At 42.9% G+C, this 288,358-nt stretch overlaps 3 protein-coding genes across 13 annotated transcripts; 2 read left to right on the top strand and 1 right to left on the bottom strand.

The window, feature by feature from the left end:
• The first annotated feature begins 57,856 nt into the window (after window positions 1–57,856).
• SLC7A2 (solute carrier family 7 member 2) lies at window positions 57,857–114,876 on the top strand. The gene is made up of 12 exons (XM_087814126.1): window positions 57,857–57,923; window positions 91,601–91,991; window positions 92,444–92,599; window positions 96,061–96,226; window positions 97,339–97,472; window positions 98,397–98,619; window positions 100,835–100,971; window positions 103,843–103,945; window positions 105,972–106,177; window positions 107,221–107,387; window positions 108,177–108,285; window positions 109,661–114,876. The coding sequence occupies exons 2-12, from the start codon at window positions 91,616–91,618 to the stop codon at window positions 109,855–109,857; spliced, it is 1,974 nt and encodes a 657-aa protein (XP_087670252.1). The 5' UTR covers window positions 57,857–57,923; window positions 91,601–91,615; the 3' UTR covers window positions 109,858–114,876.
• A 7,017-nt stretch (window positions 114,877–121,893) lies between these two features.
• Window positions 121,894–158,223, top strand: PDGFRL (platelet derived growth factor receptor like). Its single transcript, XM_087814127.1, has 6 exons — window positions 121,894–122,017; window positions 130,618–130,915; window positions 149,890–150,041; window positions 153,973–154,266; window positions 155,165–155,304; window positions 156,712–158,223. The coding sequence occupies exons 1-6, from the start codon at window positions 121,963–121,965 to the stop codon at window positions 156,898–156,900; spliced, it is 1,128 nt and encodes a 375-aa protein (XP_087670253.1). The 5' UTR covers window positions 121,894–121,962; the 3' UTR covers window positions 156,901–158,223.
• Window positions 157,455–275,885, bottom strand: MTUS1 (microtubule associated scaffold protein 1). 11 transcript variants are annotated; one of them, XM_016209018.2, is made up of 13 exons: window positions 261,648–262,069; window positions 238,568–240,741; window positions 235,747–235,942; window positions 218,757–218,918; window positions 188,693–188,907; window positions 180,076–180,142; window positions 166,845–167,059; window positions 165,784–165,889; window positions 164,741–164,814; window positions 164,493–164,588; window positions 163,319–163,435; window positions 160,623–160,720; window positions 157,455–160,056 (listed from the first exon to the last, which is right to left on the bottom strand). In XM_016209018.2, exons 2-13 carry the CDS (start codon window positions 240,611–240,613, stop codon window positions 159,843–159,845), a joined length of 3,606 nt encoding a protein of 1,201 aa, XP_016064504.2. In that variant the 5' UTR covers window positions 240,614–240,741; window positions 261,648–262,069; the 3' UTR covers window positions 157,455–159,842. The 11 variants fall into 11 exon arrangements, with proteins under 11 accessions (XP_016064504.2, XP_087670244.1, XP_087670250.1 ...); XM_087814118.1 differs by lacking the exons at window positions 218,757–218,918; window positions 261,648–262,069 and adding an exon at window positions 275,784–275,885; XM_087814124.1 differs by lacking the exons at window positions 218,757–218,918; window positions 261,648–262,069 and adding an exon at window positions 272,367–273,126.
• Between the last annotated feature and the right edge of the window lie 12,473 nt (window positions 275,886–288,358).

The following is a 288,358-nucleotide window of genomic DNA, read 5'->3' as shown; positions in this document are numbered from 1 at the left end:
AAGGCTGCACTACTGCCCTGTGGCCATGAGCCCTGAGTTACCAGGAACACTGAGGACTCCACTCACCCAGCACTGTGTGTTCCCTCCAGCCTAAGACCCAGGACCCGCCTCCTCAATTCCACCTTCCTCGACCACCCCAGTCCATAGAGATCACTGTCTATCCTTTGAATTCCTGTGACACCTTTGGTCACTACGATCTAGATCCCATTTATCCTACACTGCTGATTACATGCTATTTTTATTGTACCACTCTAACTGTTTCCAAGAACATATGTATATTCTCAAGGAAGGCAACAGTTTTTTTATTTCCAGTATTCCCTACAGCACCATGAAGAATGCTAGGCCCACACTAAGATGAGAACTTACATTAGAAGAAGGAAATAGGATACAGAGTCCTTGGCTTATTGGCTTCCTGAAACAATAGGCTGGTACAATGATTTCAGAGCAAAACATAACAACTTTTATCAGCAGGATCTTTAAGGACAGGCATAGCGTTTTTTTTCACCTTTGTACCCTAATGCTTAGCACATGGATAAGCTAAAATATCTGTCCAATGAGTGAAATTGAGGAACACTATGGTAAAAATAAAGCATGTGAGGGATTTTAGGTAGGGTCAGATATGATGAACAGGAAATGCTTTATTACCGAATTTGAATTTACAGACAAGAAGGTTAGGAATATTCAATTGTCGAAGATGTTGCAAGTACAAGAAACAGAGATGGAAAGAAAAAAAAAAGAGGATTTCATCTGCAAATGTGAACACTAAATGCCATGTAACTAAAATGGAACCAAGACCTTTACTCTTTTTCGATAGCTTGGATATAGTACACAGCTGTAGCTGAACAGTTTTTAAAAACTGATGTGAACGCAATCAGCACGTAAAAATAAAAGCAGCACCATTAAGCTAGATTAGAGGGGTTTTTTGTGTGTGCTTTGTCTTTTTAAATCCAATTAGTCTTCATACTGAGCAGAGGTTTCCCAGTTGGTGTAGAATCTGAGAAGTTTTGAGAAAGTTAGTTTATCTTTGCTCTAAGTCATAAGTTCCTTGTGTGGTTGCTATATATGAATACATAGCTCCTCATAACATTCTTTATTTGGAAATTTGAGACTCTTCAGGACACCAGTGTCCTGCCAGTGGAAGGGTAAGCTGCAGAGCTGAACACGGGTTACTGTGCCAAATGTTTCTGCACGCTGTCAGTTGCAATCAGTTTTGCAAGAATCCTTAGGATCCACATTTTGGTGACAAGGTTTTTAACTTTTAAGCAAAACTAAAATTGTGAGCTCAGACCAAGTCCAAGTATAACATTCCTACTGAAAGCCATACTTATATTTTCTTGTAAAGTGCTTTGTATTAATAAAGTATTAGCATAATTATATAAAAAAGAAGAGAGTAAGAACCAAGGCTGAAGATACTGACGCTTGGACACAATGTGACATTAAACCATTCCTTGGTTCATCCACTCAGGGAATATTCACTGTGCACCTCTACTCTGCGCCAGGCCCAGGGTGTTCTGGGTGCTGGGGATACAGCTGTGGCCAAGACAAGGTCAGCACTCACGTGCGCTCTGCCTGGGGATGGGTGGGCAGGAAACAAACAAATACACAAGTTAAAAAACAAACAAACAGACCCCCATGTCGGAAGGTGCTAGGGAGGAACTGAAAGCAGGATAAGCAGTTGGGTGTGGAGGGGTATGGACATATCCAGGGAAGTCCTCTCTAATAAAATGACCGGATCTTTTAACAGAGAAGCAAAGTCAGTGAGAGCCAGCCATGAGGAACTCCGGGACCGAGGCGTTTCAGGCAAAGGAAACAACACAGGGAAGGCCCTGGGCCAGAACTGCTTTGTCAAGTTCAAGGGTCTACAGGAGGTGGGATGTCTGATGAGAGTCTGTGAGGGGGACAGAAAAGGAGATGGGGTGCCACAGGTAGTCACAATGATCTGGAGGGCCTTCCAGCACAATGTTAGGACTTTGGCTTTCTCTCTGCATAGGCTGGGAAGCAAGAGCAAGGTTTACGGGGGAGGGGTAGCAGGATCTGGCAAGAACATCTTCTGAAAATGGGAGATTTTCTGAGATCTTGGCTCACAGTGAAAAAAACCCCACCACACCTGCAATATTATTTTTTGTTGTTTAATTCTTTTTTACAGTGCAAGTTCCATGAAACTAGAAACCCTGTCTGTCTTGTCCACCACTGGATCTCCAGGGCCTACGACAGTACCTGGCATATCGGAAGCACTCATGGAACATTCGAAGGTACGAGTAAATGAACAAATGCACAGATGGTGTCTGAATCTACCCGCTTAGCTCGAGAAGGCAGAATCCCTTCCTTCAGCCACCACTGCTCGGACTGGCGGGACAGTTCGCTCCAGCGTGGAAGTAACGGCACCTGCAACACTCCCAGTACCCTGTGCCTTGCTGCAGGCCCTAAGGAATGGGACTTCCTTTCATAGTTTGGCAATAAACTTATTTCTCCGGGAATCTCTGATAAAGTGTTTTGATAAGTGAAAAAGAGGAGAAAAGTAAACATACAATTTTTATAAAGTTGTCATAGCCTGCCACAAAATTTTAAGTGTGGGCTATTTTTAAGCTGTTTTAAATGGCTGTGGGAGGAAGGGTTGGGCTTATGTCCTGGGAAGTACTTCTCCCAAAGGCTTTAACTAGCTGTCCACCAGGGGAAAGGGCACTGGAAAAAAATAGCTTAGGCTGTTCCCGGCCTAAGAAATATGGGACAAAATGAGCTTTTGGACTCCCTCTGAGCGAAACATAAGAATACAAAACTGAGCCATCACTTGGGACAAAGTCACAGAATCCTGCGTGTTTGGTCAGGAGGTTTAATTTCATGCATACTTCACAGCTTGTCCTGTGCAGAATGGAAAACCCCAAAAAATCAGGAGGAGAAAATATATGTCCATCTGTGCTGTGAAAACAAGCGCTCCAGACACTGTTTTGCTCGTGGAGATGCGACAGAAGTGATGGCCAAGCCGACTCCGTTAACGCTATAAGGTGAACGGGAAAGGCTGAACCTTACCAGTAAGTAAATGAAGAGGGACAAACCCAGGAGGTTACGGTCGCATGTCCTCCTCGTGTCTCACCAATGCCTCAAGGTGTGGAACCCCTTCATTGGACCCCTTCTGAAAGCTTTAATGGTGGCACAAATGTGACCGTGTTACTTTCATCCACTGAGACACACAAAGCACCCATTATTAAAGTGGAAAAAGATATAAATAGATAATTCAGAAAAGTAACAAAATGGTCAATAAACATATTTTTGAAAACACATCAACCTCACTCATAATAAAAAAAAATGAAATAACAAGATGCTATTCCACCCTTAAATTAGCAAATATTCTTTAAATCATAAAGCAGTGGTATAAGGAGAAAGACACTCTGCCATGCTTCTGAAAATTGATACAACTTTTTGGAAAATCATTTGGCAACACAGATCAACCATAAAATTGTTCATCTCTGTGACACAGCAATTCCATTTCAGGCTCTCTCCTAAGGGAGAAATCACACATGCAGATAATAATGAATAAACAAGATGTTTTTGTTGTAATAGCCTTCTGGGGGAATGGTTACTTTGATAATGACATTTCCATAGGATTAAATAAACCACATAGTCGTCTGAAAGCATGTTTTCAAAGACCACAATATGATAAGTTAAAGAAGCATACTACAAAATTGAACTGGGTGATCCTAAATTTCTAAATAAACAAAAAGGTTGAGTATTTATACAATGAAAATAATGACAGAAGAAAATATACTAAAATAGTAACAGTGGTTAATTTCTATGTTGATTCTAACATAGAAACAATGGTAATATACTTTTATAACCAAAAAATTATTTGTTAAAAGAAGATAAAAGAGAGATCACAGTGTAGATGGTATAATAGTGGTGAATGACATAGAAGTAAGCTAATCTCATGACTCTATTGCCCTCTGTCCATCACAGAGAGACTTGCAAATGAGATCACTATTTTCAAATGGATGATATGGAATTTTGTAATTATGAGTTGATGCGTTTGACATTAATTCTCAATAAGATTCTAAAATGAGTTCTTTAACAGAATTTTTTATGAACCTAGGGAAAGAAACCATCGATCAGCAGAATGGCAAGGATTCACGCAGCCATCATCACAGACTTCTTCATTTTTCCTAGAATGAGCTCATTGAGGAGGTGATGGAGGACAAGCTCACCAAATGGCAGATGACATCAAACTGAAAGAATTAGTAAATCGGTTATCAGAATCAAGACCCTGGGAGATGGGAGCCAGTGGCTTGAGTCACTAAGAAGTCTCACCTGCCTATCTAGTTGTATTCCTTGGATAAAATGGCAGATGAGGTAATAGAGGGCAAGTTCATTAGTGAATGGTCCCAAAGTGAGGGAAATAGCAGATGTATCAGGATCCAAAGACAGAGTAAGGGATTAAGCAATAAGCTAAATCCAATGAGATAATATTCAGCAAAGATAAATGTAAGATTCAAGGAAATGATAGGGGAGACTTGACTTTATAGCACAATTTATGAAGACAACTTAGGGTTCTCATCCACAGTAAGCTCACCATACAATTAAAAAAATCATTACCAAACATTGCTCTCTCCCAATTCAACCAAACCCAAAGTCATCATATGTTTTTGTGACTCACTGAGTAAAGTAAACAGGATGGTAAAGGAACTTAAAACCAAGGCACTGGGTGGATGCGAGAACAGCAGGACCGAACTGATGACTTAGGCAGGAGGAAAGGGTTAGGGAGATGGCAGCGTTGAATGAAATACTTGAAAGGCCATTTCCTGGAAGGAGGGTTGATGCATTGGGCAATATCCCAAGGGACAGAGCTAGACCCAACTACTAAAAACTACAGTGAGATAGATTTTGACCAAATATAAGGAAAACTTAATCATGAGAGCTGTCCATGGTCATTATGACAGCCAAGGGACACAGTGAGTTCCCTGCATAAAAAGTATGAATCTCAGGGTAGCTGGGCACTTGACTCAGAAGAAATTCAAACATAATTCTAGTCCGTTCTCCCTCTGGATGCCTGAAACGCCTCCAGGTCTTCTCTGACGAGTCATCCTGATTTTGCTAAGACACTTCTAGTCCTTCAAGAGACAAACGAATTTCTCTTATACAAACATGTACAATTGTGGGAAAGAACTTCTCTGTATTGAGCCAAGACCTTCTCTTCTGCTCTCTGGGACTATAAAGAATTTGCCTAAACCCTGGACCACAAGAAAGGCTTTCAAATATCATGTAATAAGAACCCTTATAGGACTGTTCTTACTCTCAGTCATTCTATTGTGAGCAATGTTCACTAAGAAAATTGTACCAGGGACTTTAATAAGGCCACAAAACCCAAATCCCTATTATGGAGACAGGTTAAGCAAACTATAGTCAAATGAACAATATGCAATCGTTAAAACAGTGAATAGGTAGACGGCTTCTGAATATTTTATATATATATATACACACACACACATACAAAGCAATGGTAGACAAAAGTTCAATAAGAGAAAAAAAAAAGCTATTTATGACTGTAAAAAGGGCATGTTATTACCAATTAGAAGTGAATTTGGAGTGATATAACTTTATGCTCAAAAATTGTTTAACTGTGTAACAATAGAAATCTATATTCCCTTTTGATATAAACTTATCTATCTGTGCCATTTAAACAAGTATTTCCAAAGTACTAGGTCCTGTATTCTATATTAATCATTCTAGATTGTTGGATGCACATGAAGAGGAAGGCTTTAGTTGTATGATATATAAGATGTAATCACGATTTCCTCAAAAACTAAACATAGAGTTATTATATGACCTAGTAATTCCAGATACACCCATGGGAGTCGAAAACGTATGTTCACACACAAAAACAAGTATATGAGTGTTCATAACAGCACCGCTCATAATAATCAAAAACTGTAAACAACTCCAATGCCCATCAGCTGATGAGTGGGTAAACAGAGGTTGTATATCCACAGAATGGAATATTATTCTGCAGTTAAAAGGACCAAAGGACCAATACATGCTACAACTTGAGTGAACCTAGAAAAGATTATACTAAATGAAAGAAATGAGTCACAAAAGGCCACATATTATATTATTCCATTTATATAAAATGTCCAGACCAGGCAAATCTCAGAGACGGAAGGTGGAAGTGGTTGTCACGAGCTGGAGGGCGCAGTGAGACTGACTACAGGTAGGTTCCGGGTTTCTTTGAGGAGCGACAAAAATGTTCTAAATTAGACAGTGGAGGTAGTTGCAACTCATGGTAAATGGACTAAAAAGCACTGAAGTGTACACTTTAAAATGACTGAAACAGTGAATGTTGTTTGAATTCTATTTCACTCAAATTATATGTCATTTCAAAATACATATCATTATTATATGCTATATATTTTACATGACACTTTGACATTCACAAGTGCCTAACACTAGTCCTATTAGAAGATTCGTGATACTGCCGTTAGTCATGGCGACAATGCACACGAGGCCCGGGTTACTAAAGCAAATGCTAAATACTGAAGTGCTGAAAGCAAGACTTATTCATTCCTTTTATTATCTGAATATCAACTTACTCAGTGTGGCTTACTTGGTGCCAGATACTGGGTTAGGTGCTGTGGATACGGGCTGAACAAGATAGGACCCTCACCTTGCTAGGGCTCCTGGTTTTGCAGGAGAGCTTGACATGAAACAAATCATCACTCAGATAAATATAAAACGGGTAACCAGGGGCAGGATGGGAAACACTGGGCTCTGCGATAGAATTTAACAGGCAGGCCTGATTTAGATGAGGAACTGGGCAAGAGCCTCTCGGAGGAAATTATATTTCATCTCAAGGTGAGAGATTTAGCCAGGTGAAGACGGAGGACAGGATATTCCCATCACCCAGGTTCCCTCCGTGGAGAAGGGATTAAAGAGCAAAGAAGCTAAGAGACCAAGTTAGGAGGCTATTAGGGTAGTGATTCAGACAGGGGGCGGGGGAGAGAGGACATTTTCAAGATCTGCTCCAAAAGGTCATTACACTTTCCATTTTATGACTCAGATTTACACATTTGGAAAAAACGCCTTCCAGAAAGACCAAAGCACAAAATGTAGAGGTTACTTAGCCAGTATCCTAGACTCATTAGCATCATATCCAGCACCCAACCAAATCCCACACTCACGTCAGGCTACTTCCAGGAGCCCCGACCCTTTAGGACAGCTAAGTAGTACTTGAACCCATATTACCCCTGCAGGGGGTTTTCTTATCAGCAAGTTTTCAGGGTGGTAAAGAAAGCCAGCCAGTGAAGTCGAAACATAAAAGTTCTCTGTGATGAGTCCACGTATGGCTTGTCCTCACTTCCACCTAACTGCAAACTAGTTTGTCTTCAGAACATTTATTCTATAGATCAGTGATTTTCAACCTGTGTGCCGCAGAAGTTTAGAAATTCGTTTGTGTGTGCCATGAGATGAAAGAGGTTGAAAATTGCTGCTACAGAGGAAGCATCCTGGGAGAGAAATATCTGCTTAGCATATGCTCTGTTAGGCCCTTCAGCTAAACACACGCACCCAAGAAGAACTGTGTGCAAAGCATTCCAGGTTATTCACGTGCACTTGTCTCCTTAATCTGAACTCCCGAGACTGAAGCAGAACACAAGAGGCCCTGACGGATATCACAGAGTTTACAAAGAGCAAATGAGTGACTTTCGCTACAGCGGGAAAGCAACTGCGCATTACACACGCATGCATTTCCTTTCCTCTTAAAATAAACCCCTACAACCCACATGGTAAATACCACTTCAAACCCAGAGTGGCTCAGATAAACCACTCTGTGTATACCCCTTATAAGTCACCCAAGACACGAAATCATGAAGTTTAAGGCAAGCTACCTATTCAGCACCCCCAGAGTATAATAGAAGCACATAATAAAGATGAGTCGGACCATCAATAATTATATACTTTGCAACACACACTCCGTAAGGAGTCTCATCTCTTTTTCATTTATACCATGAAAATTCATTTTGCACTTAAAAATGTAAAATGGAAAGAGAGGTTGTTTCGCCTCAGGGAGTCGTTTCATCATTTCTGTCTTTATCGCTGCTGAGGTTCTCCCTTGAGGCTGTAACTGATTAGAACGCATCAAATCCACACAGGGGATGGCAGCTCCTGATCCTCAACTCCTCTTCTGCGAAGGCTTCCCTCACCCTTCAGGGAAGAGCCCATCTTCCATCCTTTCTCCCCTCCCTGCCCACTGACCCTGGTACATATGTCTGTCCAGATTTACAATGGCCTCTTCCAGGCTGGGAGCTCCCTGGCGCTTCATGCTGCCCGGGCCTAGCACAGAGCCTGGCTTATGACAGGTTCGCGAATGCTCGTGCGGTAAAACGAATGGATAAATGAATCGGGTCTACCCAACCTCTATAGTTTTTTATTTATTTTCCCACCTGCATTATCCTAACTGTCAATGACCTTCAATTCACTGACATTTCAGACAGTCCTCCACTTTCCTCCACTTCTCTGCATGTCCTGGTCGAAGGGGATTTCTGATTTGAAGTGCTACGCTGCTTAGAAGGAGTTCGTGGAAACCAGTTTTAAGACTAAGGGAAAATAGCTCTCGGCGCTCAGGTTCGAACACATGGCTTTGTACAGAGTGAGCTTGACTATGGACTAGAGAAGGCCTTTCCTCCCCAAATTCATACTCTATAGGAAAATGACAAAGAAAGGAGGCCCTTGCCAAGGGCGGAGAGAAGCCATGAGTTAAATTCATCGTTCCGGAATGAATCATTTAACAGCACTTAAACCCTGAAAGCTTTGAGCCACCTATCTTGTGGTTTATGGCACGTCTTTCTATGTTTACAATTTCCCGATTGGGAAGCAACAGTTTGATTCCATTGTGCAAAATAAACACAATTTAAATTTACTGTTGGGACTGATATTCTCTAGCAAACGAACAGATTTATTTTTCCACTGATACGAGATCATTATAAAGCCGCTTTTACAAAGAGGTACTCAGGAACCATTCCAGAATTTAAAAATGAACTCTTCTTACTGGACTTACAAAGTCAAGTCATGGTCTCCCTGCCCCCATGAGATGAGTGGGATCCCTGGGGCTACCTAAGCTCTGGCCACTCAGCCCCAGCTGTGACTTAACTGACCAGAGCCCAGGTTTTTAACATGAGATCACCCTGGAAATGAAAGCAGCTGTGGTGGTAGTAACAGGAGACAGCCAATAGGCTGTTAACACAAATTCTTTCACTAGTTTAGTGTTTATTAGGTAGGGCTGTGGGTCCTCTTTGCTCTAAATTACATTACTAGCACCCTATGAGCAGGAAGGCTGGGCGCAGCGGTCAACCTTTGCAGTGCTCTTCAACTGGAATGATCAGGGATCAGTCACTTCCACTGAGTGACAGAGGCTGGTGTTCAAAACACACCGGTGGACGCATCTATAAGCCGCACTCTGCTCCCAATGCGCGGAACAGGCTGGAAAAGGCAAGAAGACGCAAGGATTGATCATACTGACCCTGCAGCGAATATTGATCACCCGCCTGTGGAAGGCCCACCGCGGCTGCAGCCTGCTGATGCGAGGGCCAGCTGGGGAGTGCGAGCCCTTAGTGCATTCCACCCGCACGCACATAACTAGACTCCTAGCACCTGCCGTTTGGAAGGTGTGTTTGTCTTTCGACCGCCTGGAGCAGCCAACGGAAACATTTTTTAAATAAAAAAGGCAGCAGCAGCAACCTGGTGCGGGATCAGAAAGGAGCGTTCACCAGCAGATCAGCAGCCCCGCTGCTCAACAGACAATTGGGGTTCCCTCCAGCCCACCCCCAGGTACGCTGCACAGCCCCAACGACAAGGGATCAGATGCAGCATCGGCCGAGGCGAGGCCTGCGACGCAGCGAGAGAAGCGCACCGAGAGCCGGAGATGCTCGGGCGCTGCCTCCCGGGAGCGCGGTGCGGACTCGGCCGGCGCCCCGCAGCGAGGCCAGGCCTGCGGCCAGCTCAGCATCCCTCCTCCCGCTCCCGCTCCCGCCTCCGCCTCCGCCCGCGCCGGCGCCACCAACCTTGGGCGTGCGGATGTGCTCCATGGCGGACCCCCGTCTGCAAGGTCCCGGGCGCGCGGGGGCTCACGCACCTCGGCGCATCCTCAGCGCGGCGGGCGGGCGGGGCGCGGGGAGGGGGCTTCGCGGGGAGCGGCCGCGGCGCGTGGCTCCGCCTCCAGGTGCGGCGGCTGCGGCGCGCGGGGGGAAGGGGAGGGACACGAGGCGCCCGCGCGGCCCTAGAGCGCGTGTCTCGGGCTCCGGCCACCTGCCGGGTGGGCCACCTGCCCCGCCCGCCACCGCCCCGCCCCTTCCGTGGCTGGAGCGGCGGGAGCGAGAGCCGCGCGCGCTCGTCGAGGCGGGCCGGCCCCGTAGCACTGCGGGACTCCCGTTCCCCGGGACACAATGGGGGCCTGGTGTCGGGTGTGGCCTCCTGGAGCCGACAGCGAGGCTTCCCGCCGGGGCGCGCCGGGGAGGTGGGACTTCAGGGCAGCGCCCCGAAAAGGCCGCCACGTGCGCGCCAGGCCCCGCCCGGCCCCGCGCGCCCTGCCTGCGTGTCCGCAGCCCGCCGCCCGCGTAGCGTTTGGGGCGAGGCTGAGAATCGCAGCAGCCGGGCTGAGCCCTGGGAGGCGACCTGTCAAGCCAGGCGTCTCCCATCAACTTGCGACGACACCGCTGCGACCTCTGGAAGGGATGCTTTTCCCTGGGCAGCGCGGGCTGCTCGCCTGCCATCTTCGCCTCCCTCTCACTGAGCGAGGAGACGGAGAGACGAAGCATCCATGGCAGGGCGTCATTGTCCCGCTTATGTTGTGCACAGCAGTCGTTGCCATTGTTAGCATTAAGCCCTTGGGAAAAGCCAAAGAGGGGCAATCCACCCCCACACCCCAGCCCCGAGACTCGCCCCGTTTTCCTTGCCACCCTGCGTGTACATCGCTCCACCAGCACTGAAATTTCATAAAACTGCACGTGGTTCTTAGAATCACACTATTCGGTTTTTCTAGCTCTTACCTCTCTCTCCAACGGGATTGTAAATTCTTTGACTGTAGACTCTTGAATCTCTTGTCCTGTGCGTGGTAGGTACGCTGCAGCCTTCCAAGTAAATTTTTTGTAATCATTTATTTTAAATTTACAGATCCCCTTCACATATTTTTAAAATCATTTCATACTCCTACCGCCTGGGAGGCAATTAGGACAGGTGCTGTCAGCTGACGTTTGCATATGACAAAGTGGAGCGGGGGCTCTGACTTCTTCCTTACTAAAGAGCACCAGGAAGAGAGTAGGGAGCCCTTTGGTACCAGCGCAGCACTGTCTTCAGCCTCCTCGTTTACAGTGGGGAGGAGCTCAAAGGTAGCCTCTGTCTCCAAATCCCAACACTACTAGGAATCCTGTATCCGTTTGGGGGGTACCCATTTTGAGCAGTTTAATGATATTGGAAATAGGTGCTTTCAGGGCTCTCCATCCCTCTCCTGGTGACTAAGCAAGAGTTTGCTCTACTCAGTGGGTAGTTTTTACATACAAATATTTCTGACCTGTTGCATATTAGCATGCATTTTTTTTAAAGCACCCAAAACATTAATTGGTAGGTGAAAAGATGTAAATCCAAAAAATTTAAATAACTTAATGCAAAGAAAACATTTCCTGATTTAAAAATACAGCTTTTGCAAATCATAGCAATAAAGCCAATATTAGCTTAAAACGAGTGAAGAGTTGTATTTTTAAAATTAGGCCCGCCTGGGCATGGCTCAGCTGTTGAGCATTGACCTAGGATCCAGGAGATGGCAGTTCAATTCCCACTCAAGGCACATGCCTGGGTTATAGGCTCAGTTCCCAGCGTGGGGCGTGCAGGAGGCAGATCAAAGAATCTCTCATCATTGAGGTTTCTCTCTTTCTCTCTCCCTCTCCCTTCCTCTCTCTGAAATCAATAAAGATATATTAAATAAATAAATAAATAAATAAATAAATAAATAAATAAATAATAAAAATTAGGAAAAATTAACATACAGCAAACTAGAAATAGAATAACAGCAGGGAAGGAAGTCTCTATAAATAAACATTTTATTTTGATCTAACAGTCTTCTCAGGAATCCTTTTTTTTTTTAATATATCTTTATTGATTTCAGAGAGAGGAAGGGAGAAGGAGAGAGAAAGAGAGAAACCTCAATGATAAGAGAGTCTTTGATCGGCTGCCTCCTGCACACCCCACACTGGGAACTGGGCTCACAACCTGGGCATGTGCCCTGACTGGGAATTGAACTGTGATCTCCTGGATCATAGGTTGATACTCAACCGCTGAGCCACAGCAGCCAGGCAGGAATTCTTTTTGACTTGTCCCCCAGTCCCAGTCATTATCCAGGGTATTAGATCACAAACTGTGATGACCTCTGACAGCCATTCTGCATTTCCTGGTACTTACGCTGCCTCAGATCCCCAAGTTTCACTGCTTCTCCAAACCACTACCCAGGGGGGCAGAAGAGATTGAACAAAATAGCAGGAGTTGGAAAGCAGTGAAATGAGAGAACCTAGAATACATTGACTTGATTGACTATGTTGGTCCTAAGTTGGGCAAAAAGTGAAACTAGCCATTCATTTACTTAAGAAACATTGATATTAATTGACAGATGGTCGTGCCCAGGGTACTATGGCAGATTCTGGGCGATTGAAGGGAGATCCAGGGAAGAAAGATACTAAGTTCAATAATAGTGATATGGATGACACCAAGGAAATGAAAAGTGAACTAACTAAGAGGGCAACAGAGCATGTGGAAATGCCAAAAGAAGGCTCAGGGAGATTAGTCTACTTCCTACATTTTCTGTATAAAATATACAGAAAATAATTGGTATTCTCGAGATCACTAGTTTTTGAAGTTTGATATTTGGTATGTCCGGCATGAACCTCAGGTCATTTGGATGGATGTTTCCTTTTTAAGTCTTCACACAGCAGAAATCTCTCCATCTGGTCCCAGAACCAAGAACTGAGAAGGGGAGAAAAGCTACATAATTTGCAGGTGGATACACACCTGGGTTTATGCTATATCAGCCTTTGCCCGATGGGTTGGAAAATGAAAATTTTTCCTTAGTATTTGTGAATCCTGGATAAAAAATAAGTATGTTTCAACAAAACTATTTTCACCATTAAGATATTAGACAATAGAGTTAAGGCCTAGTTACTTGCATATTTACCAGACGACTTCCCTCTCCAAGGAACATTATAATGGCTTCCTTTTTTCATCAGTGTGAGGTTTCAGTGATTTTCACCTTTGTGAAAATGGTAGGTCTGACTCTGTGCATCAATATTTAATTCTGTCCTTCACTGGCACACAGGAGACTACACTTTTCAATCCTGTTACTTTTGGATGGGGCCATGTGACCAGTTCTGGACAATGGAGGTGTTACTTTTGGGCCAGAGCTTTTGCAAAATCTGTGTGTGATCCTTCAGCTTTTTCCTCCCTGGTCTTGATATTTGGAGGACACCTACTGAGATTATAAAGAGAATATTGATGATAAATTCACTCTAAATACATGACATGACTGTGGCCCCAAACTATTCAGCATTTGGTCAAAATGAATGGAGAGAAAAATAGACTGTTTCCCCGAGTTGTTCCTTAGAAGGAAGCTATTCTAAAGAGTCATGGAAGATTCCTTTGAGCGAAAAGGACACTTTTTGTGATGGTTGTTGCATGAGATTTCAAGGTTAAGTTTGGTACTGAGCCTAGCCTAGCCTGTTTTTATAGAGAAGGGGAATCTGAGAGAGTAAAAATAATATAGTCTCTACTCTTGTGTTTCTGATCTTTTTAAAGGGGTTCATAATGTCATTAAAAAGCTCTAAGTACACATGTCACATGCCAAGTCCTCATCTACTTTATTGTATATTGCCAAACTTCGTCTGGAGAACATCTTCTTAGGAAACTTTTATCACAGATATTCTAGTTGTAAATAAATTGCTATAGGAATTTCTAAATAAAGACTTGATATTCACTGGGAACTTACCCCAAATCCTTTGATCTTCAGTAGCCTGAGGAGATTTGGATACTTATCAAAAAACTTATAAGACTTTTTCCAGAAAATTTACATCTCTTTTGAGGCAACTAAAACTTCTGATCTGACCAAGAAATGCTTCTTTACGGGTAATATTGCTAATGATTACAACTCAATACAATCTTATTGAGCACTCTTAAACCTCAGTGGTCCATGGGTCCATGTTCTGTGTGGAGGAGGGCACACATCTCTGAACAAGCCCAGTCTCAGCTAGAAACTTACTAGATACCCAGTATGATACAGTCAGAGCTGCATTTGGGATTCTGCCTGGGAGGAAAAAATAGCATCCTCACCTTCAGGATTTTTATAAACTCGATGATGCAAAGCATTGATGTCTCCTTTGGCCTAGCCCTTGGCCAGATATACAAAGCAAGAACTCCTGGACAGCAGGCAGCTCTGCCCTTTTTCTAGGAACCGAGAGGGAAACTCTAGGCCTGCATAAATAGAGCACTTACTTTGGGAACAGGCAAGGTTTTCAATAGTCTCTTATATTTTGTTCTGCCTCCCAGAAGATGCGTCACTCAAGCCCAGGTCTCTGTCCTCAGACCACTTACTATGTTTATTTCCCTTTGACTGCCATCCCTTCAACCATCCTTTTATGCATATTAATATTTCTAGTCCTGAATTCTCTCTCTGTCTCACAAATTACATTTCCATCCACCTGGTGAGTACCTCCATCTAGATGTCCCTTCAATGTCCCAAAATCATTTAAGAACATGGGTTCTGGAGGCAGACAGGCCTATATTCATATTGCATGTCTCTAAACCACTCTCAGCCTCAGGTTGCTCACCTGTGAAATGGAGATAGTGATAATATCTGTATTGCCTTGTTTCTCAAGCTGAAAAGTAGGCATCTCTAATATGAATGTTTATTACATACCTTGTATTTTTGTATGTGCCTGAGGTAGTTCAAAACAGAAAATAGAATTGATAGCAAAAAAAAAAAAAGGGGGGGGGGACAATTACACCTTTTTCTTAGGGTAGATGTGACAATTCAGTGAGATCGAGTGTTTAACATGTGTTGTGATAAATATTTATTGAGGACTCACCTTGTGCCAAGCACTGGGCATAAATGTGTGAACCAAAGCAATCCCAGCCCCTACCCTCAAGGTGCTTCAGTCTAATAATACCAACTGTTGTTATTATTACCTTCTGCGTAATACCAGATGCCCCTCTTGACTTCATTCCTTTGTCGATCTCAATCACTTCATCTCAAAACCTTGGAGTTTGTCTCTTTCTCCCCCACAACATTTCTTCAACTGGCCCTTCCCCTTCCTTCTTCACAGTCATTACTCTGTTTCAAACCCTCAGTGCTTCCTCCTCGCTGGAACGTTAGCCTCTGCTGCCAGATTGATCTTCATAAAGAGCAACTCTAATCATATCCCTCTCCAACTTACAAACCTTCACTGGTTTCCAGTTGCCTCGGGAATGAAGCACCATTTCCTTATTCTGTCCTTTAAGGCCCAGCCACATCCTACTGCTCTCTTTTACAAACTCAGCAAAGTAAGTCACTGGCACTTCCTAGGTGCTCAATAAATACTTAAGTGTATCAGTTAGTCACCCAATCACTTTCTATATCCTGCATTGGCTCATCCCTCTGTCTTTGCTCACAGTGTTCCCATCTATCAAATCCTGTGAGGTTCAATTCAAAATGTGCTTCGACATTCCCCCCAGATGGCATTCTTCCAAAATAACTTTTTGTTCATTCCAATAAGCAGAGATCATCATAAGCAGTTTATTTTCATCAGGAAGTGTAATTTTATGCGTCTCTGTCACAACTTGTCCACAGGGGCCTTGATCAGGTCACAGTCCCAGGAATACCGTGCTGGGCCACTGCACTGAAAACATCATGCTGATTAGATCTGATGAGCAGAAAGTAGCCGGTACCTGGGATGCTCCAGTAAGGCCCATGTGTCACAGGGCAGGGGATGCATTCTGGAAAAATTCAGGGTCCTGCCATCTCTGTGTTTAGGGATCCACTGTACTCTGGGACATGTCGAAATGGTTTCTCAAACATGAAAGGCAAGTTCTTCACTTTGTACCCTGATCACTTTGTGCTCTAATCTGTTACTAAGCTAACCATAAGGGCTACCAGCTCTGAGCAAAGGGATTTAAGCAAGAAAAGGCTCTCCATCTGGTTTGAGTTGTAGTAGAAACAGATCAGCTCCAGTGGCCTTTTGATCCCAGCAGATCCAAATAGGCTCAGGTATCGGGAGCAGACAGGGATGTGGCATGAGCCTCCAGCAAGCTGCAATTGAGGAAGCAGAACTGGTTACTGGCATAGCCCACCACTGGCCAAACACTGCCTATGTGCTCATTTTATAAGTTTAAAAAAACTTTAAATTGTGGTAAAACACACATAACATAAAATTTGCTATTTTAATCATATTAGGTGTATAGTTCGGCGGTTCTCACAACAAATTTTTAGGTCAAAAAGCCAGATACAAAATTGTATACGCAATATGATCTGAATTGTGTTTCAAGACGGGTGTGTACACATGTGTGTGTTTATGTGAAAGTAAAGAGATAAAAAATAGAAGACAGAAATATACTGACAGAACAATTACATCGGTGGTATGTTTTTGGGTGACTGTCATTTTAAGTTTTTTTATATTTTACAAATATTTGTGTTGCATATTTCAACAATTATAAAGAATGCGTATTTTAAAAGGTTTTTTCAATAAAAATAAGCAGTAATCTATAATTATGACATAGGGTCATGGGTCAAAGAAAACACATTTGTGGAGGATACATGTTTTCTTTTTCAATTTATCTTTATTGTGAAAGTATTACAGGTGTCCCCTTTTTCCCCATTGACCTCTTCTACCAAACACCCATCTCCCCACCCCCACTCCCCGCACCCCCCACCACACTATTCAATGTTTCAAGGCCTTCACCACGCTATTGTCTGTGTCCATGGGTTATGCATATGTGCATATAAGTTCTTAGGTTAATCTCTACCCACACCCCTCCCTTCCCTCTGAGATTCCTCAGTCTGTTCCAGGCTTCTATGTCTCTGGATCAAGTGTTTACTTTCTAAAATTTCAATTCAAAAATAATCCTTCTGCCCGGCCAGGTGTGGCTCAGCGGTTGAGCATCGACCTAGGATCCAGGAGATCATGGTTCTATTCCTGGCCAGGGCACATGCCTGGGTCGCAGGCTCGATCCCCAGCCAGGGGCATGTAGGAGGCAGCCGATCCATTACTCTCTCATTGATGTTTCTATCTCTCTCCCTCCCTCTCTCTTCCTCTCTCTGAAATCAATAAAAAGTTAAACTAAAAATAAAATAATCCTTCTGGGAAGTAATCCCTTTTCAAGAATAAAATCAGGTTGACTTTCCATGAGGAAACCATAAAAACAAATATCCCAAATGTATAACAATAGCTGAAAAAAAGATAGGAAGGTTCTCCCTGCTGAGTTGCCAGCAAAAACAGAAAGGCTTTTCTGTGAAGTTCAGTCCAGTTGGGAGGGGTGTGCTATGATGCTTTGAAGCCAATGGTCTACAGAAACTACTCAATTGATCTTTAACTTTTGGGAAAAGTCTGAAATGCATCTTCAGTGTTTGGATAACAGAATGAGAAAATAGAATTTATATAGTTAATAAAATCTTACCTTAAGCCCCCTCCTCTTTTTTATTTATATGTAGATGCTACGTATTGGCAAAATGTACAAGACCAGGGATCTCGTAGCCAGGACACTTTGAGATTTCTAATAAACAGATGTCAGGGTTGTTCTTGGGCTGCACTAGGGTTTCTTACGGAGATAATGAATAATTTGGATGCTGGCTCTGCAAGAAAATTCTTCTTTCTTTTCTTTGGCAGAGAGACTATTTTTGTAAACAAAAGCAGTGAAAAAGATTTGTTCAAAATGGCGAGCTAACACGGATCTGATCCGGATCTCACCTGCCAAGAACCACCTGTGTTTGCGTTGGGGTTTGGCAGTCGTTCTGGACTGGCTGGTCACTGCAGAGACATCCTCAAAGAGCCTGAACACAGCGCAAAGGAGGAATCCCATGATCTGCAGTTAGCACAAATCAAGTTTATTTTCAGTGTTTTGTTTCTGATCATTCTGCCATTTTGCAAGGAGTCTGCATGGATAATCCCAAATTTACGGAAGAACTGTAGTGTAGAAATTATGTTGTAAGTAGGTTTCGTGCTCAGATTTCACGAATGATGCCTCAATTTCTGGGCCATTCCTCAGGAGGTAATACAAACAATGGCGTTAATTGTGCTACTACTCATACTATATCAAACTCTCATTGTTACCATTATGTCTGCATCAAAATGCATGGGGTCTTTCTTGACCTCGCCTTTTTAGGAACAGACCTCCTGCCTCCACCTTAGAAGCAGAAGGCAGTGTGTCCTGGCAGCCTTAAGTGATATGGATGCCAACAGAGGTGACTTCTCTCGAAGACCAGTATCTCAACTCTTTCTTCTTTAGGCTGCTAGGTTAAAGAGCACCTGGAAGTCATAAAGCTCTTTAGATTCCATGGGCTTTACAGACTATGAAGCAATATTCCACCAAGATATAGGATTACATATATGTAACTGCATATGTGGCTATTTTTGCAGTCATATGTAGAATATAGCTCAACCTACGACAATGTGTTAATAAAAGATCCACTTCATAGGCTGTCCCTGAATTTTATGGTAATATCTGCTAGCAATTTGTTTGTTCATTTTGGACTTGGGAACAGCAAACACAAAAGATTTTAAGAAAATTTTTAGGAGGAAAAAGTTAGAGATAATTCTATTAACTTTTTCTGAAAATTGAGAAAAATGGATTGTGTTCTATTTTAACTGGTGGTATCCTGCTCCAGCTTCTGATAGTGTAGTCTAAACTCTAAAGGTTTGGAATTAGAGAACAAAAGAGAGGAGGGAGGGTAGAGGCTGACTAAACAAAGACCTTCTTTTTAGTGACCCACCTTTGTATGTCCAGGATCCCTGAAAACCAAAGTAGGACAATTGACTCACAGTAGACTAGACAATAGAGCTTGCATTACAAGAAAGTTCAAAACTTTTACAAAATCCCTAAGTGTGGTGCAAATGGATATTATTTGTCTCTTTGCAGGATGCACAATGCACGCAATAAACACCAAAAAATAGGGCAAATGCAGAGAGACAGGAAATCATTTTTAAAGTAATTTTTTTTATCTCAATTCTGTTTTGTTCAGGTCACTTGAAGTGGCATTCTCACTAAACAAAAGCAATTTGTTTTAACGTTAGCAGAAGAAGCTTGCTAGAAAAACATGTTGCCTGGGATTGAGCAGGAGAATGTGACAATGCTCCTTGGCTGTACTGAAATATTTATGAGTGAAAATTGAACACCTGACCCCTTTGTGCTTTGAAAGTAGAAGCTATTGTGAGCATATCGCTGTTGTGGCTCTGGGAACTTTCCTGAGCCTTCAGGTCTCTGGAGTGTTTTCAGTGATGTTTCCCAATCCTTCAAGACCTTTTCATTTCCATCATTAAAACACTTCATGTACCACTCATGGTCTTCAACAATCTACTTCTAACATTGTGGATTTTTTTTTCCCCCTCACAATTTAATACACATTTGACAGACTTAAGTTTAAAAGTACATGGTTGCAACTAAAGCTAAGCTCATTTACATCTGCTACACTTGTAGCACTAGTATCATTTTCTTTTACTATTTATTTAAAATAATGGCAAAATAGAACAAATATTCAAGTGATTGTACAAACACTTTTGGATAAATCAAGAAAGCAGCATAGTTTAAAACAATATGTTGACTGATCTGGCTGGGTTGGTTGGAGTGTCATCCGATACACAAAGGTTGTAGGTTTGATCCCCAGTCAGGGCACATACAGGAATCAACCAATGAACGCAAGAATGGGTGGAACAGCAAGCCAATGTTTCTCTGTCTCCGTCTCTCCCTCTCTCCCTCTCCCCCTCTCTCTCTGTCTAAAAATCAGTAAATAAAATTTTTTAAAAAATAGTAAAATAATGTTGCCTGGCCAGCAAGGTCACTGTGAGACACCTCTGAATGTGTTCATCAGTTGAAAATTAAAAGTTCAAAGCTTGCAAATTGAGATCCTCATTATGGAATATAGACAAGCGCAGTTTGTCTAAAGTCATGCAGGTTATTTGTAAGTCAAGTGTTACCTTCACTCCTTCACCATCCTTTAAACAACAAAGTTTCCTTTTTCCCCACAAAGAATAAATGTAATGTCAAACTTTTATAAAATACATGTACACACGCAGTGTTCACTGCCGGGGGGGGGGGGGGGGGGGTCGTTTTCCAGAAACCTAACTGTAGGGAAGAGATATGGTGCTGCTGAGGTTATTCATGCTGCCCGCAAATTCTTTCCCCGTCACATAATGGGAGGCACTACTCAGGAAAACCACAGTATTTTAATCTTTTGGAGTTTAAAAAATAACATCAAAGACGTTTCACTTATCGTTGGAAACTCTAAAGCCAATTACACTCACAGTGGGTGTTTCATGTTGTTGAATTATTTTCGCTTGATTTCCTTGTGCTTTATTTCACCCCAGTGGGAGGCAGGATAAAGTAACACTCAAGGGCATGGTGCTCAGGAGCCAGAGTCAGGCTCCGCCACTTCCCAGCAAGGTAAGTCTGGGACGTGCTTAGCCTCCCCGAGCCTCAGTCTCCTCACCTGTAGAGTGGGTTGTTGTGAGGCATCAAGGAGCAGTGGATTCAAAACCGTTAGTCCAGGGCCTGTCACACAGAAGCCCTCACATATCCTCTGCTGGGCTCAGCTCCTCCTCAATTCATTTCTTTTCTAGCTCAAAACAAGCAGAGGGGAAAACACGTATTTCTCCTCACTGGGCGCCAGAGCTGTTTCCTGGCTCCTCGGGGCTGACCGTTCGCAGGGCCAGAGCCTGCTGGGTTTCCCACCGCAGTGGGAGGATGCCTGTCTGCCCAAGTCTGGGTCACTTTTTTCCTGAGCTGCCCGGGGAGTAGCTCTGCAGGCACCCGAGTCCACAGAATTTCTCACAAAGCTCTTATCGTTTGGGGCTCCCCCACCTTTCCACTGGGGCTCTAGCCTGTCTGATTAACCAGACACAGAGCAAGCAGTACCAGTCATGCTCCCATTTTCCTGTCCCTGAAGATAATAAAAGCAAACATTATTTTGGTGGTTAGCTTCATGTGTCAGCCTGACTAGGCTAATGTGCCCAGTTGTTGGGTATCACGCCAGTAGAGATAGTGCTGTGAAAGTATTTTTTTAAAGATGTAATTAACATTTAAATCTGTAGACTTTGAGTAAAGCAGATTGCCCTCCATAATGTAGGTGGGCCTGGTCCAATCAATTGAAGGTCTTAAAAGGAAAGACAGAGGCCCCTGAAGGAAGGAATTCTGCCTCCAGACTATCTCTGGACTCAAGACTGCGACATCACTCCTGCTGGAATTTACAACCTGATCGCCTGCCCTGTGGGCTTCAGATTTGACATCCCTACAATAGCAGAGGCCAACTCCTTAAAATCAATCAGCCTAGGTCTTAATAAAAAGAATAGGTAGTGCCCTAGCATTGTGGCTCCATTGGTTGGGCCGTCACCCACACACTGAGAGGTTGTTGTTTGGATTCCCAGTCAGGGCACATGCTCAGATTGCAGGCCCATCCCAGTAGGGGGTGTGCAGGGGGCAGTCAATGGAGGTTTCCTTCTCACATGGATGTTCTGCTCTCTTTCTCCCTCTCCTTTCTTTCTTCTTTAAAAATCAATAATATATATATAAAGAGTAAATAGATATATAGACACATAGGGCAGATATGCAGAAAATATCTAGGATATCCTAATGGATACATGATAATAGAATATATATAGGATAATAGGATAAGGTTATAGAAATATGTATATCTTATAACATCTCCTATATATACCATATGATATATATATATATATATATATATATATATATATATATATATATATATATATATTTTATTGGTTCTGTTTCTCGAGAGCCCTAATAATCTCACCCTCTCCTCTTTCAGACAACCCAGAAGTACTCAGTTATAGCAACTCAAGTAAACAGATGCCCAGAGATATCACCTGCTTGCAAGGTCAGCAACCAGACATTGATCGAGTACTGTTCTGAGGTCCTCTGGAGCATCATTTTATGAGGTAGGTAATGATTTATAGGAGATACAAGGTGGTTTAGGATATCAGTCTCGGTTTCTCTCATCTAGGACTCTAAACAAGTGTTGTCGCTAACCCCACACTGGGTTGGTCTTGTCTCATGTTGTTCTTTCCCCAGCCAGTTGGCACTCAGGCATCTGCTTCTTCAAGAACATTCCTACCACCACGCTTTCTATTTCTACTACTACTATAATTAGCTACCATTTATTGACCATTTCTTCTTTAATCCAGATGTCTGTCAGCCGAGATATACTCCCTCTCTGAGATAAAATTAGCTTGAATTCACAGTGCATGCCCCATGAAAACCAAAATTTCTGCAGATTTTTAGATGAGAAAGAAAGTCAACACAGGTTCTAGTGTCCCTACACCGCTCCTCCATGCTATGGCATCTTAGACTTATTGCTCAGCTTTTTTCTCTAGTTCTATATAAAATAACTCAAACCAAGTATTTGAGACTACACAGATAATACTGAGGACTTTTAAAAGAATTTTTAGGGCAGTTTGTGTCACATTACCCAACACAGGATGATCCATCTAAAAACACAGATTAGTGTGTGAATAATATTGAAATAAGCATTAACTGAAGCTCCCTTTCTTTACATCTCCTTTTACGATTATCTCTCCTCCCACGACTTGAAGCAGCTGTGACATCTTTCATGTACTCTTAAGAGGAGGCCAGATAGAAGCTAGAACTCAAAAGCCTTTGAGTAGCAGAAAATTGATGTGAGAGACACACACCTGGAAAAAAAAAATGTTTTCTGAACAGATAATTAGGAAGGTTGTCAGGAGAATGGTGGACATTTCAGCACGCGTGGTAGGATGTGCATCCAGAGGCCAAGGGATACGTTGCAATTCAGTGGCTGCCAGAGATGGAGACAGAATCATTGAGGACCAGGTCTCCTCTTCCCCTGACCTGGGTGATGGTTAAATTCTTTTCATTCTGGAACTCATGGCACCTCCTGGGCAGAAAGGAGGAAAGAGTTGAGGGAGAACAGAAAATGACTGAGAAGAGAGCATAGTCTACAGAGTTTCAAACCCTAGGTACCTGAGCTGAAGATTACTTTTTTACTACCCATTAAAAAGGGGAACTGGAAATTCAGTACAATTATAGAGAAATGAAGAAAGTTCTAGTTCTGCGTACCTATGCAATACACGGGGAAATGTCTATAAAATTTTCACTCGAAGCATCTGTCATTCCTGTTGGCCTTTCACCCAGCTTCTTGTCACTGACTCTAATCCCATGCACTGCTCTGCTCCTTTTCGGCAAAATTGCCTTGGGAACTCCAGATTCTGTTTCTGTAATGAGCAGGGCAAGTCAACATTCCCCAGCTCCTACTTTCATCATAAACCAACCAGTGAAATCTTCAGCAGCTGAGGGCACCTTCCATTGAACAGAATCTGCCCTTGGAAGTCACTTAGGGTTATGAATGGCATCTCTCTCCTTTCACAACTATGTACCAGTAATGTGCCAGTTGCTTTATGTACCTCACCTCACAGTCACACTCGAAAGGAAATAGAAGGAGGCAGGGTCAGAAATTGCATGGGCAGTCCTCAGACCCTGGTCTCCTTATCCCCAAATCCTACACTATTAGCCATGGTATTGCAAAAACTTCTCAGCTAGGCCTATGTGCTTGCTTAATGTCCTTGAGAACTAAGTCTTGATTCCATGTCTTCCAAAGGCTTGGGTTTCTTCCAGCTGGCTTTGCCTGACTTGCTGGTTAATGAAACGGCTGATGGCTGATTGGCTCTCTCTTTAACTGAAGAGCTCATTATTTGCCTTCTCACTTTGGCAACTTTCTCCATAGTGCAGTCCTGAGGGAATCTTTTAATTCCCCTTTGATGAGAAGAGCATTTCCTGCCCTGAGTTTCAGCTGAAATTTGATCATGAGCATTTCCTGTATGTCTCTCTGGGAGCAGTAGCTAATGGGTAGTATTCTGGTTGAATACTTTTATGTACCCCCACCCCAAATAGAAGAGGGAAAAGAGAGTTGTGTAAACAGGTAGAACTACGTAAAATACTTTACCCTAGGCTGGAAAATTATGTATCTGGAAATACCTAGCAGCTCATGAAAAGTAGAAAATTTAGATACTTTCTCACTTCTATAAAGACTGAAAAAGACATATTTTATTAAATCTTGGCAAACCAATTATCATTATGAATTTTATCTGTTTTAAGATTATTTCACCCTTAAAAATGAACATTTTTAAAGATTTATTGAAAATAATTCTAGCTAGAAAAACAATCTTTCGTGAGTTCATAAACAGTGCTAAGCAATCAAGTAGATTAAGGTCAAAATTAACTTGATGAATTTTTGTTTTAAAAAATCTATCCAAAGTGGGCAGGTTGCTTTAACAATTGAAAAATCAATATAATTTATCATATTATCCTACTAAAAAAGTCTGTTATCATCTTAATAGCTGTGGGGGGGAAAAATTGACAAAATCCAACAACCATTTTTGATTTTAAAAAAAGTCTCTGCAAACTAAGAATAGACAGGACGACTTTACCTGATAAAGGGCATTTACAAAAACTATAGCTAACATCATACTCAATGATGAAATACTGAAAGCTTTTTCCCTAAGATGAGAAGCAAGTCAAGGATGTTCACTCTCACCACTGTTACTCAACACTGTACCAGAGGTTCCAGCCAGTGCAATAAGGCAAGGACAAGAATTCAGAGACATCCAGATGCAAAAGGAAGAAGTCACTGTGTCTTTATTTGCAACTGACATGATTCTATACACAGAAATTCCTATGGAAATTACCAACAAAAAAGCTATTGAGCTAGTAAGTAAGCTTAGTAAGGATATGGGATACAAGATCGATACAAACAATCAATTTTATTTCTATATACTAGCAACTAAAAATGTGATGGAGGGATAAATCTAACTAAAAAAAAATGTGCAACCCCTGTACAATACCAACTACAAATATTACTGCGAGGAATTTAAAGAAGACCTATGTAAATGGAAAGTTATACCATCTTCATGGATTGGAGAATTTATAATTTGTATGTTTAGTTCAATCCCAGTCTAACTGTGGGAGGGCAACCACAAAGCTCTGTTCTGGGGAATGAAAGGGCCATAATCCAGAGATCTCTCCTGTTGTTTGTCCCCTGAGAAGCCCAGAAGAAAAAAGGGGACCAAGATGTATGCTCTGGGCCTGATTTTTGTGTTTCTGCCAATTTCAAAAAAGATTCAATGTACTGTAATCAGTAATACTGTATTAAAAACTAACTTCAGAGTTGCTAAGAGACTAGACCTTAATTGTTCTCACCACAAAAGAGAAGTGACAATTATGTCACATGATTGAGGTATTGGCTAAAGCTGTGGTAGTCATCATATTGCAACTTGTAAATGTATCAAATCAGCATGTTGCACACCTTAAACCTACACAATGTTATATGAAAATTGTATCTCAGGAGATTCAGTGTGGTTGTTGAGCTGGCCATGGTGGCAGGGGGAAGGGCCACTGTATACCTGGGGTCCCAGCAGCAATGACCGGGAGGGTTTACTTTGGCTCCAACCAGACATGCACAAGGGGACTGGCTGCAGTGAGCAGGGCCAGGCCAGTGATCAAGACTATGTTACACGGGACCATTTCACTCCAGTAGGGGAGGGAGCTGACTGAACACTGACTAATTGTTGGAGAGAAATACCCTAGGATCTAGCCAAGAAAGGCTCAAACATCACATTGGGATGGCATATTTAGCAATAGGCACTGAAGGGCATCCAGCCAACCTCATAAAACTGGGAGTCATCTAGATATTAAGGAAAGAAAAGTAAAGGGTCATGCGTTTTACTTTGTAATCTCCTCAGAATTTGCTTTTACTTGTCTAATTAAGTTGTCTTACGTGAGATGTCTTCAGAAATCTAATCTGTGATAAAATTTTAGAAATAAATATAATAGTTTAAACCATTGTAGCACAATAGAATGTCCTGCCACAATGGGCATATTCCTCATCTGCACTTTCCACATATATCCATTGAACACTTGAAATGTGACAAAAGTGAATTAGTTACAGAATGTGTAACTTTATTTAATTTTAATTTGTATTTGAATTGTGACATGTGGCTAATGGCTACAGTGTTGAACAGTTTCGACCTGTTCTGAAATTTTGCATTTCAGTTGGTGGTGTATAATGTTGCCCGGTCTGAGTGAAGTTTAAGAAACTAATTAAACTGATACAAAGAAAAAGCACCAGTACTTTGGTATTCTGTTTGAGAGCATCTCAAAACTAGCATTTTTTTTTTCTTCTTGTTTTTTTTAGTAAATACTAACAGAGGAATTAAAACAGGACAGCATGGATACTTATTTTCTTTCTTAAAGGAGACCCATTAATTTCATTAAGTTAAACATTATTTTCTATCAACTTCTATGTAGCCTGCAAGAGAGTTAGAGCAGATGTGGCCCTTTGCTACTCAGCATCCATTCACTTCTGTCTTGGTAACGGAACAATGGTTTGTTTGTTTTTCTGAGTAACTATCAACACCACCCAACAGCCCCCCCTTTCATTCCTGTCCCATTCTGTAAATGGAGGGTTCCTTGTGCTCGGGAACTTTTCCATCATCCAATCAGAACCATGAAGGCAAGTGAGATTTTTACAGGGACAGAGAGGGAAAGACTGCTCCTGTCACCGGGCCCTTTGGGAGACAAGCATAGTTTGAACCTGGAGGGTCCATGTGGAGCCTGAGGGAGTCACCCACAAAAAGGAGGGCAGAACCAAGAAATGGAGAAAAACTGAGTCTAATGATGTTCAAACCCCAACATCCAATCACAGATGAAACGTGCCCTGGAGATTTAAAAAATAACAGCTTTAATGAGGCATAATTCACATATCATCCAATTCACTTGTTTGAAGTGTATAATTCAGTGGTTTTTAGTGCATTCACAGAGCTGTGTAACCATCACCACAATCAATTTTAGAACATTTTCATCCCCCCAATCCCATCCCCATTAGTAATTACTCCCCTTCCTTCTCTCACCCCAACCCTAGGCAACTACTAATCTGCTTTCTGTCTCTATGACTTTGCCTATTCTGGATGTTTCATATAAATAGAATCACACATACACACATACAGCTTCTTATGACTGGCTTTTTTCACTTAACATAATGTTTTCAGGCTTTATCCAGACTGTAGCATGTATCAGTCAAATATAAAAAATTTATTATTTATTTATTTATTGTCAAATATAAAAAAAATACACACACATACAGGGTTTACAGTTGCAAATACGTGAAACAGAAAGTTTATTCTTGTGTTATTATTTATTAATTATTGTATTATTTTACATACAAACAACTGTAAACGTACTTTTGCCCCACCCTGTACATATACTAATTACTGTATATACATATATTTAAAATTATTTCTAGTTCTACGTATTTGCTTTTACAGTAAAGTAAACAGAAGTTCATACTAACTTCTCTAATTCAGAACCATAGGGTTCATTCTAGTTTCCCCTATCACTTCTTAACTTTTTATTTGACCATGAGAAATCTGGCTCCCACTCTACAATTTATTTATTTATTCAGTCCTAGTCACATGTAAAGTAGTTTCAGAATTGCTGATTTTTACCTGTTAGAAATAAATTTACAATTTGGGAATAATGTTTAGGCACAGTTTTTTCCAAGCTTTTCATTACCAGTTAAATAATATTTCTTTTTTTATTGTAAGGTTTGAATTGGCTAGCCTGATACCTTAATCTCTTGTAGCATAACTTATAAGCATTACAAACTCTTATTTTTTAAAAAATATAGAGTAGATTTCCTCTATTTTATAGTGTGGGTTTTTTGCAATACATTTTGTGCTGATATTTGAAATCTATTATAAGGAACCTAAAACCCTGATTAAATCCTCACAACCTTACTTAAAATGTGGGGAAATGAGAGAGCCAGAGCTCCCCTCCCTACAGCTAAAACAAAAACAAAACCAACACCTATCTAAAAGGAACAAAACAAAATTATGGGGTGATGTTGTCATTTGACTGCTGTGATTACTTGGGGTTCAAAATCTAACGTATACATCGGGAAATATAGGGTTATTGGCCCATGATATGATTAGTGTTTGTTGGATGAACACTGGAGGACTGAAGGGCCACCATGACATCTGTAACCGTCACTAACAGCACTTTATAGTCTGCAAATACCTTTTCATCTACACTCAAGTTCTTCATTTTTTTATACCAATACTGTGAAGACAAACATTATTATAATTCTCATGGTCATTATACCCAGTTTTCCAAGGAGACCTACAGCTGAGTAACTTAAGTAAGTGTTGGAGGAGGTTCTTGAGGAGATGTGACCACTAGTTGACCCTTGAGCTGGATCCGGGCAATTGGAGGCTCCTTTCCCCTCACCTGTCCTTGGAATGTACATTCTGTCCACTAGGAACTATTTCAAGGATGCAACCTTGAGAGAGCCGTGTGTTGTTGAGACTATCTGGACAGGCTATGTGACTGAACTCAGTTAAGGTTGACAAATAAACCCTCAGGATTCTGGCAGTGGGTGTGGAAATCTGCTCATCTGTGGCCACCCAAGAGCAGCCTCATATGTAAGTTCCCTTGCTTATTAAACCTGCCATCCACCAAGCTGGGGTGGTCTGCCCCTTTCCTCCTTCTTTCCTGGCTCTCCACGTACAGGAACCACATTCAAATTTTACCTGGGAACTCCTGAATCTGTGGGCCGATGCTAAGCAATAAAGCTAGATTCAAATCAGGTTATTTAGCTCAAAGTGCCATGCTCTGTCCACTCTGCTGGGTTATTGATAAGGTCATCTTGTGAATGGGGTATGGACATATTGACATCACATAGATCACCAGGATTTTTCACGTCTGGTTCAAGAGAGTCATGAAGGCCCCTGAGTTCAGATCAATAGCACACGTCTCTTTGGTCATCACACCATTAACCATAAATCTATGACATAAATGGGAATGCTATTGAAGAAATGGAAAATGTTCCAACCAACTGAGCCACACTTTCAATAATAAAGAAAAAGTTTTAAAACATGGAAAATGGAAACATCTAGGTTTTTTCTTTTAAGCCTAACAAATATTTCAGTGTCTCCTCTTCTTTCTCCTTCTTTAGGCCAAATAAAAATTTTCAAATGATTAACTTATAAAAATAATCAACTCATTAATCAGGCCTGAAAATTTTTACATTTAATTGACTTTAAGTGTACTCCCAGCCTTCATGACAAACCTGGAAAAGACACAGGGTCCATCTTAGTTCATTTCACAGGGTAGCTGCCTGGTCAATGTTTGCTGAATTGACCAATTATTCAAATCACCAAATATTTACTGAACTAAACTCCATAGAGGCTCCAAGAAGAAAAGGTCTCTGTCCTCCAGGAGCAATGACCTTGTTGAGAAAACTGGGCATAAACACCTACTCATACTGAGAATCAACAATACAAGAGTTCAGAATAATAAGGAAAGCGCTAGCGTGCAATTAATTGCCGATAAAGTGATAGTGAAGACTTTGTGAGCAGAAAGAAATTATTCAAGGGGAGATAATTAAGTGGGTGTCTTACATGAGAGATGGCTTGAATTCCATCTTAAAGAGTAGCTGAATTTTGCGTGAATAAAGGTATTTAGGGAAGGCTGTGATGAAAGACAGGAGAACAGGGAAGTGCAAAGATTTCCTATCTGAAAGCCCATTTTTCCATTAAAAATAGAGTGTAAGGGAAACTTCAAGGGGGAAAAAAAGGTAGAGTGCAAGGTTGTTGGAGTAAACTTATTCATGTCAGAGCAATCAGTAGTCTTTAACTATTGATCTCAAAGAAGCAAAATGTCTCAAGTACTCTCTAGAACTTTGGAGACTAAAATAAATTAACTAAAATTCAAGTTTTAAAAAATCAGACAATTGTTCTGTTCTGATTTTCTTCACCTACTTTTGAAACTATAAAGAAATATAATTTGGAAAAGGAATTGTCTTGGAGTTTAAAGACAATTTAGCTACAGTCTTGGTGTTTATGAGCTAAAGTTCAATTATTTAAGTAATGAATGGATTCATTTTTTCCCCATGAATATGAGTGCTCATAGTAAATTTCAACATAATGTGTTTTTTAAAAAATCCCAGTGTTTTTGCCCAGCCTGCGTGGGTCAGCGGTTGAACATCTACCTAGGATCCAGGAGATCGCGGTTCGATTCCGGGTCAGGGCACATGCCCGGGTTGTGGGCTTGATCCCCAGTCCGAGGTGTGCAGGAGGCAGTCAATCAATAACTCATCATTGATATTTCTATTGCTCTCTTTCTCTCTTTCTGAAATCAATAAAGACATATTTAAAAATAAAATAAATTTAAAAAATTTTAAAATCCCAGTGTTTTTGTCTTTTATAAGCCACGTTATTTTTTCAAGTCCTACACTTTTAATTGAGATTATGTGCTATGTGGGGAACAGTTTTCTCTTTATTTTCCTTCCATTCATTAGCAGCATAACAGTTTTATAGGTTGTCCCTCTCATCCCAGTAACTTGAGGTTCAGCTTGGTTTCTGAAGTCTGCGAGCAACCTTTCTACAAAGCAGTCCCACCCTGGACTTGGAAGCTACTTTTCCTGCATATGTGCCTCTCTGCAAATGACAGAAAATAGGTTCTTAGAAGTAGGTTGCCTGGTTTTGAAGTACAGAGTTTATGTTTAAGGATGAGCCTATAATGAAAACTTTTCATTTGCTGAGGGAATCTAATAAAACGAATTAAAAAGAAGCATGTCTATTACTGGAGGAAAAATTGCCATCTCCCCCGCCTTCCCCCCCCCCCAATAGCACCAGAGGTACATGTCAAGCATACTATGAATAGAAAAAAAGTCTCTTTTTTCTTTCTTTTTTTTTTTTTTTACTGTTAATGTAGCTTGTGTGAGGCAGCTGCAAACCTTCACTTTGATGGAAACAATCCCACACCCTTGTTTACCCCAAAGAGTTATTTTCTCCCAGCTAAGAACAGATATTTTTCCTTTCATAAGATCATAGAATTTTGAAAGTTAGAGATCGAGTTTAATTTTATTAAATAAGTGAACAGACAAGGATCATGCAGGCAAATAATGGGAGAATCTACTCACATACCCCGTCTCCCACCCTTGCACTCCGCTGCAAGCCAGCTACACTCGGCAGCATTAAGCTCGTCTAAAAGGCCTGGTGATGACAGGACTCCATGTCTGGGCACAAGCTGTTCCCCTTGCCTGGCATGGACAGCTCCTTCTCCGTCAGGAACATACCTGCTCCCCTCCAAGACCCAACTCAAAGGTCACCTCATCTACGGAGCCTTCCCCGTTTCTCTTAGGCAAGCACTGCCTTCTGACCCCTGTGTTTTCCCAGAGTTCCCTGCTGACACATCTATCACCGCACTTGTCACGGTGGGTTACAATAATCTGTTATATGTTCAGACTCTCACTGAGCCATGAGTGACTCAGCTGCAATTCTTAATTTTTATATATCCATTGTCTAGCATGGGACTTGCCACATAAAAAAGCTGATGATTGGATGGTTGGCCAGAATTTGAGTGCAGCTCTCCGCGCCTCCAGTAGATTGGTGATGTGTTCTCAGATCTGTTTCTTACCTAAATTCATATCATTACTTGAATAAAAATGATTCCAAGCCCTGTACTTTTTGGATAATAAACTCAATTAGCCCGATTGCTTGTTTTTAAGCTTCTTTGATATCTTTGTTGGATGAACTGTTAACCACAACCCACTATTCATTAAATTGAAGGAGTAGAGGGTCATTCAGGCTTCTCCCTAGAAAAAAAGTTAATCACTGGACAAAGCCAACTTAAAATGAAAGTTCGATAGTTTTTGCCTTTTTCTAAGAAATTGCCTCGTCCTTTATTTACTAGATGTGATTAGGCTTCATAATTGAGTTTTTGAAAACTCTTACCCTCCTGCATGGCCCTGGGGAGTTTTGCTCCACTTGTAAGATCTCTCTCCAAGTATTTTAGGAATGAAGGGAGATAGAGAGAAATTACACATACATATTTCTAAAATGTTGCGAAGTATAAAATGTCAACATTTTAAAATTTAATTTTTTTTAAGTCAGCTCTTATCTCCCAATCCAATGATAAAGTGGAGATTACTCGCTCTGGAAAAGGGGACCTCCTTATTGAGGAGTCACTGCTGTTGCGACGGGAGGCCCTGGCACGGGGTTCCTGTGTCTTCTCTCCCCATTATCATTGGTTTTACAGCTTTATTTAAAATGAGCCAAACTGGTGCATACATTTCAGCCTGGAAGGAAAGGCCACTAACCTGTCCCAAAAGGGAACTCATTAGGAGGGTTGGACAAAACCTTTGGATAAAAAGCAAAGGTCACATAAAGCTTGGTATAAGCAAACTCTGTAAGCACGCATGGAGCCAAAAATACATGTTGTGTATTGGCAAAGGCTCAGGGCTCAGAAGCCTGGCTTTGAAACTTCTGGACCAGTTTCAAATTTTCCACGTACACTGAAAATATTAGTACTTGCAGTTCATTTTGGTAACAAGTGGTTGCTCCCTGGAGAGGAACACAGGCATTCTAAATGTTATTTTTATCTATTTTTTCCTCCATGCAGCCAGTTGGTATATATATTTTTTAGATATAGAAAATGCAGTCTTTAAAATTTGCCTTATAATTTTTTATAGAGAGGTTTATAAAAGGTAAAGTCATGTCTCCTCATATATAATGCTACACCTTTCCTCCTCTGAAACCCAAAGAGATTGTAATACTTGCATATCCCTAGCTCTGGACACCAGAATGTTTTTCCCTCTTCTTTATTTTTCATAAGCAAACAAACATATATTTATGTGTGTGTATATGCATGTGTTGTGTGTGTGTGTATATATATCTATATATAAATATATATATAAATATATATCTGTGTATGTACACACATGTGTGTACATGAAGAGAGAAATCTATTAAAATTACATTTTAAACAAATTACCAGATAGGTCTTATTGACTACTAAAAGGCTAGCATACAAGCTGTGGAAATAAGCATCTAATAATAGCATGCAAAGTATACTCTCTCATTCTGCATTCCAATCATACCTAAACACACCATGTCACCTGGAAACGAAAGTGGAGACATGTATCGGGAAAAGATATTTATACAGATATTCCTGGTCAGAGCAGGAAGTGACTCTAAAGGTCTCATGAGAGCCTTTCTTGACACCAAGCCAGACCAGTTTGGTAGATTCCAGATGTTTTTGAGCTTATTATAAACTTTGAATTATTATTTGAACCCTGACACTTGCCATTATTTCACCCCTCCCCTGCCCCCACCCGAAGATCTGAGGCGATATGTCTTCATATCTTGGCCTTAAAAGGGGGGAACCCCAAACCACCCATTACCCTGGCAACTCTCTTGACCAAAACCCTCCCATCTAGCTCCTCACCTTCTTAAACCAACAAAAGCACAAGATTACTTGCTAAGTGTACAAATTGTAAGTCCTAGTTTTCAAATATTATGTTGCTGTGAACCCAGTTCTCCTGGGAATTGATTTTATGATTAGAGCACTGATGTACTTTGTCTCCCAAGTGAACACACCAAGAGCCAGGCTCTGTAAATTCTACATGGATCCCCAGTCTTCTACTGCTCCCCCTCCCTTACACCAAACTGCCACAATGTGGAATAACAATTAAATATTTTCCAAATATATATTTATTTTTATGGGTCTTGCGAATAAAAGAGAAAGTCTTTCTCAATAGGAACTGTTCTCTGGGTAGCTTTACATACAATGAAAGGCAAGCAGATAGGTCAACAATGCCTGGAGATGGAGCAGCAACTGGCCATTTGCATGAGTCTATCCCCTTCTTTTGATGACAATGACATAGGTGACTGGATGTGGCCTAAGCTTCCGCTTCCTCTGGGTAGGTAACCGAGTGTAGAAACTTGTCTACTGTCAGGTAGTTCTGCTCCAAGAAGAGATTCACTTTAAATCTAGACTTGTTTCCACTCACTGATTTCTGTACCCAAGACCACTGAGAGGCATCAATTAGCCAAGCTCTTAGGATATCGGTGTCACACAGTGTTTCACAATGTTCAGCAGAGTGAGCAATGTGACTCAAGCCCAATTAAATTATGGGAAAAGCAACAGTCTTCCTTCCATAACCCAGTTTTCTGGGGGGCAAATCCTGGGGGGAAAAGAATTGCTTTAGAAGACTAACACCTCACTTCGTATTATTGAAGAAAAAGGGTGCACTTCATTAATAATACTTATTCGATAAAATGTATATCTTTTTATTTTCAGAAATTGCCATTTTCTAACAATCATAGACTCGAGCCAATCTTTGAGGCAAGATAATCGCTTTAGTAAGACTCAGTTGACAACAGCTATACTTTTTGACTCCCAACCAATGATTTCCCAACAATCAAGATTCTTTTACCCCTTGGAGAGCTATTTTTAAATACTGCCAATTATTTTTTATCTTGTTATATGTTCTTTATGATTCTTGCTACGTGAAGGTGAGGAGAACCACATTAAAGACCAGTCCCTCTCCTAAGGGAAACGTCTTCCTTTGCACACGTGTCTGAGAGAATCGTCTGAACTCTGGGGTGAGAGGAGCGTGAGTGTGGACAGTACAGAGAAGGACCTGAGAATAGGAAAGCCACCCTCGCCGCCTCCCAGTAGTGAACTTACTGGCACTTGTAGGCACCCACTGCCTTAGAAGGTGAGGAGTCAGGAGAAAAATTCAGATAATAGTTTCAAAAGGAAATTCTGGCGGAGAAACAAGATGGCGGCGTAGGTAACAGCTGCCCCCACCGCCTCCCGCAACCACATCAAAACTACAACTAAAATACAGAACCACCATCACTCAGAGCCTCCTGAAATCCGGCGGCACAGAAGCCCCACAACCAGGGAGCTGAAGAAGCACCAAGAGCGGGAGGAGGGGCGGAGACGCGGGCAGATTAGGGCTGAATCACACAGACTCCGCCCCGGGCTCACACCCGGTGCCGCGGGGTAAACCCGGGAGGGAATCTCGGCGGGGGTCTCCCGGAGGAGGGAGGGGTCCCAGCCCCACAACAGGCCCCCAGCCCAGGGCTCCAGGCTGGGAAGAGACGTCCCCACACCTTCAGGCTGTGAAACCAGGGGGACTGTCCCTGAGGGTCACGGAGCCTGCGGGAGCCCCAGCAGCTCCTCTAAAGGGCCCGGCACGGACTCACTCGGACGCTCCCTCTGAGCCCAGCGCCGGGAGCAGCCTGAAAGGACCCGGGACACTCGGGGGGGAACTAACCTGCCTGAGATCCGGGCGAGAGGCGGAGGGCGGCTTCCTCCAGGCAGAAGGGCTGGCGGAGGCCATGGCTCCTGTGGCGAGTCCTCCCCGCACACAGCCGGCAGGCAGGCGCCATGTTTGAGTCGCCAGCACCTGACTCCCGCCTTTGGCCCCGCCCCGTGATTCCCGGAGGCCCCGCCCCCCCACCTGCAGCTCATCCAGGCCATTTCCAGGGGCTTTTCTGTGCAAGTGGCCTCTCGAGCCTCATGCTTAGGACTTTCCTAAAATCTCTCAAACAAGCAGCAGCATGGCCCATACAGCTTGATAAGCAGCCCCAGGCCTGGCACCAGCGGCAGCTGCATTGGCTCATAGCTTGGCCTCTCCTGGGCACCTCCAAGCCCAGCACAAGTAGCAGCCAACTACAGTTTGCTGAGTAGCTCATGCTGGGTGGCCCTGGGCAAGGCACTGGCACAGGCTGACTTTGCACCTCCCGGGAGGCCCCAGAGACAGTGCACCTGGTGGCCAGACTGGACCACACTGGGTTACAACCCTACCACATCCACGAGTGACACTCAAGGGGCGCACTTGGTGAACACCAAAGCCCCACTGAAGTAAATCCTGCTCCATAGGGGTGTCTCCAGCACAGCAGCTCTCTGGCTGTAGTTGCAGCTGGTCCTCACAGCTGATTGGCCGGGGGATCAATTCCTCCCAGTGATGCCAACAGCAACCAAGGCTCAACTACAACAGGACAGTGTACACAGCCCACACAGGGGAGCACCTAGAAGGCCCAGCTCAGGTGACTGGGGAGGCTGAGCCACTGGACCCTACAGGACACCTACTTCACAAAGCCACTCTATAAATTCCAGAAGACAAAGCAGCTCTACCTAATACATAGAAACAAATACCAGGAAGCAGCCAAAATGCGGAGGCAAAGAAACATGTCACAAAGGAAAGAACAGAAGAAATCTCTAGAAGAGGAACTAAATGAAATAGATCCAAGCAACCTAACAGATACAGAGTTCAGAATTTTGTTTATAAGGACGTTTAAGCATACTATTAGGGAAATAACTGAGAAAATCAATGACATAATAAAGTAACAATTTGAAATGAAGGCTACAGGAACTGAAATGAAGAATAATATACAGGGGATCAACAGTAGAGTAGAGGATGCTGAGAATCAAATGAGCAATTTGGAACATGAGGAAACAAAAACACCCAACCAGAAGAGCAAAAAGAAAAAAGAATCCAGAAATATGAAGTTAGCATAAGGAGCCTCTGGGACAACTTCAAGAGGCCAACATTCGTATTATTGGGGTGCCAGAAGGGGAAGGAAGAGACCAAGAAATTGAAAACCTATTTGAAAAAATAATTACAGAAAACTTCCCCTACCTGGGGAAAGAAATCAACTTACAAGTCCAGGAAGCACAGAGGGTCCCAAACAAGAGGAACCCAAAGAGGCCCACAGCAAGACACATCATAATTAAAATGCCAAAGGTTAAAGACAGAGAATCGTAAAAGCAGCAAGAGAAGAGCAGTTAGTTACCTACAAGGGAGCCCCCATACGACTGCCAGCTGATTTCTCAACAGAAACTTTGCAGGCCAGAAGGGAGTGGCAAGAAATATTCAAAGTGATGAAAAACGTGTAACTACAACCAAGATTGCTCTACTCAGCAAAGCTATCATTTAGAATTGAAGGTCAGATAAAAAGCTTCACAGATAAGCAAAAGCTAAAGTAGTTCATCACCACTAGACCAGCACTACAGGAAATGTTGAAGGGTCTTCTTTAAGAAGAAGCTAATGAACAAAATCATCTGACGAACTAAACAGATCCAGAGACATTGACGCAGGCAACAGACGATCATATTTCAGAGGAAAGAGGGAAGGGGGTGAAGGGTGGGAAGAGATTAACCAAAGAAGTTATATGCATATATGCATAACCCATGGACACGGTCAATAATGGGGTGAAGGTCTAGGGAGGGGGTGGGAACAAAGTAGAGGAGGTCAATTACGGGGGGAATGGGACACCTTTAATACTCTCAACAATAAAGATAAATTAAAAAAAAAAAGAAATTCAAAGATTAAGAAATATTCTCAGAAAGGGGAAGCAGTGTCTAAATCACTATGTAAGGTTTACAGGCAAATGTGAAGTGAAGTTACGTAAGTTTGTTTCAGTTTTATTGAGATGTAATTGACATATATCACCTTGTAAGTTTAAGGTGTATGGCATAATAACATAAATATATTGTGAACTGGTGACCACAACACATTTAGTTAACATCAGTCACCTCATCAGTCACCAGTTTTTCTTCTTTGTTATGAGAATTTTTAGAATCTACTCTCTTAGCAACTTTCAAATATAACGTCTAGCAGTGTTAACTACAGATGGACCTAGAGGGCATTACGCTAAGAGAAACAAGTGGGACAGAGAAAGACAAAAACTGTATGATCTCAATTATCCGTGGAACTTTTAAAAAACAACAAAAACCCAAACTCCTAGAAAAAGAGATCAGATTTGTGGTTAGGTGAGTGAGGGGTGGAGGGCGTGGGGGAATTGGGTGAAGGTGGTCAAGTTTTATGGTGACTCAGTTTTGCCCTTTCTCCTGTGTCTCATTTCACTAGGGCTTTAAATCAGAGACAGCCTTGTGAAATGCAACAACAGCCAAGACACAGAACTAAATAAAAACATAAATAAAAGCCATTTCAATAACCCGTTTCCAGATATCTGACCGTGGGTAGCCCCTTTCGGTTGTGGGCACCTAAAGGCGCTGTGTGTTCTGTGGACAGGAAGGAAGCCAGCGTGTCCTGAGGGAGCATCCTTGGTGCCCAGGTTAGAGGAGGCTGAGCATTGTGATTGGAAACAGTCAATCAGGTGGTGAGAAGGAAGCGCTGCAGAGGGAATCAGTGACCGAGAGGGAGATGAAATACCAGGGGAGGGTGCGTTCAGGGACCACGCAAAACACACAGAGAAGAGAGACACACTTTGGAATGAGTTGCAGTACATCTGGGACAGGAGAAACGGAGTCCAGTAAAGGGTGGAGCTCAGAGGGAAAATGAGGGGGACAGGGTGCGGGGTTAACACAGCAACGCAGCTTGGGGGGTAATGGTTTAGCTCCAGTAATGTGTCACAGTTTGAGTGTGTGGTGTTTGAGTAAGCCCCAGGTCCAAAGGTGTGAGAAGCTGGTGGAGTGCCTTTGGGTCAAGGAACTGAGGACCTATGGGCTTTGGTTTTCCGCTTGTACTGTGAGAGCAACAGGGTCTCAGATCCCTTTCTAATTTCTGTTCAGTGCCACCTGCAACTCCTGACACCAAAGACGAGGGATGAAAGGAGTACAGAGCTACACCTATCAGAGGCTGCTGTTGGAAGGGTTTGGATCTAAGCTGTTAGTGGTTCTGCAGCTTTTATGCATACGAGTCATAGTCGTGGGGAACCAGGATGCACGATTAAAATGTCACCCAATCCAGAGATTCGCCTTCACTAGATCTGGGGCAAGAATCCAGGAATCTGTACATTAACCAGCATTCCAGGCCATTCCAACCAGGGCCAGCAGCTCGCATGAGTGTAGTGTGGTGCCAGTTAGAAAAAGACACCTCCGCTGGGTGGACCAATTTAAAAAGCTCTCCTTCCCCAGGCCCCACACACTCCTGCCAGTCAACAGTTTCAGACACTGGGCTGGTGGCATTTCAACTCTGGCTCCTGCCTGTGTAACTGGTCAGGCTCCTTCAGAGGCCCTGATTCTTTAAAGTGGTCCTTGAAACACAATGTGCAAAAACCTACTTTAATCCAATATTTCCCAACTGCCCTGATGATACCAATGTCCTGGTAACTTGCTAAAATGAAAAATCCTTGGGTCCCACCAAAGCCTATTGAATTAGTCTCCACAGAGGCACAGAATGGGATTAGCATTTTTAACAAGCGCCTCAGTCATTCTGATCCTCAGAGAAGTTTGGGGAGCACTGATGTGAGGGAAGAGGAAGCCTTTGTTCTTGGTGTGTTCTCTCACCTGGGGCATTTTCCAGTCCAGACCTTACTGCTTCTCAGAATGGAACAGAAAGGCACAGTAACGTGGACAGAAGAGCAGACTTGAAAAATATTCAGTTAGTTCCAAATGCAGGAAGAACAACCACCTGAAACGAGCTACCTGTTTTCGTGGAAGAAGCTGGGAACATTTCCTTGCAGTTTTAGGCTTCAGCAGCTGTAATTACGGGGTTTTCAACTACAGCATTTCTTCCAAATTGTCATGCTCTGCAGGATTATGGATGAGATGAATTCAGCATTGTCATCCATCACCCCTACACATTTTGAACACTTTAAGTTGTAAGTTTATTTAATAAAATTTACTCGTAAAATTAAAGGATATATGTCTCACTGTTTTCACTTTCATTTTATAAAACAATACCAAAACAGTCTGTCCAGGAAAGAGCAAAAGATTATTTGAATAAAAACGTTAGAAATGGATCTCTGATTTAAGTATTCTTATTTCTTAAAATTCTCTTTTTAAAATCCAGTAGAAATGTGATAAAATGCATGCTTTAAGAGTCTGGTAGTTTTCAAATGATGACCAAATACCTATAACTCGCAGCTTTTGGGGGTGTTACAATACTCATCAGGGCCCTATTCTTCTAAAACTAAAAAACAAATCAAAACACTTCTATTATGGTGACTTATGAAAGTTGAATTCTATTCTTAAAGGTATTCTGGCCAAGAACCGGACATGGGCAGATGGTTATAATGTGAGTCAGAATAACTTTTTGATGTTTCTGTCTGGTATTTCTGACGAGCAGGGTCCTGATTATTTGATGGCCTAGTGACCACTCATAACCAGGCCTGGAGATTTGGTTGACATTTTCAGGTTTTGTGTTTTTTCCAGCAGACTTAGCAAAATCGATTCCTTATGAATAAAGATGTTCAGATCTTTTTCTGGAGGGGTTTACCCATGCTGTGAATATTTGTTAAGTGATAAACATGAAAACCCACCATGAAAAGACCACATTCTATCTAAGTCAACAGGACTGCTTTTCGAAAAGACAGAATTCTTTGTGAGCAGCAATAGCATCCTTGCCAACTATCTGATTAAAAAGCCAAAGGTCTGAGTGACTAAACTCTGTTTATGGAATAAGGGTGCCATGGAGGCTGGAGACATTGGGAAAGCCTCCAGCCTTGCTTCCAAGGATGTGGTGCTAAGAAACTCTCGGCCTCACTGCTCTGACACTGCTCAGAGGAGGAAAGGGAACGGGACCTGCTCCTCCCAATGATCAACTACTGTTTCCTTAACATTTAGGTCAATTTCTCTGAGAAATAAATGCCAGCCTTTTCCCTTTCTTTTTGTAGTCAATATTCTCAAAGTGAAACTGAAGAGCCTATTTTTTAGAGTTGGTTTTTAAGGCATTTATTTGTTTCTGAGGCACTAGGGTTGCTCCACCTTAGCTCATCATGTGGCAGATGCTTGGGCATTCTGTCACTGTCCAGTATCTTCGCATGACGCCTTTACACAGACCTTGGGGTGGGTACTGCTGTTAACCTGGTGGTGAGCTATTGGAAAGAGTAAGCAGGCAATAAACCCAAAGTGGAGCCCTTTGAAAGTCTGAGTTTGGAAGTTCTCTGAGAAAAGTAACAAGTGGTATGTGTTAGGGAGTGTTCAGCTTGGGCTGTCTTCCAGGTATAGTTTGCTTACCACTGTGGTAATATTGCCTTTACCTAAGTGCTCTTTCCTTCCCTCCTTTTCTGCACCCTACAGACTACCAAAACTCAGATAAGATAAAATAGATACCTTGAGAAAGAACTCTCCAGGCCCGGGTGTTTTCATTGGAAAATTTTACCAAACCTTCAAGTAATTAACACCAATAAGAATGGTATATGTCAGTATGATGAAAATTTGAGACTTTTTGATTTTCTATATTTTCTATGCTTTAAAAATATAATTTTAGTTTTTAACTCAAAATAAACTTTCAACTAAGAGTCTTTTGTGCCAAGTGTCATGCCTGATGTGGGAATGCAAGGTTGAAGAACCCAGTTTCTGTGTCCATGCAGCTAACACTTTAAGTAATTCTAAACAATAACCAAACTCAGGCCCAAATTCACTGAAGAAAAGTCTAACAAACAACTAGGGATGAGAATTGCCTAATTCCATAGCCGACAAGCATTATCTCTACATGAAGAATCAGAGAGAAAAGTAATGGAATACATTACGCTCCTTGAGGAGAGAACAGATTTCTCTTTGCAGGTCAAATTCCTTCTGTTTCCCTTGAAAAACAGTGGAAGCAAAAAGGCAATGGGCAGAAGGAAGAGTGAGGATTTATTTGGCTAAACTGCTTGCCCATTTCCAAGAGACAGCATACTAATATGTGTTAAGCCACACGAGTTCAGTAAAATTCCTTGGATAGTTTAAAATAATCATATAGTTACATACAATCCGATTTTTTCTCTGAGTTCTATTTCATAAGGATAAATGTCTTAGAAACTGCTCAGACTTGAAGAAGCTCCTGCACCTACATTTTGAGGAGCTGAGTGGAAATGAATGGGAAACATACAGATTTCATTTGCTCTGTAATTCACATGAACTCAAAGATCAAGGGGAACAGTGGTGGGCAAACATGTTCTGGGAAAAGCTTGGTACAGTTTTTCTCTCAATCGAACCCAGTGAAATTCTTTTCATGTGTATCCTTAGTGAATTCTAGTAAAAACTTGGCACAGTGCTGAATTTTACTTTCCACTCTTTCAGTGTCTCATCTGAGGATATCTCTTATTTAATCATATCAGGCTTTATGGACAACCTCTGCATTGCTTATGATTTTCTATTGAATACATAAAACTAAAAAATCTTGTGTTCAGGCTTACTGATTTAAGCAGAAGTAAAGTTGACTATATCTGTTTCCTTTTGGGGTATAAATGAAGGGGAGAATGAAATTTTATTTATATAGAATCGACAGTTGTGTTTAAAAAAAGGAGATTCAAGAATGTGGGTCTTGCATATCACCCCTAGGTCAGCCGTCGAGTTTTGTATCTGATTTTTTTCTATACATTAATTTGACTCTTTTCCATGGGAAACACTTGGAAAGTAGACTGTGTAAGTTTTATCTGCTTATATGGTGTTTAAAAAGCCCTGTATTTCTCTCTGAACTGGATGGACATCAATGCAATCGCAGTAAGAGGATTTTCAAAGCTTTAACAAGTCAGTCAGAGAAGGACAAATACCATATGATTTTACTTATATGTGGAATTTTAAGAACAAAATAAATGAACAAACAAAGCAGACTCCTAGATACAGAGAACAGACTGATGGTTACCAGAGAGGAGTGGGGTGGGGGAACTGAGTGAAAAAGGGGAAGGGACTGAGAAGTGCAGATTGGTAGCTACAAAAGTCACGGGGTGTAAAGCACAGGATAGGAAATGTACTTAATAACATTGTAATAACTAAGTATGGTGCCAGGTGGGTACTGGAAATATCAGGGGGATCACTATGTAAAGTATATGATTGTCTAATGCAATGCTGTACACCTGAAACCAATACAAAATAATATTGAATGTCAGCTGTAATTTAAAATAAAATTTAAAAGAGTATTTTCAAAGCATTATAAGGCCTCACACTTATTCTTTAAAAGCTCAAAGCTGCAATAACTCATTCCTTTATTGCAAAGTTTCATTTTAATTACATGTCAGACATAAAATCAGCTGCACTTCAATGTCATAACACTACCTTTTTTTATTAAGTAAAATTTATTTATACTCAAAAGGAAAAAAATTGCTTATGTATGTATCCTCTGTTCTTTTTCAAAATATTTATTTTTCCCAGAGAAGTGTAAAAACACAATGTTCTTGAAATGATGTTTACAGCTAACGCTATGGTCACAGCAGATGAAACGTAATTTTTATATTCAAACCCCTGCACAGGTGTCAGAGTGGCCCCTTTGCACTCACAAAGTCAGGGTACCACTATTAAGACTTAATTTAAGGAAAGTTGTTTAACCTCTTATATATTTTCCTAGCAACATTACTTAATATTAGCCCAACATTTATTTTCAGCGTCACACGAAGCTACAGTTAACAGCATAAAGCAGAAAACCTGTCCGAATGGAGGGAGTCTGAATAAAAATGAATGTGCCACCCCGCGCCACCCCATCCTGGCCATGTGCTGGGATGAAGTGCATGCAGTACACGGAGCACACCTGATTCCAGCTTGCGGACACTCACAGTCTGTTTTTCACATAGGTGTTTGCCTAAGAGCAGAAGCCTGAACGAAGTTATCACAAAAATTGCCCAACGTATTAAGCTTGTCAACTGTTTTTTGGCACCTACGTCAACACCAGGAAGAAAGCAATGATTGCAGCTCTCCAGCCACACCCCTCCACACACCCCCTGGTGTCGCTAATCACAGGGTGGCCAGCTGGGACACCGGAGCAAGCAGTTTAGCCTTACTTTATTTTCCCCTAGGCTTTGTTTCGAGCTTTGCCTTTGTATTAGATTCTCTTTTAACCTTGTCTAACCATAGAGGCGCAATCTAAGCTTTCCTGACCACTAAGAGGACATCTTTTTAGCCTCTTAGGGAAAAATTAGGCAGCATGTTACAGATGGATAAAGCAATGTTGGCAAATTTGTCTTTTCTAATAATGTACCCCAGGTACTTAATCTTCAGAATTTGTGCAGACTTGGGACGCATTTCATGTTGTTGACAAGACATTCTGACAAGTGCCTAGTCATTGTCTTGTTTGTCTCCCCACCTACGTTTCCACTCGCATCTCTATTTGAAATCACAAGGTTAAAGGACTAGTTGTCCTAAGCATTGAAATCCTATATTTGTCCAGCAGTGAAGCATGTTCGAGGCAGATCCTACGCTCCTGCCAACTGCTTCAACCTTGACCCACTGGACACCTGTCACCTTCATTACACAAGCAGTGATGCCTCAGTGATGGATCCCTCCTGACGTTTGCATTCTTCCCTGGAGTCAAGACACCTCTCCAGTTGACTGCGGAGATTCCAGAGAACTTTCCTCCATTACTTTGAGGCAATGTCATGGGACTGGCTCTGAGAAAAATAGTGGAAAAATCATGACATCCAGTGTGTGTTCTTTCCTTAGCTCTACCACTAACTAGAGTGATGGTCTTGAGGGAAGACATTTAAATACCCCAGGTCTCTACTTCCTCCTGTGCAAAATAAAACAGCTGCACTAGTTCATGCCAGAAACCCACTTTAGCTCTAGCTTTCAATTTGTCTGTGACAACATGGTTTACCAATGGACAGCACGACCACACAGCGAGAACACGAGTCTCAAGTTCTGCGCTGTCCTGTGACACCTGAGGTTACCACTTGCCTCATTTTTTGGAGGTAACAGAAGAACCATAGCATAAAAATAATCTTAGTAAGTTATCTCATTCAAGCCACTTATCTGATCACATAGGCGCATACTTGGAAGAGTGTTGAAAATGTTGAGGATTTTATTTGTTTTATCACCAGTGATGTTCAGTGGGAGAGTATGGGCCAGAGAAATGCGTATTGAATTTTCTCGTCTTTGATGATTATATTTATTTTTATAATCAATCATGAAAATGGATTGACTGCCCAAGAATGAGTTATTAAAGAATATAATAATATTTAAACATCGAATTCCAAGTTATAAGTGTAAATTGAGAGCACAACACACCAGCATGAATATAGAACATCAACCCGTGTGTGTTGGGACCAACGAATCTGAAGGATGATTTTACATAAGCAGTTACAAAACAGAAGTAAATAAGAAAGATACTGAAGAATACCTGAAAATGTTTTCATTAGACTAGCAATCCTGTCACCCTAGTCCCCAGGACACTGTTTATTATGAAACTTTGTCAAAGAGTGGCAGGAAGCCCTGGAAGCTCTCATCGTTAACGGAAAAAGTACAATGACCCTTCTGGTGAACATATTTACAGAACAAGCACAAAATGATACCTGCTAGTATAAAATTAATTAGTTTTGTTGCTAAACATGGAGAAGGGAACAAAACACAAAGATATTCAAGACTGTACTCCTTACAGAGAAAAAAACAAATAAACAGGTAAGTCCCACAGATATGTCAACAAGCTTGGAAACCAACTACAAAGTCGAAGGCAAATATTATGCCCAAAGAGAAAACAGAATTAGCTCCTCCTAAACTCATTTTACTAAATGACACTGGTGAGTGGCAAATATTACAAAGGCACTGTGTCTTCTCCAGGGGTTGAGGTAAATGGGTAGCATAGAAGGCAAAGGAAAAGCATCCCCCTTGAAAATCTCAGCATGGTGGTGTTGGGATGCCAACAGTCACCACATAAGAAATGAGCTGTCCCTTATTAAAACAAGATAGGGTTTTCTTCCAACGTTGGAACAGATCAGTACTTCTTTGGTTGGCACTGAATGAGTTAGATGGATTGCATTAGGGACCATGATGTATGAAATATACTTACCTTTAAACCACAGGGTCATACTTGGTGCCGTGGGATGAGAGACACATGGGACCTGAGAACAACGAAGGATTGAAGAAGACTCTTGTGCTTAATCTGGGGCATAAACACACTGAGTAGAAGAGTAGGTGGAGTGTCTCTCGATCTCTCTCACTTTCTCTCTGTGCATAGAGTTGAATACACCTGAATTAAATGAGCAAAGGAGGCACCACTTTTGCTTCAATGCATTTCAAAATGAAAGAGCAACTCTGTGCATTTCTTCATAACTATCATATTTTACTTTCCACTTGAACAATTGACATGGAGTTCTTGTCTTACATATAATATACTAGGAATGTGTGCAGCAAATTAAAAAAGCACACACCTGGATGCTATCCACAGGTGTATTTTCAGGGGATAGCGGGTGATTTAAAAATGCGCCTTCTAATCTTGATCAGCTTGTGCTTGTAATGATAATAAACTCACTTTCTCAAGTAGCTTATCCCAGTGACATACTCAGTACCTGAGCAGATAGAATCTCTCTCTCCCTCTGTCCTGCCTTGGGGTTGGGGAGGGATGGGAAAAGGCAGGGAGGAAGCACAGCTGTCTAGGTGTTGGTAGGCCAAGTTCAAACATGGAGGGAAGATTAGGAGCTTAGGTTCAAGCCTTATTCATCATTTCTGTCCTAATAAATCAGAGCTATTTGACCCCAGTTTCCGTGTCTATATTTTGATTATCTCAGAACTCAGAGGGAAGAGATTTGAGACTAATTCTGAAGCCCAAGCATATGATGCATTGGCCAAGAGACCTTGAAAATGCACTAGCAGAACAAGCACTGAGCTATCAAGATATTATAGAATAATGACGCATTTGGTGACTGCTAGTGAATGGCTGGTTATTGTAACTAATATTTCGTAAAGTCTCAACTCATTAGAATATACAGATAGGTTCCATTTCAGTTCTTGCAGCCATAGTCCAGTTCTTTACTTCTTTATCAGCTTTATTGAGGTATCACTGGCGTACACTGAACTGTACCTGTTTAAAGCGTATCATTGGTTAAGTTCTGACACGTAAACATCAATAAAACTATTACCACGATCAAGGCAATGAGCACATCCATCACTCCCCAAAATTTCCTCTTGCCCTGCGAGTACCTCACTCCCACCCTTTCCCACCTCTTCCTTCCCTTGTACAACATGCAGTCATTTGTGTGTGTCTGGCTTCTTTCACTCAGCATAAATATTTTGAGATTTATCCATGTTGTTGCATGTATCAATAGTTAATTTATTTTTCTTATTTCATGGTATTCAATTATATGGCTATAGCACAATTTGTATATCCATTCACCTGTTGATGGACACATGAGCTGTTGCCAGTTTGGGTTATTACAAATAACCATGCTATGAAAGCTTGGGTTATTACAAATTTTCATGCTATGAAAATTTGCATACAAGTTTCTGTATGGGCTCATGCTTTTGTGTTTTTTTGGAGAAATACCTTGGAGTGCAACAGCGGGGACATATGGTAGATGTACGCTTAATGTTTTAAGAAACTGTCTAACTGCTTTCCAAAGTAGTCATAAAATCCAATCAAAAGGGGGGGAGAGTTCCAGTTCCTCCAAGTCCTGCCAGCACATGATATAGTCAATCTTCTTCGTTTTAGTGGCTCTAATAGGAGTGTATAGATACCTCATTTTGGTTTTAATTTATACTTTCCTAATGACTAATGACGTTGAACATCTTTGTATGTGCTTATTTGTATGTCTTGAAAAGCATCATTTCATATATTTTGGCTGATTTATTTACTTATTTATTTATTATTTATTAACTTATTTATTTTTGGTAGTTTCAGATGGGACTGTAAATCTGATCCTGTGACTCCATCTTGGCTATAATTCCGGGTCCAGTTCATTTTAAAACATTAATCTCATATCTGGTTCAAAGCTAGTCACCTTTCTTCACCCCAAAGTAGACCTGACAGTCTACGGAGCAGAGAGAGGTGTGAGGTGGACTCATGCCTCTCCCCTCCAGAGGACCAGCAGGATGAACAAGTGCCTCACTACCGAATTCTGCAAGGTTGCAGGCCTTTTCTGTGACTTGAACTGCTGTTTCTAGCTCACCGTCTTGGTGTATGTGGTTGAAGAGAGGTCATTCTAGAGCACCTTCCTTAGTCATTGGTGGCCCCTTTCAAGAGCTGGTCACAGCTTCCAACCAGCCGGTAACTTCACATCAAGCTGCTCTGTTGTGTCTTCCCCTTTGTTCCCAGCACTGCCATGGTCCTGGTAATGCCCCAATCTACCCTACAAGGCCAGTTGTCTGGTCAGTGGGCAAAGTAGGATCAAGTACTATACTTGTCTCCAACTAAGAACTCAGCAAGGAATCTGGTGGAACTTTAGCCCCCCCCCCCCCCAGTAGGCCACACCAACATCCCTCCTCTCTTCTCTTCTGCCAGCGACCAGTCAGACCACCAAATCTGTTGACCAGATATATGTGAAACAGCAAAATTAAATGCTAATCTCTCCTCCTAATCTTTAGAAATAATTTTCTTGGGGAAGCCCCATCCTTGGATTTAGAGAAAGATGGGAATAACTTCTTTCCTTGAATGTCACATTCTCCCAAAGCCCACATCTCTCGCCCACACATTTTCTCTCTGGTAGAGAGGTGCAAGCCCCAACTGCTGGTGTCCCTGAACTTACGGTGTAGGATACTCAGCCTTTTTCTCCTCAGGGTTGGACCTTAATAGCAATTCCAGGACAACAGGAAAAATCTGACTTAATATCTGCTACCTTGGCACAGCCGCAGCTCCTGGAAATTCCAGGCACGTGGCTGTTTTTAATAGACATGAGTCTTAGTAAACTCTAACAGGTGAACTCCTGTGGCTGAATCTAACCTAAGCACCATCTGTTGAATCAGGGGGAATTTTAGTTGTAGCTGAGGCAGGTCTTACATTTTGAGTAAAATAGTAGTTTAGTTATATGGACTTTTTGAGCTATTGGATTGGTAAACTGAAAGATTCTTGACTCTTGCTGTCTATTTATTAGCAAGGAAGAAAAATCAGGACTTTAAACTTCAAAGGCACTTAATTTCCCATGAGGAGAGCATTAATGCCTGAGGCTTGAGGTCATATTTGCCCTGAAATCCTTTTTTCTTTATATAATTCTGCTTTTCATCGAGTTCCATTTCAAGAGCTGTATGGGCGATCAGCCTCTCAGTTTTCTGTGCCTTCTGGAGTAATCACCTGACACATGGTCCCATTGGCTCTGGAATGTTAATTCTATAAGCTCTGATCATAGCCATAGATCCAGGGACCAAAATTATGGGTCCAACCATAAATGAGTGATGGATTTTAACCACAAATAAAGAACAAGAAACATTTTCCATTCCTTTGGGCTGAAGAGAGAATTGATGTATTTCTCTTGTATTAATGCTTCTCTCTCTTCCCCTCCCTCCCTCCATTCTGCTCTCTCTAAAAAATCAATGGAAAAAAATATCCCCGAGTAAGGATTAACAAAACAAACAAACAAACAAACAAAAAACACACAGAAAAACAGCAACAACAAAAAAACAAGCCCCAAACTAAAAAGAATTGTTAAAAATATATAAAACTTGCCTGGACCATTTGGCCTCTAGAAATCTGGTTGATTTAGAATCTGGATTGGTTTAAAAATATGTCTTGACTTCTAGATCAATACAGAAGCTGTGATATAATTAAAGAAAAATGATAGATATTAAGCTCAGTTATGCTATATATTTTCCAATACTTTTTCTGATTTTATTTTGTAAAAATATGTTAATTATAAAAATTAAAAAATATCCGAACATCATTCAAAGTCCCCCCAAATTTTCATTACCCAGAAATAACAATAGCCATAATCTCAGCCATCTATCTCTGCGGAAAGAAACAAGGAAGGAAGGAAAGAAAATTTAAAACAAAAAATAAAAAACTGGGAACATGGTGTGCCTGTTTTTTAAAGAATTAACAGTATTCAGAATAGCTTTAATTCAACCAAAGAAAAAATTATGAAAGTAAAATGAACAGAATCAATAAATTTGAGAATAACATATCCTTCTTACAAAACATGTTTTTTTAATATTCTCTCCAAATTAAAAAAAATATATTTAAGAAGTCGGAATAATATTTAACATTACAATATTATTATGATATTCTTAAAAGCTTTAGATAACCTATTTATGTATTTATATTTAAATACCTTCAGATACTGTCAAAGAGCTCAAAAAGAGTCTAGAAGCTTTGGCTAGAATAGATGATAAAGATTTATTTAAGGGTCTTGAAGTTTACAAACCAGAAACCCAACTAAGCAAAAACTCAGAAGTGTTCTGAAGAAGAAAGGAAAGTTAGAAGTTCTTATAGTGAGAAATATGTTCTTGAGAATAATCAGTCCTACATTCTTAGTCCTAGGATTGGTCCGAGGTGGTCATGAGTCAGATGGCCCATCAGTCGGGGTAATGGATGAGATGGCCTGGATATGTGAGTCCTTCAGGGGGTAATCAGAGGATTATCTGGAAGTCTAGTGTATGTCTAGAAATTGACCCACAACAAGTTGATGTATATCCAGGAATTGATGTGGGACTGGAAAGTTCAAAAATTTAAGTTCCCAGGCCAGTTAGAACAAAAATAGAATCATTTTCTCATGTCTCAACCTTCACAACCCTGATAGTTTTAGCAGCTTGGCTACAGTGACTCCATTCCATATGTTCCCTCTCTTCACTCTTTCCTCAAAACCTACAGGTGACTTTACAACCTTATTATGAAAAATGATTAAAATTAGCACTTACACTTTTATATTTGTATTTCCACAGCCCCGTAGCCTGGTTTTCTGCTTGTTTACTTAAGAGAGGAAAAACCAAGGAGTGTTTCATTCACATTTTTTTTATTCCCATTCCCCTCTCCTTTGGTAACAGTCAGCTTGTTCTCTATATCTATGGGTCTACTTCTGTTTTGTTTTGTTTACTCATTTATTTTGTTTCTTTAGATTCCACACATGAGATCATATGGTATTTGTCTTTCTATTTCTAACTTATTTCACTTAGCATGACACCCTTTAGGACCATCCATGCTGTCATGAATTGCAGTATTTTATTTTTTATTGCTCAATGTGTATATATATGTACATATATGTATATATGTATAAATATTATACACACAGGCACTTTAAATTTGAGTACTTAAATGAACACATTTCAATTCTCTGAGAATTGTACCTATGTGGAAGCTTATTTAACGCTTGCATCCTCAGGCAGGCTGCTTTTAAGGCTGTGTAAACTGTACTCTGCATAACCCCAGGGGTGCCTTTGACACTGTCACCCACATGAACAGCACCTCCTGGGCTTCTGCAGGGCACAATCAGCCAGATCTCATGGGTCAACAACACACAGCTGTAAAATGAATGTCCACCCCCTTAGATATTACTGGCAAACCTTCTTAAGTATAAAATAATGTGAAACATCCTATCAAATTGAACCCCCTCTCCAAATGAAAAAGGAAATGCTAAATTGTGGCTGTCGAAGCTACTTTTATTCAATGCTGTCTTTATTGTCCTGAGTCGCTTTATCTAATGTACTCACTGAGTCTTATTTTAAACCAGTACTCTCTATGATGCTATACGCGCCACAAAGTCTGATCATGTTGGAACTAGATAAAGGGGCACTGTCAAGTTCGATTTAGCTAAGATTACCTCCTCAACATGCTTCAAAGATTTTATTCACATAATTCCTGCTGGAGGATTAGACTATGCACTCAGTGAAAAGAGGTTATTCTACCAGCTGATGATCATGCCCAACCTTATTGCTAATAAACTGTTTTGTATAATTTCCCACACAAACAAGTAGAATTTCTCATGGGAAATATGCAACTTTTTTGAAAGAAATGTATATACTAAGCTTTGTATTTGTTTAGACAACAACAGATATAACCGTATCTTAGAGGAAATACCGTATTAGAGTCGTACAGAATATTAAATATCTACTAAGCCTGCATTATTATATGGCGTTTAAAAAATAATTTTAATAAATGATTTTAATTGATGGCATAATTATATGAGTAACCTTTAGAGCAGGTGGTGAAAATTTGCAGCTCTGAGGCCCAATTCAGCCTGTATTTGTGTATTGCCTATCTGGCTCAGAGTTTTTAAATTTTTGTATTTGAATGTTTTCTCAGTTTCATAGCCTCCCTCTCCCCACCTCACTACTGTCTGATGCCCAACTAAATTCAAATTTTAGTGGTACCTGCCGGGCCTTGCAAGAAGCTGAGATTGCAACATTGGAATAGGGGTCCCAGTAGATTTTCCTGAGACTCACTCTTAGATGCATTTAATAACACATGCAAACTAATTTTTATATACTTTTGATAATTATCACATACCTATACAGGCTGCAAAGTGATTGAGAGTTTAAAATTAAAATGTTGTAATTTCAAGATTTTTCTCTCCTCTATTTTTCTTCTGCTAGTGATTGTTTGCACTAAGGATGCCTGAGCTGTGAGAATGCGAGAAAGAAGGTGGACACAGGGCCTGCAGAAGGGGAAGCAGCAGAGCCAGGTGCCGAAGTTCTTTGGGTCAATGAGCAGGTCACCCCCGGCCTCACTGCTGCTGACCGTGGAGGGTGCACTGAATGTGGAACCACTGTTGGACTGCGGACAATTCAAGCTGGTTTAAAAGAACCAGTTTTTTCAAACCTCAGTTTGTTTTCATGTAATGTTAAAGATAATGCTATATTACATGATTTACACACTTAACCTGAGAATTAAGAGTTAGGTTTTTAACTATAAATTGTATTTGGAGCAGAAATTTAGGCTGATGGGGATGTGAACCGATGCAAAACCTTACTTAGTGGCTTGACTTGTTTACAGTGTTCTTGCTTATTTTTGTTTACTTGTATATCTCCTCACAGCCTTTTGGAGAAGTCAAAGTAAATATTATTATCCCACAGGGCATGGCACTCACCTCAGACACACTGGCCTACACGTTTTACGCCAAGCCTGCCCCGTGCTTTCCTGGCTCCTCTGACGCAGAATGCCTTTCTCTTTCTTCCACAGCTGCAAAAAGGAAACACTATCTGTTTTTCAAGGCTCTTTCAAAATTCTACTTCTCAGAAAAGGCATCTGTGAACATCTCTCTCCTTTAAGCTCCCACAGGGCTAATCTTCAGTCATTTAGTATCTGTCCTCTGGTTGTATCAATAATTGACTTTACATGTCTTATCTCCCCTGCTGGGTTGGAAAGGGTTGGCTGAGGGAGGACTACTTTTTTCTTTTAAAAAATGCCTCTGATCTGATGCATTATGCCTGGCCCAGAATAGGCATATCAATCGTCTGAAGGAGAACTGCCAAATAGAAATAGGTGAGCCACATTTGTAACTTAAAACTTTTGTAGCAGTCTCTCTGCAAAGAAGTCAAAAGAAACGGGTGACAATAATTAGCCCAACCTATCCCAAATGTTATTTCAACAGGAAATCAACATGAAAAACTATTAATGAGACATTTTTACATAATTTTAATTGTACAAAGTCTTTGAAATTCAGTGTGTATTTCACTCCAGCTCATCTCAATTTGAACTAGCCACAAATCAAGTGCTCAAGAGCCACACATGGCTAGTGCCTACCATATTGGACAGCACAGGTCTAAAAATTAAGTTGAGACAATGGACTGAGGCAGTTGATGGAGAGCTTACGTGATAGAAGGAATTGAGTTTGAATCTACAATCAATGAGAAGATACCATGAGTTGTTTAAAAGATTGCAACAACTTGTCTTAACATGATGAAGACAGAGATCAGGGAGGTAGATTCCCAGAAATCAAGAGAAAGGATTGTTTCTGTGGTAAGAATACAGAGGGTGGAACAGTAACAGAACTTTGTGACTGACAGAACATAAGGAAGTAAAGAAGAGAAAGGAGTAACCAGTAACTTAAGGCACCTGGGGTACCAGGAGACTAGTAAGAAGGAAGCCGGAGAGAGATACCAGTCTAAGAAAGAGATGGATTTGTTTTCTTTTTTATTTTTAATTCTCACATGAGGATATTTTTTCCATTGCTTTTCAGAGAGAGTGGAAGGGAGATAGAGAGACATCGATGTGTGTCTCATCGATTGGCTGCCTCTCACACAAGGGATGGAGCCTGCAACCGAGGTACGTGTCCTTGGCCGGAATCAAACCCAGGGCCCTTCAGTCCGCAGGCTGGTGCTCTAACCACTGAGCAAAACTGGCTAGGGAGAGGGGTTTGTTTTCAACCATATCATCTCAGGTGCTGGCAAGAGATGGACTTTGGAGCAAGGATGAAAGATGAAGCCTGGCCAAGTAGCTTTGAGGATGGATACTGTCAAGTAGATTGAGCCTTAGGAACGGGTAACAACTGAGATTGTGACAGTGAATGGAGATGAGAGTGATTCAAGAATTTAATTTTATGAGGTCCCTAGTTAGCAAGCAAGACAAAAAGTTATCCGGATGTTAGGAAGAAAAGGAAAAGATCATGGGAGCCACGGGGGGGCGGGGGGGGGGCATAATTGCAGGGCGGAAAGGGACAAGAGCAGGAGAGAATTTGAGGCAGATGAGAACTGAGAACAGTCCCCCTGGACGTGATCAGGAAGCAATCCCTAGAGCAATCAGAACCTCTCCCAGGGCTGAAGGGAAGAAATGAAGGATTTATGCCAGCTGAGCTCTCTTTCTATGCCCCCCAGTTTCCAGTCCTGAGAGCAGCGGGCTGACTGAAGGTACGTGGATTGAGAAAGCTGGCTTTCTGGAGCAGATACAGACCCAGCAGGAATCCTGGCAGAAGAAAATAGAGACCAGCACAGGGTGGGTGCAGCTCTGGGTGATTCTTGATTAATGGCCAAGGTAAAGAAAACCGGGAAACAAGCCAAGTGAAGGGAATTTCATCCCGTGCACGGCTGAAAACCATTGCAAAACCATTACTTGGTCTTAGTTAAAGGACAAGCAGAAGGAAAGAAAAGGAAAAAAAAAAAAAAGAATTTAAAAGATAATTTGTGATTATAAGGACTTGTTGTATTTTTCCTGAGCACTTTTTAAATATTTCATTGTTTACCTTGAAGGATGGGCAAATATGGAATGCGTCCAATGGAAAGTTGCCTTTAATTTTTACATGCTTTTTGAAAGGCGAGTAGAGAACAACAGTGGCCTAAAAGCCCTTGAAACTCTAGTGGCCTGAACTCCAATCCAATCCCTTTGCTCTCTCAAGACTATTCAGTAATAACACAAGCATCAGTATCCAGTATCCAACAATTTGGGGGGTGGGGAATGGAAGGATATGAGCTTTGTCTTTGCTGAAATAGCTAGGGGATAATAGAGTCAAAATTAGACCTAGCAAGAATCAACTCATCGGTCTTAGAAGTTAAAGTAAACCTTACTTGTGGACATGAGCTTTACTTTGGGTTGTATTTGGTAAGTGTAGGAGTACAGGGTATGAAATTTATACAGCTACAAAAGTGTTTTGAAATTCCCTGCAATTTCTGTAGGAGTTCAGACAAGTACAAATGCTCCTGAAATCTTTGGAAGATGACAACCTAAACTGCTCCTGCTGAAATGACTAATTGGAATTTCTGTTTCATTCCTAAGGGTTCCAAAAGCTTGATGGATGACAGTGAAAGCAAATGAGCCCTGGCTGGGTATCTCAGTTGGTTAAAGCATCAGCCTAATAGGCTGAGGTTGTGGGTTTGATCCCCAGTCAGGGCACATATAAGAATCAACCAATGAATGCATAAATAAGTGGAGTAACAAATCTCTCTCTTTCTCAATCTCTCTCTCTCTTCCTCTCTCTAAAATCAATAATTAAAAAAAAAAAAAATGATTGAGGCACTCCAGAGAAGGGTTAAGTGGAATAATGGAGGTGAGAACATTACTCAGCTAGGAAGAAGCTAATTCCATTCTGAGCAGCAGGAATAAAGTGGTGGGAAAGGAAATGTGAGTGAAGGTGAAGTTGAAATGGCTGAATCCATTTTGAAGACTGTACTTTGTTTCTAAATAGTCTATTCTAATTTCCCTCAGCTGTCAGAGTCTGTTTTGGAGACTCATACTAGATCCATGGACATTCTATTCTTTCTACATCAAAACACATTTTGGAAGTTGAGAAATGATCGGTTGAGGGATTGGTTAATCAATAGCTTCAAACAGGAAAAGGAATATATAAGTCATCAAGCACCGAGCTTGTGCGGAAGGACTTACTCATTTTTGCTTAGAGACGAAGTAGCTTTTATTAATCATGTACACGAACACAGTGTTTTTGTTTCAGGAGGTGCCCAAGTCCAATGGGCAGGCCACTAGATAAACTCAGAGACTGGTATTCAGTTTCTAAATGCCAAACAGTTTACCCCAAATCACTGTGTTGCAGCCTAATCACAAAGTGTCCCTTCGGGGTGTTTAAATGAAAATATATGAGGGAACAATCTCTTAAACTTAAAAATAGCAACCTCTATTTGAAAAAACACAGGAGAGAAATTTTAGATCAGATTCCTTTGCCCTCAGAAATGAGACAAAGCTCACTGAGTTGTGGTGAGTCTCCACGTGCTTGTGCAGTGCCTCCTGGCCATTGTGGGGGTGAGTGAATTTGGGGTCACACTCCACAGTATCGTTTCCCACAGCCATTACTGATTATTTACTTAAGGATTATTTACTTATTTACTGATTATTAATACTTTTACAGTATAAAACAGATTTATATTGACAGAGTGTCTATTACTTAGGACACTCACTAGAATAGATAATAATACCCTTGCGGCCGTGGTGCTGTTTCAACTTACAGTTCTTTAATGTGGTGGATGGATGGCTTCGCCATGTACATGAACTTCGGAGATAATCACTGAGATTTTGTGCATTTTCACAAGGGAAGCCTCATGCCTTTAATCATATTGTGTTAGGAACACATGTCTTAAAGAAGTTAAGAATTATTTAGAGCATGACATTAAAAACATACCTGTAATGCACCCTGGCTAGTGTGGCTCAGTTGGTTGGGTGTCATCCTGTGCACCTAAAGGTTTCCTGTCTGATTCCCAGTCAGGGCACATGCGGGGGGCCGAGGGCTCAGTGGGGGGTGGGGTGGTGTGGCACTGGAAGCAGCCAGATGGGTGTTTTTCTCTCACATCTAAGTTTTTCCTCTCCTTCTCCCTTCCTCTCTCTAAAAATAAAAAAATAAATGTTGTGTGTGTGTGTGTAAAATGCAGCAGCGTGATTTTGGCACTTTGCCTAAGTTAAGAGCATTACCAATAATTGAATAAAGAGATGTTCACCACAATTTTAAACAAAGTAGGGTAGAACTTTCTACCAAACAAATAATAATAAACACTCACTGTTCGGGCCAGCGTCCGTGTTTTGCCTCTCTGGGATGAAGATTAACCTAGTTTCACGCTGTGACTTTCGCCGTATCAGGGGCCCCTAGAGCAGCCGGCGCGCAGCGTGAGCGCGCCTGGCCGTGCAGCTCCTGGCCGGCCTGGGAGCAGCAGGCGCCCCTTTCCCAGGGCCCGGCCCGCAGGCCCACAGCCTGTTCAAGGATGGCAGTTTCCAAACCGGCAACTGCGCGTTTTTCTAAACTTTCCCGGCTCTTACCGCCCAAGTAGGACTATTTGACGAAGCCCACTCGGCCGGGCGTCTATTTACCGTTATCGTAACTATAGTTCATCTTTATTTCCTTCCTTACAAATCCTTCTGAAAATGAAAAGTAAACGCAGGGCAGAAGCCCACTCGGAAGCACGCTGCCTAGAGGCTTTAGGAAGGGCGCTGAGGCTGGGTCCCCCAGGGGCGGCGAGAATTCCGGGGCGGCCCTGGCTTCCCTGCGCGTCCCCCATCCTGCGCCCGGCGAGCTCAGGCTCCCCGGGGCCGCGCTGCGGGCGGTGCCCAGCCCCGCGCCCGGCGCAGGACGCGGCCGAGGCCGAGGATTGGCCGCGCCGCCCAGAGGTCCGGGCGGGAGGCGGGCTCGCGTGGGCGTGGAGTGCGCGGGGGAGGGGAAGGGGGCGGTGCCCCGGCCCCGCCCCCCGTCTCCCGCGCGACTACACTGCCGGGCGCCCACGTGCCCAGCCCGCCTTCTGCAGCGCTGCGGCCGGGCGCTCCTCTCCGCGTGGACCAGTCCCGCATCGGTCGGAGCTCCAGCCTCCCGGCGCCGCGACCCCGACCCGCTCCAGCCGCGCACCCTCCACCAACCTCTAGGCGCGGCCCTAGCGCTGCCCCAGTAAGTGGCCGAGCGTCCGGCCCCGCGGAGGGGCCGCGCGCGACGGGCAGCGGAAGGGCTGGGGCGGGGGCTCCGAGGGCCGCGTCCAGCTGCGCGCAGCTGCCTCGTGGCCGCGCTCCAGCGGCGCTGAGACGGGCGCCCGGGGCTGCGGGAGGGGCTGCGCTTCTCGCGGGTCGGGTCCGGAGGCGTCGGGGTCAGCGCGGGCGCGCGCGGGGAGCGCGCGCTGGGGGGCAGCCTGGCCCCGCGACTCCTCGGGTCCCCCGGGCACCCCTCTCTGGGAGGGCAGACCGGGCCTCCCCACTTTCTGCACACTGAGGGGTCCCCGAAGTCGCCTTCTGCTCCCTTGGGTTCTCGGTTTAACTATAAAACCCTGCTTGGAGTTTTGGAAGCCTTTTCAGATCCTAGACCTGCCGGGACCGGCAGGACAGGTCAAGTGGCCCGTAGTGGCGGTTGGGGAATTTTAAAGCAGACGGTGCAGCGTTAAACCCGTTGGAGATGGGCTGTACTTCTCAAGGCTCTTTTCTGCGGTCTTCAGCCTTGAACTCGAAATGCCAATCCTGATCCTTAGGGCACCGGAGGCCGGAATGCGCGCCATTCCTCCGGGGAGCGCACCGCTGCTCCATGCCACGGCCGGCCCGTGGATAACGTATGCAGAGATGGCATCTTAGAGATACTTCCAAGAAATAGCTCACGGGTCATCTGAACGGACGCAGTACCTAGATCTCAGGAGTAAAAATGTTCAGACTTTCAAGTATTTATGCAGAAGCACTAACTGCCTAACAAGCGCTTAGGTGACAAGACTCTTTTAGGACTGATAATAAGATTTCTCTAGTTATTTGTGCAGAAACACCCCTCGTCTCAACGAGGGGCCATGGGCAGATGTTACTCCAATAGAGAGAGCTATCTGAACCTTGGCTATGAAGGTAGCGTGTCTGTGGCCTCTGACCGGGTCCTTTCTCATTGTTGCCCCAACCAGTCTTTAAAACTTCAGTGTCCTCCCCCCCCCCCCCAGAATTAATAATAATTATCTCCTTAGCAAATTGCAAACGTTTGCGTTTGTGCTCTCTTTCTAGGGGATGTATAGGGTAAGAATATTCATCGTATACTTTCTTATGGTTGCTTTTCCCATTTTGCAATATTAAATATATTTTTTTTCTTTTAATTGCACCAAAGCTTAACACAAAATGATTTCTCATTGCAGAAGACCATAAGCATCTTTCGTTTCTCCTTTTACTAAAAAGTTGCTAGTTGGCTGCTACTCTGGATTGACTCTGGGAGGCCACATTATTTATTAGGATTTTTATGCCGTCTCCCTTGCCCCTCACTTGGTTTCCACTGTGCCTTGGTTAGGGAATGTCCTCGTATCGTAAGTCATTTTAATCTTTCAGGGTTTGCCGTGGCCTTGGAGACCAGAGTTGAAATCTGGGTGGTATCTGCAAGGATTCAGTTTGCAGGCTCCTTGGCCTCTTGCACACGTCAGCAAAGCCCTTTTGATTCCAAAGTCTTAAATCATTATCACTGGATTTAGCATCAGGAGCCTGTCAAGGAGAGCAGAGGCCAGAGGGGAGACCCGGTAGCTGTTGGTGTTGAAAAAACCGAGAATGCTCTCATCTGTTTTTGTCATTTGAACATATGCGCCTGAAGAATTGTCAGGCTCGCGGTTCTCGCTCTCCACTACAAACCTGTTCAACTTTGCAGGATGAGTGTGCCTGGTCTCCTTGCTGGATGGCCCAGCTTTTCTTCTCATGCTTCCTGGCTGCAGTTATCATTGTTCCTCCCGACTCTTCGGGCCAGACCTGGAGCCCCCATCTGTGGCCTTTGTGTCTCTTTTCAGCCCACTTTTTCAAATGAGCTTTCCTTTTGTGTTTTCCTTTGGCGGCTTCTCTGTTTAGCCTAGTTTCTGTCTTCCCTGCTGTTTTATCTTTCCTTGCCGCTTCATATCTACCTATCCAGAAATGTATGTGTGCTTTGTAAGTGTTCAGAGCCACCTGCTGGTTTTATTTCAGTGCCCTTCAGTGACCAACTTTCAGACCAGAACCTTGAAAATACCCTGATGTTGCCATTTATTACAACACATTGATTTTTAAGGATTGGCTTCTTGGAGACGACTTACTGGATGTCAGACATTTAGAACAAAAGCAACATTTACAGTTGAATATATTTCTACATTTTCACATGGTTAGTGGTATGAGCCTCACTTGAATGTTTTGTCATCCAACTGAATACAGGCATATCTCGTCTTACTGCACTCGCTTTTATTGTGCCACACAGATGTTATGTTTTCCACAAATTGAAGGCAAGATCCTCCACCAGCAAAAACTGCTTTATTGCAGCAGTCTTTTTATTGCTGTGGTCTGAAACCGAACTTGCACTATTTCTGAGGCATGACTGTACTAAAAATCTCAGCTAAACCTTCAGATTTCAGTGATGTGATCCCACTTGTCTAAGTGGTTTTGAAAATCTAAGTGGTTAACTCATTTCTGCACCTTTAATCTGAACATTCAAAACCACATGGATATAGCCTTGATAAAAAATTAAACTAATGAAGTCATCTTTTCCTTGTCTTCTGTTTTAATAACTTTTCATTTTACTGTCTGCACAATGTCTGGCACGTAAAACATGCTCTGTATGTCTTTATTGTTGAGTGAATGCCACTGATTTCAGTCATTTGAGAAAGGGTGTATGTCTGCCTTCAAATGTATATTTCTTCTTTGAAAATTAGTGAGTCCCTACTCTGTACCGGACACTGGTAGCTCCAATTTTAGACGTGTAGCTCTAATTTTAGACATGTGTAGCTCCAATTTTAGAGGGATTCTATACTTATTTTTACATTCTATAAACCCTCCCTTGAGGGATTTTTAAGAGTAGTTTTTTGCCCTGCTATAATTTTATATAAAGTAACAACACCTATAAACAGATGGCTTCAGTACTGCTCATACCAGAAAACAAGAAAGGCGCACACTCTCTAGTACAGTCATACGTGACTTAGCGATGGGAATACATTCTGAGAGGTGCACTGTTGGGCGATTTTATCATTGTGTGAACGTCACAGAGTGCACGGTACAGCCTACTACACACCGAGACCGCATGCTTTAGTCTGTTGCTCCGAGGCTACAAGCTTATACACACATTGCTGTACAGGACAACAGGAGATTAAATCATGATTAAGTCAGAGAAGATGGCGCAATCAGGAGACTTGGTGAACCCAAGGTGTACGAGGCTGCTGCCCGGGTAACAAGGCACGCTGTTGGCAGCAAACTTCTTTTATAAGCACGTAATTGTATGTGCGTTAATTGTATGTGTACAACTGGCTGTGTAGTACCAGCACCACCATAAACGAGCGAGTAACTGCAGCATCAGTAGGTGACAGGAATCTTCCAGCTCCATGATAATCTCCTGGGACCACCCTCGTACATGCAGCCTGTCGTTGACTGAAACGTGGTTGAGCAGCACAGGACTATGAGAAGATGACGCTCCTCACTATTCCATCACCGAGGGCCCACATGCTTGCGGTTTTTGTTTGAATGGTGGCAACAGATTTGTCCTGATGCTTCTGTTTTCCTTTAATTGCATTTCTGGCTATTGTTTCAGAAGGTTGTCTGTGGCAGTGAAAATGAAGTCGACACCAACGACAAAACCAAACCAACACCTGAGGGTACATTTCCCCCAGGCTCTAACTAGCTGAGTTAAGATAATCAGAGCACGGTTTACCTATTAACTTTTCTCGTCCAACTTAGTAAACATCACTGTTCTGTACCAATCTGTGGAAGCAAGCAGCATACTCTTGTTTTTCATATGATCCTGGGACTTGTTTAGATTGTAAATGTTTCTGAGAATGGCCTCCACTGCCATTAGTGCACCTTCTCATTGTTAAGTACAATTAGTATTGACTTTATGATTTTCCTTAATGTGGTTTGTGTTTAAATGGCTGGATCACATCTCTTCTGCTCTTATTTAGACGTTTACTTTGGATCTCTCCTCTGAGAAGTCCGTGGTTCTCTGTTTTTCTGGGTGTGCATGGGCAGGATACGTTGTTGAAAAATCTTGGGGTTTTTGCACCCAAGATTGAATCATCAAGCTGGAGCGATGACTTAGTGCTGCCAATGTCACGTATTTCATTTTATGCCTCCTCCCTGTCCCACTGCAAAAATAAAATAAAAAATAGAACCTCTGCCGCACACCCTCATCTGGGATTGGGCAATGAGGCGGATGACATAAAAACATTTCGTAACCTTTCCGTCAGGAGTTAGGGAGGAAAAAGAGCCCTGACTATTTTATATTCATTTTTGGAATATTTTGTGAACAATACACAACAAAGAATTATTATACCCCTTGTTGATTCTTGCTAGTTTTCCCCACAGTTGTGGGGAAAATTCTTTTCTTTCCTGAACCCACTCTGGCTTCAGCAAGGCGCCCTGAGTCTTCCTACAATTATACTTAATGTAATGCTCTTTATGTGGCCACAGCACCCTTTCTTCCAGTGGAGGCCACGTGATCGCCGTGGATAGAGCTTGATGCCACCAGGAGGCTGAGCCATACTGCAATTTAGTTAGATGCTCTCATTTTTTAATTCTACTTTTGCCCATCTTTTTTGTTTGTTGTTTTGTGTGTTTTTTTTTGCCAGATTTTAAGATCTTTGGATCTGTTCCACTGCTTATTCATTCAAAAAGGCAAATCATAAAATAAGCCTTAAAGCTCACTTTTTATTTGTTCTCCTGGGTGGGCACACAGATGTTATGTGAGCTGGTAACTTGATCATAATTAGGAGATACAAACTGATCTGTCAAGGCCTTTTCTTGCCTTGGCTCTGGGTATCTGTCATCTTGGCACATGAAGACCATGATGATAGTCACTAGTGGAACTAATAGTTATTGTACGTTGGACCATAAGGAAAACATGAGGTCTCTTTGCATGTTCAGCCTTGTTTCTTTGCTTTCTTAACCTGAACTTGGGGCAGGTTTTCAGAATGCAATTCAATGTATACTTTTTTAAAAATCACACTAAAGCCTCTAGAACTTGAAATATACTTGAGTGCTGGAGGTCGGACAACATCTCTCTATCACATGCAAAGTGTATTTTCCCAAAGCTTGTGAGTTACATCCCTTCCTTCCCTGCGTTCGTGCTGCCTGGTTTCTGAAAGAAGCTGTCTGTTTGGTGGAAACAACTGGATTTGATTTTTGTGAAACTAATATGCAAAATTGATAGTGTTTGGCAACTGTAGGAGCATCCAAATTAGTGAAGACTGTTTGACACATAGAGGTTCCCTTGGAATAAGAAACAGGACTTTGTAATTTTGATTCTAAGAATATCCTATGAGGTATTTCATTTGGAGTCTTCCCTGGCCAGCGGTTAGTTAATCCGTTTTGGATGACTGTGTGCTGGGTATATATGGCCCAGATCTAGAGGCCACAGAGAAGCAAAGAATAAATAAGCTGGTCCCTGTTCTCTGGGCATTGACCACCCAGTGAAGGAGTTAACAAGTGCACACAGTGGGAAGAGAGTGGTAAAGCTGCCAGTGAGGGATACAAAGAGCTGAAGGGATCAGGAGGGCAGAACAATCTATCTTAAAGTGTTTTTAAATATATATGATGTGCTCCCAACGTACACCAAGTGGTCGGTCGGTTTAGGTGCTGTCGTCACCATATGGTTTCTATCACTGCTTTTTCTCCTATAGTTGTTCTTGGGTAAAGCTGGGTAACTTGGACTTCAGTTCTGGCCAAGCATTTTGGAGGGCAACATTACTTATTAGTATTTTGGCAGAATTGCTCATTGCTCATTATTACCCTGGGCCTCTAGAAAACTGTGTCATTTAGCTGCAAATTCAGACTATTCTGAAAGATCTTCAGAAGAAAGTTAAAGCACGTTAGGAGATTATATTTTAGGTTGGAAATCTTTGTTTAAAGGAGCCCTGGGGTGAGTTAATTTCTACTAGGTAAAAATCACTTCACAATATTTTTGTTTAATGGACCTTAGGTGTTCAGATGTCTATTAATTGTAATTCTTTATTTGCAACATACGTCTGACCAATATTTTTAATTTTAGGCTCTTAGGTTGAGTGGTGGATAGCTGTTCATTGCATTATTATTTCATAATAATATGTGGATAAGTTAAATTTTACATAACTTTCTCCCAAATAAATTAGTAAATAAAAAATTTTACAAATGTCTTCTTTGTGTTTTTCCTTCAAGTAGAGAACGCCTGTATTGAATAAAAAGTTCCCTTTCCCTTCAGAAGAACAGCTTGCTTTACATGGTGATTTTTTTCTTCCTGAAATTCACTTTTTGCAGGCATACCTTTGCAGACCACCAAAACAGAATGAGTCGTAACCTTTTTGCTGGTGGAAGATCTCGCCTTCCATTTGTAAAAAACGCAGCGTCTATGAAGCGCAGTAAAGCGAAGGTCAATAAAACGAGGTGCCTGTGTGCACTGCTGTGATGTCCCTGGGCTCCCGAAGCAAAGGGTACTTAGCACTTTTACTGGGCTCATAGTCCATAAGATGTTTGCAACTGGCTTAGGTACTTGTCCTGATAAAATTGAAATGAAAAATTTTTGATAGTTTGCATCAACTTTGGTATGAATTCCTCTGGGAAAAGCCTGTGTCTAAAAAATGCAGGCTACTCTGTATAGACCTTTCTATCAGCTTTAATGAGCATATTAAACAACCCAACTTAATACCTGTGTTTGAATCCAACAGCAAGTTTTAATTGGTTCCTTTAATTCTGTTGTAATTTTAGCAGTCGTTTGGGAGACATTTTTGTGAGACCTAGAAGAAGTCCTGGGTGAGTTTGGACACTCCATCCTGAGGGCTCAGTAACATTCAAAAGTGTTGGGGCCGCTTTAGGAATTTACCTTTGTTCCGAGGCAGCCGAGGCAAGAAAGTGCAGTCAGATGGGCTGTGATGAATGAAGCCCAGGGACACTGCTGTTTCAGTGTTTCCTTTCGACATGTGGCATTGACCTGGACTTTTATGAGGGAGTTGACAGAGGAGTAACACGCCCGAGTCCAAAGCCTACCGAGTGTCCAATTTGTTTGTCACCTGAAACAAAATGGCACTGCCCAGTTTTTCAGTGGCCTCAGCTTGGCGTAGTACTGAGTCCCAGCTCGGTGCCGGGGGAGCCCCGTCGGGAATGAGGTGCTTCTGGGGACCACAGTGTAGCCTCTCTGGAGCTTCATGGTGTTCAGAGTTAATTCCCTACCAAACCCTCTTCTCTGTGGTTTGTGAATCTATATTATAAATTTACACTAACATATTTGGGGGAGAGTTAAAGGCCATATTCATTGTAGTAGAATCACATTAATATTTACAACATGAGGTTCCTGCTGTTTGAGCAGTCTCTGAAATCTCACTGTGCAACTCTTAAAAGACTGGGCAAGTGAATCAGGTGGGAGAAGAAAAGAGACTCAGGTGGAAAAGAAGAGATTACATTGACTTACTGTCTTGTCTTATGATGAGTTTCATACAGTTTTCATCAACTATTTGAATTAATGGTACTTACAGTTCTTAGATATACGTAGAAGGAGCTCCTCCTCTCTTAGTCTCATAGTCTCTTCATTCTGATTATGTTTACATGTCAGGGGAAGAAAAAAGACCCACATATTTGCATGTAAGATGCCCCTGCCCCAATAATTTGTGTAAGACTTTTGGGAGTTCAGAACTCCCTGAATCCCAGCCAGTGAACACGCAAGGTTTCAGGAAGCCAGGATGAGAACCCTGCAATTCATTTCACCTCCTGGGGAAAATATCTTAGAGGAGAACCCTTTTGGGGTAGGATGAGACCTTCTTGGCCACTCTTTTCCTCTGGCTGATGTTAAGACAGCTCATGGCTTCCAAGGAGGAGCCTAGAGCTGGCTCAGAGTAGGTGTGGCTGTGGGAGGCCCAGAGTTAAAGAGCTACAACCATGACACAGTGATGACCATTCTCACTTGTGCCATGATGGGAACAGTTCCCTGGCCTCAAAGGGACACTCCAGGCTTTTGTTGTTTCCAGTATTGCCACCCTTCCTTCCTCCGAATTTTCAGATTCACAGATTTCTGTGCCTAATGATGGGCCAGGAAATAAGTTTGATTCTAAGTGTAGCTGAGATCATTCTAGCTGAGCAGTTGTAAATATAAACATCAATGGGAAGGAAAAAAAAGAATGGGTTAGAATAGTCAGTGCCCTCTTTTCTTACCCAAAGTTGGAGCATCTTTAGAGTGACTTTTGAAATCCAGCCTTATAGCTCAGTGTCAGTCGGATGTGGCTCTTCTTGTAGAAATGTCTGGAATTTAATAAACTTACATTTTGTAGGACTAAAGAGGTTATATATCCTAAAGAGCAGGTAAGCTTCACTGTAGAGCCTGGTCAATTTTGAAAGTATAAAATAACTGGAAGCTTTTCTTTTTACTTGTCATGTGAGGAAAAGTGAGCAATTTAAAAGTTGATTTCCCTGCTGAAATTTCTATCTTTTGCCAAACTTACTTTATACGTGGTTAAGATTTGTAATGTTTTGTTGTAAAAAACCTCTTTAAATGCATTACATTCATGGCCCCGTGGTTGTGTAGGTGGAGTGGGACTTGTGCATGCTCTGTTCATCAAGAAAACAGCGCAAAGCACATTTACATGCCGTTGAGAAACAATAGTGGGTGTTGGTAAAATTTGTACTATTAGAACTTTGACAGAGTATCCGGGGCTGATCCTGTTTTATAGCCTCCTGAAACATAGAATTTCACCTTCAGAACGAAGTCACTTTTTCATTTTCATGATGGTAATACATGAGTAAGGCTTAGCATCCTGGAAATTGGGTTATGCCACTTTATAAACAATGAGACAGTGCTGTCATAGCTGGTTCTGTATTCTGTACTCTGAACTTAGCAATGTATTGAAATCTGTCCTTGGGCAGTTTCTGAAGCTTTGGAAGGGTCCATCTCCACCTTTCTGGCTGGGACAGTTACTGAGTTCCTGGCACTACGTATATGCCGAGCACCGGGCTAGACAGATTTGGAATAGAAGCAGGCTTCTGAGAATGACATTTCAGAGCTCTCTTTTTATAGATTAAGAAACAGGTCTTACAAGGTATAACCCATCTGAGGTCAGACAGCTAGGGGCAGAGTGAAGACTTGATTTCAAGCATTTTGACTTAGCAGAAGCGCTGAACTCATACCTGGCCATTCCGCTTTTATGAAAGTATATTATAGTCACTATAATATACTACGTGCATGGCGGGGATTTTATAAATGGGCATCAAAATACAATTTTAACTTCAAAGTTGTTAGATTTGAAAATTTTCTTGGAAATTAACATTTGAATAAGACTTTTTTTTATAGTGACATTCTTATGATGTTAATTTTTAAAATGGTATGCTCTTACCAAAAAAAAAAAAAAAAAAGGAAAAATGTAATCTTAACCTAAAAATAAAGAGTTTACGTATGGGTTCTAAACCGTCTACAGTCACTAGGATTTAGGCCTCATAAGTGGTGCTTTTAAACAAGTAAGTTCTGTTTGGAATGCTGTTGTGCTTTTTTTTAAAAAAACTGTTTGAATTTTTATTTTTTCTGACTATCATAGGTAACAGATGGTTCGCACTTAGTTCAGTGAACCAAACAAAAAAAGAGTGGACTTTGCATAAAATTTCTGTTGAGAGTGCATTTTGTCTCACTGAGATGGATCACATGAACTTTCTGCATAATCAAGAGCATATTTACATTTTTCTAATCTTTTTTGCTGCAGAGTACAAATGAGGGTAAAGGACAAACAACCTAGCACTGTCACTTTAAACGTTATTCTTATAAATTATTGTCTATTTTTATGACATGGCTCACTCTAGGTATGTTGCATTCCCCAACCACTTCTAAAACTGATAAATCATTTCAGTGACTGAAAACTGAAGGCACCATTTCATTCATCGAACTACTGGAAATAGTGGTAGATTGATTTTAAGCCCAAGCAGAGCCTCGAGAACCCACATTATTTTTCTAATCCCAGTTCTGAAAGAGTGTAGTGCAGTCGCTCTCTAAAATTCGACTTTCTGTTGATTGCCCATCCCTGGCCTGTTCAGTTACTGGTTAACTCTTGTGTGCGGTGTGAAAGGTGAAGGTGGTGGTGGCATAAGGCAGGCGGGGTGATGTCACTGAAGTGGAGGTAATTGACTAGTGATGAGTGCAGATACCAGCTGGAGCCATTGGTCCCAACAGTAACTTCAAATGCAGTTGAAAGGCTCTTCTAAGAACGGGCCTGTACTTCATCACGTGTAATTTAATTCATTACTTATTGGAGCAGGGGCATCAGTCAAGTTGATCTATACAATGTCACTTTTGACTTTGTAGACATGAATCAGAATTCAGGCTCTTTTCAAGAATTGGGAAAAAAGTGCTCAGTGGATTGAACTAAGTGTAATTTCTATTGAGTGAAGTAAAAGAGGAAAAAAGAAGGCAAGAAATCTTTATTTAGTTATTTGCCTCCAAGAAGATGATGCTTGAAAATAATGTTTAAGGAGAAGAAAGTAATTTTTCTCTAGTATTCACCTCGGCGGAACTTCTACAGAAATTATTTCCTGAATTGAATCTTTTACATCCTTATAGGTGAAATATTCAGCAGTGATACTTCCCATCAGTGAGGGGATTCTAGGCTCAGAAGAAGCCTATATGCTTGTTTTCAAGCAGAACCATGACTAACCAGTCCTCATATTATGTAAGAGTGAGCTGGAGATGATACATACGCAGACATATCTGCAGAAAAGTCAAACAGTCCCAACTGCTAACAGGAATGAAAATATTTTCATATTTAAAAACAAGAGGTTGAGAATCTTTATAACTGTAGCCAACAAGCAGCATGTACTCCTTAACTACTTAATTCCCAATACTAAATATTGATTTTTCCCAACTCCATTTCAGTGCTTAGGAAAAGAGGGCCTTAGAGCATCAGATCCCTTAAGCTCCTTTACAGCTCTAGAAGAAAAGTAGCAAGGAGCCCACTGTCGTCTGTTCTCTAGGGCTTCCCACCAAGAGCTTCTTGACACCTCTTCTGACCACACCTGGTGTGCTGCTACTTCCAGATGTTAGAGAGCCTCATATGCAGCCGGGATGTTCCTGGGGGTGGTGGCAGCTGGTGGCTGTTTGAAGACAGTCAGCTTATCACCAAGAGAGCACTTACTTACAGCTGGCTGCAGGTTCTCCCCCCCCCCCCACCTTTGCACAAACTATCCAGTGACACCTGAGCCTGGCGCTCCCCAGAGACCCAGTTGTCCTGGCCGAGCTTGGCGGTGGACCACGCTCTGGGTGTCTCCCCTAACTATCTGCTGTCCTTGGCATGAAGGTTGCATTTTCCTTTGGATAAGGTCAGCCTTGAAGAACATTGCTACATGCGCTTGGCAGAGGCTTTGGGGCGCACGCCAGTGCTGGGAAACCGCATGTCAGCATCTACTCGCTGGTATCGTTGCTTGCCTCCCCTCCCTTACTCTCTTCCTAAACTCCCTTTCCCTCAATCCTGGCTCTAGATGTGAACTGGAGGATAACTGGCAAGGCTTTCAGAGCACAGAAACAAACCGAACAGTGACTACAGGGAGTGAAATCGGTAACTTTTTAGAAAAATCTGCTTCCCCATCCGTTTATAGCATCGAGTTAAGGCACGGAGTAGTGCTAAAAAAGGGCCAATGTTGTGTTTTCTCTAGATGTCAGCCTCTTGTGAGTCATCTCTTTTAGTCATTACTTTTCTGAGTGACTTTTAAATGGAACTAGAAAATGCTCAGTTCATAATTTGAATTAGAGTAGTATACTTAGTGCTTTACAAAATCCTGTTATTATCAGTTATGACATTGGTTATTGTAAAAATTGCTCACAGGATAGATTCAGTGAATTAGGTGTGGATTCAAGTAATATCTGCCTCTAAAGCATCAATCAGTATGTCTATATTAAAAGAACTATTACACTTACAAAACATCTTCTGGCAGAGCATGATTTGGTTCATCTTTTTTAAGGACAATGACCATTTAATAAGGACTTACTGTTTCAAGGCACTAAACTTTGGGGGCTTTACAAAGCCTAAGCAACAATCCTGCCCATTGAAAAAAATTTCCATTTACAACTGAGATGCTGAAAGTTCGAATTTAGAGAGTTGGTCCCTTCATAAGCCACCTCTTGACGAACTGTGACATACAGAACCAATGATTTCACAGCATTTTTTGCCATTCTTTAAGCAAATGAAACCTTGGGCTCAATGGCCCAAAGATAAACTTTAAACTTCATAATTTAATTTTTCTTTCTTTTAAAATATATGGCCACTGTGTAGTTATGGAATGCCCCCAAGGGCAGAACTTTCCTGTGTACTTGTACACAGACACAAAACAGACTTGGAACTTATATTCTAGAAAGTTATATTCTAGGTCAGATTTATTGGTGTCTCTGTACCCAGAACAGAATAACAAACGACATGGTCTTTTTTCAGTGCAAGATAGTAAGGAGTGGTGGAGAACTGTGGGGAACCAGAGAGCAGTCAATTTAAAAAATACTGTATGCCCCAAAACATACACTGGGAGTTGGCAGGAGTCGCTGATAAAACACTAATAAAGAAGCCAGCAGACACCCTCGGTATGAACAGAGCAGATGTGGAGTAAAAATGCAGCCCAGAAAACCTGCATTTTTATTCTAGGCCTTTTTAAATATGTCAGAACACACTGGTATAGGAAGCAATCCCAGATATAGTTTCCCTTCTTAAAAAGACACAGAGAGGAAGAGACTGGGAAATGTGTAGCAGCTGTTGATGGGAGTTGCCTCCTTGCAGCTCTCTAATTTTGGAATAATTTAAAATTGTAAGTTTTCCAGATTTCCCTCTTTCCTTAAAGTTACTCTGAGTGGGAACGGAATTCAGTTTTGCTCTGTAGAAGGTTCTTTTCCTGCTTCTCAGATCCCATACCCATCTCGTACGCTAGCTTCAGTATCCTTGATTCAGCCAGAAACACTGTCTTGTAAGATCGATCAGAGAAGCCCCAACTACCTTAAGTCCCGGAACTTGACAGCAATGAAGATAAAGGCAGTGGAGACTGTTGAATTTAACTGAGACAAGAGAGACCGAATCTCCTGTCGGTGTGCGGCCTGAATATTCCCAGTGCCCACTGTTGTCCTTGTCTGGGCTAAGTGGGTGAGGGACAGAGCTTTTCTGGTCTTGTGGGAAGTGTTTTAGGGATAATGGACAGGCGCATTAGAAGAGCTGTTATTAAAGGTATTACCTGCTATTGGAATGGAATATTCCAGCCGAGGGTATAGGGAAAAGAGAGAAAGAGGAACTGTAGTTAACACTAAAGGAGACGTGTTGCATCAGGTGAACCTTTTGACTTAGGAGAGGTTTACCAAATCAATATTTACCTGATCGGAATGGTGGGTGTGTAATGATGTAACGTCCCTTGACCCTTTCACAAAGTCATCGATATGATGAGGACATACCTGTGGGTTTTTTATTTTCTGGTCACTGTGAACTCACATGACTGCTGCTTTTTTGGAAAGAGGATGGTAAGTTGGGTGGAAGGTTTTGGGCAATACGGATTTCGGTGTAAACTACCTGTTATCTCACTTTGTTTATACATATGCAGAGAATCATGAAAAACTTAGTTTTTCAGGTACAGAAAAAGAAACTGTACCATTAAATAATAGAATCGGAGCTGGCAAATACCTTAGCTAATACCCTTCTAACTAAACCTGGTTGCAGAAATGTCCAGATATTTCTGAATCACATGTTCTCTGTTTAAAATTGAAAAATCGGACACCTTTCGAGGTGGGCAGCTTTTTATACATAGGAACACTCTTTATTAGGGAGATCTGAATTTTCTTGAGTAAATATCATCCCCTTTTTACATTTATTTCCTTCACTGGGCATTTTTGTCTTCTAGTATCATATGGATAGAGCCATCTTCTTGCACATGGCCATTTGCATATTCGAAGGAAGTTGTCATCTCTTTTCTAAGTCTTTCCCACCCCACAAGATGAAAAGAGGCAAAACGTAGAAATAATACCAGCTTCTGTTTCTAAAGCTCTTTGGTGTTTGCCAGATGCTTTCTTGTTCATTTATTCCTTATAGCAGTTCTGTTGCAAAGATGAGAAGATTGAGACTCCAGTGACTTGCCCAGCGTTGGCTGGTAACTCTCAGAGCTTGTTGGCCAGACTCCGAGCAGGGTTCCCTGCTCCATCCCTGCTTACTGTACCCAAATACCTGCAATTTCTTTAATTCCTCTTCAAGTTAACGTGGTTTCCAGACACCTCAAACTCTTCTGGTCACTCTTTAGCATACACACATGGTTAGCTACTGCCAAGCATCCAAATATTCAGAAATATTTGAGTGTCTATGTGCCAGGTACTCTGTAGGTATTTGGGATACGCCAGTGACAGAGCAGTCAAACGAAATCCCTGCCCTTTGAAGCTTATAGCCTGAGGGCTTATCTTGGGGTTCAGTCCCCTGCCCCACACCCAACATCCAAGAGGAGTTCAGAACAAGGGACTAAGGAGTTGGACTAGCAGACTCTGTGATGTTAAGGAGTTAATCTAGGCGAACTTGAAATGATGTATCAAATATACATCTATTATCTCTGCTGGTCCCCCCCTTTTCATTACTTCAAACAGATTCCTCCTGTGGATTAAGAAAATAATGTTGACTTCAACTGAATTATACCAAATTATTTGCAGGCACAAAACAAGGCCATAGAAAAATTTGGGGTAATTGAAGGGAAAGGTCTCTGATATTATCAGAGGCCATTTGAAATAAAATCTAAGCAAAATTAAAACACAAAGGATATGATTTGCAGGGCCAGAAGACTTTATTTGCTCTGAAATATGTTTTTAATTCAGAAATACGGAGAGAATTAAGAATATTAGGTATTTGAGAACCCAGGAGATAGATAAGGAATGAACTAGACAAATTGTGAAATGAATACCATGTTTCAGAAAACCTTGTGTTTTAGTAAAAGTCTTCAGCTTTTATATTATATTAAAGTTTTCTTATATTTGTTCTGGCCACCATGGCCAGAAGAACACCTAAGGAACTAACAGTAAAGGTAGAACAAGATCCCTACTGTACAGGACAAACCCAACAAACTAGCCCAATAATTACCGCCCCCTCTGAGTTTCCATAGAAAGAACAAACCAGTCACATTCCGGCCAAGCATAATCCCATCACTCATTGTAAGACATTGTGTTTAAATCGTTCCTTTTGTGTTGCTGAAGGTCCCCCCTTGTTTCCTGTACCGAAAGCTGACAGCCTGACAAATTATTGGAAACCCCTTTACTGCAGTGCCTTTGTGGTTACTGAGCATAAAGTGAGAGAAGAACTGAGGGTCAGGGCTGCAGTTCGGCTCTTACGTGGGTGAGATGCCGCAACTGTAGCCGCTGGCCAGCTAAGAAAGGCTCCAAAATTCAAACACAAACTCTGGTGGTCATCTGTCACGGGTCCCCCCAGAACATATTAAATCATTGCAGGTTTTTGTAGCTAGAAGAAATGAGTTTGAATATATGTTAGAATTTTAATACAGACATAAGTTATGATGCTTATCTAAGTTATTTTTATTGGTCCTTAAATTTTTTTCTCCACTGCTTATATTTTACTAACTATTATATGTTCAGTCTTAAGGTAGTAATGGTTTATGAATTTGAAAGGTTAAAATCTATTGGAGGTGAGGTTTTAAAATTCCAGAGTCTTCCAAATAGTTTTTTTTTTGGTAACATCTGAATGATGACCTTCAAATTATCTTTCATCAGCTGGGCTTTGGCCGCCAGGAGCCTGAGAACAGCCAGAATCCTGCCTCTCTCCTTGCTTCCCGGCTGTGTGGCAGAGAGGAAAGGGCATGGCCTTTGGAGTTTCACAACCTTAGGTTCAAATCTAGCTCTGTGATCTTGAGCAAGTTACTTAACATCTCTGAGCATCAGTTTCATCATCTGAAGATGGGACATTTCCCCTGAGGTGGTTGTGAAGATTAAATAAAATAATGTACATCGAGTGCCCAAAACATAATAGGAGGCCAATGGAATGGTCCCAATTACTTTTTTTAATTTTCATATGCCATATGGATTCCTTTTTCTTTCTTATTTCTTCCTTCCTTTCTTCCCCCAACATTCAAAACTGAAGGAGCAGTACCCCGCGACTCTCCAGCCTGCTAAGTTGAGCTGGGTGACATCATCACCAGCTAACCTTGGCTTTGAACCAAGCCCGGGCGACAAGTTTCTTTCCCTCAGGCATGCTCTGGGTAGTATTGCGTCTCCGTTTAGAGTGTGTACCTCATAACTGGACTATTTGTTGGCAGAGAGCCGCGCGAGCTTCTTTCTGGGACGTGGCTGGTTAACGCTTTGCTGCTCAGAGCAGTCTCTCTGTGTCCGCACCCAGCGCGGTCGTGGGAACCTCCGAGCTCCGCAGAAATGTCAGCTTCATGCGCCCCTTTAGATGCCGCAGCCAGTCGAACCCTTCGGTGGTCGTAACGGAGACGGACCATTAAATTACGAGACTTCCTGGCATCGCTCCTAAAAGGCTACTGCCCCTATTACATCTTCTCATGGAGAGTCAGGCAGCCTTGATTTTGTATCCTGACTTTGCTCTATGCCAGCTAGTATTTCACTTCTCTAGACGGTGGTTTTCTGATCTGTAAACCAGAGACAGCACCCGCCTATAGGGTTGTTGGGCAGTGTCGTCGGGTTCATTTGTTAGCGCTCAGTCGTGGCAGCGGCAATCGAAGCCATCATGGTGATACTGTATTTGTGTATATTTTATGAAATGTCTCTTTCTAGGAACTTACCAGAACTCTTCTAAGATGTTAAACTGGTGACTGAATTCTCTTTAGGCAATGTCAATGGAAGTCTCTCCCTCCTTTTATGTTCCTGGCGCCATTGCCTCTTCCCAGGGCAGCTGCACGTTGCCTGTCTCTGAATCCCGGTCCTCCAGCTCCGTCCCCCAGGTCAGCCTCCGCTGAGGAGAGGACCCAGGGGCTCTGCCTCCTGCGCACTGGGCTGTGGCCTCTTCCCAGCCCCTGGCAGCAGGTCTCTCATTAGCCCGGGGTGTTCGGATCTGCTTGGATAAGAGGGAAACCCCGGCTAAGCCCTGAAGGAAGCCCAAGTCTTTCCTTATGTCCGTGCCCAGAGCGATGTGTCACTAGCACGCAGCCAGTTGCAAAAGGAAGAAATCAAACCCAAATGTGAAGAAGGCAAGTTTCGTAATGCTTCTGTTGCCCATTGAAAGTTTTCTGTCAAGCAGCTTCCATAGGGAGAGAACACCCAGTGGGCATGCTTGGGAGATTGTATTTGGAAAGTTCTTTTACCTGGGGTTGCAGAATATCATCGAGACTGTGCACTAATGACCATAGTGGCTGCGCAACCTCTTAGGCAAGAGGAGGACAATGACACAGGTGACAATGACTCGGGGCCTTGGAGACTGAAAACCTTACTGGCCACAGAGAAGCCGTGCTGAGCGTGTGTCCTGGGACCCGAACATGCTATGCCCCCCTAGTAAGTGGCCGAGAGGAGAGACCAGGCAGGATTCTTACTGTGTTTTATCACATTTTCTCAGATGATATAATAAACAGGACTGTTTGTCCTCAGTATCTGCTTTTGTTTTTACCTGGGCATATGTATAACCACCCAAAATAAAGGTTAGGTTCTCAGCCTCCCTAGAAGGCTGTGTGCAATATGCTGATTAACTCATACACTGAGTTTTTAAAGTTCTATAATTATATTTTTTCATTTCGATAAGATTTTTAAACTTTTCTATGTACTTATTCCATGTGCTTGTCTGATATTTCTAGTATCTGAAGTCTTAGGGAGTTTAAATCTGTTGGTTGTTTCCATTGACTCTTAAAGATAGATAGTGGTTTGTTTTGTGTGAGTTTGGGAATTTTTGATTGTGAACCCACTTTATATTGAATTTAATCAGTAGGAATCCTGAAGGCCTGAATAGGATGGGCTTTCCTCTGGAGAGGATTTGCTCTTGTATATCCAAATAAGCTAAGAGGTTCTCTGATGAGGTGCATAAACTGCTACTCACCTGGACTACTGAGCCCCTTTGTCCTGCCCTAGTGTAGTGTTGCTTCCAACTCTGTCACCTTGAGGAGGGCCTGAGTCTTCCTACTTACGTAGGCATTCATTCCCTTCACATTAATTCAGCATCCACTGTTCTGCTTTTATCTCATTAGCATTTACCTGCTTGTGTCTGTCTATCTGTCTGCTTTTCTCTGTGTGTATGTCTGTCCGTCCATCTCTATATCTTTGCCTTAGAAAATTTTCATTATTTTGGGGGGAGCTCTGTCACATTATATTGTAATTTATCCAGGCTTTAGCTGTATTTTTGTAAGAAAGCTCTTCAGAATATGCAGCCCACTGTACTTCTGGAAACAGAAATCCTGTGTACTTGCTAAGAATTAGTAGTATGGGGTATTTTATAGTTTTCACTAAGCAGTGATATGGGAAAGATATCCTTGTACCCATAAGATTTAACGGTTACTTATATTTGCAAGATTAAGCTTCTGATTTTTCAGGTCTCGTGACATTTGAAAGACTGTACTAGAGAGCATTCAGGGGATTCTAATGTCAGGATGCTGATGTTCAAGCATAAGGGAATTTTATGTTAAGAAAGAAACCTTTTGTTTTCAAATGCAAAATTAAGGATTATTTTTCTCTCCTTTAAGTGCCTCCACTTTCTGAAATTTGGATAAAGAGGAAAAGACTTGTTTATACAGAATCTCTTGGGAGAGAAGGGTGGGATGGGGTGAAGATGGAAGCCCTTTGTTCTCACAGGGCTTCCCCAGTCGTGCCTTTGGGGAGCTAGCTGGAGACCACTGAGCAGAGGTGCTGCACCAGTCACCTCGTTAGCGAGCCAACCTTTTCCTCTCAGCCCTGCAGGGCACCGAGTACAGTCATGGATAGCTAGAGATAGAATTCAGCGTGTTAAGCCACATGGTGTCATCGACAGAGCACTGGTGGAATGGGAGACCTGGATTCTGAGCCAGTCTCATTAGCTGTCTGTGTGCTTGGAAAAAGTCCCTGGGCCTCAGTTTGTCTCCTTTCAGTTGAGAGTACGGGACTGGCAATCCATTTTATTCTAGATCTTAATTTCTGTGTATGTACAAATTGTTTTAAGTCAAAAGTGAGTGGCTTTTATAGTTTTGGTATTCTAAGACATGAATGTCAAACATATCTTTGATTTATATTAAAATAATAAATTAACAACCACCTCCATCCATTCAGTGCCTGCTCTGTAGTGGGCACTTCACATATATTTTCTCCTTTGATCTTCATAACCACCTTATGAGAACAGCTTCATTTTACCAGTGAGAACGTGAGGGCTGAGAGGTGAACTCTGCCTGCCTCCAGAACCCCAGGCTCCTTCCACACTGCCTTTAGGAGTCTGCGTTTATCACCAACTATAGAATCAAATGAATGTGGTTGGTGATATTATTCACACCTGATTCTCACTAGAATTTTTAAAGGTGTTTAATTTTTTATTTTATTTTTTGATGCCTGGGAAGATGAGAATAATTGTTTGGTTGTCATTGCCATTGTAAAGGAGCAGACGAGAAGCAGTTTGCTCTCCTTCCCCCTTTAGTCCCCAGTCTCAGGAATGAACAAACTAGTTGGCTGAAGTGTTTATACATTTATACACACAGTGCGACTTTCACATCTAGTGCTGATGCCTTTTCCTAGTTCGCTGGTAGCAGGGAAGACCACAGAGCCACAGTATGTCATCGGGAACAAGTTCTTGGCATGTGTGATTTGTTCCCTGTGCTCACTTGCTGTGCGTACTGATAGCACTTTAACTGTTAGAAATGGAGAAATTACCAGAAATGATCGATCGGGGCAAGAGTCAAGGATGACCCAGAGCTAGACTCTCTGCATCCAGATAAAGTTGTAATTTAACACGGAACCATTTTCCCACTATTTTCCCTGCATTTTTGCTACATTTGGGTTATTAAATTTACTCTCTCAGCCTGACTAAGAAGTTTGCCTTGACTTGTTAGGTTGAATAATATCCTTCACTGGATATCTTGCACGGGCTGGGCTCTTGGTCTGTCCCACTAGAAAGCATATTTCTGTTTGAAGGAAAAGGAAGTGTTTAGAAATCTTCAAAAAAATGTCAAACAAACAAGCTCTAGAATATGAAACAAGAAAGGGGCCCAAAATCATAGCTGTAATTAGTATTTGTTGCATTTCTTCCTGATTCCTCAATAAATTATCTTTACACTCACAAAAAGATGTCCTAGCCCTGGCCAGTGTGGCTGAGTTTGTTGAGTGTTGTCCCATGCACCAAGAGGTCGCCGGTTCGATTCCTGGTCAGGGCACATGCCCGTGTTTCCGGCTCAATCCCCAGTAGGGGGCGTGCAGAAGGCAGCCCATCGATGTTTCTCTCTCTCATTGATGTTTCTCTCTCTGTCTCTCTCTCTCCCTCCCCCCTCCCTCCCTCCCCTCCTAAAATCAATAAAAACATGTTTTTAAAAAAGATGTCCAAGAAAAAGACGTCACACAGATGCGGTCCAGCTCTGAGCACAGTAGGAGTGGCAAGTGCTGAGGGAGGCAGGAGGAAAAACCTGGAAGGATGTGTTTTCAGGATTTTAACTGGACCATGAGCTGTTTTCCCTCCAGCTCTCACAGTAGAGTTGTATGTGCTTGGTTGGTGATTGGGTGCGTGTGAGCTCACGCTCAGGGTCCACGAAGCAACTCAATGTGCTGGAGTCGCAGATGATGAAACAGTGTTTTGCTGCCTGCAAACAAGTAGGTGGGATTGTTGAAACCCTCCTGTGAAAGATCGTTAAACAAACTTGGTGTTTGTTGACACAAGATAAATGAAAAAGGGGGGCTGGGTAGTGAGAGTCTAGGGGGTTCAAAGAATTTGCACAAGCTATACTTTTCAGTAATATTCATAGAATGTTTGTCTCTTGGTGACGAGGGAACCGTTTGCTTATACCTTAGAGTGTTCCGCACTGACCACCTGGCAGACTCGGTCTGTGTACCCTCGATTTTTAAAAAGCAGATTTCTAAGTACAGAAGATGTGGAGATAACTCCATGGACTGTATGTCACTCTAAAACGTAATGCTATTGGGAAAGAAGTAAAGACAAACACAGTCATAATCCAGCTGAATGCTCAGTGGGAGGAACAGGATGGGCAGGTATTACAAAGACTCCTCGTGGCTGCCACAGGAATTTGTTGAAGGTGCTCAGACGTAAAAGATGGGAGAGTAAAGTAAGTGGTATGAATCTGTGAAAAATAGTAAAGGAATGTTTGAGTTGAATCTTTATGAAATTTAATCAGGAAGGAGAAAGAAATGGGGGAACCTGGTATGATAGCCATAGGTGACCCTGGGAAGGCAGAGCTGCTCAATCCCTGTTTTGCTTTTGTCTTGGCTAGAGGACAGAACACACAACTGAAAGGGCACCTGAAGCCCAAATTGGCAAGAAAGAACCGAAGCTGCTTTAAACTAGTTCACAATTTCAGGCCTGGGTGAATTGTATCTCACAACATTAAAATAAGTTGTAGATATGAGTCTGGAGCAACCACCTACAGTCTTGGAGGTGCCCTGAGGCACAAGACCAGGAGCAGAAGAAAGGAAGGAGGCCAGTGTAGGTCATAGAAACCACTGACCAGAGAGCTGGGCACTGTTCACCAGCAAAACTCTAGCCATTTGTGGGATATAGTTGGAAAAGAAGTGACCAATTCCCGAAAGGCATGAGTGCAGGAAGAACAAGCTATGCCTGACAAACTCCACGCCCTCTTTTTACTTGGTCATTGGGTTGATAGATGTAAACTTAGTATATTGGAAGTTTAAACTTCCCAAATAATGTGTTAGGATTTTGACAAAACCTTTAACACCATGTGTTATGATAACCTTGGGATAAGTTGGAGAGAAATGTGGGTTTCCAGTTGGTTGCATGATATACTCAGAGTGTTGAGTAATGGGTTGGTTGATACTGGTTTGGAAAGATAGTCTTGGTAGCTTGCCACGATACTCTGTCCTTGGCCCTGTGAGGTTTAAGCGTGTTTATCATTTACTCGGATGAAGGTAGAAGACATGCTTATTAAATTGGCAGTGACATAAGGATAGGTTGGATGCTAAATACATTGATTGATGGATGTACTTGCATTACATGTAATTGCAAATAATGTGAAACTTAAAATTCTGGATTTGGGCCCTAGCTGTTTGGCTCAGTGGTTAGAGGGTCGGCCTGAAGACTGAAGGATCACGGGTTTGATTCCGGCCGAGGGCACAGTTGTAGGCTTAATCCCTGGCCCCAGTTGGCATGAGAGCAGGAGGCAACCAGTAGATGTGCCTCTCTCACATCGATGTTCCCCTATCTCTCCCCCCCTCATTGCTTCCACTCTCTCTGAAAAGCAATGGAAAAATATCCTCGGGTGTGGATTAAAAAATATAAATTCTGGATTTGGGTTTTAAACTAATCAGTGAAGCAAAATGGAATCAAGAGGACCAGTATACATAAATATCTTTGAGAAAAAAAGACCCCTGAGCATTTCGTGGACTACAAACCAAGTGTGAATCATTCATTTACTAAACAAATGCTTATTTCACTCCTATCTATATTTTAATCACTCTTAAGTATGTGGAGAATGCAGCAAATGAATAAAATATAGACCTTACTTCCAAGAAACTATTAGTCTAAAGGAGTGTGTTAGTTTCCTAGGGTTGCCATAAAAAAGTATAACAAACTGGGTATATTAAAGTAGAAATACTTACCGTCCCACAGTTCTCAACCTCAAAGTCTAAAATTAAGGTGTCAGCAAGGCCAGGCTCCCAGTGAAACCAGTAGGCGAGAATCCCTCCTGGGCTCTTGGAGCTTCTGGCAGTGGCCGTGGAGCTTTGGTGTCCTTGGCTTGCAGCTGCGTCACTCCACTGTCTGCCTCTGACGCCACATGGCATTCTCCCTGTGTGTCTGTCTTCACATGGCGTTTTCCTCTTCTTATAAAAGGACACCAGTTATCCTGGATCAGGGCTCACCCTAATGACATCTTAATTTGATAACACCAACAAAGAACCTGTTTCCAAATAGGCACCAGGGTTTAGGGCCTCGACGTGTCTTTTACAGGAACACAGTTCATCTGAAACACGTTCATCCAAGTAGTTCGATTCTGATCCTGATAAAGGAAAAGTGCCATAAAAATGCAGAGGGCTGTGCGAACCAGTGGTAGGGGGCCTTCTTCGACTCAGGGGAGGAGGGGTGTCAAGGTGAGGGGAAGGACCAGGAGGAGGGACTTCCAGGAAGAAGGAGCAGCCAAGCAGCAAGCGGCTTAGCGTTGGGAACAGGTTCAAAGGAAACACTGAGGCTGGAGGGGGTGAGCAGGAGGCAGAAGATGGGCTAAGGAGAGAGCCCGGAGCCGGTCCAGCAGACCCTTGTACAGTGTGGAGGTGGCGTGCGGTGTCTGTTGAACATAAGACAAAAGGGATTAATAGGAGTGTATAGAAGAGAGGAAGGGAGAAAGCAAATGAGACCGTGCACTTGTCTGACCTCATTGGAAATGCTTTGCCTTGGAAGGAGTGTCATTTAAAGTTAGGGTTTTTCAAAATGTGACCCCTGTACTTTGAATGAATGTATTTCTCGGAGAGGAAAGAAGTCTTGGGATGACAGATGTTTGGGATTATGCGAATGAGACTTTTCTGTATTTGTTCTTAGGGCAGAAAGACCAGTGGGCAGGAGTGTAGGGGGGCTTCGTGCAGGGAAAGGTCTTGTAGCAATGGGAGCTACACGGGAGAAGAGGGTGCTTGAGAGCTCGTCTGCCCCTGCCCTTGGGCATGGCCCCCTGTCAGAGACGGAAGGAATGCTGCAGCGAGGGAAAGGTGGGGAACAGGCTCCTCTAAGGTCCCCTGTCAGCTGCGGTTTCAGTCAGGATGTTAAGATTTCTCAAATGCACTAACACGTAGTTTACAATTAAAAATTAAGAGCATTCAAAAGGCTTTAAAATGAAATGTCACTGGGGGATTATTAAATAACTGAGTTTACAGAAAAGTCTTTGTGGTGCAACGTTGTATGTCAGTGATCTCGCAATTAAAACACCTTTGTAGGATTACTGCCCTGCACATGTTCTTCCTGAGGCTGCTGTAATCAGTGTCATTAAGGTCAGGTCTTTGGTCCAACCGTCTCTTTTCTCTCCCTGATGTTCTCTCAGCCCCTCTTGCTGGCCTGGTTCTAGCAAACTTGTTTCTAGGGCTCAGTTGCCAGTCTTTTATGTTAAGCCAAATAAATCCGATTTAGAAGTGGTGGTATGTAAATGTGTACAGTCTGTCTTACATCAGACAAGCAGTTTTCCCTTCACAGGGGGCGGGGGGAGCAGAGGACACGTCGTGTACTTGAAAGTGTTAATCCCCACCACGTGCCGCGGGGCCCAGAAACGCCGGCCAGCTGCCAGGAGTGTATGTAAAGGGATTGCGACCTTCCTCGTGTCTCTCGAGGGAGATCCAATCCATTTTCCACACCAGCACTTCTGAGAACCCCCTTCCTTTCCTCTCCGACCCTCTTCTCTCGCCAGGTGGATACTGGGCTGCCGGCTTTTCTCTTGCTCCCGGCCCTTTATTATATCAATCAGCCTGGCTTCTTGGCTTTAATTTTTCTAAGTGGGTGGTGTATGTTTTTTCTTCTTTGAGTGAAAGGAAAGCTCAGGAGTTGACAGAGGAGGTGAGAAAGACCCTTTCTTCGGTCCCTGCAGTAGCTCAGAAGGCCTGGCAGCCAGACCCCTCCGTGGAGCACAGGGGGCGACTGGGAACACCAGGCCAACAAATCCTGTTACTCCCGTGGGGACAGGAAGGCACATGTTGTAGGGGAAGGAGGTGGGTAATTGGGCTGCAGTATCCATGCGGAGGAGAGCAGAACAGAAGGCTAGGAAGGTGGCCTGAGCCAGAGGACGGGTGCTTCTGAAACCAGGACGAAGTGTTCTAGCGGTTGACGTTGGCAGGAGGTCGATTAGACACACGTGTAAGTAAATAGGCCCAAAGCATTAAAATTCAACTCATTCTGCGTGTTTCCTAATTCTGCTGTTTATGAGTATGCTGATATTTGAAAACATTTACAAGCATGTTTTAAAATCAAGGACACTAAACGGTGTTTGGCCCAAAGCATTCATTTACAGATCGCTGCACAGCATGGTTTCCAATCACTGCTTCCTGTCCCAGGCCTCGGTTCAGGTCAGGGTGGGAAAGGGCAGTGCTGGTTCCTGCACAGCTAGAGCCAGGGCTCAGGCTACGGTGTTTCCCTCTCCGCATCTGGGCGCTGACTGCTCGGGAGGCCAGGTGAAGCAGCTCTGCAAAGAAGTAGCAGGAGTGTGAAGATGAAGAGAGCTTGTTTATCTTTCTTCTTGTGACATTCTTGTTTTAATACTTCAGGTGTCATCTTATAGTGCAGAGCATTCTAGAGGTTTTAGAGGCAAAAAGGCCAAGTTATTGTTTTATTTCTGGGTAACACAAAGATTAAAGATAAGTGTTTTAAAAAAGAAGTTTGAGAACCTCTGTGAGTAGTAGATATATGTGTATATATATTTTAAATTTCTGCTTAAATGGCAGGTCATGAAATCCTCCTACTTTTCATTTTCATAAATTATATCCCTTGTAGAGACCACTCTTCAGACATTATTTGTTTAGAAAACTCTTCTTGATCAATGATGACCAAGTAGGGCTTTTAGAAGAGTGTGAGATAGTTTGAATTTTAAATTATATAGTAACTTAAGCTGTTACTACTATTCAAATTAAAAACCGAAATAGATGTTTCCAGGGACTTCTGATTAAGATTTTTGCAGGTACATATGATTATTTTAATGATTTGTTGTGTTTTTTAAGGGAGATAACCTCAGATGTTATTAAATATTAGTAAAGAATTCAGGATCTTTTTCCAAGAAAGGATTTTTTTCTTTCCCAAATAAAGTAAGGAAGAGAAAAAGTTGAACTTTTAAGAAATTGATTTTAAGAAGTGGCTGATTATATAAATTTTCAAAGTGAATCTTAAAGAGTAGTGATATTGTTTAGTTATTAGAAAAAATTCAGTTGGTTTTCTTTTTTATGTTCTTTGCTCTGCGGACTAAGCACCATTCAGCCCTTTTAAAATATGAATTTTAGAATGAAAGAACAGATAGGGAATCAGATCAATTTTGGCTCCACCCAGGAAGACTTCTCTGCTGCCCCCGACCTTAGCCCCCAGCCTGAACAGGGTGCCCCTCCTGTGCATCCCAGCAGTACCCTGGACTTCCCTGCCCACAAGCATGTTATATGGGGATGGTCTGGTTGTACTTGTTTTGCCTGTATCCCCCCTCCCCCCTCCCCGCTCCCTGGCATTTTGTTTGGAAATTGCATTTAGACCATGTCGTTTTCCCCTTTTCAAAATTTCTAAGGCTCAATCTTTTAGAGAAATTGGTAATTCATTAAGTAATTGATAGTAATTAATATGCCCTAACTACAATTTCTCCAACTTATAAGTCCTCATCAGAATTTTTCTTAATTTTTGTAATAATAGTACAAATTTTTATAATAATACTACAAAAATAGAATGTAAATGTGACAAGAATGTCAGACTCAGTTTTAAGGCCCTCGTCACGTCAAGTGATTTTAATTTTTAAACTCCTTAGTTTGCATATTCTAAACCTAACATTAGTGGCTCTGAGTGGTGGTGATGAACTGGCACTGTTTTCGTTGCTTTCTCTGAGCACACAATAGAAATGTTTTATTCAGACTCGCTTGAGGCCAGCGCGCACTCCCAAACCTCTCTGCCAAAGGCAGTGTTTCAGCAATCTGCCAAGATGCTAATGATACAAGTTCTGGCGAGACATTGTTTCTGTATTTTAAGAAATAACAAATCAGAACATGCTTTTCAAAATTGAAAATATAGTTTTGAAAACAAATGTTTTTTAAAGAAATGTCTTATAAGTACACTTAGTATATTAACCATCTAAATTTCATGAACTTGGACTGAAAATGAATGTGACTCTTGTTGAATTCCTTTTCTGCCACAGTTTGATGGAAGGAATTTTGCCTAGCATTGAAACAAAAGATGGTTTTATTTTAACAATTAATGAAATCAGGTACTTTTGAGAGGGCAGTTGTGAGGTAGTAAATTGAGGGGGTAGTTTGTCTTTATTTGGAAAGAGTGTGATTAGAGGAAACCAGAGTTCTAGAGTATTTCTCAGTTCTTTGCTCTTGGACAAAAAAAGAGTTTTCTTGGACTTTAACACACCATCTAGTCCATGAACATACTTCTAGCATTTTCAATCTGAAATTCAGCTACTAATCCAGAAATTAGCAAGAAAACCAAACTTCCTGAGCAATGGCTGTCAGTCACCAGGGGCATGGGATCCTCCAGGTCACCTGGATTTCATTGATATCCTTGAATTGGCTCTAATTTGTATGATAGTGGATTAAAATTAGAATGAAAGTAATAGAGAATATTTTTTGCTTGTTTTTTAAAAATAATTGTGTTTGTCTTTTTATTTATTTTTATTATGTCTTTATTGATTTCAGAGAGAGGAAGGGAGAGGGAGAGAGAGAAACATCAGTGATGAGAGAGTCATTGGTCAGCTGCCTCCTGCACACCCCCTGCTGGGGATCGAGCCCACAACCTGGGCATGTGCCTTGACTAGGAATCCAACTGTGATCTCCTGGATCATAGGCTGATGCTCAACTGCTGAGCCACGCCAGCCAGGTGTGTGTGTCTTTTTAGGCAGTTTCTTGAGAACTAATACTGAGTGAATCCTCCTCTTGTGAAGATGAGCAGTTTGGACTCCAGTTACCACAGCAGATAGTTAGCAGGACCACTGAACCGTGGCAAGAGTTGATCAACGCCAGTCAAAGATACAGAGATTTAAACTCCAGGAATCTAGACAGCCCATTCATCTAGAATATTATTGCATAGAAAGATCATGCCAAATGTTACTGTTTTCTGAAGAGCTGGACATGGCCATTTGAATTATATTCTAGAAACTCTGCTGACTCCTTCTTACCTCTAGTTCTCCCCAGCCCTCGGCACACCGTAAACACTCATAAACATTAGCCGTCTGAATAGTATAGAGCTCTTACGTGGTGGCAGATGTGGGGTCTTTGGAAAAGGTATCTCCTGATGTTTAGAGTGGCACATTTAGGGCGATGGGCTGGCAAAGGACACTTCTTTCTGTAGCTGGTTGGGGAGAGGGAACAGGTTGTGCCCTCTGGCATTTGGGGTGATTTATTAGCCAAAGATTGCTAAGACCTAATGGGGACGGGCAGGCAGTGCCTGGTGCCACAGCATGCCACCAAGATCCTTGACCGTGGAAACAGGGTGCTGACTGGGCAGGTGCTCTTGTTACAGAGGTGCTGAAGGATCTGCTTTCTTTCCTGTACTTTTTTTTCACTTCCGCTCTTCTCCAATCCTAGAAACAAAAGTGAGACACAAATTTATTATTATTATTATTATTATTCTGCATCTATCTGAATGAGACAGCTAGGTGTTCCTCATGCCTTTATTTGTACCTTTCCAGAAGCTAAATGGATTCCTGTGTTTCAAAGCTGCTTTGACAGACTTTCCAGAATTTTCTACCAGCTGTTTGTTTGCTGGATGTCTTAGGAAGATGCTTGTCTGCGTCTGGATTCCGTATTAGAAACTTTGAATTAACTGGTAGTGCCAATTTGATACAAAAGGAGAACAAATGTAAAAGTTATTCCTACAATGTCGTAATTTTCTAGTGGCCTCCATTGTGTCTTTAATTTTCACCTATTTCTATATTTGCATTCACCTATCTGGAGGATAGTTTGGAGAAAGATTTGATTTAGAGAAAAGATACGTTTTGAACCAAGTATCAATGAAATGTATATGAAAAAATATTTTTGTTTTCCAGAAAAATAAAGGTTTTAGGTTTGAATGCAAAGGTTTGTTGTTGCTTTTGTTTTTCATTAACTAAAGTGAACAGTTACTATTTCAGATTATCGTTTATCCTGAATTACACTTTTGATGTATTTTTTAAAAAATTAATCTTTTAAATGTAAGTAGTATGAGAGAAAAGTCACTAATCCCATGGTATTATGTCCATATCTTCTCCTCCCTTCTACTAAATTATTTAACCTACATTATAACTTGAAAATGTGTTTTTGAACTTTAAAGTTGTAGAAATGTAACTGCTGTTGAGTTTGCAGATCGCCAAACCAAAAGGTCTAGTTTAGAGAAAACACACACACAGTGCGGCAAAGATCCAAGCTCTGTGTGGTTTAATTCCCTTTTCCCCGTCGGTCTAAAAACAGAAAACGCAGATGTCTCGCTATGATACTAGCAACTTGAACGAGGAAGGGATATTTGGTTATAATTAGGATGAGCTAATTTGCTGAGGATTTGCTGGAGCGCCTGCCCGCCCCACCGGCTTGGCTCAGCTCTTTCTCCTGTGAGACTCACTGGCAGGGCCTGTGATGCTGAGAGCGAAGCTTCAGGCCTCAGCCCTGCCTTCGGGGAGATGGGGAAGGACTCGCTGCTGTGCTGAACGAGGGTGAAAATCCAGGGCTCACGCTTGACGGCAGTTTGCAGATTTTGGAAGATTCCCCGTGGTGAGCCGAGAGGAAGTCTGCTCTGCGGTGATGTCATAGCATCAGGGCGATGGGTCTCCGTGACCTGCAATTCTGTGCTGTCCCGTCACAGCCTGGATTGAAGAATTTGGAGAAGGAAGTGCTTCCGAGTCGCTGAGGAAGGAATTGAGCTTTTTGGCAAGAATTATTAGGGCTCCATCAGGGAGTCAGGTCTCTTGAAACTGTCTACTTGAGGTTGGGGGCTGAGGGAGACCCGCCTGCACCATCAGGCTCATTGGACTCATTCAGGGGTGTTTCTGCCGCACAGCCTATTGCATATCCCTTTGGCCTTCCCTTGGCTAATTACATTTTCAGACCTAAGCTGAAGATTTGCAGATTTTTCTCCTCAGTAGAGAGGCCACTGTCTTAGCCATTAGTAAAATAATTGTTATTGGAGAAAGATACGTATCTGTTTCTGGTATCACCAGTCACCTGTGACCTCCTAGGAATGTTGACTTGAGTTTTACCTTGTGAGGCTAAGGTCATGGGCAGGATTGTTACGTAGACCTCTACATGTATGTAGGTTTCGTATTAGATACCAAAGTAATCAATAGCTGACAATGCCCCTGGAAAAACAAAGTCTGTACTCTCGAGACCAATAGAGTCATCTTCAAACTCCCTGCGTCTCTCCCTACATAGCGATTTGTTGGTGAGACACAGCACCAGAGCCCAGGCAAGGACGGGATGCAGGCCTGAGCCAAACGCTCGGTATGAGTGGAATCTTCTTCAGCAAGGAAAGAGCCTTGTAGAAATGAGAATAAATGTCGTCATAACCATTTTGCATTAGGAGCATATCTTTTAAAAATGCTTTAAAGACATAGTTTCACAACTTTTAAAATATTAAGTGTCAAATTATATCACTCACATTGGACACAAATATCCTATTTTTTTTTTTCATTTTTCTGTTGCCCCTGTAATTTCATGTGAACAGTCTGTCTCCACAAAAAAACGTATTTTACAAGAGCACAGGATCCTTTTTTCTGTATTGACTCAACCGTATGATACATCTGCTAGGACTTAGTAAGTGTTTGGTAAACAATGATGCACCAAATTGACCCAGGATGATTTACGTTGCTTTTCTCCCTCCCGTCCCATTATATTTCTACAAAATTGATATTGTGTCAGAGCTTTTGCAATCGGTATTTTATCGGTGGTGCATAACTGAGAGTGTTTGCAGAGAGCACTGTGTAAGCTGTCAGTTCTAAGAGACTCTTCTGTTACTCAAGAGCCAATGGAAACTTGACAAATGGCAGCTTTATCTTATTTTCTGAGGGCAACGTGGAAAACTGAGCCTAGAATACTCTCCAGCAATCAGATTCTATCTGATTAAAGCTTTACATTTCCGTAAAGAACAGTTCTGCTTCCCTCTGTAATGTAGAGTGAATTAAGTTCACTTTTATATTGATGAGATGATGCCACTTATTCATTTGGGTAACTGTTAACAATACAAGTTTTCACTATTCTTAACATTTTCAAAGGTCTGTTTGTTGGTTGGCTTACTTATTCCCTTTCCTTTTTATGCTGTTTTTTTTTGTGTGTGAGTTTATTTTAAAACAAAATTTCACAAAGAACATCATGACCGTAGTACCAGAAAAGGGACTTTAAAAAAAGAAAACTTACCCATAATTCTATCATAATCCAAAATTTCTTCTCAGTTTTCCTCGCTTTGCTCCAGATCCTTTCTCATAAATATGCACTCGTTACAGAATTTGTGGTTTTCGTAAAAATTGAGGTTAAGTGCTTTATCAACAGTGTCTAGTTAAATGACAAACCTGTATGGCTCCTTTTGTATATCAGTTGTTTCCTGAAGTTGTCTGTGACATGTCCCACTTTCACATGATCTTCAGTCATCATGGAATTCAATGAGTCTTCATCTCTGGGCATATTTTGGTTGGCAGTGGTCCCTAAATCTTGATTTGCATTTCTCTGTTTGTATAAAAACATTTCAATGTTAGAGAAGGTCAGCATTTGGTAAATACCCTCAAATCCCCCTTGTCCACTCCATCCCCCCCCCCAAACCTCAGTTGACCTCTACATAACTTCAGCTTTTCACTTCTGGATTCTTTTTTAAACAGAACACTTTCCTTCCTTATCTTCTGTAGGTATTATATGAGAGGGGTAGAAATTAATACACTAATTTATAGAAGTATGGATGCATTTTTACTTTGGAAGCCAGAATATTGGCAAAATCGGAGATGTCTTTCACCTGTCTTTCCAGACTTTTCAAGTATTGGTGAAAGGCCACGCTTGGCACTCTGTCAGGTGTGTGGAAGATGCTGGTGTGCAAAACTTTATTGTTACTGTAGGAACCTGTCACTCCTGTAGTTTCCGTTTGGGACTTTCCCCTGTATTCTACGAGCTGCCTGTCTAGGACTTGCACCTGTATCGATGTGTGAATAATGCTCAGTGAGCTAGCTTCATCTCCTAGGTTTATTGTGAAACTGGACTATTCATATCCCAGACATACATCTCTTATGAGCAACAAGTGCTTTAGATTTAGTATAGAAAATTCATCTTATTTTATTTATTATTTTTAAATAAAATAATGTTTAATAATAGAGTTTTTTTAAAACAGAGATTAAGGTTGAGAAATGCTTAAAGGTTTATTTTACAGGATAAGAAACCTCTAAGTGCTTTGGAGAAGATTCCACATTGTGATCTCACAAATTAAGGTTATTGATAATTAATGTACTGAGATGAAGGGGATGGTAGATCATAATTCAGTACAAGTGGCAAACTTGAATTTGAACTTCTAGAAGTCAAATGCATTTGGTTTTATGCACTGACAAGCTGCATATACTATTATAGTCCCTGTTTCTCAGTTGTTTCCTAGTCTGCTGAGTTATATGTCTATTGAGAAGGCCATGTAGGGCTTTTCAATTTTTATATTTCTTTTGCACATAACTTGTACATATTCATTAGAGACAAATTAGAAATATGTATTAGGAATATATTAATTATATTATATTATATTATATTATATTATATTATATTATATTATATTATATTATATTATATTATATTATATTATATTTATTATATTATATTATATTATATTATATTATATTATATTATATTATATTATATTATATTTATTATATTATATTATGTATTATATTATATTATATATGATATGAAATACATAGAAGTAAGAATTAGCCCACCACCCAAAGATCACTAATGTTAATATTTGGTATCTTTTGATTCAGCCTTTTTGCTGTAATAGGTGTATATATATATATTTTTTCTTACCCCAAACCATACCTTATTTTATAACCTGATAATGTTTTTCCAGCGTTAGATTGTTTGTATGGGCCTGTTGCAGGGGTGGTGAGACTTGCTGTCTACTTTATTCATTCCATTGAAAAAGAACACATAATACTTGTCATGGACTTTGGGTTTATTTATTTAGAAATTTCAAGCAACTATAAAAAAACGTGTATTTCACTACAAATTCACACTTAAAGCATAGTAGAATAGCAGTTTTAGTTAGAAAAATCCAAGCATGTTTTGGGAGGAATTTTTTTCTTCTAAAAGGTTCAGATGGCTCCACATAAAAAAATGAAATAGAATAAAATGAAAACAGAGAAGCTTACACAAATCTGCTAAAGCTGTAGAATACATAGCAATGGCATATGAACCTGCCTTTACAACAAGCCAGACTGCAAGTCCCCTCAACCTGGACACTATCTCTATGTACCACCCATTCTAGACTTACTCTTAGCACAATTCCTGGGACGTAGTGACACCTAACAAACACCAGTTGAATGACTGATTGAAGGGGGGAAAAGAGCAAGAAAGGACAGAAAAGATGAGGTCATTCACCCCCTTGCTTATAGTGAAGACAAATTAGCCATCTTTTGGAATATAGTTTTATCAGCATATCTTTAAAAAGTATAGCAACAAAAGTGGCAAATCTTTTTTAATCACTCAGGGCTCCTGTTCCTTTGTGTCCCAAATAAGCCATTGTCTGAGTTCCCTATAAGAAGGCGTGGATGAGTGAACTCTAAGAAATCCACAGCTTTGGCTAATGAAGCCCTCCTGATTGCTCTAGCAACAAGTGAAAAGTAATTTAAAAATCCAGGTGCCGTAACTGCTGAGAAGTGGGGCCTCCGATTGGAGGGGTGATGGTTCCAGATCAGCTTCTAACATCCTCCCGCCTTTCTGTCCCTCAGGTTCACCTTCTCGCCATGATTCCCTGCAGAGCAGCCCTGTCCTTCGCCCGGTGTCTGATCCGGAGGAAAATGGTCGTTCTGGATGGCCTAGAAGATTCCAAATTAAGCCGCTGCTTATCCACTGTGGACCTCATTGCCCTGGGCGTTGGCAGCACCCTCGGCGCGGGGGTTTATGTCCTCGCTGGGGAGGTGGCCAAGTCGGACTCGGGCCCCAGCATCGTCCTGTCCTTCCTCATCGCCGCCCTGGCTTCGGTGATGGCAGGCCTGTGCTATGCCGAGTTTGGGGCGCGAGTGCCCAAGACGGGCTCCGCGTACCTGTACACTTACGTCACTGTCGGAGAGCTGTGGGCCTTCATCACTGGCTGGAATCTCATTTTATCCTATGTGATAGGTAGGTTTCCAAACAGCAGTCTGATTGTAGCGCTCCTGAGCCCGAGGCCTTCGGGCTCCCGCGTGTTAGTTAATGACTGTGATCGCGAGCAAATTGCAAGATCCCGGTGTGCCTCCTTTCTCTCATCTCTAAAACGTCTCTCCTCCTCACTGCAAAATTGGGCGATTCTGCTTCATCTCTGAATATGCCTTTGTGCAGATTTAAAAACCTCCTTCTTAAATAATCATAGTTCTTTCATGCAGATAAAGTCACCTGATTCCGCAGGTGATTGACTTGAGCATGTGATTACTGTTGTATAATTACAAAGTTATGAAGATAATTTTATGTGGGATTAAACTTTTTAATTCTGTCTGAACTAACCCATGTTTATCCTAGAACGGAGTAGCAATGAATGTTATGTTCATTTTCTCCCGGTGACCTTGTGTTCTCTGAATGTTCTGTGTTTTGGAAAGGTACATCGAGTGTCGCAAGAGCATGGAGCGGCACCTTTGATGAACTTCTGAACAAACAGATTGGGCAGTTTTTTAGGACACACTTGAATATAAATTATGCCGGCCTTGCAGAGTATCCTGACTTTTTTGCTGTGTGCCTCATACTACTTCTATCAGGTGAGAAAACCAGTTATGCTTCTCCCTACGTTAAGCCAGACTAATTGTCCCAGTAAAATAGGTTGCCACTAAAATAGGGGCCCGAGTTCCCAAGACTACGCAGCATATTTGTACACTTAGATTATTACTGGAGATCTGTGGGCCTGGCTAGAATCACATTTTATCTTACGTGATAGGTATGCTTCAAAAATTAATCTAAATTGTGTGGAGTGGTAAGAAATACCACTTTTGGGTTAATGGCACCTGGAATGCAGTAAATAATAGGATGAGGCACATCAATTTTATAACACTCATTGGAGATTTACAGAAATGGCAGTGAAGTTTTAGTAAGGAGGAATGTATAATTTTTGACATTATTTCATCTTGTTAGATAGAAATGAGGGTATTTGCAAGTGTACTATTCCTAAAAGAAGTTCTATCTTTCCACTCATGCGTTTATCCATATAATGTAGCCATCTGGTTAAAAAGGAAGCATATTCTAACCACCTGTTATTTTTTGATGTAGACAAACATTGTATAAACAAACATACTTGGTACTGGAATTTTTTTGTTTTCATCAGTACTGCAGCATAGTGGTTTAGAAAGGTAAAGGAATCAGAGTCAGAGAAACCAGGTTTTTCATCCTACTCTGCCACTTACTGTCTTTGGAACATGGAGTGACTTAGTTTTTTCCTGATTCAGTGTGCCCATCCATAGTTATCAGTGTCTGTCTTGTACAGGCTTCCTGCTTGGTACCTAGTGAGCACTTAGGTAGAAGGCGTTTTTATTTTGTAGGCATAGTTAATCCCTGCTGTCCCCTGATATTTATTCATTTTTAACTGAACATTTTCTGTTTTGATTGTGTTCCCTACCTGCACTCCTGCTAGAACCCGTCGAGGATTGCACTAAGGATAAAATTCACATTTGCTTTCACTTCCTATGTGATACACCCTGGGTAATCTGCCTCTTGCTTTCCTGGCCAGTCTTGTCTCTAGCTACGTTCTCCCTTGGTTACAAAGATGTGATCGAAACATCTTTCTATAATGAATGTTTACTTGTAAAATTAAATAGCCTTTAAAATAGCTCTACCCTTTAAAAAGTTGATTGTTAATTAAATGTTTTGGAAAGGTTAAGATTAGGGACACTGAACAAAATTTATATATCTAAAACATTTGGCATTTTGCTCTAATATCAAGAAAAATCACATTAATTGTTTTTCCACAGGTGCTAGATGTTGTTTGTTTTGGTTTCTAAACAACCTAGCTAACATTAAATTAGGTCATGTTTTATTTAGGGGTGGTTTCGATGAACTTAAAATATTCAGCTATAATCTCTAAACAATGAGAAGGATGTAGCTGTGACACAGAATCGCTGAATTCCATGGCAAGGCTCGGGCCTTGGCTAGCATCCTTCGTCTTGCATTCTTTTTTTCTTTTTTCTTTTTTTAATGTATCTTTATTTATTTCAGAGAGAAGAAGGGAGAGGGAGAGAGAGAGAAACATCAGTGATGAGAGAGTCATTGATCAGCTGCCTCCTGCACGCCCCTAACTGGGGATCGAGCCCGCAACCCGGGGCATGTGCCCTGACCGGGAATCGAACCCTGATCGCCTGGATCCTAGGCCGATGCTCAGCCGCTGAGCCATGCCCGGCCGGACCGTCTTGCATTCTTGAGCATCATGTCTCTAAACATACGCTGAGCTTATATGCTAAGGTTGTTCTTAGAATCTTTGAAGATCAAAACCTATTATAAACCTTTATTCATAGTGTAGTACCAAATACCTTGGCAGCTGAAGCTGTTGTTTCTTAAGGGCCCAAGGGAAGTGTGTGCAATATTTGGGTGAGATATGGTCTCTAATCTACTGGGTGGAAATGGGGATCTCAGAGAGTGCACGTGGGATATTGGGAAACTTTTCTGAACGTGACATTGGCTTTGTTACTTTCCAATGTGTACCGTGGTATAGAGCATAGTGTGTATTTCCTAGGTGTACAGTGGTTCCTAATCAGACAGATAGTTACAGAGTCATGGTTGTACTGAGTATACAATTTTCCTTTATATTGTTAATATAGTTATATTATTGTAAATTCTGGGAATTATAAAGGTAGAAGAATGAAATCTGGCTTCTCTCATCTCTACTTGTAGAGTTGTGCTTATTTGATCATGGGTGTGCAGATGAGAAAGGAGCAAGTAAATATATAGCATAATCCTTTCATCACAATGATTTTCCCAAATGTAAAAAGTAAACTTAATTTGATCCATAACTCATATCTTATACAAGATAGATTAAAGATATAAATATGATCAATATAATCATAAAAGCACTAGAAGAACACAAAGGTGAACATTTTGGGGGTTAATACTTGAGAAAATCTTTCTAAAGGTAGAAACTAAAAAGGAAAAATTTATATTCTAAAACAATCTTATATATAATCAACACTAACATTAAAAGCAAATGATAGACTGGGAAAAACACAGGTAAGACATTATAGCACATTATAGAGCTTACAGTATTATTATTACATAAATACAGATTATAAATCAATAGGAACAAGAATAGCCTAACAGAAAAAAATGGACAATTTAAAGTGGGCCAAACATTATGAAGAATATTTTGATAATCTGAACCAAAAGCCTTGCATAAAAGTACATAGCCTTGATACAGTGTTAACTTTTAGGAAATTACTGTAGAGAAATAATTAGAAAGTGTAAAAAGGTATTTATAAAAAGCTGATTATGTCAGTACCGTTTATAGTTTAGGAAACTAAAGTGACCTGGTTGTCTCTAAAGAAGAGATTCAAGTGCAGTATCTCCATATAGCAGGAGAGCACGTGGCTGTTAAAAATGTATTTGTTGACATGGCAGAGTGTGTGTGTGTGTGTGTGTGTACATGCACATGCGCAAAATTGTGCACAGATTACACTTGATTTTATTTCCTTTATATGTTTTCTGTATCTTCGAATTACTTGAATAGGAAATTGATTACTTGTACAATCAGAACACAAAATAAAACTACTAAAATGAGAGTTGGTTTAACTAAATATCTTCTTGGCATGACAGTGGAAGAGTTATTTTGTGTATGTGTGTAGTAAATATGAAGCAGGCATATGCTTGAGCTTTTACCTTCAAAATTTTGTAGCCATTCACCTTGAAATGGCTTTAGAACAGCATTTCGTTAAGATTTCATTACTTTACCTCCACCTACCCATTGGTAAGAGTAGCCAAGGTCACTAGATTTGCCTGTTTCTTGGCTGGTGTGGTGTCTCCTGGCTGTGAGCACCGTCTGCCTTCTGAAATCAGGTTGGTTGTGTTCAGAAGACGTCGTTTCTCCATCAGGCAAGTAAGAATCTCAAAAGAAAGGGGTCAGTGCAACTTAAATATGTGAATGCTGGTGAAACAGCATCCAAAGCCTGTAAAACTGCCTCAGAACGCCATTGCCTTTCCTAAAGCTTAGGTCAGACTTCAAAGTCCCTTTCTCTCCCCACAGGTCTTTTATCTTTCGGGGTGAAAGAGTCTGCTTGGGTGAACAAAGTCTTCACGGCCGTTAACATCCTGGTCCTGCTGTTTGTTATGGTTGCTGGGTTTGTGAAAGGAAATGTGGCAAACTGGAAGATCAGTGAAGACTTTCTCAAAAATATATCAGCAACTGCCAGGTGAAATATTTGGGGGTTTCCCCCCCTCTTATTCTGTTTGTTTTGTTCGTTTGTTTGTTTAATTTGCTCACTTGTGTCTTACGTTACCTCTTCCTCTAGAACAATAGTTCTCAAACTTTTTGCTCCTGAGACCTTTCTGAGCGTCTGTTCTGTTCCAAGACTTCTTCCCGGGCCCCCCCAGACATGAGGGCGTAGGTGTGCTCACCGCTGGGCAACTGTGGGAGCCCCGCAGCTGCTGGCTCTCAGCCTCAAGCTCTGCTCCAGGTTTTGGGGAAGAAAAGGGGAGAATGCTTTTTTTCTCCCAAAGGTTTGCCACCTCTACCTAACTGAGTATTTTTGGGTTGGGCATCCTTTAGTTCCTCCTTGGGGACCACCGTTTGGTTTCATCACATTTCTTCAGCCGTGTAGTAATTTTCAGGCCTGGGTTTTGGAGAATGTTATTATTTCCATATGCAGACTTCTCCTTATATTTCACTTTAAACTGGATAGTCTCAAAAATTAAATTAATAATAATATACCTAAGGTTTCATCCTAAGATTTATTTAATCACAAGACTGGTATGTGCATAAAGAATGATATTACAAAAACATTGATTATATGGAGTGAGGTATATCTGCATGGTTTTCTTTACATAAATTGTTCATAGTCATTCTGAGGAGGCAAAAAATTAGTATCTTCTGGTTTTTCAGAGTTTTTAACATGTAAAATATTCAACTTTAGTATTATTCATCAAACCGAGATAGTTTTGTTTCACCTTCTCGAATGTCTTCTTAGTAAATTTTTCAGTGTGCAGTGTGCCCAGCTGTCCACAAGAGGAAGTTCCCTGTCTTTACTTCACATCATAGTCCCCAGATGGAGCCCCTGCTCTCAAAATCCTGCTGGCTGTGAGCTCCAGCCAGGGTGGGCCTGGGCCTCCGGCTCCTGCTGTCAGCCTCCGAGATCAGTGTCGGTAACCCCGAGAGGGTGCCATTGTTGGGGATACCCCTGCATTCTTGGACAGAGTCAGGATCGGGGTTTACTGAGGCCTGACGGGCACAGCAGCCTCCCGAGCGTGCAGCTTCAGGAGCAGTTCTCTATGAAAATGACTTTCCTGCATCTGTTCCCTTCCTTAGAGATCCGCCTTCTGAAAACGGAACGAGTATCTACGGGGCCGGTGGCTTCATGCCCTACGGCATTGCGGGGACGTTGGCGGGGGCCGCCACGTGCTTTTATGCCTTTGTGGGATTTGACTGCATTGCAACGACTGGTAAGAGCGGAGTCCTGGCTCCAGGTAGCAGGGAAAGGTGGTGTTTGTACCACATGGTACCCGTGGGTGGCAGCCGAGGGGCAAGGAAAGAGAATGGGATATAGACCCAGTTCCAGACCCAGTTGTGACACCGGCTGTATGTGATAAAAAGAAACTAAATGAAACTCTCTGGGCCTTGGTTTCCATGTTGGTAAAATTGGGAGAGCGTTACCTACCCCTCAGGTGTTATGGTTACATAAGATGTATGTACATATGAAAAATACTTTATAAGCTGTCCAGTACTTTATAAATATTAGTCATAGTTACTATCTTCAACCTTCTGTCTGGACATCCTATCACCAAATGATGATCATGCTCTTAAATGATCTCATCTTTATTAGGATGATATATTGTGGTCTTCTCTTTATTTTATGCAAGGAGGTAATCGTGCAAGAAAAACTCTCTAAGTGTCTACTCTGGGTTCATATTTTTTGCATGGCCTTAAAACTGATCATGTTTTGGATGCTTCAAATCCCAAATCTTATTAAAAGGACCCAATGCGTACTATTTTCTATTGAAACTAGAGTTTCATATAAACAGATGGGTCGGGTAGAAGTTTATCTGAAGCTTTCATGTTGAAGGGCCCACAGAATGCCCTGGCAGGCGTTTGATCTCCGTGGGTGAGTCGTTTCCAAAATGGCTTAAGGCTGCCTTTGTACCGCTGGACATTTAATAGCGCCAGTGTCCCACGTCTTTTGTCCCTGGAATTGGATTCTCGTGTACCAGCAAAGTGCGCTCGGGAAGAGGGAGGGTTGCATGTAGGAGAGGTGGCTCGAGCTAAGGACGCAGAAGGGGACAAGGCCGAGCAGAATCCGGGGAGGGGAGCGACGTCTGCCCGCGGCTCGCCTTCTGTGGCATCACCGTGCCCGCCTCGTGTTTCCGCAGGGGAGGAGGTCCGCAACCCGCAGAAGGCCATTCCGATCGGAATCGTCACCTCTTTGCTCGTGTGCTTCATGGCGTACTTCGGGGTCTCCGCCGCCCTCACGCTGATGATGCCCTACTACCTCCTGGACGAAAAGAGCCCCCTCCCTGTCGCCTTCGAGTACGTCGGATGGGGTCCCGCCAAATACGTCGTTGCTGCCGGCTCGCTCTGTGCTCTGTCAGCAAGGTACATCGCGTCGCCTCGAGGGCAGGGACACAGCGTGGCCCCCGTCTGGAGAATTCATTTTAAAAATGATCCTGATCTCAGGGGCATACTGTGCAGCCGTGGATCCTCCAAGTAGTTTGCCCAGAATTACTGTCTTAATCTTAAGTGATAAAGCCTTTCCCCCCATCAGGCAAGGGTCAGGTTGTGAAGATAGTGACAGGCCAGGCTTCAGCAGAAATACAGTATGGTGCTGAGACGGGCATCCCCGTGCACACGTCTGTGTCACCTGTATTCACATGTGCACACACTGTCAAACTTTAGGATGCTCACACCAGTATGTTTCCCCGCTGGCTCTGGTGTCACTGTGGTGCTTCCGACGATCGCGACCCTAGGTGCAGACCTGGCATCTTCCTTTGCCTTTTAAAGTGCCATCATCCCGGGGCATGGAAGCGGTGTGCTGTGGCATCGTTAAACATACGTGCCTGTTACTGTGAGGCACTGAGGCTTCTCCCCTTAGCGCGACCAGAGTGACCTTGGTCTAGAAATAGAGCTTACCATTCTCAGATTAACGGTGGGCATTTGTATAACACCCACGGAGAAAGGAAAGGGCGGTTGAACCTCGAGGGTTTGGATTTTCAGTAGCTGCTTGTTTTAACACTTCAGAATTCGTCTCCCAGGTTTCCTGAGCTGCTCATATTTAAATTAACATGTGATCATAAGATACTTCATTCTCGTTTTATACTGTGCTATACAGTAGAGCATTCTTACAAAGAGAAAATTAATCTCTTTGCCTGATTACTAATTTTTTAAAGTGAAAATAATTTTCTGTAAATCTAGTGTTGGAAAAAGAAATCTTTTTATATATAATTTATCAGCCTAGCTTCCCCCCCCAAATTTTATTTTATTTTGTATTTAAGATAATATGAAGTTGCAACTAGAAATTACTCCCTTTGGTTTCTCAGCCATCTGCTAATGATAAGGTTAATTCTGAATAGTTTCAAATAGTTTCAAAAATATGAACTGTGACAATACGTTGCCAACACAGTCTTAGAAGAGACGGACACAGATTCATCCGTGGCCAACCTCAGCCCAGCTTTATTAAAAGATAAAGAAGATGGATTTTTAAAAATAAAGTATTTTACTTATTTTCTCTTAAATGGTTATTTATCACAACTGAGTCATGTATGGAGTGGTGGCAACCAGGAAGCATACAGGTTTTTCAAAATATCTGAAGTTTTCTTAAACTTTTAATCATGGCTATATCTATATACTAATTTTACAGAGTTGATTTTTTAAAATCTTTGTATATCTTGATTATCTTGTGATGCTGGGAATTATTACTAATTACAAAGATCAGGTTATATGAGGAAAAATAATGGTAAAATATTAAAAATGCATAATTATTAAATAAATGAAGGGACTATTCTATGAAATCAAATTACTTAATCTCTTTTTAAATTACGTATCAATTTAGGAATTTTATTTTCTGAGTTATTGCCATTACAAATGTCTTAATGATATTATGATTGCTTTGTTTTTTTGTTAAGTCTTAATTACTTAGTTTTAATTCAGTAATAATCATGGGCATGCCTAATAAATTACTTGCATTGTTGTTTTTAGTCTGATAATTGTGCTGGGCAGATACCTGCAACAGAGTAATAAGCAGCACAGTGGTAAACACTGACATATAGTTTTAAATGCCCAGTCATAATTTTAAGAATAATGAGTTCTCGTAATCGTAGCTGTGATGCCGGGTTCTGTACAGTTACTTAATTTGAGGTGTGGGATGTAATCGTGCATGACTGTGTCGCCATACTGCATGTGTTTGCTCTCTACTCAGTCTTCTTGGATGCATTTTCCCAATGCCTCGTGTAATCTATGCTATGGCGGAGGATGGGTTGCTTTTCAAATGTCTAGCTCAAATCAATTCCAAAACGAAGACACCAATAATTGCTACTTTATCGTCCGGTGCGGTGGCAGGTGAGACAGTTAACTTTTATTTAAGAAAAGGGGGATCTTTTGTCATTAAGGATTCTGAGAAAATATGCAAACTTAGGTGGTTTTCTGTTTTGATTCACATGAAGATCAATAACTTTTTTTGGTAAATGTTTTCCGTTTTGAATTTTTTTGGCATAGGTCGGTTCTGCACGTTAGTGTGTCCAGTCTGTACTTGTATCTACGTGTCTAGAATAATGCTTGTAATAACTCACATGGATTATGAATTTTTCTGTTCTAGTCTTCTGGGCTCTATGTTTCCTTTACCCCGAATTCTGTTTGCCATGGCCCGGGATGGTTTACTGTTTAGATTTCTTGCCAAAGTGAGTAAGAGGCAGTCACCAGTTGCTGCCACACTGACTGCAGGGGTCATTTCTGGTAAGCTTTACAAACTTAGGCTTCTTCAATACTGGACTTGAATTTTGTGCGCATGCGTGGACTTACAAGGAGGGTCTGCTTGCTGTGCATGTAAGTTAAGAACAAAATCACAGATAAATGATGGTCTGAGCATTGGGATGACATCTGGAAATCGTGGTGGCAGTGGTTTATTGTAATTCATTCGTAACCAACCATTTGGGATTTTTTTTGTGCCATTTTTTAACTTTAAACTTTTGGGCTTCTAATAAACATGCAAAGGGTTATCATGGTTGCTCACTATATGTCAGATATTAAATGCTTTTCAGATTGATTAACTAGCACATAAAATTGTATTGTTGACATATAACATTTTTTTTCAAGAATAATTACTTGATTTTGGACATATTAATTTAAAATGATTCAGAATTTTCTTTTCTGTTTGGGATTTAAGCTGGATATTGCTAAAGAGCCATAAGATTTGGGAAAGCTAAAGCCTACCCACTCTTTTATATATATATATATGTATATCTTTATTGATTTCAAAGAGAGGAAAGGAGAGGGAGAGAGAGAGATAGAAACATCCATGATGAGAGAGTCATTGATCGGCTGCCTCCTGCACACCCCCGACTGGGGATCGAGCCCTCAACCCGGGCATGTGCCCTGACCAGGAGTCGAACCCCGATCGCCTGGATCCTAGGTCAACGCTCAACTGCTGAGCCACGCCCGGCCTGGCAAGCCTACCCATTCTTAATTAAGTGTAAGAAATGTCTAAGATAATTTGTGCTTCGCTGTTGTAGTCACTGCTGTTCGTACAGCAGAGAGCCCCACTTCCTGGGCCATCCAGTTCTCTCCATTGCTAAACCCCATTAGAAATCTGTTTCTCCTTTCAACAGTTTTGGTACTTAAATCGTGTTCAAAACTCCAGAAGCTACCTTCTGGCCTGTCATAATATCCATGTCAAATGCCTTTGGCCAGATTGTTTTGCATAAATTTTCAGATATTCCACAGATCAAGAGAATGGCCTTAAAGGTCCTATTACAAGAAGCAAGAGAGAGACTCTAGCCAGCTTTATACATAAAATGATAAACTAGCTTGGTGAGGTAGAAATCCAAATGAAAAATGATACTCTTTTTGAGACTCTAAATTGTTGGGAAATTAGGTTAGGGAATGCTGATGTTTAATTATGCGTGAAATGGGATATTTTTCAGAGGCAGAAAGTATTTGTCTAAACAGCTTCACTTTGTGAATATTTTCTAATAAGTCTGGCACTTCATTAGACTTACACTGGAAGGTCAGGCCACTTATTTCCTCAGTGCTTAGATATCTGCACCCACAAATGAAGGTGGTAGTAGATAATCTAAGTCCATTTATTATTAAACAGTGCCTCATGATGTTACAGTTTAAAATCATGACAAAGGATCACACATGTTATTAACTCCATAAAAACTTTTATTTTTTCCAGCAAAACTTTGCCCAGTAATATTCAGAATTTTATGTATTATTGATCAACTATATATTCAGAATTTTAAAAAATTTATACTTCTTCCTTCAGGAAGAATTTAATTTGGTAGTAATTTAATAATAAGATATTAAAATTAATAATTAAAAGAAGATAATGGTAACAAAAGGCTTTTTTTAATGCTTTAAAAAATATATTTGTTTTTTTGTACTCCCATTTTACTTTTCTTGTTTTTAATTAGATCAGATTGCTTGTATGTGTAATTAATCATGTCCTTCTGTTTTAGCTGCCTTATTTTGGCTAGCTGTGATTCTCACAAAGCATATTGAATTTAATGATCTAATGTGAAAGTGTTCTAGCAATAAAGAGTCTTCAGAATAAGGCATGAGGTGCATTTAAAGAAAGAGTGTGGTGTTGTAGGAGGTGCATGGGTGCATTTAGATGGAATTCTGCTTCTACCTGGTAGTTTTAACCTTGATAAGTTAACCAGTCTATAAAGTAGGTATAGTATTATAAGGATTATAACTCAGCAAAGCATGTAAAATTGTTGAGGTGGTTTTTCTTTGTCCAAAATGGTCAAATACTGGCCATTTTATATGGCTCAGTCTAATTTTTCCTGTCTCACAGGATTACTGAATTGAGCATAAAAGGAGATCATAGAGATAGAAAGCTTGCAGAGAGGTCTAGAACACCGTATAAATGGATGTAGTATCTACTTACTAAGTTAGGGACGGCTATGTGGTAAATTCAAGTTAATATTGTCACTATTTTGATGTTTCAATGGAGGAAAAAACTGCTAAGTGCAAATTATTCTGCTATGTAAAGTGTATTTTGCCTCTTAGCATATTGGGACTTGTGTGCAGGGCCATAGAGTGAGCTCTCCAATCTGGTCAGTCTTCTTAGAGTGTGTGGTTTTTAATCAGAGTAAAATTTAGCCTATGTAAGAAACATAATTTTCTTTGAAATTACTTCATTTTGTGTATGATATAACTCAAAATGCAAGTGGAAATCAATATGATTAAATATCTTCTATAATGAAAGCTCTTTTGTTTGAATATTTTATGGTTTTAAAAAAGGACCTAGCCAGTATTTCTTAGCAGTGTTTTTCTTCTGAAACATCAAAAGAGAGTAGTAATATTTTCACTCTTTGTCAGGCCACTATTTTTTAAGTAATCAAAGTAGATGGTCTTTAATAATCAAAGTAGTAGTTACCAGTCTGATAACTGAGGGGTTTGGAAGTTTTTTAGCAGTTTATATGATCTAAAAAGCATCTCATAATTGTGAGAAATATAATCTCTATGCTTTGTTTGACTTATGTTTGTTTTTGAAACAAACAAAAAGTGTCAGTCAGTTGTCCCTGACTTGAATGTTATCAATTGTGTGGAATCTTATCCTAGGCCGTTTTCCTCACCGCTCTTTTCTTCCCTCCACAGCGGTGATGGCGTTTCTCTTCGACCTGAAGGCACTTGTGGACATGATGTCCATCGGCACTCTGCTGGCCTACTCTCTGGTTGCAGCCTGTGTTCTCATCCTCAGGTGAGTCGGCTTCACTGTGACAAGGTCCTGAGGATGTGTGTCATGTTGCAGCCCAGGGAATAAAGGAAGTTAGGGCTCACCATCTCTGCTTCCTAGGAGCTAGCAGTCTCAGAGGTGAGAGGTTATGGACACAAAAGCATCAATATAAAGTATAATAACCATACGTGGTCCTTAGCAAGGAATCAAATACAGTTGATAATTCTATGTGAATAGCAGGTTTTCATAATATATAAAGATACTTAAAAATACTATACTTTTTGTCCCAAGAATTCAACTGTTAAGATTTTATACTAAAGACTTAATAATTGAGGCACACCCAGATATATGTAAAGGATGTTCATGGAAAAGATAATTTACATTAGTGAAAAATTGAACTAGCCTGAAGATAATAAGAGAATGGTTAAATAAATGAGGGTACTTCTATTCAGTAGACTCTTCTACAAAAAATAAAATGATAATTATTTGGAGAAATGTATCAGTTTCAGGATGCAAAGCTCTATGGAGCATCTGAATTTATTGAAATAAGGTAAATTTATATGAAGAAATCATTTATGACTATGTATAAACATATATACATTTATGCCTGACTGAAATTGTACCAAAATACTAGCAGTGATTAACACTGGGCTGTGGTTTTAATTTTATCTTTGTACTCTGTACTTTATTTTTTTCCCAGTAAACATATTTCTTCCTTAAATGGAGGACAGATGTTACTTTTAAATATTTTTTTAAAAATTTCAATTACAGTTTACATTCAGTATTATTTCATATTAGTTTCAGGTGTACAGCATAGTGGTTAGACAATTCTATACTTTACAAAGTGTTCCCCCTGATATTTCCAGTACCCGTCCGGCACCATACATAGTTATTACAATATTATTGACTACATTCCCTATGCTGTACTTTACATCCCTATGACTGTTTTGTAACTATCAATCTCTACTTCTCAGTCCCTTCACCTTTTTTCACCCAACCCCCAACCCTCCTCCCTTTGGCAACCGTCAGTCTGTTCTCTGTATCTGAGTCTGTTTCTATTTTGTTTGTTTGTTTACATTGTTCTTTAGATTGTACATATAGAGAACCCTAAAGATTCTACCAAAAAACTACTAGTACTGATAAATAAGTTCAGTAAAGTAGCAGGATTCAAAATAAATATCCAGAAATCAGTTGCATTTTTATGCACCAATAATGAACTATGAGAAAGGGAAACTAAGAAAATCCCATTTACCATTGCATCAAAAAAAAATACCTAGGAATAAATTTAACCAAGGAGATAGAAGACCTGTACTAGGAAAATTATAAGACAATGAAGAAAAACATTGAAGAAAATACAAATAAATGGCAGCATATACCATGTTCATGGATAGGACACATTAGCATTGTCACTTTTAAATTTAAATTAAGGCTGCTCAAAGAGAAGAGGCCACACTGGGGAGGCTGGGACAGATACTGGGAGGTGGGACAGGCTGATGTTTTGACACAGGCTGTAGAGGATGAGGAAAAGTAATAAAGTAAATAAAGTAATAACGTGTGCATGGGTTGGGAGTGGATGGCTGCATGAGCTAGTTGGGGCGAAACCAGAGGACTCAGGTAGGGAAGTTGAGGGAGATGAGGCCAGACAGGCAGTTTGTGATGAGGCCTTTGAATGCCAAACTGAAGACAGTTTGTTATTTTGTGGAGGTACTTAACCACAGTTTCTGCCGTTTTTGTGAACATTTCTTTGGGACATAGCTATTTTCAGAATAATCATCTCATTATCACAATTGCCTCACTTTAAGGTGTAACTCTCTTCTGCATCTAATAGATAACTTTCTAATTAAATGGCTATCAAAGGAAATTCAGAGTTACTGCAGATATTATATTGAGCAGGATTGTGGTCTGACTCTGCATGCTCTGGGGCTGGACCCATGAGAAGTGTCAATTTATTGCACAGCTGTGACACTGTCAGATGTCTCGCTGAGAGTCTTAGGAGCTTGTTTCATTTGTCTCTTTGAGAATTAAGACACCCACATTTATTTGGGGATAGGTACCAGCCCGGCTTATCATATGAGCAGCCCAAATATTCTCCTGAGAAAGAAGCTCTGGAATCGTGTGCCGGTGGGGACTTGGAGAGCGTGTCCCATGTCACCATGCTGCAGGGACTGGGCTTCAGCCTGCAGACCCTCTTCAACCCCTCGGCTCTGCCTACACAGCAGTCGGCTTCTCTTGTGAGCTTCCTGGTAGGACTCTTAGGTAAGTCCTGTTCACTGCATGTACTATAAAGACCCAGTAGGAGTGTGTAGGTGGAGCAGGTGGGATGTGAGAGGATGAAAGGCCTCACGTTACCCTAGAATATGTTAGCAACTACCTGGAGCCCTGAAATGTCCACCTAGTGGGTCACTAGATTTGAGATCATCTTTATATTAGCAAGATAAATTCACTGTATTTTGGTAAGTGAAGAAGACAGGAAGAAATTCATAAGGTGAGAGTGTTAGAAGTAGAAAATTGATATATCTCATTAGCCGTTAGAGAGCTTCCTGTATGAAAGCATTTGGCCAAGTACACCTGCCAGTCATGGAACTGGGAACCAGGAGATTGGGAGGCAACATAGAAAATCCTGTCTGCTTACCTGCAGTTACATAATCTTCCATATTTCCAGTGACATTTGTTGAGCACCATCTGTGTGTCAGAACTCTGCTGGGCACTTGGGATATCAAGAGAGATGACCCTTGCACTCACTGGATTTTACAACACAGGATTGCTGGGGGCAAGCCAGGGGAGAGCACATGGGAGGGACCCCTAATGAGGCTTGATGGTCAGAGAGGGGGGAAGTGGGTAGTGATGTCGCTCTCTGAAACAAGGAGAAAAGATGCAGATCATATTTTATTTGTTTAATTAATCAGTGCTTACAACAGCTGAAAATGGACACACTTGCCATTTCCTATTTGAAAAAAAGGGAAATATCCACTCCTGACAGTGGCCCATCCATCCATTGGCGTGGTATAGTCTGAGACAGTAGCAGATGGGGACTCAGGTGGTACCTGGGCAGGAAAAGCAAGAAGGCGGTGCCGGAGGGGAGGCTGACCTCCGGGGAGGAGACAGTCACGAGTAAGCAAGCAGTGTTGCTTAAGGTGGTGAAATCAGCCATTGCTGCCCACAGTGAAAATGAAGAATCTGAGTAATTGGCCAAGTAGATAGGTAAAGAACTCAATGTCATATCAAAACCAACTGTTTGAACTGAGGTGCCTGAGTGAAGTGTGTGTGCTGACTATTTCACGTGCCTATCTCCTTTGCAGCATTTCTCATTCTGGGCCTGAGTGTCTTGACCACTTACGGAGTCCAGGCTCTTGCCAGGCTGGAAGCGTGGAGCATTGCCCTTCTTGTGCTGTTTTTTGTTCTCTCCATTGCCATCGTTTTCATCATTTGGAGGCAGCCCCAAAATCAGCATAAAGTAGCCTTTATGGTATGTGTCATGGGGATTAGAGATGCTAAATATTGTGGACATTTTCCCTTGGACATTAGTTTTTACAAGCTGTTTCTATTTTAAAAACAAAACAAAACACTTCTGATGAAGTTAACCAATGAACAAGAGTGTCACAGTTTTTTAAGATGTTTCTTTTTGTCCTAAGTATTCTGCCTACTGCATTACTGCCCTTTTCAAAAACTTGAGGATGCTCCTAACACAATATTATGTATAATAGTAAACAAATTTCTTGTAAAATAATCTACAGTATCCAAAGAATAATTAGAATCTTATTTTAGAAAGTCAGGACCCTCTCAGGAAGGTTATTCCCACCAAAAGCCCTTCCACTGCGCATGAAACGATCCTTTCCCATTTAAACTCAGACCAGGTTTCAGCTGGGAGACAACTTTCTGGAAGTATCCCCCAAGATGCTGTGTGTAACCAGTTACAGAGGCATGTCCTGTTGATTGATGTCCAAACGAAGCCTGTAGGCCCTGAACCGAACTCAAGCTTGAAGCCAGTTGCATCTCGATGATGATGCAGGTGTTAGCAGGGTGGACCAATCCTCTGTTGCTTTGGGCCGGAGTAAATAATGTAAAACATGATGCTCCCTTTAGTGTTCTTTAGAAGAGTGGTTTTTATTCAGTTTGTCCTTTTTGTAAGACTCTAAACTTCCTGACACAGAATGAAAGTGTATACTATGCCAAATTGGTCACCACCATGTCGAAATAATTTGGGAAATGGGCTTTAAAAATCTGAGTATATTTAAGAAGATATTTCCCCCCTTAGGTTCCATTCTTACCATTTCTGCCAGCGTTTAGCATCCTGGTGAACATTTACTTGATGGTCCAGTTGAGTGCGGAGACTTGGATCAGATTTAGCATCTGGATGGCACTTGGTAGGTCTTTTAATATTTTGGCTTTCTCAACTTTGGCTCTCTCTTTCTGATTTCATGCACTGTGACTAAAGAAATATATCCCTTCCCCTTTCCTGGAAATAAAGATTTTTTTTCCAGTTTACTCCTTCCCCAATTTTGAGAACATCTGAGTGCTTCCTTTTCCACATGTTTTCAGATGCCTTTTTAAAATTCAAGTCTCCCAGTAACCCTGTAGAACCCATAGGCTCTATTTCCTCCAACTTGAAAGGTGAGAAAAATGAAGCCCCAAAATGTCAAAGGATCTAACTTACAAATGGGAGCCCAAGACTCTGATTCCAGAGTGGGCCCATGGATTTTTAGAGACATTTTGAATGAGCTAATAGCAAAAAAAAAAAAAAAAAAAATCTCTTTTCTAATATCAGAATGTCTTATTATTAGAGCCGTGGAGGGGATTTAACATTAAATAACATGAGTAAGCTTATTTATATCTATACCATTTTGTTTTTCATTTTGATTTCTTCAATTTCCTATGTGAAAATTGAGTTAGAAATTAAGAGTTTAAGTTTTTTGTAACTCAAGCACTGAGTACCAACAGCCTTCAAAATGTGAGCTGAAATAGTGAGAAATAAGAGTTAAATCTGCATTAGTTTTGGTGGCCTGAGAAGTTTGGGATTATGCTTTTTTACCATCCTCCCATTGGCTCAGTGAATAAAAATGAATGTGATTCCCTTTTATGGATGTCTATAAGTGTTTGCTTTGGCAATAAATAAACTTATTTTCAATTTCAAGTCACCAACCCACTTGAGTTGATGGGAGAATGTACCCCAGTCAGTTTTGCCCATTCCCCCACATCCACGCTAATGAACTTGATTTTGGATAAAAGCAGGAATTACAGAGTCTGATTCCCTGTATTTGAATCCAGCTCTGCCACTGATTAGCTGGAACCTCCCTGGTTTTGTGCCTCCGTTTCTTTTTAAATGGTGATGGTGGTACCTTTATTTGAGGACAGGAAGGGATGGATCTTCAGACCTCGGAGGACAGGAGAGGAAATAGAATCATCCCTAATAATTGGACATGCCAAGATGCTAATTGGTAGTCTACTTCCCATAATTTTTAAAGTGGAAAATTATATTTTACATCAACCCAGAACTCTCAATCTTTAAAAAAAATAACTAAAACCCAGCAAAATGTCCAAACTATTTTGTGAAGATACTTAAAACTTTTCCTTCTAACAGCATGGCTGTTAACAAACAGTTGCTTTGGACACAGCAATTGGGCCTCTCCTGGTGACACACAAGAGAAGGCAAAAGGCCCTATTAATGTTGTATTAAATCTTCCATGTTCTAGCAGTCATTTTCTGACACACCTAAAACCTCAATGTTTTGCTCTCTGCAAGGGTTCCTGATTTACTTCGCATATGGCATCAGACACAGCCTGGAGGGAAATTCCAGGGGTGAAGACGATGATGGGGATTCGTATTCAGACAACATTAACTCGGCAGCAGAAGAAAAATCTGCCATTCAAGCGCATGACCTTCACCAGCGGAACCTCAGCTTACCTTTGATACTCCATGAAAAGACGAGCGAATGCTAGTGCTTGCAGGAGCAGAGCCGGTCACAGTTTTAACGTGTGTGTCCTACACTGGGTGAACCCTGACGGATGTCAGCATCGTGCTAGCTTGTCATGGGTTTGCTGCAGACATAGTTCACCCTAATTTATACTCACCTGGACAGCACCTCCTCGGGCGGTGAATTATACCTGGGGAGGCCTGAGCTCTCTCCTAGTGCTGTCTCCCAAATAGTGTGCATTTGTGTGTGTCTGTATATGTTGGGGAATACCAATGGTAAAAGTTGTTGGTGTTGTACTCTTATTGCATTACATTTTTCCCGTGCTTGTCATGAATTGGTGTCACATGCTGCACATCCTGAAATGGAGGTAATCACTGAATCCAAGAGCGTTTTGTGTGTGCTTGGTATTGTTAGGGAAATGACTGTTGCTTTTCCGTGTTAGACTTCATTAATGTCAACTTAGAACATGCTGCAGACGCAGTTGCTCATCTGGGTGTCTGTCATTGGTCAGGAGCAAGAGGAGGGGTAAGAATGAGCCTTTTCTGTAACTTACAAATGCCAGCAGTGGGTTTAGTACAGAGTTTTCTTCTGCCGGGTATGACAGTTCACTAGAACTTCAGCCAATAGGAGCATTTGCACCTGCCATGCTACACGGGGCAGGAGTGACATTCTGCATCGCCAGATGGCACCCTTAGACCTGCGGTCTTCTTTGAGAGCAGTGGTCCTTAACTATGAGACTTTCACCCAGTAAGAGTGGTAAGCCCCCCTTGGCCCAATCAGGGACTTGAGGCAGGTACACGTAGTGTGATCTGCTCGAGACCCTTTATGCCGGAAGGTGGTCCCCATGGCCAGAAAGCTGGTGTAAGTAACAATGATGAGAATGTTTGAAAATCAGAGTTAGACATACGCTTGGATAAGTAGATACCAAGCATCCTTGTTTTAAAAGTCACTTAAAATAAGCCAATCGAGTCTCCCAGACCACACAGCTGTGGAATGATTCATACTTTTTCCATCACTTACTAACTCATCACAGGTCAGGTGTTTTAACCCTGTCAGACAAATTCACTCCTGTGTTTTGTTATGATTTTGTCGTGTCCTAGATGTCAGGGGCTACAATAGCAAGTTCTATCTTTACTACCTGCAAAAGAGGGAAAAATGAAGGGATTCAAGGAGGGACGACTTCCCTGTCCTGATTTTAAATTGCCTGTTTGGATACTAAAGGGCATTTGGCTCCATTTGAGGGGTTTAGAACTAATTTGGCTGTTTCTTTTGGAAACATTTAGGGGTGTTTTCATTCTCCATCCCATAATAGTGTGGCACTTGCAATTTCATTTCATTTTAAATGGCTGCACTAAAGCTATGCATACAAGCTCCAGTATTCCACAGTAGCCTGCCAGTGGTTGGGAAATAAAATATCTTGGTTAAATAATGATTATTTAAAACTTTCAGTTAAAAATTAACCAAATTAAAGCTATAGAAGCAAAGTAACCTCAAAATGAGTAAATAATTTGTTTTTATATGTAAGATTCTACATTTTACTTTATAGGGTTCTCTAATAGTGGACTATTTGCAGTGGGATTTGCTTCTCATGGATTATTGTTCTTACAAATCATTAAATGGTTCACTCAATGAAGCTAGAAGCTCGATACATATTTATATACGTGTGGTTTTTCCCAGGACAAGCATTACCAAGCACACCAGTTGGCCAGCCTAGTCCAGAAACAAGGAAAGCATTTCTGACAGCCCTTCCAAGAGATCAGTTATTGTATTGATGCCATTAAAAAGCAATCTGCGATTGAATTGCCTAACCAAGACTTTATTGTGATTAAAAAGCAGACAAACAGGAAGCCTGGGTTTGGGGCTGCTAGAATCCTAGCATCCCTGACAGAACTCAGTACTGACATTCCACAATTCCCAGGTCTACCCTGTAAAATCCAAGGCCCAGAATTCTCTTCCCAGCTGCATGTTGCCCTGGAGAGGAAGAGGCAGGCAGGCAGGGGGTGAAGGAGACGTGTGAGGACCGTAGCATGCTCTTAGATCTTTGCTGTTGTAGCTGTAACCCAAGAGCCCCTTTTATTCCATGATCAGTCTAGAACAGGCCCTTCACACAGGGAACGTGTGGATTTCTTATATGAATATATTTAACTCTTTCAGTGTAACGAAATCAAGAAATTTGTTTAGAATGTGATAGGCAGCTACAACTGTTATGCCCACCATGTTCATTTAGCAGCAGAATTTAGTTAAACGTTACTTTTCCACATTGAAATACCTTGCAAACACAAATATCTATGAAAAGTTGCTTTGTCGGTGACTGTGCTTTTTTTTCCTTTGAAGGCTCAAATGTGTGTCTGTATGTATGTGTGAGTGTGTATATATTATATATATATGTATGTGTATGTCTGTGTATTTCAAAGACAGTTGGGTTTATGATGGGCTTTGGAAATATAATACCATTGTGTGGATTTAAAAAAATCCAACCGATGTAGAGAAAATAGAATGTTTTGTATTGATAGGTATGCTTATATAAAATTTTTAGGTTTTAAAGTATTTTGAAATACACAGTGATTTTATATGTATGATATTTTCTATAGATAGGTCCTTTAAGAAAACTATATTTATAATGTTTCTAAGGTGAAATCACAAAACTCTAGTACATTGTACCAGGTGCTTTCTAATCTGAAATGGAGTGGGGTGGGGACATTAGGGTGTTTCTGTTTACTTGTCTCTGTGGCACCTTTTCTAACCTTCGTCCTGGTGTGTCTAGGAAAAGCCAGTACTACCAGCTCCAGACCACTTCCCTGTTCCCGCACTTGAATTCACAATCTTTGGAATGAAATGTTTTTACTTTCCGAGGATTACCAAAGTGTTTTTTATAGATTTGACTAGTAATTAATCAGGCTTTCATAAAATTCTCTCCAGAAACTAAAAAATACATATAGACATTCTCTTAATTGTGATTGCATAAAAACAGCTTAAATTACATTTCCTTTTTTTGTGTGCTAGGAAATATATCCTCTTAATATTTTCAGTGAGAAACGTCAATAGCAACCTTTATTTTATACTCTTTTAAAAGAGAAGATGGTTTGCGAATAACCGTATTTAGATCATCCCACCCTACATTTAACAAGGTAGCTATGCAAATTCAAATGTAAAAATTATTTATAAGAAAACTTAGAGCTTTTGCTATATACTGAAATACAGATTATTACATTATCACATTTTCCCCAGAGATAAACATCAGGAAAACTAAGACCAAAACATCATTTGAGATATATTCATTAAAGCAAAACTAATGTTGATGTATCTAAAACTTTATTATTCCAACCATCGTGGAAGGAAAATACCCATTTCGAAATGATTTTCCTTTAAAAGACAAGAGCCTCTTAATTTTTCTGAATAACATTTTTTAAAAAAACTTTACAATTTTTAAATATTAGGCAAAATATTTTTGGAGTCCTGGGAATTTGCAGGTAGTTGCTCTAATATTTGCAGTTCAAATCTGTATTTACCCAATTATTTTCTAAGCTGATTTGAATGCTTGTGAGGGGAACAGGGAAGAGGGGCCGCCCTCCAGGGCTGGTCACACCACCAGGAGCGGGTCAGCCTCATCTCCTTTCCTCTTCCACGGGGCACATTCTGCGACTACAAACCACGACACAGAGTCGTGCCCGGTCCCAACCCTCCCTTCCCTGTGATGTTGCTCACGATGTTCTTGGCCTGATTTCTCCTGCTGGGCTTCAGGTTAACACCAAAAGCACAATTTCCACAAAATCTTAAAGGATTGGATGGTGCATGATGGAATATTAAAATTCACATGATTAGAGTGAATTTGGGGCCCGGGTGTGTGTGTGGAATTAACTGTTTTCTTTTACTAGCACCAAAATAAAATAGTGCCTTCTCTGTACATTTTCTACTTACGTTCTCTAACATATCCTAAAACATCAAGGGAAAAAGTACCAAATTCACGTAGGTGTAACGCCAGCACGGGCCATTTTTTAATGCAGGCTTGGGAGTAAGGTTGCTTGGCCTTGTTGTTTAGCTGTGTTGTTTTTCCCTCCTTGTATAATTATGTTTAAATATTTTTAAATGGCTTTCTGTGTTCTGGGTTTTGAGAGGCCTTCTCTGTTACTGTTGTGGCTGCTGGTTCGGTTATTGGTTTTTGTAACATTCATTATTGTTTGTACATGGTCTGGTCTTACTGATTTCAAATGCATTTTGTTATGGCTCAACCCAGTTGGCAAGTATAGCTTTTATTCACTATGGCTGAAGCCCCTGCCACAATCTCTGGCCTTCAAGAGCCGTCCCTGACCGCTGGGGCCCCATGGGGATCATAAACCAGGACCCTGAGCTGGTTCCAGGAACAGGCCGCCTGCAAAGGGGGAGCATCTGTAGCTACCTCTTTTGGGTGGGGTCTTGGGATGTCAGGAGAGGATCTGAAGTAAAAGACTTCACACGAAAGTAAGGTAGTTTGGGGTGCTTCATATCAGTTCCAAATGCCCCAAGAGTACATCAAGGGAAATGATCAGGACAGAGGAACCTGTGTGTCTCAGGGAAGGGATGGCTGCTTCCTGGAACTGGCACCACAGGGCCCAGCTTACTGCGGTCCCTGCAATGCCCCCGACAGCCTCGGAGTGGGAACTGCACGGGCCAAGGTCCGGCTGATAAAGAGCCTTGGACTGTCAACAGCCTGGTTGACAGGCTCTTCGTCTTCGGTGTCCGCTAGGGGTGCCCAGTTGTTTCATTGCTTTATTGCGTTATCATTGTAATCAACAGAAACTGTAGGTAGGGCCCAAAACCCTAAAGAAATTCTATGTCTGTAAAAACCAACAGATACATTGGACTTGTGCGAATGTAAAGATTTTTTGTTTAGTAGGTGATTTTAAATTTAAATGTTTTTAATGATAATCAGTGTTCCTTTTTACATATAAAGTTGGATTATTTTTTAGAATTTGTAATAAATGAAAACTGTTGCTGCTTTACCACTGTAAAATAGGCTTTCTAATGTGACCATGTATTTTTTAAATAAATTTTAATACAACTTGTATGCATGTGATGCATGTGTATCTACATTTCACACGTATGTATTTAAAATGCTTTTTTAATCTGGGAAACTTTCAAGCTCAGAAATACGATACAACCTAAATTGAAATAATTATATTGTTAAGAATACTCAGCTGGAAGCCTAGGGCCTACCGTATGAATAACCAAGTCCTATAAGATAAAAGAGGTGTCTTCACATATCCTCAGTCCTCATGGCACATTCCAAAAGAAGATCAGTTGCTTCTGAAGCACCCCAGGACCACACATCTGAGATCTACCTCAACTGTCATTTTATGGACCAATCTCTATTACACTGCTTTTGTCTGTGAGAAGCTCCTCAATGTCTCCCGACCAAACCATAGCCTTTAATAATTGGTGATCAGTTCTGTGTAAGCAATCTTTTACAGTATAGTGAATATTTACCAACTTCAACCCTCTTTGCCCTCTGGGAGGAGTCAAAGGGCTTTCTGACGTGGCTCAAGCTATTTAACATTGCAAATCTCTTAAATTAGCTTACTTTAGAAATATCTTTGTGTCTATACTGAATTCCTATTGATTCTAGTAAATTGGAGGGAACACCACATTGAATTTAAAAACTTTAATATCAATTAAGCCAGCGTTGAAAACCAAGCTAAAACAGCAAAGTATTTGCCAAGTAGAAGCTACAACCTCCCTCATCTAATTGTTGGCTTGATTAGGATTGTTACTAGGTTTTGTCCCACCTCCGCTCTGGTACCATGGGATCATGTGAAAAAAGTGATGTCCCAGGAGCTGTGTCTGGGCTGTGGGTCCGCCAGGAACCCCTGGACGAACAAAACTCACCCATTATCTCAAAGTCGGGCCAAAAGTATGGGGAAACTATCTAGAAATAAACACAGCTCAATGCTGAGTTAGTTACTTGAAACTTTCTAGTACCAAACTCGTAGCCAACTCTCAAATATGTTTAAGTACCGGAGATTTCAGATGTTACAAATCCTGAGTAAAGAATCCTGTAACTCTCTGCTAAGACTGGGTCAGTCAACATGAAGAGGAAAACACAAGACAGCACTCAGGGTGGGCTCATATCTCCACAGTAGGGAACAAGCTCATTCCTGGGCTCTGGGTCCCTTAATCCCCAAGTACTCCAGCCCCTGTCATGATTCATTCCCCGAGCTTCCCAATGGCTGAGTCTCCCCCAGGTCACCCTTATTTTCCCCAACCTGCTCAGTGATGCCTGATATGTCTTCATGCAAAGGCCAAGGGCAGAAATCAGACCTAAAGTCCAATGTTCTTGGAACTGAAACATTGACTTATATTGGCAGTAAGTTGTAAATGACCAATAGAAGATGCTTTTCAAAAAGTGAACATTTTAAAAGCAAATAAGCAGAGGAAGCAAATAGGCACAGATATTTTAAGTAACAAAGAGGGAAACCATTAAGAAAGAAAAAAAGCAAAGGAAGGAGAGGTTGGAGGTTTTAATCATTTACATTTTACTCAGAGCTGAGCCATCCAGAGGCTCTTGTAAGTAATGGGCTGGTAATACAGCTTTACAGTGTGCTATGTCCTGGAGCTGGGCAAGTAATTTCTTTTGCCCCACCTGTTTTGAGGTCCTTACCTTACACTGTGGTGTCCCTTCATGAGTGGCTCTGGGAGCATCAAAAATGTCTAGTGTTTCTGTTAAAATGAGAGTATTTAAAACAATTAAAGTTACTTGTCTTTCTCTGGCTTATTTCACTTAGTACCATATGATTTCACCATATGTGGAATTTAATTAACGAACTGAATTACCAAGCAAAATAGAGACAGAGTCATAGACAGAGAGCAGACAGACAGCTCTGGTGGAAGGTGGGTATTGGGGCGGGTGGAGGGATTGAGCAAAAAAAGAAAAAAAAAAAGAGAGAACTCATGGACCTGGACAACAGTGTGGTGATGGGGAGGAGGTGGAGGAGGGCAGAGAGGGGATAAATGGTGATGGAAAAAATTAAAAATAAAATAACGAAAGTTAGCTCCTACTAAAACCGTGAGACATTAAAAAATATTGGTTGTGTTTCTATAGTTAAGAGAGTTTAGAAACATATATTTGGGGAGTAGGGAGGGGATGCCTAAAATATAGGCTAATTTTTTTCTTTTTTGGGGGGCTTGTTTACCTAACAAATTCCTGATGTTATTTACCACTTTGAAGGGGGGGAAGGTATAGGGAACAGAGGAATAGGAAGATTTTTCAAGGCAGAGTAGTTTTCACTACCATTTTACTACCACTAATTAAAATGTATAATGAAACTGTGAAAATGCTGCATATAAAATAATTCACAAACACGGAAGTCATGATGGGAGCACCGACATTTCACTCTCGACCTTGGTGACCGGGTGGGGCCTGATGCCACCTCTCACCTGTCAGCCTCTCGGTGCATAGACCTGTGCTCGGAGGGACGGGAAGGAGATGGGCTGGCCACAGGCCCACGCCCGCAGGCGCACCTGCCCCGCCCCGGCCCGCGCCCCCTAGTGTGACAGTGGTCCCCGGACGCGGTCTTTCAAAGGCCCTTTCTGCTCTCGGCCTCCCCCCCTCCCGCTGACTCAGGGAGGCTTGGACCCCTGATAGTGCTGCCCCTGAGCCACTCGGGCCCCCTGAGGTCTCGGTGAAAGGGTGACAAACACCGATGCTAATTAATGTAAGGGTGAGGTGGAGGGAGCAGGCGGGCAGCAGCTGACAAGGACGGAAGGCGTGGGTTTTGTAGGGAACATGGTCGTTTATCTAAAGCCCAAGACATCAGCTAAAAACTAGATGGACAAAAGTATGGTGCGGGGGGGGGGGGGGGGGGGGTGTTGTAAAGGGTCAAGGGGCCAAATATATAGTGATAAAAGATTTGATTTTGGGTGGTAAACAATGCAATACACAGATGATGTAGCATAGAATTGTACACTTGAAACCTATGTAATTGTATTTACCAATAAAATTTATTAAATAGATTGATTAAGTTTGGTTTTAAAATGAAAAGTAATTAAAATTTTAATTACAAACATACCAAAATTAATCATGCCTTAGGACTTCAGGTTTTGAGTTGTATTTGAGTTCGACCTGTAAGACAATGTTTGTTTTAATTGGCCAATATTTTAGCAATTTTTGGAGAAAGAATGGAAAAGATCCACATAAACAGAGACTCTAATAATAAAATTCTTTCTCACCCTAGAGACAAAGCAGATGGGTTTTTACAGTGAAACAGAACCTATAAAAAATACAACTTTGGCAGTTTTATTTTTCAGATTCAGAGTCATCTTGACGTTTTCTCAGTCAAGCATAAGAAGCCAGTGATTAGGCAGATCCCTGCCTTGGAAAGCCCCTGTGTTTCTGGTAACCCTTGCTCCCATCCTAACAGGCTGTAATCGTTCCCTGGGCTCCCATACCGATGGGCCACAGGCTGCGTGGCCTGAGGGACAGAAATGTATTCTCACAGCCCTGGAAGCTGGAAGTCAGAGATTAAGATGCCAACAGGGCTGGTGCCTCTCAAGGCCTCTCTCCTTGGCATGAAAATGGTCAGCTTCTCCCTGAATTTTCACACGAGCTCCCCTCGGTGCCTGCGCCTGTGTCCAAGTTCCCTCTTCTTACTTACAAGGATACTGGTCAGACTGGATCAGAGCCCAGTCTAAGAACCTCATTTTAACTTAATCACCTCTTTAAAGACCCTAGGCTTCAAATGTGGTCACATTCTGAAGTACTAGAGGCTAGGACATCATTTTTAAATTTTTTTTGGGGGGGAGGTAGAGCACAATTCAACCCATAGCATAGACCTAGGATAGTTTGGGTACCTAAATTTAGCTAAAGCATACGTGATATAGAAGAGGCTTGGGAAGTAAAATTCCAAAATTATTTTCTATATGCCACTTACCCAGTTTCGTAGTGTAATGGGGACAATTTTCATTCATAAGAGCAAAGCAAAAATAAAGAGGAGAAACAAGCCTTACAAGTAACAAGCAAGGCTCACATGGAGAAATATATAACCGTGGGAAAATAACTATATATGTGTTTAACTATATAACTGTACACACATGTACATATGTAGGCATGCACACATCCACATCTAGGCAGTCCAAATTTCGCTAAAGTGTATTTGACATGAAAGAGGCTTAGAAATGCAGAACTCCAAAATTGTTGTCCTAATATCAGCATCGGCCAATTATAAAAGATAATGGGAGCATAAAAGTACACTTGAATAAATGCCAAGATATATAACATTATAACATTCCTGGATGGGAAGACTCAATATTGTCAACGTGTCCATTCTGCCGCAGAACATAAGTTCAATGCAATCATAATCAAACACGGTGAGGTTTTTGTGGAGATGGCCAAGCCGATTCCAGACTCCGTCTGGTATGAAAATGTACAGTGATAACTGACAGAATGATAGCGGGCGCCCTTGCCCAGACAAATATCAAAACACACCCTAACCCAATACCAACCAACGCAGTGTGGTGTTTCTATAGGGACAGAGAGAGAGACAGAATACAATAGATCAGAAACAGACCCAGGTACGCGTGTGACTTAGCACACACTAAAAGTCAACTCAACAGATGGAAAAAGAACCAATCCCTTAACAAATGGTAGTGTGATATTGACCGACCAACTGGACAATAAAACTAGATTTCTAACTTGTGATACCAAAAGATTTATATGGAGAGATGTATTTAAAGACTAAACATGGACAACAACATTATGAAAGTTTTAGATGAAAATATAAAATAGTTTTATAATTTGAGGCAGAGAAGGCCTACCTAAGGAGATATAAAACCCAGAAGCCACGAAGGAAGTTTACTGAGAAATGTAATTGCTTAAGCATTTGTTACAACTGCTTGAAGGAAAGCACTGTTAGCAAAACTGTAACAGGGGCAAAGAAATGGAAGAAAATGTCTGCAATATGTATAATACCCAAGAGCTTACTAGCCAGAATATGTTAAAATTCTTCTATTCTAAGACAAAAATAAAAAGAACTGAATTTTCGAAAATAGGCAAATAGAAATGGCTAATAAAAACATGGTAAGGCGCCCATCCACAATAGTAAAAAAGGAATAGGAATGGAAAGAGTATAACTGAGACCACCACCTCCCCCCAGGGGCCATGAACTCTGCAGCCAGCTTTGCTAGAGAGCCTCTGAAGGGTTGATAATGGGTTAGATGTTTTAAAGTTTCATTTGAAGGCAGGTCTAATTGCTGGAGAAAGAGTGGTTTGGGGCACAAGAAGAAGGGGCAGGGAGACCAATTAGGGGGCTGTGGCCACATCTCAATCAGGGAAGACAACAGCCAGAGCCTGGGCAGTGAGGCCAGGGGTGATGGCAAAGAGGGACAGACTTGATGTGCAGTCAGCAGGCTGGCCAGGCAGGACCGGGCCACTGTGAGGCCTGATGAACCCGGGCTCCAGCACAGAGTGACAACTGTCAACTTCATGGGGTGAGAATGAGAAGGGATCTCAGCGGGGAGCAGCCTGCGTGTGTTCCTGGAGTTCTTTGCTCAGAATGCTCCCCAGAATGTGGCAGATCACATTCCAGTAGTTTAAATGCTTGTCTCCAGACGAGTGTCCATGTCTCAAAAGTAGCAATGATGTCTTAACCTTTACACTCATAATAATGAACACACAGTAAACATGCAGGGAGCTCAAGTGAGTTGTGGGAGTTGTTGAGAGCTAGTGGCAGGTGCAGGACCTGAGCCTCGGACTTCCATACTCCCAGGCAACTGTTCTCTCCACTGCAAACCTGGAAATGGTGAGTGGATGATGGAAGATAGAATTCTTGGTCCCTCCTGCACGAGGTGGCTGCTAAGCACTAGTTTGTTATAAACTGCAGCACTTTTCCCTTGGGTGTGGAGGGAGAAGTCCCCTTTCTGTTATTTCGAATTGTGCTTGCTTTTAGCTGCAATGTTTAAGTGAACCGGCTGGAAGGAGGCCCTGCACCCACCTGAGGGAAGCACTGGGTTGCCCACACCTGCAAGCTGCTTTGACCTTATGAGCCTGCGAGCTCAGACCCGAGGCTCCCTGCAGAGAGACCTGGGAATGCCTAACGCCCCTGCCTCAGCACAGCCCCAAACTATCTATTCAATCTTGTTTCCCACTTTACTCCCACGTGAATCTGCTCTTCCAATCTGGCCAGTGAACGCTGCTGGGCCAGTTCTTGCCTTGTGCCCGAGCCCATGTTATCCTGACCTTGCCCACACAGCTAAGAGGGTGAGAGGATTCTCTCCTCCACCCCCCGCCCCCCAAATTCAAGCCCTACCCCTCTATGGTTTCCAGTCACTCCTCCAACCTGCACTCATCTCTCTGAACTTCTCCAGTATTCGTAGCATGTGCCGCAACAATTTATCATTTAATTATATTTTGGTTTGCAATGTTTTTTTCTTTCCATCTTGATCACAGAAGAGGGTGGGGGGGAGAGAATTTGCTAGAACTGAGGAGCCTCCTGGCAGAAAATAGACGCTTCATTTAGAAGACGCCCAGAGCGCTGATCTCCACTGGGAGGGAAGGAAAGTGTGTGTGTGTGTGCGCGCGTATGTGTGTGCACGTGTGTGTGCACGTGTGTGCACGTGTGTGTGCACGTGCGTGTGTGCTGGGGGCAGGGCAGCGCTGATGCTGCTCCGTGGATCTGTTCTCTTTCGCAGTCGCAAGAAAAGCCGAGCGTACCGGGATTGTTCGTGGGCACAGGTGGGACCGCCCGGGAATGAACTGTTCAGGCGGCGCTTCCGCAGAGCAGTGAGGCTCTGCCTGAGCCAGCCGGTCGGGACGCCTGCGCGCTTACGGCTAACGTGACCCCGTCCGACCGCAGTTACGCGGGCTTCCTGAAGCGGGGAAGCTGCGGGGCGCCTGCTGCCGCGGACCCCCAGCCCTTCGCCTCCCCCGGGAAAGGCGCAGCGCTTCGCCGCTCCGCCAGGGGGCAGGAGAGGTCACACTGCACAGAATTAAAAAAAAAAAAAATCCCCAAACTTTTTCCCAAAAACTGTGTTCCTCCTCGAGAACCCGACTCCTCCAGCTGCGGCGTCCCAGGCGCCGGCCCGCCCGCCGCGCCTCCCGCCCCGCGCCCCGCGCCTCGGACCCGCGGCCCCAGCCCCTTTGCCCCGACCCTGTGCCCCGAAGATGAAGGTGTGGCTGCTGCTCGGTCTTCTGCTCGTGCACGAAGCGCTAGAGGATGGTGAGTGACTCAGAGGGGGGGTTACAGGTTGCGCCCCGACTTCAGCCGGGACCCCCCGACCCTCGCCGTCCAGCCAGCTGTGGCTCTAACTCCGGGTCCCCCGGGGCTCGGCGCCGCGCCACCCCCTGCCGCGTGCACCTGCCCCGCCTAGGAGGGTCTCCTTGCCTCCCTCTCTCGCCCCCCTGGCAGCCCCCCGACCCTTAGGTCCCCACCGGGACCCCCCAGCCCCCCGGGGAGCCCTGCGCGGGAAGCCAGCGTCGGCATCCAGCCTGGTCCAGCCCAGTGTCAACGTGTCGGCCGGGGAGGCGCGCGGGGCGGCCGCCTCCTCTCCACCCCCGCCTCCCCTCCGCTCGGGGGACCTGGGCTCCCCGGGGCGGCCGCCTCCTCTCCGCCCCCGCCTCCCCTCCGCTCGGGGGGACCTGGGCTCCCCGGGGCGGCCGCCTCCTCTCCACCCCCGCCTCCCCTCCGCTCGGGGGGACCTGGGCTCCCCGGGGCGGCCGCCTCCTCTCCACCCCCGCCTCCCCTCTGCTCGGGGGACCTGGGCTCCCCGGGGCGGCCGCCTCCTCTCCGCCCCCGCCTCCCCTCCGCTCGGGGGACCTGGGCTCCCCGGGGCGGCCGCCCCCGCCTCCCCTCCCCTCTGCCTCCCCTCTGCTGGGGGGGACCTCCGCTCCCCGGGGCGGCCGCCTCCCCTCCCCTCCGCTCGCTCGGGGTGGGGGGGGGGGGAACCTCCGCTCCCTGGGGCGGCCGCCTCTCCTCCCCTCCCCTCTGCCTCCCCTCTGCTGGGGGGACCTGAGCTCCCCGGGGCAGCCGCCTCCCCTCCCCTCTGTTTGGGGTGGGGGGGGACCTGAGCTCCCCGGGGCAGCCGCCTCCCCTCCCCTCCGCCTCCCCTCTGTTGGCGGGGGGGGGGGGGGGGAACCTCGGCTCCCCGGGGCGGCGGCACCCCTGGGCGACTGCTGGTTCTTTTGCAAAACTCCGAGTGTCTCCCCCTCCCATCCTCAGCCCTGTGCCCCTTCCTTTACCATCTAGGGCTGCAATCCTGCGGGATCCGCCTCAGTCTTAGGCCAGGTCTTACGGATTAGACCTCAAAGCGGATCAAAACCCCACCGCTGTTAATTACACTTCTTACCTGAAAAGATGCGGAAAATGTGTGTTTTTGTACAGCACGTGGGAGGGAGCCGGGTGGCTCTGTACTTTTTCCAACCTGTACCTGTCCTGGGCCCACCCTGTTTTGCAGACTCACAGCAACAGGGCCAGGCTTTATTTTTACGCGTGTGCGAATGTGTTGTTTACGTCGACGCCTATATCCATATTACTGTTAGCATTGAATTGCTTTGCTGGCTCCATTATTTATTCAGTCGGTGTTATTTGTACAGTACCTTTTGTATCTGGCTGCATCCTGGCATCCTGAACCCTCCTTTGGAATTCCCCAGCCACAATTTTTGCTTAGTTTTTGGTTGAAAAGCAGCTTTTGTTGTTATGCAACCTCAGGCTGGAGCCAGCTCAACCTGGCTCACATTTGATCCACTACTCGGTCCTGACCAGTTCCTTTCTTTCTCATGAAACTAGAAGTGTTTGCCAAAAAATACCATTCTCATTTGCAAAGTCCAAGATGATTGTGGGACAAGATGAGGATCCTTAAGGCTGGAGTCTTGTTGAATAAAATGTAGGGAGTGTTTCTACTCGGGGTAGCAACAGGTACTCTTTGCCCAGAGAGGAGCTGGCATGTGTTCACGTTGTAAAATGCGATACTAAAGTGCTCCTGGCAGGTCCTTATACGTCTGCTAAAGTGATGCTAAAGTTATTTTTCGAATAGGGCAGGAGATGGCCAGACAAAATAATTTCAAATAGCTGACTTGCTTGATTATACAATTCACCCAAGATGCCTGCCTCGGAGGCTCAGGAAACAGCGTCCGCCTCTGCCTCGTGGATTTTTCCCGTCAATACGTGCCCAGATCATGAGAACGATTGCAAACTGCCTGAATCAATTAGCATTAAACGTTTATGAGACAATCAGAGAAAATCGAACATAGACTAAGTATCTTATAAGAAATGATTGATACAAAGCACTGTGGCTTTGTTTTCAAAGTATATACTTTAAAATATATAGTATAGGCTATGAATAAAATATTGAACACATAATTAGAAAAGTAAATCTGCCTCGTTAAATTATATAACAGTTTCCCTAACCTATTAAGGATGCTTTTTCTGTTTTGAGTATGGTGTGGCTGGCTGGGGCTGGGAACAGGCCAATGAGAGTGCCAGGCTCTGCTTGGCAGGGTGGGAGATGGTGCATGGCCAACCCAAGACACAAGTCCATGACTCAGTCTATCCCACTGCCGTTCCATTTCTCTGATCACTTCCAGGAGAGGCATCTAACAGAAAAAAAAAGCTTCCCTGAAAACGGGTATTGGGTATACAGCTGTGTTTGCCTGGCCTAGTTCTAAAATGCTTGAAAAGTTTTAGAAGTAATGTTATTTCTCCTTATGAAGAGGAGGCACTGGAAGGGCATTACTCTTGTGGCATGAAAATAGTTAATAAACAGCCTGTGATCCCACTTAGAGTCGCCGTGGCTCCCAGTACCTGATTTTCAGCATTTGTATGGAACACGTGCCACTGTATTTATTGGTTGGTGCTGCTATTTTTGCACTGCGTATAAAATTGCAGGCACTTACTGACTTTTGATAATCTACATATTTTATCCAATGTCAGGAGCAAACGAGGAAGCATAAATATTGACTTGTGCCTGCTGTTTTGTTGCTCTTGATCAATGCTGATTTGATCCTCAGTCTAACGTGGGTTATTTGGGATCCTGTGAAGTTATCTTTCTGGAAGGACTAAAGAGATTCATTATGATGTGAGGGCAATGCAGCCAGATCTCTGTAAGGAGAGCAACACTGACGACTTTATCATTTTTGTGTCTCAATTTATTCCTTAGAAAAAGAGGGTAAAATTTAGTTCAGAACTTCTTACCATGAGAAAAGAATTGTAAAATTTCTCATTGTTGACAAGTGCAAATCATGAAAGTTGTGAAGCATTTAGGATTTTGGCCTGTGTGTTTGACATACAGAATAATCTCTGATCCTTAGAACCAGAAAGGAGAGAAGTTTGAGGGCAAGAGAGAGATTGGGTGTGCCAGGCACGGCAGGAGAGAAGCCCTGGGGAGTGATGGCTTTCCCTGCACAAGGGTGTAAAGCCCTGACTTTGTGGCGCTCATGATCTAATGGGAGGGCAGATGAAAAATAAACACGTAAACGAATTTCAGGAAAGAATCAGTAATCAGGGTGTATGAGTTTCCTAGGGCCGCTGCCACAAAGTACCACAAACGAGGTGGCTGAAGACAACGGAGGTTTATTCTCGCACAGTTCTGGAGGGCACAAGTCAGCAATTAAGGGGGCAGCAGGGCCATGCTCCCTCTGACGCCCTGGGTAGAATCCTTCCTTGGCTTGCAGCTGGATCACTCCAGTCTCTGCCTCTGTGGTCACTTGGCCATCTTCTTCCTGTGTCTTTCTCTGTTCACATGGTGTGTGTTTGTGTGTATGTGTGTCTGTCTGTCTGTCTTCTCTTCATATAAGGACACCAGCATATTGGATTAGAGCTCACCCTAATGAGCTCATCCTAACTTGGTTATATCTGCAAAGATCCTATTTCCAAATAAGGCCTCATTCACCAGTACTGGGGGTTAGGGCTTCAATGTATCATTTCAAGAACTCAATTCACCCCCAAACGCAGGGTGAGAGGAATGGAGAAGGCTGTGGAGGGAGGGAGGGTGCGGTTAGGAGAGGAGAGTCAGAGGCCTGCCTGGAGGGAGGAAGCAAATGCTGCATGTGTCTGAAAGAAGACAGGCCAAGGGCACCCGGGCACAGCAGCTTCCAGGCGGTCAGTGTGGCTGAAGGACCATGAGGTAGGAGGCAGGAAATGGCAAAGCCCTGCAGGGCACAGGAAGACTTGGGGCTTTACTCTAAATTAGATGAAAGTCATGGAGAGTCTCGAGCAGAGGCGTGCCCATGATCTGATTTATATTTTTAAAGGTCGAAGTGTTAGGGTAGAAGCCAGGAGCCTACATGTGGGGCATTTTGTTTTTTAAATATGTTTTTTTATTGATTTTTAGGGGGAGAGGAAGAGAGAGGGATAGAGAGAAACATCTATGAGACAGAAACATCATCGATTGGCTGCCTCCCACTCACCCCCTTCTGGGGACAGAACTCACAACCCAGGCATGTGCCCTGACCAGGAATTGAACCAGTGACCTCTTGGTTCATGGATTGACACTCAACCACTAAGCAACACTGGCTGGGCATGTGGGGCAGTTTTAATGGTCTAGGTGAAAATGGCTTGGTCCAGGGTGGTCACAGTGGATAGAAGGAAAAGAGTTGAATTCAGGGTCTATTTTGAAGGCAGAGCCTTGAGGATTTGCTACTGGGTTGGACGTGGCTTCGGAGAGAAAGAAGATAATCGTGTGTGACTCTGAGGTTTCTGTCCTGAGAAACTGGGTGATCAAATTGTCATTTACTGATAAAGGGACACTGGAGAAGGAACTTTCTGAAGGGCTTCCAGGGTTCAGCATGGACATGTTGAGCTCGAGCTGCCGGCCAGCTTTCCAAGCGGCAGTGCTGAGTAAGCGATTGGGATCTGGAGTTCAGAGGCAAATCAGGACAGGAACAAGGCAGCTCTCAGCACATAAATGCTGCTGACTGACGCCCGGGGGACCGTGCGAGGCCACTTAGAGGTTGAGTGTCATTAGCGGTAGGGCTTGGATCAGGCAGGAAAACGAAGAAGAGGAAGGGCTGCCAAACACACCGAGAAGGAGCTGTCAGTGGTGTAGCAGAAAATCCCAGACAGTGCCGTGTCCTGGGAGCCAAGCGAATAAGGGGGTTTCAGCGAGAGAGTGATCACTGCCCAATGTGTGTATAAAAATATCGAATCGTTATGTTGTGCACCTGAAACAAGCATAATACTATATGTGAGTGACCTCAATTTTAAAAACGGCAAGAGTGATCAACTCTGTTCTCATGGATATTCTGAGAAATGTTTCAAAGTAAGTTCTTAACTTGGAGTAGAAGTATCTAATTCCTAGAATGGCTATTTTAAGAAAGTGGTACTTTAAGAAACGGTAGGAGGGTAATTTGGAGCGGGATTCTAGAAGGGAGTCGGGAAGGACAGGCTCCCGTCTTTTTACACCTTCATCTCCCGCGTGTCAGTGCTTTCCCACCGGCTCAGCTTTGGTCTTGGAAAAGTCTCTGTGCTCCTTTGGAATGGAAAAGTGAGAGCGAGGCATGGCTCTCAGTTTACACAGCCCCTGAGCTACTCAGCACATTCATAGTGGGATGGTTTTGATGCTCCTCTCAGGACAAACCTCTGCCCTTAACTGCCCATGGGGAGGAACAGCAAAGGGCCACAGGTCTGTGATGTTAATGACTGTTCACGGGTAGCCCTCATCTAGGCAGCTGTCTGGGATTCTCCTAATGAATATGTTTTCTCCTCCAACACAGTTCTAGAGAATCAGAGAGGGAAACAGTCAAGCCACCTTCACTGAGCAAGGGTTCACTGCAGTCCTCAGTTGATGCTGAAGAATCACAGTCCTTTTTCCTGCTTTGTAACATTTATTCATTCATCTTGGAGACAGGGTTTTGCCTGGCATCTCCGCGCCTGGGGAGTTTCGTGTGTGCCTTGGAAAAGCATCTCCAGCCCTTCCGGAAAGGTTGTGCTCTCATCCCTAGCATCGGGTTTTGTTTGACTTGGAACTCACTGTCAAAGCCCAGGGCATAGCAAACAAAGAAACCACTCAGACAATGGTGCTGTGTGTGAGATTTGTGCCAGCAGAGTGAAATTGCTACAGTATGTTAATCTCTATGTGAATTGAAAGGCAACCGCATGAACCAGAGAAGGCCTGGACCTGGAGTCAAAGGGTCTGGCTTTTCACTACCTTCTTGGTGACCTGGGGTGAACTACTTGGCCTCTGTGATCTCAATTTTTTGCTTCCATCACGCATTTATCATGGAGATCACCATGAGACATTATCATGGGATAAACACAAAACAAGGAGCACCTAGCTGGCACTTCCTGTGGGTCAGGCACTGTTCCCAGGATTTTAAAATATTAAATCACTTATTCCCCACCACAATCCTTGAGATAGCCATTATTACCATATAATTCTCAATTTACAGATGAGGAATCTGAGGCAGAGAGAGGAGAGGCTAAGTAACTTCCGAAGGTCACACAGCTACTAAGTGGTAGCCAGGACCTGAAGTCAGTAGTGATATTTAATGTTTTTTTAATTTTACCCACTATTTCTCTATAAAATACAGTGGTCTCAAAAAATGCAGTGGTAATGGACTTCCATTTTTATTTATCTGCAATATAAATTCTTGCATGTTTAGGCCTTTGAGAAATAGTTTACATAGTTAGGCTGAAGAGTCATGTTCTTTAAAAAGTAGACATGGGATTTGGGAGTCACTCAATCCTCGGACTGTCTGGGTGCCTGTGGGACCACCCACCTGACTCTTTAACTTAGTGCTGGACCAACTATATAGCTAGATTGACTGGTGGGCCTGTTTGGTCAAAAGGTTAAATTACTTTGCAGGGATAACAGCACATATTTGGATGCATAATATTCATAATTATGTAATCAAATGTTCCTGAGTAGGGTAACCCAAAGGATCTGGTAGCTTATAAGTCAGACAAGTTGTGCTGGCTGCCTGAATTCCATAGCATTTTACAGACCATTGTTGTTTTTGATAGCTTGAATTCTTGCCATGTGATAAAGGAAGTACAGAGTATTAGACATCAATACAGAGTCCATGAGTCTCATAGGTGTAGTATGACTAAAAGGCACAGATGACTTGACATCATCATAGAAGGCTTATTTTCTACCTTCAGAAAAATACTGTGACTTTTACTCTGTTGCAAAACACAGGCTCATGCTTTTAGTCAGTGCTGTTGGATTAGGGTACTTGTGTTGGTCAGACATGTTCTCAATGATTACAATGCTTCTCCTTCTGGGAAGCTGGGCAAGTGTGTGCACATGTGTGCACGTGTGCCACTCCCACCCCCTCGGACATTAGATCCCCAGGAGTAAATAAACCACACGTGCAGGGCCAGGGAAAGTCTTGGTAAATGGCAAGTTCAACAGCAGGTCCTGGGGACTCTCCTTGTAGACTGGGCTCAAGAACACAGCTCTGCCCCCTGAAGGGACTAAGAAAGTTCAGGAGAGCTTGTAGGAACCAGCGTAGAAGGGCCCCGGGCCTAGGGAAGGAAGCAAGGTCACAGCTGGACCCAAAGTCATGGAACAGAGAGCAGGGCTCAGGGACAAGGCACCCAAGCCCAGTCAAGGCATCATACCGAGGAGATGATATTAATATTAACATAGGATTGAGTCCAGAGCATGGGCTAGGCTGAACTAAACATGGAGGCTAAATAGCTCCTATTTCAAAAGGCAAAAGGCAACATGCAAAGGAAGCCAAGTTCATCATTACACAGTTGAGTCCATATCAGTTGATTTTTTGGTACAAATCATAAGGATATGGCTCCATGAATGCTTGCAGGGTGCCCACACCCATGTACCAGTTCAGATCAAGACAAGACGTTCCTGGCAATGCCCCTCGTGTCCCTTTCTGGTAGTCCCCACCCCTCCAAGGAAACCACTGACTTCTGACCTCTGAGATTCAAACCTGAGATTTCTAAACAATCAGGTTCCTGATATTTATAAACCATTTCTGCCATCCTTTGAGAAATTGGATCCAGCAGCCCTGGCTGTGCGCTCCCTGGAGGGAGAGCCAGCTGAAGTAAGAGCAGATGTTCCTTCAAAGGCCATGGCCTCTCCCACCCACCTGACTTACCTTGTTTTGTTACTCACTTGGCCCACTGACAGAAGAGCTTGTAACACTTGTCTTTTTCCATCCCTTGCTCCCAATTTCAATGTCTTTGTAATTTGACCACCCCAAACCTTTTGCACACCCAGGTAGTATTTGATAAATACGTACATCAAAAAGAAAAAAAGAGCACTAGCTGGTTTGGCTCAGTGGGTAGAGCACTGGCCTGCGGACTGAAGGGTCCCAGGTTTCATCATTCTGGCCAAGGGCATGTACCTTTGTTGCAGGCTCAAGGCAACCAATTGATGTGTCTCTCTCACATCAATGTTTCTCTCTCTCTCTCTCTCTCTCTCTCCCCCACTCTCTCTGAAAAGCAATGGAAAAAATATCCATGTATGAGAATTTAAAAACAGTAGATTCAGACTGAACAATGAAAACCCTGCGATGGCAAAGGCAGGCAAGGCCTGTGAGTGGCTTCCGCTCTTCCATTCCACGTGGCCCCTAGAGATTGTGAGACAGAGTGTGAATTACAAGGAAAAACATTTTCATTTCCTAAGTGGGGATTTTAGGTCACACATGAAATATGTCTTGAATAAAATATTTGAAGCTGAAATATATTCCTTTTCGGTCGTTGTTTTAAAACTAAATAATGAACCAAGGAAATAGTGATTATTACTGAAAATACTTTCGACTTAGGAGGAGAGGGGTATTAAAAGTGACCTGTTCTGGGTGGTGAATACTCTGGGTGTGTTACTCCTACAGCCCATTGCTCTCTCCTCACTTTTGTCTTAGTTACTGGCCAACACCCTCCCAAGAACAAGCGTCCAAAGGAGCCCGGAGAGAATAGAATCAAGCCCGCCAACAAAAAGGTGAAGCCCAAGATTCCTAAAGCAAAGGACAGGGACTCGGCCGACTCGCCGCCCAAGAGTCAGTCTATAATGATGCAGATGACCGATGCAGGTCGCTTCCAGAAACCCGCCGCCACCCTGAGTCTGGCGGCTGGGCAGACCCTCGAGCTTCGATGTAAAGGGAATAAAATTGGATGGAGCTACCCCGCGTACCTGGACACCTTCAAGGACTCCCGCCTCAGGTAAGACTAACACGCACACACACATGTTGGCTCAAGGGTTTGGTTTCGTTCCCTCACTAAATAGTGTGAGGTGTTGTTGCTGACATCTACCATTTCACTCGAACACCTTATAAAAATGGAAGCTCACTGGGCAAAAGCCATCGATTTTATTTCTTTGAGCAGTTAAAAAAATTATTGCAAATCCTATCAATGTTGGTTAAAACAGTGAAATTGTATAGGAAGCCATATGACAAATAATTGAAACTGTGTTACATAGAGATAGATATTTAAACATTCATATTGTAAAAATAATGGATCCAATGCTTCATGTTATTTTTGAAGTCACCATAATGGAAACTGAAATGACCTTCCTATGAGCAGTATGACCCTGCATGTTCAAAACAGAGTCATATATCTGCACAAACTCCACCTGCCCCAAGGATGTCACCATCCACTCAGTTACTCAGCCAGAAACCTGGGGAGCATCCTTGCCTTGCCCCTTTCCCCTAACTCTCCACATCCAGTCAACTACCACATTCAGCTAGTTCAGCTTCCTCAGAATCATAAGCCTGTCCTCTTTCCATCGGGGTCACTGCCCCAGTCCCGGCTGGTATTGTCCTCTCTCACCAGCACCGCAGTGACTGCGCCCAGGTGTGCCCCCTCCAGCCTCCTCACTGCAGCTGAAGTGATGTCTGAAAACTGCTCATCTGATCATGTCACCCCCTTCTTATCACCTGGTGGGTTTCCACTGGGGATGAAGTCCAACTTCCTCACTGACTGCTGAGACCCTCCCTGATCGCAGCCTCTCTCGAGTCACCTCTCGTCTCTAGATTAGTGTTTCTACTTTCATTGGCTGGGCTCCTGTGACATCGCCAAGTGCTTCAAGCTCTCAGGGCCTTAAAACTTGCCTGGACCTACTCTTGGCCCCTGTTCACCTGGCTAAGTTCAGCCTCAGAGTCACTTTCTCTGGGAAGCATGTGTCAGGCCCCCCTCTTCTCCCCTCCCCCCTCCCCCATCTGTGTTTTTCAGTGGGACTTAACTCTGTGCTTGGCATTTAGCTTTATCTATTGAATGACTGAATGACTACCTTTCCCCCCTTCTTTCCCACACATATACACCTTGGAGAATAAATGAATTAAAATATATGTGTAAGTAATGTCTCTCTATCTGACCTCTGGTGTTCAGACCGCTTTCATATTTTATTCTGAAGATACCCTTCTGGCTTCATGGATTTTCTTAAGGGCTGTTAGGTTGGCTGAGGAGTGGCTGGTGAGAGAATGAAAGAGCTTTTCCTATTTTAATCTCCACGCTTGAAATGAGCGTGTGTGTGTGCATGCACGTGTGCTCTCGCAGGTCCCCTGCTTGGAACAAATCTGGAACTGTTTATTCCCATAAACTTTTTAAATGTCTTAATGTACCAAAGTCAAGATTTACACACTTTTTGAAAAAGCCAGAATGAAGCTGTTTTAAATTATTCTGAACATTTAGTCTTTGACTTACACAAAGTATCCTAAACCTAGGTGATTTGGCCCTTAAAGATTTAATATTTTCTAGGAGTCTTTCCAAAGCTGGGTTAGCCAAAATATGTTTGAGAATATCTTAAGGACTCAAAGTAAGGTGAACATGAATCTGAATTGAAAAGAAATATCCAGTAGCTGAAAAAGCCAGTTTCAACTTAACATTAAATAGTATTCATTCAAAGCACAGTTAGGGCTTTATAAGAAAGTAAAGACAGATGTGGCCCTAGGACCTCACACAAAAATGTGAAAAATGTGAAAAGCATCTAGTCATAACTCTATATCAAACAACAACAAGAGAATCACAGTTTATTTGACACCAGAGATTCAACGAATCGACTCTTGACCTCTTTCCCGGAACGTGGGGCCTTCGGGCAGAAGAGAAGCATTCATCCCGTGTTTGCTTTTCCCGGGGAATGAGTTCTTTCCATCCTTCTGACAGCTTTGGGGTTGGAAGCTCCCCAGGTACACTTCCAACAAAACCTGGCAGTTCTCGGCAATTTTGGTGGGTTTCTGCAACGAAGTTCTCATGCTACCATATTTGTCCAAATTTAATCCTCTGGCCAGAAGAGGGAGCCTGTTATGGAACAGAGAGGTCAGGCTGATGCACAGCTAGATTTGAATCCTGTCTGTACCACTAACCAGCAAAGTGGCCTTTGATCAGTAATTTCCCTAGAACGCAATGTCCTCATCTGGAACACGGAGGTAATATTACCTATGGTAAGTGCTGCCTGGCCCGTGGTAAATGTTCCATAAATTATAGCCAGTTGTTACTAGGCAACACATATTTCTCAAGCACAGTGGTCCAACTGATCTTTTGGGACATTTAATTCTGACCAGGACTCGCATGAATCAGGGAATTGTGCACAGCCGTGTGGCTTCTAATATAGAGGATCCAAGCAAGTTTGTACACTTCTCTCCCACTTTCGTTTAATTGATCGATTCTTTGTGATCTTCCCCCATGAAAGTGTAAGCCCCACGGGGGCGAATACCACATCTGTTTTGTTCATTGTCAGGTTCCTAGCATCTGGGACAGTGCCTGGCACATACCAGAGCTCAGGAAATGTTTTCCTGGTTTCCCAGGTTTTTCGTGATCGTGTCAGAAGTCATTTCCTGGTCACTCGTGCACTCATTCATTCAACATTTAAAGATAATTACACTCAGTGACGATGTTCATTGGAAAGTATGGATGCATTTTATATCTCGGGCGCTGTGTCACCTGGATTCATCCCTATTATCTCAGTCTGTTGTTGCTTGGCCTCATGAGGCCATTACTCAGTTAACCCTCTTTACCCATCCTGACCCCTTCTGTCTTCACTTCTCTCCCTCTCTTTATCTCAGGCTCATTTCTACTAAACTCTTGAACATGTCTCAAGTAAGTTATTTTGCCCCGTTTCCCTCCCTCCCATTTGGAAATTTCCAGCCCTGAACGAACCTGTTTACCTACTTTCTCTTGTCGCACATGGACACTGAGTGCTGCTGAGGAAACCATACAACGGGCCCAGTGGGTGCCATTAGTTTGTGGTCATCTCCCTTGTGCCTGGCACAGCTGAAGACATTTCTCTAGCGAGCTCACTGTTTTCCTCTTCTTAAATCTCTGATTGCCATCGCTCTCACTTTCAGCTAATAAAATCATCACCTAATTTATTGAGAAATTCGTCCCCTAGAATGGCCTTAACTTCCTCCTATCGCATCTTTCTTCCCTGCTCTCCTGATTCCTGTGGACAAAGAGTTTGTCCACTTGACCGAGGCCAGAGCTTCACCTGTGTCCTAGATCTTGTCTTTACAAGCTTCCTCAGGAACCTAAAGTCATCAGTTATTGCCTTCCTGTTCTGGCTCATCACCCGCCCCTTCTCGATGGGATTCTTTCCATAAATCTCCATGTCATGAAATCCCGGCTTGGTTCCTATGTACCGTCTGGCCACCCTCCTCTGTCTTCCGATCTTCACAGCCAGACCCCTTGGAGGAGTCTCTCTCTACGTTCACGTCTCCACTTTCCTCTCCTAGCCACTCCTGAACTATGCCCGATGCCTGTCCCCGGCTCCACATGCATTTATCACCAAGGTCAGGGTCACTAAATCCAGAGTTCACTTTCCAGTTCCCTTATGGCTGCTCCTGCAGGTCCATCCACAGAAGGGAGCACCCTCCTCTTGGCGCACACAATGCCATACTTGGGTTTTCTTTCTGCCTCACCGGCCCCTCCTGCAGTGCCCTTCTCCAGCTTCTCATCCTCTGATGTTCCAGGTAATAAATGTCAGCTCTGTGCCCTCTTCTCCTCTTGCGGCCTGCTGCCAGATGCCCTTCACTTATTGTACGTTAGATTAAATATTTCTTCTAAACTCCAGACTGAACTCTCCAACTGCCTGCTCAACTGCCTGGATCTTTCAGGAGCCTTTCTTTAAATGAAAGCGTCTAAAACTGAGCTCACGACCCTCCTGCACACCTGGCCGTCCTCCTGTGTCTCTTAGTTTATGAATGGCACTAATTCTATCCAGCTGCCCTTGGCCTGAGGCCTGGGAACCTTGGACACTTCCCTTTTACTTCCAGTCAGCCCCCATGCCCTAATGGTGCTGGTATTTAATTATTTCTTGAATCTCCCCACTTCTTTCCACCACAGCAGCAATAACCCTCATCTCTAGCTTACAACAATAATCACGTAACTGGGCTCTCCGCACCTGAACCTGAACCTGACCTCAGCCCTCCACAGAGCAGTCAGATCTTTCACGAAAGTGCATCTGGTCCTGCCATTTTCTGCTTCAAGCTCTCCAGGAGTGCAATTCTCTGCTCTTAGAATAAAGCTGAAACTCCTAACATGGCCCACGAGGCCATGCATAGTCCAGCCCCCGCCTTTTGCCTTTCGCCCCATTTCATTACACTCTCTCTTGTCTGCCCTCCAGGCTCTGTGGACTCTTTCTGATCCCCATATGTGTCAAACTCCTTCCTGCCTGGGGCCTTGGCCCTATCGGGTAACGCACATGCTGGAATAACTGCCCTCCACCCTGCAGATCCAAGCCTGTCACATCCTTAGGCAGATCCCTTGCTCTCAGACCCCACTTCTACTGGCCCAGTTTTACTCCCTCATTGCGCACGAGTCATCAATGGTGGAATCTCCGTTTCCTGGCTCTTTGATGTCTGTGTCCCTCGCCAGGCTGTAAGCTCAGCAGAGACGATGTCTGTTTACTCACCGGTGCTTACCCAGCACCCAGCGCAGGTCCTGCCACACTGCAGGCTCTCCGCAGGTATTTCAGTGAGAAGATGGTGCTGGGGCTCTGAGCTTGCAGTGGGTCTGAAGTCAGGCCCCTGTGATCATGAGACCTGCGACTCTGGGAACAAGCTCAGTGGACTCTGGAGATGAAAGGGGTCTTAATGGTCATCATGCTTAAGCCCCTCTTTCTAACAAATGAGGAAACTGAGAATCATAGAGGATAGATGACTGGCTGGTCCAGGTGACACACTGGTGAGAGCATGAGTCCTAAACTCCGCCCTTCTGCTTCCCAACATAGAGCTGTCACCCTGCTCAGGTGCTCCGAGTATGGCTAGTGGCATCCGTGTAGGCTGAAGAACACGTGTGGCTTAATGAAGGTAGTAGCTTCAGGGAAGATAGATTTGTTGTCTACTTTTTCTTTTCCTTTTGTTCCGTGGGTACCAGTCTAACAAATCTGATTTCTAAAGTTAAGGTTCAAAACAGAAATAAAATTCTTTTCCAGAAATGGTGCATTGGAAATGGTTGAAATTTCATTGATTTCAGATGTTTTGGACACTAGATGTTAAAATATTACCTGGGGCTATTGAGAAAGGGGAGCTCTGATAGAAGGCCATCAATGATCCGCCACCCTAGAAAGAGGACTCTGGCCACCCCGAGGACGGAGCCAGGTGATGAGTGCCTCCTGGGTCTTCCAGCCTCCTATTCTGTGATGCTTTCTTCCTTCGCCTTGGCAAACCCCTGTCGTTAGAAGTCCACTAGATGGCAGGTTTCAGCCGTGTTACAACTGTCTTCCTTTCACCAGTAAAACACATTTCAAATGAGAACAGATTGGGTAAAATAATGTGGTTCTTTCAGCCTCTTAGCCCACTCAGTGGTCATAGCTTAAAGTTATATTTTAAGCGGTATAGAATTCAGCTTCCCAACAAACAAAAAAGGCATGGGCATGTGTGAGTCACAGGCTCTGGGTCCTACTCAGTCTGCCCAGGGCACCAGGCCCGTTGAACAGCTTAGTTGGTTCCTCAGCCGCTAACAGTAACATATTTTCAGATGCTTAAAAATGGATTCAGATTTTAATTCCACACTCAGCATATCCCAATCACATAGATCCCCATTCTCTTTTGAGGCCAGAAAAGAGAGAGAATGTTTTTCTGACAATAGTTGTTAGCATTTATTTTTTTCTATATTACCGCTCATTGACTGTTTACTGACTCCCCTGCCCCTCTCCTTTCTGTTCTGCCCCTCTGCTTCCGTCTCCCTGCCCTCCTTAATTTATGTTGTTCCTCTTTTCCAACAAGTGTTTTTTTTAGCATCTCCAGTGTTCACAGTCCTGTGCTAGGTAGATGCTGGAGATCCGATAGGGAGCAAGACAGACACGACCTCAGCAGCCATAGAGCTTTTATTCTTATGGGAAGACGGACTATTTAAGAAGCAATATTAAGGCTTAGCTGTGTGAGTGCCTTGGTGGCGGAAGTACAGGGTCAGGGTGCAAAAATCAAGCTAATGTCTGAAGGCTGAGAGTAAACCAGGTAAAGAAGGGGATGGGGGAAGAATGCAAGACAATTCCAGAAGGAGGGAGCAGCTTGAGGAGCTGCATAGAGCTGAGAAACGGCAGAGCACCTGGAGCACTGAGGGTGTGTGAGGGAGATGGGCTGGCCCAAGGCTGGAGGGGAGAAAGGAGGTGACCAGGTAGAGATGATGCTGGACGTAAGCTGGGGTCAGGCCGTGGGGGGCCCTGTCAACCATCATGAGGAACTTAGAGTGAAATCTAAGGGCAATTGTGAGTCATTGATTTGAAGCCTCTATGAGGAGACAAACATAGGAAGCACAGAGGTACTTACACCACAGTGCGAGGGTTTTACTTCTCACGGCCTCTAGGAGAGAGACAGTGTCCCTCCCAGTCTCAGGTGTACCCAGTCTCTCTCCCTCCCTGTGTCCCACCCTCGATTTCCCCATGCTGGGGTCTATAAACATATTCTTGGACCTAAGTTTCTTTGCAATATATTTTTTTAAATTTTGCTCTTATTTTGTTGATAATGTAGAAAACATTAATAGAAGAATATTCTGGACCATCTGATCAGCCTCTGCTGGGCCATCAGCATGATCCATGTCCATCTTCCCTGGAAACATTTTGTTATTCAGTCGCATCATAACACACTTCCAGAGTTTACAGCAGGCGGTTCTTGGCACAATGCTGAGCCAGGGAAGAAAGTAGGGAGAAACTCCCCGAGTAAGCGGCCTGGCCGGTGGCTTCAGCGTAAATCTCGGCTGCGTGAGACGGGGCCATGCGGGAGATGTAAGCGAGGCTGTTCGTTAGCAACGTCCCAGATGTGAAACAAGCCAAGAAGGCGGGCTCTGGCCGAGCAGACCCGGGCCCAGGCGTTGTCCCTCAGGATGCTCCTGTGATGTCTGTCGGATGTTAGCATTTTCAGCCCAGCACTGTGAGTTCAGAGTGGGTGGGGTGCAGGAGGCCTTTGATGGCTGGTTCCTCTGAAAACAATAAATAGCTTCTGGAGGGAAGGGCGGGCGTCTGCCTTCCCACCGGCCACAGTTGGCAACAGCCGCCTCCACCCCCAGACAACACAAAGGGCGGGTGGGCCAGGAGGCAGACAGCGGCTCCAGGCCAGCCCAGCCCTGTGTCCCAGCATGGGGGGGGGGGAGTGCTCTGGGACCCTTTGAAAAGAAAAAGAGAATGCTATTGTTTATAAAAGAAGAATCCCTCTATTGCGCAAAGTCTATACAGACTTTGGTAAATATTGTCGATCATACTCTGGTATTATACTGAGGAAGATGTCTTTTTTCCCAATTTATTTTGGTCAAATATCTATAACATAAAATTGGCCATTTTAACCATTTTTAAGTGTACAGTTCAGTGGTGGTAAGTATGTTCACATTGTTGTACAAGTGTCTTTTTCATTCAAACTCATTTCCCTTCAAAGTTCTTTTTACTTTTCTGAGCAGAACAAATAAAGACAATGAGTTTCCATGAAAATCCTGGCCCTCTCCCTTTGCTTCCATCCTTCCCTGGAGGTGCCCTTGGGGTCCAATTTGCACTGGGATATCAAAAGCAGCAGCCAAACTTTGATATTTACCGTCAGATGAATTTCTACCCCAGAACACAGTCGAATTAAAAATAACTTATCCTGCCCTGAAGGTAGAGCTCTCTGTCCCCAGACTCAGTGGCACCAGCGTGAGGGCCTCCAGCATTTCCCGAGGTGGCTTGGGGAGGGGGGCAGGATGCAAGATGTGTGTGGTGTACTAGGCGTCCTGACAGTGTTCAGGCCCCAGGAGAACACGGCTCTGTTGTTCAGGATGGGGTGGGGGAGGCAGTCATAGACCCAGTCCCATTGTGCTGGTGTCGGGACAGATGAGGTCATGCAGGGAAAGCGCTGGCACACGTAGTGAGCCATGTCAACCAAGATGAGCTAGTTTTATTCACAATACTGTACCCAATGGAGGGAAATCAAAAGAAAAAGCCAGTTCTTCGGGAATGTTTGTAACTTAATTTTTTAAATTGAGGTATAATTGACACGCCATTCTATTAGTTCCAGGTACACATTATGTGATGACTTGATATTTGTCTACAATAAGCCTACTTAACACCTGTCACCTCACATAGTTACTAATTTGTTTCTAATGAGAACTTTTAAGATCTACTTTCTTAGCAACTTTCAAATATACTGTACGATATTATTAACTATCATCACCATGCCATAGATTATATTCTCAGAACTTATTTATTTCATAACTAGAAGTTTGTACCTTTCACCCCCTTCACCTGGTTTGCACCCCACAACCCCCTACCTCTGGCGCCACCAATCTGTTCTCTGTATTTATGATCTTGTCTTGTTCTCTTAGATTCCACATACAAGTGAGATCGTATAGGGTTTATCTTCCTCTCTGATTTATTCCACTTAGCATAATGCCTTCAACGTCCATTCAGGTTGTCACAATGGAAAAATTTTATTTTTTCCTATAGCTGAGAGAGAATCATCCTGTTGGACCCGCACCCCACGGGGTGGCTGTGTGGGGGTAGGTGAGAAGTCACTGCCTGGGGGAATCTGCCCAGAACTTCAGGTGTCACCCCCTGACCCCCACCCACACTGTTCACTCTGCCCTGTCACCTCTCCTTGCCTGGCGCTTTACTTTTCAGACCCTTTGTTCAGATTGCCTTTTGGACTTGATCTTGACTTTGTCCTGTTGCTTAAAGCCCTACTCCCAGCCCCACCCTACCTCTTAGCACCCGGGTTCAGTCTGGTGCCTCACTTGCCTGGGAGGGGAGGTCAGAGCAAGCTCACCCTTCCCTGTAATGACCTTGCTCTTCTTTATGACCTTGACCTTCTTTATGAACTTGACTTAGGAGCTGGGACAAGGCAAGGGTATGGGACTCTGTGTGTCAACCAAAATGGATATAAGAGAACGTGTATGTGTTTACGTAGGCGGCTCATGGAATGGCACAAGCAATGGCATCCACTGGTGGGCATCCTGGGGGAAGAGGCAGGGAACAGCAACTGTCCATATAAAATCAGGAGGGGTGACCATGGCAAGTGGGTCACAGCTCAAGATTAATAGGCATTCAGAAATTGATAGACTAAACGTGTTTCTGCAAAGTGTGTGCCAGATAGAGTTACTGCTAGCCTAATTTATGTAGAAAGACAGTCTGCTCAGTCAGAAAGGTAGATGTGTAAAAAGCAGACGTGGTCCTGACTGCCAGCGGCTCATCAACTAGTGGAACAAATGACACACATGTCAGCTACAATTACAGAACAACAGTGGGCAGCTGTGGGCAGGTGCAAGTGGGGGGGCTGATGGGCGGACAGAAGGCTGCTTTCAGCATGGGCTGGAGAGGCAGGTTGATTCATTGAGTGATTGATTACCCAATCGTGGGAGACAGGCCTTTGAAGATAAGGCGATGAGATGTGGAAGGAAGAGCCGAGGAGAAGAGCATAAAAGTTCCCCAAGAGATTGCCAGATGAAGTCAGCTTGGGACCCACTGACCTGGCCTGGACCCTACATTTTACAGATGATTAGGCTGGACCACAGAGGCTCAGGGGGGTTCTCAAGTTTGCACAGCTTTCAGTAAAAGGAACCTAGACTTGAACCTAACTCCCAACACCCGTCTAGTCTCAGGAAAGCAGCCTATTTCTTCAGGTTTCTGATGTTTGTTCAGGTTTACCATCCAAGTAACAGTATGTGTGGGCACCTTGAGAATGTTGGCAAGATGGGAGGTTTGGGGGATCTTTCTCCACTGGGAATTCATGGTGCCAGGTGCTAATGGGGCCCAGCCCACGGCCCCTGCATTCACTATTATAACTTGGCCATAATACACTCCCTGGCTGTGTGCCAGCCCATTAGTAACCCACCACTTGTTTCCCTAACAAGGGTGGTGGTGGCTTCTCCATTGTCCTCTGTTACTTCTCTTCCTAGGCCTGTTCTCCCCCAGTGTGTCTGTGAGCATTCAGCTAAGGAAAACTGGGACTGGGGGGTGGGGGACTATTTCTTACGACCTGTGCAGATGGGCTTATTCCATGTAATAGGACTAGACTTGCCAGACATGTAATATGAGTCATTACCATGAGTAACTCCCATACATCAGAATCATATGGTTGCCAATTTTGAAAGGTGACCTTGTAAAAATCATGTTGACAACAACGATTACTTACGTCTGTGAGTTTCCCTACATGGCGAAGGCACGTCCGCTAAGCTGTATCTTACCATCCCCTGCGAACTGGCTGTGTGACCTTGGGGGGGTCACATGATCTCTGTAATATGAGGGATCCAACCAGATGGTCTCTAAAGTACCTTCTAGTTCCAAAGTGCTTATTGGCACTCGTATTTCATCCACTTGCATGAGGAATAAGGGCCTTTGGACAGGTTATTCAGCTCAGATTCACTCCCTGAATTCTGTTCTGTTCCGCTGCCAGTCACTATAGCTGCTGTCTGCACAGCATTGTGGGTAACACAGGCAAGCATAAGGCACGGCTCCTTCTCGGGAAGGAATTATTTTACTAGAGAAATATCATAGGGAGTTGAAAAGGTTACACAGCACAGAACAGCAGATGATATAGATAGATAGATGATAGATGATAGAGATAGATAGATAGATAGATAGATAGATAGATAGATAGATAGATAGATAGATAGATAGATCTCCAAGATTTGTGATAAAGACATTAAGTGCAGGGTGTGAGAAGCTTAGATCTGTGTGTCCTGGGGCAACCTCAATACCACCTAACGTTTGTGAGAGTTTATCCTGTGCCAGCATCCTTCTAGGACCTTGTACAGTTATTAACTAATTTAATTCTCAAAATAACCCTAGAAGGTTGGGACTGTTATTCTCTCCATGTCTCAGATGAAGAAACTGAGCACAGTACGATTCATTAATGTGTTAATAATGGTCACAGAGCCAGTAAGGTGTAGGTAGAGTCAGGTTTTGAATCAGGGAAATCAGCCTCCTGAATGCATGCTCTTCACCACTGTTCTGCAAATGCCACTGAACGGAAGAGCTCTCCCTGAGGACAGAACTCTGAAAAATAACCAGGTATTGGCCAGATGGTAAAAAAAAGAGAGCCTTTTAGAGGGACAGAGACAGCTGGAGGGCTGGGTGGAAATGGGCCTCTGTGTCTAGGCTCAGAGAGGGCTTTGGTGGCATCAGGAGAAGGATCTATGGTGGAGATGCTGGGAGAGTGTAGGAGCCTTGAATTCTGGCAAAGATGGGTGCATTCGATTCTGTGCGCACTGGGAGCTGCTCATAATATAAAGCTTGAGGCAATAGCAAAATGGTTTTTGGAAAAGTATATGTGACACCTTTGTAGAGCATTTGAAGGGGATAGAGGAGATATTTTTCTAGAAGGATCGATTTTTCAGCTGGTAGAGTGTAAGGATTGGAACAGAGATGGAACATCAATGTTGATACCAAGAGTCATCCTGGGAGAAAGGTGGAGCTATGACTCCCTCAAAGAAACAGGGGAGTGGGAACCAGGTGAGAGGGGCGGCTGCCCGGGATCCAGGAGCCTGGGAGGCCGAGGGAGCTCCAGGGAGGTGGCCTGGCCTGGGCAGCCACACGGAGCAGAGCAGGTGTGAGGGCAAAGTCACGCTGTGCTTCTGATTATTTCTTACATTCCAACTGGCAGGATTTTTATTAATCAGAGCAAAATAGTATACTGGATTTTTTAGGCCTCCAAAGGAATTCCTGTTGGTCTTGCCTTTGGAATCCACATTCTAAGAAGGCAACACAATATAAAACTCACTTTCCGATTTCTGAAAGTGTAAATGAGCCATGTACATGTTTACAGAGCATCTATTGTGTAGTTTTGTAGGTGGCTTATCTTGTTTTTCTTTTACTAAGGTTTATTTTCTTATTATAAAATTACAGGTGCTCATTTACTTTAGAACGTCAGAAACCGTAGATAAGTAAAAAGAAGGGAGAGGCCACTGAATATCCCGGGGTCCGCTGTCAACACTGCAGCGTAGAAGCTTCCGGTTTTATTTTTATATGTAAAAAGAAATTGTATCAAAATATACAAACTCCTTGATGATTAATTTTTACCTAATGTTTCATGCATAGTATTCTATGTTATAACTGTAATACCATAGTACATGTAATGAAAATTTATTGTTGGAATCATCCCCGCCCCCCAGCTTTTCTTTTTATTATCACGGTCATTGCTGCAGTAAGCATCTAAAGAACAAAGATTTACTTCTACAAACGGAATTATTGGGCCACAGGCTGCACGTCTGAAGGCCTTTATTCCAGGAAGCCTAATGGGATTTTCTGTTTGGTTAATCTCTGGTTTATTAGGCCTGGCTTGGCTTGTGGTATTAAAGGGATACCCAAGCCTCAGTTTCTTAGAATCTGGGAATTCTCTGAAGGAGGCAAAGTCGCTTTTCCTTTGTAAGAAGCCAAGTGGGTTGACAGGAGAGGCAACCCTGCCAGCAGGGTGGACGAGGTGGAGTGAGGAGAAAAGGGGACCCTCCCATCGCTGTGGTCAGAGCCTGCGGTCGGTGTCAGGGACAGGAGCTGGAGAAAGGAAGGAGGGGTTGGCAGGGCTGGAGGGCCACCACCTCTCTGAAAGAGTTAAAAAGGCCTATGATGACTTCTTTTTAAATAACACAGAAGAATCTGGTGTAAGTCACTGTAGAAAAGACCTGAGTCACATTTATTTTTTTTAAAATAAATCCTCACCTGAGGATATTTTTTCCTTTGCTTTTCAGAGAGAGTGGAAGGGAGAGAGAGAGAGAGAGAGAAACATCGATGTGAGAGAGATACATCGATTGGTTGCCTCCCGCATGCAACCTGACCGTGGCTGGGGATCCAGCCTGCAACCAAGGTACATGCCCTTGACCGGAATCAAACCCAAGACCCTTCAGTCCTCAGGCCAACACTCTAATCACCAGCTAGGACCCTGAGTCACATTTCACAATCATTAACATAACTGGTTGTTGGAACATAGTTATCATGTAAGGGTCTTGGCCGGTCCTCTAACATGGAGAGAGAAAGAGGTATTTCAGCGTCATTTCTGATATTGAAACTGCCCTCATTTGGAAGTTTCTTGGTTTGCATATTTGTTTCTCATACATATTTCTTTTCATCTTTTTTTTTTTTTTAATCATAAACTGTGGAGTTTGATACGTTTTACCCAGCTGTCTGTTTCCCAGGACATGTGTTCTGCTGACCTGGCTCCATTCCCAGCATATTGTGGAGCAATTATTTTTGACACATTAGTAAGAGGAGGCTTAGTGTAAACATGGACCCTACACAAACACGCGAAACATGGACAAGCAGAAACTCACGAATCTCTCTCTCCCTGGGTGCTTGGTGCGGTTCCTTGCACGTGGTAGAAGCTAAATAATGTGTAACCGTGAAATGAATGTTGAGTAGGAGGATATTTAATTCCATCTTTTTATTTTACTCCTTATATCTGCTTGATGCCAACGGAGGCATCAGCCTCTGAGGCAGAATGTCTGGAAGGGTATAGTTATTTAAACACATCAGCTTCTCCTGTAGCTCCAACACTTGGGAAAGTTACCTACCGAACCTCAGTTTGCTCACCTGTAATATGGGGATAATAATAGTACCTGCCTTCCAGAGCTGTTAATAAGAGGAAATCCATCAAAATATATCAAGGGCTTACAACCGGGCTTCACACATATTAAGCACTTCTTAAGTTTTAGTTACTATCAGTGGTTTCGTCATCACCATCTCAGGGGATTGAGAAAAAAGAATGCACTCCTGGGGTCCTTTCAGTTATACAGTAAATGCTTTACAACTGGTTTTTTCTTGCCCTATTTCCTTCCATTACTTACTGACTGGAAGTGGTTACAAGAGAAGAGAAGGGCCTTTGGGTGAGGCGTCTCTGTACACTCTGCTGGGCTCCCTGAATCCTTGTGTCCATTTCGTGGCGCAGACTCTTTCCTCGGAGGCTGTAGGCCATAGTCCAACCCCTTGGGCAGCCTGCCCCCTGGACTCTGTGAGGCCATTAGTAGAAATGAACACTTAAATCCAGGCATTTAGACTGTAATCCTGCTAAATAATTTGTTTCCTGTTTTATATTGTTTGCATATGAGAGGGGGTGGAAAAATCCAGAAATGTTTTCCAGTGTGTTTCCTTCCTTCCACCCCCAATCCTGCTAAAGATACAGCATGCAGATTTCATGGTGGTAGTAGGGTTATTCCCAGGGCTAAATTCTTACGTGCCCAGTTCCTTTCCTGGGAGGAATGGCATCATGCACTTTTTATCACTTCAGTGCTAGCAAATGCTGAGCCCAAAGTGCCAAATAAATTTATTGATTACTTGGCTGATCTGTACCCTGGTTTTGAGCTCTGCAGGGAATGTGGCCAAGACATTATGGTCTACCTGGGAAGACCTCCACCTGCTTTTTCTCTCCAGCATTCCATTTTTTTTATCTCCTGAAATCTAGCTCTATCCGCACATCTGCAATGGCTTGTTTGGTGGTTGCCGAAGACTTTCATTCTGCCAGTGAAGTGTGTGCGCACACGTGTGTGCGTGTGTGTGTGTGTGTGTGTGTGTGTGTGTGTGTGTGGTCACCAATCCCTCTTTAGGCATCTGATGCTTCTGAGCATCAATTTCTTGAATATTCCTCCTTGGTGATTCCCTTTCCCAGTTCTTCTTTCTTTCCTGATCCTTTCCCTCCCCTTTACCTACCTCTTTTCGTCTGGCCCCTCATTTGGCCCTAGATTTTGTCCTAAACCTGCTCTCACCTTGTCTGGTTGCTTTTCTTGTTGACCTCGCTCATTCCTTTAGCTCCCACTCTTGCCTCTGTATCAGTGGCATGCCGATTACAAATCTAGTGCTGTTTTTTCTCCTCTGTGCCAGGTCTGTATTTCCGGCTGCCCATAGGACATCCGCACTTAAAGGACCCCCACTTGATCACAAATCCCGAATCACCAATAGTGAATCTTATTTTGCCTACCCCTGATCTCCTTTCTCTCCTCAACTATTCCATTTCAGGCAGTTAAAACCCCATTCTTTCCAAGAGAAATACAAACTAAGTGGTCATTATCGATATCTCTCTTTCTTCCACCTCTCATACAATGTCTGTCAACATTTTCCCCAAGAAAACATTCCTTAAATTTGCTTCCATGCCACCATCAGCCCCAGCCCAGCCCAGCCCAGCCCCAGGGCTTGCTGAGCATCCTGGTAGCAGCCTCTCAGCCTCTCCTCCTCCTCCTGCCTCCCTGCCTCCTGTTCTCTTCACTGGTGTCCTGGCTGAGGTGGGCCCATCGCCCAAACCGAGGATGGTCCCTGCTGCCTGGTGAGCGAGATGTGCACCCTTCTTGCTGTTCTCATGTCGCATGACTCCCAACCCCCCCAACTCCTTCCGTAATGAATGGATTGGATCCCGGAATCATTATTGAGTGCCTTCTACCCACCGTTCACGGGGCCACGGCAGTGGACAGAGCAGACCAGGTCCCTCGCAGCCCTCGTGGGCCTGGAGTTTCCTGAGCAAGCGAGCTCGCTGCTTCCCGGCCCCCCTGCTGTCCACCCCTTCCACCCCCACTGGTAGAAGTCTCACCTCCTCAAAGCTGCCCTCAACCGCTTCCACCCTCAGTGGTGAGTCCCTTTTCGCAATTCCTAGTGTTCTTGTGAGCACCCCTTTAGTTATTCTCTGAGTTGTTCACGTACGTTAGTTTTCATTCCTAAGTGGATCGTAATACCCTTGAGGCCCACTGCTTTTTCTCATGGTGCTATCCCCAATTTGCGTGTGTATTGTTTGTCACTGTTGTGGTAGTATTTATAACTAGCTACTACTAACCCGAAATTGTATTTAAAGAAGATAAAGTTAGGATAATACAAAGAGACAGGCACGGCATGAAGTGCTTTATGAGCATTTTCTCATCTCCTGAGTGAGTATCCAGTACATGCTTAACTGGCCTAAGTCATTGACTCAGTGTTCACCAGCTGTGGTCGCAAGGAAGTCACTCTGCTGAGACTCAGTTTCCACATCAGCAACCCTGGGAGCTGGATGTCTGCTTTGCAGGGTCCTTTCCAGCCCCAGTCCTCAGTTCGATTCAGTTTCAGTCCACCCATTTCTCGGGCGTCCTTTCGTGCACGCCGCCCAGATTTATTGCTTGGAGAATATGAAATAAATAGGACACAGTCCCTGCCCTCGAAGTCTTCGTCATCCATTGAAATAACAGGAAGCCACGGGTGCCTGAGGGGTCGAGAACAAGGGAGCCAAGTGCATCCCTGGGAGAAAGCCGGGCGGTTCCTGGGAGATGACTGTAATTAGAAGCTTCCTGAAGGAGGAGAGGTTTCCGTTCAGTTGAAAGGAGGCAGTGGACTGAGTGGGAGCACAGAGGCGCCTCTTGGCAGAACTGGTGGGCAAAGCAGCTATTCAGGGCGAACCAGAACAGGCTGCGTTTAAGGCCAGCCCACAGGACATCTCCCCATGTGCTAAATTTCAAGGGTGACTGCACTGATGCGGCTGCTACACACAACTGGAGAATCTCAGCTACATGCGAAAAGTATGTGGCTCTCCCAGGGCCGAAACTTTGGGATGTTTGCGATGCATCCTCAGATTAAGACCATTTCTTTTGGCATCTGTGCCCCAGGGGGCATCTGTCCCAGAATGACACACCTGGATTCCTGATGCAATTCATTACAGTGACGATCGGCTAATACTGGTGTTTAATAGTAATAAATATTTATTTATGTCTCTCCTCATTTCAAAGGGTTTTAAATATATTCACAGGAACAAGATAAAAATATAAGAGGTAAAATACGAGAAGATAAAAGTGGAAATAATAGGGTTAGGTAAAGGAGAGGTGCAAATTCCCCAAGGCATTAAGTACTTTTACCAGAGGTGGACTGCACAATCGGGGCTCGGTATCTCAGCAATTAATGCATCTTGTCCTAAAGAAAAGTGGGCTTTTTTTCATTCTTTTATAATAAACTTATTTTAGAACAATTTTCAATTTACAGAATAATTGTGCAGAGATAGTACAGAGAATCCCTGAATACCCTATGCCCAGTTCCTGTATTATTGACATCCTACATTAGTATGGTACATATTAATGAACCAAGATCAATATAATGTTATTAAGTAAAGTTCATAATTTGCTCAGTTTTTTTACCTAATGTCCCTTTTCTTTTAAAATTGTTTTTAAATTTTTTAATTACAGTTGACATACAATATTATATTAGCTTCAGTTGTACAGTATAGATACTTATATAACTTACAAAGTGATCCCCCTAATAAGTCTGGTAGTCATCTGACACTACACATTGTTATTATAATATTATTGACTATATTTCCTATGCTGTACTTCACATCCCTGTGACTATTTTTGTAACCAGCAATTAATTCTTAATCCCTTTACATTTTGCACCCACACTCCAACCCCCCTCCCATCTGGCAACCATCAATTTGTTCTCTGTATCAGTTTATTTCTGTTTATTTTGTATTTCAGATTCCACAAGTAAGTGAAATCACATGGTAGTTGTTTTTCTCTGTCTTATTTATTTCACTTAATATAATAACCTGTAGGTCCATCTGTGTTGTCGCAAATGGCAAAATGTTATTCTTTTTTATGGCCAAGTAATATTCCATTGTATATATGCACCACTCCTTTTTTATCCAGTCCTCTATCTATGGGCACTTAGGTTGCTTCCACATCTTGGCGACTGTAGATAATGCTGCAGTGAGCAGAGAGGTGCGTTTATCTTTTCGAATCAGTGTTTTGTATTTCTTTGCATAAATACCCAGAAGTGGTCCCATCATGGCTTTTTCTTTATATCCCTAGTTATAGGACTTCTGTTCAGCTAGTCTTCAGGTGGTCCTCAATGATGGTTGTTCTGTAATTCAGTTGTAATTTTGATGTGGTTGTGGGAGGAGGCAGGCACAGCATTTACCTTCTTTTCCATCTTGACTGGAAGTCTAAAGAAAAGTTTTTATTTTTATTTTTTATTATTCAGTGTATTGGATTAATATTGGTTAATAACATTATGCAATTTTGAGATGTACCAGATTATAACTTGATATCTGTACACCCGATTGTGTGCTCAACACCCAAAGTCTAGTTTCCTTCTGTTACCATATATCTGACCCCTTTACTCACTTCACCCTCCCCCTCTCCCCCTCCCCGGGAACCACCATTCTGTTGTTTGCATCTATAAGCTCGTTTTTGTTTAGTTAGTTCTTATTTTACTTTTTGTTTTATAGTCCACATATGAGCAAAATCATAGGGGGTTTTTTGTCTTTTTCCATCTGACTTATTTTACTTAGCATAATCTTGAGAGAATTACGCAAATATTTTATTTTTACTACAATATTGTAGCATCTCAAAGATTCTGAGCTTATATCCGAAGACTTATCCTTACTGCTGAAAGAGATTTGCACACGGGATAACGCTGGGTTATTTCATTTACGTCAACTGTTGTTGCAGTGAACTCATTAAAAACAAATCTGAAAGCAAAACACCTTCCCAAGGCTTTCTGGCTGAGTTTCTGTGGCTGCGTTGCAATGCAGCAGTGATTTTACTTATGGAAGCCCCAGCTCTGAGGTCAAAGGGAATTTCCTCTCTTTAGAAAACAAACTGTCATTTAAATTTCCTTTTAGGAAAGGCTTCTCTCTGCCTCTCCCCTGCACACACCTTTCCCCCAAACACACTATTTTAAATGTGTGCCATCTGCGAGCGGGCACTCTTTGCCTGCCCACTGGGCAATTAGATGTGAGAACAAGGGAGCAGGGAGCGCTGGCTGCAAGGCCCCGGCCCAGGCCCAGGCGTGTGACCTGCTTTGCTTCTGTTGACAGCGTGAAGCAGAACGAGCGCTACAGCCAGCTGACCCTGGTCAACTCCACTGCGGCCGACACTGGCGAGTTCAGCTGCTGGGGGCAGCTCTGCACCGGCTACATCTGCAGGAAGGACGAGACCAGAGCGGGCTCCACCTACATCTTCTTCATAGGTAAAAGGTTTGCTGCATTAGCGGAACTCTTCAAACATCTGGACTTGCCTATAGTAGAGGTTCCCACTGTGTGCTGAATATCTAATAATGACAATCAGCACCCGCTCTTTGCCAGGCTCTGGGCTCAGTGCTTTACATGGATTAGCTCATGTAAGCCTCTCAACAGCCCTTCAGGGTAAGTACTCATATCATTTCTATTTTTTTCCCAATGGAGAGGTTGAGGTTTAGAGAGACTCAATAAAACCTTAAGGTCATACTGCAAGCAATGGCTGTATCAGAATTTGAACCCAGAACAGTCTGACTCTAGAGATGTACCTACGTTGTCCAATATGGTAGCCACTAGACCCCTGTGGCTATTTAAATTTAAATGGGAAGTCATTAAAATTAAACAAAATGTAAAACTCAGTTTCTCAGTGGCACTTACTATGTTTCAAGTGCTCCACTGCCACACGTGGCTAGTAGCTGTCATCGCAGAAAGCTCTCCTGGACAGCACTGCTGTCGATTTTGAGTCATGTGCTCTCAGAACCTGTGATGATCCCCTTTCTGAAGCCACTGTAGTCACAGGATGCCTGGCTAAAGGCCTCCTTGTATTTATTCTCATGTATTGAGAGCTGAAGTTTGAGGGGCAGGAATCCCAAAGGTGGTGGTCCTCTAGGCTCCAGCCCCAATCCCTGAGCCTACGTGAGGTGCCTGAAAAGGTGCAGGTCTTCTCCTCCCCTGTGGTGCTAGGAATGTTTCTGCCAGTGGAATTGCCCTTGGAGAAACGGGCATTGCAGAGTAGGTTGCCAGCCTCTTTCCTTTTGCAGGAAGGGGATGGCGTTCTCCAAAGCCCAGAGTCAGGAACAGCTTTCAGGGATCTTACAGATGCCACCCCCTGGTGAAGTCAGAATTCTTTCTTAGTGTCTGGGCAGGCGCTTTCAGATTTGTTTACTTCCCGAATCCACCTGCCTTTCAGACCTTAGTGATTTAGGCCTATGACTCAGATGATCTTCTGCCCTGGCCATTAATAAATGCTTTAACAAAATCTCATGTATAATCCCTTCCCATCCAGAGAGCTCTGCAACCCTGGAGGCCCATGGATCCCATTTCATTCCCACAGTGCCCCCAGGAACTAAGTAGAAACTGCTTTATTATCTCTGCTTTAGAAATAATGATGCTGGTGCTGAGACTCAGAGGGCAAGGTGACCCGTCCAGTGTTTCATGACTTACTGTGGCAGAGTAAAGAGTCAAACCCTGCTTTTCTGAGCCAGGATCCAATGTTCTCACTGCTCCAACCTGTTTCGAAGACCAGGTGATTGATTAATGGGCGGACGGACAGGCACTAGCTAGCTAACTGGTGTTGCCAGAATTGCTAGCAGCTGTTCACAGGCAGTCCCTTCTGACCCTCATCCTGGAACGTGCTCCGCAGAAAGCCCACGTGCCCTTAGTTATACAGCACTGGGGAGCAACAGTGGAAAAGGCAACCAATGAAGACTAACAGGAGCCTGTTAATTTGGATGCAGCTGGAGACCATATTGCAAATTGCAGAATGAAGATTTTTCTGTCACAGCACTATTGTGTCTTCCCCACATTTTTTTGAACTGAGATTTTGAACTGTAGGGCTCCCTGAGCAGAATGTCCTATTAGGATTATGGGCTCTCTTTGAGTTTTACAGGCAGGTCTTCTTCCTCAATTTATGGAAGCCCCTTTGTGAATCAAAGAAATGCCCCCCCCAAATTATTAATTTCAACATTCAAGAAACCTGGGTCAAAAAGGGAGGTGAACCAATGGGTTGTATCATTTTCTTACTCCTTAGCACGAAGTTAAGATTCCAGTTGGATTTTCAGTACAGGGTTTAGCAGTTTGTCTTTTCAGGAGTGGAGGGCTTTGCAGAACCAAGATGGGCTGTTATGAGAGCTGAGCTTTCTGCTGCTGGCCCCGGATCCCTTCAGAACATATGCTTCCCCTCTACCCACACAGAGCAACATCTGGCATTCATCATGTGTGCGTGTTTCCTAGAGTTTGATTGCAAACGCTGTGATGCTTCCTTTTGACTGTTGTTCATTTGTGCAATTTTTGTGTCAATTTGTGCGATTGTCACATATTTAATCCTATCCAGGAGGCACTCAAGTGTGTGGTTTTTCCCCCCCTCTCTAACTTTTTATTGAAGTATAACAAAGAAAAATACAGTAATCTTAACTATACAGCCCAATAAATTATTGTCAAGTCACATGTAACTCCCACCAGATCGAGGAGAGTATTACTGGCAAAGGGCTTGGGATCCAATCTTCATATGTAGTAAAACCACATTAATGAGCACTTTACTGGAGTTGGTTACAATTTGGATTTTAGTTTACAGCCTATTAACTCTAATTTTTTTGGAAATCTAAATTTTCATGTATTTAGTTTTCTTAAAGTAATATTTGTTATCTACTCAAGTAAATACAAACATTTTCAGGGACAAATGCCATCTACCATTTTTTTAATGAATTTTAACGTACTTTTTTGTGTAGATGGAATGTACTGATTATAAACAAATGTGTGTGTTTGTTTTTCTTTGTTAAACCAACTGGTGTGGCCACTTCTTTCAAAGCATGTCCAAGAAGCAAGACCACATTTTTGTGCTCTGAAATGCTGATTGCTATCCTACTGGCTTTGCTCACTGGTTCAGTTTTCTTGACAAAACCTCAAAACAAAAGTTGCTTCTAAACCTTACAATCATGCATTCCTTAAATGTTTTTGCCAAAAAGATATCTTGAATACTATCTACTCTGGGTTCTTCTCTTTACAAATGGGTATGATGCATCCAAGGCCATGCAGACTTACTCTTTGTGAACACAGGACTGTCAGGTACAACGTTGACAAAGGTGTCCCTTGCCTAAGTCTGCAAGTCAGTTTCTCATGAAGTAGCATGAATCACCTGGCCTAATATAAAGCCTAGCAAAAGATAGGGAGTCTCTGAGCCATGACATACTCTTCCTTGACCTCAGTCAGAGCACGAGGAAGGACCTCCATGTCAGTTAACTTGCACCCATTCCCAAAGAACTCTTGGCTCATGAAGACGTTTGATGACATGTCCAGAAATTCTGTCCCTAACCCAAAACATCATATGACTATGGCACAAAGAAGGATTGTGAAGGAGAAAGCCAAGAATAACTGGTTGTTTCAGGAACATTACAGGAAAAACATGGGAAACAATTGAACAAATGTTGGGGTATAATTAAGTTAAAAGATTTCTCTTAATTACTATAATAGTCTCTCAGAGTATAGAAAACAAAAGATTTAATGTGCCATGCCAAAAACAAACCAAAACAACAGCAAAATAACTCCCAACTCAGAGTCCTTTGTACTAAGGAAAGTATGGGTAAACCAGCCCTCATTTCTGTAAGATGAAAATACCGTTTTCTAGAGCTTAAAGAACACACAGAGTGACTTCAGAGGAAACAGGAGTTAGGAACTGGCTGGAGGTCCCCAGCCCAGTGGTAGCCAAGCTGAGTTCAGAACCTGAGATTAGCAGGTTCCTTGTACATCTACGCGATTCCCTTTCCACAGACCATGGCAGAAATGAGGTCCAGTGGCCTGGACCTCTCAGAGGGGCTCTGCTGTGGGGGAACCACCTCCAGAGGCACTTACTGAACATAGGTTCTGGGGCTAATTTCTCTAGAGACACAGTGGATTGTTTCCAGGTTTTAAAACTGCTCTGAACGTAAGGAAACCAGTCTCCTTCCCTCCTTCCTCAGGGGGATAATCCATGGGCCTGATGTGGACCTGAACTAAGACCTATTTTATTTCCTTTAAGGAGCTGGGAAGTAACATCTATTTTCTAAAAAAGGAAAATTATTAAAAAGTAGCCGGTCCCCCCCTATCTTTGCGCCCTGGAGGCACAAATCCATATAGTGCCCTTTACCTTGTTTCTCCAGAACAAACAAGCCCCTGTCTTTTCCTTTGCAGAGAAAGGAGAACTGTTTGTGCCTTCTCCCAGTTACTTTGATGTTGTCTACTTGAACCCGGACAGACAGGCTGTGGTTCCTTGTCGAGTGACTGTCCTGTCCGCCAAAGTCACCCTCCACAGGGAGTTCCCGGCCAAGGAAATCCCGGCCAATGGAACAGACATTGTTTACGACGTGAAGAGAGGCTTTGTGTACCTGCAGCCCCACTCTGACCACCAGGGCGTGGTCTACTGCAAGGCCGAGGCGGGGGGCAAGTCGCAGATCTCCGTCAAGTACCAGCTCCTCTACGCCGAAGGTGAGCGTGCCTCCTGCCGGGCCTGGACTTCAGTGGCTTCCAGCTGGTCGGTGGCAGGTACTGCGGCTTTGCCACTGGGAATCCCGGTTGGACAGTGCCCCGGGTCTCCCTCCAGGCCTGTTAGGCTCACCCTGCAGATTTGAGTCCAAACATTGCTTCCTCAAGGTAGTCCTTCCTGATTCGCAGGCGATTCTGAACTTCTGGAACGCGTTGGGCTTCTCCTTCTAGCTCTTAACACACTCCTTTAAAATTAACCGTACAATTACTTGCTCTGTGTCTGCCGCCTCCTCTGGAATCCAGGCCCCAGGGCTCAGAGAGCACATGTGTCTGGTCCTCTGCTATGGTCCCTGCTCCTAGCTGGGACACTGCTTGGCTCAAGGCTGCCGTCCGATGCAATTGAGTGAACTGACCATAGTGGCGTTTGTTCGAGATGCTGTGACACTGGGGACATAGGTCGCATTTCTGCCCCTCCTGCAGCCTTTCTCTCACTAGATTGAGATGTTCTTCTCTGAGGGTGGACAGCCCCCACCCTCCTGTTCGCCTCCACCCCTGCGGTGGCCCGCTCTACATTCCACTTGCTTGATCCCCAAGCGCCTCCTTTTCTCTGAGCTTTTTAATTTCCGTCAGATGAACCCGGCAGACCTTTGAGCCTCCTTCCCTAATTACAAGGGAAGTGGCTGGGCCTGGGGCGTATGGGTGGTGACCCCATTCAGACCACCAAGGTAGAGAGAGGGGAGGCTTCCAAGAACCCAAAAGTGGTGGGATGGAGGAGGCCTGGTGCTAACGGGGGTGGCAGAAATGTTTCACATCTGTCCAAAGACAAGAATGTGTCTGTAGTTTGTCTTCAGTGTCACACTCATGGATTTCATCTCCCTTTCCGTCTCCTGCTTAATGCCAGTTCCCAGCGGCCCTCCGTCCACAACCATCTTGGCGTCCTCAAACAGAGTAAAAAGCGGGGATGGCATCAGTGTGCTCTGCACTGTCCTAGGGGAGCCCGACGTGGAGGTGGAGTTCAGGTGGATCTACCCCGGGCAGAAGGTAAGCACTTCCAGCTGTTCTAATGCGGTTTGTCTCCCCTGCGCGGCCTGCCACTGGTGAAGACCTTAACTTAGACAGTGCAAGAGATGGGCGGGACTGCGGCGGCACCAGGGCTTGCTTGTTTTCTAAGATGGTTCAGTATGTTTACAAATCGCTTTTTTTTTTAAATAGACAAGAAGAAAGGTGACTGGGTTTGATTAGACAATTCAGTGTACCTTCTTCCTAAGTGATTTCTCTTCATAATCCTTAAAGGAGGAGGAATGGGGGCTTGAAAGGGACAGGAGGGGCCTCCCTCTTCCTCCAACCTCAACCTTCAGTCTTAATTCAAGGTCGATTAGAGGCCCATCTAACCTCCTTCTGGTGTCTGAGTGTCTTGCATACAAGCTGTGCCCCGTGGCGAGCAGCTCTGGGCAGACACCCGCAGGCCCCGTCCAAAAGGTGCTGTGAGGCCAGCGACCGTTTTTAAATAGACTTCCCATTAAAGCAACCACAGCTTATTATTTAGCCTCTGTGCATGCTCTGCTCACTAACATAAATAGCTCTGCTACCAACATGGAACAATCCCTTTGTTGCCAAGAGACTTGGCCTCCCGGGATGTGCTCAGCAGCCAACGCCTTTCTGGCTCACGGGCTGTGATTGGCAGGAAAGAACTCTCCCTGGAGAAGGGTATTTTCCAACCTGCTGGTACCCGGTACTTGTTTTACACAGTTGTCACGATTACAAGACAGTCATGATTTTCAATAGAGATTTTTTTAAATTGCTCATTATTTTAGGAGCAGAATGGGGATTAATTTAGTAGCACTATTATAATTGTTAAGATAATCCACAAAACACTACATTCTTATCATCAAATTTGGATGAAGCCTCTCAAAAGTGACCATCTGACCTTTTAGAAACGGAGTTGTCACTTAGGGCATCACTGGTACAACTTCTCCCCCCCTGAAGCCCTCCGCATGTTCGACTTGTGCTTCTCTCTCTCCCAAATCTGAACAATCGCGAGCTTTATTCACTTGCATAGTGAGCGCTTTGGGCTCTTTTTGACCAGAAATTCTATGACTAAGAACCACTGTGTGAGAGGGTGAAAGTGGGCAATGGAAAGAGAAGGGTGGGAAATTGTATCCACTTTTTAAAACTAATGCCAGGTCTACAGTATCCTTGGAGTTCCAAAAGAATCAATCTTATATTAGGTAGAAACTTTAAAGAAAAAGGGCAGAAAGAGAGTCCAACAGCATAGTGAAGTCCCCGACTCTGCTGTGAAAAACACGCAGCCGAAAATGATTATGGTGCGAGAGCGTCCGTGGGCCACAAACACGAGTCTCTCCTACGCATGGTCCGCGCTGAGTGAAACGGGGGCCGTGCCTGGCAGCGGGTCCTCCTCACTTCAGGCCCTGGCATGTCGTTACACAGGATGAAAGGCCCGTGACCATTCAGGACACTTGGCGGCTGGTGCAGAGAGGGCTGGGGCACACCACGAGGATCTCGCAGAGCGTCCTGACGGTGGGAGACTTTGAGACCGTCGATGCCGGGTATTACATTTGCACGGCCCAGAACCTCCGAGGGCAGACCACAGTAGCTACCACTGTTGAGTTTTCCTGACTTGGAAAGCGAAGTGGGATGAACTGACGGGAGCCCGTTTGTGCCCACAACCGGCGCAGGCGCTTCTGGCCGGTGCCCTGCCAGAGGCCGGGTCGAGCGCCAAACCCCGGCATCCAGACGAACAGGCAGCCACCCGGTCTAGTGATAGAAGTGTTAACCCCCCTGACAGAAAGCATGTCTCTTGATTGCTTACCGACGTATATGCGTTTCTAGTTTTTACACTCAGAAAGCATATATGTAAACAACTTTATATAATCATTATTAAATGAGCAAGTTTTTGTAAAAAAAATTTAAAACTGGGCTAAGTGCTTGTTTTTTTTCGGTTGGCAGAAGGTCTTGTTGGTAGTAATGTTTGGGTGAATACCCAATATTCCATTGATTTAACCATAATACGTGAGCATCAAAAAATGTAGTAATATATAATTCAACTATATGAACTATGATATGAAGGTATCCAAAAATATCATAGAAACTTGCTTTTTATTTTTTTTAAAAAACTGCTGTACTCAGAAGTACTAGTTCTAGATTAGTACATTCAGTAAGATCTATGTATGTGTTTTTAAAAGTTTAATTATCAATATATAATAGGTATACAGATCAAGGAAAATTCCACTTCATTTAGACCTTTTTTAGCATCTTCAAAAATATTTAAAAGACCATAGTTGTTCCAATTTCTTACCTTAAAGAGCAGAAATTGTTAAAAACCAGTCAAACGTTATTTCTCCAAAACACATAGCTTTGAATTTAGAAAAGAAAAGCTTTGTTCTAAGTTTAGCTCTGTGAGCCAAATTTCAGCCCCTGGCCAATTTTGCAGTTTCATTGGAAATTCCTGGGAAATAGCTGAGGAGGAGACAGGTCAGCTCCTGTGCTGGGAGGTGGCTAACACTGGATAACACTTTGGAGACTGAAGTACATCACAGGTTGCACCTCTTATATTAAATATTCCAGCATTATTTATTTAATCAAGGTAAAAATACACTTTGCATCATTACAAACTGAGCACAATTATAGTTTTTACACATCCGTATATTTCATGACGTGCCGACATTTTGCATCCTATGTGAAACATTTGGTTTGAGAAAAATCTTTAAGTTCTCTGTTTTGTTTCCTATCTTCTCTCCAGTTGTCTCCCATTCTCTGAAGACATTTTATACTAACTGTGTAAGATTGATTTCCCCAGACACCTGAATGGTATGGAGGAGAGCAGGTAACAGCACAAGATTTACCATGTGAGGGAACAGATGGCAAATCCAACTTTGGCTAATGACATAGAGAACAACCTGAAAGGATAAGCACAGAGATATTTCAGAAGGTGACAGTGAGCCTAGTTCCCATTTTTCAGAAGCAAACATGGCAGGTAACATACATAATAAACTGCTGAAGTTTAGACTTCAGACACAATCACTAATAATACAAAAAATAAACATGCATCATGAATATTAATTTGCTATGGAGTGTACACGTAAATTATGACTCAAATAGCCACCTCTAGTATCCTGAATCTGCTCTTACTATCGGGGTTATTTGTACAGCCGTCTAACATCAGCATTGCAGGTTAGTAAATACTGACATCACAATGTGGACACATGCAGGGAGAGGGGGGAAAGCCACAGTGCTTCCTTCCACCTCCCCCAAAGTATTAGAATTGGGGGGAAGTAGTAAGTCTGGAAAAGAAACTGAAATGCAACCTTGAGGAGAGGTCTAGAAGCCACATTTCCTACTTGTAAGCTGGCCACTCTACCTTCCCAAAGACAGGAGGGGTCCTCAAAGGGTACATGGAAACTTAGCGTTATCTTCTATTAAATGTTGCATCATTGGTTTAATCAAGGTACTCCTATTCACGGATAAGCACTGACTCTACCTTTCTTAGTTCTGCTAGCCAATGACTCTCTCATCCTTTATTCCCTCTAGGGTTTCCCAGAACTTGTCCTCTCAGATCCAGGCTGTGGTTTACTTGGAGAGTGGTCTCAGCACCTTGAGGATGAGCTGGCTCTGGAAGAGCATATTCCATTACCCTTGTCCCAGAGAACAATAGGAAGGAGGTAGAAGGTTTGCTTTTGTGGCTCTGGCTGGGGGAGGAAGGAAAGGGGGGAAGCAAGGATAATGGGAGGAGACGAATAGTTGACATCAATGAGGACAGCTTAGGTCAAGGGAAACATAAGGCAGAAGCGATGCACGGCTGCTGCCCCTTTTCTTTATACAGAGTTTTAGAAACATTAGGGTTTTGCATCTGCTCATAGCCTGAGAAAATGGATCGTGGTAGTAAAATGTTAGGTTCACATGGGAAAGTTAAAAATCTACAGAAAAAACATCTAGTTAGTTTTAATTGACATGGCTGAACACTAAAAGAATGCCAAGAAGCTTCGAAAGGATGGAGACTGCACAGAGCTCCCCCTCCCGTGGGGCGGGGCGGAGCAGGTGGCAGAGTCCTCATCCAAGCAACCGCTGCTCGCTCTTCTATGGCTTTTTGCAGAAACTCATACACTGACCTAGCTGATTAGTACATATCCAGAAATATAGCATCAGACACAGGACACTCGCTACATCATTTTATTCACACATCCCCCAGATAGAAATCACAAGAAGGTGCCTGTGGTGAAGAACATTATAAAGGTTATAAATCTTTATCTGAAGAGGCCCCTGAGAGTTTTTCCCCCTTACGCTTCCGTGGAAAAGGCAATGTTCTTTAAGTGCTTTGTGCAAATGTCTGTGCAGATCGATTCCGAAATCATCTGGGGAGGAGTCTCTTGGCCAGAGAGCCACGCGCTCCTCCGGGGCTCCCGCCTCACGAGGAGCCGATGCGGGGGGGTCGGGACTTTGCAGTTCTAGCGCGGCGACACCGCGTCAGCTCGCGGGGCGCTCCGCCCCACGCCCTCGCTTGGGGTCAGTCCTGCGGCCCGGCCCGTGACAGTGCTCCCAGACAGTCTCCGCGTCCAGAGGCGTCATCTGGGCGAAACGCTGGGGCTGGGGAAGGAGCCAGAATTCCGCGGCGACTGGAAGGGGATGGCGGAGGACGTGGGGGACCTGTCGGAGCTGCACAGGTCCCCGTTGTGCAGCTTCCACAGCAGCTCTTCGTTCTCCATGGAGAGTCGCTTGTTGACTTTCGACTCCTTCTCCAGCCACTCCTGCAGGGCGGCCTGCTCCGTGGTAAGTTGCCTTAAAGACAAGAGAGAGCCAGGAACCGCGGGGATCTGAGTTTCTAAAGAAATGTACTTGAGAACAGTTGTTCTTACTGTTTTAAATTTGAGTGCAGAAAAACCACCCCTTTGGAATAAGGAAAGGAAAGTCCTGCATGGAGCTACTGGGCATGGGCATTTGAATGGCTAAGAGGCCCAGGGACTGGGGACTGGAGCCCAAGAGAAAGCTGTACTTGGGGCCAATTTCACAGGAGGCTCAGCGACGCTCCCCCAGGCAACCAGCATGTCTCAGGACTGTCCTACGTTCGGGGCTCTTCCCTACTGGGCCCTGGGCGGCTCCTTCTCTGAAGGTACTCTCAGCGTCAGTGAGCCAGAGCCCGGGGGGAAGGCTGGCCTGCCCAGGTCTCAGTGTTCAGTCCAGGCCCCTGCGGTAAAAGCAGGAGGTGCTACCCTCCCATTTTCCTGATGGAAAACGGCACCTTCTCCAAACACACTTCCAGGGGGCACCTGGGTGGAGCGTGGTAAAGGAACGCTCAACGTAAGAGGAAGGGAGGAGATCGGAAAACAGGACCGTTCTCTTTTTACCTTGAAATTGCAATGTGCTTGTCTATCCGAGCCTTTAATTCCTCGTTCTCCTGCTGACATCGCTCCAGTTTGTCAACCAGCGCCGTGTTGTTGTCCACCTGGGCGTCAACAAGAACGCCGGTAAGTAGACATTAAGATCGGGTAAATAAAGCCCGTCATTTCCTAAGGCAAACTCCTAACACAAGTACACTTTGGAGAGATCTGACTGAAGATTTAAATTGTACACTGAAATATCTATACATGGACGCACTGCAAAATAGAACCTGAAGCAGCAAAACAGAGCATCTGCTTTTTTAAAAAATGTGTGTCAGTTTTCAAGAGCCACCTGAAAACTGAACACAGCTGGGTAACTGAGTTGGTCCAGGTCGCACGGTTTTAGAAGTTGCCCCGAGAGCTGGTGTCCTGACCCACCTGTGCCTCTGAGGTTCAAGGTGGTAAAACAAAAGCAGCAGCCAGACATGATCCTGTGTTTATCAAGGGCACCAGATAACCCTGTTAATAATTTGTTGCCCCATATGTCTTTCGTGCATCAAAATTTTTCAGAATATCATAGACTGTCTTGCAAAAAAAATTAAAATAAAAAATTCCCACGTCTGATGAAAACTCGTAAGGCCAACAGGTCACAGTTCTGCGCTGTTTAACATGGCCTTAAATGTGTTTTCCTAGTTCCTCTTTAGCATTTATTTACCTCTCAGTGGCTACACAAAGCAGCAATTTACAAAGCTCTGTAGAGCATCCAACGAGAGAAACGAAAGTACAGAAAGCCTCCCTCCTCGGGTCTGCCCAGCTATGCTTTCAAGGAAACCAAATTGATCGGTTGAGAGATGAGAGGAAAAAATCCCAGAAGACACTGAACATGAAGAGCTGATTACATCCCAGCTCCCTTCCTAAAGGTAAGATTTTATTACTTGCTTGGGAGGCGACGTCACAGCTCTGTCACAATCAATTCTAAGTCCCTGTCATGGTACCATGTGACTACTCTACTCTGATTATGGCTCTGAGTCTGGGATCCTATTGTTCTCAATATATCTTGTTATCCAGAAAGTGCTCAGGACAAGTCAAGCAGGAGAAATAATTTTCTAAAAGATGAGACTAGAATGTAAGAAAAAGGAGGCCTTGGAATTTCCAGGAATTAGAAAGGAATTCAAGATAAAACATGGGTGGGAAATCTGCACTTCGAGACTGGGCAGTGACTGGCCTTAGAACAGTGAACGGCCAAGTCCTCACTGTAGAGAAGAGGAGACTAGCCCTGGTGACGTCCCAGAGCTACCTGGTGGCAGAGTTTGTTTCATACTGAGAAAGCCGCCTTGCTTTCCAGCTGTCCTATTGTTCACAAAGACCTGGATCTTACAAAGGAACAGGAGATGGTGGGCTTACCTGTCATCGTTCCAACCCATTCTTCCACATCCACAGAGTACAGTGCTGAGTAATATCATGATAGCTCTTGGGCACGGCAAGAGACAAATATTTATGGACCAACGAAAATGAAAATGTGTTGGTTTTACAGCAGAGTCTGTTCGTACAGCCCATGATACTCTGAAAAACTCTGACGCATGAAAGACAGAAGGGGCAGCACATTGCTCACAGGGCGATCTGAGTCACCACGGGCTGCCGGAGAAGTAGTTACCAGGCTTCTCAGAGCAGTATGACCCTTGGTGGGAACTGGTATATGTACTAGGTGGGGCCTATGAACAAACCAGGAGTTCCTTTCTTTCCTTTCAAAAAAAATCAAAATTTCCTGGTAATTCCAAGTGCCCATGTATTCACATGGCGGCTTAGCCCTTACCTCCCTCAACTGAGATGTAGGCGTCTCCAGAAGATAAGCCACCCAAACACCGAAACCCAAACAAACAAGCAAAGAGTGAATTCATGCTCCCTATTGTCCAGGGCAGGTCTGCGTTCGAATGAGGCACTAACTCAGCAGTCACTCAGAATTGGGGGACGGGACAAGCAGTGCAAGGCAGTGGGCAGGGTCAGCAGAGGCTGGGATCACTTAGGTGGCCTTGCCAAACGCTTGCTCACTCGATGGGACTCCTGGCTAGAGCACGGGTGCTCCAGGGCTGGGCCTAGGCTCACAGGGAACACTAGGCACAACACTCAAACATGTACTTCTGGACAGATGTGTCACAGGCCAACATCAGTTCTCTGTCCTAGAGCTACAAACTAAATTTCATCCACAGTTTTTATAACGCTTGCTATTTATCCAGCTGGATTAATTTTACTAAAGTCCAGTTCTTTTATCCCAATCTCACTCATAGGCAGCAAGCTGAAGAACTCAGACAGCAATGTTAAATTGCTCCAATGTGATTACTTCCCATACCTAACTGTTTGGGGCATATGACAACTGCCCAGAATTGGTGATACACTGAAGTACTGATGCTACATTATTTAAAAATTCTCCTTATGCAGGTGAAGATTCACAGACCACTAAAATGGGAGCCTGATTAGTTTGTGTGGGTTTTCCAAAGACCCAATGTTGCTTTACATGTTACTTGAAAAAAAAAAATAATGTTGAAGGCATCAATGACCAAGCCTTGAGCAAACACAGAAAAGAAAATGAAATCTCTTTTGCCTTTTGTATACTTTCAAATAGCTTCAGGAGCAGTTAAAACAACTCCACGGTTCTAGTTCACAGCCCAGTTCCTACTTCTCAGGCTCCGCGCTCTCTGGTGAGGCCCCGAAAGGCACGTACGTACCAGTTTCTCCATTTTCATCAGCTTCACGTCCTGCTGGTGCAGCTTTTCGTTCTTGATCTCCAGCACGGCTTTCAGGCTCTCCAGCTCTTGCTCCAGGTACATGATCTGAGGGTTTTTCTGGGAAAGACATGGCAGAATGTAGCTCTGGCTGATCGTTAAAATACGATCGCACAGTTCAAATTCTTAAACATATTGGCAGCACCAAATATTTGATTGGGAGTAGGGGAGAACTGTTGCTTAACGACACAGCACAGAGCTCTGACTAGAAATTGGGCAAGTCCAGGACCACTGCCGGTGTCTAGGGGGAGAAAAGGTAACAACAGTTCTCTCACCAAAGTCAGTAACTGGCCAGGAATGAAAAGGCGGTGCATATACAGGGCTCCTTGGAAAACACCAGAAATGACAATAAGGTCCTGCGTCTCCTGGGTTTTCATTATGATGGGACCGTGTTGGCCTGGCGATCCTTCCAGGACAGCCGTAACGCCCCATCATTTTATTTTGTGACACCCCAACACCTGCATGGCATACAGCGCACACACTAACTAGAAGTCTATTGAAAATAAACACTACGTAAGGGGAGAGACCTTCTTAGAGCACAACTCCAGGGTGGATTCCCCGACTCCTTGCTTTACTTAGGGAAATTCAAGTGACCCGCCCAAAATGTATGACACAAATGGGCGGCACGAACTATTGATCAGATGTTTAATGAGGGGATTTCTTAGACAAGAATCACTGGTGAAGGAGGGGGTGAGTGCTAATAAGTACAAGGTTCTTTTGAGGTGATAAAAATGTTCTGGAACTAGATACTGGTGACCAACGCACAACTTTGTGAATATACTAAAAAAACATTGAACTCTACATTTCAAAAGGCAAAATATAAAATAAAAATGAAGACTTCAAATAAAATCCTGATCCTAATGGGAAGCTCCTTGTCTTCTTGTAGGTATCAGCTTAGACCACCTGCAATATATATTGGGCTTCACCTGCACGTCGGTTTTTAGGACTTACAAAGACACCACAAACATAGAAGCCGTTCGACAGAGTTTAAAGAGTGCACTGCAAAGTATGAAAAGGACTCCAAACCCCTGCCCTTTCTCTAGCTGCTGGACACAAATCGACTTTCAAAGGTGACTAAGATAAACTCGGTAGTGATGGACGATCGCGCACAACTTACTAAATTCGCCTTCTCTCTTGAGAGTCTTTTTTGTTCTTCTGATTTCAGCTTTTCGTTTAAAGCCTCATTTTCACTCTTCAGATCATTGATTTGTTTCTAAAACACAAATAATGAAAAGTGGGACATAAGTCAACATGCAGACGCCAGAAACGTGGCAAAATGTGCACAGCAGCTTACCCGAACCGCACAAACCTCAACCCTCAAGAACGATGATTTGTTTTTGTTTTTTGGTATTGAGATTTACCCACCTCTAGGGATTCCTGCTTCTCGGAAAGCAAATCCTCAAGTGATTTCTTTTCTAATTCATGGCTTTGCTTGATTTCTGCAAAGAAGTGATATTTTAACATCCTGTGAGATCACTGAATTCTGTACTTGTTCAAGTACACAGATATAAGAGTTGATGATGAAGCAGTATGACTGTTACACTGAGGCCCACCGAGGCCAGGAGCACACAGGGAACACAGAGCCGGCTTCTCAGGGGAGGCCTCGAACCCTGGTCCGCAGCTCCTGTGTTCTCCACTTACATTTTGTGAACAAAACAGAAATCTAAACTTACACCCATTTCTGGCAGAAAGGAAGAAAAACAACATTTACTGAACGTCTACCCAGGGCGAGTCACTTTTACATGTTACCGTCTTGGACTTCACACAACGGCTCTGCTTTCTGACGAGAGGGGCTTTGCCAAAGGTCGCACAGCCCGTTCCTACCACCCGTCTACACTCTGGTCTGTGGGATACAATGAATTCAGTGTGACGGTTTCAGCTGCATGGCCAACCATGCCCTCTGAAAGAAACAGCTTCTTCTTTTCCTTTGACTTCAACCCCTCCAACCGTGATGACATAGTAAAAACGATCCTTTCTTTATTCAACAAGCGCCGTCTTGCCTCTCACAGCAGCGCTGGTGTGTCGGTGTGTCGGTGAGCTGGAGTGCTTGGCACGGACCCCGGACCGCGGCCAGGGTGCAGACTAACACCTCCACGGCCCAGCACCCAAGGTGCTCAGCTACAGCTTTCCTAAAAGGCCTTTAAGCTCTTTAAAAGTCCGCCTACTTCCTAAAATGCTGTCGTTTATAACAAACTGTTATTTGCGCCCTTAAGGGAAAGGGCATCTGCTAACACTGAGCAAGGCGGAAAGAAACCAAAACACCCAAACGGGATGCCACCAAAACACCCCAAACGGGATGCCACAGGGCATGCTCTGGAGGAGCAAGTTACGAGTCATTTCCGCTTGGAAACATACTCACGCTGCTCCGTTAGATCTAATCCTACTTAAACCAAAAAAAGCCTTCTTGCCTGAAAGGGAGGTTTCATAGGCCTTCTTCAGTAATTCTACCTCGTCTGAGTGGCTGGCTTCAATTTCCAACTTCGAGGTTTCATGGGCAGCATTTAAGTTGTCAAACTGTAAGAAAAACACAACAAAACAGTTGACCAGTAAAATCAAAAGTCCCAAGCTGAACAGCAAGCAGCAACTTTAGGGAAGCTGACAAATAAGCTTGCACTCGCGTCGTAAGGCTACGTAACACACGTCAAGACCAACCCCACTTGAATCGCCACTCCGGGGCTTCCCCTCCACCCCCGCTCAGGACCGAGCGCACAGCTCTCCAGGGCTCACTGAAGGACACGGCGAGTCCATCACAAGGAATGGGGATGCTGTGAGCCGGCGACAGGACCACGGCGGCTCCCCCCGTCACGCTGGCCTCTCTGTCCTCAGTCCCTAGCCTGTGGCATATAGTGGGCGCTCTAGATATTTGCTAAATGGAAAACTGGTTTTAAAGGGTACAAGGAAATGAAAGCACAGCTATACTATTAAGTGAAAAACAGGGTTCTTAAACAAGTGCCATTTAAAAAAAAAGAAGAAGAAATTTGCCACGGCCAGTGTGGCTCCTTGGTTGAGAACCATCCCACACGCCAGAAGGCCGCTGGTTCAATTCCTGGTCAGGGCACATGCCTGGGTTGTGGGGAGGCTGCCAATCAATGTTTCATTTTCATGTCAGTGTTTCTCTCTCCCTTTCTCTCTCCTTCTCCCTTCCTCTCTGTCTAGAAATCAATTTTTAAAATCTTTAAACAGAAATTCAAACCAAAGGGTTAGCAGCACATCAGAATGCTCACAAAGGGATTATTCCTAGGAAATTAATTGCTGTTTTTAATTTGATCATTTCCTTCCCTTTCACTCAACACATGTACATTGTTTTAATCCTAAGGAGAAAAAAAATTAAGAAACCCTTTTCACTTTTAAAAAAATGTTCTTCAAGGGATGTTCAACAAAAAGAAGTTCATGAAAGGAAGTGGATCCCCCAACAACAATTAATACATTTAAATAACCAAGAACATGCTCAGGTCCCAAAAGCACAGACCTGCTCTTGCAGCTGAGTTTTATACTTTTCTGCTTCTTCGATATAAATGTTCTGAAGCTTTTCACACTCCTCCGTGTAGAACTCCTTCAGCCGGTTCTCCAGCTCCGTTAGGTCAGTCTGGTGCTGCTGGTTCAGCTTCTGGACAAATCCTTCGTAAGCCACTTGCAACTCATTCCTGGCTTTTTCTAATTTCTCGCAGGTGGTGGAAGCAGTGACTGAAGAGAGATGAAGAAAAAAAAAAAAGACATTTGACTCGTTCAATGTCCTAAATTCAGAACATTCGCACACAGCTGTGATGTCTCAGTTCTCTGGTGACCAGAGTTTCAAGCCTAATAGTACAGAATTGAACGGTGAAAAAGAGCAGGAAGAAGTGGGCCTCTGGCAGCAAAACAAACAAAAAACACACAACCAACCAACTGCCTATCTCGCAAGCAGGAAGAGAAGCTCTTGAGAAGAGCGGGGCTCCCAGTGAAGACGCCCTCTCATGTGGCGACCGAGCAGTGTCAGTCGTGAGGACAGGAGGCTCTGCTTGGCGAGTGTCTCCAAGGCCGGCCAGCCAGCTGGCGGGGAGAGGCTAAGACACAGACGGAGCAGGGTTTCGCTTGTACTTAATTTGAGCTTCATTTCAACTTGTTTAAAAAATACAGCAATAAAAAAATATATATATTGAAAAATCACCAGAGTATAAAAGCTAGGAAAAACACATTATAAAAGCTACACAACATAATATGACATAATAAAATATTGAAAGGTTAACATTTTTAAAAGGCAAAGTAATTTGATAAACATAATTTAAAATCAGAGCATCCTACTTGCCACTACCAAAACCAGAATTACCAACAGTGCACTGCAGAGCTCACACACACTCTAACAGGCCCTGGAAGACCTCTGTCATTTCTCAGGAAGTTTGACTTTGGACTTTTCCCACTTCCTTTCACTGATGTTAAACACAGGTAAGCAGTGTAATATAAAATGAGAACTGGTGAGTCTGGTAAATAAAGCCTTACCTCTCTTCACGTAAGGAATATCTGATCTAGGAGTTATAGAAGGAAAAAGATGTTTTTAGGGTAGAGGAAAGGATAGTTTAGATCAATGACTCTTCTGCCTAAGTAATGTGGAGTTGGCTGGTTCCTGGGATGAATTTCTGGCAATGATGTAGATTGTTTTCTTGGGTAGATGCCACGTGGCAGTAGAAAGACCAGTCACTTGTCCTATTTCAGCATTGTTTCAGAGGTAAAATGGGCCATATTGAAATAATGACAAGAATAGTGTCTGCTAAAGAGAACCCTTAGAATTCAAACAAAGCCACAAATATTGATTGAAGGGGTAAGGGACTAACATTAAAAACAAAAAACCACTACTGCCTCATGACTGGCACAGAACGGGGCTCCCTACACGTCATCTCGTCTAGCCCTCGCGGAAGTGCAGTGAGAACCTTGTTTCTGAATATAAATGTACATAAGGAAACCAACTGAGGGATAAATAATTTGCTCATGGGCACGTAGCCAGTGTGTGGCTGAAGACTGGACACAGTATGAAGTTTGGATCCTGACTGTGTCTGTGCCCCTCCCACCCCATCCAGCTGCCTCCTGCGCCAGGAGGCTCCTTGTCTGAGAAGACGACATTGACGACATTCACGACATTCACGTGTGAGAAGCAACAATTCAGGGCAGCACCTAAGGGCCCGGGGAATGGCACTCAAGCTAGTTTGCATCCAGCTGGGGTGGTCTGGAAGGTTTCGGTCAGCAGTTTTTTGAAAAATATACATAAAATTTAGTATTTTGATCGTTTTTAAGTGTACAGTTCTGTGACATTAGTACATTCACAGTGCTGTGCGACCATCGCCGCCATCCACCTACAGAACTTCCCCCAAACTGACACTCCCCACCAATTAAACGATAACTCCCCGTTGCCCCTTCTCAGCTGACAGCCACCAGCCTACGTCTCTATGACTATGACGACTCCAGGTACATCATATACGAGGAGCAATATAATATCTGTCCTTTTGTGACTGGCTTATTTCACTTACCAGAATGTCTTCAACGTCCCTCTATGTCCTCGCATGTGTCTGAACTTCCTGCCCTCTTTAAGCTGGATGGAATTCTATTGTAGGGATATCTGCTTATCCAGCCATCCCTCAGTGGCCACGGGGCTGCTTCCACCTTCTGGCTTTTGTGAGTAATGCTGCTCTGAGTACGGGGAAGCTTATAGCTGGAGGCCAGATTATTACACAAAATATCCCTGACAGCCCAGTCCTTAGGGAAGAAATTTTGCAAGTTATTTTTTTTCTTTAAAACAATTTCGTAAAAGATACTGGCTACGTCAATTACTACAGGATATCTCCACATTCACTTGTCCCTTTATTTATCGAAGGAGAGAAAAATGATCTAAGAAGGCCCGTGTTAGTCAAATGAGTAAACACAACCTTAACTTCCACTAACTTTACGAAGTGCACAAGTAGAAGGGTGGGGCCACAATAAAGGTATCAAATAGCTTTCTGTGGTTCACACAGCCTTTTCCCTTAATTCCCTTGGAATTCCGGATTGGGGGGGGGGGAGGAATAGCATGATCCTAGCCCATCCAAATGCTCATATCAGAACTGGAAAACAAGAGCCACTGCGAGGGGGTGAAGGCAGGACAGACAGGCAGACGGAAGGGGAGAGGAGGGGAGAGGCTGGGCCACATGGGGAGCGGGAACGGCACCGCTCTGGGTACACAGTCCATCCCAGTCCACCGCGCAGGCCCGGCCCCAGACGGTGACATCAGCCCGCAGCTGTGCGCGGACCTTTGCCCCGTGTGCTGCGTGGGGAACAGCTGGGCTGGACGGTCACTCACACAAAGGGCTTCACTTCCAATTAACTGGCCTGGGCCCCTGAGGAAACATTTATTTGGTATAAAGACTCATGAAATACTTTTGTAGAGGACACATGCACATAAAGATTTATCAAGGGTCCTAGGAGTGTCCCTGCCGCCCCAGGTTTTAGTTATGGGCTTTTCTGTGCACTTACTATGGGTAAGGAGAGATTTCTCATGTCATCTCCACTTGCTGACGCCCATTCGCAGGCTTGTCTCTTCCTGGCTGACTCTCCAGAGTCCCACTCTCTTTCAGTCGATTAATCAGACACCCAACAAAGCCAAAATCAAACACAAAATCTTTCAGAATCTAGACTAATAAGCAAGGAGTCTTCCCACACTGTTAGGTGATACTTATCCAGAAGTTATTGGATAATTACAAATCCACACAGTACAAAGTAGTCCTTTGTTCTCGTTTTTAAAAATCATTCCATTAGGCAATTTTTAAAAGTATGTCCGATTAAGGGCATCCAAAGACCACTGCCTGTAGAATTGATAGATTATAACCTTTGTACACAGATTGGAAAAGCCATCTCTAGCAATCTGCCTTAAAATGAGAAATACAGTTTTCAGTAAGAAAGAAAGACACCCACTCATTTACAAGATTATCCCCAGACCATAAGGCCACATTACAGATTAGAAGTCAGCGTTTCACTCTGGGGTACACCAGGCCTGAGAATCCTAGGCCAACGACAAAAACAGGAAAAACCTAGGGACACTCCCTGACAGTTTAAAACATCGATAACTGAGCAAGGAACAGATATTTCCGAAGAAGTGGTGAAATGCTGGATATTTTCCTTCTCAAATAACTGGATGACATCTAGAAAGGGCCCAATGTCAGAGTCAAATATAACCTCTGAAAAATAGAATTGGATTTATCCCAGGTCCTTAGGCAGTTATCCCCAAGAAGAGGAAATGGAGCCCTTACGTAATGAGTCCTGGCAGCTTTCCTAAGAGGGGGAGGTCAGATTTCTATTATTTCCCTCACATAGAGACTTAATTTCCCTTTGGTGACTGACAAATGTCCTGTTTGCAGAGAAAACCATTAGCCAACCATGGTCCTAAATTGTCAGTATTCTTTTGAAATGATACAGAAATTTCTTAATTTTTTACGTCTGAGACGCATGCTTCATCATGAGACAACCACAAATATATTTTAATTCTCAAGGACATAAATACATGTCTTAATAGAAAAGAGCTAGAATTCTTAGGTTCAAATCTCAGCCACACCATTTACCTGCTATGTGATCTGAGCAAATTACTTAAGCTTTCTAAGCCTGCATTTCCTCATTTTTTAAATGGACATAATATTTTATAGTGCCTTCCCTGCAGGATTAGATAAAACAATTCATGTGATGCACCCGGCCCAGTGCCCACTGTTACTGTTACTATTACTAGCCTTGCAAAAGCCCACCGATTCAGATGTGTCTCAAGAGCCCTGAAAGACATGCTTGGGGATCCATGACAGGTGACAGTTCAAAAGCAGCAATACTTGTCTAGTACTCAAAGAAAACACCCCCCCCACACACACACCCCAAATCTTCCCTGTCTACTACTATTGTTCTTGACATTCTGTGCAATAGAATTTTCCCAACCTTCAGGCGATTTCATCTAAGTTGGACATAAAATATAAAAAAGAAAATAAAAATTAAACAGAGAGTCACATGGAAGGTCACATGGAAGAGCCTGCAAATGTCTGTGATGCCATGTAAGAGACTGTGAAAGAAAGAAAAGACAAAGAGGAAAATGAGATGACTCGTTCCCCATCTGTACACACACTTTCTCTAGATGCTTCCAGCAGGGCTGCTGTGGGTGCCAACCCTTCCTTGAGCAGAGAGACCACCTGGGGAGTCAGATACCTGCTTTTAGTCTGGGCACCTTTGCTACTTTCTTTAATGGTATACACTTCTTAGGATAAACATAGCTGGTTTATTTTTTTAAACTTTTAATTGTGGAATAATTTTAGATTTATAGAAAAAGGTACAGAGAGAGTAGAGAGTTCCTGTATACTCTACATCCAGCTCCCCCAAGTATTAACAGCTTACATAACATTTATCTTACTTTCCTGTACCCCTGTCCTAGAATTATGAATGAGGACTCCACCTACTAGCACAGGAGTGTGACTAACTCATAATATTATTCTATGAAGGGGAATCCGGTCACGACACACTTCTAGGGCAAGTGACTACGTTGCTTGCTCTCTTAAATGGAACTTTAGTCTGTTTAAAATTGGAGATAATAATAATATAACTCAACCAAGTTAGCAAGGAGCCATGTTTAAAAAGTAAACTGCTACTTTGTGGAGAAGCAGGAGCCCACAGAACAGCAACAAAAGTGTAGGGACCTGGACTATCCGACGACAGTCATTCCCAACTTGCTGCATGTCGGTTTCCTGCATATTTAGTCCAGGGCAGGAATAACGCCGCTGCTCTGCGCAGCTCGCCTTACATGGTGAGGATGACATGAAATCGACAGGATTGTATTTTGTGGAGTGAGTCTTCACAGACTGTCTCTGGAATGAACGTCTACTCATAAGGGCCCCAGGTTCGCTTCCCAAAAGGTACTACTTATTCACGTGACCAAGACATTCGCAGACCTGTGGCAGAGAAAGGTCTTTTACTAAATTTCAAAATCGGTTACAAATGGCTTTCTGGTTGCCCTTGGGAATCATACGAATTGACATGAAGTGATTTCAAAGCCTTCCACTAATCATAACTTGTCAGAAATTTACTTATACAAAGTGCCTGCACTATCAAATCAATTCTCCCATAAATAATGCCGCCTAACCTTTAATCTTTAAACTTAAACTCGGTCCATACTTTACAAAGTGCTCTCACATTTATTATGACAAGTAATAGAATAACTGACATAGCTAAGAGGAAAAATAAACTGTAATAGGATAATAGCTGGGGGCTTCAGTACCCCACTCTCAACAATGGCTAGGCCATCCAGACAGAGAATCAATGAGCAAGCAGCAGACCGAACAGCACTACAGACCAAATGGACCTAACAGACAAAGACAGAACACTCTATCCAACAACAGCAGAATACACATTCTTGAGTGCACACGGGACTTTTTCTAGGCTGGATCATATGTTAGGGGAAAAAACTATTCACAGAAAATTCAAGAAGATTGAAATCATACCAAGTATCTTCTCTGACCACAATGGCATGAAGCCAGACATTAATAACAAAAGGAAAACTGGAAAACTCACAAACACATGGAAATTAACACTCTCCTGTACAACCACTGGATCAAAAGAGAAATTAAAGGAGAAATAAGAAACTTTCTTGAGACAAAGGAAAATGAAAATACAACAGACCAGAATGCATGGAATGCAGCAAAAGCATTTCTGAAAGGGAAGTTCATAGCAATAAAAACCCCAAATTAAAACCCTAATTCTATCCCTTAAGGAACTAGAAAAAGAACTGAGCCCAAAGTTAGCAGAAGCAAGGATCTATGTTGATTAATAAAATGGGTATTATATAAAACCTTATTTCACTAGAGAGGCAACTGGGGTGAGCTCAATTAGCTCAGCCCTTCTCAGTGCAGGTTCTGTACCACAGATTGTGGAACCTCATCTGAGCAGCTCTTTTCTCAATGTAAGATAAAAGTGAATTCCTCCATACAATGGGTGCCTCAGGATATTAGGGCCTAATTCTCTCATGACAGCTAGATAAGGCAGGTAAAAGTGATCTTTTCTTCCCCCGCACTGATTAGTCCTGGCAAGTTCTTCCTCCAGCATGAGATGATGATCTGGCTCCGTCAGCCCATCTGAGAACACAGGTGCTGGCTGGGCATCCGCCGAGCCTCGGCTTCTCTTCCAATAAACAGCTCTGCTGTTTTGCAGCTTACTCACCAGCCAAAAACATGCTGCAGAACAGATGCTCTCATAACCACAGCAGCAAACATTCTGTGGACTAATGAAAACCTTTAGGATGAAAGTGTACTGGGGACAAAAGCCTGGCTCAATAACTGACATAATGTCCAAGGTTCAGACCTGAGAAAAATGAGCCAAGACTTCAAGGAAGTCGCCTTTCAATCAAAAGAATAAATTTAATGTTAATAAAAAGGTGATTCCGAGCCAAGTACTGTTCTGCCTCTCTTCCCCCATGATCCAATTTTAGGGTGCAAGGTTCCAAAGGGCAGGTAAACGTTGATGACATGCATAACATTTGAAAGCCTGTGCACAAGAATGGACTCAGTTTAGCTCAGCTATTTGGTAATATTTACGCTCTTACTGTGCTCACTTGACTCTTACATACTTTTTAACATTAAAGAAACGACATTCTGGACAGCTGGCGTGGTGTCAAGTGTAGCCCAGGGAGCACCTGCATCAGGATCACCTGCATGATCGCTAAAAGCAGATTCCTGGACTCCATTCCCAGCGGCCTGAGTCAGAACTAGGAATCTGCACTTTAACCAGGTCTTTATTACACAGTGAAGTTTGAGAACCACTGTTCTGGATAGACGACATGAAATTAGGAAAAAAACAAACATGTCAAAACTGGACAAAGACAAGATAGGACAAAGAAAAAAGATTCAATGGACTTTCAAAACAGACACCCTTGGTAATATTATGCATCTGTACAGGTGAAAGAATGTGGCCTTTTACTTACAAATACAGCCAGCCCACATCTACATTTAAGACAGACATAGAAAGAATGAGTTAAGTTTGAGTGGCAACAGCTCCATCTTCAATCATCTCAGGGAGAAAAAGAATTTTTTTTTTTTCATATATAGTTGGTTTTCATTATATTGATAGATATTTCATTAAAGCCCACTTCAAAAATCACCTCTGGAGTTCTACGACTCAAAGTACTTAACTACAAAGAGTTTTAAAACTACTTTAAGGACACTGCCTGTTAAACCACAACTGAACAGTGAAAGACCGAGCACATTCCCGGAGGTGTGAGAGAGCCTCACGTTTGCAGATACCCGCTAAGTGTCGATTAGACAATATGTACAATGCTTTTGGCAAAGCCAAGTTACTTTTCCCTGGTAGGTAATAACAAGGCATATTTTAATCTAACAAGACTTCATGAATTCTTGACTCAAATAAAAAGTTCCTAAAAGTCATTATCAGTGCAAAGTAATGTTGATATAAAGTGATTTTCCAACTTTCAAATACTTTCACCATGCTTTCCCTGTTGGGATTAATAGGAGTTTGGTGGTGTAGTCATTCTGGGATCTTATCCAGGTGCTTTGCTTCTCTAATTTATTGATTTTAGGAAAGTTACTTAAATTTTAAGCCTCAATTTCTTTTCTTTTTCTTTTTTAATAAAATGCAAACCAGCAGACTTAAAGAGCTGGACAATTGATATGAGGAAAGAATAGGCACTCTATAAATGTTAATGACTTACCCATCTCATAATTTTTACACAGAGAGGGCAAAATCAACTAGTATCTTATATCATTATTAAGGTAATTTCAAGAATTTTTAGTGAATTAAGGGTTGAAATTTTATTTGTATAATGAAATAGAAACAATGAGGACAAATGTATAAAAATGTGTAAGTTAGCTGTTAATTCTGATGGCTGAAAATAATTTTGAAATACAAAAGCCCTTTTATTCATTAATTCAGATGGAAAAACGTGATTCCAAGGATTAACGTTAATATAAGAACCCCAAAATATCATAATTATGACTCTTTATTACACCAACATGACTCTACAAGGATTACAAGTAATAAATAATAAGTTTATCTCACATCTCATTGGCCATATGTCTGCTGTGGATGTAGACCATTAAATTGAACTGTGATCTATTTCAAGGGCTGACACTTTCAAAATGATCTGATTAACTGGGATTGTCTGACATAAAGTAAAATGTTTCCGAGAGAATTATAATAACTCACCTTCCTTTATTATTCGTTCCTAAAAACAGACACACTATTTTTAAACAGTGTATAGGAAAACATCTGTGCACGAAACCCACCAAGTATCAGCATGTTATAAGGATAAAACCAACTTTCCCTAAGCCCCTTCCTTCACGAGTAAAATCATTCCTTCACTGAAGTCCTAAGTGCCAGGCACAAGGTACTAGCTATAGAGCCACAGAGACAAAGGAGATACTGGCCTTGCCCTGGAAGAGCTGGCGGTACTGGATGTGAGAAGTCTATAAAAGTAAATATACGAGCAACTTAAAGGGCATAGTAGAAGGCACAATTAATCAACTTGCTTGAAAGATCTGGGTGAAACTCAATTGAAGGCGAGATATTTTAGGTAGGACTTGAAAATGAGTAATGAGAAGGCGTTTGAGAGGCAAAAAATAGAAAGTTCGTGAAAAGAGGAGAGAGCATTGCAGACAGCGAGGATAACGTGTGCCAAAGACATGCAGAATAGGTTTGAAGAAACCCCTGGCAGGGGCCTGGCAGGGGCCAGGCAGTGTGAACAAAGGGAAATGAATGTGCAGACGTCATGGAGTTGGACTGGAAGGTCGCAGTCAAATCTTATTTGGTGGCTTTAGTGCGTTTGGACTTTTTCCCAAAGCCAAAATGGAGTCATTTATGCTTGTTAAAAAATGTCCAGTAGAGGACACATGGGAGGTTTATTGTAAGGATAGTCCTGGCAGCATGGGGAGAGGGGAGAAGCAGGCCTGGAGACAAGGTGACTCATAGGTGACCAGTGCAATATATTCCAGGTCAGAAATTATGGCGCCTAAGGTAGAACTGCAGCCAGAATGCTGGGGAGGGACGGGCCTGAGCGAGACTGAGCACACAGCCCGGTGGCGTGTGGACGATGCGGGCAAGGGGTCTGGCCTCAGCGGCTGGCTGGGTGGTGAGTAATAACACCACCGCAGGAGGTGGTGGACAGGCAATGAGGACCAGGCCTGAATGAGCAGACACTGCAGAGAGTGCTCAGGGAGCAAGGGGCTGGGGAGTCAGGAAGGCGTGAACATGCAGGGTTGGCTCTCCTGGAGGCCACAATTCAAGAGGAAAAACACACCTGCCGCTCGAGGAAGACCATGAAGTGATATGGAGAAGCGCCTGGCATAAGCTGAAAAGGTCAGAGTGCACGTAAAACAACATGGATGGACCACAGAGACATTATGCTGTGTGGAAGCCAGATGCACAAAATAAAAGCATGTCAGGATAGTGGAGAGTGGGCTATTTTCCTCTCCCTTCAAGATTTTCATTTTCCTATTTAAAGCCTCATATGCCCATAAATATTTATTGGTTACCCATAAAAATGGAAACCATATTATACATCTTTTCGTAGGAAACAGGAAAGGACCTCTGCCATTAAAGAGTTTCCTATCTGAAGACGACAGGAAGACACAAGACATCATAAATGCATGAATGTGAGGCAGGGAGGGCTCACTGGAGCGGAGGAAGCCTCATGGTTTTGTTCTAAGACAACCCGGGGGGGAGGGGGGGTTGAGAGTTTCTGCACAAATGGAAAGTCATTCCAGGACGAGGGCTAGGGCTCAGACAGCAGGCTGCATGGGGGGGGGGGTAAGCTGGGTTAACCTGGCAATGAGTGAGATGACAATAGGAACGTTGGTCAGTGGAGGGGACGAGGTAGTTTCTGAAGGTCAGGAGTGCAGACTCTGTTTGGGCTCCAGTGCTCCACACTCAGGGGCTGTCCTTTATTCTTGGCCATTCTTAGCAGTGTGGGAACCTTGCCTCAATTTTCATAGCAAACGTAAGCAAAAATGACCCAAAGGGAGAGAGGCACCAATGGCCCCTCCATTATTCTGGAGAGAATAGGTGGATACTTGGGTGACGGTGACAGAGGCAGCTCCCTCCCTCTTCCCCGTGATGGACCAGGCACTATGCCAGGTACTTCATACGTATCACCATTTAATGCCAGCTTCCCAACAACCCAGCAAAATACATAAGAACTGCACATCCCCAGTGAGGAAACTGTACTCAGAGAAATTAGGTAACTTGTAACTGGAAGTGGATGGATGAAACCCAAGACTGTGCTCCACACCCCACGCACTTACTTCTGTAGGGGGCAGGGATCGGTCACGCCTCACTTCCATTGGAGTGGGAAAGGAAAAGCCTGTCCTGAGCGAAATCTAACAGTTGGCCTAAGTCATACTCCTTTCTGCAGTACAGCCTATGATCTCACAAAACAGCGGATGCGGTTAATGACCACACAGCTGCAAACCGCACACATCTGAATACCTACTACGTGTTTAATAGCAGTTCACACTTGGTGCTAAATATTTTACAGTGTGTTACCTTGTGTAATCCTCATGACCACCCTTGAGGCAGACACACGGGACAGCCCTTTTACAGGGGATGAGGCAGGGACAGAAGACATGTCATGTGACTTGCCCGAGGCCTCCCAGCTACCAAGGAGTTGAACCTGCACAGTGTGATAATTAACGGTCTAACCACTCTGCACTATTGCCTCCAATTTTAAAACGGAGCTTTAAACTTTGCTGTATAAACCTGTTTCTTCCTCAGTTGATGCTAGAGTCAACCTGGCAGCTTCGGGAACATCTTTCCTGGACTCTTTCACCAGAAGAACTTTTTAAAGGCTTCTATTCTGTCCCCTCACAGAATCAAAACCCTTCCCCAAATGCTTTACGCTGTTACCTGAGCAATTCAACCTGATTCAGAGGCAGCAATGCCATTCTCTGGCCTTGGGTGACCGAGTGATACGGACCGGCCAACCATTGCATCTCGACACTGTGATAACCGCAGTAAAGGACACCAGAGAGAACGCTCCTTATCACAGACGGAAAGCTGAGAGTGGGGACAAACTGTCAAGGCTATTTCCTGTCAGGCTGTGACTAAGCTGGAGGTACTGAGTACCTGGGTCCCAATTCAAATCAATTGTGCTCTCCACTAAGAGGTGACAGGAGGATGCCCCATTCAAACCGAGTGAATGAGAGCAGTGTTCCATCAGCACTTCTGCCTCCTCTCGGGGAGAAACTGAAACATGAACCAGCAGGGAGGCGGCCCATCTCCGCCTCCACTGGGGTATAATGAATGAAACACACAAAAGGGGCCTCTTGCCTGATCTCCTAACTCTAGAGCCATTACATTACTTAAGACACAGAGAAAAGCAGATTAAGCTGGTCATCTGGGTAATCTAAAGAGCAGAAGTCTGGTTAAGTAACATGGCAGAAAGCCTGAAAGGTCTCTAAGAGTTGTTTCTCAGCTGTGCTTTTCTTGATCTGTTTCCCTAAAACTCTCGAGTCTTTGGGGTCCTGAAGTTCCATCTGTCTTACGATTACTTTTCCACATGGAGTCCTTCATTTCCATAGCCCAGATGAAGGTCAGGACAGACGGGTGCCCTGGCTGGGTATTAAGAAACTGGAGGGTTCCCCAGGAGTTCGGCATTGTCCCCACTGAGAGGTGAACAGAGAAGCGAAATGCAAAGAGCAGACTTGACCCCACACTTACCGCTATTTGATCTTACCCTGGGGGAAAAAAGCGTGTTCGAGTCCAGCACATTGTACTGACAATGCTTAGGCTCTGGTCTTAGCCCAAGAACGACGAGCAGTTTCTCCTGGAACTAGGTGAACACAGTTTCCGTCTCTGGCTGTTGCCTTTGCACTATCTACACACATGCCTACACGCACTTGATGTGGGGAGGTCAGCACACGCAGAGAACTGCAAAGGGCCAGGAATCCAGCCTTTCGGTGAACATCCCCAGATGTGGCTGGAGCTAAAGTGGAAAGCGGGTTCTCTGGGGCTGGGGTGCCCACAGCACACAGGGGCCCTGAGGCAGCCAGCCCACTCCCACTCGGGGGCGGAGGTAGGGAAGGCAGAACTGTCTCCGCCGCGTGAACCCCGAGGACACTTCCAGGAGGGGCAAAAGCTAAAACAGAGGCCGGCCGGGAGCAGCGGAGTCGGGTGGTGAGCGCTCCCGAGGCCAAGGAGGCGCACGCCTGCCGGTGGAGCCGCGTCCTGATTCACCATCAACCCCATTCAAACAGAAAGATCAGCACAGAAACGAGCCTTCCCCAGACGGGCGACCCCTGTACGCAGCATCCTTCTTACTATACTCGCTACTCACCCCCCCAGGGAACTGTGACGTAATCAATGTTATCAGAGAGGGAATTTTCTCACCACTCTTCAATATGAAAAGTGGTTCGGGGAAAAATAAGGCGAATTATTGAACAGGAATCCACACGATTACAGAAATCACTCTGTCCCTCTCTTCAGGAAGAGGGGGGTTTGGTCATCAGCAGCGCTGCTAGGCCTAGTCAGATGACTGCCAGGAATTCTGCGAACTTGAGGTCAAGCTGCCAAGATCCAAGAGAAATGTCGATAGTAAGTGTTTGCCCAGATACAGCAGAGTGGGGACAGCTACCAGCTGCTAGCGTGCACCTCCGGCCACAGTGCACACAGGCAGACCAAACTGTCCAATCTGCCCCTGGCCCCGTAAAACTTAACAAGAGAAAAGCTCTTACCCAGCTCTCCCCGGAGGTTAACGAGTTCTTGAGATAGGGTTTTGTGTTGTTTCAGTGCTTCCTCCCGCTGCGGAAAACAAACATCAAGTTACTGGCGTTGTAAAGAGGGTCCCTTTCAGGGAGGCACACATTCGTTATCGCCAGAAAAACGAGACCCAGAATCGAGCAACAGAGATATGAATCATCTAGGCTAACAGTTTGTGTTGTACAAAAACACAGATGTCCCTTCGTTGTTAAGGAAATTCGTGTTTCAAAGAAATCTGTATTTTCTCAGGGCCTCGTGAAACTTTCATCGGAGGCACTAGAAAATGTTTACTTTGAGCCGAGCCTCACTGATCTGCAGAACCTTTCAGCAGACGCATACTGTACTGAAGACGTAATGCAGTCTCCTCCTCCAAGGGCAATAAAGGCCTAATCAGTCTAAGATAAATATTTAATGTTCTCAACATATGCACTTGTATGCACTTTGTCCTATATTTGCAAATAAAAATAAAAAGTTTGTTAACAATCCTTTACTTCTAAAACGGAGACACAAAGTTTGTTAGAAAACTAAGGCGAAAAAATAATCCTTTAAAGACAAAACTAAATAGATTTTACTTAGTTACGCATTATTTTCGGAAGATTCTAATATTTTGAATCAGCTATAATTCTGAGCAGGTGCTGGAGAAGTGAATCAAAGAAAACCAGGCAGCTGTTTCAGTATTAACAAAGCAATGATCAATCTTGCAAAAAAAAAAAAACACAAAAAACACAGAACACTCTCCCAAATTTCCCAGTGACCAGCAACTCACAGCAGTCACACACATACACACACTTACACATACAGCAGTTAGATACCGTTTCGTATCAGGCAGAGCCCCTGCCCCAGGGTGCAGGGAAGGAAAAGGCAGAAGTCACAGCTGCTGGAAAAGGCCCCCATAGGATCAGCCAAGACGGAGCTCCCGCTGCACCTGGATCCCGGTGTTGCAGAGATCACGAGACCCGGGCTTTGCAGGCGAGAGTCACTCGTCATTTAAAGCATTTCCCCCGGATGCCAGACAACCGCTGCCTCGGTCCCTGACATTCTTCCAGAAAAGCACTAGAAACAAATACTAATTACCCTTGTCGCTGCACATGGAGAATACAGGCACATTTTGCCGCTGGAGCAGCCCATTTTCCAGCTTCTGTCTCCAGCTCCCCCCGCCCCCTGCACTGGCCAGGAAGGGCACAGGTGGCCACCCACCCGTCCGTCCGTCCGTCTACACTCAAAGCCCGACCGGGAGGCGGGCCACGGGTCCCGGGTCGCCTTACTTCGCGCCCTGCAGGCTCCTGTCTGCCTCAGCCGCCTCCCGCACAGAAGCCGATGCTGCCTGCAGCCAGTGCCTTTGGCACACGCAGCCAGCGATCACTTAAAGCCACAGCCCTTCATTTGTGAAAAACGAGCGCCAGGCATTTGGCTGATCGATCGCCGCTTACTTAAATATCGGCTGGGACAGTGGAAAGAAAAACTGACCTCCTCTGCGTGGATGATGGAGTGGTTTTTAGATTTGTGAGCCTTTTTGGTCCCCTCTCTAATTGAGGTCATCAGAGGATCCCACTCACTAACAGAAAAGGGAACCTTGGTCTCTAACACCTGTACACGGAACGAGCTTAGGGACCGGGTGAAGAACCATGAAAGGGTGCGCGTTGCGACTTAGAATTTAAAATGACATCATACAGCAAATGGTGTTTCCTGCCAAATTTAATTTGAATGCTTAGAGCAGGGTCCTCTGGTGTTTTAAGAGAAAGTGTGAAATTCTGATTTGAGAGTTGGAGTTAACACACTAGCACTGTCACATGGACATTTAACGGTGACTGAGATTTAAGAAACACTTCCTCATCGAGGCATTCTGGCCTCAGTGGTATTCTGAATGCTTGGTTTTTAACACACAGAACTGAGTTGTTCTGAAGTCACAGATCAATTAGTCCAGCTTTAAAAATAAACAAGCGGCCCAGCCGGGCGTGGCTCAGCGGTTGAGCGTCGACCTAGGATCCAGGCGATCAGGGTTCGATTCCCGGTCAGGGCACATGCCCGGGTTGTGGGCTGCAGCCGATCAATGACTCTCTCATCATTGATGTTTCTGTCTCTCTCTCTCTCCCTCTCCTTTCCTCTCGCTGAAGTCAATAAAGATGTATTTAAAAAAAAAAAAAAAGTTTAAAAATAAACAAGCAATGGGCCTTATAATGTAGAAATTAAAGTCTGAGGAAACCCAACCTGGATAAAATTAGAAGAAAATTGAAAAAATACATATACTATATACTTCTCTTAATTTCATAAATTTAAGCCTTAATTTTGTTTGCTTAGTAATCTAGTTCAAGTAAGTATCAGCAAGTTTTGTCACTCCAGTGACAAGTAAATCAGGAGACACTAGATACTCACGAGGAATCCTGCAGCCCATTTAGTCACTGGCTTATAAATCACTTCTTCCAGTGGTAACTCAATTGCCAATGAAAAGAAAAGCTGGCAAGAAGTTCTGTCATTTTTCAAATTTCCATAAAAATTAAGTTGCTATATAATTTCCAGGAGTCCTTTTGTGAAAACTTTTACATCCTATCACAGATATATACCAGGTGATCTTTTCGCTCATTAAAGGGACTTTGGGGACAAGGAATTTCACTGCCATGTGGATTTTTCTCCCAACTCTACTGCATTCAACCTTCCTGCCCTCAGTGCCCAGAAGCCATGGATATCTTCCAACCTCTGTCAATCCCAGTAACAGTAATAGGAAAACTGTGAGTCATCTTTGACCCTTCTTTGTCTATATGAGTGTGCCGAAGTCCATGTTTCCTTTCTACCGTGTCTTGAATTGAGCTTTTCTAATAGCACAACCTCCACCCTAGTCCTGATCCTCGCAAACCCTTCCTGGACTGTCGAAAGCATCCCTCCACACCACCTTGCAGAGGCTGCTAGATGATCCCATATTCCTTGTACATCTAAGCACCCTCGCCTTCCACTGAATGCATAAAAAAATAAACATCACCCTAATTCCATGAACCTCAATCATTGCAACTGCTGTTTAGACTCCCGACCCCTCTGTTCAAGGCACGCTTGCCATGCATGTCCCCCTGCACACTCTGGAACGCCTGGTCTGCTTCACCTGAGCCCTTACATAAACCTTCCGGGAATGCTACACGCCAATCACAGACACCATCCCCCTCCCCCAAGTGCCCAGACAGGACATGCATCCTTCTGAGTTGGCTGGCAAATTATTGCTCAATACCAATTAATCAAGCACTGTTCCAGATGCTGGGGAAAATATGAGAGAAATTGAAGACGTGGTCCCTGCCTTCGAGAAGCTTGGCACCTGGGAAGAACTAAAGTGTCCAGGTCCAATTTATTCATCATGTCTCAAAGTGGATGACATCATCCGAGGGGATAATGGAAAAACCAAGGGCTTGAGCTATGATCCTATGTGACGTGCTTACCACAGTGCCCATATCATAACAGACACATACTGTTAGTTTCTGCCCGACGTGTCCTTTAAGATACTTACCGTTTACTTACAGATGACAAAATGTATTTTGTCACTTAGATACTGACTGCCTATTTCTTTTTATTCAGCTGCTCCCATGTCAGTGTTGCTGTTTTAGATAATAAACTCTATAGTCCAGATAACAAGTTTATTTAATTCTCTTTGTAGTGTAACATGCAGAATTCCACACAATGTGACAAAAGAGGGAGGTGGGGCTCTAGACAGAACAATGGTTTTCTACTCATACATTAACTATACAAAGCGCTCCAAGAAAAAAATGGATTCACCATGATTTAATTAGGAATGCCTGCGACACAGGCACTTAGTCTCTGGCCGGTGTCCCATCAGCGGCCTGCATTTGCTGGCTGTCAAAGACCATGAGCAGCACAGGGGCTTTGCAGAAAAGAGCCACGTCAGATGGCTGAGATGGGGGCAATGTCTCACCTCCTCCCCTGTGCCCACACAATGAATTGTGTCCACTATTTTTTTGTTCAGAGACTATTTTACTTATAGTAGATTGCTGGTGTCATTCGAAATTCACTTTGTTTAGGTGCTACTTTAGGTTAGCTTCCTCCTGCAAAGACAGAATCGGAGGCACCCTGAAAAATCAGTCAGAGGTTTGGGGGTGGGGGGTGACCTCGATCCTGTTCAGAAACTCATCCATAGATGCTTCTATGAAGAATTTGGGATTACTACCAACACTGTCCTTCATTGGCGGTCTGTACAGAATGCTGTACGGCTATGCAAGATAAAGCAAGAATTTGAACTAAAACCATACTGTGTCCTTTCAGAAACAGAAAGTGTGGTATCAGTTTCCAGATTCATGAGACAGTTATTAGAACTCCTGGTATATAATGAATTCTGTCTGCCACTAAAGTGGAAAAGCTGCAGTTATTAAACAGATTTGCAACGAAAGGATAAGTTAATGTTTCAGTATTCCCTATAATCAACCATTTTTACCCATAACCTAAAGCTCCAAAACCATTTAGAAAAAGTTAGCAATAACAAGATATACCTGTATATACAGATCAACCTGCATCTATAAAATCTGTATCTACCCATCGACATATCAATCAATCAATTAATCACTCCTGTAATGGGGGGTTAAGAGAAAATAATTTTGAAGAAATTCCTCAACTTCCCCCCTGGTTGTGTCTCTCCTTTCCAACTGTTTTACAGCAGAGTCCTGTACACACTAGGCAATCAGTAAATATTTGCTGAGTGGTTATAAAGAGCTAGCAAAGAACATTTACATAAAGACTTTATATGTTCAACACGAATCTGGGATGCCAGCTGCTCTGCCCACCCGTTTGTCCATTCAGGCATATGCTGTGCGTATATTCCGTGTGCTGGGGCGGTCTCCCAAGAAAGAACTAGACACAGATCCTGCTCTCAGTGAGCTTCCCGTCTTAAAAAGCAAAAGCAAGTGCTAGCTGGTTACCTATAATATGAGGTAGGGAGTGGCAGAACTGTAAGTCCAGACAGTAGACAGAACACAGAACTAGAGGACCAGGAAAGTCTCCACAAAAGAGGGGAGTTTTGAGCCGAGTCATAATTAGGTGGGCATTCGGACCGAAATCAGGTATAAGATGAAATGCACATACAGTGAAAGTATCCCTAGCGCTCGTTAAGAATTTGCCCTGCTATGCTGGACAGAGTCTCTCAGCGTGTGCCACCCTGCGAGGTTTTCCTCTAGGGTGGGTCTGCTCTTTCTCCAACTGAGCACCTGATAATGTGTCTTTGGCTTGTGTTTAGGGGCCAGGTCACATGGGAAAAAAGTATCTTTTTTTTTTTTTTTAAAGATTTTCTATTGATTATTACAGAGAGAGGAAGGAAGAAGGAGAGAGAGAAAGAAACATTGATGTGAGAGTGAAACATCAATCGGTTGTCTCCTGAACACCCCCCACTGGGGACTGAACCCACACCCTGGGCATGTGCCTTAACTAGGAATCTAGCCGGCAACCTTCCGGTGCACGGGAAAATGCCCAACCAGCTGAGCCACACCGGCCAGGGCTGGGAAGAAAGTCCCTTTAAACACTAGGATCACACAGAGTATGGAAGGCTCAGCCCACGCGGTGTTTAGGGACTGAGAATACGGATTAAGGAAGAGCTGACTCCTGTCTTTCATCTCACATCCACGTCTGGGTCTCTGCTCCCTGCGAGGCATGGAAGGCAGAACTGCGTGGCCTATTTAATTTGCACTTTTAACTTAGGCTGGCTGGCTAATGGATCTGCCATATATAAAGTAAATTAAATGCAGCTGGCGACGGGATGCTACAGTAAGATCTGAACGTGTGTGTTAGCAGGAGAGGCAGCAGTAGCCCGGAAATGGAATTTGAACAGAAGATAAAAAAGCACAGGAAGTTCATGGGGGACTTGGAGTTCGTAGTGTCCTAGACTTGGGTTCAAGTCCCGGTTCTCCTCTTACTAGCCGTCTGATGACATAGTCAACTTTCTTAACAGCTCTATGCCTCAATCTTCGTATTTGTAAATTCCAACTTACGGTTTTAGAGAGGATTTAATAAGCAAGAATGTCTGGTGCTTAGTAAATATTCAACAAGTGTCAAAGCCCTCTTGCTTCTCTCCCTAACTATAAGCTGGAGCATCGGCAGTGAGGGTAAGGTCAGAAGGGGCAGTTGGTACCAAGCAGTCTCACATTCCCAGTTATATACCACGGTTACCCAAAAGAAACATAATGGGAGTCATGTATATAATTTTAATTTCGCAGTAGCCGCATTTTTAAAAGTTTAAATGATTAATTTTAATAATACATTTTATTTAACCCAACATATCTAAAATACTATCATTTCAACTTACAGTGGACAGAAAATTATTACCGAGATAGTTCATGTTCTTTTTTTTCCATACTAAGTCTTGAGAATCCATGTGTATTTTACATTTACTGCATATCTCAGTTCAACCTGACTAACTTCAAGTGGTCAAGAGCTGCCTGAGGCTAGTGGCTGCCACAGGGGACAGTCAGCTGTAGACAAGGAATGGCCACTGAAGGCTTGTCAGTACAGCGGAATTCTTTGGAAAGACAAATCCGTTAGCAGTGCTTGGGATGGACCCTAGGGGGGAGAGTGTAAGCCTGAAGACTGGTTAAGAAGTTATTGTTATAATCTAGGGGACAGTTATCCAGGGTCTGAACAAGGCTGGCATCACTCGGAAAAGAGGGGTGAACGGGAGAAACGCTGGAGGATGAGAGGTCACAGAATTTGCTGATTGGTTTAACATGGGAGATAACGGAGAGAAAAGAGTTGAACATGGGGGTTTAAGGCTAGATATAATAATTGGTTTATAACTAAAAAGACAAACTAATTTTTTCCTAAACTTGATATTATGTGGCTTCCAATTTAGCACACTTTGTTATATAAATAAGCTCTAGAATTCCTTCCTTACATATTAGAGAAAAACAAAAATACTGTATACTACTATATTTTAAAAGCTAGGCAAATGTCTCCATCTCTCTCTCAAAAAATGTATTTGAACAAACCTGTAAAATGTACATCAAATACTGATCTAAACTGTCTGCGAGCTTGGTAGCTTGTCAAAGGCACAGACCAAGTTTCATTCACCTCTGTCTACCCCGCTCCCTACAGGCAAACACATCATAGAAGCCTTTGTAGGAAATAAATACAGGTTTGTTGGATTGAACTGAACTATAGGACAAGCAAATTGAACTGTTTTCTTCTTGAGATGTCATGCATGCATACCCATCTTTAAAACTGTCATTAAAAAATATCTAGAGAGCTCAAGTTATATTCTCACCACAGTGTTTCCACTTAGATAGTAGTTTTTGTTGCTATGCCAGAAGCATATGTTCACAGCATATGTTTTTCTCAATGAATTTTAATTAGTTCTTGAATTGACATTTCTGTAGCGTATCCGGAAAGAGTAAGTAAGCACAGAAAATCTGTTTTGCGTTTGTTGTACCACAAACTATTTTAGGAATGGATGGAAATTCTAAAGAGTCCCCAGACCAATACTGGGAGTTACCTCCAAAGTGTTCTTTGACCTATAAATATAGTCAACCTCATCTTCCCAACCATTAAACTAAGTGTGATATGGAAAGGTACACAGAGTTAGACAAAAAATTAAGTGAAAAAATGTCAATGCTAATACAGTAAAACCTCCATATAAGGGACTAATTTGGGTAAGGGGGAGCCGTTGAAGCCGAAAGTCCTTATATAATAAAGTAGGTTTTCCAGATGTGTATGTTAAAAAATTGACAAATTAGTTTATCTGTTTTTACTTACGTAGACACATTTGTGTAATTAAAATTAAGTATGTATGGAAAGTTTAATTTAACAAAAAAGTTTTCTATTTGTGTTACTGTAATTTTAAATTTATACTTAATAGGTCTAGTAAATACGTGCATTCACCAGTCACCTTGAGTAAACAAATTCACACGGCTGGGGCATGGCTTAGCACATGTGGGAACATCGGCCACAAGCTTTCAAACCGCTGCAGAAAGTCACGCCAGGTGACAACAGAACCAATCGGTGTGATCACATGCTAATCACTCGCCAAACATTGTTTACTGGTAACTCTTGGATTTACATATGTAGACTCTAGTTGTAGATATGTAATATTTATTTATGTCAGCCAAATTACTACAGTGTTTTTTCCAACATATGGCCTATTTGCTAAAATTTATTAAAAATACCAGTGAATTAATAACAAAAAATAACCTGTTAATTTTATGACAAGCAAATCTTGGTTAACAGCATTCTAAAAATAACAGGATGTTAATTTTCACATATGACCTACAGACTGGAAATTTTGTCTGTTAAATCTGAGGTCCGTTAAATTGAGGTCTGTTAAATCAAGGTCCATAAAATCAATGATTTACTGTATAGTCCGGAGGTGCAAAGAGGTGAAACAGGCAAATATCTTTTCGCAATTGTTGGTCTGAGAAGCTATCTACAGAAGACTATCCACTAGAAATGTTTTCATCCCAAATTTCTGGAGAGTGACTCAGGGATCAAGTGAGTGGCAAAAGCGTAACTGGATGAATTACATCTGATCTTAGCAATCATCAACATAAAGATACTACGAAACAACCCATGAACACTGCTCCCCCACCTCAGGGAAAGGACGGCCTGGGGGGTACACGGCCTTACCTCCGACAGTAGGTGCTGAATCACGACTGTCAGTGCTTCGAACTTGGTATTACCGCAGGAAACAAGCTGCTTAAGGCGCAGGATGAAGCGACTTTGGTTTTCACATTTCGTTTTATACTGAGCCAACTCAAGTGTTTTCTCAGAGGACAGCGCATCTGGAGATGTCTGTGTTTGGATGCATAAACTTCTGGGAGTCTTCTGTCTGCCGTTTTCAACTGCAAAAGGAATTAATAAACAGGTGGTAAAAGATATGATTGTGATTTCTATAATAATCACCATGTGCCGTCAAACACAACTAGATAAGCCACAGAAATGCATTTAAGTTATGTTTACATAAGGAAAGCATATGAATGAGGACTGGAATTAATCACGTATGTGGATGCCTGGAACTCACAAACAGACAATGGCTTTCATTCTGACTTTAAGAGATTTCATGGGGCAGAGGATTATCTACATGAAACAAGCAGGTTTAGCAACCCGGAAAAAAAAAGTTGTGTGCAGAACATGTGGATTTCACAGCTTCTAGCGCCCTAGATAAACTGGTAGCGAAGCCCGGCTGTCACGACGACGTGAAGCTATATTCTGGTCACATATGCTGAAAGCAAAACACAAATTACTGGACTTTAAATGCCCTTCCCTCCTCCTACACATTTTTTACGATCTTCCCACCCTTTCCCTGCTGACGGCCTGGTCATTACAAAGATTCACAGTGCAGATGAGTCATTTCCTAATCTCCAATAAATCACCGTGTATGCTGAAAACCGACTCACATTTCGACCCTTATTTAAGTTCATTGTTAAGAGTACTATACTCTTGACTTTACTACTCCCTTTTCTATCGAACACGAGCTTTGCTGGTCTTTCCTTTCCAAGTAGAAATAATAGCTCTAAATATCTTTTTTTAAAGCACATGCTGATACTCAGATCCATCTGAGAGGCCATGCCATGTGATTATTCACTTTCTATGCCCTGGGAATTACTCTGCTCTATTTTAAATGAAAATCTGAGCAGTTTTGGAACCATTCCCAATGTCTTAGTCACTTTAAATATCAAACAGAATCAGAAAAGCAGGAAACAAGCTGCTTAGCTTCTTGAGATAAGTAGGCCAAGTAATCAAAACAAATCTAAATATGAAAAATAAAAAGCTACAAGAAACTAAAAAAAAAAGCCCCAAATGTTTCCTTGTTCTCACAGACATTCCCTCTGGCACCCACATTCTGTGGTAACAAACAAACCTAAGGCAATTTTATAAACAGAGGTTATTTTCTCTAATTTTTCAGGAGAAGGAAAACTAGTTACTTCTTAAAGGAAAATAAACAAAGAAACCTCAGTATTCATGTTCCAAGAACCAGTGGTAAATACAAGCAATATACTCTTTAAGTTACAACAAAAGCTTTCATTCGCTATGGCTGCTTTCCATGGTTAACTCGTATTTGTACTGATGCTTGATAATTCTCAGTTCTGAAATGACTAAAATATCTATTGTCTTAAAATTACTTGAGGAGAGGGGGAAAGTGTTTACCCACTACTCTTTTATTAGTAATCGTTAATGGCTGTCTGTCAATACTTGCCAATTCCCCAGCAGATGGAGAAGGTAACTAACTTAATAGTCATAATATTAAAGTCCTGAAGGAAGAACAACCTTATTGAGTCACAATATTAATGAAAAATAATCTAAATATTTTACAATATGTCAAAATATCTGAGCTTAGTGTTCCTTCATTTCATGTCATTTCCTAAAGTGTTCTTAGAAGTTATATTTTTCCTACACATATAATAATTATAGAGCATTTTACTGTTCATAGTGTCTCACTGTTCTCTCTTTCAATCCTCCCAGTCACCCTTGGTAGGGAAGGTGACATTCAAGGATATGAAGGGCCTTGCCCAGGTGTAGACAGCTTTTATGGGACCGAGTCAAGGTCAGGACCTAGGCCTCTGAAGCCAAGTCTCTTCTGTTCCCACACATTTTGGAAAGTGGGGATGAGGTGGAAAAGTAACTATTTCTTACTAAAACTAAATATGTATGCACTAATCTAGATGAAATGTTACGTTAATACATTCAAGCCCACTATCTGAGAACTCTTCATTTCAGTAAACCTACCTGTAAACATCTGTTTTAAATTGTTTTATATACTTTATACAAAAACAAAACAAAACAAAACAGAACAGCAACAAACATTTTTAACTCTTTGACCATTCAGAATTTACTACAGCATATGTAGATATAAGTTTATTCTCCTGGTTGATATCATTACTGTATGTCCTACCAATACTCATTGAAATATCTGCTATTTATTGATACACTGCTTTGCATTCATCATTTCTTGAATCCTTAACAACATCTGATTTCCTTTCTAGAATTTATATGCTAATAAATGTTATAATTTAACATAATAGCAAAGTTTTAAAACTGTTAGGTTATAGTTATTTACAAAATCTGAGAGGTAAATGTTTCATATTAACAGTTTGGAGAAAACATCCTTTAGTATTCTTATCTTTCAGATGAATTTTAGTATTCAGTAGTAAGTTCTAGTAAGTTATTTCATGAGAAAATATAATATATTGAATTAAATGTAAATTAACATATTAAACATTGTTTTTCACAATCAGGTTGAGAATGCAGGTACTTCCTCTATAGCACCAAATTTTATATTTTCCTTCAATTTATCTCTTATACCAAAGTCAGGCCACAGTTAAGTACTTATGTTTGGTTCAATATTTTTAAAAATTTAACTTACTACTCTACTGAAAGTATTTGCTAATAATATTATCTGGGTAAATTCCTTGCTTCTCAATGGATATAAAGTGTATTTAAAAATAATATATGTTATTTTCAATATCATGTTATGAATCTGTCATATTGTTTAAATGCTTAAAAATTGAGTTGGTATTGCAGACTCCTTATTAGGCTGCTGAATCCATTATGATTTTTTACTGATTTTTATTTAAATTCGATAAATGTTGTTACAGGCTTTTTGTATGCCGTGGTGGCTTCAAATTTCTGAGACAAGCTCTTAAGTTTCTCAGATATGTCAGTGCAACAGTGGGAGCTGGTCCCTAGCTTGTTTCTGAGGATTCAGATGCCTTAGGTTCTCAAGAGAGATTGTTATCTGTACATTTCCATTATTAAATTTTGGTTGCTGTCCAGCTGGGCATGGCTCAGCAGTTGAGCATCGAACTAGGATCCAGGAGATAGGGGTTCGATTCCTGGTCAGGGCACATGCCCGGGTTGCGGGCTTGATCCCCAATTGGGGGCGTGCAGGAGGCAGCCGATCAATGACTCTCTAATCATTGATGTTTCTATCTCTCTCTCTCTCCCTCTCCCTTCCTCTCTCTGAAATCAATAAAAATATATTTAATAAATAAATATATAATAAATAAATAAATAAATAAATAAATAAATAAATAAATAAATAAAAATTTTGGTTGCTTTAGTTTTAGGTAACAAAATGGCACTTGTGTTTATAAAAGTCCTACTGTATTCCCATATTTTAAAACTGTTAAATATGTCACAGCATATGTATTCTTTGAAAGTTTAGAAAATTTTCTAGGACCCAAAACTATATTAAGAATGCTACTAAGATAGCCCTGGCCGGTGGGGCTCCATTGGTTGGGCATCCTCCTGCGCACCCAAAGGCTGCTGGTTCAATTCCCGGTCAGGGCACACGCCTGGGGATGTGGGCTAGATCCCCAAAAGGGGGCTTGTGGGAGGCAGCCGAGGGATGTTTCACTCTCCCATCAATGTTTCTCTCTCTCTGTCCCCCTCTCCCCTCCTCTCTCAAAACAAAAAATTTTTTAAAAATCAATAAAAATCGTTTATTAAAAAAGAACTGCTTTAAAAAGAACTAAACAGTGCTAGTAAGATCATTCTAGAATGAACTTGAGCCATTTTTGCACCAGCAAAACATCAACTGCCCAAGTGTGACTGCATTCTAGTCACGCAAGCGTCCCGGCTCTTAGCTGCTCTTCCGTTTGCACTTTCCCTGGCTGCTGACTCACCGGGTGCAGTTCAGTGTCAGGGTGTTAACTCCATCTAACCAGAGAAGTAGGGGAGGGAAAGAGACGGCTTCAGTAAAACCCTAGCTGTCCATATACCAGCCTCTTTTTCTCTCAGGCTTTCAAGTGGTGTGAGAACAGGAATTTCAAGAGTGGGGGAGGCCCATTCATCAGCACCAGCTCCTGTGCCCAGCCGGGAAAACCCACGCATCATGCCTAGAGCACAGACACCGCCTGCCTCAGGTCGTGATCAGCATCGCCAGATGTGTCCATCACGATGCAGTGCTAAATGCTACCTGAGAATCTCATCCAACCATTTCAAACGATTCTGGTCATGTCTCTCTGCATAATTTCATTTACTCAAATTGATGTCTGAAAACATAAAAGCTTTGTGAGGAGGCTTCTCTAACACACCCCAGCACAAACTACTGAATTCATGGCTGGGAAGCCAGAATTTATCCTGCTATGAATATTACATGGGAGTAAAGTAACATCTATAAAGAGGTTTTCATTCAAACTTGTTTGCAAAGAAAAGATCAAAGAAACAACCCGAGTGTCCACAAGTAGAGGACTGGTTAAATAAATTACTGTATGCTCAGACAGTGGAACGCCACAGCTGTAACACAGAACCGAGAGGCTCTCTGTGGTAAACAAAAAAAAGCACACTAAAGAACACTGTAGAAAACACTCCCCCCATTGCATAAAGATGGGAACATAAGGCCATATTTTCTTATAAATGCATAATAGACTTATTACGTAATACATATAAAAGCACTAATAATGTTTACTTTCCCAGAGAAGGGGACAGGAACCAGACAGACACAAGGCATTCTAACGCATTTTTTATACTTTTTAACCATGGGGTAAATATTACCTATTCAAAATGAAACAGTGGTATTATTTTTTAAAGGTGGTAAAAATGAATTCTGAGCATTTAAAATCTTTACTTGACACTTCGCCATGGAGAAAACACTGTCAATCCTTGTTTCTTCCTTGGGGAATCCAGACGGGAATCTAAATAACTTGGGTTTTGTTGTATGCGAATGCTCAGAATAGATTTACATTTAAGGAGAAAAGAAAACATCGGCATATTCTTCTTCTAAGAGGGCATGTCTTCAAATGTTAACAAAAGAGCCAATAAGCTAACAGGCTGTGCTCTACCTAGAGCTGGGAAAGCAAGTTGTGACCTCAATATGCTGCTCCATATCCTGAGCTCCCTATGGACAAAATGGGACCGCATGGTAACAGATGACCCAGTTTCAGCATCCTTCCCATGCTCCTCACTCCTGGCTCAAATGAAGATCCGAGATGCTGCAAAAATCTCCAGTGATGCTCAAAGCCCCAGTGCTCAAAAACAGGATATTTCATAATACATTTAAAACACAACAGATTCCCTTAAGTCCTATAGGATTCATTGTTTATAGGAAATGAGCATCATGTGAACCAAACTCTGCCCTTACATTCCATTTCTTAACACAGTACCACTTTGATAACGCAACTGTATTTAAAGGCATAATATATTTTGTTTATTATACCTATTAACAGGATATGTTCTGATTTCAAAGAATTAATCAGAAACCCTTAAATTAAATGTTAACTTCTACATAGATTCAGATGTCTCTCAACAAGGTAACTACTGCTATCGCGTCTGACCCGACCTTCCCAGGATTCATTCTAATGAAACTGAAACCTCCATCAGGAAAACAAAAGCCCTGGATCAAAGACATTGGCTTACTTGAAAAATAGCTGGATAACACTGTTTGCTATTTTGGTTCTTTCCACTCAGAAACCTCAATTTAATCAAATTTAAAACTAGCCTAATGATCTTATTTATCATCTTCTTAAAAGTAGTAGACAATGAGAAATAGATCCATTTTTTTCAGGCTCAAGTCACGTAAGCTTATAGATCCCCATCTCAAGGCTAAATGCCATATGTGAGAGACATCGACTGACCATCATCACATACTAGCTGCTGAGGCCAAACAAGCCATTTACTGAATCTGCTGGATTTCTAAATATTAAAATCAACTTAGAGAGAAGACCTACCAGGAGAGTGCCTTGGCTTCCATGGAACACAAAACTGAACACAGAATACAGAAATAATGTTGCCTAGTGTTTTGTATACTAGTTGACCTACTCATTCACTCACCAACTATTTATCAAAATCTACCATGATGGTTTTGCTGTGGTCGGGTGGACCTGCCCTGGGGTTCTGGGGGACAGGGGAGACACGGAGAAAAGGTTGGCAGTGCACAGGGATGCATGAAGACACCGAGGATCTCTGCTGAATTGATTTTCCCAAGTATTAATTTCTTCCTGTTTGACTCTCACATATCTACCTATATGAATGCAGGTGAGTCATTAGGTGGTTTGTGCTTTCTACTAGATACCGCATTGAAAACTAATGTTTGTGGGTTAACAAAATGTAGGTAATGAACTAATGGGCTGGTGAGGGTTCTCTAAATTTCTACTTGCACCCTGTACAGAAGACAGATTCCCTTCTTCTGCCCTGATCTGAACCTATGTATCTAAAAGCCTTAATAGAAACAGCTATCTCTGCACAAGTTCTTTCAGTCAGTGTTTCCTCAGCATTAGATGATGGGTGTCTACCCTGGGATATTCCACAAAAACAAAGCATTGAAATGCAAATTATTGGGCAATGTGTATTCTAGTAAGAGGGAGTGTCCAGTTAGGAACTGATCACCCAAATGACTACTGTTCATCCAGTAAATGTCTACCAGATGTCTTCCTTAACAAACTGGTCCTTTCTTTTAAAGAACTTGTCTGTAGCAGAGACAGAAATATGCTATCAACAATGGCCATATGATTTGATAATTAGATAAAAGAATTCATACACAGGGTGGGGAGAGTTCAGATGAAGAAACACCTAGATCGGGGGTTGTCAAGAAAGGGTTCTATAGACAGGATGGACATCTGTACACTTGGTAGACAGAGAAGCAGAAAAGACCAGCAAATGCAAAGGCAAAGGGAAGGTACAGGAGGCCCTAGAAGCCAGCGCGGAAAACAAAGTCAGCACCCCTGAAGTTACAGCAAGATGACATGGCTGGCTGGAAGCATAAATGGGGGCGTGAGCGTGTGTGCCATTCAGGGGTTTATCTTGTCGGAGGCACAGAACAGTGCTGAGCAGGAGACAGGAGGCGCTGTGGGAGGAGATGTGAGGGGCCAAGGTCAGGAGGCAGGCCCAGCAAGAGAAACTCATGGGTCAGTGGCAGTAAGGAAACATGGATGTGTTTATGAGGCAGAACAGGAGGATTAGTGACCAGCTGGACCAAGGAATCCAGGGTGAGTCACAAGTTTCCAGCTAGGAAATGACACCAGGAGGAGTGGATTAGCACGCGAGAATGTGAGGGCAGAGTGAGGGGAAGGTGTGGGTCAGGGTGAGGAAGGTGCTATGACATGCTCTAGCACTGCTCTTTATTCTCCAAAGAGCATCTATTCTAAATTCACTGCTCCACAGCACTTTCCAAATTTACTGCTCTACCGTGTCATTTTCCTGAGGAGCAATCGGCTCTTTATTTTCTGCTGTCCTGAACATTGCTCCTAACACACACTGTTAACACACACCTTCTAGTTGAATCTATGAACGGTGATCCCACAGTAACCTGTATTTTACCAAGACATTTAAAAAATAATTATTTGTGTTGTCAATTATTGGTTTAAATTTGTATAAAACCTAACAATGCATGAATAGGGTACCCAATAAATACACTACTAATAAAACATCAATCTTTTGTTAACTCATTTTAAGTATATAAAAGCCACATCTAAAGTTAGGAACATTCTCTCTCAGTGTATTATTTTATAACTGAAAATGAATTCAAGAGATCAAAATCAAATGTTAATGTCTATCTTCAAACAACAAAATGACTTGAAATAATTTGACTGACATAATTACAAAGCAAGAAATCATTGCCAAAAACCTCTCATGTCGTAAAAGAGAGAACCACCACCAGGGCTACTGCCAGATTCGGCCTGTTAAAGGATGTACTCCCCTTACGTCTAAGTAGCTAATATCACTTTTGAGAAATCACTGTTCTGCCGTCTCTGTGGCAGAAGCTGCGGCAGGGCTCTCGCCCCTCTTATACCTGCATGCACTACAGAGACTGGAGGAGTCAAACACTCAATATCCCAGAGTCCCTGGTGGGTAGAGAGCGCCATGTGACTGAGACCTGGCCAGTGAGATGTAGGCTTTACTGACCGGGCACCACCCCTTCCCTGTTTCTTTTTTGCCTGCTGGGAGGAGTCATTGTGAGATCACGAGGCAACAGCGCTAAGTGCTAAGAAAACAGCGGAGATGTTGACCCTGGCCTTGCTGAGCCACCGAGCGGCGTCAGAGCTGCTTCTCAGGTGAGACAGAGAAGCTCCTTCTTAGTTGTCTTAACAAACTGCAGCTATAAGTAAATGAAAGTGTTTTCCGTTGATAACAGTTCTCCCGCCCTCCCTCAATATATACGTGTGCACATCCCTCCCTCCTGCTTTTCTTTAATCCTCTGTAGCCAAAACATGTACAGAAGCTCAGGTTAAAGACCCCGGAAAGCATCTCATCGGGTCCCTGATCAACGTCACCGACTTGGTGTCTAGCACAACCAAGGCTACAACCCCGGACTCCTGGAATCCAGGCCAACACCACGGCAACCAACACGACTCCCTTTAGGGCGAACAGGAACAGGAGCTCCTGCCTATTGCCACACGGACAGGACGCGATGCAGTGTCTTCACTGTCCATCCTACTGGACGATTCCTCAGATCTTAAAGTTACATAATACGGATAAGCTCACAAAAGACCCTTACTGGGGGTGAACAGAATTACATACTTGACATAATTTTAAAATACTCTCCACGCACAAAGCTCTTTTTTTCATCACTACTATTCTCTGAATCTAGCAGAATTATAGCAAAATTCACAGCCGGGAAAATCTATCAGCCAGAAGTCTCAGGTCTCAGGTTTTAGTCCCATCTCGGCCATACTGTGTGCCTTCGGGCAAGTTAGCTCACTTCTCTGGGCCTCAGACTTCTTGGTGTAAAATAAGATCAGCCGGATCCCCTCTCGGTGCACTCTAGCTCTGAAAATTATGACTGCAATCACATGAATATTTCAAAATATGTTTATATAAATTCAGAAAATAAAATGTAGCTAAAATAGCCCTGTTAGTTAAACTCTGGTAATAAAAGCCTTGTCTCTTTTGCTTATGCTGCCCTGGAAAGTGATCTGCTTCACAGAAAATACAACCTAAAATGTTCACTAATAGAAGGCTGGTTAAATTAAATAAATCATGGCTCGCCCGACAATGGGATGTTACATGGCCATTAAAAAGAATGAGCAAGCCCCACTGGTGTGGCTCAGTGGTTGAGCATTGAGGTCACTGGTTTGATTCCCGATCAGGGCACATGCCCGGGGTTGTGGACTCGATCCCCAGGAGGGATTGAGAACAAGAGGCCGAGATATGAGTCTACAGGATCCTCAGAGTGACGCACAGGGTTGATGCAGGAGGCAGCCGATCAATGTTGATTCTCTCACATCTATGTTTCTATCTCTCCCTCTCCCTCCCTCTCTCTCTCAAATCAATAAAAATATATTTTTTTAAAAAAGAATGAGTGGGCTAAATATGTGTTACTGTGAACATCTAAGACATATTAACTTTAAAAAGCAAGCTGTAGAAGAGTATACAGAGTATGCTACCATTTCTGTATAATGAAGAAAGATATCAAAGACCCACAGAGGCTTACATGTGGTGGGAACGCGACCTGCTCCAACGCGCCCTGGAGAGTGGCTGCCTCCTGGAGAGGGCAGGGGCTGGGGCGGAAAAAAGGCCCGCTTGCAACTGAGCGACCTTCTGTACTGTTTGATTTTCCTTTTAACTTGGCGTATGGATTATTCTTTTTAAGTTAAAACTGAAAGCTTTTGGAGCTACTTGAGATCACACAAATTATTATAAATACAGGGTACCCTTTTCTTATTTTTTCACCTGTCTTCTAAGGTTGAAACAGTGACAGTGACGTTCAGGCTGGGGACAGAGCCACTGCTCACCTCCTGGCTCACCTCATTTACCTTTAGCTGTCGGCTCAGATGGGGAGGGAGAGGCCAGCTGACTCAAGTGCCGGGCCAAGGGGAGTTATGAAACATGAGGAAGAGGCGCTGGAAAAATGAGAATTATCCCACAGAGGAGGGAGATGCCTCTGGGAAAACTAAGAAAAGTCAGCTGAAAAAAATCCCCAGGGACCGAGAGGAAAAACAAGACGAACAAGGGCTGCCGTGCCCATGAAACGAGGAAATATCTTTTGTTTACATCCCCACACAATCCAATTACGGCCAACCCTAATCAGCCGAAACCAAATGTAACAGCACTCTAGTTTTCACAGCATAAAATCAACTTAATTCACCACAGTTGCAATTATCATCTAGCACAAGAGGCCGAGATAAGAGCCTACAGGATCCTCAGGGTGACGCACAGGTTCACAGATGCCTAAAATACACACTGCACTGACTTCTATCTTAGGCACAGAAAAGCAAAGGCCGATGCAAGCACAAACATCAGAGGCAGTCTCCGCAACGGCACACAGTTTAACTATGAACTAGGAAGACTTAATTTGTGGTTCACTTGTTACCTCCCTCTCCACAATCATCAGGATGCTTCATTTCAGAAACATTTAGAATATGGAATCTTGTGGTATATTAAACGAACATCATAATCTCAGTGAGAAATTACATCATGAAAAACGACAGAAACCCTCTCATCTCATCTCATACTTTAAGAAAAATGTTCTTCTCCATTTCCCTATGTCCTCTCTCCAAAATCACTGGAAGTAAAACGCAAGTTGACAGGTGCTGATTTTCACAGATTTGGTTGGCGTCCGAGAAAAAAGCTGGGGAGCCCCAAGGCAACAATTCTGCTTTCTGTAAACAAACCGTGCACACATCTGCTTGCAAACAGCAACAGTACTGTACACTTGTGTGTTGAAACAACAGAAAACGGCTTATATTTTACAAATTAAGCCTTGTCCTCTCATAGAGCTTTCTTTCCCCACTTATCTAACTTATCTATCTCCTTAGAAAAATGTCTGCAAACATCTGCACGTTCATCAGCATGCCCCCCCCCCCCATGCAGCACTAACCAGAGATCAATGCAAGACAGACCTGTATGGAAGATCACCGAGCTTTTCCTAAACCCCGAAGGGAGGCGAAGGTTTCGAAGCAGTCCTTTGGCAGTAAGACGCACGTGAATGGTGGACAGGGAGAATTTGGGAGACAACAGCATGTCTTCAGAGCAGGCGGGAAGATTTCACACAAGAATCAACTTCCATGGGCTGTCACATACTGTCTTTTTAAACTCAGCACTCGTCCAGGCCAAGAAATACAGCGAGAGAAAACATGCCTACAGAGCAAATGTCATTCCAGCACACACACACACACACACACACAGAGAAAAACCCAGGGCCGCCCAAGCGTTTCTGGCTTCCCTCTGCTCTCCCAGATGTTGCCAAAACAATGCTCTTCCTCTGAATAAAATCTCCTCTTGGCAGATCCAGCAGGAGGCAGCCTGCGAATTACATCACACTGCCCATGCTTACGGGGTTGTTATGGTTCTCATCGGAGATGGCAAAGGGGAGGAGGAAGTGGGTGGTCTTAGGAGCTTTATATAACCACCAATAATGTCGCAGATTCTAACTACTTGGAAGGCTGTTACGGGAAATTAACTACTTACAGTGCCTCCTGTTTATTTTAGTAATCGGGAAAAAATTAAGATTTCATTAAAGTAATCTGTGTTCTGGTTTTTAAACCTTTAATTCCATTCGCACTAATAAAACTGGGGATTTTTTCAGATTATTTAGATGTAAACCTATCTATAAACCTGACACCCTGAATAAAATTTTTTAAAATGGCTTCGAGCAATAAGTGTTCCCTATTATAGTTTTTAAGAAAATTTCTATTATAGTAATGATGGACTGATAGAAAGTTAAAGTTTCAACTTTCACTTCATGTTCTTAGGACCTCATTAATAACCAACAATAAAAGGTTAATGCAATTTCTCCAGCAGGCGTAATATAATAGTTTCAGAGGAATAAAAATTAGTCAATCAGACAGGCAGCATTCTAAGGGCTACACTTATTGCTTGACTAATTGCATTTATAGAAATTCATGTAGCCTCTCGTGGTGATGTGCTGAGACTAGAAACACAGGGAGGGGTGTGGTTATATGTGTTTTTTTACTGGGATCTATTTAATGTTTATTGTAGTAGAGTGGCTTATGAAAGTACATTAAAATATGATGGCAAAAAATAAGGTAAGTCTAAAGATAAAGGTATGAACATAAAAAAATTACACCGGCAATCTGCTTACCTCTGTAAAGCAAGCATTATTAAACCTGGAACGGCCCAAAATCCTCTTTTTTTTTAATCTAAGAAAGTACAAGAAAACAATGTGTCAAAAATAATCTATGCTTGCTCCCAAGATTTCCTTAAAAAAGAAGAAGACAGCCCTAGCTGGTTTTGCTCAGTGGTTAGAGTGTCAGCCCACAGACTGAAGGGTCTCAGGTTCGATTCTGGTCAAGGGCACATACCTCGGTTGCAGGCTCCATCCCCGGCCCCCATCCAGGGCGTGCGCAGGAGGCAACCAATAGATGTGTCTGTTTCACATCGATGTTTCTCTCTCTCTCCCCCTCCCTCCCTTCCACTCTCTCTGAAAAGCAATGGAAAAAATGTCCTCGGGTGAGGATTGAAAAAAAAAAAAAAAAAGACAGTATTAGAAATAAATGTAGAACTTGTTAACTATAAGTAATCCTATTAATTGCTATTAAAATTGCAGAGAGCACTCACTCTTTTAGAAATTCTATGGAGCACTTAGGGTGTGACGAGGGAGGTAGACAGGCAGGAAAGGAAATTCTGAATAATTTCTCCTCTCTCTCCACTCAGCCCCCAGCCTGTCACTTTAGAGGCTGCAGACAAAAAGAGACAGACCAATAACTCATCAAGGGTTCGCTGTGGGAAAGACACAACTTGTTCCTACACAGACAATGGATCTTGGGAACACATTACACCCAAGGCAACTGAAATACAAATAACCATGGAAGTAAAGTCAAAAAAGCTACATTTAGGTGTTGCTCTTACATTTTATCTCAGTTTATTGTCATTAAAAAACACCAACCTTTTTTTCCAGATTCTGCATATTAATAGTATGCTATAACCACCTCTCCTCCAATCCCCCAATAAACTTGTAAACACTTAAGATGCCAATTAGCATTGGAATTGTAAATAGAAGAAAAAGTTAAATATTAATATTATTAAAAATAGACCTGACACCACCTCATATAGGATTGTCTTTTTGTTGTGGTTGTTGAGGTGGAGGGAGGGTTATCAAGTAATAGTAAACTCTAAATTACCCTGGTTAAAAAGGAAATCCTTTAGCCTAGACTACTCAAATAAAAAAATTAGCTACTTGCCATCCATTCCCCATATTTATTAAAATTTTTGCTTGCACCACACTAAGCTACCACATATAGTAAAAGTAAACATTGCTGGCCCTGCCATGCAGCTCAGTTGGTTAGACCATCATCCCGATATGCCAAGGTTGTGGGTTCTCCAGTCAGGGCAAATTTGAGAAACAACCAATGAATGCATCAGTAAGTGCAGCAACAAATAGACCTCTCTCTCTCCCCCTTACCGCTCCCCCCCAAAAAATGAATAAAAGTAAATGTTGCTAATGACCTTTTTAATAGCAGAGCAAGGAACTGCAAGAATAAAGAGAAGAAGACTTCCAGTCAAGGTGGCAGCATAGGTAAATGCAATACCCAGGACCTCCCACAACCACATCAAAATGACAACTAAGCTACAGAAGCACCATCATTCAGAACTGCCTGAAATCTAGCTAAACAGAAGTCCTATAACTAAGGGTATAAAGAAAAAGCCACATCGAGGCTGGTAGGAGGGATGGAGAGACAGAACAGTCTGGTCCCACATCAACATGTGGGGGATAAAAATCAGAAGGGATATCTCCACTGTAGAGGTCCCCCCTCCCCCAGAAGCAAGGGGTCCCAGCCCCAAACCAGGCCCCCCAATCCAGGGTTCCAGTGCCAAGAATATAAGTCCCCACAGATTCTGGCTGTGAAAACCAGCAGGGATTATGGCTGAGTGAGACGGAGAGCTTCTGGAGTCCCAGATGTTCCTCTTAAAGGGCCCATGTATGGATTTACTTGGTCTTACTCCCTCTGAGCTCCAGGACTGGGGTAGCAGCTCCAAAGGAGCCATGGACATACAAGAAGGAACTGGATTGTCTGGCATCAAGGTGAAGGTTGGAGGGGCAGCTTTCTCCCAGAGAGAAGTGCAGGCAGATGCCATTGTTCCTTTGCTGAGCCCAACCCCCACAGAGCTGGCAGGCAGGTACCATATCTGAGTCTCCATCAACCTGGGTATCACTGTTTGCCCCACCTTGGTGATTCCCTTTGACCCTGCCGCAACCAACTTGTGGGCCCACCCAAGCTATTTTCAGTGACTTTTCCATACAAATGGCTTATCTTGACTCACACTACAAACTTTCCTAAAATCTCTCAAACAAGCAGCATCTGGCTTTGGCATGTCCCATAGCTCTTGCTAAGTGGCCCCAGGTACGGCACTAGCACCAGCTGGCTAGGTTCATAGCTTGGCCTCTCCCAGGTACTTCCAAGCCCAAAACAAGTAACAGTCATCTGCAGATCATTTTGTAGCGCATGCCACGTGGTCCTGGTCAGAGCACAAGCAGTGGTTTACCTTGGCCTGCACTTCCCTGGAGACCCCAGAGCCAGCACACCAGGTGGACAGCTCTAGACCAAGCTGAAGCACCATCCAACCACCTCCACAAGTGACACACTCAAGGGGTGAACTCAGAAGGCACAAGAGCCCTGCTGAAACTAAACCTGCTTTGTGGGATTGGCCCCATACACAGCAGATCCTCCACTGTGATCCTTGCAACCAATCAGCCTAGGGGTAAATTCCTCCCATTGACATGCCAACAGCAATCAAGGCTCTACTACAACAGGAAGATGTACACAGCCTGCAGGGGTGGGGGGAGGGCACCTGGTGCACCCAGCTCAGGTGACTAGAAAGGCTGTGCCACGGGGCCCTGCAAGACACCTACTATACAGGGCCACTCTACCAAGACCAGGAGTTGTAGCAGTTCTACATAATACATAGAAACAAATACAGGGAGGCAGCCAAAAGATGGAGACAAACATGTCCCAAATGAAAGAACAGAACAAAACTCCAGAAAAACAACTAAATAAAATGGAGACAAGCAATCCACCAGATAGATACAGAATTCAAAACAACCAGTCATAAATAAAGGACATACTAATTGAAAATAAAAATAGATTACTTGGAATCAAGAGTAGAGTAGATAAAGCAGACAATCAAATCAGCAATCTGGAAGATAAGGAAAAGGAAAACATGCAATCAGAACAGCAAAAAGAAAAAGGAATCCAAAAAAATAAAGATCGTTTAAGAAGCCTTTGGGTACCAATATTCACATCATGGGGATGACAGAAGGAGAAGAGAAAGAGGAATGAATTGAAAACCTGTTTGAAAAAATAACTATGGAAAACTTCCCTAAACCAGTGAAGGAAACACATACAAGTCCAGGTAGTACAGAGGGTCCCAAACAAGATGAACTCAAAGAGGCCCACACCAAAACACATCATAATTAAAAAGACAAAGGTTAAAGACAAAGAGAGAATCTTAAAAGCAGCAAGAGAAAATCAGTTAGTTACCTACAAGGGAGCACTCATACGAATGTCAGCTGACTTCTCAACAGAAACTTTGCAGGTCAAAAGGGACTGGCAAGAAATATTCAAAGTGATGAAAAGCAAGAACCTACAACCCAGATTACTCTACCTAGCAAAGCTATTATTTATAATGGAAGAATAAAGAGCTTCCTAGACAAGAAAAAGCTACAGTTCATCATCACCAAACTAGTATTACAAGAAATGTTAAAGGGTCTTCTTTAAGAAGAAAAAATGATAAAAATATGAATAAAATGGCAATAAATATGTATCTATAAAAATTACTTGTAATGCAAATGGGTTAAATGTTCCAATCAAAGGACGTGGTGGTTGAATGGATAACAGAACAAGATCCTTACATATTCTGTCTACAAGAAACTCACTTCAGATAGAAACACACACAAAGACTGAAAGAGGATGGAAAAAGATATTTCATAAAAATGGAAACAAATAACAACAAAAAGCTGGGGTAGCAATACTTATACCAGACAAAACAGACTTTAAAACAAAGGCTATAATAAGAGACAAAGAAGGACGCAGCAATTCCACTTCTGAGTACTTATCTGATGAAACCCCAAACACTAAATTAAAAAGACATGCATCTATATGTTCATTGCAGCATTATTTACAATATTCAAGATATGGAAGTAACTTAAGTGTCCATCAACAGATGAGGGGATAAAGAAGAAATGATGCATAGATTCAATGGAATATCACTCAGCCATAAAAAATAAAATCTTGCCATGTGCAGCAACATGGGCGACCTAGAGGGTATTGTGTTGAGTGAAATAAGTCAGACAGAGACAGACACATGCCAAAAGATTTCACTTCTATGTAGAATTTAAAGAATAAATGAACAAGCAGAACACAGGCAGACTCATAGGTACAGAGAACATTCTGACAGCTGCCAGATGGGAGGGGGTTTGGGAGGATGGGTGGAAAAGGTGAAGGGATTAAGAAGTACAAACTGGTAGTTACAGAACAGTCATGGGATGTAAAGTACAACACAGGGAATATAGTAAATAATGTTGTAATAATTATAAAGAGAAGCAGTGCCAGTGAAAAGAAAAAGCTAAAAGTCAGAAGGAATAGTTCTTGTTTATACAGCGAAGTACATGCACACACGTCAGGTATACTAGATAAAGCCGAAGGACAGCTCAAACTAGGTTTCAGTTCTTTCCCAAACTTAGTCTGCCCCCTGGTGGCAATTCAGCACAAGTGAGCAAAAGCAAAGTGGCAGCCCTGACAACCTATTAACATCAACAGACAACTCTTATGTAAGACAATCTACCATGTGCCGGGCACTCGCCCAAACACTTTATATCTATTCGCTCATTTAAATAACTGAATAAGTACAGTTATTGTAGAGTCACAACAATTTGTAACTATACATACTTTGGGGCAGTGGGGAAGCATAGATTTTAAAACTGGCTTGAAAATGTTCTTTGATTACTTATTGATCGGCTGTTATCACTTGTGTCCTATCCGTAGTTTGAAATTATACCAAATATATGACAAGTACCTAAAGAGAAGAGAGTGCCCATCTTCATTATTATACAAAGTCTTAATTTGACTTAAGAGAATCTAATAAGTATCACCAAAGACAGAAAGGAAAAAAAAAAATCTAAGGAACTTTTGGTACCTAAGATAAAACAATATAATTACTGCTATAAAAATTAGGAATAAGAAGAGTTTTATGCAGTTCACCAAAGCTTGTGTTAGGATGTCAAGTGCAAACCAAAACCATGATTTAAAAGTGTATGTATAGTAGGATCTCAACTTTAAACAAAAAGAATAAAGAATATTGAAGGAAATATACAAAAATGTCCGCAATGCTCTGGAAGCTGGAGTAGGCGTGATTTTTAATTTCTTTGCCATATGTTTCCGTATTTCCCCATTACTGTATTTTTAACAAGCATCAGAGGCAGAAAAATAAACTTTTAAAAAAGCTTAAGCCTATGAAATATGCTGAGTTTCTATTAATGACACAAATAAAGAAAAACAATGAAAAAATTGTATATGTCTTCAGTAAGGCTTAAAAAACAAAAGGATATATTCTAGGGATGATGTAAGTATTTGGCAGGTCAATATGTTGTGATAGCAGAGTATATTCAAACGAGAATCACAGGCTCCACTGCAGTCTGAGCGGGGGGTGGGTGGGTGGGGGTGGGGGGGGTGTGTGTGTGTGTCTCTCTCTCTCTCTCTCTCTCTCTCTCTCCCTGCGCGCACATGAGTCCCTGCGTCTAATCAGAGACTTGACTGTAGAAGACAATGATGCTATGATTCTAGCCTGTGCTGTGCGGGGTGCTTAGACGCTGGGAAGTGCATCCAAACATGGTCTGATTTGTTTGTTGTTGTCAATGGCCTTGAAGAATCTGGAGAAAACTGATATTCGAACCAGAGATTCGAGCCTCTCTGTCTACCCCACCTTCCCTAGAGCTCTACGCGGAGTACCAATCTTAGCATTTATCTCCTTACTTTCCATAACAGACACTAATAACCACACTTCCTTCATTTTTATGACTTTTAATCTTTATGGTCTTATGTTCTAATCCCTATTCCAATTGTAGAAAGTTCAACTCAGGGTCCAATTTTTTTCCCCCATAATGTCCTATTCCTTGGTAGGAGGAAGATGCCTATAATGTAAATAATGATAAAAAAATTCACATAAAACAATTCAAAAAAATTTCAACCCCCACCCATAAGACTGTAAGTTCTCCAAGATCAGTGCCAGTGCCTTTTATTTTTTTGGTCTCCCAAAACAAGAGCAGTAATGTTTTATCCATGTACAATGTTTGCTTTAAAAACAAATATTTTAAAAAAACATGTTCATTGTAGAATTTTTAGAAAATAAAAGTTAAATTACATGTGCATCGCAGTGGTCTGTAACCAGTTTCTAAACTTAATATAAGCTTAAAAAACTTACTAAACTAAAAGCTTCACTTATCTTCCATGGCATTAAATAATCCTCTATATGTTACTTAATGGCTTCAAAAATATTAAAATGTCCATGAATGTAATTTAAACAGCATCTGTTGTTTATACCAGTCAGGTTGTTTCCAATTTTTCCCTCTTCTAAATAATTCTAAAAAGCGATAAATAAGTCAATCATTTTCCTAGAATCAATTCTGATCAATGGCATTCCTGGGTAGAAAGCTTCTGTGACCCGTCACCAAAGCGCCTCAGAAAGGTGTTGTAATTTACACTCCCCTTAGCAGTAGGCATGCGCCACCTCACTCATTCCCTAAACTAGACAAGAACTGATGGCACGTTTTTTTAATTACCATTTTGCAAACTTTTTTCATATGTTCCTTAGCCCTCCACATTTCTTCTTTTGTGTCGGTCCATTTGTTTTTCTACTGTGGAGTCATCTTTCTCTTGCTGACTTGAAGAAGCCTCTATGGAGTAAACCTGTCACGTATATTGTCCCATTTTGTTGTTTGCTTGTTAACGTTGTTCGTAATGTTTTTAATAGAGACATAATTGACATATACCATTGCGTTAGTTTCAGATGTACAACGTAATGATTTGACATTCGTATGTCCTGTGAAATGATCACAATAAGTCTAGTGATAGTTAACACCCATCACCATGCTTATAATGTTTTTGACAGAGGAGAAGATTAAAACTGTCGTCATAATTATTCATCTCTTCTTTTATACAGTTGTTCCTGCAAAGGCCTTTTCTATCCAAGTATGTCTTCTTAGTACTCTTACCATTCTTCAATCAATCTGGAATATACAGGGGGGTGGGGCAAAGGTAGGTTTACAGATGTATTTGAAACAGAGTTTATTCTTATACTATTATTTATTAATTAGTATATTATTTTCCATACAAACAACTGTAAACCTATTTTTGCCCCACCCTGTATTTATATGTAGTATGTGAAGTAGGCATCTAGCTCCTGCCAAAAAAAAAAAAAAAAAAAATAGCCTTTGTCCTGACAAGAATTTATTAAATAATCCATACTTCACTGATTTGAAACACCAAATTTATTACATTATCAAAATAACATCTCGAGTATGACAGGAGAGTTATAATCATAAACCAACCCTGAACAACAGCCTCATCTTTTCCTCTCACCAGAGGGAACCCAGGGCCCCCAGCAGGACCTCATCAGAGCAGGTTTGCAGCCTGTATCCATTTCCCAACACTTGGGAAGAGGGGTGCAGAAAGCAACCCCATCCTTCTGCGCTCTATTTAGCAAATGGATCTGGAAGGAGCAGTGCATTTTCTGCTCTCCGGGGCAGACACCATGGCACCTGAACTGATGATCTTGTGTAAAATAATCAGGGGGCTGGATAAATATGACTCTGGTGCTTTGGTTTCCCAAGTAGTCTTAATGTGTGGTAGAACCAAGGCAATAATAGCGTGTGGCATGTGTGATATCTTCCTTGTAAACAGTAAGCTGAGTTTTATTTAGAGTCAATGTTGGCTAGAATCTTATAGCATCATAATCTTTAAATAAATTACAATAGCTAGGACCCATGAGGATGGTTTTGACTTTCAGTGGGTTTTCCTGCTTGCTTTCAGGATTTAAAATAATTCAACTTCCTGGAAAAGAACTCTGACAGTAAGCCACTAGAATCCTAAAAGCAACGGCGAGGATTACCATCATCACCATCCCATGCCAGGAGACACAGCTAGCACCTGAGAGCTATCTATACAACAACTCTATGGGGTCAGAATTACTCCTATACCAGAAATTAGTCCCCAAATATTTCCATATTCCCAAGTGAGAAATCTGAGAGTTGGAGAGGCTTAGCAACTAGCCCAAGGTCAGAACAAAAGCAGAATGTCGCAGGACCAAGATTTAAACCAATACTCAAGGCCTCTGAAGATCATTCTCTTTCGGCTTCTCTTCGTTGTCTTATGAGATAACAGCACTGTCTTTGCAATAATTGATTTAAGGTTAAACTAAAACAGTGCTATACAAAATTTTCAATGGTTACATTAGCCGACAATTTAAAAACATAATACCCAAGGCTGACCAGGGCGCGGTGAAGCCAGCACTCGTTTATGTTCTCAATCACAGTATAAGCAGACACGAAGCTTTTGGAAAGCAATTTGGTTGCCCGAGGGAAGAGACTACAAACATGTATCTGTTTTGATTTACTTATGTTACTTTTAAAAATCTATCACAAGGAACTTCCCCAAACTTTAAAACTGATAATTGCAAAGATGCTCATCATAGAATCATTTTTAAATGATACAGAAGGGCCCCAAATAGTCAAGAGTAGTTAAACGACGCAGCTCATTAATAAAGTGATTACGTAGGTGATGGACCAGGACTAAAGTTATCTGAATTTTATTTAAACTCAAATTTTAGAATGCAAAATGGGATTTCTAAACCTCTACATGCTAAACTTTTTAGAGTTTAGTGAAGTGCTATAATTAAAATTAAATTACTATTTTACAAAAATGAAAGGATATGAAGTTGGTCAACTTAATTTTCTCCATTGTTTGTTGCTTAAAAAAAAAAACTATCTCCAGGCCATAGTACGATTATTTAGAATTTAATACTCAGAAGAACATGTCTGTATGTGGAGGCAGTGTCTTCTGTATCATCCAAAAGACAGCCATTTGCAAGCAGAATCTGAAGAAAATCAAGGTGATTTGTAGACACAGAATATGATAGCAGGGGAAAACCTCAGTGATCAGTCATTTCAATTACACAGAATATTTACTATTAAAGAGGTTATACATGATCCACCCAAAGTCACTGGATGCTTGGACACCACTTCTTAGCATCAAAGCTGTCCCTCCAAAACCCAACACACTGTGACTCTTCCTCAGCACGCTCATCATAACACGAGGTTAGTCTTAATTATAATAACTAACCACCTAGAAAGGCCTAGAAAAGCCTTGTTTCTGATTTTTGGGAAATACATGTTCATACCACGGTCTATATATTTAATTGCAACATTGACCCCTTAAATTACATCTTTTTCCACTGCAGTTATTAGGGTATTGATTACTAATTGGAGACAGGCATTTTCCAACTTTGTCATATACCCCATTTCTACCCCAAGGTTAAATGCTTTGCCAAACAAAACTACATCATAATTCATACTTTCCACGTCTTTTCTCACTTAATCAGGAGTTAATTTTCCATTCTGATAACCTTACCTGTCAAGGGTCAATTATATGCTTTGGAATCAATGTGCCAGGGAAAATGCCCAGTGCTAATAGTTTCTCTCTACAGTAGAAAGGAGCTATTCATTGGGGATTATCACGTATTATGCCTATCAGAAGAAATATCCTTTTTAATAGTTTACATGATCACAGACTTGAGACATAAAGACTGCCTTTCCAAGTTTCATATTTAATTCAGATTAAACCAGGCATATAAGATGATAATCTCTTAAAACATGTGGCTGTTACAAATGGGAAGCATTGATTCCCACTCAAGTGAAGCCTCTGTGATACAAAAGCTTACAAATTCAATAGCGAGGCACGCTGGAGTTCCCTGGCCTGTGCAGTTATCAGTGGAATCACGAAGGTCTAATCCTCTGAAAGCTATCTCAGCATCAAAGTCGGACATTTCTTTTCAGTTACTGGTGTATGTGCAGATTATGGGGCTTTGTCATCCATCAAAACTACAGATTCATGTCATCCCAGCGAGGGCTCGTTTGATGCCCCAGAAATGTATAGAAGACCCTGGACAGATGAGAACCTGCTGGCGTGCTGAAGGATCTTTTCCCAATATTTATATCTATTTTCTATTCAGTTCAGTAGAAAGGCAAACGTGTTGATAAACATTCTCTAGGTGGTTAATCTCAAGTTACCACATGATCCTGCACAGACACACAGCTGTGAGAGACTAACACCTCCCTGGGAAGGTAGTTAGCAACATATATGAAGAATTTCAGAAAGATTCGTGCAGTTTATGCAAACCGATCAGCTCAGTTTTCACCCCAGATAAAGTTCGGGAGATGATTCACACGGGAGGCCATGCGTGCTGCATGCCAAGAGCAGCCAGGGCGCGGTGAGGAGCAGCGTCGGTCTCCACGAGGACGGGGCAGAGCGCGGGCCGGTGTCAGTGACGCGGGGACAGCACCGAGCAGCCCTCGCAGCCGCAAGGCCGAGGCCTGGCTCTGCTCCTCTGCTCGGCCCTAACCTGGAACCAAGGGCCTAAGCCCCGGGCCAACCCGTAAGGGGCGGCCCCACTCGGGAACAAACCCTTCTTTTGCGTTATATGTAAGCCTCTCCTCTTTCTCTCACACAGGAATCCTCTCTGGGGAGATGGAAAAAAAGACAAGACACCAAAAGACATGCTAAAGAAAGGGCTTTGAGAAACTCTGATGGTGATCAACTCTGCCTGGGCTGTGGTGTAGCCGAGCCCACGGCAGTTCATCAGGCAAACGGGGCTCCTGCTGCTGATATAAAGGGACCCACACTGTTTCTACGGGAAAATACCAGGGTAAAGTAAGAGAGGGATTAAGTGAGCAAATACTATACTTAAAAATACTGGAAATGGAAATGCCAACGGATAAATATAGAAGAAATAATGGAATTAGGAAATCGCCATTTGGCAGCCGCTATAGGAATACTTCATTCAGACCAGGCAATGTCAGTGGATGCCAATACTGGCGGATAATTCTGATGAGAAACATGATATTTACATATCAAATATTTCTAAATATAGCAAAATATTACTCTACAAGACATATGCTAATTACAAAGGAAAAATAGCAACTTTACAGCGGAGAACACCGGCAAACACCTCGTTAACCAAATAATTAGAGAAAGTCACCAGAAATGAGGCAAATTGAAATCATGTGACTTTTTGTATGTGCTTTTTTTATATTCAGTATTATTTTACATTAGTTGCAGGTATACAGCACGGTAGTTAGACAATTATATAATTTACAAAGTGATTCCTCCCTAGTAATTCAAGTACCCACCTGGCCCCATACCCAGTTATTACAACATTACTGACTATATTGCCTATGTTGAACTTTACATCCCCATGACTATTTTGTAACTGCCAATTTGTACTTCTTAATCCCTTCACCTTTTTCACCCAGCCCCCAAGCCCCCGAATACTCACTGAGCCAGAGGGAAAGTCTGGCGGTTCATTCGCTTAACTTAAGGTTTCCAAGCTTAACTTCCCCTTCACCAACCCAGACGGGATTTTTTTTTCCTTTACTGTTTCCAAATAATCCTTGACACCCAACTCGGAGCATCCAATTCTATTTTAATATGCAATGCTTGCGATCACAAATGTCTACCTTGTTTACTGATATGTTATAAATTTGAAACAGCTAGAGGCTTTTCACTAGGCTAACCCACCCGGCACCTACAGCAGTGCTTATAGACGTCACATTCAAACCCTGCAGAAACATGCTGTTTTTCTGCCCTGATCTACGTCAAGTCTTTCTACAATGAGCCATCTGTGCATTCCCCCTGTGCCCGGATGACATCTGCAGCATTAGGTCAAACCGACACAGAGCCTTCCCTCCTACTGACAGGCTCCTGTCAACTTCCTACCCTTCTTTCCAACTCCCTCCTTCCCCGAAACCTAGAGGCCTGGTTTTCCCAAAGCTGATAGGGAGCTAATGAGAATACTGACGGTACTACCATGAAAATTCAACATAACTCCTTAAAGGATGGATGGAGAGTAACTTCATAACCATAAAACAACGGAACCAAAATTTCACAGAGCATATTCTATAGATTTCCACAGGAAATGGGTATTGGGTGTCAATTAGCATTTCAGCCTTTTCTAAATCGAAATACAAGAAAGGAAGTAGATGGTGTTATTAGAGTCTTAAGCATGCATTACAACTATCTAGATTTTAGTCTTACTTTTTAAAAATTAAATGTATTGGGATGACACTGGTTAATAGGATCATACAGGTTTTTATAGGTTTAAACACAAAGACCTTTAGTTTCCAAAGAACGCAATAAAAGGATTTATCACTAAAGCACAAAACACATTTCTCATGAGGGACAATATTCCTGTCCCTTAGCTCTCTGTCATATAGAACAGGAGGTATCCTCCTGAAAACAAACTGTCTCATCGCCACTCTGTAGGTTCAATATTGTTATACTGATCCAGCACCAGATCTATCATCAACTTTGTCAACACGTGAGAGTCAAAAATCTATATCTCAAGGGCAAAATTTCTGACTCAGATACAAACACACACATATGTTTACACTTACATGTAACATATATACATACACACAAGCACACACTCTCTGTGATCACTATTGTACATGTTTCCTACATTCCCCCCTTACTACTTGGGGGGGGCAAACTGTACTGAGCTGTACATACTTTTATGACCAACACTGACACATCTTACCATCAATTCTCTCAACACTCTCCTCTGAGCTGACCCATTGCTTTCTAGTAAAAAACACTTGAAGGATGCCACTATGAGTCATGGTGTCATTTAAGCATTTCTCCTGCCCTCTATTTCAGTTCCCACCATGGCAGCTGGTTAGTATCAGATGGTACTTAAATTTTCTCTTGTCCTCAACTGTTATATCCAAATCATACACTCTTCAGCGGCAAAAGTTCCAATATAATATAAGAGAAGCGTAATACTTTCCATTAACGGTGGGATCTTTAATAAGCGAGTTCTATTCCTGATATGGCCACTACCTGGCTGTACTGAATCACTTCACCCACGTATAATGAGTGGGACTGAGTATCAGGTGTGGAAACAGATAGCACCTCAGCTCATGAGCCCCCACTGACTGACTATGGTGCTCAGTCCCACTGAGACCAAACCTCTGCTCAGAATTCTCCTAAACACAGTGCCCCAGGGGCCCCGACCACTCAATAACAGTTGGTCTGTAGAATCAATACATGAAATTCCACATGTGCTCACCTAGGTCTTAGCCAGCTCTAGCATACAGTTTAAAATTGCCCGTTCGGTTTCCATCCTTGTCCTAGCTGTCTCAATTATGCCAGAATAACAGATTCTCCAGAATCCTTAGTTTTCATTTCCTCATGCTCAAAATGTAGTTCAAGTGACAAGGGAGGGCAGGAGGGAGAGAGGGAGAGAAGGAGAGAGGGAGGGATGGGGGGGCAGTGGAGATAACTGAATCTAAAGAGAAAATGAAGAGCGATCCTCAGAGAAACCCAAGCAGAAGCAAAGACTTTCCTGCTAGAGGAGGGCTTCTCATTGCTCCAGACTTTTATTTGCAAACTAACATTTCATGCTATGTTTTAGCATCTAGTTAAGATTAGCATTTGTTTTGTTTATTAAATTATGTATATATACACAGAGCCAACATTCTGTTCATTTCTGGAATTTTTCGTGGATCTGCTTAACACTCCCCACTGCGCCAGATCATCTGTTCACCTGGCTTGAAATCAAATCGCTACTGAAATCTAAGCTTTCAAATTCCAAAAGCAAAATCAGTCAACTTGTAATAACTAGAATGTCTCATATATACCCTGGAAAAACATTAAAAGAACAAAAGCAAAATTGATAGCAATCTGGATGACAGTATTTTCTTATTAAATAGCCCATTTAGACATGCACAAGCATTAAGCATGTTTGTAATACAGGACCAGGGTATATGTGGCCTGTCAGCCCCTCCTCGCCCTTGCGAGACATCACTAGTCAAACACAGACTTTTGCTCTGAACCTGGAAGCAGCCTGAAAAACCGTCAATACTCTACTCCAGGTGATTCTTACCAACTGACCAGTGTTGGCAGGCGAGCCAACTCCCACCCGCCATCCTGTGATGAAGAGACTGAGGGTAAATGAGACTCATCCTTCCCTCTGTCAGCTTCATCCCTTCAACAACTCCAAGCCCCTCCCTACAGATGATGAGGCACCAGCTTACTGTAACGAGGAAAATACAAGTGCCAAGTCCTCCCCTCCCATCCACCAGGTGAGAATACTGAGGCTAAGGGAGTGAAGGCCTGTCCAACTCCAGGAGTTCCCAGGGAAACCAGGAGTCAGAGCTGAATGAACCTTTTCTACGAATCACAGCATCTATGCCAGGGTTGGCCGCGAGGGTCAAGGGGAAGGATGTTCCATCTCTGCAGTCAGCCTGCTGTTCTGTTTCTGAGAGAGGAAACAGCTTTGGTGTGCATCTCTCCTGTTTCCTCTCACCAGCTGTCTCTCAAAAACAAACACGTTTTTTGTGGCCAAAATGCAAGGAGAGGGAAGCCCCTGGACTTCATATCTGCTAATGTGGCGAAACTATACACTCTCCAAAGACTCCCTTCCACATTGGCACAATGTCCTCAGACCTTCCACTCTGTTCAAGACCTGCAAAACGTAATATATTCTTATCCAATGATCTTAAAAACTGGACTTCAGCTATCTGGTTCTGGAAGAGCTTATAACATTTAACCTCTCTACAAAAGAGCACATTTGACCTAGAAGCGACTGTGCAATGTTTCATGCTAATATCCAAAAGGAAAATTAGTATCATAACTTTAAAATTTTCTATGCTTAAACACACACCCAAAAACCAGCTAAAATCACCCAAATAACAGAGATTCACTGTCTTATATATCTTGATTCAGTCACTTTAAGACTTGGTAATGTTATTTCCACAGGATCTCAAAGTACTGAGGACCCGATGCTAATTTTGCAACAGCTCGATGTGATCTCAGGAGTTCTGAAGTGATGCTCCCAACATTATCACATCACAAAGAAATGAGCAGACAAAGCAAGAAAACACCCCTTAGACGGGTTCAAATGCTCAACCCAGTAAGAACCAAGACACCGACCAGAAGATTATTTCCTGACATGATCCATCACTATCAGAAATAGGAAAATCTCAGCTCACAATGATTTCTCATGTTTTAAGGTAATCTTTAAAAAGCACACATCTTTAATATTTTTAGATATAATGAGTAAAATAACCAAAGATGTGATGTTTTCATTTTAATTCTAGGAAAGCATTTTTCTACACTCGTACAACTATAAGCTTCATACACAAAAACTACTAGCTATTTAATCAGAAACAAGACCATCCAATAATCTTTGATAATAGTCATTTCATGTGCCAACCGCATCGGCAATGCTGCTGAATTATACTGAGCTCTGAAACACATAAAATATACAACCAGTCAGTTCTATATAGAATCACTGACAACTTAAAGCATGTCCGAGAAATGCTGCAATTAACATAAATGATGAGCTTCAAAAACAGCAATCAAAAGATGCTACATCGATTTATTGAATAAAATTAAGAGCATGCTTACAAAGAAGAATCAAACCAGAAACCATCGACGTACTTCTGTTCCCGGTAAACGTGGCTAACAAAGGAGCCACACAAAGGCTGTAGGATCCCAGCACCAGCAGCGTCAGTAAAGTAGCATCATAGTGCCCCTCTGAGCCAGCCGGTGGGGCGAGTGTAGAATTGATCAATACGTTGGAAGAAATATCCGTTTCTGTACAACTGCGGAATCCTCCTGGTACAGTCATTTAAAAGGATCAGAGGCGCTCAGGCAGGAAAAGCCGCAGCCATGTTCCCTCCCGCGCCCTTCATGCTCGCTCTCAGTGAGTGAGCACGGAGGGGGGTCTGCAAGGTCCGAGGCCCACACAAAACCCACCGGGCCAGCTCGCAAATCAAGCTGAGAAAGAGACTCAGGGACCGAGTGCTCAATCCGCAGCAGGGACACGTCGCCACCAGGCGGGCTCTGTGGGGAGAGGGGAAACCCCTTTGTTAAAAGACAAAAAGGAACAGACAAAAGCACTTCGCAGCCTCAGGAGTGTCAGGCTCGGCGCTGACACGGTGGCCGAGTCAACATGGCTGTCAATGGTAAAAGCCCGGGTGGTGACACCGCGGACCGTGTCTGCTTCCAGGGACACGAATTCCAGCGTCGCGGGGTCCTCGGGGAGCACGCTGCGGATGCCGTTTGTTTTTAAAATCCACATTGCACACGGAGAAAGCTGCAAGGGAAATGGCCTGAAAATAGCACACGTGTGAACTACCTTTCCAAATGCATAATGATCTGCCCCGTGCCAACCCCACTGATCGTGCCACCGCTTTAAAACCCAGGCAATAAGCGGACAACGATCCTGCCTGATTTTAAGTAACACAGGCCAGGTCCCCAAAGTCCCGGTAGACAGCTCCTTACTAAGAAAGACCAGCTACCCTGCTAGGCGAGCTCTCGGAAATGCGCTCACACACTCGGCGCCTCAGCCTCGGTTCTCGGTTCTGTTCACATGCTGGCTGAGTGCCCCTGGGCCAGCGACAGCCTCTCTGGGCCCGAGTCACCTTACATATAAAGTCAGTAACGGCAGAAGTTATTTGAGAGGGGGGAAAAATGAAATAATGTATGGTAACCATGTAATAGTGCTCCATGCCCAAAAGGTTCACTAACCACGACTCTGCTGTGTCCCTGTCTCCTCCCCAGGAAGAAGAAATCGATTCCTCCTTAGAGCAGAAAGAAGTCCCCTCCTCCCCACCACACCCTTACATCTTGTTTTATCTGGTATTCTAGTTATCCCTCTACATAAATATCTTCTTTCTTCTCAACTACCTTTCAGAAAGGACCATTTCTTTCATAACCCGTATCTCTCATTACATCTGTCATGATGCCTGCACACAGCTGGCACTCCAAAATTGTTCAAATTAACTAATTTTGTGAGAAAATTTAAATGAGCAAATAAGTGCTTAGACCAAATACCTCTTTTGAATGAAAAGGGAGAGCTCAATTAATTCACCCATTTTATACACATAAAACAATTCACATTAACCATCAACTTTAAAAATATTCTCCTGCATTTAAATTACTTAAAATTAGGCTTGAAGTTATAATATACTATTAATATAATATAATATAATATAATATAATATAATATAATATAATATAATATAATATAATATAATATAATATAATATAAAACTGAACTTGGCATCCAAAGATTATAAAACACACATCTACAAAATTCGGTCTTTTACAAGATAAATGGAACTGAAGTTGTCTTGTGCCTGATTTTCAGCTGGATTCGATGGCCCCTAGATTGCTTTCTTTCCTTAAACAAACCTAAAAGCACTATCCATTCCAAAGACACCCTTTAGAATCCTTCATGCAAAAATAAATAAATAATAATTCCAGGGGCCTTCAACACAAATATTTCAGTGTTTCGTAGCACATTTGTCAAAAGTGAATGTCAATGAAAGAATGTTTTTCCTGCCAAACTTTCAGAGCAAAAAGCAAAAAAAAAAAAAAAAGTGGGGGAAAGAAGAGGCAGTATGCATAAGTTCCCCTAAATCACAGAATCAAAAACTCTTTTAATTACTTCCAGCGCACTCATTTTTCACATAACTACAGTTCCAACAGCTCCCAAAGGGTGACCTACGCCGACTCACAGTTACTGCCGTAAGTGTTCAGGTCACTGTGGGCGCTGGAGGCAGAGGCGGGGCTTCCTGCCCTGCGGAGCGCGGAGCCTTTCAAGGACCCGTTGGATTTAGGGAGTGGTCTCGGCAAGTTCACCCACGACGGCTGCGCAGTTTTCAAAGAGGTAGCTTTTCCTTGAGGGTTAAAAAAAAAAGTTTCTACTGTCATTCATTTCAAAAGTTTTAAGCTTGTCAACTCAAACTCCTGCACTAACGACTGAGCGAAAACGTAAAACGAATATTCAGAATCCTATCACGTCGGAACGGAGTCTTCGCCTAGACTCACTTATTTTTTTATGTATTAGAAGCAGAAGCGCAGGGAAGATGGTGAGGCAAGTGGGGCGGCTGTAACCAGTAACCGCAAGTAATGAACTCGTGTCCTCTGTGATACAGTGAGAGATCGGAAGGAGCCATGGGGGACAAGCTTTTGGCAAAGTGAAAATCAAAGCATAAACAAAACAAACTGGTAGGACTTCCCCCCATGCTGCTGATTGAAAATGAGCCCATTCACCCACCAGGCTACCGTTCACGCACCAGGCTGCCATATTACAAAAAAAAAGATGAAAAATTTAAAACAACCACACAGCACAGCCAGGCATGGCTCAGCAGTTGAGCGTCGATCTAGGATCCAGGCGATTAGGGTTCGATTCCCGGTCAGGGCACATGCCCGGGTAGCGGTCTGCAGCCGATCAATGACTCTCTCATCATTGATGTTTCTCTCTCTCTCTCCCCCTCTCCTTTCCTCTCTCTGAAATCAATAAAGATATATTTATAAATAAATAAATAAATAAATAAATAAATAAATAAATAAATCACACACGAAGGGGGGGAAATCAATTCAATGAGAAAAAAAACTTCACTTAAAAAATACCTAAGTCTAACACCAGGTGGTGCTCTTCACTCCTTATTTGCCAAACTTAAAGGATCTCTACTCCAACTTCTCTTTCTCGCAGCAAACGCGTTTCTGCTTATCAACAAAATCTCTGTGCTTCACGTTCCCTGGCATCTCTGAAGTCCCACCGTCTCACACTGGCTGCCTGAGTGTGGACATTTCCAAGTCCGAGCCTTGACTCAACTCTCTTCCTACCCGTGTCTCTTGCAGAGTCTGTTTTACTCACTTTAACCCTGCCCTATAGGGATGAATCTCAAATTCCCACCTGCAGCCCGATCCTCCTGCTGAACCCCAGTGCCACTCGCATTTTCAGTTCCTTGCTGAATCTTTCAACTTGGACAGTTAGATAACCTACCTACTTAGGCTAATCGAAATATAGTTTTCCCTTTTCCCCAGCCTCCGAACATTGGAATCACCTCCCCCCAAAACCCCCCACCGCCCCGCGCCAGATTACCACACTCTAGCACCAAGTCTCCCTGGGCTAAAACTATCGCATCACTGAAGACTGTAATGAATTGAAAAGACCTTAGATGAAAATGATAGTGTCACATATTACTGATGGTGCCGTGAGGAAAGTATTTGGCTGCAAAGTAATGCTCCTTACTTTGTCCCAGTGACTTCACCTCCAAAAATCGAATCTTAATAGAGAAAAAGGAGCTTAACCTCGGGGGGCTGTGGCACTTAAAGTGACCCAAATTACAGTTCTACCTGTCCCCAGCCTCACCCCTGTGCTATTCTTCTATATGGACATGCTTCCTGCTCCAGTCAACGTGCTTTTCTCTCTGACACCAGGGTGTCAGGGTTCTAATTCACTAGGAACATCGTTTCTTCTCAAAGAGGTTTTCTTCCTCCCAGTCCAAGTCCTACAAATCCTTCCTGACCCCCTTATATTTTGCCTGAACAGCTGCATTAGACACCATATAGGTCTTGCCTTCCATCCTTCCCAGCCCCACCATGGGGGTCTCCTGAACAGGAAAAGTAAGGTCAGGACCCGACCTAAAACCGCCCTTTCCCCATCATCTACAGGATGCTATTTTCAGTCCTCTCACCAAAAATTCAATCGTAAAGGCATGAAGGGCAGCCACAGGGCCCATTCCTACCAACTTCTCCCCAATGCCAGGCTCCATCCCTCTCCGCAGGCCTCATTTTCATCTCTCTGGGCCTCTGTACGCTATTCTTCTGTTCAAGACCATCCTTGTGGATGAAATGGCCTCCTTTCCGTCTAGCCCTCTGAATTGTCGGGTGTGTACAAAGTCAACAGATGGTTCCTTTAAATCGCTGCCACTCGTTGGCAGCCCCACCCCAAGATCTATGAATCACAATCTCCGTTTTAACAAGAACCCCGGTGATTCAAATACACCTTAAGTACCAGCAGCACAGCTGAGAATCAGGACCTCTTTGCAAAGCCCTTCCTTCCAGGACACCCTCCCGGTGTGCGGTGGGCCACCCCTCCCTGGATGCTCGTTCGGGCCCTTGCTTCTATCACAGCACCTGCTTCAATATGCCTCTGGACTAGTCTCTACAGTCCCTGAGAACAGGAAGAGCACCTTACTCCATGCTGTCCCTCGGGCCTAGCAAAGTGTGCGGCATAGAGTGAGACTTAATAAATGTTTGCTGAATTAATTAATTTTTCTTTTTCAGGCCAAGAGTAAGGTGGGGGAAACAGGGAGAGGTAAAGGGTACAAACTTTCAATGGAGTAATGTCTGAGGCACTAATGTAAAACATGGGGACTGAGGCTGATAACGCTGTATTATATAATTGAAATCTGCTAAAAGAGCAGAGCTCCAATGTTCTCACACAAATAAAGAAAAGAAAAAGAAACTATGTGAAGTGGATGCGTTAATTTGATGGTGGGAACCCCTCCATAACGTATACATACATACAATCACCAAAATGTAAACTTTACGTATCTCACAACTTTGTCAATTACACCCCAATCAAGCTGGAAAAAAATAAATGTAGAATTATAATGATGATAGTAAGAAAGCTATTAAAATTTCTTTTAAAGGCAAGAGTAAATAAATGCTGATAATGTCTTTTCTCATCATTTATATTGAAGCATTAAACACTTAACCAAGTTTATTTGTCCTTTGTTAATATTAATAGGCTCTTCAGTCTATTAACTAAATAAAAGGAGACATTTTTCTTTTCATTCCTTATGATGATTAGCAAGTAATAGACGTTCAAATACCCATTTGATTTTTTAAAATTTACAGTTAGCCGCAAGTTTTACTTGCTTTTGGAAGTATAGAAAAACAGTTCTTCAGAATATAAATTTACCAAATTGCTGCCCTTTAAACAAAATTGTTCTGATGAGTCGTATCATCGAAACCAATAAACAAGGTTGGGCAAGTTACGCAGGAGAATTTCTGGGCCACAGCCACATGCAATCAAGACTCAACAAGTTTAGAAAATCAACATATTTTTCAGAGAGGAGTGTTTCATAGCATTGTTTCTGAAGGCATCATAGGTCCTCAGCGTGCCTCAGAATTACTACAGAGCTGTACCCTCTCTGATTCCAACACACGGCCTGGCACCAGAAGCCAGCTTACCCCAAGCCCAACCATCTCCTGTCTAGGGAAAGTGTGGAAGGAATAACATTTGCACTCTGCCTTAGATGGTAACACAGAGTCCACTGGATCTGAAACATACCTTCACCAAACAAGCAGTTTACTCGGACAGCCACCTTGGAAAACCCCACTAAATGCACAGTACTCATCAAAAACAAAAACCCATTAAGGAATACCTTGTAAAACTAAAAATCCAATAGAAAGCTTTAGTAAGTGAAAAAAAGGGTGCTGTTAATATTATCATGCTCTTTAAGTTTATACTTATCTATGTATTGAAAAATTCCAGGATATACCAGAATTTTATGGGACTGTTATGGGACAGAGTCCAGTTGGACATGGAGGAAAAGAGAAGGGAAGAAGCAGGAACGGGGACTCCATGAACTGACATGTTCCTCCACGTGGATTTCCTTATTACAATCAGCATATTTTTATAACAAAAATGAGTAAATATTATTAAAGTCAATGGGGTCAAATACTTAATCAGATAAAAGATGCTCAAGACAAAACAGATAAAGAAACCAAGAAAGCATAAATTGGATGAATACTTAATGTAAGTAGATTCTAATAATTATTTTGATTCCTATGCATCTGTAACATTAGGTATTCGTTAATTCTTTTAATTTTACTGAGAAAACCTGAAGAAACCAATGCCTCAAGTTGATGTTTTCACATGTCCATGATGAAAACAGTCCCTTTACTACTGCAAAATTCTTTATGATACCATAATGGTGTGTTTCCTAGGACGGGAAACTAAAGCTAAACAATGGACCCCTGCGTGGTTCTCCTTTGTTCGGACACTTACAAATGACTCATTGTCTAAGAGAAAGCTCCAGGGCCTTCACAGGTAAGCAGTGCAATCTCCCAGCTCCAATTTGGCCTCCCCCATTCTTTAAGGAAAGGCCTGGGAAAGAAGGTGGGTCCCACACTGCTCACAAAACACAGAGTAATGTGAGAGGTTTCCAAAACCACAGAAACATCTACCAGTCAAAGCAAGTTCCCATCTCTGAACTCTCCACGAGACAAGAATGAATTCAGCATGAGTATATTTTTCACGAGGCTATTCGGCACTAAAAAAATGACTTGCTGCTTTTTACATTTGATAAAATTCATGGGTTATGAAGAGGTTTTAATTATTTTTTTTAAAAAAACTTGACTACTGTATTACCTGCATTAGAAGACACAGATCATCTTAATAAAAACCTGGACAATGGATTCACATATGGGATTGTGTTACACAAGTATTACTTGCTTACATAGCAAGGTAACTAATGTAAGGTAAGTAATGGCAAAGCACAAATGTATGGGGTGCTAGGAACACCTGGCATCTTACTAGGAATCATACCAAATGTTTTCAATAAGAATTATATGCTAGAGAATACACTGCCTCTCATCACATTAAAATATTTTGTTCTGTGACTTGCATTGCTTAGTAGGAGGAGCACAGGTAGGTGTCCTGGGGAAGAAAGTGAAAATGCAGAGGAGGGTAGTCTGCAGTTGGCAGCAGGTAGGTAAACATGGCACTAACTTCCAGGCTAAACGCTTGAGGCTTACTTGTGGGCGGCGGGGTGTGGAGGGAAGATGGGGAGGCAGGGGCGCTGTAGCTCTTAGCATGTGCATCAGAACCTGGTCACGTGGGGGCTGAGTGCAGCAGGGACTGCAGGGAAGGGCTGAAATTGGGAGACCGCTTCAGAGGCCAACGCACCTGCCAGGGCGAGTGGCAGTGCAGATTTTAACTACACACTAAAAAGGAGATTGCTGAGGTCAGCAATATATAAACGGCCTATTACTATATATGTCGTTTAAAATATAAAGTGTTATATTGTTATATAAAATATAATAAATATTAATAAGGCATGCAAGTGGCAGAGCCACTAACTACTAGAGTCAGAACCAGAAAATGCCAAATAAACAGAGATCGTTCAAATACAAGAAAAAATGAGAATATGTTTATAGCTATAATGACATCTTGGCTTCTTTAAACACAACTATATAGTGGAAGTGACCTTGGGCATAATTATCTACAGTAACTAGGAATTATGATTATAAATTAAATTAAGTCTACCCAAAGGGATGAAAAAATAATAACAGGTGGGAGAAATAAATTATACAAACTCAAAACTGTGGCTGCAAGTTTACTCTCAACCCAAAAGGACCAAATTCTCTCATTAACACTAATGTAGATGTTAAAAATTTATCTTCAGTGATAGAGTATTACTGTCTAAGTACTATTTAAATAAACCTGGTACTATGCTTACTAAATAAATACTATACAACAATCAACAGTTTGTCAATGTACCAGGAAACATTTTTTAAACGATCCTTTACTTTAGCAACATACACTATTTCCATAAATAAATCATCAAAAAGTCTAGATTAAAGAGAAATTACAAAACTGAGGAGCATAAAATATTTGTGTAAGTGAACACACATGTTACTTCTTCCCTGAATTAATATATTAATTGAATGCTATTCCAATCAAAATCTACATGTGATTGTTTTTAAAGGAGGATTTGGGAGGATTTTTTAAATGTTTTTTAATTTTTATTTATTTCTTTTTAATGTTTTGATTGATTTCAGAGAGGAAGGGAGAGGGAAAGAGATAGAAACATCAATGATGAGAGTCGTCATTGATCGGCTGCCGCCTGCAAGCCCCCAAATGGGGATTGAGCCCGCAACCCGAGCATGTGCCCTGACCGGGAATCGAATGACGATCTTCTGGATCCTAGGTCAATGCTCAACCACCAAGCTGCACCTGGCCAGGCTAAATTTTTTTTATTGTTGAGGGTATCATAGATGTCCCCCCTCCCCTTCCCCGCCTCTGCCAGGCTCCAGCCCCACCCAGGCCTTCATGGCCTTCACTGCACTATTATTGTCTGTGTCCGTGGGCCATGCATAAATGCATATAAGTTCTTTGGTTAATGTCACTGGCCAACAAGTATATGAAGAGATGCGCAACATCATTAGTCATTAGGGAAATGTAAATCAAAACCACAATAAGATACCACTTCACACCTATTAGGATGGCCATTATAATACAAAACAGAAAATAACAAGTGTCAGTGAGGATTTGAAGACACTGGAACTCTGTGCTTTGCTGGTAGAAAAGTAAAATGGTGCAGCTGCTGTGGAAAATGGTAGGGTGGTTTCTCAAAAAATTAAAAATGGAACTACCATATGATCCACTTCTGGGGAACTACCAGCAATTCCATTCTGGTCATATACCCCAAAGAACTGGAAGTAGGATCTTCAAGACATATTTGTATACCTATGTCTCATTAGCCAAAATGTAGGAGCAACCCAAGTGTCCAGTGACAGATGAATGGATAGACAAAAGGTGGTACATACATACAATGACATTTTAATCAGCCTTAAGAGGAAAGGAAATTCTCACATATGCTACAATATGAAAGAACCTGGAAGGTATTATGATTAGTGAAATAAGCCAGTCACCAAAGGACAATATTGTTTGATTCCTCTTATATGATGTACCTAGAGTAGTCAAATTCATAGAGCCAGAAAGTAGAGCTGTGGTTGTCAGGGGCTGAAAGAAAGGGAGAAGGGGCGTTAGTGTTCGATGCATAAAGAGGTTCAGCCGGGAAGACCAAAGATCCTGGAGGTGATGGTTATACAACAATGTGGCTGCACTTAGGGGAGAGGGGAGATGTGGCCCTCTGACAAGCAGCAGATCGCCCTTGCTTCTAGCCACAGGCTGGATTTACAGCTAAAATACTGCGCAGCCAGCTTAGAAAAACAACCATGTGGCTGTACTTAAATACCACTGAACTGTACACTTAAAAATGGTTAACATGGGAAATTTTACGTAATGTATATCTTACCACAATAAATTTTTTTTTAATTAGGTGAAAGAACTTGTGCTACTAGTTTATTAGAGAATATTATAAAATAGTAAAAGTTTATTACTGGCATAAAATTACACTGACAGATTAATAAACTGGTATATAAGTCTCAGGAATATAAAAGTTCAAAATATGATAAGGGAGGTATTTCAAATCAGTGAAGATATTTGTGGTATTGAGATACCTGAATCTTACCTGAATTTTAAAAGGTGAAAATTGGAGAAGCAGTGTGGTATAGTAGTTAAAAGTCAAAAATCTAGAGTCAGGCTGCCTGGGATTAAACCCAGGTCCACCATGAACTGGTTGTGGGCAGGTTATTAACCTCTCTGAACCTCTGAACCTTATACTTCATAAGTTCCCGTGAGAGTTAAATGAGTTTATATTTTTAAAATGCTTAGAACAGCACCTGGTACATAGTGACATATAAATATTAACTACCATCAAAAAAAATTAAAATTGAGCTAAAAAGGGGTTAAAACAAAACCATACAAATTAGCCTTAACAATTAAATATAGACCAATCTTCCTTTTCGGTAGAGGTCTTGTTAAGTATAAAAACAAACATCAAGGGAAAAGATGTACTTGATAATATAAAAATGGAAAATTTTTAAAAACCACCACATACGAAATAAAAAGGCACAGGGTAAAATATAGGACAAAGGACAACAGACAAGCCCAAACCAACAAACAAGAATCATATGCCCCAAAATACAAGTGAGCAAAAATTCCAAGCAAAAGGGTAAATAAAAATAGTCAATACACTTTTTGTTTTAAATTAACCTGACTGTATCTAACATCTGTCCTGGCTCCCCAACTGTCATTCCTACTCCCCATTCCCATTGCTCCCATTCTACAGGAAGGTCTAACAACCCAAACACTTGTGTCCCCCACCTTTCTTCAAGTGAGGGGGGACCATGTGATCCGCCCCGTGCCAGTAAGACCTAAAGATAAGAGCACCAGGGGCCAAGGCGCTGAATAAGCTCTCTCCTCCCGGATGAGTGTAGACAGGCATGCCAGGAGCAAGCTCTGGGCCGGGCGCTGTCCTTCGCCCTCCGCCTCCGGACACAGCAGCAGGAGGCCTTACACCTGGAACTCTCAGCGACCATATTTTAACTGAAAAGCGACATGCTGAGGCAGGAGGTGTGGAAGGACAGAAAGATGACATTACTGAATCATCAAATCGGGAAATGCCTACCTCTCAACTTCCTGTTAAATATATACGCAACCTTCTGGTTTAAACCAAACAGTGACCTTAATGAAATCTTACCGTCTGCGACACCATGGACGGACCTAGAGGGTATTGTGCTGAGTGAAATAAGTCAGACAGGGAACGACAAATGCTGTATGATTTCACTCACACGTGGAATCTAAAGAGCAAAATAAATGAACAAACAAAACAGAAACAGACTCATAGATACAGAGAACAGACTGATGGTTGCCAGAGAGGAGGCGGGTTGGGGGACTAGGTGAAAAAGGTGAAGGGATTAAGAAGTACAGACTGGTAGCTACAAAATAGTCAAGGGGATGTAAAGTACAGCACAGGGAATCTAGTCAATAATATTGTAATAACTGTGTATGGTGCCAGGCGGATACTGAAAATATTGGGGGGATCACTTTGTAAAATATGATTGTATAACCACTATGCTGTACACCTGAAACTATGAATGTCGACTGTAATTGAACAGTATAATTTTTAAAAAGGCAAATTGTGTTCTTAATTACCATATTCCCCTGTCAACAGCATTTGGTACAGCTCATTTCTTCTTTCTCCTTGAAACACTTCCTTTCCTTGGCTCCAGAACACCACCCTTGACTGACTTCCCGCCTACCTTCCTGGCTGTTCCTTCTTGGTCGCCTTTGTAATTCCTTCTCATCTCGCTAGCCCTTTAAAACTTAGGAGTACCCAGAGGGATTTTGTAGTACTCCAGGGAGGTCCCCAGTGGTGCCCTGACATGTTCTCTTTCTACACTTACTCTCTTGGAGATTTCATCCAGTCTACTGGCTTTAAATACCATGTAACTGTTGACAAATCCCAAATTTATCTCCCTAGACCAGATTTCTCCTATGTACTCTAGACCTGTACATCCAGCTTTCTACTCTATACCTTCACTTCTATATCTATTACTCATCTCAACTTAGTATCTCTATAACTGAGTTCCTGATATTCTAAACAGTGAATATTTGGCAAAAGTGTTAGAAATGTCAAAATTCTTATATTAGGTGTTGGGAAACCCTCACACACTCAGAGTAGGAGCACAGACTTGTATGCTGTTCCCGAAGGGCAATTTGGCCACATGTATCAAAAGCTTCAGAATGCTACACCCTCTGATTCCACCAAAAGGAATGTATCCCAGATATTTACCTGATCAACTTATGTACTTATTACAAAGATCTTCTGAGTAGAGCTGATTAATATACTAAAAAATACTGGAAACAACCCAATGTTTAAAGAAGTCTGAAGAAATAAATCATAGCATGTTCAGATGATAAATTATTATACAGCCATTTAAAATCATGTTACTGCCCTGGCCGGTGTGGCTCAGTGGACTGAGCGTCGTCCCATGCACCAAGTGGTCTGACGTCCTCAAACTTCACATTCGATACTCTGAACCCTAACTGCCCCTTCACTTCTACTTTATTTCTGGGATCTCAGTGGCAAAAATTAAACAGCAGAAAAACATCAACACTAAGCCAAAGTCAGTCCTTGTCTTTAAGGGTATGCCTCTAATTATGTTATAGAATTGTCTATATTATAGCAAGAAAGAATTTAAACTTTGGTATTGGGAACCTACTGTCGTCAGAAATCGTATAGTTTTTTGGTTTTTTTTTGTTTTTTTATTATAAGAAAATATGTAACGAGGGCCAAACTCATCATTTCCCCTATCTGGCTGATAATACCTTGAGGGCAAGAACCATGTCTTACCCACCTTACCATTCCTCAGGGTCCACAGTATAACCTGCACAGTATACACTCTCAAACTGTTAGGTGAGTGAATTACCTTCCAGAACACAGCATTTCAGTAACTCGACATTTATATATTGCAAAACGTGACTTTAGTATTCCACATTCTTGAGCTGGCCAAGGCAATATTATGAAGTAGGGTACAAGAAGCTGCTCTCTGCATAACCATCACTATTTGCTTAAATTCAAGAGAAAACTCGAAAGACAAAGTCACAACAGTACAAGTGAGTCACAGCAAAAACACAGCGAGTCTCAAGAGGGCCGTGATTTGACAGAGCAGCAAGAACATCCACAGAGCAAGGTTCTCACGATGACTTGAATGGCTAGAAGCACAGCATTCACAGCGATAATGTCAGTACCTGCCTCTGCAAGTGTGTTCACAAGATGTCTGCTGCTTTACGTGGAGATTAAACAAAAATAACTCCTTTAGTCACAGACCTGGGAACATGTGTCCCGCACCTACGGGTGTAATAAACGGAAGATTCAGAGGGGCTGCATCCTTTCCCGAGCTACCGTGCAAAGAGCAAGGGTCTTCATACGTTGTTCACCAGCAAATGGATTTGTCTGGTTGTGAGTGAGCTCACCCGGCATTCACCCTGAGAAGTCCTGACGAGAATGGGGAAGGCACATGGGGAGCCCCGTGGCCCACTAGAAGCCCGGGTTCTTGAGCAGAGCTACTTTGAACAATGAGGTCGTTGAGACTCAAAATTGATCATCTTAAGTTCATTTCCTTTCAGAAGACTACAAAAAGTAAGCATATCAATAGCATTTGCACAGACTCCCTTGAAAGAAATCACCTAACCTCATCAAAGTGAGCTGGAAAATACGAGAAAGAAGCTGCCCAGCCCATTATCCACAGCTGCTACTCTGAATCTTGACTGTGAAAACCACTGTTTAATCTCCAAGTGGATCTAAGTCTGCGAGCTTCCTGCATTCCCTCCTTCACTTACCTGTGCACTGGGTGCATTCCCATGCTTCCACCGCCTGGCTGGGGGCCATCCCTGTCGCTCCGGTCTTCATCGGCTCTTTCCCCAGAGGCGTCCTTACCCTCTGCACATTCCTTCTGTCTTAAACCTCAAACATGCACACAGCCCTTTGAGTTGCTTCCCAGTCTTTAGTCTCTGCAACGGAACAGGACTCAGACAAAACCACCATGCTCCTGACCACCTCTTCTTGCTACTCTACTAGAAAACCCCTCTTCGCCTTCATGGCCACTGGAACAAGCAAGCTGAGAGACACTTAAGACTATTCACTGCCAACAGAGCCTACCACACCCTCTTCCTCCAAAACATTTTTACTCTGCTTTCGATTCCCGAATACAGGTATGATTCTTATAAGTCTGTGTTCAGGCCACTAGAACTGATCTGCCTTAACCTCCCTTGGGGCTCATCTATCACTTACCCCAACACACGGTCTGCTCAAGGCATGACGACTCCCCAAACACACCAGATCCTTTCCTAACTCTGTGTTTGCACCCCCGGGAATGCCAGCAACCTTTCATGCCCGGCAAACTCCTATAGGAACATTCCAAGGCCAGTTCAAACGTCACAGCTCTTCTCCAGCCTTCCCTTAGGCTGAGTCAGTGGTGTTCCCTTTACTGTGAACACACAGTACTTTATACAAGTCTCCACTCAATTCAAGTCAGACAACATTTTTAAACACCTGTTGTATTGAGGACTGGGAAATATAAAAATAACTAAGACCTGAACTCCATCCTTACCAATCTCACTGTTTTGTAGAAGACAGATATGTAAGAAAATAATTACAATACAGAATAATAATTGCAAAGTACCACAGAGGCCTGGACAGTTCAGCTGGGGTTTGAAGAATGAAGAGTTTGCATGCAAATGATGTGCTTAAACACCCCTTTTCACCTCACCCTCCAGCTAGTGAGCTCGCTAAAAGGGCATTAACTGTGTTCGCACCCTCAGAATCTAGTTGACCGACCAGCACACAGTAGGCACTCAAAACATTTCTTGAACGGGAAAGTAAGAAAGACTGCAAATGGCACAGTAAGCATAGTTTGAGTCATTCCATAAAGCAACCGTCCCCAGAATTACTTGCCAAGTGAGAAGATTGTAAGAATGCTTGCGAAATGGTCAAGAATTTACAGTGATGACGTTAGTACAGAGGAGAAGAGAGCACACCTGTCTGCCATGTGCCTACAAGGTGCTGCTTGGCAGGCCTCCTCCCCATTCCCCAGCCCCACCACACATGCTGGGCATCTGAGGATCCCACAAGCACCGCCCATACCGCCTCATCTCCACTTTGCACCTGCTGTTCCCTGTGCCTGAAAAGTCCTTCCATGTGATGTCCAAATGCTTCCCTCCTTCCCCTCCTCCGAGCGTTGGCTCAAACGTCACCTGCTCAGTGAGGCCTTCCTTGACTACCCTACTTAAAAATCGAACTCCCTTCAGTGCCTCGTCTTTCTGATCACTTATCACCATCTCACATACTGAACATCGTATTGGTTTATGTTCTGACTCGCCTTACTAGGTAGAATTCAAGTATCACAAGGGCAAGAATGCGTCTCTTCTGTGCACTCCCGGCCCCTGCACTTCCAGCAGCTCCCAGCACACCAGGCGCTCAATAGCTGCTTGTTCAGGGAACGAGGGGGCGTGCAGGACTCTGCGTGTGTGTAACAGAGGTTAAGAGCAGAGACCTCAGGACCAGACCGCCTGGTCTGTTTCCTGTCCCCACCAGTTATTAACTGGGTAACACTGGCGAACTACTTAAGCTTTCAAAACCTCAAATTCTTCATTTGCGGAGCAGGGATGATCACAGTATCTAAACTCAAGAGCTGTAAGAATTAAATAAAATTATGCATTTACAAAGCTTAGAATTGGGCTTGGCACCTCATTAGCACTCAAAACTCATCACTACTATTATATTTTATGGAAAGAAAGCTTGAGATATATTCTTTAAGAAATGTTTTAATTACATACAAATACAGAAATATCTATGAGCAACACATTAAAGTTAGTTTTTAGAGTACGTACGAGGTGATAATTTCTGGTTTTTAATAAAGAAATTGTGCAAGCATGCAAATAAACGTCTCATAATTTTGCTTGCTCTCTTTCTCAAACCCTTGCCTGGAAAAGACTAAAGTGATATAAAATAAATTGAAAAGATTTTCAATTCCCTTTAACACTAAATACACAAAAACCAGCTTACAAAAGCAACTAAGGGAACCAACTTAGCGTGAAAGAAGAGAAACCTACGGGATAGGCAAGTCATTGCAAGTCTGGGATGCACTCCTGGTCTGAGAGGAATTTGTCTTATTAACCCACCATAAACTGAATTAAAACAAACGGGTACTCTTTTGAAATGTTATTTCTCTTTCTCTAGAACAAAAGGAAAGACCAGCTCTTTCATGAGGCCTTTCTTTAGGCTCTGATATAATCAGGCCAGTCCCTGAACATTCTTCTTCCCCCCAAAGCCCTAGAACACCCAGAGGCCTTTTCCACACCCCTACACACCCCTTGGGGCGTTCTGTGGTGGCTGCATAAACATGCAATTGCCCTCCCAGGGCAGGATAAAGGATCCATCCACAGGGAAGGTAGTGCATTCTGCCTGACTCAGGCTGCTCACTGGAAGGGCAGTTACACGTCTCTCTGAAGGAACACACACATTTGTCATCTACAACCTGGTAGGAACTGGCATTGCCCCTGAAAGTGGTGACCCCTGAGGATGCCTGAATCGATCATGAGGTACCTACTAATCAACATTAATTTGCAACAGCCATGCAAAATCATTTACATCACGGTGAATGGATTAGATTTTAAGCCAAGGGCCTGAAAAGAGAAATGCCGCAGCATCTAAATCATTCAGCTGAGGAAAAGATTTCTAATGACCAAAACCCATGGTCATCCTAACAGCGCTTCTTTAGACCACAGTGTGAAGGTTAAGAGCATGGACGCGGACCCACTGCTTGGGCTGAGTCCCGCCTCTGCCCCTTTCTAGCTGTATAACCGTGACGAACTGTTTAACTTCTCCATGATGGTTTTCTCATCTGTAAAATGGGCGCAAGCCTCACAAAACTGTGGGGAGGGTTAAATGAATTTGTAGGAGAAATGATTAAGACAGAGCCTGAAACTTGGTAAGCATTTAATAAGTGTGAGCTGCTATCGGCACTATATTTGTCATTTCTCCCCCATCTCATCTTATTTGAATGGTTAAAACACACACAGACCCCAAAGAAGCAAAGGGTACTTTGGATTGGTTCTGTATAATCCCACATAATCTAGTTTCATATAAATTTCCAGGTTTTGAGCAACGGAAGAGCTCCATCGGGCTTAAGTACAGCTCTTTCTCACACTCACTGTACAGCTTCAGGAAAGAGGCTATTTGAACTCCAGGCCTGGTTTTCTCCTTAGTCCCCTGAAAGGATTTATTGAAAACCCAGGCCGGCTGGAACATTCCTGCCGCTTACCTTTCAGGGCAGTAACTGTGTACGAGTACAGAGGATGTCCATTTGGTTTCAATTTTCTAATACACAAACAGTCATTGTACAGTAATGGCAACATGCTCTCCGTGATCTGAGGGCACATTGTTTCTGCTCCTTGACTTCTGTTCTACTTTTAACTCTGGGGAGATTAAGTTTCCCGTCCGCTACAACAAACACCTCTCCATTTACTGTGAGCATCCAAACAAGCTCGTTGCTGTTACCTTTTCAAAAACATAATACAGCATAATCAAGTCAGTCTTTCAACACAAACCCATAGAGCTTCTGGCTACTTCAATTTATTTTTCCATTTATATATGGAAAACCACCAGGTAGAATATAATTTAGCTTTTAACTCAGACTGAAAACACTGAATGCATAACTTAGTTATCAAGTGTGTTTGTACAGGTTAATAAAAGCTTAATAAACTTCCCCGTCTTTTTATTAAGACTACACAGACCTCTTTTTCTCTCCTTATGGCATGACATTACGCAGTACACAGTAAAGAGACTCAGAAATGATTCACTCTTTGATGGAACCTATCTCCTGCATAAAAGGATCCCATCTTTTAAAATATAGGGGTGGGCAAAAGTGGATTTACAGTGTGAGTATGCAAAACACAGAGTTTATTCTTATAGTATTATTTATTATTATTATTAACCTACTTCTGCCCACCCCTGTATATCCTGGGTATTGGTCACATTTCTTAAAAGTATGTGCACATCAGGTTTTCTAGGATTTGAGCATCCAGTGGTGCAACAGTAGCCACAACTCAGAAAATTAGGTGAGCTCCAAATTGCTGCTAGAAAGATGACTACAAAAGTTGATGGGGCCTTACATTCTCAAACCCTCACAAGTCACAGAGGTGAAGGCCGAAGGCCAGGGAGAGTAACAGACTTGCCCAGGCAGCTCCTTGGTGCCAGAAAGACACTGGAACACAGGGCTCCTCACTACAGGCCAGGCTGCCAGTGGCCGTGGCTCTCGGGCCACCAAGCCACAGGCACTCCTGACATCCAAGCAAGAAGGGAGCTCCCATGCTCTGGCAAACACATGAGCCTTATCTGGCAGCAAACAACAGTGAGCTCTGATCTCACTATGCCTCGACGCCCCAACTGGCAATACCCAAATTCAGGCTCAGTGCTTCTTGGAACGGCTGTAGCTTCTCTCCTCTTTTCTCCCAAAGGATCAACGCACTACTAATCCCCTCCACCCACACCTGGTCCTGGGCGTCTGCCTCAGAACCTCAGGCCCCTGATGCCAGCCTGGCGTACCTCTAAATAAGTCACCCTCAAAACCCTTCTGCATGTTATAGGCTTCTCACACCCGAGGCTTCATATCAGGACTGGGAAATAAAGCCAACCAACACCAAGGTGTGGAGACGCACAGAGATGCTCTGGGATACGGATGGTTTGTCAGTTTCTGTAAAATGTTCTCACATGTGTGGACACACAACGCTAGAGGCACTTTTGTTTTTTAAGAGCATTCAATAGTAGTCACTATTTTTATAAGGAAACCTCTAAATCTTTCTAACGTGCCTTTCATTTGCTCAAGGTTCTACCTATTAAAATAAAGGGTGTTCCCTGCAGAGTATTTTCAGTGGCTTTTTGTCTTAGTCCCTGTGAAAGAGGCCAACTTTCTATTTCCTGTCCTGATTTGTAGCAGAGAGAAATCTGTCCATCTGCCAGATTTAGTAAGACACTTAACAGCTCCTCTTGAAGCTCTCAAATTTCATAAACTAACTATGATTTCAAAACTACTACTTCTAATTAAAGTTCCTATTAGAAAAGTTTAACTTTTTAGTCACTCCTATGTCCCTGAAAATTTCTAATACATCTTTTAGTAAAATTCAAGAAAAAAACTAATCTCCTCACACGTGGTGAAGGCACATTATAAATTTAGCATATAACACCTGTGTAATTATGCACCTAACCATTTTTTGAAAATGTAAAAATAAAATGGTTCATATTTAACAGGGAGCAGACTGTATGTATGCTTCTGAATAGCTTGTGAGTTTGTGCACATATCTCTCTCCCAATGAGCCTTTACAAAGATAAGGGCTGTGTCCTCGACTTCTACCTTCCCTGGGTAAGATGCTAGCCCACAGAAGGTAAATGCTTCAGTGACAGAAGCATTCGTTATAAAACCAAAACCTGCCTTTCTGCTTTCTGCCACGCCTCATTTTACATCAGAATAATGCATAAACTGCTATAAGGCACAGCTGACTGATTTCATGCTTACCAGAGCTGGACACACGCCGGATCCTCTGATAAGATAAGGTCCGATCAGAACTGAGCGTTCTGCTGTTGCTGTTACACCTCAAGCAGGAACCAGGCGGCCCCACTTTGGCTTTTGGACCAGGTGTTATCCTCAAACTGGCAGAGTCGGGCTTGGGTGTGCTTCTCCCTGCGGGGGCTGCAGTTTTTGAAGCAGAACCCTGTGAAGAGCATGGTTAGGATGTCAGTTCAGGTCTCACCTTCCCCACACTATTCCCTTGCAGTGTTAGCTACACGAAAAAAACCATGTGTTTCTATGTTGCGGTCTTTTTTATTATTGTTGTTGAATATTGGGATGACACTGGTTAATAAAATTGAGTTTCTAGCCTGCAGATTTCAGACTCAAGACTACGTTACATCTTCCTTGAATTTCCACCCTCCCGACCTTCCCTACGTGTTTCAGACTAGTCAACCCCCACAGTCATGGGGCATAAGCCAGTTCCTTAAAATCAATCTCTATTATCTATCTGTCTTTCTATACACACACACACACACACACACACACACACTGCTACAGATTGAGTGTTTGTGTGCCCCCTACAACCCCTCAAAATTCATAATTTGAACGCCTAATCCCAGCATGATGGTATTTGGATGTGGGGCCTTTGAAAGGTGATTAAGTCTTGAGGGTGGAACCCTCATGAATGGGATTAGTGCCCTTGTAAAAGAGGCCCCAAAGCGCTCTCTTCCACCTCCTGCCTTGTGAGGTGACAGGGAGAAGTCAGCTTTCTATGAGGCAGTGGGCTCTCACCAGACACACAATCTGCTGGTGCCTTGATCTAGGACATCCTAGCTTTCAGAACTGTGAGAAAAAAGAACAATTTGATTAAGTAGAGATACCAGGACTGAAGGGTCCAGGTTGAATTCCGGCCAAGGGCATGTACCCCAGTTGTAGGCTCGATCCCCAGCCCCGGTTGGAGTGCATGCAGGAGGCAACCAACCAATGTGTCTCTCTTACAATGATGTTTCTCTTTCACTCTCCCCCTTTCACTCTCTCTTAAGAGCAATGGAAAAAATATCCTCCGGTGAGGATTAAAAATATATATATAGCCCGGCTGCCGTGGCTCCGTGGTTGAGCATCGACCTATGATCCAGGAGATGGCAGTTCGATTCCGGGTCAGGGCATATGCCTGGGTCACAGGTTCTACCCCACCCCCAGTAGGTGACATGCAGGAGGCGGCCAATCAATGATTCTCTCATCATTGATGTTTCTGTTCTTTCTCTCCCTTCCTCTCTCTGAAATCAGTAAAGACATATTTAAAATATATATATAAAAAGATGGGTTTAAGAAGAAAGAAGCACCAAGAAATAGCTTTTATTTTTTTTAAAAATATGTTTTTATTGATTTTAGTCCAAATTAGGTTCAGCAGCTTTCCTCTGTTTTCCAGATAAAGCCAAGTCTCCTTAACAAGGCACACCAAGTCCTTTTGGACGTGTCGGCCCCTGACATCATCTTCAGCTTACTGCTTATGGTTCTGCACTCCTGGTTCCCACCATGCTCACTGCCTGGAGTCCCCTAAATGAGGATATCCTGTTTCCTCACCTTTGTACATGCTATTCCCTCCACCCAGAATACCCTTCCAGTGCGCACTTGCCTTTAAGTTCCAGCTGGCAACTGACACGGCATCTCCCTGAGAAGCCTTCCTTGACAACTCTCCCCATCGCCACCGTCCCATTCAGCCTCCTGCAGCACAGCAGCCAATGTACAGTCCCCGCTTAGTACTTACTGCCCTTCTGGTTTATCTTCTAAAATTACCCACGGCACTAAACACTAGGATTGGCCAGGGGCTGTATCTTTCTTTTCTATATCCCAAAAGTCATCATCATCTATAGCATGAAGTAGGTACCCAATAAATGTTCCTGTTCTACACTGAGGAAATGAGAGCCTGGGCCTTCCTCAGAGAGTAAATTCCAACAACAGAAGCTGTTATTTGTATCCCCTCCTTTACATACAGAAAAACTGAGCCTCACAGAGACTAAGTAACTTGCCTGAGGTCCCTTTGCCAGTAAATGATGGAGCTACAATCTGAGACCATGTCCAACTCCAGAATCCTTGAACTGCGCATGAATTCTTTTTTGTTTAAAATGGAACTGTAAAGTCCCTCCCTCCGAGATATCTGACAGTTGCTATAGAAAACATACTGCTTTTTCAATATATAAGAATAAAATGGGTCTTGTTTATTTAATGTACCAGAAATCAATATGCTCGGGCTGTAAGAGACCCCAGACATCACCTTGGGAGTCTCAAAAGAAGACTGGCCCAAGTCCCATTAGTGATCAGAATCCAGAACCCTCCTGCTCACAGGAGAGGACACCACTTCCCAGAGCTGCTCCCTCAACAGAGACCAGGTCATGTTTCTATGTTGATACTGATACTGTTACCAGCACCTCCCGGCCATTTCTTAAATGTGGTCCAATACATCTTAAAGTTCATAAAAAAACCTTTTTCTTATAAATATAAAGCAATCAGATGTTTAACTTTAAATAACTAATTATACTAAAACAGTAAAATAACCTGTTCTTTTAGCTTAGTACTATATCCAAAGGAACACTAATACTCAATACAAAATATTGAACTTAAGGAATTTTTTTCCCAATGTGCAGGTTTCCAATTAACACTTCAAAATGCACTGACAAGAGAAAGAATTACTGACTAATATATTAACACCTGAGAGCAAATGTGCACACCTGGTTCTGCGATATTACTGACAATTAGTGGACAACCGATGGCTAATACACCTCTCAGTTCCCTCCAACGTTCCCTGAAGCAATAAAAATTCACTTACCAAAAACAGAGGCCCATATTCAAAGGTCTCGTTCAAAAGTTCCTTTTTTAGCTCTTGTTTCTCCAGAGGGGTCCCGCGTTCTTGCTCACCCTTCTTTTCAGGGCTAATCCTGTGGATGTTGGAAACATAGGTCATCTCCAAACATTCTGTGCTGTCCATCTTCATGGAGAAAAGGCCCTTGCACTTCTCAAAGAAGGAAGCCACGGAGCCAGGCTCACAGGCCGAGTTGGAAGAACTCGCTTTGTCAACATCTCCCTGATTCGATTTCACAGCAGATGTTGTTCTGGAAACCTTGTGGGAAGCATTTTTAGAATGAGTTGCAACATGCTCGGCCTGGCTAGTGATGAGCTTGTTCAGTTGCTGCTTCTGTGTCTTGTTAATTGGGATTTCTGCCTTCGTGTCTGCGTTCAGGTCAGACCTTCGTGTCTTGCTCAAAAGTGGCAACTGTCTCGAGGATACCAACAAGGGTGACGAGGCACTGGACAGCTGCGGCCTGGGCGTGACCTTGGCCAGAGCAGGGTCGTTGGCCTGCAATGCTGGTCTCGACATCACTTTTGCTTTGACATTCTTGAAGTTTGGTCTTGGGTAACTTATGATTTTGTTTTTCCTGACTTTGCTGCCTATTGGGGTATTTGTTTTGGTGGCTGGTTTTCCTAGATTCGGTTTAGTGAGCTCTCGATGACTCTTCTCCAGTTTACCACGTTTCTCAGCCACTTCAACGGGTGAAACGAAAAAGGTGGCATTCGAGGGTTTGGGGACTGGTGTGGACATGCAAATTGTGTCATTTGCACTAATGACCATATCACTTTCATCCCAAGTCAGTTCAAATGAGGAGGGTAGCTTTTGTCCTGGGGGGCTACCTGGGGCCAGTTCTATGGTATGATTTTGGATTCCCAAATCCTTATCATTGGAGGCAATGTGTGTGCTCTCAGCCCCAGTGACTTTATGTTCTGGGTGCAGCACTAGGGTTGTACTTTTATCAAAAGCTGGCTCCAAGAAAGGGCATTCATCATCTATAAGACAATCAGACACTGTTTCTCTTAGATTCTGGCCCATTTCCTTTTGCCCATATGAGCCCTCTGAATGTGTCTCACTATTTGGTTCATCTTTAGATAAACAAAAGAACTCCTCTGTTACAGACCCGTTGGGAACATCCATGCCATCAGAAACGGGCGTTAGAGTGTGTATCTCTTTTTCTCTGAGTCTTTGCTGTGACCCATCTGTGTACCCGCTGGTGACATTTCTTGAAGAATACGGACACGTGTTTCCAACATCTGGAATGAAAACATCAGTCTGCATCACCACCTCGGAAAAGGCTGTGAAAGTTGTATCTTGGGCCTCTGACACTGTGGCTGGAGGGTTTTTAAAAATGTCTCTGTCGTAACTCGTTTCTGTCATGTGTCCCTTATCAGAATGGGAGGGTGGATGAACGGAAGGGGGTAAAGATGTATTTCCACTTCTCACGCCAGTTGGTTGCAGGCTCCCAGAGGCAAGCAAAGACTGACTCTTTCCCAAGGCACGGTGTTTTGCAAAGGTGCAGTCAGAGCTGTCCACGTTCATGTCAAATGTCTGGTTTAGCTTCAAGGCAGCTGGGTAGTCTGCACAGTTCAGATCATCGTCATTAGGTTTCCACACAAAAGGCAGAGATGTCTCAGCACTCTGGTCCTGAGGTGAGTCCAGGGGATGACAACTGTGATGCAGCAACTTGGGCTCCCCTGTGTCTACAGCATGTGCGGAAGCCTGGCATGTGGAACCTTTACGCACATGTAATACCTCCTTACCAACGAAATCATTGGAAGACTTTTGGTGATCGAGCACTTCGACACACTGAGGGTTTAAGGAAATGTTCTCACCAATGTCCACGGCAGAGTTGGCTTCGTAATCAACCAGCATATCATCTGGGTTGGCAGAATGCCAACTGTTGGCCGAACAGTTTTGGGTAGGTGGCGATTTTGGGTGGTATGTGTAAGTGTTTCCATTTTTGTCACTGATAAATAAGGACTGCAGTCCATCTTCTCTCTTGTCTTCTGAACTATAATCATTCATCCTGAATATGAACTTGAAACCTCTGCTGTTTTATCTCTTCTTTAAATCCTTTCCAAAGAAAAGGAAGGAAAAACTGTCCATCTTCTACGTTTTCAGCACAGTTGAAAGGTTATTAGTCTAAGATGTTTCTGGAAGAAAAAAAAATGTTTAACTCAAGGAAATGTTAGAAAACTTCAGTCACCACTTGACTGATTTCAATCACTTGGTTTTTACATTTAGAACCTACGACTATGGATATGGGTAATTCAGATGTGATTGGCTAAAGTTATCAGTGCCCCCACTGAGCTACACTGAAACCTGAAACAAGGGGAAAAGTCTATAATAATGACCCTGTCTTTATTTCAAATTTTTGAGTTTTGTTTATCATGGATTTACTGCATTAATGCTGATTTTTTAAAATAACTCACTAAATATTATCTCGATCAGAGGTTTTTTTGGGACACCCCTTAAATTCCCAACATGAGGCAAATGCCTCACGCTCCTACCCTAGTCCCAGCCCTGCCCACAGAGAACACAAGCTCTCTGCTGTCCCCCAGGAGCAGACCCTGTCCCCAGAGTGGGAAGGGGGAGGGGTGGCCTGCCCTGTTTCCCCACTGCAGTGACTGTGTGGGCCAGTAATTCTCTCAAACACAGCTCTGTCCCTCAAACTAACTTCCTCTATAATTCACCTAGAATTATAGATGAAGTCCTATCATTACAGCACCTATAATTATAATTCATCTGTAATTTCATCTATGACAATCTGTCCACCTTCCTCTTTTGCTTATTTCTCAAATGGATCATAATCAGAGAGAGAAAGACGGTAAGAATTACATTCCAAAGAGTGAATGAGCCATCCTGACGTGTACTGGCCACAGCCCTGGGGCAGGGTCCTGGAGGCCAGGTCCCCGGGGGGCCAAGTAAGTCCCCTTCAGTTCTCGGATCGATGGAGGTCTGAGGAGCACATGGGGCTTCAGGCAACAGCCATTCACCTACCACTGCAGGAGACCGTCTGTATTTTAACAATCGACTCAGCCACTCTGAATGGCAGTCTTGTAAAGGGGATATTATTTATTGAGCCCTTTCCAAACTGTAAATATGTTACCTAGGCAACAAACCATGAGAAACAAACAAGGAGTAAAGTCTGTGGGAGCAAACCACACGTGGGGTAACTGGGGCTTCTGTCCCAGGCAAGGTAGGCGGCGCTTTGGTTCAGGGTAGGCACGAGCCAAATGTTTTTTCGCATTGGTGGTTTAGAGCCCATATCCTGCAACCCAGCTCACTTTTTCAGTTGGGATGCTGCTGTTAAATAGTACAGACTGGGCAGGAGACTTCAAGCCTAAAACCATTCATTGTTTTAACCGGAGTTGGAAACTCCAGCTCACCGCAGCTCTGTCCGCAGGTTAAGCGGCCGTTTCTACAGCAGGAGGACTGCACAGGGGACTTCAAGGAAACAGGGCCTGAGCTGCACACCTGAAGCAGAGCCATCCGGGCCTTGGCGCCGCACAGGCTTTTAGCAAGCAGCCTCCTATGCAGGCCACACAGCCAGGCCTTGAACGACCCCTGGCAGTTGCACCCAGCACCAGCAGGGCAGCAGAGAACAGGCAGGCAGGTGCCAGCGAGCACAGCTGCAGCCTCAGGAATAGAGTCCATTCAGGCTTTTACACCAGGTTGTCAGCATAACATTTATTGCTTTAAAATGGCCAAGCAGAAGGTTTCTGTGTGCCCTGCAGAAAACTAGAGTATTTCTAGCTTTAAGTGGTTAATAGGTCCGGGAGGCAATGCTAGACGAGAAACCCCCAATGCCACCCTGCATAAGGCAAGGAGGAAATAGTGGGTGGGGGAGGCGGCACCCATGTGGTTTTTCCAGTCTCGAGAGTCACAACCCCCTCCTTCCCGCACACACATTCTCTTGTGTTTCTAATTAGCATTCGATTGGATAATTAAATATTAGGGATAAGTCTCTCCAGGAGGCAGGATTCTTAGACTTGGGTAATTGCAGAGCCAGAGGCAGGAGCAGCTATAGGTCATGCCCCTGAAAATGCCTGCTCGTGAGAGGGCAGAAGGTGCGTCCTCGGCGGGGCCTACCTGGTGCAGTAGGATGGCCTTCCAAAACACTAAACACTGTTCCAGAAACTAGGTTCTAAGAATATAATTTTCCTGCATTCCTATTTCAGGATTAGGAGACTGGCTTATTTTCAAAATGCAGCGGTTGTGGGGAGGGGAGAGAGGCAGCCCTGTGATCATCTGTGCCCTCTTCACACATTGGTCCTGAACTAGCACAGCTTCTAAGGCTTGGCGGTAACTACAGTCTTCCCCCTCTATCCCTGGGGGGAGGGGGGGCAATATGTTCCAAGGCCCCCAGTGGATGCCTGAAACCACAAAGACTACCAAATCCTATACTTACTATGTATTTTCTTATACATACACAACCATGATAAAGCTTTATTTATAAATTAGGCACAGTAAGAGGCTAACCACAATAACTAATAAAATAGAGTGATTATAACAATATAATGTAATAACAGTTATGTGAATGTGGTCTCTGCCTCTGATAACTGAGATGCCTACAGCATGGAGACGCTGGACAAAGGGATGCTTTTGTCTTGGGCGGGAGAGCGCGGATGGCTCAAAATTTCATCATGCTACTCAGAATGGGGTAAATTTTTAAAGCTATAAATTGTTGATTTCTGGAATTTTCCATTTAGTCCTTTCAGACTGCGGTTAAGCACAGGTAACAAACCACGGAAACTGAAACTGGGAACAAAGAGGGATGACAGTAGAACCCCAGTCAGAGAACATTAGTTCATTCTTCAAGTCCTTTTACAGATTGGTTGGAATTCAGAACAGTTTCCATTACTTAAAAAAATACACATAAACTATTGTTAGGTTCCCAGACAGCCAATTAATGATATTTGAACCCGTAATGAGCATAACTTCTGCCCAATAATACTCTGTTTCTCCCAGAATTATGCAAAGTACAGCTAGCGTCACACATGGGGCCCCGAAAGTCGAAAACATGTATCCTCTGCCTAGGCACAGCCCCTACGCAAATAAATCTTTTCTTCTCTCTCTAATGGGCAAAGTGCAGACAGTAATTGCTCTTCCCCCGACCACTCAAAGAAAGTGATTTCTTGCTCTATGCTTCCCAGATGGCGAGAGCGTCCGTCTCCTCGCTCCTCCGACCCACACCTGCAGCCCAGTTGTGCACGCAGTGACAAGAAAAATTACATTCCCTCAAGATTTCTCTCTCCCTACTTGCAGAGACAGCAAAAGTTAAAATAGTCCTGCATTTCAAGAATGAGCAGCAGTGGAAAAAAATTATTTGAGGTGAAGATCTTGGTATAAATTCAAAAGTATCTTTACCTTGGGAGAAGCCTACATGGGTAGCAACTGACAGTTCAAGTGCTGAGCAGTATTGGAAACAATGGAAAGAGATTGACCTTTTATTATTAATATGATGCTAGTTTGGAACCTTAAATTCTACAGAGGTAAAGACTTTGGGGTAAAGCACTTGCCACACACCCTTCAGGATAGACTCAGTTCTGCCGCAACAATAAACAACCCCAAACTTCAGTGGCTTAACACAAATGCCCAGGGGTGTTGGCAAGGAACTCTTCATATCCCTGGTCACCCAGGGCCCCAGGTTGACTGAGGCTTCATCTCAACAAAAGTTTTCACAGTCACCAGACCCTGGGACAGGACCACAGCAAAGCTTCCACTCGCTCTTAGCGTTCCTGCCTAATAGTGAGACACGACTTCAGCTCACATTTCAGCCAAGTAGGCTACCATCTGCCCAGGAGGGAGAGCACTGGAAACACTGTGCAAAGCATTGAGGTAGGAAGGGAAGAATTTATTTCCATTATGAATTAATGATGCCAACATTCAGTAGTCAGAGTAGTCCTATACTGACTACTGAATGTTGGCACCCACATAGGACCTTTACTATGACTGGCCATGACCGACACTACGGTTCCTCTGCTCAAATTATACCATGTCAGCCCATACCATTATCACCAAGCCGCAGCTTTCAGGAAAGGAAAAGGGAAAAAAGGTGAGACATTAGCTAAGGCTTCTGTCTGTCACCAACACCTCATTCTCAAAACATAAGGTGGTTTTAATGACCAGTAACTGTGGCAGAGACTGGTTGGTCACCAAACTCATTTCCTTTGTTTTTTAATAAAACTGAAAGCACATTCTATTAGCAAAACAAATAAGTATCAGTACAATTTTAAGAACAGATCAGAAACTTGACAACTAATAAATAATTAAATGTGCACGGGGTACCGCATGCAGTCCGTCCAGTGCACAAGTAATCACCATCCCTGATTAGACACTGAAGAAATGGGAAACTGTTTCCTTCCCACCCACCCCAAAGGCCACAGACAAATCCCATTCCTCCATAAGATCTCCTCTTTTTCCTCCTACGCAACAAATAAAAACGATCAGCCCACTGATCAGCCACAGCACTGCTCTGTGACATTTTACAATAACTACACTGTAATAGCTAACCGCAGCCAAAATGTGACAGTCATGCACAAAAGGCTATTCTAAGTGACCGCTGTGCCCTACACCTAGGTGGCAAGCAGCCCATGTGACAGCAGAAAGGCAGAGGTCCAATAAGGACGTCTCCAAGAAAAATACAGAAAAAATCAACACTGAAGAGTTTTAACCAACTGAAAAACTGAACTGAGAGAAATCTGAGAGAATATGAGATGTTTCTGCCAGATATTCAAAAGAAACAAAGGAAATGGGGGGGGGGGGATAGTTGTACAAGAAAGGAAACATCATCATAGTACACCATGGGTCACAGAGACAATATTCACATACCCATATTTTTGTTTAAAATACAGAAGTAAATAAAAGAAACAGTGAAGAGAGGAAATGGGGTTCCCTCTGAGAATAGACAGTGGGCTGCTCTGTAATATAATCCTTTCTATTAGCATTATTTGTTTTCTTAAACTCTGAGCACATAAGAATTAAAGAATTATGTAAAAGGATTATTCTGAATCTTTATCTATGCAGTTTTCTCCTTTCATTGTGAATCCTCTTAGTTCCTTTTAAACCCTCAACAGCTTAGCTCTTAGGTAAAAACTACACACAGAAAAGCTCAGAGTGAAACTACACACAGACTCCATGAACAGACTGGCAAACCTGAGCTGCAAGGTGCCTATTTCTGAACCTAAGACTAGTGAATTATTCAGTGGCTGCTCTATACCATGTATCCTGATTGGCTACTGGAACCTGCTCATTTTCAGCCAGTATTCATGCTTCAATGTTTTTCTGTTATTAACTCTTGCCACTTTCAGAGATACTTATTGACCATCAAGGTCAAATGTCAAATGATGCTCTAATTATATGTCAAAGCAAAGAGGCTGCCTCGCAAAACACATTCTAATATCAGAAACATCACAATGTGAAAATATGTGTCTTAGAAATGATGAAACATAGCAATTTATTAAAACAGAGCTCAACACTTCAAAGTTATTGACTCTCAGGGTCGGAAGTGACCTTAAAAATGATCACCGGCATCTTAACACTAATCTGACTTTTAAATCTTCTTAGACTATAACCATTCAAATCTCTGCCCAACCCAGAGACTGTAGCTTGGTTCTCGGCAGTTCCTACTTCCCCCGTCTCGATACTCTGTGCAAAGTCATACAGCATACTATAGTACTGGGGATTCAAAGTCTAGCCACCAGGGACAGAAAACAAGGCAAAAGTTTAGTTCTGTCTCAGGTGAAAGGCTGTCCAGGATTAAGGAACCCAGCTGTCGGGTCCCAGGCTCCACCTTTTTCATTCCTCTGCTGTGCATGACCTCAACCTGTGGCCCAAAGGAGCACTATCTGGGTTTCGTTTAAGAGGGTAGGAGGGTAAGGAGGCAACAGGTATGGGAGCTACTTCCACGGGACACCACACGCCAGCGGCCACAGCTTAATCACATGGCCACACCTGCCTACAAGACACCTGGGAAATGGAGACCAATACAGGCTACCTGTACCCAGCGAAAACTTCTATAACCATAAAGAGAGGGGAAATGGAGATTGAGGGACAAACAGCCATGTCTAATCCCACTTACCACAGACCCAATGCTGTACCCTACGGAGCACTGCTTTTGACTAATAAGAGTCTAGGTTTGTACTTAGGCCTTCATGGTTATCTACTACATTTCAATGGAGATTTTTCTAGAAAGCAGGATGCTTTAAACTCAGATCCATTCTAAAGGGACCCTGCTAGACTCAGGGGAAAAGACCTTTAAGAAAGATGGTCCTTTCACAGTTCTGACAAAGGATGTCATAGTTATGACAACTCAAGCACTGGGCTTGGAGGCCCTAAGGAAAGATCTGGACCCCTTTGAACCATAATAGAAAAATTCAGTTTCTTTTCATAAAGATGGTCCATCGAGCTTATTTCCAGTCTGGTTTTGCTTTTCAATGGATACAAGTCCTTGAATGGTTCCCTTAAGTGTGATTAATGACAGCTGTGCTTTTGGATCTTGGACTGAAATTTATATTCAATCCAAAACTGAAGGCTGGTAAAATCACCAAAGAAATACAATCAGAGACAGTCTTTGAAAGGTGTGTGTGATGTGTACCATGCGCTGGGCACAGGTGGGTCCTGGGGCTCCGACAGGCTGGATTAGAGGCACCGGGGTAGGAAGTGAGACGTAGCAACGAGGGAAGAGCCGGGCTGTTACAGCAGAAGGGATGAACAGGCCACGACCGAGAGAAGACCCGCGTTCGCTTAGGGAGCTCGGGGGAGATGAAGCAGAAAGGGAAGGACGGCAATGCGGCCAGAAGCGATCGCAGCGGCCTCAGAGGGCACCGGGATGGCTGGAGAGAGTAAGCAGCTCAAAGCAGCCACAGGTGGGATGAAGGCTCGAGAGCTCGGACGCTATTCTGGGAACGACGTGAGTCTGCCAGAACTGTCAGGGTGGACAGAACACTTTGGTTTGGCTGAAGTGTGGAAGACGTCCCGGAGAGGAAAGACCAGCGGCAGGGAATGCTGGCGATGGATCTGAACTAAGCCGGCGACGGTGAGACGGAAGGGAGAGAAAAGCCAGACGAAGCTTGAAAGGCCCTGCTCTGCGCCACCTGCACCGAGCAGGGGAGAGCTTGGCACCTGGCGAGGGCTCGAGACATGACTAGTGAATTAAACCTCATTTTAAAAGACTATTTCACTTCTATTAACATTTTCAGAAGGAAACTACATCAGACTGTACATAGGAAAGCTTCATAATAACCACATACTAGGTAAGTACAAAACAGATTTAAGCTTTTAGTAAAATATTAAGTTTTACTATATTTTCTCTTTTTTAAAATAAACTAACATTAGTAGGATACTAATTCTGTGTGCACCAGGTGCTAAAACAACAAAATATAAAGGAGATATTCAAAGGACAACTAAGAGATCTGGGTTAAAATAAGTAATATATTAAGCAAAGGGACAAATACTATTTAGTTTGATCATCCAAGGAAAAGTAATCCACTTCTTTCCAAAACATACAAACTTAAGCTTTTAAGTGAAAATACTACTCAACAATGAACCCTAAAAGAGAAACTTTGTTTATGCCATGATCAAACAAACAAATACCTCAACAAAAATACATCACCCCCTTTCCCCATTCACCGCTAAATCCACACGAGGTTTACATTTAAAATATCTTTAACACCCTGCATTTCACTAATTAGAATCTTTTTCTAGGAATAACCAAGTATTCCCAAGTTTCCTAAAAGTAGACAGAAGCCCCTCACCTCAACAATACACCCGCCCAGCCAGTGCAGCTCAGTGGTTGGGTGCTGACCTATGAACCGGGAGGTCACGGTTCGATTCCCAGTCAGGGCACACGAGTGGGTTGCAGCTGGATCCTGGTGGAGGGCGTGCAGGAGGCAGCTGATCAGTGGTTCTCTCTCATCATTGATGGTTCTATTTTCTATCCCTCTTTCCCTCTCCCTTCCTCTCTCTGAAATCAGTAAAAATATATTTTTAAAAACAACAACAAAAAACTTATAAGACCATCAGCACATAACAGAAAGTGTATTCCAAACTGATATAAAACACCAGAAAAAAATTTAAAAATCATCTAAAGGAAAATAAATCTTTTTACACTAATGAAGATTAAATAATTAACCGATATTCTGTTGAAACCTCATGGGTAAAAAACATTTTTTAAGCTATGGTTGCATTTTAACGAGAATGGGCATCTGAAAACTATCTTAATCTATTGATAATACAGTACAGTCAACCTTTCTTGGATAATTCACACTATGCCATTAATAGCTTTCTGCGGATATGAAAGTAGGCCCTGGGCTGGTAATGTGAGGGACACCAGAACTGAAGAAAAGCTCCTCGCTAAAGTCTGCTGGAAGAGTCAACACAAAGCCAACTTAGTGACCTACTGAAATTCAAGAATACTGATTCCTGGACTTCATTCAAAAAATATACCTTTATTCCAAGATTTTCTGGCTTAAGAATTTCCTGAGACCTCAAAACCAGTATATGGAAGACCCCACAAATTCACAAACTCTGAAAACTGCATTCCTGAAAGCCTTGTCAGTAATTTTACTAAATAAAATGTTTTAACACTTTTCCTTTACAAATGACTACGTTTCAGGATATCCTACATTCTTTAAACATATCATAAAACAGCAGAAGTAACAAAGCTGTGTTCCCCTAATCCTCGTATCTTGTTGCTAAGATAGTGTGGCAGCCAAATTGCTAGGTTAAACATGCTCAGAGCATTTTAAATCATAAATATGCAAACAGTTTTAGTTTTTTTCCACTCCCCCCCCACTCTGCCTCATTCAGTTACTCTTTGCTCAAGTACATACACACATAACACACATGTGTGTACACTCAGAGCTATAACCAAAAAAAAAAAAAACGCCACCAAGGATCCAGATATTACAGAAGACAGTCAACTAAAATTTATATGGAGTAATTTCCTACACACTCCATACTACTGCAGATGTAACCATAAAGCAACCACGGTCAATTGTAATAATATATTAAATTTTTACATGTTGCCTAATGAGAGTTTTGTATTTGACAACTTAAGCTCAAAACAAAGCACCACATTTAACTCTCTTCCTCTCCAAAAAGGAGGTGCAAGCGTACTCACATTTGTTCGTAATAATCCTTGCATTTTCACAGGTTCTAGAATTTATTCTGAAGTAGGGGTGCTTCAGTATGGCAAATATCATAAAATGTAAAGAGATGAAAAGAACATAAGATTTTTAAAAGCAGTTACTTTTAAAAGTATTACCTCTAAAACTTAATCAACTCTAGTGCTCTTGCTTAAGTTAAACATCCCAAACCAAGTATACCAAGGTAACTTACTTACAGTCCTCAGAATATGAACATCAACAGCTGGGAAAGTAACCAAAAGAAGTATTATTCAAGTTATTTGTAAAAAAAAAAAAAAAAAATCCCTTTTGGTTGCACCTAAGAGACTGTCTCTTTTCCTACCGCAATGCAGAAACGACAACCAGACTAAAAGAAATCCGAACGCCAGGCCATAAAACGAACCCTCTCATGAGACCACGGTTATTCAAAGCAGCAGTAATACAGCTGAGTGTAATGACTTTTTTCCCCCGAACCAAAGAATTTTCCTTGGACTCTCTGCCAATAAAACATCACAGGCTTCTCTGAGGCTTGGAGGCGGAAAACTCGTACTCAGACGTTTCTCGGTCATACTTCACACCACTTACAGTAAAACTCAAAACAAAACAAAAACCAAGAGTCCTGTAAAGAGCCCTGTAAAGGAAGCAACAGACTGGTCTGTCCAGACCATCTCTGAAAACAGGAGGGACTTCTGCTTGTCAGATTAAATCAGCGTTCACTGCTCCTGGGTGACTGCGTCTGGATTAAAGGAACCAGAACAGCCTCGTGATTTGGACAATAAAAAGAGGGGGGAAAGATTTTAAAGGAAAGATGTTAAGTATGCATTTACATCACAACAGGAACTCTGATTTAAGGTATAATCTTTTTTTAAAGGTATCCTCTTTATATTCTCTTTACTACTCTATCTACAATTTTACTTCTCATTTCCTATACTAATAAATTCTTAGGTGTTTCATATCCTTTAAACTCAGGAAGTTCTAAGTACTCAAGAAATTCTCAAGTCAATAAGTAATGTATTTTATGTGTAAGAGAAAGTTCTAGAAAGATAAAGACCGTACCCTTACATTGGTTCACCACCACTCCCTCAGGCGGAACGAGGGGGTGGTGGTGGGATCTTTCACATTATAAATTTGCTTCATATATCTCTACTATTATTTAAATATTTGTAAGTACTTTTGGAATCTTATGTAAATACCAAAATATTAAAAATATATTTATGCTCCAATGAAATAAGACACAGACACATTCTTTATGGACTGTCCTGTTTTGATAAAAATGTCTTCCATAGAAACTGAAGTGAAAAGATCTGGAAATCATTTATTTGGAATCTTGGGCCAGCTATCTGCTCTCCGCAGCATGAATAACTAGTGTTACTTTGCAAAACAGTCAATGTACGTAGTCCCTAAATAGACAGGACTTTCAAATTCTAACAACAGATTGTCCAATTCAGGCAAATACATTCCTAGAGGTCTTGCATGCAGGCAGTACACACATGAAGTCAAACACACAACAGACAGGCTTCCTGAAAGCAGACACGACTCTCTCTCCTGTAAAGAGGGCCCATTCACGGAGGAGGGGTTGGCCAACCTGATGACTCATTCATCTTCCAGTGTGTAGAGTAACCGGAGTTCATTCAATCCAACCGACCTCCTCTGTGAGAAAACTGTGGTCTAGAGAGAAAAAGATGACTTCTAGTGCCACCTCTATTGCATAACTCTAGGAGTCACCACTCCCACCATATCTCATGGAAAAGAAACCCCAGGGGTACCACTTACACTAGAGATGACAGCAATGGTGCCGCCAGAATCGTGCAATGGGGGAGCCCGGATTACTTCTGAGATCATGCTACTATTTGGAGACAGAACCAGGATTAGAAACTCTTACCTCCAGCCGCCTTTGGCTCACCACCATCTTGCCACATAAAAAGATGGGGGGGGGGGGCACAAAAGGTAATGGTGCGTTTAGGATAAAACCCCAATTTTTACCCTCTTTAACGCCATGCGCCTTAAACACCCGACATGACATGGCGGGAGTCCCACAGACAATCCTGCATTATATACACTACAAGGAAAACTGCAGAAACTAGAGACAACCTACAGACCAGAAGAACTTTAAAAAGATAAAAGATGCCCTACACCGATGTAAAATATTAAACAGCCTGTGTCCCAAAGCCACAGATGAGAGCAAGAGTCAGCACTGCACTTGTATTACGCCACAGCCCTACTGGTCTCCAGCCCCACCACAAAGGAGAGAAGTGAAGGGATTCGTAATCACAGCCGCCATGTGCGTCTGCTGAAACGAAATTATCTGGTCCTGCTTCTGGAAGACGAGGCCAGCGTCATCCCTCCTGATGTCATACCAGGGAAGCACTTTTGGCTAAAATCACTGATGCCAATTAAGATAAGACACGAGTACACTCAGTTCTCTACTGGGTCTCAAAAGAGATTCAATTTTTCGGCAAAGGGAAACTAGGCCAAAATGTTCAACGCCACATGTTCAACCCTTTTTGGAACCCAGTACCTCTCAGTGATATAAGTAAAAACACTTGAGATCATTACTTAGCAGAGTAAATAAGCAGAGTTCGTTCTTTAGTCTCTGAAACTGCACAACTCCCTGGGATTCATCACAGAGAATCAGAGGGGTAAGAGGCAGGGAGAAACAAAATGGGGACGGGTTTTTGAAAACGTAGTGTCACGCGAGCCTCGGGAAGATTACAGAACAAGACCGCTGTCATCCACATAAGAGTAGAAAAGAGACGACTATGAACTAAATCATCCGTCCAGCTTGCTAAGCATGTGCAGCAAACACCCCCACACAACCTTCCCCCCCTTTCCCCTGCTTGATTTGAAAGGTTAACTTAGGCTGAGAAACTATGAGTCTTTATTCCCTGAGACACCAGTGAGGATCCCAGGGAAATAAAGGTATACAGTAAAATAGGTAGAAAGACTAGGAATCAGAACTCTGCTTATTTACTCTAAGAAATAACGAATGATAGCTACATCACTGGAAATTAATGTCTCTGAACCAAACTTTTAAAACATTTTGGATGCCTCGGATCACCAAACCCAAGCGCAGCAGTGAGGGGAGAGTCTGCGAGTCTAGGGTTAGCCGCAGGAACTCGAGGCTGCCTGGAGGAGCTCTGGGCTGCTGGAAGCAAATCAGAAAGCCCAGTGTTTGCACCAGGGGCCCTCGGGCGCAAAGGAACCTCAGGGACAGACGCTGCACTTGGATGCAGCACCGAAGCCCAGCAGGGACCTCCCAGGAAGGACGGTCTCCCGTCTCCCTCATCACTTCTGTTTTTGACCAGCGTGCAGACACCGCACCTCCCCACGCTGGTATCAACAGCTAGTGTTTCCGAGTGGAAACTCGAGCTCAAAGCACGCAGCAGGTACGTGGGTCGCGGGTGCAAAGCCGCTCATTCAAAGCCCATGCCCCTGCACACACTTCCTCCCTCACCTCCGTTCTCCTCGTGACACCACCTTTAGCCATACTGCTGGGGCAGGCAGTCCCCAACGCACAAGAGGGTGATCGTCCAAAGTCCATACGGAAATTTACTCCAAGTCAAAAGTAATTTTCCTAGAGCAATACTATTAAGAATGATTAGGTCCCCAGGTTGGCCGCTAAACAGAAACCCACTGAATTCATAATGTGAGGACCAGCAGGTTCAGAAAGACCTACCAGGCCCTTAGTTTATGTATAAAGACCAAGAAGCTGAATGCAAGTCAGAGCATTACTTCATCGGGAAAAAGCATTCCAGGTCAGGTCAGAGCAGAGCAGAGAAGCGAAGGAGTTGCTTTTTCTACATGACTCGGGCTCCCACCAGATGCCACGGAATATGTATGATTCAGCAACAAAGGGAATGACATTCTGACACATGCTACACATAGGTGAACCTTGAAAACATGCTGAATGAAATAAAAGAGACACAAAAGGACACAAATGGCATGATTGCTCTTAGAAGAGGAACCTAGACTAGGTCAATTCATAAAGACAGGAAGTAGAATAGAAGTTACCAGGGGCTAGTGGGAAAGCTGAATGAGAAATTATTCTCTAATGAGTTCATAGTCCCTGTCTGGGGTGATAAAAACTCTGGAGCTAGATAGTGGCATTTAGTACAGTCACACAACACTGTGAATGTGCCTACAGAACAAGAGAAAAAGATCTTAGAATTTGGGGCTGCCTTGTGAATATCCGAGATTGCAGATGCTAAATGCACAAATGTAAAGGGTCGGCACCACAGCACTCACTACTGTGCTGACCACCGTGACACTACACAGCTGCCACATGGAGCTAGACGGTCACAGAGAAAGAGTCCAGATGCACACAGGAATAGGTGCCTTAAAGGCTGCAAAAGTTCCGTCATTAAAATCTTCATTTAAAGCCTCACTCTACCAATATGAGTCATCAAACAGATCAATGATTTCAGAGAAGAGTAAGACTGCGATAGTAACCAGGGCAAACCCAACTGAGCCACACAACTTAGGAACAGGCTTCTAGGCAGGCGTTTCAGCGTTAAATCGAGGTGCTTAGGCCCCCTAACCACTCACTAACAGTGTTGATATTATTTCCAGAGAACGGCTGATGCAACCACCTCTACAAGGAGCACGCCCACTCAAGGCCCACTTAATAAGAAATTCCTTCTCCGGGGTTAAATACATCTCAACCTGACTGCATGGTTCCGAGAGTAAGAGCTGTGTAACAAGCATCCCTGTACTGACGTAAGTCTCGGGCATAAAGTCTTGCTTTGTGTTAGCATTGAATAAATGTTAACCGTCAATCAGGGTTTCTTAGCTATCCATGAAACAGCACTCACAGATGATGGATCATAACTAAAAAGCGGCAAACAACTATTATTTTTCAATCTTGCATCTTTTTTAAGTTTCTTCCTTTTTATTGAATTTATTGGAGTGACACTGGTTGACAAAATTATAAGGTTTCAGGTGCATGATTCCACAGCACATCATCTGTACTCTGCACTGTGTGTTCACTACCCCAAGTGAAGCCTCCGTCCATCACCATTTATCCCCCATACCCTCCTCCACCTCCCTCATTCCTCTCTCCTCCCCCTCCCCCCCCAAAATCACCACACTGATGTCCATGACCATAAGCTCTCTCTCTTTCTCTTTTTTGCTCAATCAGCTGTCCGTCTGCTCTCTGTGAGTCTGTCTCTGTTTTACTGGTTTTACTCATTAGATTCTACACAGGAGTGAAAACAACTATATTTTTAATATCTAAACACAAATATAAAAAAACTAGGTACGTATAATACTCTCCTGACACCTTCCTCTTTAAAGACCTGATTGTAATGGTCCTCTTGGAAAGCAATGTCAACAGTCATAAAAACGGGTTTTACGGCCCCTGACTTGAAGTGAAAACCTCTGAGTGTGAGCACAGTTCACAACAGCGTCCCTGCTCTGAGAACAGCCCCTTCTGCTCACTGGAGTGGGCTCCACCGCAGGAACCAGCCCCGGGAGAGTCACCGCCCTCAAACGGGCCCCGTTTCCTCTCCCCAGCATGTGGAATTTGAAACAGCCAGCTGGGCACAGTGCGTCCATGGAACCCCCTGGAACTGAAAACATATAAAACCAAGCCCTGGGGATTAGTCTCCTTCCTCCAGGCGCCCCGAAGCATAGGAAGAGAGTATCCACAGAGCAAAGAATGCTACCAACGTCCCGAGAGATGCAGAAACGAGAACGAATGAAGGGATTACTGACGCTTGCTTCATGACAGCCTTGCTCACCCGAGCTCTGGGACACCTTCTGTGCCCTCATAACACTGGATCCACGTTCCCCCCATCCCCACCCCAGTTAGCTTGCATTTCTATTACTTTCAAATAAGAGTCTCAAACTGTTGCCAAGAATTTACCTTAGGAAAGACTTTAAAGAGACAGCTTTCAGCTTATTTTCGACAGCTGTGAAGACCTAGAAACAATCAAAATGTTAACAAGGGACCGATCTGAAATTACAGCATTGTAACTCAATGAAACACTACCATGAATTTTTGTTTCTTTCTACAAGATTAAAAATTGTTTGCAGTAATAAAATTTGAATACTAACATACCAATAAATAAATAAATATGCAGTTCACAAAACAACTAGGGAAATGTGGGTTTTATGATTACAACCATGTAAAATACACCAAAAAAGAACATAAAATGAAAACAGTAGACGTGAATGGGGGTGTGGGGCTGTTGGGCTATCGATGCTATTTTCATCCTGTCTGTTATTAATTAAAACCCGGAAGAAAAATCTAATAATTGCCAAAAATGAGAAATAACACAAATGTCCATCACTGGTGGGTGAATTAAAAAAAAAAAATCGAAATATATCCATATAGTGAAATGGCACTCAGCACTGAAAAGGCAAACCACTGATGTGAGGAGAGCGAGGTATCACAAACACACACGCAAAGTGAAAGATGCCCGACACAAACGATATTCAAATGCTCTGGAAAGATATCTACATACTGTCTGGAAAGGCAAGACCATGAGGACAGGAGTCCCATCGGTGTCTGCCTGGGAGTGGAGGGAGAGGACCACCAGGGGCACAAGGAAACTTAGAGATGATGGGAATTTCTATTTTTTTTTTTATTGTGGTTGGTGATTACACAACTCTACGTTTGTCAAAATTCAATGAACTGTCCACCTGAAAAAGGCAAATTTTACTATACGTAAATTATACCTCAATAAACCTGACTTAATAAAGAAGACACTGAGTTTGGAAACCACATCAAAGCTGGGAGGAGGCACCTCTAAGATAGTTTTTCTAACACTGGGTGACGTTCATTCATCAGACTTATCGAGTGCCCAGCATATGCCAAACCCTGCTAGGTGTCACCGGAGAGGGAACAAAACAGACAGAGGCGGATACAGCTATGCCACAGAAACTGTAGTCAATGGAGAAAAGCATGGCACTCTGGGTGCTATCAGCCGAGTCCGGGGTCGCTGGGACCTGGGGAAACGCACGTGGCAGGTAGGGAGGCAAAAAATGGAAAGGTTTCAAGTGGGACATTTTATCAACAGTCAATAGCACGCAACCGTCCATGGGGATGAGGCGTGGCTGGATGCTAGCATTTGATGCCACGAGAAACGGGGCCTCCTAAGTAAGCATCCAGGCGAATGAAGGTCTCAGAGCAGCAGAAGGGACAGTGGGCAGGAGATGTAAGCAAGTGCTTTGATTTCAGGGACCCTCACAGGATATGACTGTCCCCCCACCTATTATTAGCATTTCCAACATGGTTAATGCACGCATTCCCTGAAACAAGGGCCCCCAAGGGTAACTCAATGTTCTGGTGGTTTAAAGAGATTGGTTGTACTTAAGTTTTGACTGATTTACCACGGTTTCTACAAGCTTATCAAAGATTCTAAATGATTACACACACACACACACTTATTTTAAAAAGTGAACTAAAGTGTTCCCTGTTTGGTAAACAAAGCTCTTCACTCCACAGGCACAGCTCGGAGGCACTGGGGGTTTGGGTCCAGACCACAGCAATAAAGCCAGTGCATGTAAAAGTCATGTTTACACTTTACTGTAGTGTATTCGGCGTGCAATAGCATGATGTATAAAAAAGCAATGAACATACCTTAATTTAAAAATACTTTATTGCTAAAAAAAATGCAGACCACCACCAGAGCCTTAGCAAGTCCTAGTCTTTTTGCCGGTGGAGGGAGGGTCTTGCCTCAACGCTGACGGTTTTTGCCTCATGATTAGGGTGGTGGCTGCTGAAGGCTGGGATGGCTGTGGCCATTGCTTAAAATAAGACAACACTCAAGTTTGCCCCTGCAAGCGACTCCTCCTTCCGTGGACAACCTCCCTGTAGCATGTGATGCTGTCTGACAGCATTTTATCCACAGCAGAACTTCTTTCCAAATTGGAGCCAATCATCCCGGGCGCTGGCCCTGCTTTATCCGCTCCGTTTGTGCAGCATGCTAAATCCTTGGCTGTCGCTTCGATCATCTCCACAGAATCCTCACCAGGAGCAACCTCCATCTGAGGAAAGCACGCTCTTCGCTCGTCCGCAGGAGCGGCTCCTCACCCACGACGGTTTCATCGTGAGGCTGCAGGCCCTGCTCGATCCTTCTCTGACCAACCTCGAAAGGCCGGGCGTCAGGCCGGGCTCAGCCCCCTAGCCCCTTCCTTTCCTACGCTTGCATCTTGTTTTAAGTGCACTCTGTTTGGGAACTCCCGCAAGGGGACGTCCAGCCCTGGTTCTCCCGAGCACTCCTGATTTGAGTACCCAACTGTCAGGCCCACGTCTTCGTTTGCCTACGGAACAGGCATCTCACACCTCCCCTGTCCGAAAGCGAACTCCAGGCCTGGGGACCCCCTCCAGCTTCCCTCTTGTCCCAGGGTTCCTTACTCTCAGTGGAAGACACCACCAGGCACCCAAGTGGAGAGTCAGCCTTGACTCCCCTTTCCCGCTCCCCCCAGTACTGACTCCAACAGGTGCTACTTCGGAATACAGCCCGAACGCAACCATTTCTCACCCGCACTGTTACTTCAGTCCAAGCCACCGCTGGGCAAATCGTTAGCCTCTTGCCTCCCTATAACACAGTCTCTGAATTACAACAAGAATTAGACTTCTGCATTGTGACTCAGCTCATGCAGATCCCCTCTCAAAACCTTCTATGGTCTCTCATCACACTTAACATAAAAAATAAACTCCCTGATGTGAAACAGTTGGCAACAGATTAGCCCCTGTGCTACAGGGGACAAGATATACCTTCATAGGCAAGGAAGTCCAGCTGCCACCCCCAAATCAGATGATATTGCTCAAACCTCCCAGTCAACTCTGAGAGGCAGAGGAAGAATCACTGAAAATCTATGACCACCGCGCCTAAGCCAATGAGTATTCAAACAAAATACACCCCCTCTCATCTACTCACACCTCCACAATTACCCAGAAGGCTGGGACCAAAAAGGAGGCTCCTGGCTTTTTGACCACTGCTTGTTTACATTTCTAAAGTGCTCTGATTTCACGTTAAACAGGAAAAAAGAAGTCCCTAAAACAATTATTAATTTTTAAATGTGCTATATTCCATCAGAAAACAGCTACCGCTCTGAAAGGTTATTTTGTATCTTTATTTCAGACTAAAGTTTCTTCTAGCTCCTATGACTTCAACATAAATGTGCACCAAAGTATCCGGAGTGTGATTACTAAATGTGTTACATAACTCGCCCATAAATTCCCACTTTAAATGTATAGGTCTTTGTGTAGGTCTGTTGTCTGCACATTTTCCAACAAGGCCTCCCTCTGTGTTCCCAGGCAGTAGAGGAGACAAGGCGCGCTGCTGTTTGCACTCCTCAGACATACTGTGACTAACGTCGAACACAAAATACTTTCTTGCAAATCAGAAATATCTAGAAATATAGCCCACTGCACCCAGGCTCATAAAAAGGATAACCTCCACTATTTACTCTAGTAGAAGTTTCTAAGGGAAGTCAATCACTAAAGCTTTTCCTTGGCAGGAAGAAAACGGTCAGTGTGCGCTTTTCACACCTGTCTGCAGACAGCCCCTCCCTGCTGGACCGCCTCCGCATCCCCTGGCAGCCGGGGCACAGCAGAGGCTCTGGGCCACTCGGGCCCTCCTCCTAAACTGGGGCTATTTTTAGGCCTACTGGCCTCGCTCTGATTTCTAACTTGGCCCTGAATAGTCATCAGGCAATCTTTAGAAAGAAACCCTCCAGAAGCCAGGCAAGTCCCAGTAGGATTAGCAACTCTCCTCTGCTAACGCAGCAAGAACCCCTGAACCCTCCAAGGAGAACACCCTCCAAGGAGAACACCCTCCAAGGAGAACGGGCTCATGACCTTTACAGCCCTACCCACCCACGGCCCTCCTCTGGCCAGCCCAACACCAGGCTCCAAATGTGCCAGCCCATAGTGCCCGTGACTTCATCAGGTTAAAAAAAAACTGAAGATGAAAGAGATCCTAGTCTCATGAGAATTTTAACCCATGTGCCAGAAAATCTGAAACAACTCAGTGATGAGATTTCTTCTCCCTAAAATATCATGTCCGGCAGGAACATTAAGATTTAAGATTTATGTAACAGCCTTGGAAAGGGGCCACTATTGATAAAAATATTCGAAGAAAATTTTAGTCACCTTTCAAAACAAGAAAAGCGTACCAAGACAGTGTAATGAGTTAACTATCCCCCTGTGCTATTTAAAAATATAACCATATAGTATAACGTCTGTAATTGGAACAGGCTACCAGAAACACTAAATACGTCTGATGTTAAAACTCTACCCCAACGACTGCTGCACCTCTATAAAAAACTACAGTGACATGAATTTCAATTTAAATGTTGGGCTGGTTTTTCCATCTCACTACTAAAATGAAGCACAAGAACCTCAGACTAGGCTTGAATGCTTCAACAAGTGGAATTTCATGGGAGAGCACATCTATAAAATAGAGAGGGAAACACACTGATGTATTTCATCCTGCAGCTTTCCTCCAAGGAGACATCACGACATACCAGAACTGACCTTTTTCATTCCGACTTAAATTTTGTAAAGGATGGTACATCTGTTCTGAACCCACAAGCTTACAGCATCAAAAATATTTGCTGTCCAGATTCTTAACGCTAAATGAAGACCTGGTGAAAACGTTAAGGACAACACGTTGGCCCCAGTGTCTGAGACTGGCTGGCGTGACTCAGAGCTGCAGGTCCCAGGAGCGATGGGGACTCACTCGCTGCCCTGGCGTCACAGTGAGCGTCTGTTTACTGGGAGTCTCTGGCCCTGACGGTGAGTGAGCACATCTCTGCCTGGGAGGTGTCCTCCCCCCATCCACTCTGGAGTTCCAGGATGGTTAACGTGGGGGGCGGGGCGGTGTGACAAGAGAACAAAATAACACAACATGGGCTTCGGGGAGCAAGAAACTCAGTCAAGTCCCCTCCCTTACCCTCATGAGCAGAACGAAATCTCACGGCTGCAAAACTGACTACTTTTTGTACTTCTCAGATGGAAGTATAAGAAGGGATCTTAGAACTCAATAGACTCGGAGGAATAGATGGTGTGATTTTTTTTTTTTTAAAGACATTGAATGTTATGCGTATTGTGCTATAGAAGAAAGGAAGTTCACATGTTCGGCTTTGTTTAGCTTTATATTTCTAAGGCTAACATGTTTAATGCAAAGCCTTTAGGTCCATGAAAATGGTCCAAGTCTGGCTCCTGACTGTATGATGGCCTCTGAGAGCACTGAAAAGCATTGGTACATGAGAGTCAATCAAGACAGACACCTCGAAACGATTACCCTCTGCAATAAACTCGCAACAGAAACAATTCTATCACATGCTGACTCCCTCCTTCATAGCAACCTGCAGCCAACAAATCCCAGACCAACTGAGGCCGGGCCACCGCTCCCATTCTCGTGGATTTGTAGGCCCCGACGGACGGCAGGACAGACTGGCTCAGGGTTTAAGGTCAAGATGGATGCAATGGAGACGTGCACTTAAAAATGGGAAGGAAAGTTCTACTCATGCTCACTCGGTAAATATTTGTGGAGTTCAGCAGCCCAGCTCTTGAAAGTGAAAAATCCCAGTATCCACTCACGCCTTTCTCCAAATGATTTCAATCCCTGTATAAAGTATTTTAATCAGAACTTAAATGAAAGTAACATTTCTCTTCTTGGATGCTGTAAAAGCAAGAGGGCCGTGTGGTTTTCCCCATCACTGAATAAACATCGGACATTTGTTAGCAACAGCAACTGTACCAATTTCTCCTTACACCAGAGGCTTTCCAAAAAGAAATCATCCTTATGTGATCTGGGTTATATTCACAGCCTCCAATTAGCTATAAAAGGAGGAACCCGGACAATAACAGTCCCACAGAAACTTAGTAGCTACAGAATGGGGGCTGGTTACTTTGTGCACCATCCTGCCCATTCCCTCATCCCTGCTATTAAGTGACCTTTTACTACAAAGCTTACCTTCACTCAGCAAACAGTCACTAATCGCCAAGCGCGCGTCAGCTAATCTGCAAGGAGCACAGACAGTTCCTGTCTTCCAGGAGCCTTCAAAGAGCCTTCAGTGCACTTGAGAAGACAAGACAGTACAAGGAGATAATTACAAAAACTGCGCAAGTAAAACCGACCAGAGCCTAAGGGAGCTCCGCGGGCGGGTGTGCGGGGAATGCTTCAGCGCAGCTCCCGGGGAGGACGGAGCATAGGAACAGGCCGTGAGCGCGGCTCGGTTTCCAGGTGTTACGGACTAGTAAAATGTCCCCTGCTAAAATCTGGAGACACAACATGGGAAAGCCGGCTTTTAACTTTGCCACTAAGGACACGTCAGACAAAAATACCGGTTTACAACCACCAGCGATCAGAAAAGGCCGTTTTTACTACCACCAACACATTAGAAAAGGCCATTTCTTTAACACAAAAAAGAAGGGATTACACCATGCCGATTAAAGAACATTCTTTTCGCTTAGATTACACAAATTTAGCCTGGTGAACATTTTAGGACATGCTACGTTTTTCTCCACGTCCCGGTATCACGGCAGACGCGCCGTTTCCAAGCCCCTGGTTCGCAGATCCCCACGTGGAACCTCGGGGCTGAGTGAAAAGGGCAGCAGGGGCGAGGGTGGGGGGAGAAGGGCGGCTGCCAGATGGGAGTCAAACGGCAGTTTCCCAGCCCTCCGGGGAGATCCAAGAGGAAGACCAGAGAGAAAGACACACATGAAAGAAGCGCTGAGAGCGCCAATGGCCCACAAGGGGCCGGGGACAGACCGAGGAAGAGCCGCTGTGTCCTGATCCCTCCGCTGGGAGCCGCCACGGAGACCACAAACACCAGCACACACGTGGCCAGACGCGTCTGAAGGCCAGCCACGAGGGGCGGCCCGGCAGAGGCCAGGCTGTGGCAGGCAGCACGGGCGCCAGGGAGCCTCGCCCGCTGCCTCCTACAGAGGGCGCCGCGGAGCGCCCCAGGGCCCAGGTGCCATCCCGGCTGCGCGTGTACCGGACGCAGGAAAGCAGCCCTGAGAGGAGGCCACAGCCCTGAGAGGAAGTTTGAATTGACCGCATCTTGTTTGGTTTTGTTAATTCTCACCGGAGGATATTTTTCCACTCCTTTTCAGGGAGGGAGGGAGGGAGGGAGGGAGGGAGACATCGACTGGTTGCCTCCCGCACACGCCCTGACGGGGCGAGGGTCGAGCCTGCCTGCAACCCAGGTACATGCCCTTGACCAGAAACGAACCCGAGATCCTTCCGTCCACAGGCCAATGCTCTAACCCCTGAACCAAACCAGCCAGGGCTGAATTGACGAAATGTAAACCTTAAGTTAGGGAGCATGTTCAATCACTGGCGCCTAAACGCCCTGGGGGACTGGTTCATCTTCAGGAACACAGAAAACAGGCACAGTAACCCGGTCAGCCCAGAACACATCCCCACAGTTCTCTGGATTACGGAGGATCTCACCCACCTCACACCAGCTCATACTGTTCATACGTATTTCAGAGAGGAAAACAAAATAGAATTAAAAAAAAAAATACTCATTCCTAATAAAGTTGACAAGTATTGTAGAGTGAGGCTGACCTAACAGCTGAAAATCTATGTGAGGCTTTTGAACATCAGAAGGACTTTTAGGCAAAAAAGCTGTGTCCACAATGTTCAGGGCATCAGGGACTGACAAGCGGGGGCTGTCTCTCGCCGACACGTTGTCAATTCGTACTTGTCCAGCCACAGTCAGCGGAGTGTGAGGCCAGGACAGGGCGGCGGGCGGCTACCTCTTCCTCAGATACAGATAACAAAGGACACACACCGCACTTCAAAGTCCACAAAGTATTCTCACAGTCATCCCCGGAGTTGACAGCACCTAGGACGGACAGGTCCCATGCCTGGCACCTTCCTCCAAAGCCTCCTCTCCTTTTATAGATGTCAAACTTGACATTTTCACAACTTTAGCACCTTGCCCAAGAAACAGAGTTAATAAATAGCAACGGACATTAAACCCAGCTCAAATGTGTAATCTTGGTCTCCCTTCCGCCCTCCCTCCCACAGGAATAAAACCTACTAACTTTCAGCAGCTCTGGAAAGCTATGGACCACGGCTGCCAAGACACAGAGGGCATGTGCTATTCATGGGGAGCCCCCACGTTTACTCAACAACTGACTTACCTACCGTGGGCAAGGCAAAAATAATCTTGTCCACCTTTCCTCATCTGTGAAAACTGATATAACAATAACAATAACTCTCCTAAGGGTTGTTTTAAGAAATAAGAGGAATTTGGGGGAATTTTCTAACTCACACGCAAGTGTTACTTGCCACTGTTATAATGGCAATAAACTTTATTATTATCCTCAGTTTACTTATGACCAAAACTTAGCAACATGTTCATATGGTCAAGGGAACTTTCTGGGGTAATGGACATGTACTGAATGGATGATGGATGGATGGATGGATGGATGGATGGATGGATGGATGGATGGATGATGGATGGATGGATGGAGGATGGATGGATGGATGGCTGATGGATGGATGGCTGATGGATGGATGGAGGGTGGATGGATGGAGGATGGAGGATGGAGGATGGATGGATGGATGGATGGATGGATGGATGGATGGATGGATGATGGATGGATGGTGGATGGATGGAGGGTGGATGGATGGATGGGTGATGGATGGGTGATGGATGGATGATGGATGGATGGATGGATGGATGGATGGATGGATGGATGGATGGATAGATGGATGATGGATGGGTGATGGATGGATGGAGGATGGATGGAGGATGGATGGATGGATGGATGGATGGATGGATGGATGGATGGATGATGGATGGATGGATGATGGATGGATGGATGGATGATGGATGGATGGATGGATGATGGATGGAGGGTGGATGGATGGGTGATGGATGGGTGATGGATGGGTGATGGATGGATGGATGGATGGATGGATGGATGGATGGATGGATGATGGATGGGTGATGGATGGATGGGTGATGGATGGATGGGTGATGGATGGATGGAGGATGGATGGAGGATGGATGGATGGATGATGGATGGATGGATGGATGGATGGATGGATGGAGGATGGATGGATGGATGGATGATGGATGATGGATGGATGGATGGATGATGGATGGATGGATGGATGGATGGATGGATGGATGATGGATGGATGGAGGATAGATGGATGGATGGATGGAGGATGGATGGATGGATGGAGGATGGATGGATGGAGGATGGATGATTGATGGATGGATGGATGGATGGGTGGATGGATGGATGGATGGATGGATGGATGGATGGATGGATGGATGGATGGGTGATGGATGGATGATGGATGGATGAATGATGGATGGATGGATGGATGGATGGATGGATGGATATGGATGGATGGATGGATATGGATGGATGGATGGATGGATGGATGATGGATGGGTGATGGATGGATGGATGGATGATGGATGGATGGATGGATGGATGGATGGGGGATGGATGGATGGGGGATGGATGGGTGATGGATGGATAGATATGGATGGGTGGATGGGTGATAGATGGATGGATGATGGATGGGTGATGGATGGATGGGTGATGGATGGGTGATGGATGGATGGATGGATGGATGGATGGATGGATGGATGGATGGATGGATGGATGATGGATGGATGGATGGAGGATGGATGGAGGATGGATGGAGGATGGATGGAGGATGGATGGATGGACAGACAGACCTCGACTGTGTTGGTTACATAACATCTATATTTGTCAAAACTCATCATTGTACACTTAAGCCAGGTACGTTTCACGGTACTGAATTTTATCTCTAATTTCTTTCACAGATCACGTGGCCAGCAGACAGCAGTGTATACTCCCGAACCATCCACTGTTTCACACTGGAACCTCCACGGGTTTCCCTTGGCTCTTGTTCTGTAATCCACCTTCCAACTAATTCCTTCCTGCCCAATTTAAAACCTGGGATGTTGACTACAGCTGCTAACTACCATTTTTGTCTGACCTGGACATCGAACATGCCCTACTTATATAGAATTTCATGTTTTACTGTTACCTCCTGAATATATCCACCTAGACCCACCTCAAGGACTTGGTTTCTAGCCATGACCCTGTACGCCATGATAGCCACTGACGTAAATGATCACCTTATAAAGTGCGTCAGGACCACATACCAGGCGTCCACGACTCCAAACCAGCAGAACTATGACTCTAAAACACTCTCTAAGTCAGTATTCCTTCAGCACATTTCTGAGAACTAAACATAAAATGCTGTTCTGCGTACTCTTGATAGGGAGGTGAACAAAATTAAATTCTTGCTCTTGTGGATATTACATCATATTGTAGATAATTTTCAGAATTCCATCAAAAAGTAAGCTTTTTCATGAAGTTCAGTGAAAAATAAGAGAGCCAAAACAAAAAGACTAAGTTCCAGGATAGTACTGAATACAGAAGAAACTGTCCCCATCAACGTAAAGAAGCAAAACCAAACCCCCCACTTACACGCAGCACCTACCAAGGGCCACGGTCAAGGGTCGTACAGTTGGGCTAAAAATAAAAATTAAATATTCCTGTAAAGACTCTGCATTCTGTTTGTTTCTAAATTATATACAGCTTGTTAAACAAACTGCCCAAAAGGTAGCACAGGTTGTTCAGGGAGCAAGGGGGTAGCCTGGGTGTGCAGGGCAGCATTTAAAGCTAAAATAAAATCTTTTTCTGAAAGTGTTAAATGACCATGAACAGCTCCCTGTTTAGAACCTTTCAGGCAGTTGCCATATCTCTTCAAAGTTCACTTGGCTAAAAGGAAATAATTTTCCATTTGCGCTAGGCCAAGGCCAAATGAAAAATGCTCTGTGTGTTCAGTTACGCAAGTTGGCAGGCACCTCACACTGTATCTCCCAACCTTCACTAAACACCAGCTTCCTGTACCCTTTACTTGGAAATGATTACCTATGTTAGGCTTTCCACTGGCAAATAAAAGTTCCTTGGCAGAGGTCAAGGTGTGTTCACATCTCACTTGCAGGAGCAGCCCAAGGAAGAGCCAACCTAACACTGTACTTTCTTTAGAAGTCACTTCGGTAATGGAGAACTGTTGACCTTCAAACTAGAAACCATGGCGGGTACCCAGGGAGTAAACCGTGGTTTTATGGGACATTCTCTTCCTAGGATTCGCTGACACCAGGCCTTACCTCCTAGTTAAATTTCTACCTGGGATTAGCTTCTGTTACCCAAGAATTACCTGCCTCTTTGCAGCTTAAAATAAGGAAATAGGATTCAAAATTTCTCTAGAAAAAGTGTTTCAGGAAAGCCAATATTAGTCCCTACTCAGCATACATGACCTTGGATTGCTATCTGTAAAATGGGTACATTTTACAATGTATTATCGTGCAATCAAATGATTCAAAGGATCGTTCTGATAAAATTTTATTTGGTTCTTCTTGAAAAAAGTCTGAAAACTATAAAATCTCATAGAAATGTAATATATCATTGCGATAATCTGTAGCGGTCAACTTTCAATTTATGCTAGTAATTTAATGGCTTACTAGATTTAACATTCCATTTTATGTCCTGTGGTTAGAAAATGGAAAAATGACAGGTCATCATTCTAAGCTATGTCATCTGAAATGCTACATATCCAAACGACTGCACGCCTTTGATCCCATTTCAGCACCAGTGTGAAGAAAATTCTACCAACAGCAATTTATTACTTATAGAATTAAAAACAGTCAAGTAACAGCGTCACATTGGGAGCAGGGAATGGACCAGGAGGGAAGAAAGACCCGGGTCCTTGTCCTAGTTCCACAGCTTACTTGTCAGCATACAAAACATCTAACCAAATAGTTCCAGTCACCCTCCTCCCGTAAAAATCAGGGCTCTCGCAACCTGCCCTGCCCACCTCGCAGGGCTGACGTGATAACTGAATGAAAATGTCCTTAATGTGGTATTTACAAGGTACTTTCCACAAACACATGGATTTATTACTACATTTTGTTTAAAAAATGAAAATTCAGAACTGCCTTAGTCCTTAAATATATGAATGACAACATTTTACAGTCAAACCTCTTAAATATAAACGTTGGTGGACTAAACTACACGTTAAAGATTAGAACAGAGGATGGCAACGCTTTAAAAGCCACAAGTGCTTTATTGGTTCAAAGTGATGACTCAACTCTGAGTGCTTTTAGAATGTGCTGATAGCAAACCAGCAACATAATTTACAGACTTCAGCAAAGATGAAAGTATCTGCTTTGATTTAAAAAAAATGCAGCTCAAATATAACAAAATATCGGCAACTCACTAAACTCAAACCTTCAAGAAAACCAAGAGGTTTCAAAGCCACAATGAGGTAACATACTGAAAATCACATGGCCAGACACAGAAGGCCTCAGACAGGAACCCAGAGTGGCCTAACTCAGAAGTCTGTGCACACTCCGTCACATTTCTGTACCAAATGTTCTGGATACCACTAACATTTTTTCCAGTTCTATACCCAAGTATGTCTCCAAGGTTTCATAATGGTCATGGGGCTGAGCAAATCTAGCAAAATGCTGACATGCCTCTGTTTGGTTTATTACTCCAAATTAAAAACAAACAAACAAAAAACGGAGGAAGGAGAGGAAAAAAGCAATACCCTGCCCAGTAGGCTTTCATTTATACAAAATAAGTAGAGCCCGGACGGGCGTGGCTCAGTGGTTGAGCGTCGACCTAGGATCCAGGTGATCGGTGTTCAATTCCTGGTCAGGGCACATGCCCAGGTTGCAGGATCGATCCCCAGTCAAGGGCATGCAGGAGGCAGCCGATCAATAACTCTCTCATCATTGATGTTCTTCTCTCTCTCTCTCCATCTCCTTTCCTCTCTCTGAAATCAGTAAGGATATATTTAAAAAATAATAAGTAGAAAATAATTTTCATTTGACTATGTACCTATAAGGTCATAAATTTTAAATATTTAGTGTAACAAGATATAGCCAACATTGCATACCATAATACTCATATGTGCAGTATAAAATCACTTAAGGTTTTGTATAAAAAGAGAATGCAAGATTTCCTATCTCTTCCCCCTATTCATTGACTACACTCACTCTTCTTATCTCGGAATAAAAATGAATTAGTAGATACCCCTGCAGAGTTGTCATGAATATCTCTGTAAAGCAACATCAGGAATTTTTAAGCATTAAACAATAAGAGTCCCTACTTGAGATTATTAAAATCAAATTCAATAACCAGCAATTCTAGTGAACCATCAAAAAGTTTTCCAGAAATGCAAAACCGCTGTGAAACACTCATCTTATTAATACAGTAAGAGAAAGAACAATCCCAGACTGAAAAATTCATCTGAATTCTTCTTTAAAATGTAAATACATATTTCTCTAAATAAGAAACAGCCCAAGTCTCTATTCATGAGCAATTGTCAACTTGTGACTCTGCACACATGGGGAATGTCACAAATTCTCACACGTGGAATGGATTCTGTACAAGTATTTGCACATGGGCAGGGCAGGTACTTGATCACACACAGAATTATCGCTCAGAAGCAAGGGGAGCCTCGCACCTTCCAGCTCTAGGTTAGCCTAACGCGCAGGGCACCGGCTCCACCGGCTGAGCTGCTTCCCTCTCTGCTTGCCACGCGCATCACAGTGGGTAAGGGGCAAGGCACGAGGAGAGGAGGGCACAGAGGGCAAGGGCAGGGGACGCAAGGCAGGCACTCCTATCTCTGGCCTAAAAGGCCTCCCAGCTGTGACGAACTGAAGAATTTCAAACTCCATGCCACCAGAGCTCTGGGCCACTCATTCCAGGCGACATGCGACATCCATACAAGTCAGTCTAAAAGTGCAAATGTATCCAGCATCACAAGGTTCAGAGCCCGTTCTCAAGAGACACACAAGATGTAACAGAGAGAGACTGGGAAAGGTCACTAAAAAGACTATTCGGAGACAGGAGGTGAAACCACAGACTGCAAAGCTAAGTGTCCTGCCTCTCCACTCTCCTGGAGAGAAGGAAAAGAGAGAAGTGATCAAAGGTCACGGGCCTTTAAAGAACTAAAATCAGCAAAACGGCCTTAGGTTTACAAAAGCGTGGTCAAGTTGGCAGGCAGATTCCCCAGGGTGTGGCGCAAGGTAACGACTTGGTAGAATATTTCTAACCACCTCAACACTTACTAAAATTTCCAAAACTGCGCTTTCCACAATGGTTGAGGCTTTTCTGACAGATTCCCCCGAGAAACAGGGCCCAGTTTTTTCCATATCTCAGCCCTTCTACTTTGCAGAGAGTTCAGCCCATAGAAAGTGCTCAATGCCTGGTTTGGGGCTCATGGAAATCAAACTTAAGAGTCTAACAGCAAGGATTTTTCCTCATGCCTTTTATTTACCATTTAAGATGAAAATATAATCCTAACTATACCCTAGACATACTTGGTTCTACATAAAGGGTCGAGATTGAGGATCTAATAAAACAAGTGCATTTTTCTTAGTAGAAAATTTACCCTTTGTAACCCATTCCCGTTTCTCCCATCTTTCTCACTCTCTCACCAGCAACTAGGATTCCGCAACCCTCTCTGGTATTATAGTCTACTGGGTTAGCTTAGTAGAAATGTGCAAATATGGTTCAGTTCTTTAATTTGCCTAAAACTGAGAGGCCTACGGTGCACTGGTTGACTGTATAATAACATATGGACATTTTATAGTACAAAGTGATTTAACCAGTAGTTATTCTGTTAAGTACAACCCAATCAACCTGACACAGTGGTTGGGGCAGGGGGAGTCCACGTTTGAATGCCATCTCTTAGAGTGCTTACATCTATACTGGCTTCTATTTTTGTTCCAGAAGCTCACCAAGTGACCTAGGTTTTAAAAGGGCATATGGTTTCAACCTGATTTCATTGTTAACCACCATCGAAACAATCTGTAAGATAAACATAAGAGAGAACTTCTCATTTATCACTGAACACTACTAAACACACTGTATGTCCAGACTGCTTATCCGGAAAAAAGTGAAGAAATATTGACTTTTCCTTCAGAACCGGCCTGTAAGTAAATAATGCCAGAGTTAAATATTAACCAAGTTTCCAAAAGTATAGAAGCAAGCTAACCCGGCAGTCAAGGCTCAATGAACACTGTCATAAACATCATTTAGGCTATATATTTATTGACAAAAGAATGTAGTTTTCCCCCTCTCCTTCCTGCTCTTCTGATAAGTGTAACTCTCCCAGAGAGAATTCTTTTCCTCAATGGCAGTTTAGGTCACAAAATGTCCTAAAATGTTTCAGCTAATTGTAGAGGATCAGGGTAATTATGATTGATAGGCCCTCAAACCTTAACACTAATTTTCTTTTCTTTGCATTGAGCTTAAATATAAACTGACAAGGTAGAAATATTTTAAAGTCTTGAAAAGAACAACAAGGTAATTTGATGGCTTTAAGCCCCTCTTTCCACGGCACCTTCCCTAGAAGACTGACAGTTCCCAGTGTTTTCTTCCACTTTCCACTTGCTGTGGGCTCACAGTGGGAAACTGGCCAGGCCTGCCTTCTGCTCAGCACAACTCTTACTGAAACATGAAATCAGCACAATTTCAGACAAAACCACACTACCTGGAAGTCATTTCCTTGGGACCCCTTTGCCCTTTCCAGCTGGTTGGAGAAACTTATAACCTGCTCAAAGGGAATCTATTCAACCCTACTAAAAAGTACACGTTTCCTCAAGAGAAACTGGAAATGACTTTAAAACTCTCTTAGTTTTACAACTTCAAAGTGAAATAAAACCTACAGGTTAGAATGAAGGCAGGATGAGTGGTTTTTCTTACTTTTACTCTTGTAAGTAATGGGCACACAAGAACATTCATTAATTTAAGTGTGGGCCTATTAACAAGACTTAAAACCAGTTTACCTTTAAGCAAATACATTTTTATTTCTCTTCAATATGGGGCTTAAACCGAAGGCCAAGGAAAAGCTACTAGATTTAAAGAACAAAAGTAAAGTTTTGGAGTCAAAGATTTATATGCAAATATGTACTTGAGAAGTGCTCCAAGCTATTTACCTAAGTAAAACACCTCTGGATTGAACTTTGTTTACATTCTACATTGGCTGGGCATTTCTTCCTTGATTGCATAAAAGCCATCAGGGAAATCACAAATAGCAAATCAGGTTCCAGTCTCTGAGAGTGAAATTTTATTGTATCTGTCTTCGTCATAAGGATTATCCCCCAAATCCATCATCCCCAAAATGAAAAAGTCCTTTTCATCTTGAGCCAAGCAAGCAAGAAAAAGTCAAGCATTAATATCATGGATAACTGCCCACATAAAAGTAATAACTGCTGCTTTCAAAGAAGATTGAGGTCATTTTAAAAAATATCATCAGGGTAGTGTTATATAAAACTTGGTTTAGAAATACATCTTTAGAAGTAGTAGCTGACAGTCCAACTCAGTTCCTGGTCATACTGGACAGCCCTAAGCCACGGATAAAGAAGCCTGGTCAAAGCGGGCTTGCCAAGGCCATACTGTATCATCTAACCCCTCTTTCTTAAAAAAACAAAACAAAAACAATAACAACAACAACAAAAAACAATGAGGTCACTCATCTCCAGTCAGTCACTCCTCTGCAGACCACAAGCCACCACTGCCCAAGCAGCTAGCTGCCAGCTGCCTCAAGAGAGAGTCTGGGCCCATTTCTAAGTGTCCCCAGACACACTCGCCACGCACTGACCTCATCGTCCGGCTCTTATTTGGTCCCCTGGCTTGTTCTGAGGCTCTGAAAGATGGAGAGTGAAAGAAAGGGACCCGGGCTCCGATGGAGAACACTCACAAGTCCTCAGGGTATAGTTAAGCTTCCCTAGTGTGGAAAGATAACTCAAGTTTGGGAGATAAAAAAGACTTTCCCTTCTTCAAATAAGTAGTTTACTCTCTGAGCTGCGTTCGAAATCAGTCTGGGAAAATTTATAAACGACATATGTACCCGGCTGGACATCAGGAAAGACTCACATCAACAAGTCAAAACTACAATAATGGATATAAAAAGAATGCTGGCAAAATACTAATACCACAGGTGAACTACTGAAAATAAATGGGTTGTGAGCCTAGTTTACATAATCAAAGAACAACAGGTCTGACAGACTTTCCTTCCCTGGGATTTAAAACTTTCTGATCTTATTTGGAAGAATGCTGTTCCTAGTGGTATACCGTGCACAACTATTGCTCATCAACAAACACAATCTGTGTTGCAACAGTCTCTACTGCAGGACATGCGGGTTCTTATAATGGACTTGAAAAGAATCTAAACTAGAATTTGGGGGGTGGTCAGGGGGATGGAATTCTTTCAAAAGTCATCTTCTGCCACGGTCACACATAGCTCTTAAGCTATGATTCAGGGGTGTTAAAATTTTTTTGAGAAAGTCAACAAATTCGGCTACATTAAAGTATAGAACTTCTATAAGTCAAAACCACTACAAATATGTGCTGAGAGAGAGAGAGAGAGAGAGAGAGAGAGAAACATCGATGTGAGACTGAAATTGAAACCCTGATTGGAGGCCTCCTGCATGTTCCCTACCGGAAATCAAGCCTGCAATCCAGGCATGTGCCCTGACCTGGTTCTGGCAACCTTTCCATGCACAGGACAAAGCCCAACCAACTGAACCACATGGACCAGGGCGGATTATTTAACTCTTACACTTTTTCTGAATCTACCAATTTTTATACAGCAAACATGCATTACTTTTGAAATCATAACAAACGAGATCAACAGAACAAGACTAGTAAGTGATATGCTTTTAAAATGCTTAAGTCTAATAACTGCAGTTTCATTTCCAAGAAATACCCAAAGAATTCTAGCTATAATTTTATAATCCTATAAAACACTCCAAAACTGTAACTTTCAATTACTGGTATATAATTAAAAGGTGCAGGTCTTCTACAAGCACTATTTGCTCCACAAAAATTGCTAATCATCAGAGAGATGTAAATTAAAACCCAATGAGGTATCACTGCACACCTGTCAGAATGGCACCATCAACAAATCAACAAACTTGTTCTGGGGAGGGTGTGGAGAAAGGGAACCCTAGTGCACTGCTGGTGGGAATGCAGACTGGTGCAGCCACTATGGAAAACAGTATGGAGGTTCCTAAAAAAATTAGAAATGGAGCTGCCTTTTGACCTAGTGATCCCACTTCTAGGAATGTATCCTAAGAATCCTGAAACACTAATCAGAAAGGATATATGCACCCCGATGTTCATAGCAGCACAGTTTACAATAACTAAGATCTGGAAACAGCCCAAGTGCCCATCAGTAGCTGAGTGGATAAAAAAGCTGTGGGACATTTATACCATGGAATACTACGCAGCTGTAAAGAAGAAGGATCTCCTACCCTTTGGGACAGTATGGAGGGACCTGGAGAATTTTATGTAAGTGAAATAAGCCAGGCAGAGAAAGGCAAACATCACACTTGACCTAACTTATATGTGGAATCTAAAGAACAGAAGTGATTCAATGACATGGAAGCATGGATCAGACTGACGAATGTCAGAGGGATGGAGGAGGGCGAGAGAGTAACCCAAGAACTTATATGCATATATGCACAACCCAAGGACATGGACAATGGTGTGGTAAGGGACTGGGGATGGAGGGGGATGGAGGGGGATGGAGGGGGATGGAGGGGGATGGAGGGGGATGGAGTGGGATGGAGTGGGATGGGGTGGAATGGGTCATTGGGGAGAAAAAGGGACATCTGTAATATTTTAAACAAAAATAAACAAAACAAAACCAAAAAAAAATAGGTGAAAAAGTTGGTGTGAGTTAAATAACTAACTATATATTATTTTAAACTAAATTCCACTCCTCAGGTTTTGCTGCTGCTGCTGCTGTGGTTTTACGGATAAGTAAGCAGTTTCTAATCATTTCTTTGTATATCTTTCCTTAGGGAATGTTGTACATAGGGAAAAAATTATGAAGGCACGCTGTAAAGCACTATACAAATAGGGCATCATTGTTTCAATTTAAATTGTCCATCATTTCCTGTCCTAATTATCCTTGAAAAGGAAGTTTGTCTAGAGAACTGCAAATCTAACTATGCAATTCCTTTTAGTGTTAACCAAACACTGTAATCTGGGTGTAGCTACACTCCTTAAGGAAGTCCTAGGTTCCCAGGCAGCAGAAGCTCTCCCCCCCCCCCCCCGCACCCCACCTAGGAGCGGCGGCAGGAGGGAGACCGACCCCCAGCCCAGGCCTGAGGGTTTAGCGATGAGGACTGAATCCCCGTCACCTGGGAAAGCCTGAGGCCTCCACCCGGCCTCACCCCCCGCCCTTCCCCCACCCCCGTTTTGCCTAAGACTCTGGTTTTATTCAAACCAAACACAACTCTAGATTTCCTTCATTAGTGCCCTGACTACTTAAACAGTTAAGAGAGTGTGTGGAACCCTAGGCAAGCTAAATGAAGAATTAATCTCCCCACTTTTACTCCACAATAAATTAAGCCGAGTCAAAAATCAACAAATAACTTCATAGCAAAGAGAACGCCTAGAAAAGCAGACAGAAGGGTGCAAGGCCAGCAAGTACATGTATCCACTAATTATTACAGAGTATCCGGCCAGGTGACCTGAGGCGTGGAGTTTTCTAGAGCTGGAGAAGCAGCAGGGAGCCGCGGGAGGCAGGAGGGCACCGGCGGGAGGCCTGGGGAGCCACCCACCCCGACGACCGATGCTGGGAACCGGCCCAGGCACCGCCCGAGGCCCGGCTGGGGCCGCGGGGCCGGGGGGGGGGGGGGGGGGGGGGGGCCGGGGGGCCGGGTGTGCCGGGGGGCCGGGAGGCTTCCGGCGGAGGGACGCGCGGCGGGTGCGGCTGCGTGACCGAGCCCACGGTGAACCCCTCCGGTCACTTTCAAGGTGACAGCTGCAAGGTCCGCACCGGTCCCTCCCGCACGCGCTGCGCTGCGCCCACGTGAGACGCGCTGTCCGCAGCCTCCGCTCGGCCGGGCTGCCTCCCCGCTTCTTCCCCAACTTCGGCCCACGCGCCCCCGGCCCCACGGCTGGTCCCGCCGCCCCAGGACCGCGGCGCGCCCCGCGTCCCCTCTCCGTCCGGGTCCGCGACCCCCCCCCGGGCTGCGCGGCGGCACCGACCCAGCCCCGCACCTACCTCCGTGCCTCGGACCCAGCCCGAGCCGCCGCGGCGCAGCGCGGGGACCTGCATTCCCAGCGGCGCCCTGCGGGCCTCGGCGGAGGCGTCTGGGTGCCGGGGCGCGCGGGGCAGCGCCTGCACCTGGGGACGCCCGGCTGGCCCCACCCCCACCCGCGCGGCGGAGGCTGCGGCGGGAGGGATCCCGGAGTCCCGGCGCCCGGCTCCGCGCCCCGCCTCTCCAGGGCCGCCGGGGCGGGGCGAGGGCGGGGAGTTCGGGAAACTTGTAAATAGAAGAGCTCGGCCGCCGCTGCCCGGTCGCCCGCTGCCGCCCCCCCGACGGCCCGGCCTGCGCCCCGCGGCTGGAGACCGAGGCCGAGGCGGGGCGCGCTGCGCGGGGCAAACTTGGGGGACGCGCGGGCGGTACCTCGGCTCGGCTCCCGGCTCCGGGCTCCGGGCTCCCGCGCGCCGGGCGCCCAACCCCGAGGCCCGCGCGCTCTCGGGCTACATGCGGACGCGCGCGGGGCCCCGCTTCCGCCCGGGACCGCGCTGCACCTGTTGCACGTGCGACGCGGCGCCCGGAGCCGCCGCCCGCCCACCTGCCGAACCTCGGGCCCCCGGCCGCGCGGGGGGACGGCCCGCCCCCCACTGCTTCCCCCCCCACCCCCCCGGGCACCCGCGCTCCCGGCGCGCGCTCAGACTTGCGCCAGCGGCGGGGACCGGCCGCGCCGGGAGGGCGCGGGAAGGTTGCGCAAGATCAGGGCCCTGTTTGCAAGGAACCGGCGGGGCCTGTGCCTTCAGCGACTCCGGATCATAGTGTTATCTGCAGCATCCCCACTCCGCAGAGGGCCACTAGGAATACCTGACAGCGTCCCCGCTCCGCAGAGGGCCACTAGGAATACCTGACAGTGTCCCCGCTCCGCAGAGGGCCACTAGGAATACCTGACAGCGTCCCCGCTCCGCAGAGGGCCACTAGGAATACCTGACAGTGTCCCCACTCCGCAGAGGGTCACTAGGAATACCTGACAGCGTCCCCACTCCTCAGAGGGCCACTAGGAATACCTGACAGCGTCCCCACTCCGCAGAGGGCCACTAGGAATACCTGACAGCGTCCCCGCTCCTCAGAGGGCCACTAGGAATACCTGACAGTGTCCCCGCTCCTCAGAGGGCCACTAGGAATACCTGACAGTGTCCCCGCTCCTCAGAGGGCCACTAGGAATACCTGACAGTGTCCCCGCTCCGCAGAGGGCCACTAGGAATACCTGACAGCGTCCCCACTCCTCAGAGGGCCACTAGGAATACCTGACAGTGTCCCCGCTCCGCAGAGGGTCACTAGGAATACCTGACAGCGTCCCCGCTCCGCAGAGGGCCACTAGGAATACCTGACAGTGTCCCCGCTCCGCAGAGGGCCACTAGGAATACCTGACAGCGTCCCCACTCCTCAGAGGGCCACTAGGAATACCTGACAGTGTCCGCGCTCCGCAGAGGGTCACTAGGAATACCTGACAGCGTCCCCGCTCCGCAGAGGGCCACTAGGAATACCTGACAGTGTCCCCACTCCGCAGAGGGTCACTAGGAATACCTGACAGTGTCCCCACTCCTCAGAGGGCCACTAGGAATACCTGACAGTGTCCCCACTCCGCAGAGGGCCACTAGAAATACCTGACAGTGTCCCCACTCCGCAGAGGGCCACTAGAAATACCTGACAGTGTCCCCACTCCGCAGAGGGCCACTAGGAATACCTGACAGTGTCCCCACTCCTCAGAGGGCCACTAGGAATACCTGACAGTGTCCCCACTCCGCAGAGGGCCACTAGGAATACCTGACAGTGTCCCCACTCCTCAGAGGGCCACTAGAAATACCTGACAGTGTCCCCACTCCGCAGAGGGTCACTGGAAATACCTGACAGCGTCCCCACTCCTCAGAGGGCCACTAGGAATACCTGACAGCGTCCCCACTCCGCAGAGGGCCACTAGGAATACCTGACAGTGTCCCCACTCCGCAGAGGGTCACTGGAAATACCTGACAGCGTCCCCAATCTGCAGAGGGTCACTAGCAAAGTGACTCTTTTATCACTCTCGGGATAAAAAGTGCTAAGGACACTAGAACACCTGGGCAACGAGGCGCGACCCACTTTTCAATACACACAAATTAAAGCCTTGCTCTTTGCCAAACGGAACAAATTTCATTCCTAGCTGTGTTAGGCCCATAAAATAGTTTCTTCTACAGGCGTATTTTTAATACAAAACCTTTCCACAGATGCTCTTCCGCTTAGGAGAGACGTTACTGATCTCTAAACGTCAGACAACCCGAATCCAGAGTCTTTCTTTTAATGACCTGCTTTGGATGTGCTAAAAGCTCCGTCCGAGAGGGAGCTTTTCCTGGGGCTGTCTGCGGGCTCTGGCCGACAGCGGCTCTGCCGGGGGTGTCAGACCCCGAGCAGACGCACTGCCCTTTACAGCGGGGGAGCCTTGAGGCCCGCAGGGCGGCCAGTTTCCTCAGCGGGGCCCGGGGCATGTGGCCAGAACAGGATCTCCGCTTTTCAGCTGAAGAAATGCGCGCTCAGAAAGGGCCAGCGACTCGCCCTGGCCGGGGGCTCAGGCGATCCCAGCGCCCAAAGGTTGCGGGCTCGTTCAGGTCAGGGCGCACACCTAGGCTGCGGCAACCCGTGGGTGCCTCCCATTGATGTGTCCCTCTCTCTCCCTGTCTCTCTCTAAAACATATCCTTGGGTGAAGATTAAAAAAATTTAGGGAGGGAGGGAGGGAGGGAGGGAGGGAGAAGGGAGGTTAAGTGACTTGCTCCAGGTCACACAGCTAGTGAAGGGCAAGTGCAAACCCAACAGCCCTACCTCCCAATCTTCCCTTTTTATTTCCTTGCATGATGACAACTCTCACGTGCTTTTGAAGTTCCTGTTTTAAAGACAGGCGTGTAACTAATCCATGTATGACCTTAGGAAAAGGCATGTGATTATTTTTAGAGAGACAGCATTAAACACCATCGAATGATTCTCCCTTATGCAAAAGCATCAAAAACAAAACAAAAACAAACCACTGACTCGGTCTCTGTAAGTCACCAGGCAATTATGCTAATCAGCAGCATGCCTCCTCCCTGGGCAGAATCCTCCTAGGGTTAAACATACCATTTAATCTTTGTGACTGTCAGGTGACCCAGATGGTTTAGCCCACTCCCACCCCCACAGTTCTATTGTGTGACTTAGTTATATCTATAAATATAGAACCTGTTATACCTCATTTTTCCCTGGGATACATTAAAGAAAATAAAAAAACAAACAAAACAAAACAAAAAACACCATCTGTAAGTAATTAGAAGCAACTTTTATGGCCATTAGAGAATCTGAAACTTAGCTTCTAATTGTATCCAGTAAAAAAAAAAAAAAGTTACCTTCTAGGGACATCCTCATGGACTCTGCTGAGGCAAATATGCTTGAAATGGGGCCTGCTGGCTTTTCTTCCCATCTTGGTTCTGGGCATGTGGCCATGTTCTTGATCTCTGAACTTTAGAGCTGACCTGCTACAGACTTCATAAACAATATTAAGGGTCAAAGAATAATTCCCCATAACTTTGTGGCTCCTTGTCCTAAAAAATAAGTTAGCCTAATTTTTTTTTTCTCCATTAGAAAATTGCAAATTAAAGCTACGTTGAAAAACTATTTTTTCACTTAATCAGATTGGCAAAAATTAGAAAGTTTGATAATCACTATGTGTTGGCAAAAGTGTGAGAAAAGGGCAGTTACAAAGCAGATGTGCATGTAAATTAAAATGACCTCCATCAGGGGCAATTCACAATACCTAACAAAATTATGAGTGCACATCTCTTTTGAGCCAGTAAGTCTATATAAAAGAATTTATCTCACAACACACATGGGAATTGGCAGGTATATATAAGCTTGTCCATTTCAGCATCATTTATAATAAGAAATTATCAAAAAAGGTATAAATGTTCACTAATAAAGGACTGGTAAATTGCAAAGCAGCTACAAAATTACATTTTATGAAGTATCTTTTAAAAAATTAGAAAGCTTTTTGTACTTTTATGAAATGAATTTCAAGATACATTATGTGCGCAACTTTTCAAAATGCAAAACAATTATGTTACATTCTATTAAAAAGGGGGAAATATTTACACTTATATGTATTCCCATATGCATATGTTTGTTTATATAAGCATAAAATATTTGTGAAAAGATATGCCAGAAACTGATAAAATTGGTTATATCTTGAGAAGGAAGCTGGACAGCTGGAGGGCAGGGTTTGAAGAGAAGCATTTCATTAAATATAATTTTGTATTTTTTACATTCTGAACCATGTAAATAATAGTACCCATTCCAACATTTAAATTTTTTCATTTGAAGTTTTGCCATCAGAAATGACTAAGATTCTTTCCCTACTAGTTTTATTTATAGATAAAATAAATGATCAAATTTCTCATGCATTAATGGCAGGAAAAAAGCAAAATACCCCAACATGCTTTCAAACTTTTTCTTCTGTAGTTTATTGACATAGGAAGATTTTGTTCATAAAACTCTAACATGCTGTGATTTTGTTGCAAATAATGAGTTGGCTAATTCCTTAGGATTTTATTAACACTACATGTCCCTGGGATAGAGTGACATTCAATTAGAAATAGGGGGAAAATTTTCAATTTTAAATCCCAAAGGGGCAAACTTTGTCACATTGATCTGAGTTGTGAGGAAGTAATTCCATGGAGTCATTTTATTTTATTCCCAAACTCAATCCCTTTTTTTAATTTGTTACTTTTTTATATTTACTTATACCATCATGTCACTGAATGAGGGATTTGAACAAGTCTAAAAGACAGGCACAGTAAATTTAAAAAAATAAATATTTGGAAATATTAAAATAGGATACAAGGGAAAACATACAGGTAAGAGTAAACATACCATTGAGTAACAAAGTAAACCACTGAGCTTTCTAGTAGCCAAATGCTACATCCAGTTACTAACTGCCCTTTGCAAAAGGGGGGGGCCAGTAGTTCTCCAAGGGAAACAAAGCTTTTCCTAGCACTGAATTCAAAGAGAAGCTTCTTTCACTCACATTTCAGATCAAGACTATGGAATGGAAAATAATATACAGTATTATAATATGTAAGAAAATTTATATGATTAGTTTTCATAGTGGCTTAGAATATAAACCAAAAGTATTATAATAAAACTCAACTTGATGAAGGTATTCACCCAGCCAAGCCTTATAACAGCATATTGGGATCAAGGGTTGACCATAAATAGAGATGTGTGTGGATAGTAGTTCCTTTGTATATGCCTTTGAAAGTCAACTTTGCTCGTGTTAAAATTCTAACATGTTCACAAATCCCTGAACTCAGAATAAGACACAATCACCTCATACAACGTTCCAGAAATTCTCTAGTCATCTACCCATATGAGAGGTACTGAAGAATTGTTAGAAGTGACAAAGACCCAGAATGCTGGAATTTTATGATACTGTTGGTGACTTTTTTTCCTATTTCTGTTGAAAGAAAAGGTATATTACAAATATCCACATGACTTTTAATTCTTATATCCCAAGATATTGAGACATATATGGTTAAATGCACAAACTTACTGGCCATAGCAACGAGTGCACAGCAAGAAACAGCATGAGGGAAGTCAGTGGTCCTGATTTATTTGCAAATAACTCTTGGATTCCTAATTATCCATTCTTCTTTCTAGCAGACTTGGAGACTCAAGTAGACTCTCCTCTCAATGTTCCAGCAGAGTAACTATCAGAGTAGAAATATTCTAGTGTAGAAGTCTGCAGATTCATAATGAAGTATCTCAAGAAAGAAAAGAATTTCTTGTTGCAAGTTCAAAGCAGTAGCAATAATAAGAAAATATAGCTTCCTCTTATCAAAATGACCTGAGAGCATCTGAGAAACTTCCTCCCAAATCGTGGAAGGCATTTTCCACTGTCCTATTCCATTTATAGACTCTGTAGAAGGAACCATTCTTATAGCATGATGCCAAAATTATTTTAGCCCATACACAAACAAGTAGTTCTGTAATTCTGCTTTTGACCTCTTCATATTAGGAAGAAATTAAGAAAAATATAGCACCACCAGCTTGCTATGCAATCACTTTGAAAATGTTTACTTTGCTTAAAATGTCATGACTAAAAAAACTACTGGTCTGCGTAATCCACTCTTGACAATGAATCATAACTGTGTCACATTTGGAATTGGTTAATCTTTGCTCTAATCAGATGGAGTCTTCCTTTAAAGGGAGGGGGGTGTATTTTCAACTTCAAAGTATTTATTACTTCATGACAAATACAGTAACAAGTCTGTGGCTTTGAAGTCTCATACCTTTGAGACTGTCACCATCTACTTAGACTTATTGAATTTGCTTTTAATTGATGCCCCTGGCCTTGTTCCCTTGGCCAAATGTAAGCCCTTAGAGAGCTGGGGGCAGCCTTCCAACTTGCTCCCATCCTTCTGGGCCCTGCTAAATGATCAGTGATCACCTGAAAATAATGCAGGGCACAAGCCCATGGAGTGTAATGGGGTCAAGCTGCTGCTTCATAATTGGTACCCAATGTCCAGGCATGGACTACTGATTGACATTTGGTTCTTCCCTTTTGCAAGTTGTGGTCTTGAGTCATAGTTTCTGATCCATATCTGACTCTGAGATCCTCCCCCTTGCAAAAGGTGTGCAGCCAAGTGGACCTGGTGCTCTAAGCTGTCACAAATGTTTGCACACCATGATAATGTAGGAAGAGCTTTGAACTAAATGAACAGTGGCAATTAGCCCTCCTGTGGTTGCATAAGCATTCTTTAAAATATAATCACATTTCTAAACATAGGCTGGCAAGTCAGGAAAGAGCCACTGAAAATATTATCATTATTTTCTCCATACAGTGAGTAGGACTAACTCTATGTTTGCCTAAATCACTTTGCAGCCTGCCAACATTGCAAGTCAGTGACTGATTAGTTACCAGAAAGTAAGACAATCTTACCGTTGGGTATCTAGAACACTGAGAAGTCAGGTTGCTAACCCAGGACAGAAATATAAAACCACCAAATACAGAGTGTCCCCAAAAAACATATACACACAATGTCTATAGCTTCTATTATAATTTAGAAATGAAATGTATTTTAATAAACACTGCCTTTATAATTATTCAAAGTGTGTATACATTTTGGGGGGATACCCTGTATTTATCTATTTTAGTTAAGTATTCTTCTGATTTCTTTTTGAATACCTACAAAATTGTGGTTTGTCCCCACTAATTTATAATCTGATTATCTGCTCTAGAAACCCACAGCTAATTGCATTTGTTGTTTAACCCAGGGGGGGAAATTTGTATTGCCTGCATCTCTTTGCATTGCATATCTTAAATAGGGGAATAAATGTACTACTACAAATACCAAAAATACCTTTATCACTCCAAAATTCAGGACACAAATTGAAGTTAGAAGATTTAGTTTTGACACCTAGATATGTTTCATTGATTCAACTTGTCTGGATCTCTGCATTTTTGTTTATTTGTTTGTTTAAACCTCACCAGAGGGTTTTTCCCCCGATTGATTTTAGAGACGGTGTAAGGGAGGGAAGAAGAGAAGGGGAGAGAGAGAGAGAAACAGTGATGTGAGAGAGACATCGACTGGTTGCCTCCTGCACAGGCCCCGACTGGGGTTGAAACCTGCAACCCAGGTACATGCCCTTGACCAGGAATCGAACCTGAGATCCCTCAGTGTGCAGGCCAGTGCTCTAACCACTGAGCAGCACTGGCCAGGGAGTCTGTTTCTTTTATAAAAGTAGTTCTTTAGATCTCACAGTATTGTTGTGAGGTAAAATATAAGATATTATTATTTATGTATTTATGACTTGTATATGAGCTCATGTTTGGAATTACTGATATCACTCATTTCCCTTCCCATTGGCTACGAACTTGAGGCTACTGAAAAACTTGTCTTCCCCAAAACACTATCCCCTTCAGCATATCAACACCTGCCACCCTTCCTTAACTCAGACTTTCAGGGCACACCCAAACTATTCAAGTGAGCAGACCAATGGTCTCTCAACCATTTCACTTACAAGTACCTATCTATAAAACAAATTGAGTATGCATGCCCAATATTTTTTATTTATAAGTTATATATAGCACTAGAGTACTGATATGTTATATACACAGTGAACTATACATAAAAATAGAAAAGGGTAAGTAGAAAATGGATAGACAGATAGCTAGAGAGAAGTTCTCATATTTTCTTCCACCCCGCCCCACGCCCCCCCCATCAAATACACTCTGGTGCCAAGAAACAATCCCTTTTCTCTTACTGGTCTTTCTTGTAGAAGAATTTTCCATTGCTGAAAAAGTTAAAAGGCAAAAGTAAACCACTTTTGGTGTAAATATCTAGAGTTACATATTTTAACAGTTTGGCATCCTTCAATAGGTTTCCATTTTAATGTATGCACCTGTAAGCAACCCTTCAAATATTAATTTAACTAGCTCAAACCTTGCATCCAGAAAGTCATGGTTGTGTGCAAAAGAGGCAACAGGTTCAAAAGGGAGTCAGCTGTGCTAAGCTCCATCGCGATTTAATGCCTAACCTAACCTTGGGTTCAGCCTCTCCCAGGAGTGGAATTTTAAACAATCAGTCTGGAATTTCCTGGTGGGCCTTAGGGGGGTCGTCTGCCTGATAAGACCCTCTGCCCTCCCCTAAGGGAAGGTGGCCTTGAGGAAAAAGTCCCCTCTTTTAATTGTCTTGTCTTGCCCCCACTTCTGCCTCTAAAAGGCTTCCAACTTGTCTAGCTCCTCAGAGCACCTTTCTATTTACTAGATGGGAGGCTGCCTGATTCACAAATCGTTCCATCTTTAAATTTACTAGGCTCAACAGACAAAATTTCTTAACTTTCTCCAATGTGGTTTTTTCCCAACACAGGCTGAATTGCCAGTGAACACTGACTGGGTGTCCTATAAATTTAACTCACTTCTTAAATAGTATCAGATCCTACAGGTGAAGGACTCGGTCTCACAAGACTGTCCCCACTCCAGATGCCAAATGCAAGTCCCGATGGTTGCCTGCCCTTCTGACAACCGGCTATAGGTTGGCGTTTCCCGACTTCCTCCTCAGGTTCCGTCAATGTGCTAGAGAGGTTCAGAGTTTCCAACCTCTCACCACTTGGTGCTTCTGGTGACTAGCCTCCTCCTGGGGCAGTCTAGCGGTCTCCTTCTGTCACCTTATGCACGCAAACTCTGGTGTGCTCAAAAGGGACTTCTTATGAATGGCAAAGGATGCTCCTGTCGCTCTGGAAATTCCAAGCATTCTAAGAGCTTTGTGCCAGGAACCAGGATTAAAGGCCAAATGTATTTGTTATACCACATTTTCTATTGTGAAATATAACACAGACACAGAAAGCTGCATGAAACACATTTATAACAATAAATATTAAAAGGACACAGTCTTTAAACCACTAACTACCTGGTCAGGGAATAAATAGAATTTTGCCAAGCACCTCTCCCAATCATGACCTCTCCCAATCATGACCTCTCCTTTAGCTCATATAGAAAAGATAGGAAAAATATACGGTTCTTTCCCTACATTTACCTATTTTAATGAAACACTGAGTTGTTTCCCGGGAATCCTGCAAAGGCAACCGAAATAGGTGTCTGTTTTGGTTTTAATTATGAACTCATGTATTTCAATTCATTACAGTTAGTATCAAGTTTCCTCATCTTTTGTCATTGGGAGCATTTTAAAAAGTCGGCTCCTGAGGCCTTGTCACAAGATATTAGCAACCTTTGAGAACCTCCTTGCTACCTGATATGACAATATTTTCCAGGATTAGCTTGTACATTTTCTGGGCCAGATTTGGAGTTAGCTTCTCTCTAAGGAGCTGGTTTCTTTTAGGGGTACGGGGTATTCCTAGACCACAACCTGGGTGCTAAGGAAGTTATTCATATTGAGTTAGTTACTGTTTCTAGGCAAAGGTAGGTAATATTTTTTATCTCTGTCTGTTATCTATTGTCTCTATCCCTAGGAAGTTCTCTACATTGAGAACTTTGGTTTACAAGGACAAAAGAGGTGATAGGATTAGAATATTACATAATTATTTCTTGGTTTAACCACACAGTATACACACATAATGACCTCAGAATACCATACCATTAATACCAACTCCAGTAAGATACTGAAAACGGAAAATTTTTTGTATTTGCTATCTTCGTTGTCTTTCCATGTTTTTAATAGTTGTATTTCATTGATATTGTCAAGTGTATTGCTACTACAGATTGTACTCACACATCCTTATTAGTCTTACTGAGCTATCAGACACACATATGGATGTGTGTGTGTAATGCTTCCCCCCAATCCATATGTCAATGTCTCTCATCGTTACGGTTGTCTGAAGCTTGTTCTTAAGTAGATTCCTCAAGTAGTACTCATGGAAATAAAATATGATAGGGTCTCAAAACCCTGTGGCTAGACCACAAAGATATTTATCTGGGAACAAGGAAGAGTTTCCATAAAAAAGAAAAATACAACTGTAACACAGTTGCTGGATTTTCTCTTGTGTCTATAGCTCAGGCTCAGCCAGTGCATTGCTTCTGAAATTCTGCAGGTATTAAAGGAACTGGGGGGGGAAAGTGCTCATGGGAACAATATTCCCTGAGTTTTAGCACAGTGATAATATTTTGTATGCAGACTTTATCCTTGAAAACCCTCGACTCTCATTTTTGTTTTATGAATGTATGAAATGTTAATTCATTTTGTTCTAAATCATTGCTGTCAAAACTTTGATGACAAATCTGTTTTTTTCTTTTATAAATGGACTCTTTTGCTTCGATGCCCCAAATTATTTTTTCTTTCAAATCTAGAAATTGTATCGTAATATGTATGTATGTTGCTAGTTCTGGGTCAGTTTTCACAGGTGTGTAGCATAATATTTCAATATGTAGTTTTAAATATATATTTTTAATTTCAAAAAGTGTTCTTAATTATGTTTTGTTTTGCTTTTATTTTTGTTCTTTGTAATTATTCTGTCCTTGCTTTGGTTTTATTCTTGAGGGACTTCAGTTAAACATTTATCGTGGGTTTGATCCCAGTCAGGGCATGTGCAGGAGGCAACCGATTGCATTTCTCTCTCACATCTGTGTGTATCTCTCTCTCCTTCCCTCCCTCCTCCCTTCCTCTCTCTAAAAATCAATTTAAAAAAATGAAAAAGAAAAAGGCAGCCCCAACCAACTTAAAATCTCTTTTAGAGACATATTAAATTGGAAAAAATTTTAAATTTTAAAACCCAATCTTAAGTCTTTAGGGGGAGGGAAAAGGTATACTTTCTACATTAATGGTAGGGATATAAAATGGTCACGTCTTTCTGGAGGGTCGTCTGTAACATGCTCTTTCACCCATCATCCTTTCCCTCTCTCCGATGGAAGAAAACTAACATATAGCAATTTTCAGTGCAGCATTAGCTATAATAGGGAAAATCAGCATTAGTTCAAAGGCCCCAAAAAATGTAAATGTGAAGGAAACCATGGCATACTACTACATACAAATGGAAGTGTCAAGTGAATCGAGGGGGTGATACATGTTGTTTCTATGAGATAAAGTAAAATAAAACATTTGAACCCATGATCATATTACAAAATGATAGAGAAATAGATTAATGTCATTGATTTAGGTTAGAAAAGTATTTTGATGGATAAAAATGATAACACTATTCGTTAGATTTCTTTATCTTTTTAAAAAAAGGAAATGCACACGATTACAGTAACGATGTGTAACGTTTAGAGAACACTCGCTATGTGCCAGGCATTGTTCTAAGTGTTTTCACAAGTATTCATTTTATTTGATCTTTGCAACAATCCTGCTTGCTGCGTACTATCCTTAAGCTCCATTTTATAGGTGAGAAAACTGACAGTAGTCAAATAAATTACTCCACGTTGCACTGTTTAGCTTAAATGTTCCAAAGTGACGGCGTCTCAAAAAAAACTTCAATGATTTCTACAAGCTGGTTGCTTTAACTTGCCCCCCAGTTCTGGGCCTTCCATCTCTAATGAATATCCCCATTTATTTCTCTAGGGTAAAAAAAGTAAGAACTGAAAAATCTCAAGAGCATTCCAAGAAGTCAAATGATGAGTTATTGAATATAGAATCTGAAAAGAGAAACTAGAACCATACCCCCAAAAATTTATCTAGGGAGAAAAAAATAATAACGAAGTTGTAAACATATTTTGGGATTCAAGAGAGCCTTTCCCACAGCCACCTCCCCCACCTCACACACACACACCACGCACACACGCACACGCACACACACACAGAACCACCTCCCTCTCTATCCCCTGACTCAGCAGTTGCACACATACACCCACTGGGCCCCAATAATCTCAAGGTTTTGAGAAAATCAAGCAGCTCTATCTCAGAAAAAGGTTAGAATCCCCAGAAAACATTTCTCATGGAATATGAAATAAAAGGACTGGCCATTTCGTCACTCAGGGAATGGGCTAAAAATCCATTGCTTTTCAAGGGGGAAGTTCCCCCGGGTAGACTGACTCCAAGCCTTCCGCAGGGGGGCCCCCACCCCCGGGGAGGCCTGACCAGCCAGACTGCTCTGTTC

Source organism: Miniopterus natalensis, chromosome 2 (assembly GCF_054644295.1).
Source record: "Miniopterus natalensis isolate mMinNat1 chromosome 2, mMinNat1.hap1, whole genome shotgun sequence".
Taxonomy (NCBI): Eukaryota; Metazoa; Chordata; class Mammalia; order Chiroptera; family Miniopteridae; genus Miniopterus; species Miniopterus natalensis.
Note: the sequence above shows the minus strand (reverse complement) of the source record. Positions and strands in the feature narration are given on the sequence as shown.

What these genes read in the sequence shown, in the direction of transcription:
- PDGFRL (XM_087814127.1), top strand. Translation starts at nt 121,963, where the DNA reads ATGAAGGTGTGGCTGCTGCTCGGTCTTCTGCTCGTGCACGAAGCGCTA. An exon ending in TTCAAGGACTCCCGCCTCAG is followed by an intron (nt 130,916 to 149,889) that starts GTAAGACTAACA and finishes TTCTGTTGACAG; the next exon opens with CGTGAAGCAGAACGAGCGCT. An exon ending in CACCTACATCTTCTTCATAG is followed by an intron (nt 150,042 to 153,972) that starts GTAAAAGGTTTG and finishes TTTCCTTTGCAG; the next exon opens with AGAAAGGAGAACTGTTTGTG.
- SLC7A2 (XM_087814126.1), top strand. Translation starts at nt 91,616, where the DNA reads ATGATTCCCTGCAGAGCAGCCCTGTCCTTCGCCCGGTGTCTGATCCGG. An exon ending in AATATATCAGCAACTGCCAG is followed by an intron (nt 96,227 to 97,338) that starts GTGAAATATTTG and finishes TCCCTTCCTTAG; the next exon opens with AGATCCGCCTTCTGAAAACG. An exon ending in CTTCCTGGTAGGACTCTTAG is followed by an intron (nt 106,178 to 107,220) that starts GTAAGTCCTGTT and finishes TCTCCTTTGCAG; the next exon opens with CATTTCTCATTCTGGGCCTG.
- MTUS1 (XM_016209018.2), bottom strand. Translation starts at nt 240,613, where the DNA reads ATGAATGATTATAGTTCAGAAGACAAGAGAGAAGATGGACTGCAGTCC. An exon ending in GAACACTTACGGCAGTAACT is followed by an intron (nt 188,908 to 218,756) that starts GTGAGTCGGCGT and finishes TTCCTTTTGCAG; the next exon opens with TTGAAAACGGCAGACAGAAG. An exon ending in AAGCACATTGCAATTTCAAG is followed by an intron (nt 160,057 to 160,622) that starts GTAAAAAGAGAA and finishes CTTGTCTTTAAG; the next exon opens with GCAACTTACCACGGAGCAGG.